Below are 278,604 nucleotides of genomic sequence, written 5' to 3' on the forward strand. Positions count from 1 at the left end.
CTCTTTTTATTACTGTGTTAGCTGATGCATCTTGTTTTTTGCACTATCCCCTTTGCTGCTGTACACTGCAAATTTCCCCAGTGCGAGGTTAATAAAGGAATATCTTATCTTATCTTATCTTTATGTGTGCACATATATCACTTAAATTATTCAATATAATTATACTAAACCTTATAATTTCAAGAATACCGTAATTTTACATGCTGCTTCGTTTCCGACTGTCACTCATCTTGTCTGCTATTCGCGCACTGCACTCCTCTCTCTTTCTCTCGTCCTCTTCCTCCTGCTCTGTACCTGTAGACCGTCAGCGCAATGCGCACCCCCGACCCTCCCTGCTTGATGGCATGATCCTTGTCTTTAGTCACCTGATTGGTCGCACGGACGTCATCAAGACAACATTCATTCACAGTCAGTGCATGGAGTGCCCGTGGAGCGGAGAAGATCATACTATCATTCTGCCCTGAATTAATTAAAGAAAAAAGAAAAAAAAAAAACGTCTCGGACTGGAGCCGGCTCTTATCGTTCACTTAAAAGAGATGGCTTTTTGAACCGGCTCGTTCGTGACCGACACATCACTAGTCCCCATAGGGGGCTCCAGCAGTCTGGATCAGTCCAGTGAGTCATAGCCACAGGAATCTGGCAGCTGGCAGAGGCAAAAACATATCCTCAAAACTTTTTAATTGAGCAGCCATTGCTTTGAATGGATGTCATGCAGCTACTTTATAGAAACATATGCCAAAAATATACTGCCTATACTGCCACTTTAAGTTGGCAAACTCATGTTGTGCACCAAAGAACTTTTTGAAATTCTAATAGAGATCCCAATGTTTTTTTTAAAAAAGATGAATAAATAAAATAAAATATGCCCAGGTGTCCATTTTTATCTTGTGAATATCTAGGGTTCAAGGTTCAGCTGTCATTGTAGCCTGCAATACAGCATTGCACAATGAAATGCAGCTGTAGCCCTCTCGTCTACACATGCAGAGATGTATAAACAAATATTCAAATATTTAATAAAATGACACAAAGTATAAGTTGCACATATGTGTGCAAACCAGTGTAAAATGAGTAATAACAGTTATAGTTCAAATAGAAAACTTGATTTATAGTGGGGGTAGTGCAAAAGGTAGTGGTATGTGCAAAACCAGTATAACATAATATTCAAGATTCAAGATTTAAGATTCCTTTATTTGTCATTTTTATGCTCCACATAAAAACAAAACTGTGTTTCTTACATCCACCACTCAGAAATTCAGTGCAAAACAATTATTGAAAACTATAAAGTAATTAGCTCATTATTAAGAGCACTAATAAATAAGCTAAAAGTACGCTAAAAAAAATAGAATAGAATAAATAGTTACAATTTAAAAATTAAAAATATTATTAAAAAATATATATATATATATTTCACTCAGTGTAAGAATCGGTTCAATGTTCAATAAAGTTGTAACAAATAGATAAATACATTGTGATGAGGGTTTCTTTCTAAAAAAATAAATAAAACTGTCACTGTCACTGTCATTGTCACTGACTTAGTACTTTTTAAATCTAAGCTCAAGACTTTTTTATTTAGATTGGCTTTTTTTTCACTAATATGTTTATTGGGTTTTCTTATTTTCACAAACACAATAAGAATAAAAAAAATAAAAAAATAAATAAAATTAATACCTAGTAGCACTGTGACATTTTTCTGTGCTTTTTATGTACTTTTTTATGATTTTATGATATGTTATGTTTTTATTCCTGTTATTTCTTGATGTTAATGTAAAGCACTTTGGGTACCTTTTGGTTATTGTAAAGGGCTATACAAATAAATGTTGATTGATAAATAAAAGAGTAAATGAACCTGGCTTGAAAAGTGCAGTTCAATAGTGCCATGGTAATGCCTTGATTGTACCATGAGGTGGCGCCAGATGTTACATAACAGCAGCTGGTTTCACTTTGTTGTTGTAATCTGTCCAATCAGTGCTGCTGTTGCTCTCACTGACCGCCAGGGGGCGACGGAGGGAGGAGCTTTAAACAACCACCATCAAGCTACCAGCTGTCATTACTCTACATCCGGTTCATCATGATCCATTTCAAAATAAAGGCAAAGTCAGTCAAAATGTGATGAATCAAGTATCTAAGCACATTTTCTCAAGTACTGCACATAAGTACAATTTTGAGGTACTTGTACTTTATTTGAGTATTTACATTTTATACTTCTACTCTACTACTTTTCAGAGGCAAATATTGTACTTTTTATTCTATTACTTTATTCTATTAATTATTCTAGTTACTTTGCAGATTCAGATTAATGATGAAAAGTATAATCAACACAGACTATTATTATTATCGGTTAAGTTAAGACTTTATTGATCCCTGGGGAGGAGCAGTATTTAAAATTACAATAATTATAATCCAATAATATAATGCACATTATTCTAAATGGGCCATTCTGCATTCTGATGAGTACTTTTACTTTTGTTACTTTAAGTAAAGTTAAAAACTAAGTACATTTACTCAAGTACAGTACAATTTTCAGGTACTTGTACTTTACTTGAGTAGTACCATTTTATGCCACTTTCTACTTCTTCTCCACTACATTTCAGAGGCAAACATTATACTTTTTACTCCACTACACTTATTTGACATAGCTACTACCGGTAGTTACTTTGCAGATTTTTACAACTAATACCAAAATATAAATCAACTCATGAATTATGATATATTATTATAGCTTAAGCTACCCAGCCATTAAGTTATTAAAATTAGCCCCACCTTTACCAGTTACAACGTTAAAGGAATGTACACATTATCACACATAAAAAATGGGCCATTCTGCACGATGAGTACTTTTACTTTTGTTTGAAGCCAACGCTTTTGTACTTTTACTTAATTAAAAGTAAGTCAAGTTACGGTCTGCAGGATAGATAATAATGCATAGAGTGCACTTTCATAGACTAAGCTACTGGAGTTACCCTGCACTATACTCATCAACAGTCTCTTCTGCACTATATTCACTTTTTTAATAGTCCTGTATCACAGCTGTTACCCTGCACTATATTCAGTTTTAACAGTTTTCTTCATCTCCTAGTATTTTTATATGTGGTATATTTTTTTGTACTTTGCACTACTAGCTTTTTTACTGCCTTTTTACTAACATTTTTTGCACTATGGAACTGTGATGCTGGAAACTTGAATTTCCCTCGAGATCAATAAAGTTACTATCTATCTATTTATAATATAAAAGACATGAAAATCTCACATTTTTATAATTTGGGACCTTTAAGTAAAATATCTGAATTATTAGTTATTTATGGTTTTATTCTGAAAATCCTCAACAGGAAGTATCTCTTCTTCGTCGCTCGAGTAAATGTCCCAGTTTGACTGACTGTTGTCACCAGCATCATCTTCTTCACCATCACCACCCTCCTCCTCTATCTGTACTACAACCAACACAATGGGGCTGTAATGTCAGCGACGGGCGACATTGGAGCATCTTCTCACCAGTACTGAGTCTGTGTATGGATTTAATGATGATGAAGAAGAAGAAATTCAAGTTTAAGGTGGATTTCGAGCTGGACGAGCTGTCCTCTGTCCCCTTTGTCAACGGTGTCCTCTTCTGTAAAGTCAGGCTGCTGGACGGAGGCTTCTCCGAGGAGTCTTCTCGGTGAGGATGGCATGAAAACACTGAGTGTGCTTCTCTTTCTCTGTAGCTTGCAGGTTAAACTAGCTGAGGAGCTGCTATGATTCACTACTAGCTGAGCAGCTCACATGCTACATGAGACTAGCTAACATCAGTCAGCCACTGTAAATAATATGGTGTTTCTGGTTGTGCAAACTCAGTCAAAGCTGTTGCCATGTTAGCATCGACTGGAGAAAACAAACTTTAGCATGTGTGATTACATTTCACAGGCTAACTTCCTAAGCTGGTTGTGGTATTGATTACTGTGCTATGAGTAGCCAGCTGACTTGTCACATCAATGCCACATAAAGCTAAATTCAATTCAATTCAATTTGCTTTATTGGCATGACTGTTAGGTGAACAATATTGCCAAACCCCATAATAATAATAATAATAATAATAATAATAAAAAAGAACAAAATAGAAACAAAAATATATATATACACACATATATACAATTCATTAAGCAAATTACAATATATAGATATTTTAAAAAGAACATGGAAATGGTAGAAAACAATAGAGAAATAATTTATGTTTGTTGTGTCTATAAAACAAACAAACAAATACAAAACAATTAATATATTGCAATATCAAATATCAAATGTATATATCAAAAATAAAAAATAAATACATGAAGTAGAGGAGTAAATAAAAGAGAGTTACATGTGAGTTACATCTGTTGTGTGTTGTGGTTGTGTCTTAGGATGTGATATGCCTTGACGTATCCTGCAATACCACTCCTCTTGTCTAATCAATAGAGTCACATTGACCTAAAAACTTAAACTTATCACTGAAGTAGGTGTCTGACTGACTGTCTTGCTTTGTTAACCTGTTATTGAATATAACTGATCAGGACAATGTATTGTTGTAAACCTATATAAAAGGCAGTAAGACAAATAATTTCTGTCTCATTGTTGGGAATATCTTCCTGTATAAATAAATGGGAAGAGAGTGACACCATGTTTGTCTCCTACTAGGTCAACTGGCACTGTAAATATGGTGTTTCTGGTTGTTCAAACTCAGTCAAAGCTGTAGACTTAGACAGGATTGTAAACACCATGTTAGCATCGACTGGAGAAAACAAACTTTAGCATGTGTAATTACATTTCACAGGCTAACTTCCTCGCTGGTTGTGGTATTGATTACTGTGCTTTGAGCAGCCAGCTGACTTGTCACATCAATGCCACATAAAGCTAAATAAGACTCCTCTGTCTGTTGTTGCTTTAAAGGTCCCATATTATGCTCATTTTCAGGTTCATACTTGGATTTTGTGTTTCTAATAGAACATGTTTACATGCTGTGATGTTCAAAAAACACTTTATTTTCCTCATACTGTCTGCCTGATATACCTGTATTTACCCTCTGTCTGAAACACTCCGTTTTAGCTCATATCAACAGAATTGCAACGAAATTGCGTTGCTAGGCAACAGTTTGGGTCCATGTTTACTTCCTGTCAGCCGATGTAATTCACATACACTGCAACAGGAAATAAGCTGGGACACATTTAGAATGTTTACGTTTAAAACTGTGAAATGGTCTAAATATTGTATATTTGTGACATCACAAATGGACAGAAATCCTAACGGCTTGTTTCAAATGCACAATTTCTGAATACGGGCTGTGTGTATTTCTCCGTATATTGAGCGTTTTTGATACTTTCACAGTATTTATATAGCATTGAACCTGCTTTATGATATGAAAGACATGAAAATTTCACTTTTTACAATATGGGACCTTTAATTAATAGAGTCACACTGACCTGGGCTGTCTCAGGTCACAACTCGCTGGTTGTGGTATTGATTACTGTGCTATGAGTAGCCAGCTGACTTGTCACATCAATGTCACATAAAGCTAAGTAAGACTCCTCTGTCTGTTGTTGTTGCCTAATCAATAGAGTCACACTGACCGGGGCTGTCTCAGGCCCCTGTTTGGTTATAAACTTATCACTGAAGTAGGTGTCTGACTGTCTTGCTATTGAATATAACTGATCAGGCAAATGCAAGGACAATGCGTTGTTGTAAACCTATATAAAAGGCATATGCAGTAAGACAAATATTTTCTGTCTCATTGTTGGGAATATCTTCCTGTATAAATGAATGGGAATAGAGTGACACCATGTTTGTCTCCTACTAGGTCAACTGAAACTGTAAACTAATTGCCTACACTGCAAGTTTTTAAAGGAAACTGAGGATACCAGATAGTTTGTGAGGACAGGAAATGACCCTATACCCATTATTCAGAGTCACCCCACAGCAATAATGTAATTTCATTATTGCTGTCAAGTTGAGACAAGCAAAGACAGTCCTCTCCTCTGTGACCTGCTTTAACTCAAAAGCATTTAGAGCTGCAACTGGTGAATATTTTCGTTATTGATTATTGAAAAAATATTCTCTAGAGTAATCGTTTAATCATTTGGTCAATAAAAACTGTAAAAAAAGAAAAAATGGCCATTGCAAGTTCCTAAAAGCCCAAGGTGTTATTGCTTTTGTGTCCTACCAACAGTCTAAAACCCATAGATATTTAATTAGCTATAATGCATAAAGACAACGAAAAGCAGCTGAGAACCTGGAACAAGGTAATGTTAGGCTTTTTTGTTTGAAAAATAACACACAATTATCGAAATAGTAGCCAACTAATCATTGCATCTTTGGTCCAAAACCCAAAGATATTACATTTATTACGATAGAAGACCTAGTAAACCAGTTAAACTTCACATTTTGAAGCTGGAGCCGATGCATTTTTGCTAAAAAAAATTGACATTAAAGGATTTATTGATAACTTTTTTTATGTAGAAAAATCTTTTTTTTAAAAGAATAACACATCTTCAGAGCCTTTAAATAGGTGCAGAATAAAAGTATGGCTTTCCTGAAAAAAAACTATTAGGATTGTGACAAAAATGGGAACGAAATATGGTTGATGTTTACTGTTAAAAGGAACTAGAAGATGGTACACCAAATAACCGACCATGAAAAGAAGTGACCCTATACCCGTTATCCAGAGTCACCCTGCAGTCCAGAGCAGAGTCATGATAATGCCACCATTGCTATCAAGTTGAGACAAGCAAAGACAGTCATCTCCTCTCTTTGTAACCGGTTTTGTTTTGTTTTTTTAGTCATAAATTAGACCAGCTTCCAACATTGGATTAAGGGAAAAGCAGTGAGTTTTGCAGCGCGGCTGTAGGGATTAGATGGCTTCACCCTGATTATATAACAAGCCCTCTGTTTGGTCTACAGTAAGTAGCTCTTATAAAATGGCTTCATAGAAAGGCCGGGTGTGTCAGACTTTGTGAATCAGGATGCTTCTAAGGTCATAACGTTAAGGTCATTTTATTTTTTCTTTGCACATTTTGCCACACGTGAGCAGCCGCTGCAGCTGAATGAAAATGACGAGATGATTCTTTAATCTCACAACCCAGACAATGGAGTTCATATGGTTGAGATTCTAATTAAAACATCCTGTTCTGGCTCTGAAATGTTTTAGCTTTTGTGCAGCAGTTTTATTTGTTAGACCCCCAAACTTCAGTGTTTCCTCTGACGTCTCTTTTGAGTCATCCCAGCTGTGAGTGAGGGAAATGAGGATTGTTGTTTTATGAGCCTTTCTTTCCCTTTGGTGTGGCTTGTTATCTGGACTGCACCATTGTTTCTGCCCAACACAAGTTTTCCTTGTTATATAGGTTTACAATTTTTTAAACCATAACATTTTATGGACAAATTCAGACTCTCATTGCAGCTAGACATTGGAAAACCATGCAGCAAATTCATGTCAGAAAGATTTGTGTGTTTATGAGAGAGTTTACGCCTGCCCTGAAGCCTGACCACAGCTGCCTTTTTAAAAGGAGAGCAGCTGTAGTATAACAAGATATGTGACCCATGTATAGAGATGAGAGAGACGACCTCCGCATGTGCTTAAAACCAGACTTTGGTCACACTCACTAATAGGATTTTGCTGCGCTGAGAAGTGCTGTGAGTTACAGTACAATTGAGCCAGAATTCCCGAAGCAGGCAGCGTCCAGCTGGCTGGGAGTTCCCTCTCTGACATGCATCAACCCCAGGGTGAAGTCAGCGTTTTTATAACATTAGTCACGCATCTGCTGCTTTTTATTTATCGTGAGGCAGGGATGCAGTGCGCGACTCGGGCCTTTATATTCAGTCAGTCTTAACAGAGATCTGCACACGCTGGTAATCATTATAAAGTCTTATGTCATCAACACATTTCCCTCATCTTTGTCGCTTTTTGTCACTACTTCAGATGCAAACTGCTGTCAAATGTTTGACTTGTTGCGTCATTATAATTTGTACTGTATTTGAGAGAAAAACCATCAGCTCTGCTTGTATTTATATCCAGCAAAGCTGATCTAAATGAATGGCATGTGGGCTGTCTTTGACAGAAGGGAGTCGGTTAGGTGAGTGGGAGAGGAGAGGACGCCAGTGAAAGAGAGGCCATCTGGGGTATCGTAATGCTGCCCACGCGTTCCTGCTTCTTTCTTTCACTTCATCCTCTCACTTAGAGCAGGCTACACCTCACTCTCGTTTTACCCTCAAGTTATTGGCCGGAAAGAAGTGTGTGCATCTTTTACGCTCCTGCCAAAACGAGCGACACCTGCCTCCGTAACCTTTGGATTCAGCAGTCAAATGAATCAATAGGTGAAAACAGGACTGTAATTAATTAGCTTGTTTATTAAGTGGCCAGGAGGCTAAGCACATAAGCTTGTATTGGCAACATGAATCAGTAGCCTCAAGCAGTGAAGAGATGTGAGGATTGTTAATCCAGTAGTCATTGATTCAACCTAAGTGGTGTTCATTGTTCTGTTATGATATCAAAATTAATGAAATTAAGTTGTGATTTCACAGTTTAGGGAACTGTGGTAATAACAAATAATCTTTGTAAAAATCATTGTTTTCTGAGCACCGTTTGTATGGTTGTGAATAATGAGTAAAGTTAAGTGTGAAATTTCTTGATACTGGTACTGACACAAAACATCTTTTTGCTTTTTGCTTTTAAGACTATAAACATTTCTTTCACAACCATTTTTGCATTTTACAAGGGATGCACCGATCCAACTTTTTCAGACCCGATACCGAGTACCAATCTGATACCAGTGTTTAATTAATATATGCCTCACTGTGTGGAAGTGACTGAGATCCTCCTTTTATGTGTAAGGCAACAACAGGCTTGACTTAAACATTGCTTACTTAACTTTTAAAACAAAATGTAACAAATAAATACATAGATTTACATTTAGTGAATTGTTATTTATTATTAAAATAATAAATCGTGCACCAGCACGAAAAAAAATCTGTTGGTAAAAAATCTTAAAAATAACAGGTCAATTCAAGTGCAAACCTTTTTAATGCAACAACAAAGCTTAAAAAGGAATTAAAATGCCAGTATATAATGTAGACAATATATAAACATAGAATTGAATTGACTAGATCGGCCCCATTGTCACGATACCCGATCCAGTTATTTGAGTCAGTATCGTGCCCATATCCGATCCAGTATCGGTGCATCTCTACATCTAAGTTCTAAAATGTAAAATATGGTGCTAAACAGCCGTATAAAAACTTCTCCTAAATTCAATACAGTCTAAAATTGGCAACGTTTTAAATTTTAAATCTGAACCCATTTGACCAAAGAGGACGTTAACAAGACTACAAAACAGTTCAGGTATTGGATGCAAGCTTTTTTCATTTTTGTGTTTTACTGTAATAAGCATTCTTTCCCATGTATTATAGTATATGACGCATTATGATTCTGGTACCGAGCCAAACCGTCAATCAGGGGTTATAATGGGAGTTTTCCAAACCGCAAAAGAAAATGTACGATTTTTCAGTTGTACAGAGACATGTTGAAATGATTAAGCTACATAAGGAATGAAATCCCAAATACTACCAATGTTTGCACCAATCTCTACTATATCTGACCTTACAGAGTGCTTATAGATGGTCTTTTGTGATTTGCCTTTACAGGGAGCCAGTGCAGGCCAACTGTGTTCGATGGAGGAAACGGTTCTCTTTCCCCTGCAAGATGAGTGCCAATGCAGGGACGGGTGTACTGGACCCTTGTGTGTGCCGTGTGTCTGTCAGAAAGGTACAGTATGTGGCTACTGAGCTCCAGATTTCACACTTCAGATATACCTACATACTGGTGCTGATCCATAATGTGATGCTTTGCATGTGAACGTACAAAGTTCAGTTTAAAGATTCATCAGGCGAGGCTTTTATGCAAAAATAAAGGCTATTGTTCTCGTCAGTGTCAAAACAAGGCTGCAATAAAGTGTCTCATCCTTGCTAACAGAATTGCTGTACCTGGGTTAAACTATGGTATTGGTTACGTTCACTTTTATGTGGCAAATTGAAACTTGAGAGTGAAATATGAACTCTAAAACGCAGTTAGCAAGCACAGCATTCTGAAGGAAACAGACTCATCACAGTGAAATCTTTTGCTATTCATCCTGTTTCTGTGATTTAACCTTAAACAGGAGTGTGCTCTGGTGTTTTAATCATGTCTTCTTACATAGTTTTTAAGGATATATGGGATAAAAACAGCAGTAAAAACAAGGAGATGGATAAGCCTGAATAAGCCTTCCTGGTGAAATGCATCTTGTGTTTCCACGATGTAGCTGCGAGCTATTTCTGGTGTGCCCTGCCCTTTTCGATTTAGGACACGGAGCATGTCAAGTATCCAGAAAAAAAGGATGTTATTTTGCCTTCATTGGTGGCTCCCTTTACCAGTATTTATGTTTGAACTTTAAAATGTCAAGCAGTGTCCTCTTGCTTGTTGCTACCATGTTGGACCCAACAGACAAATTGTACAGTGTTGATGTAATTTCTGCTGATGGAAAGAAGCATATATGTGATATTGTTTTACTATAGTTTACCAGTATTAAGTTAAAGTTAGTAAGGTATTAGTATTAAAAGGTTGATAACTTGTATAAAGACACATACCATTTATAATACTAGGACTGGAGAGTATGAACCTTCACTTTGATTGGTACGGAGCCAAAACATTTAATTTAATTTTCTATTCCCATCCAAGGATTTTGGAACTCAAATAAATTTCAAACACATTTGATCACTAATGTAATCGCTCTTTTTTTAATTTAATCATGAAACGTGAGTTTAAATGTTCAATTTTGATATTTGTGCTTCTCTTTTCCAGGAGTTGAAAGGTGGGAAGGCATATGCAAAGGTAATTCCTCACATACTTCTGCCATCCAACCCCCATCTCCTAACCACAACCTCCAGGTCACCTAGATTTACAGTAATCAGCCATTATTATGTAGATGGCCGTGTGAGCCCGTAGCAAACAGATGGCCTTCACTGCCTGCAGGTTGGCTCATTATGTCATGTGTTCTCGCTTTCACTGTTTGCAAGTAATTATTTACGGAGCATGCTAAACCTCTTCTTGTGGACTTTCTAGACTAGATAAAAGCATCCCCCCCCCCCTAAATATTAAAAGTGTAGATTAACAGCTTGTCATTGAAGAAAAAATGAGTTGTAAAATGTATTAATATTGTTAAATTTCCCTGCAGTTTCTCTCATGTCCTGACTGCTGTGATTTTACATGCAGAGATTGTCACAGTGCTGACTGGGCAAAACATGAATCTCCTGAGAGAAAACAAAGTTCACCCAGTGTCATTCTTTCTCCTTCAGCTCGGTTTTGCAGATCTGAATTTAGCAGAGTTTGCCGGCTCAGGGAATACAACCCGCAGATGTCTGCTGGAAGGCTACGATACCAAAAATACTCGCCAGGATAACTCCATTCTCAAGGTAACATTGAAGCTACGGCAACACATCCACACCTCTTTAGGAGGAAACCTTGTTGTTTTGAATGCAAAGCCTGGTGTTTTTCTCAACTAGGAAGTATGCACGGAAAAGGTGTTTTGCATAAACGTCTAGGATTGCTCACAACAACAATGGCTAGGTTGCCAGGTAGTCCATTAGATTGTAGCCAGAAACAAACCATTGAAGAAGAGCGGTGTCAATTGTGGAAAATAATTGGCAAATGCAGCCATTATCTGCTTTATATCATGTACTGTATAACAGTCACTAATTTGTGACAAAGCTAATGAACAAAAGGAGAAAAACAAAAATCCTCATCTGACATTTTTAGTTTGTCAGGGTATGTGGATTCCCCATGTTTTTTTCTATGATGAGTTGGTTAAGTTACAGTTCTCCAGTGACCTTGGAGTTTCTTTCTTGATTCTTGTAAAGAATGTAGAAATAAATTAAAACTATGCTTGAACCAATAACACCTTTTCCTTTCGTTCTTTAAACGAAGAATCCAGGCTAATGGAAACCTTGATCTATCTTCTCTTTTGTCTCTTTTCATAGGTCATCATCAGTACACAGCTCATGTCAGGGGATCCCTGTTTTAAAACGTAAGTTCAAGTTTCAACTTTAGTATGGTGCCAAATCTGCTTTGGTCTGCTGTTCAAAGTCTGTATTAGGTCTGTCAGGGTTGGTGTCAGCTGACTTGTTATTCAGTCATTTGGGATTCTTAACCATACAATTTTCAATTTAACATCTTTAATTGCAGATGTTTCTGGACTAAAAAAGCTTGTGAATTAAACTATTCTTGTGCCTGTGCTCAACTATGAGCTTGCCCAGATGTAGATATTTACACTCCCCTTGAGAAACCAAACCACCGACCTGGACCGGACTGTAAATTAAAGCGGTGTCCTCTTTGTTCTATCAGAACTATGAATGCACCAATATTGGATATTGGACCGATACTGACTCAAATAGCTGGATCGATCTATTCAATATAATATATGCATTATATACTGGAATTTTAATTCTTGTTTCAGTTTTGACCAATTTGTTGCTGCATTAAAAATGTTTACACTTGTAAAATTGTAATTCCTGTTGATTTTGAAGATTTGTTGGTGTACGATATACATTTTTTAATGATAAATAACAATTCAGTAAATTTATGTCTATGTATTTACTTGTTACACTTTTCTTTTTATAATTTAGAGAGCAGTGTTCAAGTAAAGCCATACACACAAAAGACTGATCCCAGTCAGTTCCACACAGTGAGGCATACAGCTTATTAATTAAACACTGGTATTGGATCGGTACTCAGTATCGGCTGATACCCAAAGCCCAGGTACCGCTATCGGTATCAGTACTGAAAAAGTCGGAGCAGTGCATCCTTCATCAGAACCCATCTCTCTCTCATTTCCACATTTCCTGTCTGTATCTCTACTACCACTATCAAATAAATGCAAAAATCTTAATGGAAAAAAAAAATATTCTGTATCTGTGCCGAAGTTATGACATCAAATCTGCTGTTGATTGTTTGGGAGCTGATCCGAGACTGCTGCTGTAGGTGTGGTACTGACAGCTCTCAACACTTCACGTCAGACTTGAAAAGTTTCATGAGAATCAAATGATACAGAATTATGCAAGCCTTAAGAACTGTTAGCCAATCGGACTTCCACATGTCAAAAGCACTGATTGATTTCATCCTGCAAGTAATATACTGTAAGTTGTCGTACTAGTTCTTCTAGTAGAAATAAGATTTGCAGTGAAAGTATGTGTCAGTACAGAAAGAGAAATTCTGCTTCACCCGAGGGCAAAATTTGACCTAAAAATTATTCAGTAGCCTGTATGTTTCTGCCAAAAGCTGCGTCTTCCTGTATTGCAGCATGTATTTAAATACTGAGTGTATACAGTCTATTCGCTTTTAGCCTGAAAGCTATTTTATGATCTAACTTTATAGTCTTTCCCTTGATTAATCTTAATGTTTTAATCCTCCCGCCCCCATTTCGCTCGGTTTTTGTCTTTCTTCCCTTACTTTGTATTTTAAACAATCGACACATTGAAATACAAGACAGGAGAAAAAGCCTTATTGTCTTTCATGTGTCACCAGGCCTCCCTCCACAGCCACAGTGATCGGGATCCAGGGTGATGGAGAGAGCCTGCTGGAGGAGAGGAGGGGAGGGGACTCACAGAAAGGCTGTTCTGGTGAGACAAATCACACCACATTACACTCCTCTGTCCTGTTTAGTCATCCCATTGGCTTTTCCATACATTTACAGGCACCTGATAGAGCACACTTTAGTCATCCCATTGCGCGCTGAGCCAGTATTAGGTTTGGAGTTTTGCTCCATTGTTGTTGGTTAGATCTGCTAGCCACATATAATAGAAACTGAAGATTTTGACAGATGAAGAACACATCCTGTTCATATATTTATTTAACAGAAACTGTCACAACCTCACTGTTTTCTGATCTGTTTTCCTTTGCTATGTTAAGATTGTGTCAATAATTGGTGTAGATCTACACTGGAACGACATGGACACGTCCCTAATAACTTGTCGTTGTTCTATCGTCAGTTTCTATTATATGTGGCTAGCAGATCTAACCAACAACGATGAAAACAAAATGATGAAAGATTTAGAGTAAGTATGTTTGTTACACTTATAATCTTAGAGTGGTTATAATTAGGGCTGTCAGTCGATTATGTGTAATGTGCTTCAGAGATGTTCTGGCCTACACATCATATTCTACAGACGTAAAAAAAACATCTTTATTTGGAACAGATGCCTGCACAAATCAGACCATAATCATTTTAATTAAATTGAGAATAATGATGTAAAAAAAATCATTCCCTCTAATATTGAAAATCATATCGCAATTGCAATATCAGTTAAAGTAATCGCAATTAGATATTTTTTCAACATCGTGCAGCCCTACTTTACATTATTAAAAGTTTCACACGGGTAAATGACGGAAAGGCTTTTATTGTGAAGGAGCTACAACAGGGAAAGCCTTATTTGTCACAGAGTTTAGCAACTTACATCTACGGTAAGTGCAGACCAATTTTGTTTTGCACATTTTCAATATTACGGTATTTTGTTGGCGTACAGTATCAGTTAGGTGAACTTATTAAAAAAGCTGCAGGTGGCAGGCACATATTGCAGGTTGATTGTTGGAAGTCAAACCACTAACACATCAAGACAAGCATCGATTTCACCGTACTGTGCTGTTGTATAGAAAAGCAATTGTGCATCACAGCGCAGTTATTTCAATTTTATGAAAGTTAACCTCTAGTTTATTTCTTTCATAATATTGACAGGTTCATTAATTAAGTTGCAGATATTGATCCGATAACTTGTTTAAGGCACTCATACTTCATATAACTGCTAATTATCTCCCATCCAGCACTACAAAAATATTTCTCTTCCAGCTGCCCCTTTCTGCTCCATTTCCATTTCACCTTCCTCTCTCTTGTTCTGTGTGTGTTTCTCCATGTGTGAACACATTGCAGTGTTGTTCCTCCTGGAAGCTCCACAGTGTAGCGCAGCTCTTTCATGTATAATTCAAACTAGTTCTCTTTTAGTTTAGCTACAATCTGCTCCGACCCTGTAGGCTCTTACATGGTTAAAAATAGGAGTGTGGGCACGTCTGTCTATGGGGGGGTTGTGTGTTTGCATGTGCACACCACGAGTGTGTTTGTCTGCTGGAGACGATGCGCTTTCCCATCAGCATCATCGTGTCTTGGGCATGCTGTGTGTGTATGTTCAAGTGTGTTTCATGTGTGTGAGCAGTACCAATTCAAATGGGAGGTTTGATAGATTAGGATGAATTATTTTGTAGATGGATTTGTGGTATAATATTTGTTGTAATATTGTTGTGACAAAAAATAATCCATTGAGATATTCTGTCAACCTACAACCTATAAGTGGGTCAAAAATGACCTGAATCAGAGTTAGAATCAGTACTTTTTGTTCATAATAAATATATGCTATCTTTGCACAAATTAATAATTAGAATTCTGCACAAAAATAATTATAAAGCTTTCTAATGTTTAATTGTCATTTTTAACTAATTCTAAAAGAAAAGGGTAAGAATAATTTGCATTTCAGACTACCTTGTTTCTGGCTGCGATCATTACACAACTGTTAACTTTATCGTCACTTTTACTTATGCAGATGTGACGTTTTTTCTTTTCACTTGGGGTTATCAGAAACAGGATTTTGAGGAATATAGCATGCTGAAAAAAAATGGGGGAAAAACAGTAGCCTTATCATTTTTGACCCAGCCATGCATCTCAGGGTTAACATCTCTTGGTGTCTATGTTCTGTTGTGTTGCTGAGGCCCTTCCTTCCTTTCCTGCAGATATTTGAACTCTGAACTGTTATGCTTTCTCGCAGCTCAGCTTTTTGCCGGTTTGCCTACTTGACATTAAAATGGTGGCACACATGTTGAGGTTACTGCACGTGTTTTTAAAAAGGCTCAAACTTAAGACACTATTGTACATACATTTCCTCCTCGGTTGCCAAAACTGTCATAAAAGTTTGCTTTTTTTGAGGTTTCCCCTTCAGTCTCGCAGATGGTGTACTGCAGATGATTTCCTTTACATTGCAGAACCACCGGAGCTCTTATACTGTTGTTATTGTGGGCAAAATATTGTAATAGTATTGAATAATAATTCCTCTAAATGTGTTTATTTTTGCCACAACCCTAGCAGAGCTACTGCTGTGTTCAGATACTTGCCAACTGTGGTCAGTCGCTCATTAATTCAGGGATGTTGAAGCAAGGAACAGTGTGTGGGAGGCAGAGGGGAGTTTTCTCCGTTGTTGTAACTGTAGCCTGTTGGTAGAAATAAGCTACAAATCAACAGCTTGTACAGAATATAGATAAATGAGTCTAAATGTAACAAGACAGAAAGGCGTCTGTGGTCTCAATCGAAACTTCTCTGGCTGACAACAGACCAGACCTTGTTTATATGAAGAGGTGCTTTATACAGCATCTGGGGCCGGAAATTTGTGGTTATGTCTGTCTAATCTGCAAAGCAGAGAGCAATATGTCGACATAAATAAAGAACACGTGGTGCTGCGTTATCAGATTTCTACTGTGTTGCTGTTTTCATTTTTGTTGAGTACAATCGACCACTAATTTTCACTTCAGAAACACATTGAAATACTTTGTAATTTGACTTTGTTCAGCTGTTCCTGATTTCATTCACAAAACAATCTATGCACACATCAGGTGTATTGAGTTGAGAATGAGCTATGGTATTAAATAAGTACACAGCTTGAGCATCAACAGGTTTCATGCTAGTTTATCCCCAGTTTCTTTTCGACTATATGAGGAAAGTTGAACGTAGCCTTACTTAAATTATGGCAGTTTTTTGCAATAGAAGAACAGACTCTTTCAGGCCTTCGTCATCCCGTTTGACTTTACTTCTGTTCTTTCTAATCTAGCAGAGAGTCGAGAAGGGAAGTGTCCTGTTGTTTCTGATGAACTTGGGGGCTGCGGCCACTCCCGAACGTCCAGCTACGCCAGCCAACAGTCCAAACTCTCAGGTACGCACACCCTACATTTAAAAAAATGTAAAGGTAATTTTCTGATTTGCTGTTGTTGACCTGACAGGGATGGCAGGCAATCATACAGACCATTTTTATGCTTCCATGCTAGTGACTGCCGTGGCCGGAGGTATTATGATTTTGGGTTGTCCATCTGTCCGTACATACGTCTGACCGACCCATTCTTTTGAATGCAATATCTCAGGAACACCTGGAGGGAATTTCTTTAAATTTGGTACAAAGGTCCAGTTGGACTCAAGGATGAACTCATTTTTGGTGGTCAAGGGTCACAGTATCCTCACAAAACACATAACTTATACATAACTCAAGAATTAATATCGCTAATTATGCCAATTTCACACAAATGTCTAATGGGATAAAATGATGAAGTGATGATATTTAGGACAGACATGGATGTAAACTGCAACTGGACTTGGCGGAGGCACACAACAGCAAGGCGGTAATTCTAGTTTGCAGATGTCCAAACTGACTTGTTGAGTGACAGAATTAAAACTAGTTGTTACCAGCCTCAACTACATAAATCTTTTACTGTCCTACAATTATTTTTTACTGGAGAAAATGTGTACGTAAGGTCAAACTGAGAAAAGCTTTTGACCAAAGCGGAAGGGAAGTGATACAATTATTTTCCAGTGACACTCCACCAGAGCTGTTCAAACCTGAGGCTCGAGTTTCCTTTACAGGCAGATCAGATGACTGTAATAAAAGATCAGAGGAAGTAGAGAGATGCACTGAGAGCAGCTCTAATGGCCCTGTAATTTAGATTTTCTCATATTAGTGTGTGGGAAGTTTGCTCTTCCATGGCTGCAGTGAAGTGATGGCCAGATAATAATAATAATAAACTTAATTCATACAGCACTTTAAAAACAAAGTCACAACGTGCTTAACCTGGATTAAAAAATGTCAGGACTGCAATGAGGCAAATAAAATCAGACAAATAAAATAATACAAAAATAAAAAACCCAACCCAAGATAAACACAATAAGAAGAATAAAAACAGATAAAACTGTGTGCTAGTATTAATAAAAAAAAAATGTAAGATAAGTTTTGAGAAGTGATTTAAAAGATGTCAGTGATTCTGAAAGCCTCAGATGTCTCTTACTTGAAATAGCTTCCTGCAGACATGAACAGCATGCGAGTGTGTGTCATTGCAACTCTACTGAACTGCTAAATCTTTTAACATACTGCAAGTTGCAAATCTGCTCGACAGCACAGCAAAAAAAACAAATACTGTACTGTATAATGCCTCATATAAATAGCAGATCATTGACTTGTGAATTAATGTTTTAACACAGATATTAGGCAGTAAATCTTTATCTTCTTCTGTGCTTGTTGTCCATTAGAAAAGGATGTGCATATCTCAAAATGATCCTCTTATTTATGTTTAAATGCAGATTACAGCACTGGTGGTGATGGTACTAGATGCATTTGTAATATTATGCATGTATCTTGGTAGCTGATGTTTGCAATCTTTTGAATGCTGCAATAAACCATGGCAGGATTTCTCAGGGCATACAGTTACTTAACATTACTGTCAAATCAGATGCATTAACCAAGTGAAGTAGCAAATGGCTGCATTTATACAGCGCTTTTATCCAAATCACTTTACAATTTGCCACTCATTATATCCAAAATATATGCAAAGAGCTGCTGGTCAAAGATCTTTGCCGCAGCAGGCATCTGTGTTCAGTAACAAAGCTTAAAAAAAACAAAAAAAAAACACTGTACATGACCTGCTTAGCAGACAGACACAGTTAGCAACTAGCTGGTGAACATAGTGGAGCATTTAGCAGATAAGGAGCCAGATATTTCCTGCAGGAGTTGATGGGGACCAAAAACAGAGTTAAAAGAGTATTGGACTTAACATTTAGAGTGGCCAAATAATCAGTTAGTGCAGATTTAAGAGCTGCTACTGTGTTATTATATTATAAAAATCTTTGCTCTTCTCTCTCAGGATACAGCACAGGTCACTCCCGCTCCTCCAGCATGTCAGAGTTCAGCCACCGGAGAAACCATTCAGTGGGCAGCGCCTCAACGGGCATCGGCAGCATCCCAGAGCCCAGCGAGGACCGGGACAGAGAGTCCAGACCCTGTCCTGCTCTACCTGAACACCCAGTCCCCACCGCCACCACTAGCAACCAAGCGGGTACACCAGTACGGAGTGCCTCGTCCTGTGAACGACTCAACAGGTGAGTCTTTAGGTCATTTGTCAAGTAAAGAAATGTAATTCATGAAAAGTACATCCAGATAATAACCATTGTCATAGTCCTATCTAACGAAGATGAAGCAATGGTGACTCATAGTAATCTCTTTTTAATGTAGGTAATGAGTACAAAACCTGTGTAGCAGTTATTTTAAGGAAGTTAACCAACTTTAGATATAATCACAACTGACACTTGTATCACGTTTTAGGAAGCAGCTGTCATGCAGTAAAAAGCAGCGAGGCAGAGCAGCGGAAGAGTATCTGTGGTTTCATTATGTGGTGTCAATAGGGGTTTTAAGTATTTCTGAGAAATGTTTGTCATTGTGTTTGTGGGATCTAAAAATGTCCAACCATGAATCAAGCTGAGTAGCTTCTCAAACTCAAGACTGGGGATGGTTTTAAGTACTTTCACGGCTTAGAGCTACTACGAGGAACTTTCATTTTAGTGGTCCCTATGGACGGTTTCAGAGCACCAGATTCCCTTTAGAAAAGCTTTCATTTTACTGCATTAGGATCTGACGGTCTGCCCCGCGCAGGTTCTGCTCAAGCATCCTGGGGTTTGTCAGAAGACTGCTCAAATAATATGCAAAAAAAATATGATGTAGATGTAATTGCCAAGCTGCCCTCAGTTTGTAATCTTAGTGTCAAGAAAAGTGTGATAAAAAACAAGCTTTTCAGTAAATGACATAGAACAAAAGGCAGTAGTAAAAAAAGAGAGATACAAAAATGACAGTTAGCCACAAATGTTTGTAGTAGTACTACTGTATTAGCAGCAGTAAGTAGCATGTTTGGTGACAATGTGTCAACTAAAAACAGGTGCTTTCCAGCTGCTTGGATGGAATCCCTCGGCTCACTGGTTGACCACACCCCTGCTTAGCACTAAATGAAATCGAGATTCAGTATGAGAAGCAAATAGCATTTTCAGTTTGTCTCTCATATATCCTCCCCTCAGACACCCTATGAAGCAGGACTCCATGGAGTCTCAGCTAAAGAGAATGGATGACACGCGGGTGGATGCTGACGATGTCGTGGAAAAGATTCTCCAGAGTCAAGACTTTACACCCAGCCTCCTGGACTCCAGTGCTGAAGGTAGGCTACATATCCAGAGAAACAGTCCGGTGTCTTTTATAGAGTCTATTGGAATCGCCATATCTGCAGGTTTTAATTCTCCGTGGTGTCAATGACTACGTTTACATGCACAAAACATTCAGTTTTTTGCCCTTATTACGGAAAAGACAATATTCCTACTAAGCTGTTTACATGGCTAATGAAATTAAATATTGCACTAATATTCCTGTTTACATGCAGCTGTGCATACTCTGACGTACACGCCAGTGGTAGCAGTTTTCTGCCAGTGGAGGACTTGTTTGACCGTGCGAACAAAGCCTCCCTTTTTCCTTCCTTCGAACACCTTCTTGAAAAGGTCGGCGTTACAATATTTACGCATATCCAAAAACCTGTTGCTATTCAAGTCTTTCATAATGTTTAAAAGTGGGGGTGTTTCTTCTTCCGACCAGAAACATGGGCTTTTCTTTTGGGCATGCATCTCTGCCCCAGCCTTGCAAACTGTTGGCTAGTTGGTTTGTGTACAACTCACAGAGCTGGCCGTAAACAGGAAAGAGGCTGTGTGTCGCAAACTGCAGTAAAAACCCCATATTCCTAATGCGCTGTATACATGTTCAAAGAATGCTCCTAAAACCTGAATAACATCGGCTTATCTCACGTCTTAATCGGAAAATGCTCCATTTGGAATAAGGCCTGATTTGAAATATCCAAATGGAATATGATGTTTACATGACCCGTATCAAATTCGAAATATTGTCATATTTTGAATAATAGTGGAATATTAGTGTGCATGTAAACACAGTCAATGTTGCGTATGTTCCCAGGCAGATTTCCCCCATCTTGTATTGTCTCTTCAAGGAAAGGTTAAAGTTACAAAAAGTTATAGATTCTTGAGTTAGGGCCAAAAATGTGTTTTGTGAGGTCACAGTGACCTTGACATTTGTCCCAACAAAATTCTAATCAGTTCATCCTTGAGTCCAAGTGGACATTTGTGCCAAATGAGAAGAAATTCCCTCCAGGCATCCCAAGATATTGCGTTCACGAACATGGAACGTACAGATAGACAACACGAAAACATAATGCACCCAGCCATGGCTGTCGCCGGCGCAGGGGCATAAGAATGCCAAATATTTGCTGGTTCCAGCTTCTCCAATGGGAAAATTCGCAACTTTTCTCTATTTTAAATAATTGTAAATGTAATACTTTGGAGTTCTGGACTGTTCAAGATGTTACCCTGGGCTCTGGGAATTTGTGATTACCATTTTTTTACACTTTATATACCAAAAAAATACTAAAAGAATTAACTATGGTTGCATCTAACGATCATTTTCATATTTCTTTTATCTATCGATTATTGTCTCGATTAATCTATGAATTATTTAGTCTATAAAATATCAGAAAATTTGGGGAAAATGCAATCTTTCTATTCGTATCAATCAATCATTTGTTGCAGCCCTTGTCTGTAATACGACTGTATGTGTTAAATCCACAGCTGCTTTGCAACACAATAACTAACATGACAGTATTGTGTTACCCCACGAGTCAGTCTGTGTACTTTGAGGAGTAGGGCATTGTTTTTCTTTCCAAGGTCTCAACCTGCTCAAAGCTAGGAAAAGAAAGCCGCTGTCAATACATGATTATTTATAGATCGCTTAGCAACTGACTGCTCCTCATGACAAGAATTATACAGGAGGCTGTGGGAGCTCTCTGTCTGTACTGACCGAATGTTACCACAACTCTGTTTCAGAGGAAGGCCTGCGTCTGTTTGTTGGCCCTGGGGGAAGCACAGCCCTGGGAAGCCATCACCTTCCCACCAGGTGAGCACAGGATATTCACTGAATTTAACTCATATTGAATGATTGTTCCTCGTAGTAGATGGAGAGGGTGGAGCTAATTGATTAAGTCTTTTGTCAAAGGTTCAACCATTATTGGCGCTTCCAACTTTCTCTAGATAAGAGTACAATAACTGCTGTCATGGAGATTTTTTTTGTTTTACTGTTTTAGCTTTTATTGCCACATGGCTCTAGGGATGGAAGTATCAGTCTGACGGTTGGTTAAACACTTTGGTTCACCTGCCACATCAACAACTAGTAGATGGATTGCTATGATATTTGTATTATAAACCTTTAGCACCACCATGAGGTTGACATTTTTGGTTTGAGTGAAACATCTCAACAACTATTGGACAGATTGCCCTGACAATTTGGTGCGAACATTCATGCCCCCCTAAGGCTGAATTGTAATCATCGGGTCAAAGTTTCAATTTGTCCAGTACTTAAGTTTATGATTACATAACAGCCTAATGACATTACATAAGCAGATACATTGTAGATATAAGGCCAGGTCATGCTGCAGAGTATATGCTGTTTGTTTGGGTGAGAAAAGGATTCAAGGACACTTTAAAAAGATGCACTAGGTCACAGAATGGTGTGAGACGTTTACTGATATAACTATTTGTAAGACAAGTGGAGCTAGATAAGTAGGGATAACGGCTGGACTACTAAGCAGGTCATGGCATCAAGATGATACTGCCTATCAAACCAGTGGGGCCAGCCACAGCAGTTTAGCTTAAGCAGACACAATGTAGATATAAAGCCGGGTAGCGATGCCAAGTATCGGCTCTTTGTTTGGGTGGAAGTTAAAGGCAGCTTAACAGTAAATTAGGTCAGGGTTAGAGAATGGTGTTGCCTGTCATGGTGTCCAGTGGATTAAATGGCACAGCCCGATACCCAATGCAGGGCCTAGTGATAGGTTGAAACGTAATTTAACAGAAATAGTGGACCTCCAATCAGAATGACCTGTTGTGGTGCAGAAATATTTTAACACTATAAAAAGAGGGAATGATTGATACAATGATGATGCATTGTAAAAGTCTTTGCACACCAAGTCCGTATTCTTTGTATGTGTTTTTTTAATCCGTCATCCGATAAAAAACGTTGTGCACAGAAACCTTGCACACTGAGTCCGATGAGTTTTATTATTCTATTCGTTGCGAAAATTCACAATACGAGACAAAACTTAATCAATTATGTGGGTGCAATTGATAGCGCTAGTCCCAAACGGGGCTAACACATGAATGACATTAGCAAGAAGCTATCATTAGCTGCCTAGTGCAAAATAATTACCGTCTAATCTGTCCTACATCCTTTGCAACCATCCCCGATTACAACCTGTTCTGCATTCACCTGTCACAATCCATCTTTAAATTCTGCATCTCTGTGTTCTTTTATTTCTTTATCATGATGTGCTTTGTGGTGGGAGAAGAAGTGAATGTTTATCAGATGCCATTTTGGATGATGATGTTTGCACAGACAGTGGCTCTGAGTGGTCAAACAAACCTCTTTTGCCTTTTGGCGGATGCGGGAAAAAAGAAAATCGAACCCGTTTCAAAAACATTAATGACGGACTAAAGTTTCGAAGCTGGTGTGACAAACACGATTGACACAACGTATGGTTGTATTTTTAAACGTGCGACGATTTCAGACAAATAATACGGACTTGGTGTGCAAAGGCCTTACAGTAAGTTGTCAGCTCTACTGTGTGATATGTGAGCCAGATGTTACATCAAGTAGCTAATTTTGTCTTTTCCTGTTATCCCAGGGTTGGTGCTGGAGCGTACGAGCAGGTGGTGATAAAGCGTTAGACCTGCAGCCTCTCGGAGGTGGACTGACACTGCTTACATCAAAAAAAACTGGAGGCTGTGTCAATTTCAATCTGCATTCCTAGAGCACACACGTTACCTGATCAGCACCGTGAACGGTTGACATTACAACAGTACCCTCCTGTGTTCATATCTCCTATATGACACTGTAGCTTCTCTGGTAGATTCTTAAGAGCGAGAGGTAACAGTTATTATCTCGGTGTGAATTAAGAGAAATGAAACATTGGCCAGATTGTTCAAAACATTAACATATATGTACCATGACACTGTCCACTCCTCATTTTCTGGGTGTAGATTAGCCTCATCTTTTTGAATTCAACTCTATCACCCAGCATCCAACCAAATTCAAACTGTTAGGAACTGGAAGAAAATGATTAATCTTTCTCTCTAATGGAGGACACTGGGACAGGCTCTGTGTGTGCATCATCAGAACAAACTGAAACCTACACTGAAGAGGAGTATGCAATGCGCTTTCAATACATTCCTTTAGTCTCTCAGTGTTTGTTTTAGACTCAAATAAGATGTTTTATTTAATATTCGCCTATAAGCTGCTAAAAAGTTATAGTTGTTGGCACTCTGACAACTGTTGGTGTTTTGAAGTTGAGAATATTTTACTACATCAGACTTGAGCTATTTGACGAGTGAACGTGGACTGTGTGTGAATGTGTCTGCTATGAGGCAAGACCACTTTTATTAGTAGTAACCGTTATCCTGTTATCTTGGATGAGAGGAGGGATGTGACATGATCTCTTTTAAGGAATGCTATATTGGTACTTGCAAAGAGAAAATGGGAGAACGTGACAATTTGCTTACTTGTAATCATAAGAGGTCTTTGTTCTCATTTGTTTGCATAGCATTGTTTTCGAAATTCCTGCAGTACTAATCTGCCCTACAAAGGAAAAACACAGTTTACAACATATTTGTTTAAAACTGAGGTTTCAAATCTAACTTTTTGACATGAACTGACATCTTGGTAATCAAGGTTCTTCAACTAACAGATCTCAGTAACCTCCATCTTTGCTTTTGACTTTAGTGACATTCATTTGCTTTGGTGTGATTAAGCTACCTTCAAATCACATTTTCAAATGTATTAAATTATATATTACAGTATTGATTTCACTATAAATATATTAATAATAGATGCACAACAACATTTAATTCCTCTAATCTAAAGACTATAAATCAAAATAAAGTTTATTTTCTTAATCAAACTAGTTTAAAATGACAAGAAAGCTGAAAGAACACATTTTATTAATACATACTGTTTTCCCCTCAAATTCCCTAAATATTATCTAAACGCAGAATGCAGTATCTGCTTTTTTTTCTTCTTCTTCTTCTTTGGTATTATGTTTGTCCTATGGAAATTATTTTTGGGGGTAAAATAATCAGTCATAAAATGTAAAAATGAAGTTACTGCTGTCTGTCTTTGTAGGGCAGTAAATACTGAATTTAAAAAGGAGCTTCTATGCTGAATATTACTATAGAAGGGCATATATCTAATGCCCAGCGTTTCAGCTATGTATCTATTGTATACCTATGCTTTGCAACTCAACTACATCTTTCTGAGCTGGCCTGTTAACCAAGAAGCTTACATCAGTGAACAAATGGAAGACCCTGTGATGTACTAACAATGGAATTAATGTGTAACTGATGCATTATGTAGTTTGTTTCATTTAAGGATTGTATAGAGAAGGACTAGTTAAGTAATCCACTGCCATGAAGAAAATACTCAACAGCACCTGTTTTTGAAAAGACCCAGAGTAATAGTGTTGTGTGTGTGTGTGTATCTATAACTCCTAACATCTTAATTGTAAGATTTGAGTCTTAAAACCAGTCTAATTAACCAACACAATCAATACATGAACTATTAGTAAATCTAATCTAACAACAATATAAATGTGATGAGAGTTTTGAAATCCTGATAGTGTCTTGCACGTCAACGATTTGCATTTCCAGCCTAATAGGAGATACAAGTGCACAATTTATTCAGTTTATTAGCCAAAGTACACAACACACTGTTATTACCTGGGACCCTGTCAGGCCTATGCATAATGAGAATATTAGAAGCATTATAACTCGTGAAAACAGACTGTACAGTATCTGTAATCTTCTGTCTCCTGTCATAAGCCATAGTAGAGGTAGGATACTTCCTCTTCTAGATGAACTATATATGTGTTCATATATCAATATCTGCACAAGCGTCATCATCAGTGTATGGTGTTTTAACTATACGTCAGTGTTCTGTTTTTATGTCTGTGTGTTCTGCATGACTAAGACGTCCTTTTGTTAGCTTGCAGAACTCAACGCATCTTCATGTCTTTCCTAATTTGATATTGTGCCATCTTTTAATCTGAATAATGCCACATTGAAGGAACAATTTAATTTGCCTCTTTAGCATGTAGGAAAACATTTTGTTCTCATTACTTCCATGTTAAAAGCAGATATTTGCGCAGCGTATGATGTAACTGTAAGTCAGTGTTCTCATTTTGTGTTTTTATTTTTGGCATGGTTAAATGTCCTATGTTCAAAATCACATCTAAAAAGACCATCTTTGTATCTTTCATTGCTGATATTGTGCCATATTTTTGCTAAATATTTTATTGTAAGAAAAAAATGTTCTCATTACATAGTGAAGACAGTGTTAAGTGTATGATTTATGGCTACCAAATATCAACTATTGGAGTTTTTTTGTGTTATTTGAATATAAATCATTTGTTTTACCTGTGTGACACAGGTATGATTATCTTGGTACCTAACATGTTGTTACAAACATGGTTTCTTCTCTTCTGTGAAGCTGTTGTCTATATAAAACTGTAAAATGTATTCTCCTGTAAAGTGATGTTCTGCGCTGTTCTGACACTGTCCAGTGTTTCCTGTTACAGACTTGTCCTTTCGACCAACATCTGCTTCCTTAACAAGTGTACTGGATGCTTCAAATGTGTACCTTGCACTGTTGAATAAAACGGTTAAAAAACCTTGAGTGTGTTGTAGATTTTGAATCACAATGTGACAATTTCTCACATTTAGAGTTTTATTGTACCATTTACATTTGGACTGTCTAAGTCACCTTAGCCAGTATACTCCTTTTTTTGAGGCCAATTGATATTTATTTACATCTAACACAAAGTGGCAGTCCAAACAAGCCATCTAATAAATTCAAAAGCCAAAGTTTCTACAGTGCAGCTGGGAATTATTAGTTCAACTGCACTGTCCAGTAGTAACCAAGGGAAACCATTTTGCTCATTCAACAAGTCACCTACTTGTCCTGACAACAGAGCTGTATCTTCAGATCAAACTCTTGCATCCCAGTCTTCCTCTGGCTCAGCACTGTGGGAGCACTGGCTGGCCTCTGTATACCCGCTGTCCTCCAAACCATCATGATCGTCTTCTTCAGGGTCTAAAAAACACAAATGAACGACCAGCGTTACAACCACAGAAACCTTTCAGTTATCAAATTCATAGAATAAGCAGCAGAGCAGGAAATAAACATTGCAAGTCAGCTAATGATGCATTGTTAAATCATAAGTGCACTGAGCTGACTTGTAGAGAGTGGTGGTTGGGGAAACCAAGCTTTGTGAAGCATTGTGCAAATGGTACATTGTCACGACACAATGGTGTCATCTGCTGGGCAACCCATGGTATTGCATTTATATTGGAAGTCAGAATAAAAGCGGCGTTACTGCTGTCATTGCCATTTTTCTCAGTAAATGTTATATTGTAAAAGGGACCACTTTTAAACAAAGTCTACAGCTCTGCTTGTGGCAAATTGACAAGCACATCCCATATTCAAAACTAGCGTGACATCTCTCTAATAAGTGTGACGTAACGCCCAGCTTGTGATTTTTTTCCATGTTGAACAGGCTTGGATTTTCATCATTTTAGGGGTAAGGCCACTTGGCCTTTGGTGTTGGCACAAAGGCCAAATGTCAGGGCAGCAAGACCATCAAATGAAACAATGACTTTAAGTCCACGGAAATAATTAATTTAACTTAAGGATTATTTTATTTTATATATATATATATATATATATATATATATATATGAAATATCAATGAAATAAATAGATCAGTTTATTTCACAAAATAATTTATTGGTATAAAAAAATTACCAATATTTATAAGTTGTTTATTGTTATTTCCTACTTTGTTGTGCTGTAGCGTACAGAAATAATACTGTTAAAAGTCCAGTTATGAACAACATGGATCAAAAATGTGTGGCTGGATTAGTTGTTAAAACTACATTCATCCTCATAATTGTTTCATATCTATCTTGCGCATACAGTGCCTGTTAGCAGGAGGCGAATGCTCGCATTTCTTCTCTTCCTTGAAAGACTAAAGAGGGGGGTAGAAGGAGAAGGAGACGAATTTGGTGCATACCCTCAACCAGCAAAGGAGACACATTAGATTAGGCGCGTAGTTTAAGTGGAGCATGACAGAGAGACGCATTTGAAACATGCTGCAAGAGTAACTTGCTTATTAACTTTCACATGTTACATAATATACAGTATTCTTCCCCTTCTCATTATAAATGTTTACATTTTACACATATAATACACATAAAAGTGATTAAATTTTAACAGTACCTTGTTCCTGGTCATCTAGGAGCACAGCAGAGCCGTCCTGGCTCAGTTTAACTTCGGGGTCATCCATCAGGAGATGTCGGAGATTATCGAGAGTTCCACTCAGGGCACTGACTTTGGGGCAGCAGGACCACAGAACAGTCAGAGGTACAGACACACACCTGCCAGCACACACAAAAGGTGACATTACAACATGAAGACCTAATGATAGCCATGTGATGCCAAATTTTTGAAAATATTTTTCAAATGAAAGACCAATAATGACATTCGTGAGAGTTGCTTTTTACTAGCAGCTACATGAAAATAGAAATGTGTGCAAATACTGAAATTTAAGTGAGTTTGGAAGACAACAGCTAACAGTTTACTGTGGTACGTTGCTATTTTTGAATAGTTGGTAAAGCATGAAATGTAATGAGAGAGCTGTATGGTAGGAAAGACAGCATCTTCACAGCCAGTCAGAAGTACAGATGGTACAGAAACAAGGCCCGTGTTTGTGATCCGCACGCGACAAACTGTTTTCTTACACGCCATGGCCACACTGTTCCTCCTCATCTTCCTCAAGGAAACACACCTGCGCAATTTGCAAGACTCCTGTTGTCCTTGGCTGTTAGTCCAAAACAGCTCTCCATCCTTTCCTTCCTCATACTCCACCAGATTGTTCATCTCTGCTCCACATGCTGCTGTGAGAGATATATATATATATATAAAAAAAAAAAAAAAAAGAGAAACATACTGTAAGCTTTTGATGTGTTTAACTGGCCAAGCACATTTTAACATAAACAACCTGGTAGTACAAAATACAATATCACCCTGGAGAAACCTTTGGTTAAGAGGAAAAACATACCAATGGAACTGAGAAAAAATAACCTCACTGAATGTTTCCCATTTTAGACAGTTTAAACATTTCTGATCACTTTTTGCTGGCTCTATTGCTTCCAATATTTGTTTCCATATTATCAAACCAAATACTGTATATACTGTACACAACTATTTTAGGAACTGCGAACAACTGTCGGTATGTTCACCTGTCTCTTTCTCTTCAATCTCCAAGTGTCGCTCCAACGCTCTGAGGCATTCCTCCCCTTCACCCTCAGCCTGTGTATCAGTGGCATCCCCTCCGCCAGTCTTCTCCTCAATCCATCTTGTCTTCAGCTTTTCTGCCCAGTACGACACCTCACTCACCACGACCCTCCGCAAGATGTTGTTGTCATGCAGACTAGGGTAGTTTATACTATACAGCTGATATAGAAACAATCACATTGTCAGATTATTGTGAGACTCCTGAGTATCCAACAGCACACAAGGATTATAATATAACTCAAGAGCCTGATATGGTTGCTGATCAATAACAGCAAGACAATAATTACTCAACCATGTGTAGAAATATGGATTTAAATACTTACTTTTCCTGCCTGTAACTGTTTCATAACTTGGAACCCCAAGACTGAGATCAAAGTCTCTGACAAGCTAGTTTACTCATCTATAATTAAGATTTGTTTTTGACCTTGTGTTAATTACCGGTTTCTATTTTTTAAAAGGCTTACAGCAGGCTACATATGCAGACTACCTAGACTACCGATGTTGTAGTTGCTGATGATCAACAGCAGAGGCTGACAAAGATAACAGATGTCCCTTTTAAACTCACTACGGTCATCCTTCCTGTTTATCATGTTCTGGGGCTTATGAATTTGTTTTACTGCACCCATTTCATATTACTGCATGAAATTATAAAATCTGTTTCCTGTTCACGTCTTCACTCTTGATCTCTTAGAATAATCAGAGCTTGTAAGAGGGGATCTGTCCACTTGTTTATCAATAAATGGCCATATCAAGTATTACTTTTCCTTTTTTTGTTCGGTATAATAAACAGAAAAAAAACAGTATGACTAAATTATTTTAACAATTTGCTCACAAAGCAGGAGGCATTCTGAATTTCTAATTGTTAAGCCCAAGAGGGTTAAATGAAGAATTTGACTCGAAGCCAATAAGCAAAATCTAGTGGATTATATTTGTTCTCAAAGAACAGGAATTGTTTGAGAACAATTTGAAATTTTGTTAAGGGATGGAGGTGTTAAGGTCAACTGCAGCTTGACTTTGAAATTAGTCAGGGTTATATATGATAAATATTAAAGAGATTTGAGTATACCGTGTTTTGAAAAAATTACTTTGGACGAGTACAAAACTTGTTTGTATTGGAAAATAGATAATCAACTTTTTACCCATGCGTTAAGCATGATTTATGATTGCCGCATCCGTGAGGATCACGAGTGTCCGCACGGCCAAAGTGGCGTCACACCATCAGACACTACCCTTCGCAGGGGTTCCGTGCGGCAGGTTTTCGCCTGTCCGTGCACATCCTAATTTTTCTAACTGCGCGGACACGGATGGGCGGCAAAAATTGAGAACTTTGAGAAGCTTTGAGAATGTCTGTTTGCCACGAGGAGAAACGTGCACCAAGTATAAAAGATCCAAATGTTTCCACGTCACGATTCCACATCAGCTCATGTTCGTGCGGCCGTCCTTGTGGAAAGCATAACCGAAGATTTAAGATGAAAGTCGGTATATAAGAATTCTCTGAAAAGATTGTTGTAATATTATATGTTAATATTACATTTTTTGTATCTGCTAAGAGTAAATATTACTTCTTTAAGTAAGTAAGTTTTTTTTAGATGATAAAGTTGTGTGTACTTAGCACATAGCCCCTATGGTGATCTATAAATCAGCTGACTGAATATAAGGATACTGTAAACAATCTCAAACACCCAAAAATGTTTGGTGAATAAAGGGTGGCGTATTGTAGAAGAGTTGCGCAACATGTTTTAATTTGAATAAATTATTCTAACAATCAATTTAAAAAGTAAAAAAATAAAACATGATTTTTATACTATTGTTGCCTTTATTTGGTAGTGAAACTAGAGAGCAACAGGAAATATGGAGAGAAGGAAAGAGGGGAACAAAAATCCTTGTGAATCAATCACATAGCAACAGGTTGTGTCTATGAAGACTGGGCAAACATGATGCCCGACTCAGAAATGACTGATCTATAAAGAAGTTTACTCACCAATGTGTATGAAAACACATCCTCAGCATCATCACCAATCAGCATGTTGAAACCCTCTCTCCCCCCGAGCCGGTGAAACACACCAATCTGGGAGCAGAAGCCGACTCTCTCCTGCTGGCCTGATGGCGCCTGTCCAACACCAGTGAACTCCACCTCATAACCGTACTCCAAACACACCTTCAGAGCCCTGAGTTGGGATGTGATGTTAACAATATTCTGTTTAAATCTGTATTGCTCATTGAGAAATGTTTAACAGTGCTGATGCGTTTTAGGGTGGATTTATCCATTAACCTTCCCTGTCACTACCATCTTCATCAACACTATCAACTTTGTGCTAGCCACTAGAAATGCCTGAAAATGGCAAACCAGCATACCAGGACTTGAACTCTGCTCTGGTCCACTCAAACTTGTGGTCACTGTGCCTGAAACCTGCCAGTCCAGGGAAAAGGGGGTTGAACTCAGAGTTTGGGGTACTGATGATAACAGCCACTGGGGTCATGTAACCAAACACCACCTCAGAGAAGCGCTCCACATCAGCAAGAGTGAGGTGCTCTATGCTGCAGAGAGCCAGGGAAGAAATATGGTGATAAATAATGGCATAGAGGGACAAGGAGAAACAGAAAGATGAAAACCACACTGATAGAGAGAACAACCTGGTAAACAAGACAATAATTAATTGACAAAATATGAAACAAATTGACTAATATTAATACAGAAACTTGAAGATATTTAACTTCAACAGCCCCTTACAGCTCTATATTGGTCACCAGATCAAATCCTCTGAGGCGGGCGTCTTTTTGTGTGACAGAGCCCTGGTACAGCTCAATGCGCAGCTGATCATAACTTGGCTGCAGATAGTCAGTTGATATAGGCGCTAATCCATGCCTGAAAGAACACACAAGCAGAGTGTACACATTATCAATCCACACAGTATTACTTATCACAATAACGAGAATCACATGGTGATATCCAACCACATGTAGATACAAGTTATTTTTAAGCTTGACAGTAATATAAATGTTTAACACAGTAATCACTATGTATTATGAATGTACAATGTTATACTTTTACCTTTACTTTCTACGTAACATTACTTTTGACAACAAAGTTCAAGGACAACCTGAGCAGTTCTCAGCTGATTAACGTTACCCTGAAACGCCACAAGGTAGCGGAACACATTAAGTGGTCATTAGATTAGTCTATATTTCATTTTGATCTTCAGACCTTAAAAGTTTAAGAAACCAACTCTATGATCAAGTTTTTTTGAGAGGCTTCACATGTGGTGCACTAGTAGTGCAGACTAACCTAGGCTCTCAGTCAGTTAACAGATTAATGCTTAAAGGGCTGGGTGATAATTCAGTAAAATGATTTATCAACCTTTAATAGGGATATGATCAAATGGTGTTATTGTTTTACAAAATGATATTGACCAAATGAATAACTGCAAGCAAACAGTATTATAACAAAATGGGTTATTGAAGTTTTAGTTATGATGAAGAGTTGTCTGATATGGATATGGTAAAATGCATGGTGGTGGAAAAGATTATCAATTTTACTGTTTTAGGTGATTTTGAATACATCTAGGGCTGCACATTTTTTTAGATTTTTTTCTTATTATTGATGTGTTTTTTTTTTTTTTATATTAAGCCATTTATCATTTATCATTTAGACTTAGTCTGTCAAGAGGACAGTGAAAAATGCCCACCACATGTTCTACTGGTTGGACAGTTCAAAGTCAAAGATATTTTGAAATATTCACATTTGCTAGAATATTTCCCATTTTTGCCTGATTAAACCCCTGGAACGATAAAGTGATCATCAACATTGTTGATGATTATTTTTCTGTTGATGATCTCATCAATTAATTGACTAATTGTTTTAGCTCTGCATATATCTGCCATACTGTAACAGGTAGTGTTATCAAAAAGAAAAAAAACTGGTGCCCAGCCCTCAATGATTAAATATTCACTCATGCTTTTGATTTTATAAAAATACATACATCTTTTTTTGTAATTTAGTACTGTTGATGTCCACTCCAACCAGTAGTTCAATTTCATGGTGAAACTTCAGTTGTTTGAGAAGGCTGCACTCACTGCACCCCAAGTCCACCACCTGAGGAGAAACAGTCTCTTATCAAGATAAAGAACCGTTAAGAACAATTGATGCGTATAACTTGATTTAACTCTAGGTAGCTTTAGTGTGAAAACTAACATTAGCTCTATTATGTTAATTATGGCGGTCAAGCCAGCCGTTAACGTTTCGCATCTCCGTGGGTCAACCCAGCCGCCCAGTTGGAGTGAACCCGTACTCTGAACTTTATAAATCAGTCTGTATCTAGTCAAAGACGTCCTGAACTGTATCATTGTTTGTCAGAAACTATGGAGCAATGTGTCTTTACAGCACCTCAAATTTCAGAAAGGAAGACATTTCAAGGTAGATATATCTACCTTGAAATGCCTTCCTTTCTGAAATGCATGACTTTTGGCAATTCTCCATATCTATATCATAAAAATGTTTGATTTTGAGATTGTATGTAGTCAGAGTTGTCCTTAATATAAATGTATCAGTCATTGTCAGTATTTTTTTTCCAGCAATCCAAAATCAAAGAATAAAGTAATTTACATCACAATTTAGTATTTTTTTTATTGATAAAGGGACAGAGGTAATATGTTTTAAACTTCCTGTGAATATAATCCAATTAATCTTTATGTTATATACATCATATTTTAATCTTTAATAATGTAAAAGTCTTGATGGCTTTTTTGTTTTTTATATTGGGTATGATGGTGCTATACCAGGGGTCAGCAACCTGCTGGCTCCAGGAGCCACATGCGGCTCTTTAGCTCCTCTCCAGTGGCTCCCTGTGGATTTATAAAGATGGAAATGAATAACTGTTTTTTGTTTACATTTTCATTTTTATTTATCACTGTTTGAGGTCTATGGTACGACAGAGTATTAGGGCCAAATTGAGGAAGATTTTTTTTTTTTTATATTTCGAGAATAAAGTCATAATATGAAAATAAAGTCAGAAGTTTACGAGAAAAAAAGTCGTAATACTATGAGAATAAAGTCATAATATAAAGGAGTAATTTTACGTGTTATTTTCTTTTTTCTCTCGTAAAGCTATGACTTTATTCTCGTAATATTAAGACTTTTTTTCTTGTAAAGTTATGACTTCATTCTCGTAATATTACGACTTTTTTTCTTGTAAAGTTATGACTTTATTCTCATACTAATACTTTTTTATGACTTTATTCTCGTAATATTATGACTTTATTCTGTAGATCTCAGATGTCTTTTCCCTCAATGTGGCCCTAATACTGCGTAGTACATTTACTCTTTGGCCCTCACTGCATTACTTATATACTATACACTTAGACTATAAACTGTGTTACCTTCATCACAATGCTCAAATGTTTTGCGGCTCCAGACATATTTATTTATATATATATATATATATACACACACATATATATATATATATATATACATATACATATATTTATATATATATATATATATATATATATATATGTATGTATATATTATGTTAAGTTAATGATGGTTTGACCACCTAGCTTTGACCAAAAAGTCGTAATATCAAAATAAAGTCAGAAGTTTACGAGAAAAAAAGTCGTAATACTATGAGAATAAAGTCATAATATAAAGTAGTAATTTTACGTGTTATTTTCTTCTTTTCCCTCGTAAAGCTATGACTTTATTCTCGTAATATTACGACTTTTTTTCTTGTAAAGTTATGACTTTATTCTCGTAATATTACGACTTTTTTATGACTTTATTCTCGTAATATTATGATTTTATTTTGTAGATCTCAGATGTCTTTTCCCTCAATGTGGCCCTAATACTGCGTAGTACATTTACTCTTTGGCCCTCACTGCATTAGACTTATATACTATATACTTAGACTATAAACTGTGTTACCTTCATCAATGCTCAAATGTTTTGCAGCTCCAGACATATTTATATATATATATATATATATATATATATATATATACACACACACATATACACACACATATACATATATTTATATATATATATATATATATACACACACATATATTTATATATATATATATATATATATATATATATATATATATATATATATATATACACACACATATATATATACACATACACATATATTTTTATATATATATATATATATATATATATACACACATATATTTATATATATATATATACACATATATATATATATATATATATATATTATGTTAAGTTAATGATGGTTTGACCACCTAGTGACGGCTAGCTCGACCAGTAGTTAACTAATTGGTTAATTGGTTCGGTGTAAAAGTTAGCAAACGTTGCTCAAACATTGACATTGAAGTTAAAGAGATAAAAGTAGATAACACAAAAAAAAAAAGTCCCATTAAGACGGTAGCTTGTTGTGTGTTAGTTACTTTAAAATGTTAAAGAACCCAAAACCACCATTAAGAACTTGATTGAGGTTGTGCTAATACAGCTAGCTAACGTTAGCTCTGGTGAAAAAGTTATCTACGTTATCTACAACGAATTATCGTCCACAAACATTACTCAAACAAAGTGTAACGCTGATGTGTGCTTCTCAGTGAGACTTTACTACCTTTTTGGGTTTGTTCCTCTTGACAAAGTCGACTACAAACTGATGTCTCTGCCTGTGAAGCGACGGACTGAACGTTACGTCCATCTTCACGGTAGTTAACGGCTGAACGCTGAACCACCAACGGAAACAAGATGTCGCGGTTTTCGTGTGATGACGCGGTGTCGTTTTTATTTTTCTGTGGACTTGAAAAAGAGCATCTGGACTCTACCCTATAAGTGTCTTTTGACAAACAAAATAAGAGAAGTATCCTTTAAAATCCTTCACAGATCCTTATCTTGTTAAGTTTAAACAGGACATCAATGTAAACTGTTCATTCTGTGATGTACTCCCAGAAACTCTTCTTCATCTATTCTGGCACTGTGACCATAGCAACAGGCTGTGGAAGGACTTGAGTGTAGATTCATTATTGAAAATATTAACACTGATTTTATTCTATGTCTAGAGAATGTTTTGTTTTGGTTTCCATAAAGGTGACAGTAAAATCAAAGAACATTATATTATTAATCTTATTATTCTCTTAGCTAAATTTTATAAACATAAATCCAAATTTAGTAAATCTAAACCTTCATTTTTTGTATTTGAACATGAAACCAAACAATACATTAAATTGATTCCCTCCTTCGAAAACAAAAAAAAAGCTATTAAGACTATAACTAACTTTATGCACCTCCTTTAATATATTCATCTAAATGTTTATTTTCCCTGGCTTTGTACTTGTAAGCTGTTTATCCCCTGGCATCTGTTATTTTGTCTTGTTGTTCCTTTTACAGTTTTGCACGTCTTTGTAATTGAATCTGTATGACCAGTTTGTTAAATAAAGGCAAGAAGAAAAAAAAATGTCCTCATCTATTCTTTTTTTTATTCACTGTTTTACATACAAGAATGTTCTGGATGACTGTAGCCAACTTTCTAGAAAAATAACTTGAGATGAATGTTGAAATAAATATGTTTGATGTAAAGATATATTTCAAGTCAAGATAAGATTGGAAATAGCATGCTGTATATAATACAATTACTTATTATTTTTGGAAATTTTCATATCCATAAGACAAAATGGTCAAGAACTAAGCCAACTTATCCTGCATTTTATTAATTAATTTAAACAGTATAGCACCATCATATCCTATATTAAAAAAAAAAAGCCATCAAGACTTTTTAAATTATTAAAGATTAAAATATGATGTATATAACATAAAGATTAATTGGATTATATTCACAGGAAGTTTAAAACATATTACCTCTGTCCCTTTTTCAATAAAAAAAAAATACTAAATTGTGATGTAAATTACTTTATTCTTTGATTTTGGGTTGCTGGAAAAAAATCCTGACAATGACTGATAAATTTATTTTAAGGACAACTCTGAATAAATACAATATCAAAATCAAACATTTTTATGATACAGATATGGAGAATTGCCAAAAGTCCTGCATATCTACCTTGAAATGCCTGACTTATATTATTCAATTATTTGTTATATATATTTATATATATATAACACAAACCCTGGCATTATGAAATATGTAACTATTTTTGTTTTGTCTTCTTTTGTCTGTATCTGTACCTCTGTTAATGAGCATGAGTTCAATAAAGAAAGCATTATAAAAAAAGTATTATTTTTTATTTTTGCTATGGAAGTTTGTACTTAAGCCTAATGACTTTGGTGATCCGCTGACTTTTCCTCTTAGCGCCAGCAGGACTTATTGTGTCTTAATTGCTATGGTCCCTATTGTTCACACCGTCTTGATAGATGATGATGTCTCAAACCACAGGGGCGCGCCTCCAATCAAAGGTGTGAAGAAAACACAGCTTTTAACATAAACACATCATACAGTTCTCATTAAAACATGATGATGTAATAGTTTGGCAACAGGGAAGGTTGTATCCCCAAAACAATATGGGCTGTTTTGTATTTCAGTCACTTATTATGAAATTGTGTCACAATGCCAAAATCATGGCTCAAAGCAAATAAACAACAGACCATAGTGAACATGAGCAAGTTATGTAAGTTTGTGACAAAGCAGTACACATAGTAGGCTATACAATATGAACACTAGACTGCTATAACTAAATTTAATTTATTTATTTTTATACTTTTTTGATTAATTTTGGAACATCCAAACCATCACTCAGCGCTGTATCTTATAACAATAAAGTTTTAAGTAACCGATGCCCAACATGAACTGCACATTTATACCAAATCATACAATAATCTAATATTACCATATCATTAAACCCTGACACAGGTGGTTTCACTCATTTTGCCTGATTAGAGCTCAGGTCTCTTTGGGAGCATATACAGCCTGTGCTTGATTGGCATTTCTCAGATGGTCCTGTTTGCATTTCGCACCTGTTAGTGTGGAACAAATTAATAATTTATATTAGTGCACTGAGTCTGGTGATCTCCTGTCATTCCTATAGCATAACTTTACTCAACCTCAAGCTGAGCAAAGGTCTCATCAGCCAGAATAAGTGAAAACACCTGTGTGGGTGTTTTCAGGACCTCAAAGGAGTGGTTTTGTTTTAAGCAACTAAATCTACTTTGTTAAAGGGTCAGTTCACCCAAATTCAAAAATACATGATTTGACATTCTATGACATTGACATTTTTTTTTTTCTGACATTTTACATTGATTTTGTGCAACAAGTTCTAAAATATAATATTATTGTCTCTCCTCACCCAAGCTCCCAGGAAGAGCTCCAGTCGTGATGCCAATGTTCGTAGTGGCCAAACAGTGGTACTGCAACTTCCCTGTCTGTCACGTGATGCCATTGGGCCCAAAAATACTTTTTCCCATAGACTTACATTGGGAAAGAAACATCTGTAACTCAACTTCCCAGTATGAACACTTGAATAGCCCTTATTTAAATCATTAGGTCCTAAAAGTTGTAAAATGCACTAATAGCCGAATCCAGAGTTATTTCCCTTCCTCCGTTTATGTGAATGAGCCCCAGACCGAGGCTGGAGAAAGGGCTGGGAGACGGAGTTAGCAAAACGTGACGACAGCATGCCGGCTGTGACCCCATGACCGAGCCATGTGACCAGGCGGACGCTACTGCACCTGCTCCATGGGCCCCAATGGATGCGGGAGATACCCAGAAGATCCGGGTACTTTTCCACTCGGAAGTCGAGCCATTTTGGCATCATCGGCCACTGAGCAACTTTCATAGGAATGAACGGGGCCTCGCCTCCAACACTGTATCCAGTTCTCTTTATGCATCCATGTCCTCACCCCCTTATCTGTGAAGCACATCCGTACTTACCACACTTGCAGACTCTCTTTGCAATTAGTGTGAAATTCTCCTGGTGAGCTTAACCGTAGCGATGGTAGACAGCAAGGGCCAATTAAAGAATTGCGATACAATATCATTTCTGATGGTCATCACGTTGCATGCTGCCACCAGTGTGCAGAGTTGATGCAAAACAAAACGTGGTCAATCAACTTATGTGTTGTAGTGATGAGAGTTTGTAGTGAAGTAGACCTATTTCAGCAACCCACCAATGGCAGCACCTTTATTTTATTCGCCAACATTCAGCATTGAGCTGGAATCATATCTGGAAGTCCAACATTTCCTCTCTTTTTAATGCTTTGCAACTCCTGAAGGAAATATCTGGCTCTTTAGCTGCTTAATGCTTCACTATGTGCACCAGCCAGTTGCTGACTTTGTCAATCAACTGTTTGTCGCTCAGCAGATAGCGTACGGTAGGTTTATCAGAGCTTTTTCGCTTAAAACAGCTGATAAGATCTATGAGAGTGAACCAAAACAGGAAAGTTGTGGGCTGTAACATCAAAACAATTTGTTAAAAGCATGAATGCAGAGAACTGGATCCAGCCTTAGAGGCGAGGCCTCCGAGTATAAAATTAGCCGGATCTTGAATTAAATATAATTAATTTTGACACTGTATAATGTCAGCATTCTCTTGTGTGCATGTCCTTTTTGTTTTCTACAGAGCTTATTACCATCTGAGACAGGGAATGATGATGGAATAAAAGTCTTGAAGTCTAAAACCAGTGGAACCCTGAGCTGAAGCTAAACTTTGTGCTTTTCAGCATAAAGATTCCTCGTACCCGTGCCCTGAAGTACTCAAAGGTTTGATCCAGTTTTAAGATCATTTTAATAGACTTTTGGGGAAGTCAAACGTTGCACTTCATTTTCTATAATTTTTGTTTGTTGTGATCAGTCAGATGGTCACTTTTAAGTTCCTCACCAAATTTCACACATGCATCCATTACAGAGTATAAGGATATGATGCATGGATGTATTAAGAGAACTGGATACAGCGTTGCAGGCGGGGCCCCGTTCATTCCTATGAAAGATGCTCGGTGGCGCATGAAGCCAAAAATGTTTGACTTACGAGTATAAAATTTCCCAGATCTTCCGCACTGCTTTTGCATCCATGGGGCCGTAGAGCAAGCGCACTAGCACTTCATATAACCCCGGCTCCCAGCCCTCAGTCTCGGCTCGGGATTTGGATATTAGTGCATTTTAAGTGTTTGTACTGGGAAGTTGATTTACCTAAAAATTTACAGACGTCTCTTTCCTAATGTAAGTCTATGGGAACAAGTTTTTTTGGGCCCAATGACATCACATGACTGACGTGAAGTTATAATTGCACCGTTTGGCCATGATGTAAAATTTGCTTCAAAGCCCAGCACGCTTCCTACGGGCTTGGTTAAAACACACTAAGAGCGACTTGTCCTTTCGCATTACACATAGTCATTTGATCCATTGTTTGTATAAAAATATTGACTAGAGCAGCTTTAACTCAAGTGTATTCAGCCACATAGTTATAGTTTTGGTTTTATTTGTCAAAAACTGCACAGTGGATCAATGCACAGTGGACAATGGTATTTTTAAAGATGGAGGGAGATGTGGGCAGTACAAAATGGCGTGGTGGAGTGAATGATGTAATGGAAGAGTTGATGATCAGGAGTTATGGGAAAAACAAGCTGATGGGAGAACGTGTCTGGAGAGTAACAAGAGGAGGAAGAGGAGGAGGAGGAGGAGAGGGGGGGGGCAGCGGGAAAGATGATGGAAAAGAAGAAGGTAAGAGATAAATATCTCATCTCAAGAAAAGTTGAATCAGAGGGCTGCTGGCAGCTCTCTGTTCAGATCCACAGTCTCCATCTCTGATGATGATGGAGACATTGGCAGCAGCTGACTTCTGCTTCCCTCCCATCAACACCTCCTGCAGGTCAATGTCTGTTACTCCTCAGGCTGTGCTCATCAAAACACTGCTGTGCTGCATCACTCTGCTCACCGTGATGCTCAACTTGTTGGTCATCATCTCCATCTCTCACTTCAGGCAGAGACACTTTTCTTGAAATATGACAGCTAATAGTGTGTATGAGTTTAAAAGAACAACTTTAGTTCACCCTCTATACAAGGTTTTTGACTGTTTTGAAAGATCTCAGTACTTTTACTTGTAAATGAAACTTGCATTATGTTTTTCTGTATAAATGTGTCACTATAGCAATTAATCATGATAAATGTGTACATAATAATACCACCAAACACCTGTAGTAATGAGTTCAAACAATGTGGAGCTGATTGATATTATATAGCTTTACATAAAGGCCATGTAGAGTTATGTGTTCATATTGCTGGGTCTCTAAAAGTAAACATTCAACTCATTTGGACTGAATATGATGCTCTTATAATCATAATCTCTCTTCCTCCAGGCAGCTCCACACCCCCACCAACCTCATCCTCCTCTCCCTGGCTGTGTCTGACTTGCTCGTGGGCCTCGCAGTGATGCCGGGTGCAATCGTCTCGATGCAGTCTTGTGGGTTTATGGGTAAAATCACATGTGCTCTTTTGTACCTGTTGAGCTTCAGTCTCACCTCTTCTTCTGTAGGGAACATGGTGCTCATAGCTGTGGACCGCTACGTGGCTATTTGTGATCCTCTGCGCTATTCTTCCATTATAACACCAAGCAGAGTTAAAATCTGTGTGTCTCTGAGTTGGTTCTGCTCTCTCGTCTTCACCTTCACGATACTGAAAGATCACTTGTCACAAATAGATTTGTCTAATTCCTGCCATCAGGAATGTGTGGTTGTCATGAACTACATTTCAGGGGCAGTAGACTTGCTTCTGACCTTTTTTGGCCCCGTCACTGTTATCATAGTTCTGTATATGAGAGTATTTGTAGTGGCGGTGTCACAGGCACGGGCCATGCGCTCTCAAATTGCAGCTGTCAAATCAAAAGTGACTGTTAAGAAATCTGAGATGAAGGCAGCTGGAACTCTTGGTATTTCCCTTCTTGTGTTTATACTTTGTCTCTGTCCGTACTACATCCCTTCTCTAGTAGGACAGGACACCTCAAGCAATTTATTAGCTCAGCTTTGGCTGTTCTTTTGTAACTCCACTTTTAATCCTCTCATCTACGCCTTTTTCTTCCCCTGGTTTAGGAAAACGGTTAAAGTCATTGTCAGCCTTCAGGTGCTGCAGCCTGGTTCCCGTGAGGCCAAGATCATGTAGAGAGAAATAATACACTGTATACAAACCGACTTATTTTATGAAAGTTAATTGATGATGACGTAAATTTGAAAACAGGGAAAGTACAATGTTGTGACATATAAATGTATTTACTTCAGTAGGACAGCTAAAAGAAACATACTGTATGTGGGCGTTTCTGCAACTATGGGCATTTTAAGTACCAGCAATGACATTCGTATGTTAAAATTTGCAGTGCAATGCTTGATAAATATATATGGTGCTATTACCCATTGACATAAAATATAATTATGAAATGATGTGATTTAATAAAATTTATGAAGCATTTTTTGGGTCCACTTTCTTCATGTCCCACTTCATCTTCATGTTACAGCAACAGCTTTAGGTGTTGCGGTAAAGACATTAACATTAGAATTGCAATATCTGTCATAAAAAAACAACATATTTTATATTTTTTGTGTATGAAGACTGACATCTATGGTTAATGTCTATATTTTTCAGGGTGTAGAGAAAATCATGAAATCCCCTATTTAAAAAAAAATCTTTTCATATTAATATTTACAATGATGCACAAAGCTTGATGAAAATTAATTTAAATGTCTCGAAAACATTATAGAAATTAAAACAGGAAACATTTTGTGTACCTGTTTATACGTATTACATACTCTGATGGTTAAAAATCATAGAGGGTGATTTTTTTTTTATTTGGGAGAGTCAAAAGTGACAGTAGTTTCAGAAGCACCCATGTATGTAAACCACTATACTTTTGACCTTTGCCAGTTAAGATAATGGAGATTTGGTTTAGAAAAGCTATTGAGTTATTTCCTGTCAGTGTGTCAAATAGAGCAAGGTATGCTTTAGGGCGTGGCTACCTTGTGATTGACTGGTCGCTACCACGGCGTTGTCTGGTCTGGGTGTTGTCCGTGTTTTTGTGGGTAGGCGCCAGGGGTAGATGAGATTTGCCCTGAGATGCTGAAGGGCTGTCGTGGCTGACACGCCTCTTCAGTGTCTTCTCATTTTTAAAAAGGGGGACCGGAGGGTTGAAATAATGTGATTTAATCAAATTTATGAAGCATTTTATGGGTCCAAACACCACTTTTCTACATGTCCAACTTCATCTTAATGTTGTAAAGACATTAGACATTAGAATTGCAATATATGTCATAAAAAAACAACATATTTTATATTTTTTCTGTATGAAGACTGACATCTATGGTTACTGTCTTCTACATTTTTCAGGGTGTAGAGAAAATCATGAAATCCCCTATTAATTTTTTTTAAATGTTTTTATATCAATATTTACAATGATGCACAAAGCTTGATGAAAATTTATTTAAATATCTTAAAAAATATTATAGACTTTAAAAAAGGAAAATGCATAAAATGAGTGTTACTGTAATGTTGCGGTAAGGACATTTAGTACAAGAACAAGTGATGAAAACCATAAAAAATAAACATGTTACAGATTAAAATATTAACGACTATATATATTTTTGTGTATCTGTTTATATGTATTACATACTCTGATGATTAAAATTAAAATTCCTAGAGGTTGATTTTTTTTAATTTGGGAGAGTCATAAGTGACCGTAGTTGCAGAAGCACCCATGTATGTAAACCATTATACTTTTGACCTTTGCCAGTTAAGATAATGGAGATTTGGTTTAGAAAAGCTATTGAGTTATTTCCTGTCAGTGTGTTTAATATTAGTGCAATTCAAAACTGAACGGTGTCCCCTAATGAATGAAGTGTAGTAGGTGTAGCCTTTACATTGCAAGAAAGAAAGAAAAAACTAACTACATTATGTGGCATGAATTGATTAAATGGCCAAACAGAGTGAATGCCAATATTAAAGTGGAAGTACGCCCATTTACCAAAATTCATACATGTTATTCCTATGGTCTAACACAGTCCAAAAAATATTAGTAACCATTAACAACTCTCCCAAATCCAAAAACCAGAGTGCTAAAACTCAAACTTGTGATGTCATAGGGTATAACGTGTGGAGCTGCTCCACAGACAATGAATTGGTAAAGATGTTCTAGATGACACTGAGAGCACCCAAGGGTGTTCTGAGTATGAGGGAACATTTTCTGTTTCACAACTGACAACACTACAGTAGAATAAAGCTCATTTGGGTATAAAAAAGAAAAGAAACATCCTGTGAGTCCACAAAATCAGTCTCCAGTCCAGTGTCTATGTAAGTGGATCTGTGGTGTTTCATTAGGAGGCACCAGTGGTTCTATACTTTGGCCTGGAGTAGTTGCTTTGGGTGATGGTGTTTTTGGCTGCCAGCCTGATGCAGTAGGTGGTCCACGGCTTGAGGTCAGTCTCTTTGTAAAAATCTCCTTCCAAGTTTCTCACTCTATGAGTCCGATTGGTCTTGTGTATCTCCTGAATCACGACTGTGTACTCTGTTGCATCCTTCACTGTTGTCACATCCACATACAATAGACATAAACATAAACATTGTAAACATGAGTTTATGGTCTTACATCTGCCTGAGATTCGCCCTGAGATGCTGAAGGCTCTGGACATTGTTGGGCTGTCGTGGCTTACACGACAGTCGTGGCTTACACTGCAAGCGTCTTTGAGTTCTTTAAAAGCGCTATATAAGTTGAATTTATTATTACATGCCTCTTCAGTGTCTTCCCATTCTTAAAAAGGGGGACCGGAGGGTGTGCTCCAATTACTGGGGTATCACACTGCTCAGCGTCCCCGGGAAAGTTTATTCTAGGGTGCTGGAAAGGAGGCTCCAACCGATTGTCGAACCTCGGATTAAGGAGGAACGATGAGGATTATGTCCTGGCCGTGGAACAGTAGACCAGCTCTTTATTGGAGGGGTCATGGCAGTTTGCCCATCTAGTCTACATGTGTTTTGTGGACTTGGAGAAGGCTTACGACCGTGTCCCCCAACATGAATAACAAGTAACGAAACGGACCACTTCGCTATTTATTCTTCTGCCTTGTCCCTCAAAGAGGGTGAGGCATTGTTGTTTTTGGCTGGCTGTGTGTCACTGCAGCGCAGACGGTGCATGCAGATGAATTGTGCCCGGTAGCAGCATGTAGGGAGACGGGCGCCGGTCTGCATGTGTGCCACAGAGCTGGTTGTGGATTGGCAAAGTTTCACTTTGGGGGCATTATGTGACCAGGCGTTAATTGACTTGACGAGGGTGCTTTCCCCGTGTGCATTTGTTTTTTATTCAAAGAAAATTACTTTCTTTTTCCCGTCTTGATGTCAATATGCAGGCAGCACAGGTATCCAGCTGGAAAGCAGACGGTCAGCAAAGCAAAATTTCAAGGGAGTAAAGTAAAAAACAAAAACATATATTCAATACAATTAACTTAGTCTGATGTAGTTTTAAAATGTTTTTCCATATGTTGTCATGTAGGGAGAACAAAATGGCGTGGTGGAGTGAATGATGTAATGGAAGAGTTGATGATCAGGAGTTATGGGAAAAACAAGCTGATGGGAGAACGTGTCTGGAGAGTAAAGAGGAGGAGGAGAGGGGGGGAGGGCAGCGGGAAAGATGATGTAAAAGAAGAAGGTAAGAGATAAATATCTCATCTTAAGAAAAGTTGAATCAGAGAGCTGCTGGACTTCAGTAGCTCTCTGTTCAGATCCACAGTCTCCATCTCTGATGATGATGGAGTCATTGGCAGCAGCTGACTTCTGCTTCCCTCCCCTCAACACCTCCTGCAGGTCAATATCTGTTACTCCTCAGGCTGTGCTCATCAAAACATTGCTGTGCTGCATCACTCTGCTCACCGTGATGCTCAACTTGTTGGTCATCATCTCCATCTCCCACTTCAGGCAGAGACACTTTTCTTGAAATATGACAGCTAATAGTGTGTATGAGTTTAAAAGACCAACTTTAGCTTAGTCCACCCTCTATACAAAGTTTCTGACTGTTTTTAAGAGATCTCAGTACTTTCACTTGCAAATGAAACTTGCATTATGTTTTTCTGTATAAATGTGTTATTAATCATGATAAATGTCTAGTTAATGATATCACCAAACTGCTGTAGTAATAATCATAATGTCTCTCCCTCCAGGCAGCTCCACACCCCCACCAACCTCATCCTCCTCTCCCTGGCTGTGTCTGACTTGCTCGTGGGCCTCGCAGTGATGCCGGTTGTAATCGTCTCGATGCAGACCTGTGGGTTTATGGGTAAAATCACGTGTGCCTCTTTCCACCTGTTGAGCTTCATCCTCACCTCTGCCTCCGTAGGGAACATGGTGCTCATAGCTGTGGACCGCTACGTGGCCATTTGTGATCCTCTGCGCTATTCTTCCATGATAACACCAAGCAGAGTTCAAATCTGTGTGTCTCTGAGTTGGTTCTGCTCTGTCGTCTACAACTTCATAATACTGAAAGATCACTTGTCACAAATAGATTTTTCTAATTCCTGCCATCAGGAATGTGTAGTTGTCGTGAACTACATTTCAGGGGCAGTAGACTTGCTCCTGACCTTTTTTGGCCCCGTCACTGTTATCATAGTTCTGTATTTGAGAGTATTTGTGGTGGCGGTGTCACAGGCACGGGCCATGCGCTCTCAAATTGCAGCTGTCAAATCAAAAGTGACTGTTAAGAAATCTGAGATGAAGGCCTCTGTAACTCTTGGTATTACCCTTTTTGTGTTTATATTTTGTCTCTGTCCGTACTACATCCCTTCTCTAGTAGGACAGGACTCCTCAAGCAGTAGTGCATCAGCTCAGCTTCAGCTGTTCTTTTGTAACTCCACTTTTAATCCTCTCATCTACGCCTTTTTCTTCCCCTGGTTTAGGAAAACGGTTAAAGTCATTGTCAGCCTTCAGGTGCTGCAGCCTGGTTCCCGTGAGGCCAAGATCATGTAGAGAGAAATAATACACTGTATACAAACCGACTTATTTTATGAAAGTTAATTGATGATGACGTAAATTTGAAAACAGGGAAAGTACAATGTTGTGACATATAAATGTATTTACTTCAGTAGGACAGCAAAAAGAAACATATGTGGGCGTTTCTGCAACTATGGGCATTTTAAGTACCAGCAATGACATTCGTATGTTAAAATTTGCCGTGCAATGCTTGATAAATATATATGGTGCTATTACCCACTGACATAGAATATAATTATGAAATGATGTGATTTAATAAAATTTATGAAGCATTTTTTGGGTCCACTTTCTTCATGTCCCACTTCATCTTCATGTTACAGCAACAGCTTTAGGTGTTGCGGTAAAGACATTAACATTAGAATTGCAATATCTGTCATAAAAAAACAACATATTTTATATTTTTTGTGTAAGAAGACTGACATCTATGGTTACTGTCTACATTTTTCAGGGTGTAGAGAAAATCATGAAATCCTCTATTTAAAAAAAAATCTTTTCATATCAATATTTACAATGATGCCCAAAGCTTGATGAAAATTAATTTAAATGTCTCAAAAATATTATAGAATTTAAAACAGGAAAAATACATGAAATCAGTGTTACTGTAATTTTCCGGTAAGGACATTAGAAGGTCAGGTTCTTATGATATTGCTTGAACTTAATTTGGCCATGGGAATAACATATTGGACTTATTAAATTAGGTGGTGTTCCCTTAAAGTAATGAAAGCCCATGTTAACAATGCAAGTTACTGATGTGTTCCTCAGGTACTTGTGTGGCGATCTAGGGCTGCAATAATTAGTCGCAGCTTTAAATAGACACATGCACGTAGATTTAAAAAAAATAAAAATAAAATTACACAGAAGTGGTGTTTTAATGTTTCACTGATTTTTTTTATTCCTTCATCTCCGGGATTGTTAAAAAAAGATCTGCCAAAGTGTTCACAAAATGAGAAGTCACATAGTACATCATAAAGAAAATATACAGCATGGTTTTAAAAGTATTGCTTGATAAATTATCAGTTTATTTGTTTACACTACTTTTTTTTTAGTTTAACAATCATCCAGAGAATCTAATAACCTATATCTCGAAAATAAAACCATTTTTGATAAATAGAATTTCAGCAATATTCTTTTAGACAGCTATTAATGCCACATGCTGCTACGATACCAGCCGTAATGATGAAAATGTATATAAACTATTGCTAACAAAGATTCATAAGCATTCAAATCTAAAAGGTTCACCTCAGGTTTGATCATAATTTAATTGTGACATGCAAGACGAACCCCAAACAGAAGAATTTTGTTGTAGTTTTGTAGTTGTAATTATTTTCTTTTTACAATTTTCCTGCTAAAGTTCTTAGAGATTGAACGGTTAACAATTGTGTTATGAATGCTACAGAGTGAAGGAAACAAACATATAACCCTTATGATGGTGTTTCTGCTGAGTCCAGTGTCTATGTAAGTGGATCTGTGGTGTTTCATTAGGAGGCACCAGTGGTTCTACACTTTGGCCTGGAGTAGTTGCTTTGGGTGATGGTGTTTTTGGCTGCCAGCCTGATGCAGTAGGTGGTCCACGGCTTGAGGTCAGTCTCTTTGTAAGAATCTCCTTCCACGTTTATCACTCTAGGTGGCCGATTGGTCTTGGGTTTCTCCTGAATCACGACTGTGTACTCTGTTGCATCCTTCACTTTCGTCCAATCCAGATACAAGGAAACTCCACTTACATTTACAGTCAGCACTTTTGGGATTTCAAGATCTGAGAGAGAGAGATGGGTGAGAAATTAACACTTGTTTCATAGTACAGGCCTACGACCTATGATGATTTCAGATTCATGATTCATTACTATGTATCACACAGTGAACCTCTGGGTCTGAAGCAAATGAGGAAGTGCCTTAAACCTGCATTCTCTCTAATAACCATCAGGGGGCGACTCCTCTGGTTGCAAAAAGAAGTCTGATTGTATAGAAGTCTATGAGAAAATGAGCCTACTTCTCACTTGATTTATTACCTCAGTAAACATTGTAAACATGAGTTTATGGTCTCAATCGCTAGTTTCAAGTCTTCTTCAATACAGCATGATGTTCATTTAGTAAATTATGGTCCCATTTAGAGTTAAATAGACCATAAAGCAGGGAATGCTTTAGGGCGTGGCTACCCTGTGATTGACAGGTCGCTACCACGATGTTGTCCGGTCTGGGAGTTGTCCGTGTTTTTGTCTTACATCTGAGATTCGCCCTGAGATGCTGAAGGCTCTGGACATTGTTGGGCTGTCGTGGCTGACACGCTTCTTCGGTGTCTTCCCATTTTTAAAAAGGGGGACCGGAGGGTGTGCTCCAATTACCGGGGTATCACACTGCTCAGCCTCCCTGTGAAAGTTTATTCTAGGGTGCTGGAAAGGAGGCTCCGTTCGATTGTCGAACCTCGGATACAGGAGGAGCAATGCGGATTCCGTCCTGGCCGTGGAACAGTGGACCAGCTCTTTACCCTTGCAGGGCTGTTGGAGGGGTCATGGGAGTTTGACCATGCATTATCAAATCACTGGACGAGGGTGCTTTCAAAAGCAGACGGTTCGCATAGCAAAATATCAAGGGAGTAAAGTAAAAAAACAAAACAAAAACTCAATTAAATTAACTTAGTCTAATGTAGTTTTAAAAATGTTTTTCCATATGTTGTCATGTAGGGAGAACAAAATGGCGTGGTGGAGTGAATGATGTAATGGAAGAGTTGATGATCAGGAGTTATGGGAAAAACAAGCTGATGGGAGAACGTGTCTGGAGAGTAAAGAGGAGGAGGAGAGAGAGGGAGGGCAGCGGGAAAGATGATGGAAACGAAGAAGGTAAGAGATAAATATCTCTTCTCAAGAAAAGTTGAATCAGAGGGCTGCTGGCAGCTCTCTGTTCAGATCCACAGTCTCCATCTCTGATGATGATTGAGTCATTGGCAGCAGCTGACTTCTGCATCCCTCCCCTCAACACCTCCTGCAGGTCAATGTCTGTTACTCCTCAGGCTGTGCTCATCAAAACACTGCTGTGCTGCATCACTCTGCTCACCGTGATGCTCAACTTGTTGGTCATCATCTCCATCTCTCACTTCAGGCATAGACACTTTTCTTGAAATATGACAGCTAATAGTGTGTATGAGTTTAAAAGACCAACTTTAGCTCTTAGTCCACCCTCTATACAAGCTTTCTGACTGTTTTTAAGAGATCTCAGTACTTTCACTTGCAAATGAAACTTGCATCATGTTTTTCTGTATAAATGTGTCACCATAGCAATTAATCATGATAAATGTCTAGTTAATAATATCACCAAACTGCTGTAGTAATAATCATAATGTCTCTCCCTCCAGGCAGCTCCACACCCCCACCAACCTCATCCTCCTCTCCCTGGCTGTGTCTGACTTGCTCGTGGGCCTCGCAGTGATGCCGGGTACAATCGTCTCGATGCAGACCTGTGGGTTTCTGGGTAAAATCACGTGTGCCTCTTTCCACCTGTTGAGCTTCATCCTCACCTCTGCCTCCGTAGGGAACATGGTGCTCATAGCTGTGGACCGCTACGTGGCCATTTGTGATCCTCTGCGCTATTCTTCCATGATAACACCAAGCAGAGTTAAAATCTGTGTGTCTCTGAGTTGGTTCTGCTCTGTCGTCTACAACTTCATAATACTGAAAGATCACTTGTCACAAATAGATTTTTCTAATTCCTGCCATCAGGAATGTGTAGTTGTCATGAACTACATTTCAGGGGCAGTAGACTTGCTTCTGACCTTTTTTGGACCCGTCACTGTTATCATAGTTCTGTATATGAGAGTATTTGTGGTGGCGGTGTCACAGGCACGGGCCATGCGCTCTCAAATTGCAGCTGTCAAATCAAAAGTGACTGTTAAGAAATCTGAGATGAAGGCAGCTGGAACTCTTGGTATTTCCCTTCTTGTGTTTATACTTTGTCTCTGTCCGTACTACATCCCTTCTCTAGTAGGACAGGACTCCTCAAGCAGCAGTGCATCAGCTCAGCTGTGGCTTTTCTTTTGTAACTCCACTTTTAATCCTCTCATCTACGCCTTTTTCTTCCCCTGGTTTAGGAAAACGGTTAAAGTCATTGTCAGCCTTCAGGTGCTGCAGCCTGGTTCCCGTGAGGCCAAGATCATGTAGAGAGAAATAATACACTGTATACAAACCGACTTATTTTATGAAAGTGAAGTCAGTCTAATTGATGGTGACGTAAATTTGAACACAGTGAAAGTACAACGTGACATTAGGACAGCAATTTGTGTACCTGTTTATACGTATTACATAATCTGATGGTTAAAATTCATAGAGGTTGATTTTTTTTAATTTGGGAGAGTCAAAAGTGACCGTAGTTGCAGAAGCACCCATGTATGTAAACCACTATACTTTTGACCTTTGCCAGTTAAGATAATGGAGATTTGGTTTAGAAAAGCTATTGAGTTATTTCCTGTCAGTGTGTTTAATATTAGTGCAATTCAAGACTGAACAGTGTCCCCTAATGAATGACGTATAGTAGGTGTAGCCTTTACATTGCAAAGAAAGAAAGAAAGAAACGACATTACTGTATGTGGCATAAACCGATTAAATGGCCAAACAGAGTGAATGCCAATATTAAAGTGGACCTATTATGCTTTTGCACTTTTTCTCCTTCCTTTAGTGTGTAATATTGTTTTTTTTACATGTAAAAGGTTTGCAAAGATACAAAGCCCAAAGCTCACACCACTGGGAGTTACTCTCCCCCACAGAAACAGTGCTCCTCAACTGCCTGAAACACCTCGCTTGAAGTCCCGCCTTTTCTTCCGTAACGCGGTGATTGTTAGTTCAATAACTCCAACGACAACTTTGCATATTCAGACTTTACACCAACTTGAGCTCGACATCAACAACAGCGGCTGCAGCCAGCACATCAACAAAACCGAAAGTAAGACACTTAACACATGCGCAGTAGGTAACCAAGCACTTAACAGTGATGTCACCAAGTAACACCTTTGCATAATGGCTAGTTTGACACGCCCTCAAACAAAGCTAGTTAGAGCAGAGCTGGAGCGGAGTCCAAAGAGTTTAGTTCGGTTGACCAATCACAACAAAGGGCCAGCTGACCAATCAGAGCAGACTGGGCTTTTTGGAAGTTTGGTTGGTTAAAAGTGTCTTATTCAGCGTTTGGTTGTACAGTGGAAACCGAAAGGATTCTCCATATAACCATGATCACTATAAGCGGTTTCCACTGTATGTAGCTCCACCCTCTTGAGTCACATCTGGTTGCAAAAACACAACAAGGCAACGGCCAAAAACCAAGATGGTGACGGCCAAAATGCCAAACTCGAGGCTTCAAAATGGCAGTACACAAACCAATGGGTGACGTCTTGGTGACTACATCCACTTTTCATATACAGTGTACGGTATCACACTATCTCTAGGTTATGTTTTTATACACTTTGTTACGGCTGTATGTGTTTTCTGTGCTGTTGGCCCTTTTCCCTCTCCAGTAGCTCTGCCCTGGTGTGCTGCACTGTTCAATGAGGTTGGGAAGGAAGTGCTTAAAAGCTCCTGTGCCAGCAGCAGAAGGGAGTGGCCTCTGGTGTGGGGACTGCTGGTTTTGCTGCCTCTCAGCTTATGATTTTTATATTGTCTTGTTCGTATTTTTTTGTTTATAAATCTTATGGATTTGAGTGTTTTAAAGGCGTCTTCTGTGGTTGATTTGGGTCAGTGTTGGAGTGTTGTTCGCCCCAATAGGGCTGCCCAAGGGTGGGGCGTAACACACTTACCTTGGTCCAAACTGGCATTGAATATACTGGCCCGCAAATCTCTTCTTCTGCGAGCTCCTATTGGACCTGAGGAAGGTGAGAAATACTTGTTACAAATGTCAGAAACTGGATTTTAAAATGTCGATATAGAGGAAAAAATGATTAAATGAAATAGAACAATAGTTGAATTGGGCAACAGTGAGGAAATTGTAGCTGTTAACTAGTTAACACTCAGCATTGTTTTCTGTGAGGGCCGGTCAAATACTTTGATGATGGTTTCCTGTGTTGTGCTGCAGATGTTTTCACCCAGCGTCTGTACCTATAATGTCTCGGTTAGGGTTGCTCTCTCCCTCTGCATTGCTGGCTGTCACTTCAGTGGCGTCAGGATCGAAGTCGGTCAGCTGGCAGCTGAGCTCGGTGGTGGTGCTGCAAAGCTCAACACGGTCTGCCTCCGACACATTGTAGACACTGTACTCCGTGGCAAACACTGACGCATCCCAGGAGAGCACAGCAGACTCTGTGTCACCAGTGTACACCACATTCTGCGGAGCACAGGGGACTGGGAAACAAACATTGAGCATGCCGTTAACAGAAGGACAGTAAGATGTTGTATTTTAAGCATGCATCATCATTTTTAGGTAACACTTTACTTTAAGTCCCCCTATTTCACATTTATAAGCAGTATACAAATGTCTAATGAATGGTTTATAACACACTATAATGTAGTTGTAAGCTACGTTTATTCATTCAATAATTATAACTTCTCCCATGAAGACATATTTTATATTATTAAAACTGTATTTTACTAAGGGCTGTAAAATTGAATGTGATAATATCACGTTAACACAAATTTGTGTTAACGCCACTAATTTCTTTAACGCATTAACGCAACTCGCGATTTTTAGGTTGTATTGGGCTCAGTTTTAAAGCTGGAGTGGTGATAATGGTATCATATGAAACTACAAAAACTAAAGAATCCATTGGCACCAACCATGTCATACTAGCTGGTTGCAAAAGAGGTTAAATAACGCTCCAAACTTGCGCTGAATTTTGGCGAGGAAAAACTGTCATGGCCATTTTCAAAGGGGTTCCTTGACCTCTGACCTCAAGATATGTGAATGAAAATGGGTTCTATGGGTACCCACGAATCTCCCCTTTACAGACATGCCCACTTTATGATAATCACATGCAGTTTTGGGGCAAGTCATAGTCAAGTCAGCACACTGACACACTGACAGCTGTTGTTGCCCGTTGCCTGTTGCTTCAGTTTGCCATGTTATGATTTGAGCATATTTTTTATGCTAAATGCAGTACCTGTGAGGGTTTGTTTTGTGTTGTCAATTCATTTCCAATAATAAATATATATATACATTTGCATAAAGTAAGAATATTTGCCCACTCCCATGTTGATAAGAGTATTAAATGCTTGACAAATCTCCATTTAAGATACATTTTGAACAGATAAAAAATGTGTGATTAATTTGCGATTAATCACGATTAAGTATTTTAATTGATTTACAGCCCTAATTTGACTATATTGTCAATCATACACTTTTTGTTTATACACCAGCCTCCACTTATGGTATAATTGTTGAGAAATACATTAATTATCTTCTTAATGTTATAGTGTGTTCTAAACCATTTATTACATGTTTATATTCTGCTAGTAAATGCTAAATAGCGGAACTTAAAGTAAAGTGTTGCCAATTTGAATTTTCTCCACATAAACTCAAACCCAAAAAGAGAGAGGAAGAACATTTTTGTAAAAATATTTACACTAAAAACATTCTTCACCTTCTGTATAAAGTCAGGGATGAGTGCAGTGTAAAGTTACCTGAGACTCCAGTCAAGGCACTGGATGGCTCGCTGACCCCGGCTGAGTTTCTGGAGCGTACTGTGATGTTATACGCTGTGCTGCAAGGCATCGGGAAGTCAAAGAACGTCATGGGCAACCAGTAAGAAGAGACGTTCATCAGAGCCCGTGGGCTGTCTTGGATTCGACCGACTATCTCCACAAGGTACTCAACATCGGGACAGTTGACCCTGTCCCACGAAATCAGGGCCCAGTGAGCTTGGCCTATCTTCTGCATTCGAACATTCAGAGCAGTCGGAGCGCATGGAGCTGAGGAGGAAAGAGATTAGAGATTAAGGGAGTATTTTATTAGCCCACATACATTTTTAGCTCTTGTTCTTCAGGTGTAGTTTACCAGCATACCACTTGTTCAATTTAGTCCTTTGAAAACACATTTTAAAGAATAAAATAACTTAATCTCTGGACTTCTTGGTGGGATATACTGATTTTTACACTATCTTTAGCACCAGACTAGCTGTACTACATTGTAGGTATTAAACCAAATGGCAGTACTGATTATTGTATTATACCTGAGCAAAACATTTTTAATATCTATGTAATATATTTAATAAACACATCCCTGAAGCCCTAAAAGAGCCCTAACTGAGCTTTTCAGTAAAATAAATATAATTCTTGCAAATACGTAGGACTAGAGGTAACACATATCCACATATTTTGTGCTTAATTAACTAATTGGAGTTAATGTGTTAATTATGGTGAACTGTGATATTTTTGAGCTCTAATATTTACCTGCTCCCGCCTGCAGAGGTGCACTGAACGAGCTGTTGCAGACGCCGTCCGAGGCTTCAACAGAGAAATTGTAAATGTCGCCACATTCTAGGCCTTCGATGGTGCAGAAGGTGTCGGCGCTGTCACAGTAGAGCGCGTCTCCGTGCATAGGTTGGGCGCAGCCGAAATACTCCACAGCGCCCTCACTGGGACCCCAAGACAGCACGGCAGAGTTGGTCTCACAATCAATATCCACTGCGAGACCGGAGGGCTCACAGGGCACTGCGACGATAGAGATGAAATAGTTTGAGATTCGAGCAGGAAGCAAATCCAGTACGCTCTACTGTTCCTTCAGTGTGTCAGTTTAACTTGATGGTGAACCAAACAGTAGAAAGTAGCAGCTAGATAGTGCATATTATGATGATTAGTATCGTAACAGAACAACAAGGAAAAACTACTTTTTAAAAAACAGGAATTGATTATTAATGCATTATAGCATGAAAAGAAAACAATATTGCAGTATCATAATGGAGGATGTCTATGCATGATTTCCCAGAGGGCTCTCTGCTCCAATTAGATAGCTTCCTCTTCTGTTCTTAAAATATGACTATTTTATGGCTGCAAGTAGCAATTTGAATACTTTGTCAATTAATTGATTATTTGTATTGTCTATACAATGTCAGAACATTCAGAAAAAAGCCCATCTCGCCCTTGTTTGGTCTGAAAAAACAGTCCAAAACCTGAATATATTCAAACAAAGAAAAGCCACTGTTTGATGTTTTAATTGCCTTGTTTTTTTAATTTTAAATATGTGCCCATGGAAAGCAGAATTGATACTAATGAAATAAACTCTCTACCTGTTCTGAAGGTCGAATTGCTGGGCGGGCTGGTGCAGTTGTCTCCAAGGGCGGTGATGCTTAAGTTGTACGGCTGTCCGCAGTGCAGGTCAGCCAGGGTGCAGTTATTCACTGAGGTGTTATGGTTCACAACATGTCCATCCATCCCTGTGGCGGTCACTAGGTGGGATGTAGCCACAGGGGAGTGTCCCCACGTCACTGTGGCTCCATTCTCCTCACATGATGCTACCACTGTCACATTGACTGGGGCACAGGGCGCTAAAGAGGACAGAATAACCTTAAATATTTCTCTTTGTTTGTATATTTACATCCCCATTAGTTGCGAGATATATCATGTGTCTTTTCTTATGTCATTTCTAAATAAAACTAGTAATGATTAAAGGAATCTGCTTCAGTGAATCAGACTGAAAAATGAAAAATACCTGTTTTGAGCTTCTTCGGTGGGCTTCTGAGGCTGCTGCACTTATCAGAAGACACTGATACAATGATGCTATAATGCATGCCACACTCGATATCCTCGAGTACACACGAGTTGGAAGAGCTGTTACAGTAAGTGAAGCTTTGGTCGTGGCCCTCAGCGGTCACCAGGTAGAGCGGCGTGTCATCCATCATCTCCCATTCAACCAGGATCGTGTCGCTGTTGCATTGGATCTCTGCACTAATGGACGTTAGAGCGCAAGGACCTACAGGACAGGACGCATATATGAAATAATGATATCAGATTAATTCAAAAATGCCTTTGAAAAGCTGTTAAGAAAATTTAAGCATTGTATCCTACCTCATTTCTTGTTCTACTTAATCTTTCAGAAAGGCTGCCTTGTTAAAAGGCCTCATAGGTGCTTCATAGCATTAGTCCTTTATAAACCCTTTAAAACCAATCAGATACTACTGTATTCCTTTGATATTCATGATGCTCCTTCCCCTTTGAGTCAGCAGATGGAAGTTTTTTAAGATTGAAAAAAATCTCAGCCTGCTCTAACAACTTTGTGGTTTTAATATTGAACTGTATGTAGTTTATTATATAGCTCAAAATAGAAGCACAAAGTAAATCCTATATCACAGATGTTTAGTTGTAACCCTAAAGGACTTAACCCAGCTGTTCCCAATCTAGGGGTCACGACCTCTCCAATGGGTCACAAGATGAATATTGGGACAGAAAAGAAGAAAAAATATTTGTTTTGCCCCACATAGAAATTACTTTTGTGGTTTTACTCATATATTTGCTTTTCTGTTAATCATTGATAGTTTTACCTCCAACAACTACTCAAATACACAATCAGACTTTTTGAAGGGAAAGTCACTGTTTGAAGAACAAATGCATGCTGCTTCATTTTAAGCGGTCACAAGCCGAAAAGGTTGGGAACCACTGACTTAACCCATAGATGTCAGTGTTACAGTACTTTTGTGCCAGACAAGATTTAGTGTTTGGTAATGCATTAATATGGTATTCGAGTAAGGGTTAAATCAGCAACAACTGGACTTGGTTTAGATTCTTGAAGACGTTTCATCCAAGAAGCTTCTTCAGTTCTGCAGAATCTAAACCAAGTCCAGTTGCTGCTGATTTAACCCTTACTAGGATACCATGACCTACATGACTGAGAACCTTCACAAACATTAATATGGTACAATGTTTACTGGATCATTTTCCTGGTAAACTTTGAAAGACAACGCTTAAAGGTACAGTTTGTGGGGTTTGGTGGCATCTAGTGGCGTGGTTACAGATTGCAACCAACTGAGTTCCCCTCCGCTCACTCCTCCCTTTCCAAGACTGCGGTAACGTGAGCGACCAAGAACAAAACCGTTGTAATGCTGTTCGCCTCGCTCAGAGGCCATCCTTACCATAATAAAACTACTTTAGGAGCAACGGAAGCCACGGTTTTGCACTCTGCGGCTCACTTTACCGCAGTTTCACAAGCGTGAAGAGGACACAATCCCTATGTAGATATGAAGGGCTCATTCTAAGCTAACGAAAACATAACAATTCTTTGTTTCAGGTGATTATACATAATATAAGATATAAGAAAACATAGTTGTTTTTTTGCTAATAGATCCCCTGAAATGTTACACACTGGTCCTTTAAGCACTTAAAAAGCGGTATATTGAGAGTAGAGATTATTGTTGAATACCTGTCTCAAGCTCAAAGGTGGTGCTGTGATTACTGTAGCAGTGATTGTTGAAGGCAGTGACGTGGAAGGTGTAGAGAGTCCCACATTTCAGATCTGGGACATTACAGGGAGAGGAGGTGGTTCTGCAGCTGGAGTTGTGACCTCCGACCCCTTGGGCCATCACATAGTAGCCGAGGGCTCCTGCTGCGAGGTCCCACGTCACCCAGGCATCGTTTGATACGCAATCCAGACGGCCCTTAGGGTTCATGGGCACACATGGAGCTGTGGAGGGAATTCAGAGTTTTATACCTCCATGCTTTACTTCTTATTCCCTCCTTTGTTTAAAGACATTCTCCAGACACATAGGGATGGCAGGAATTATATTATGTCAAACATACATAGCATTTTTTTGTGTCAAGAGCAGATAACCTGTGTCATATATACTGTATGTAGAATAGCCAATGTGCACCACCGACAAGCACTTTACAATTATAACCGATTATTTTAGTTCTTAATCAGGCAGTAAGGGAAATACACTTATACACCAACTTTCCGAGAATAAGAAGAAATAGTTACAGCATGTAACTCCCATCGATGTATTTCTTTTGTGTGTGGATTAAACAAACGGAATACAGGATATTAATTAGTGAGCTTTAGAGGTGTTGGTAATCACAGTACGCAAGCTACTGTCGGACAGTTGCCTCTCGGCACCAGCTCCTTAATATCATGAGCATTAATATCACGTGACCATAATATTAATCTTCTCATCTGAATAAATTGAATAAGTGTATTTCCCAAAATATTCAACTGATCCTTTAAATGTAAAACACACAACAGAAACACATGCAAACACACAGCTATATAAAAAAAAAAACTGCTGTTGTAACACTCATTGGCCCCTACACCCTCTTCCTACACACTTCCACTTTGTTAGTGCATTCGCGTGGAGGGTCCGCCATATTAAGTGCCATCCCAAACCAATTAGTGGGTTATGAAACCCTCCAACAGCGAGCCTGCATCGATGCCGACTTAACCAGCTGCCTGTACTGACCACGTGCAACACCGTTTTGTGTTCGTCATGAAACACGCTCTGTACAAAAATTCAAGTTTCATGCGATTACCGGTACAAACAAAAAACTAAACTGCTCAAACTAACATAGACGTTTAATACTGTCATACAGACGTTAACAACTTAAAGGTTACGTTGTATTTAGGATCAAATATGTCTCGTCTAGAAAACGATAGATGTGTTCATTCGATTGCAAAGTGTTGCATAATTATATACAACATACTGTACATAAATAACATATATTCATTATTTTTTACACCTATCAGCAGCTACAACCCCATCATAATCTTCAACTGTGCGATACTCTAGTTTATTCTGACATTAGCGCTGCATTTATTTATATTGTACATTTAAACTATATGTATTTTTACTATTCTTGCATTTTTCAGCATTATTTTTTGCACTGTTTTTATATACTGTAGTACAAATAATTCACATATTTCTTATTTATATTTTCTTATAATTTCTCTATGTTATATATTTATATTCTAGAACGGGAGCAAAAATTTCCTCCAATAAATTGGAGTCATATTTATTTTCTTTGCTGGAGAGAGGGAAGTTCATCCCAAACCTTGCCGCTGTATTTATACCCTACACCTTAAAGAAGGTGTCAGCTGTGAGTGTGACTCCATCATGGAGTGGGAGGGTGTAGGGGCCGGATTGTACCTGCTGAGTGTGTGAAGTGTAAGTGAATGAATTTCTGATCTGCATAGCCAAATCCAGGGCATCATGTCATTAACACACGTGTAAATATTGTATTTGAACAAATGGACGTCTGCTTGAAGCTTACCTGAGGAAGTCTCTACCACTGCACTGGGCTTACTCTCACAGTCATCTCTCACAGACTGCACAGTGACGTTGTAGTGCTGTCCACACGGTAGATCGCTCAGGGTGCAGGCAGTGCCGCTGGAGTTACAGTAGAGTCTCGCCCCGTGGTTGCCCACTGCCGCCACATGGAAGTACTGGGCGTCGGGGTTGGGGGACCAGGACACAGTCATGGCCTCATCATCACACTGTGCATCAACAGTCACATTCTGGGGTGTACAAGGTGCTGAGGGGGGGAGGCAGAGGGAGGGCAGGTTAATATAGTATTGTTGAACTACTCAGGATTTCTATGTTCATCATCATCATCATGTTTACAATACCTGTCCGCACGTATGCCTTGTCACTCTCTACACTGGAGCAGGCCTCATCCCGGCCGAACACGCTCACATTGTAGGTCTGCCCACACTGCAGGTCGGTCAGGTCACAGTAGGTCATGGTGTTGTTACATTCAGACTGGTGGCTTCCGTCTGCTGTAACACCCACCGCGTGATAGGAGAGCGCTCCGCTGGCTGGCTCCCACGTCACTGCAGCGGAGTTTGAGTAGCACCATAGGTCAGCCTTGACGTTGGTCGGCCTGCAAGGAACTGTGAGAGAGAGAGAGAGAGAGAGAGAAGACAGATGAGCAGTGAGACGACAAAGTTCCTGTTGCTTAATATTAATATACTTGCATGTATAAAAAGAGAGATGAGATAATTCACATGTCAGCAACACATTTTAAATGAGCCTTTAGAAATCCTTTCACAAGTCTAAGGTAACTAAAATGTCAAAACGTTTGTCAGGTTCGGTCTATACAAGCAAATATTAAACAACAAATTGTGAAAAGAAAACTGATGGACAAAGATAGTTTTCATCTGACTTAAGTGCGGCCTCCCAGATTCTCCAAAGGGGATTTAACAATTCAGAAGTCCAACAAATCTCTCAAAATTATTTATTAATTCATTCAGATTTTTTAATGTCAGTCTTTTATTTCATCTCTCTTTTTTATTTGGTAAAATGTAATACATCTTCAGTTTTAGTTCTGTAAATATATATCTGTTGGCTTTAACTATGACCTAAAATATTTAAGTTATTAATGACAATTTGTCTAAATATATTCAATAAGATTGATTTTGAAAGGATACAGAGTCAATAAGTAAATGCGAAACAGGACTGATGTTTCATAAAATGTAATCATGTGTTTGTCAATCAATGTTTTGCTCTGTGTTTGAAATTTAAGACTTTGACCTTCAAAAATCTGGGTATTCCACCAACTTAAAACCAGATCCAAAATGGACTTTGAGATGGGAACCTTACATTTAGGCTGCCCCGTTCAGATATTTTGCTGTTAGTTAGACTATAATCAGACTGGCGTCAGAATACAAAATGTATTAGTATTATCACTATATTATTACTTTACTTCTAACAGCAACATCATCCCAGAAATGTCCTATTAGGCTGTCAAATCATAGCACTGAACTGATGGAAAATGGCACCTGTCATACTGAACAACGTACCTGACTGCAGGTTGAGGTAGGCGTGGCTGTTGTCACATTGTCCATCCTGAGCTGTCACTGTCAGGTTGTAGAGCTGGCCGCAATGCATGTTGGGTAGCTGGCAACTGGTTGCGGTGCTGTTACACTGAATCTTTTGACCATCGGGCCCAAAAGCTCGCACCTCGTAGGAGGACACACCCTCTCCCTCTTCCCATGACACAACGCCTGTGTCATTACTGCACACCATCTCTGCTGTTACATTCTGTGGCACGCACGCCACTACAGACAGACGGACAGACAGATATGAATGAAGACAGGTATAAATAGAGCTTTAATATGACATGCAACATGCCTTACACGTGAATATTCTACCTGTGTTGAGCTCCACAGCAGAGCTTTCAGCGCTGCTACACGTCTTATCTGAAGCACTGACAGTGATGGAGTAGTTGTGGCCGCACATCAAGTCATCTAACAGGCATGTTGATTCATTGCTTACGCACACTGACGCATAGCCACCGTTACCCTGGGCAACTGTGGTGTACCACATTGCCCCTTTGCTGGGCTCCCAGGAGACCGCCACTGCGCCAGACTCACAAACCACCCGGGCCTCCACCTGCTGCGGCACACAGGGAACTGCATAGGCACAAAGAGAAATATTAATCTGGCATAATGTTTTAGGAACAAAATAGGTCCAATAATCATCCATTATTAGCAATATCAGTGCTACCAGAGAAAATACAACATTTCCAAATATTAATAGAAAAAGACGGTTAGCATATTTAAATTAGACCAATCTGGAACACAGACGTCCATCATGCTGCCAAGGTCTCAACATGTCAAATCTCTTGGATCATCCTCACCTGCTTGCAGCTGTGTCACGTTACTCCGCGAGACGTTGCACACGCTGTTGACGGCAATCACACTGATGTTGTAGGTGAAGCCACACATGAGGTCTGGGAGGACGCAGGACTGGGAGACTGTCTCGCAGCTAGATTTGTCTTCTTCCACACCGAAAGCTTGGACAATGTAGAAATCGGCCCCTATGCTGGGCTGCCACTCCACAAGGGCCGTGTTGGTAGAGCAGTTCACTACGGACACAACGTCTTCAGGAGGACAAGGCACTGATGGAGGAAAGTGAGAGGAAAGAAAATCATGAAGGAGATTTTTGATTAGTGTCAGTTGACATTTTTTACTTTAAAAACTGAATTTCGGGACCATTTGGATTCAGAGAACTGTTGATGTTGCTTTCATGCTGCAGGTACAGATGAGATGACTTAAGAGCCATTTATAAGACGTCTTTTCTTGAACATTGATTTACCCACCTTTGTATAGTAACTTAACACCAAGCTAAAAAGCATTATTGGCTTGACCTCCTCTGGCTAAAATGTTCAAGTCAGTGTATCTCTGACTTAGGGCTTGGCAATATGATGATATATATCGTCAAAACGATATTAAAATGTCTATCGTATATGTGTTTCGCGATATAGGCTAGGCCTATATCTATTTATTTTTTCTCTATAATTTCACTTAAAATTACTATGTTCATTTTGCATTCAAGTTCTTAAAATGAGAAAATACTTTTCAGTAATTTTCTTTTGACAAGTATTTAATTCACACAAGAATATACAAAAATAGGCTTTACCTTCATATAGATTATTTATTTATTTAATAAAATAAGTTTTTGAGGTTTTTTTTCCCCCCCTGTTTAAACTGACTTTCTCCTGGATTATATGTCACCACACATCCAGAAGTTACTTTTTTTTCCTGTTGCAAAAAGACATTTTAAAAATAAATAGATGATCAAACTGTGTGCATTTAAATTAGGATTTTTACAATCTAATTTTCACCCATATTTTTTTGTTTTATTGATTGTTTTTGACCCATGCTTTAACATTTAACAAAATTCAAAATAAACCCCAACAAATTCAAAAAGATTCTTTGGGGGAAATTTAAAATTTAAAATAATGACCCGTAGCTGCTTTGCACCTGTAACCAAAAATAACAGCGATGTCAAGTGAACACACCCTTACACAGCAGCAAAATGAGAATTTCAGCCACTACAGGTCAGTAAAACTAAGTTTCAGTTAGTGTTAAACTGTATTTGAAATCCTTTCCCCACAACTGTAATTTGAATTTATTGAATTAAGTTTTTTTTTTTTTTTTAAAGCTCACCTGAATCCACCTGCAACGAGGTGCTTGGAGGGCTGCTGCACTCCTCATCAGAGGCCACAGTGGTCACATTATAGGTCTGACCACACTGCAGGTTCTTCAGCTCGCAGTTGGTGAAGTTGGTGTTGCAGGTGGAAACATAGCCGCTCGAGGACCAGGCCGTTGCGGTGTAGATCAGGGCGCCCTTGGCGTAGGACCAGTCCAAGAGGAATGAGTCGGTGAAGCAGTCCAGAACCACTGTGCCAATGTCGGGTGTGCAGGGAACTGAGAGAGGGAGGGAAGAAACAGAGGACTGGAGTCAGTGACACATTCACATCCACTAACATCCAAAAGTGATTCACGTCCATCCAGTTGTTCTACCTGATTTGAACTTTGTAACTGGGCTTGGTAGACTTGAGCAGATGTTATCCTCCGCCACCACCTGGACAGAGTAGTTCTGCCCACAGGTCACGTTGGTCAAGGTGCACATTACGCTTGTACTCTCGCAGAAGGACATGTCTCCATCTGTGCTCCTAGCCATCACTTTGTAGTACAGAGCGCCCTCGCTGGCACTCCAGGAGACGAGAGCCTGATTGTTAGAGCAGTCTATCGCCACATCCACATCAGTGGGAACACAAGGCACTGGAGAAAGGCAGAGGGAGGAGATTGTCGTGAGTTTAATTATCTAATCGTGGAGTTATATGAAGTTTGAGATCATCTAGACAAGCCTTCATTTTAAAGATGTCTGATACCAAATGAACTGAGTACAGAACACAAACAACAGTTAAGACAACAATAAGACAACACCGGGATCATTTTGCAAACAATTATGTACATTTTCTTCCCTTAAAGCCCCTTAAACTCTTGAACAAAAGTATTTATACGCCTTCTGTTTGCAGAATAAAAAAACGCACGGAAGAAGTATAGAGAAAATGGATCAAAGAAGTTTAGAGAATAGAGTTGTCTCACCTGACAGCAGTGTGTCGGCCTCACTGGGGTCAGAGTTACACATCTGGTTCGAGGCGACGACCGTCACCGTGTAGTTCTGTCCACAGTGGACGTTGGGCATGCCGCACCGCGCGCTGTCAGACCAGCAGCTTAGCGTCTGGCCGTCTTCCTGCGTCACCGTGGCGGTGTAGAAGTCTGCCCCGGCCGAGTCGGTCCACGAGACCACGGCGATGTTAGAGAAGCAGTTCATGAAGCTGGAGACGCCAGTGGGTGGGCAGGGCTCTGAGGGAAGGGGGGGAGAACAGACTGACTTTAGATTAAGCAGAAGAGCCCTAGTGTGTGGATATGAGGTCAATATCAGTGCTGCAGAGGATATTTTTGTTGTTGTTTGTTTTTTTCAAGTCTGGTGAGCAATCCACCAATTTGTTTCTGTCTGTTTCTTCCTGTAGGAAAGAGGGTGTTGTAGGTTGTACAGATCTTAAATCCCTCTGAGACAAATTTGTGATTTGGGATATACGAATAAACTTGACAATGGGTCATGAAAGATGCTAAATTGATCACCAATATATAAAAATGTTAACCAATCGCTGACAACTACAGTTTCTCATTAAAATATTTACAAATTTAAGTTTTTGGAAAGTCTAAAAGAACAAGTTGAAAAGAAAACAATAAATAATTAAAATAGATGATTGAATTCAAGGATAGAAGAACAGAGTAAAGTTTTGCATAAATTGTAAACACAGTAACACGGCAGAAAAGTAACAGTTACAATAACAATACATAATATATGTTCCCCTTTTACTTTGGGTCGTCAGAGTCGAACCTTAAGGAAATAGTTTGAGAACTAGTGTTTTAGAGTGAATGGAATATGAATGTACCTGACTGGAGCTTTGAAGGCTGACTGGGGAGGCTTGTGCACACATCGTCCACTGCCTGAACATACAGGTCGTACTCCTGCCCACATTGGAACTCAGAAATGGAGGCCCAGGTGTCGTTGGTGCTGAGCCCAATTTTGTGGCCACTGTCACTCTTTGCCGTCACGATGTAAAACTCAGCAGTGTCGCTGGCGTTCCAGGTCAGCGATCCCACCTTAGAAACAGATAACAATACAGTTTTATTTTCAGTTTATATAGTAATTAATTCATTTGAATAGCCTCTTTCAAAACAAAAGTGCTTCACTGAGCAGAAATGTAGACGGAATAGTTCCTGAGGAGGAACTTTGAGAGAAACATTTAGTAAAAGTAAATTGTTCACCTTCATAGTGCAGTTCAGAGATGATTGCACGTTCTGAGGAATACAGGGTGCTAAAAACAGAAGACAAAAGTTTGGTTGTGATTAGGGCTGCCAATTATGATTATTTTAATTCTCGATTAATCTGCTGATTATTTTCTCGATTTATCATTTGGTTGATAAAATGTCCATCACAATTTCCCAGAGCCCAAGGTGATGTCACCAAATGTGTTGTTTTGTCTTACAAGCAGTTCAAAAAATACAGATAATTAATTTTACAATGATATAAAACATAGAAAAACAGCAAATAATTACTTTTTCCGACATTTGGCATTTTTATGGAGGACCACAAAAGTCACATAAATAGTAATAAAGCATTTAATTGATTAATAACTAATTGTATAATAAAAAATAGCCATTAATAAATTTGTTTACAAACTGATAAATGGACTAAATTAGTAATTCATAATTCAAAAAAGTAATTCATTATTTGACATGTTAATGGGCAATAAAAAGAATTATAAAAATAATTTACAAATTAAATATTAATCCATCAATAAAAAGTTAAAATAATTAATTACTTTGTTATTTAGTCATAGATTAATAAATCAATTTATAAACCAATTTATTTATTTACTAATTTTATTGTACAATTAGTTATTAATCAATAAATGCTTTATTACTATTTACGTGACTCTTGTGGTACTCCATACATTTCAGCTTAAAAAATTACTTAATTGATTTTCAAAATTAAAAATATTTTCTCATTGTATCATTTCAACACTCCTGCCTGATTCTCTCTAACCTTTAATTTCCTAAGTTCATGCAAAGTTTCCTTTTCCCTTCTGTAGTTTGTTTATTCAAGTGTGGCCTATAAAATTTCCCCTCAAAACATCCAGTTTTTCACATAACATTTGGGGGCAGTTTGATTTATCGTTGTGCACGGTACAACAGCTTGCTTACCCATTCGTATTGAAGTGCTGTTGCTCGGCATGCTGCTGCACATATAGTCGTTGGCGATGATGTGAATTGTGTACTGCTCGCCACAGTGCAGGTCGTCCCAGGTGCATTCGGTGGTGTTTGTGGTGCACACGTGGGTGTGGCTGTCCAGTCCCACTGCGATGGCCAGGTAGAAGTCGGCCCCGTCGCTCTCGGCCCAGCGGGCCGAGCCCACGCTGTCCACACACTGTGTAAAGCTCTCTACGTACTGGGGCACGCAGGGACCTGGGGAGAAAGTGTATTGTTGCATCAACATAAACCGACTGCACTGTACAAATCATTAGATAAAAAGCATAAATGAAACACGTACCTGTCTTGAATTCTTCGGACAGGTTCCCATCGCTGTCACATCGATCATCTTGAGCTTTTACAGTGAAGTTAAATAGTTGTCCGCAGGGTAGCTCGACCTCTACCATTGTCCCGTTGGTTTGGAAAGATGTGGTGTATCCCAGGTCTCCTGTGGCTGTCACCACGTAGACTGATGCCCCTTCAGCTGCCACCCAATCCACCATCACCGTGTCATTGTCACATGACCCACTAACTGTGAGGTCAGTTGGCTGGCAGGGCCCTGGTGAAGGACACAATTTTATTTTAGTTCAGGTGTGACCTTTGCTGTTGAATTCCCACTTCTGACATGGTCTAGTCATAATGAAACTTGACCTCACACAAATTGCAACAAAGGCTATTTTACTTGTATCGTACCCCTAAAGGTATCCTCTTTGACATACAAAAAGTGTTACTGAATAATCCAAAAGGTAAATCCTTGAAATTCATAATGGCTGCCATCCGCCCTAGTGACAACAATTATTTCATATTTGAAAGGGTTACAATCAGAGATGGGCAGTATTACTTTTGTGTATTTTGTAACTGGTATTTGACAGGGATGACAGCGAACATGACCAAATCTGGGTAGGACCAGACCAATGATGTGATCATAATACATTCTCATCACTGATGAGATCACTGTATGTTTTCTTTTTTTTCCTTCAAGTAAAATATAAAAACAGCATGGTCAAATCTAGCATGTACAGCAATGTAAGATTGTACGATCACCAAAATATGGCTAGAAAGGCGTTTTTAGTAGGATCTTATTTATGCGATTTTCAAAATTTTCCCTTCATACAATTCCTTAGGACTTTTTTTCTCTCATTCAGTCCATACTGAGGACATAAAATCCATTGAGTTTGTTTTTTGTTGCAATTTGTGTGTGGTTGACCCACATTTTTAGGTAAAATGCTTGGACTAACATGCTTGTTCCAATAATGGTTCAGTGTAGGGCTCCATCTAACAATTATTTTCTTTTGATCTATTAGTCATTTGTTCTGTAAAACATCCTAAAATAGTGAAAACTGCTTATCGTAATTTCCTAAAGCCCAGGTTGTCATACTCAATCTGCTAAAACAAAAGCTGGAACAAGTGAATTTGTTGTATTTTTACTCAAAAGAATTAGTCAATTATTTAAATTGCAGCTGACTTGTCTGGCGTTCGACTTATCGATTAATCATTTTAGCTGCGCTGCAGTGATTATTCACTAAAAACGGATTGTTTAAGGATTGGATAAATTTGGGGGACAGACAGCAACTTAATATACAAAATATGGAAGTATTGATTCTTTAAAGTCTCTATAGAGCCGTTCTAACTTGTGTAACATTTTGGGTATTTTGGTTTCACAGTTTTAAAGCTGATATTGAGTACTGTAGAAACCTTGGAAAACATTAAAATCTGTTTTTCCTTCTTGGTCTTTTGGATGCAAAATGAGAGAAAATGAACAGGGTGTAGAGAAACCTTCTTAAAAAGCAAATTAGAGGAAAAAAAAAGATTGAAATTACATCAATAAAATTTAAAAGTAATAAAAGCAAATTGTAGACTCTAGCATTGACCATATTTTGTTAAACTTATGCACTTATGCAATTAAAAATCCAATCTCTTTTACCTAACTACAGAATTAGTTGATGATAATGAGCTCTACCTGTCTGAATCTCCACAGTGCTGCTGATTTCACTGTAGCACATGTAACTGTATGCAGTTACAGAGAATTGGTAGGTTTCCCCGCAGTACAAGTTGGAGAACTGGCAGGTGGAGTTGGTGGAGTTGCACTGCAGAATCATCCCCATGCTGCAGGTGGCGGTAGCCATGTAGAGCTCCACTCCCTCTCTTTCCTCCCAGTACATGTTGGCCGTTCTCGTCCCACACTGCAGGTCCACTCCAACACGCATAGGTTTACAGGGCCCTGGACAACATGTTCAGTTAAGCATCAGCCTTCCCACTCACTCGACTCCCAACTACTCTGGGATGACATGTTGCTCAACTCACGTGTGCTGAAGGTGACGTTAGTGGGCGTCTCAGTGTGGCAGTGGTTGCTGATGGTCGTGAGGCTGACGTTGTACATCTGACCACACTCCAGCTCAGTCAAGTCACACTGCTGCTCATCGGTCTCACACGAAGCCATGTGGCCATACTCTCCTACGGCAGTCACCATGTAGGAGTTTCCTCCATCAGCCGAGCTCCAGGAGACTTCGGCTGTGTCGTTGTAGCAATCGAAATAAGCTGCCACGTTTTCAGCTGTACAGGGAGCTGGAGACAGAAGGGACAGAAAGACATAAAGGACATGGATGCAATTTTATTCATCACACTTTAAAGCTGCAATGATCTTCAAACATAAAGATAGGCTCTTATTTTGGAAAACATGTCCCAAAATCAAGGTCTTCAAAGTTGAAAAATAATGCGCGCATATTAACACCAGCCCATTGCTTAATAATAAATGCAAGGTTAAAGACAAGTTTTCTGGCTTCAGCTTTCTTTTGATGGAGCATGCTAACTGCTGTTTAAAAGATTGTGTTGTGCTCTTAAGGGTTATTTCCTGAATTCTTGAGGGGTGTAGACATATCCATATCCAATATCAGAATTTAGGCAAATAAAGTTATGTTTACACTGTTTCTCATCAAAAAGCGTCGTGTGTATCCATGACGACACCGTTTTGAATGCATTTCCTTCCTCAAAACATTTGAAAAGCTAATTTTTAGTATTTGAAACCGGCATTATTTATATTTTTGTTTGCTAGCTTGCAATCTTTGTCTGCCCTGCGTTTTGCAAGCATAATGCTACATTTCTTGGAGCATTTCCGCCGTCTGTTCACCAGCTGAATATCCCAAAACTATTCAAAACATTGCTCCATAGCGCTTTTCATTTATTCATTTTTTTCCTTTCCTATCCTATTTATTCATTTTCCTTTATTTCTTGACTTTTTCTGTTACTAATGAGGTATATTATAGATATTTTCTCTGTATTGTTGTATATAATCTTAACTTTATTTATCCATAATTTAGAATATATCTTCAGTGGTCAGCTGTGGTTGCCTGTGTGAGCAGATGGATTTGTTGTGAGTGTTTTTGAGAAAAAATAAAATCCTTTCCCTGTATAGTTATTGTTTTATTCATTATTGACAATCAATAAAAATACATTTTAAGAAAACTCCAAGAGTACCTTTAATATAGACAAACAGTGCTCAGTTGCTGTGGATGGGGCTCTCTGGGTAATTAACTAACTAGAGTGTTGTTGTTTTTTTAAAACATTAACGTCTTTGTTAGTGTTTCTAAACCAAAGTTACAAGTTTTCTACGCAGGAGAAATGCAAGAGACGGGTTGACATTTTTTAACCTAGATATATTTTCATATCATCGAATATTTTCACATGAAATACCTACTGTATCAAACAGATTCACTGTAGTATGATAGTGCAGGTATTTAGGTGTGGCAAAGAGTATTCAGTGTAATATTTTAATAAAATGAAGCCAGTGTGTGAGTACACCATACCTGAGGCCAGCAGGACAGTAGTGGAGCTGCTGCTGTTGAGCATCTCTCCGACGGCGATGACGTTGGTGTAGTAGATGATTCCACAGTGGAGGCCTTCTACGTAACAGAACGTGTCGGCAGTGTAGCAGGACAGAGAGTGGCCGTTGCGTCCGTCGAGACTGGCCTCGTAGCCCACCGCACCATAGCTGGTCTCCCACGACACCATTCCCATGTCGTTGTTACACTGCACGTTGGTCTGCACGTTGTTGGGTGGGCAAGGCTCTGAAGGCAGAGGAAGAGGCAGGTTTAAGGATGCCGACATTATTGGTCACCTATACTGCATAATAAAAAAACAACAAATACGCTACATTATCTATGAATCTTCATATTTTAAATAATCTGAAATGTAAAATTTACATCAACAGCACTAAAAACATGCCAAAAGTGACACATTGGGCCTATTTACATACACTTATTACACAGCTTTGTTGAATACTCGATTCTGATTGGTCAATGTTGGCGTTCTACGGTCTGTTATTTCTTTATAGCAGACCGTTGCTATGTATAACAGACCGTTGCTATGGGCGCAGTTCTTATGTTGGACTCTGGACTCTGGTTTCTGTGTCAAATTATTGATTTCTTAAGTAAGTAGCTGTGTAATAAGCGGGATAATGTACAGCTAGCGGGTGATTTTTGTAAAATAAACCCTTTCAATGCGGCATCGCCCTGTCAGGGTTTATTTCACAACAATGACTGGCTCGCTGTACATTATCCCTTATTTATTTTGTCCTACGGCTTCAACTAACTATTATTTTCCTTATCGATTAATCTGCCGACTATCTTCTCAATTACTTGTTTTGTCCGAACAACACTCCAAAACCCATGGATATTTAGTTTACTCTCATAGAGGACAAGAAAAGCAGAAAATCCTCACAATTGAGAAGTTGGAATAACGGAAAGTTTGGTATTTTTGGTTGATAATTAACTTAAACAAATTGCAAAATAGTTGCAGATTATTTAAAAACTAATCAATTAATTAATAATTTTAAAGTTCTCAACCTCACAATCTGACATCTCCTCAACAGTGACATTATCACACTGCTGCATCTTTTATCAGGTTCTATCAACACGTTTTCTCACCTGTCGAAATCATAACTGATTCTGTCGAGGTGGACACGCCTTTACACACGTGATTGTCTGCTGTGACGCTGATGTTGTACATCTGGCCGCAAACCATGTCGTAAATGGGACAGTAGGTGTCGTTGGTGACGCAGGAGACCATCAGGCCCTGATCTGTTACACCTTCAACTTTGTAGTACTCAGCACCGGCAGTCATGTCCCACAGCACCTGGCCGATCGTCATGCTGTACTGGATGACGACGTGATCCGGGATGCACGGCTCTGGAAGAGAGGAATTCGCTGATGAGTAAATACGACTCATCGTTCTGCAGAGTGAAGTGACGATAATTAAAAGACAGCTTGTGTGCCGTCGCTCACCAGTGACCAGCCATCCTGTCATGTTAGCGTAGCTGCAGCAGGTCCATCCCACAGCTTTCACAGAGACAGAGTAGCTCTGGCCACAAAGCAGCCCTTCCAGATCACAGTTGGTGTTGTTGGTCTCACAGGTGGCGTTGTGGCCCGACTCCGTGGTGGCCATGACCATGTATGACAAAGCTCCTTCACTTGGGTACCACGACACTGCGGCCGTCTGCAAGTAGCAGTCCATCACTGCCTCGATATGTCTCGGCTCACAGGGAACTGATAGGACAGATAAGACAGTTACGATTTTAGTTTGCTTTAACTATATTACTACATTAATAGAACTAGAAAAGAAAGACAAGCTTGTTAATGATGATGAATATACAGCAAGTGTAGTTTATGTTGACAATACATTGTCTAAACCTTTAATTCTAACAGCATTATCAATGTTTCATAATTAACAAATGTGAAAATATTTAGTTTACTGAGGAAATTGGTATTTAGAAATATAATTTTCAAGTATAAACCATTTCCTCTTCAAGCCTTAAAATCTGTTTATAGTCTGATTCTAGCCCCCGACCTTAAAATAGATACACGTCTATCATTTGACTCTCTGTACCTGAAGGTGTCTCAACCTCAGGAGAGGGCGGGCTGTCGCAGTATCCATCAGAGGAGATCACAGAGACGTGGTAGATCTGACCGCAGCCGACTCCTGTCACATTGCAGGAGCCCTCGGTTGTGCCCAGGCAGGTTGTGGTCTGACCGTAACCGTCCTTCACTGTGGCGATGTAGGAGTCGGCTCCTGAGCTCTCAGACCAGGATACGATCAGAGTACTGTCCTCACAGTCCACCACAGAGGAGACGTTTGCAGGGGTGCACGGCACTAGTGAGAAGAGATAAAGAAGATGTGGTGTAGGGCTTTAAGTCCTCTTTTGTCACAAATAGAGTAATAGAAATTATTTTACATCATATATACACTTATTGGTTTTTCTGCCCAGAGTTAGATGAGAAGATCGATACCACCTAAAGACATGAAAGTGGTATCAATCTTCTCATCTAACTCTCCAGCAAGAAAGCAGCAAAAAGCTTATTTCCCAAAATGTCAAACTATTCTTTTAAAGCAAAAATCATTTGATATCACAAAATTTGGGAAAACTTTTACTGTATATCTGCTGTTTTCAACTGGGGGAAAAAAGAACATAGCATGAGCTTACTCCAGATGAAAAGAAACAAATATGAGCATTACCTGCAGAAACTTCATGAACAAAAAAGTAGAAATTAAAAGCATAAGTGTATGTAGCTCTGGGAGACTTCTTTGTAAAAAACGTTTAAGTAATAGTATTTCAGAACTCAGCGGTGAAAGTCGTTACATACCTGTCTTGAATGTCACACTGTCGCTCCGATTGCTCTTGCAGTCCCGGTCCTCTGCCATCACAATAGCTGTGTAATACTGTCCACAGTGCAGACCTGTCAGATAACAATGGTTCTCGTAGGAGCTGCACTCGTCCACGGCACCATCGGTACCCACAGCCCACACTCGGTAAAGCTGTCCTCCCCTGCTGTGTTCCCACGACATGGAGGCCACGTTGTCGCTGCAGCTCAGACTGGCTTCTAGGTTCTGAGGATCGCATGGTGCTAAGGGGGAGAGGTCGATATAGACATGTTTTTATGAAGCTTATGCGTAAATTCAGTCAGGAAGACTAGGGGTCTCATTCATTCTCATTCATTCTGAGTCTCTCTCTCATGGGCTATTAATATGTCAGCTGATTATGAGCGTCTCTCTTTTCAGTGACCAATCAGATCTTGCCATATCTCCCTAAACCAATCACATCGTTGCTGTCAAAAGTTTAAAAACCGTTCTCCTCTATGTTGTTTTCAGTGTCAGTATCAGCACAAACTGATGCGACCCTCCACCGCCCCATCACCTCCAGATTCATCACATCAGAGCAATCCTGCTCCACTTCATTCATCGGATCTGCATCAATCTTCACTACCACCATCACCAGTGTCTAGACCCAGGGGGGAATAATCCTAAATTCAACTACGGCATCACTTCCCCCTTACTATGTCACATTGGGTCTAAATCGCCAAAGACTGTTACTATTCATAAATTTGTGCACTTTGTAATAAATCACCATTCAATTCATACGAGTCTCTCCTGATTGAAATGCATTTGTTCATTCTAATTCAACAAATCCTGAACTCTGCAGCTGTAACTATTTTACTCTCTGATCCCAATTCTTTCCACGATTTCTAAAAAAGTAGTGAGTGTGCATGTGTGTGATTTGTAGAGTATATATCCCACCTGTCTTGAGGATGACCCCTTCGCTCTGTGAGCTGTTGCATGTTCGTCCCTCGGCTATGACGAACAGAATGTACATTTCTCCACACGGCAGATCGCCGATGTCACAGCCGGTGTCCGTCGTGTAGCAGCAGTAGATCCCTCCGTTTATCTGCTCCAGCGTGGCCGTGTACGTTACCGCACCAGGAACGGGCGACCAGGCGATGCTGACCGTGTGATTGTCGCAGCCCACTGACTGATCTATGTTCTCAGGAGGACAGGGAGCTGGGGAAGGAGGAGCGCCGTGAGGTTCAATTTAAAATCAATTTCCTGACTATCACCCTAGTACGGCATAAACCTCGGATCCATACTTATAATACAAAAACAATTGTGAGTGCATCAACTTACAGCCAAGGTACATGGATTAGAAAGAGGTACAAAGGCAACATGGAGCAGCAATTACATTTCACTTGAAAACCCTCATGAGAGCAACATTAGATTGAGAGAATAGATTTTGCCTTTACTGACTGAAAATGTCTAACTTTAGTGATTTTTCCAGACCAGCCATTGCCCCTCAACAGTAGCTAATATGTTCTTAATTTCTACTACTATGTATAGATTATAGATTAGATTATTATTTGAATGTAGCATCTTTCAAATGATTATAATGGCATTAGTTTTACTTTGGGGAAAAATTAGACAATGCAGATCAAAATTGGTGCATGTTGTACCGATTTGATTATGAATTTGGCTAGCATCTGTTTCTTTTAAGGTATTTTTGTTTATTTATATTATTTATTCTCCTTTTTTCTTCCCTTTTCTTTCCTTTTTATTATTATTATTATTATTATTATTATTATTGTTATTATTATTATTATTATTATTATTATTATTATTATAATATTTTTTTTAGACTCCTCTGTATGTGGATGCACATGATGCCATGATTTATAATTATAATTATAATGTTTATACAAAAACTAATTTCAATGTATCATTGATGTAATCATTTCAGGAGGTAAAAAAGGAGGGAAAAGTTGGTCTGGAGAAAAATATTCTTCTATTTATTCATCAAAACATGACATTTCAGATTGAATAAAATATGGCAAATCTGAAACATCATGTTTAAATGAATAAATAAAGCAAATAAGTAAATAGAGCTATACTTTTATACAAAGCAGGTTCTGCATCTCTTCTTTTCCTTGCTGTCGTCTCTATTTGAGCGCAGACCTTTTATTGAAATAATTTTAACAAAGCAAAAGCCATTCATAATATTTTGAGGAAACTGAAAATATAAATTCAAGCCAATCTACACCAACAATGAAGTTGCACGTTGACAAAATCAACAGTTACAGCTCAATACGTCTGTGTTATAAAAGTGACTTTCTGTTTTTAATATTTATTGATGTTTATAGTTGAAATCTTCATTTACCAGTCTCAGTTGTGATAGCATTGCTGGGTGCACTGGAACACTGCTGGTCGCAGGCCTTGATTGTGAAGGTGAGGTTTTGGCTGCACATCAGCGGCGGCAGAGCGCACGTCCCATCTGACGTGGAGTTACACTCAAACATCTGGACATCACCCTGGCTGTCCATCACCATGACGACGTACTTCTCAGCCCCAGCAGACTCATTGTACATCACCCAGGCTGAGTTTGTGAGACAGTCGATCTCCACGTCAGACAGGCGAGGCACGCAGGGAACTGGAAGTAAACAGGAACAGGTCAGAGAATCAGTCATTTTTATTACACATAGTGTGCTTTAAACCCTGTCAGCGAAGTTTATCCCTCTTGACTGTTTTCACTTTGTCATGAACTAAAATCATGTAAAGTTTTAATCTTATCCTAAAATAAATAATCTTTTAAGTATGACAAATATCCTCAAATAATCAGGAGGTGAAAGGACACCCTTCCTGTACACAGAAATGTAAAGTCTTCCTTTTTGTAATGCAAGACAAGCACCTTTCAACAAGGTAATTCACAGTACTGTACATACAACATAAATAAATAAGCACTAAAAGAAACACAAAGCGGAATAAAGACACATAAATAGAAGACAAAGCTAAAAATGAATAAAACAAAAAACTAAAAGAACAATATTTGCATAAAGAAGTGTACATCTGTTCAAGTAAAACTAAAATATTATTGATCCTTGCCTGTCTTGATCATTTGTGTGGAGCTGTCTCCGCCCACACATCCGTCTCGGGACGGTGTGATGGTGACATTGTACTCCATCCCGCACCCCAGCATGGTAAGATCACAGCCACTGTTTGTGCCGCTGCAGTTGTGTTGGCGACCTGTGGCGTCAACCGCCGACACCGTGTGCATGACTCCCGCCATGGTGTTGTTCCAGGTTATAGACACAATGCCGGTGGAACAGTTGACAACCGGGAGGAAGGTCGGGAGAGGACAGGGAGCTGAGAGGAAGAAGAGGAGTAGAGGAGTTGAGGATAAAAGAAGACAGTAAAACTAACCTCATATAAGAAATGGACTGAATATTTTCTTGAAAGGAAATAGGAAAACAGATCATAGAAGTTAAAAAAAATGTAAATATGAATGTCTGTCTGCTGTCACTTGAAAGCATCATGACTCAACTTTGCATGTTTTGCTGGTTTTCTTAAGGTTGAGACAAACTCTTTGTTCTTTTGTCTTTTAAATCGATTGGATAAACTCAAAAATGAACGGTGATCAAGAAACAACTACAGTTCTTTTGTACTTAAAATGATGAGAAGATTTTCACACAGCAGCAACATTCAGATAGCACAGAGAAAAAGTCACCTGGAGCTTTACCCACCTGTAAGGACCTGCTCTGTGGGGCTGTGGGAGCTGTTGCAGGCCTCGTCCTGGGCCACCACTGTAACGTTGTAGGTCAGACCACACTGCATGTTGCGTACCACACAGTGATGCTTAGTCGTCTGGCAGATGCTGACGTGACCTTTGCTGCTCACCACGGAGGTGCGGAACTGAGAAACGTCACCCGTCGACTGCCAGGTAACGTTGAGGACAGCGGACAGACAGTCAAGGTCGGTCTGTACGTTCTGTGGGACACACGGAGCTGAACAGAGAGAGCAAAGGGAGTGGTTAGAGAAAACATCCTGTCACTGTGTGGTCACAGGTTTGATCCATTTGAATCCTTGAGGGAGATAATGAACTGCTAGTCTCTCACTTGTTGTGAGCTGCTTGGATGAACATAGTTGAAGCTTTATTGGTTGCAGCATCTTTCAAATTATTCAGATGTCATAAACAGAATAAGCCAAAGTGTGTAGCAGCACAGTTTATTTTTTGAAACCACCACTAGGGTATTTGACAGGACTAGGGGACGCCAAAGAAGGACATCTTCAAATGTAGTGGCTTTAATGAGGGATGGAGGTATGTGAAACCTGAAGAAGACATGTGAAGAAGATAAGCTAATCACAATTCACACAATTAATATGCATTTTCAAGTGACCATAGATATAACATAACCAAATATGACTTGGGTTTAAATACATACCTGTACGAATCATTTCAACGTCACTCTTGGCTCCAGTGCACTTATCATCAACACCTGCGACGTAGACGTAGTACTTTTGTCCACAGAGCAGACCAGATATCTGGCAGTGGGTGCTGCTGGCGTCACAGGACCACTGGCGGCCTTGTGCATCCTCAGCCACGGCCATGTAGGAGACGGAGCCCTGCGAGGCCTGCCACCACACCGAGATGTTGTTTGATTCACAGGAAGAGTTGATCCTCAGCTGGGTTGGAGGGCAGGGAGCTGGAGGAGTGAAAGATCATTTATATTTCTTTTTAAGAGACAGACACTGACTTCAGAAAATGGCAGAATGATTGCGGCCAAATACTTTAGTTCAGTAATGAACTGAAATTATGTTTTTTACATTATCTTATTGGTATTTGGATTTTTCCTGCTGTCAATTTATTCAGCTTACATGCTGTACAATTAAAAGTTGTTTTACCTGATATACTTAATTTGTAAATTAGTTAGCAATAGAGCTGCAACAATTAATCAATTAAATGATTAATCAATTAATTGATTAATTGCCAACTATTTTAAGAAAAAAAAGTCTAAATTCTCTGATTCCAGCTTCTTAAATGTGATTATTTTCTGGTTTCTTTACTCCTCTGTGACAGTAAACTGAATATCTTTGAGTTGTGGACAAAACGTCATCTTGGGCTTTGGGAAAGACTGATCCGACATTTTTCACAATTTTCTGACATTTTATAGACCAAACAACTAATAGATTAATCAAGAAAATAATCAACAGATTAATCGACAATGAAAATAATTAAGTTAATTGCAGCCCTAGTAACATGCAAGCAGAAGGATAAAGGGATAAATGGTCTAAATAGTTGGGTAGGAAGATAAAAGTAATTTGTAAACAGTTGAAATAGTTAGGTTAAAGAACGGATAAACATATGTAATAATTACATAGAATTAATAGACAAAATTAATAGAAAACTGTTAAAATTGTTAGATAAAAATAATTTATAAACAGCTAACAATTAAGGTTAAAATGATGGATAAACAGTTGGAATAGTAGGTCAAATGTAATGGCTAAATGGTTGAAATAGTTAGCTGAAAGCAATTTATAAACAGTTGAAATAATTAGCTAGAAGTCATTTTAAAAAGCTGAAACATTTTGGTAAAAAAAAATAATGGATGATCAGTTGAAATAATTAGCTGAAAGTAATTTCTGGTAAAAAAAAAAATGATGGCTATACATTGGGAAAAGTAGGCTAAAAGTTATAGAAAAAATAATAGTATAATTAGATAAAAGTAGTTGATATACAGTTGAAATAATTATCTAGATAAAAGCAATGGATAAACTGTTGAGAAGCTGAAAGTATCTGGCAGCCAAACTCTATAAAGTATAAAGAGTTACCAGTGTTGATGCGGAACCAGTCCAGGGCGGGACTGGGGCAGTTCTGTCCCTGTCCACTGACGCTCACCCTGTAGCTCTCCCCACAGCGCAGAGAGCTGATGTTGCAGGAGGAGCCGCTGGTGGAGCAGGTCTGCTGGTGTGCGATGTTAAAGGCGTCAGCCGTGGCGTTGTAGTAGAGGATGCCGCTGCCTGGCGTCCAAGACACCACGGCCGTGTTGATGTCACAGTCCAGGGTGGTCTGCAGACCGCTGTGGGGACAAGGACCTGGACAGAGAGGGGAAAGTAAATACAAAGACAGAGGGTCATGTGAGTATGCATGGTGTAAAGTAAAAATGTGATGTGTAAAATAAAAAATATAATTGAAAACCCTTTCTGTCAAGTGCAGCAGCTTCAGTTGATTTGTAGCTGGAATAAAATGCGTTATGAGAACTCTTTATGCCCCTGACGCTTAAAAAAAGCTCCCCATCAAATATGTCTCTTTAGTAGCACTTAGTGGCAGCAATAAGAAACAACAACAACATACAACCATCGAGTTTTTTTTAAAGTTGCTGTAGTTTATCATAGGTAACGGATAACAAAACAATAAAACAAGAATAAAATAAATCAGGCTGCAAATTTACCTATTGTTGGCAAGTGCATGCACCAAGTACAAATTGTCAGGTAAAGTCATAGATAGAAAACACATTACTTATTACATATTAAGTTCAAAATTGAAAAAAATAAAATCATTGTCTGCAATATAAATGCACAATTAGGAGATTATCTTCATTATTGAAAGCATGTTTTGTTCTCTTGGAGCATATAATAATCAAAATTATACCAAGATCTTTGTTTTTTTGGTTAATTCTCAACAGACACAGTTGTCTTCCGCTCATTACTTTGAATAAAAACAGTATTGGTGTATTGCTAGAAAAATACAAGGATTATAAAGACAACATAAGCCTCTTTCACCATAGGTTCCAATTACAGCAAGTTTAAATCTGTACCCAAGTACCCAGGTAAAATGACCGCCACATGGTTCCATCCTTGAATTGCAAGTCATAACAACGTGTCACCTCTACTGTTTTATATCTATGGGTAAAGTGGCGTCACACCGCTCATACAGTTACAGGAATACATTCTTAGACTGTCATTAGTGTATTTTATTCCTGACAAATGGCCATCAATGCATCACATAGAGCATATTGATGTTAGCTATAGTGGATCATAGACTGATTCACTGTCAACGAAATGTAAAGCCAACTCTGCATCAGGTTTTTTCAAAGTCTGAAGTTCCTTCCACACTGCTACAAAGTTCAGTTTTTTTAGAGACTCAAGTGCATTCTGTAGCTTACGATGAGTAGTTCAGGGTGGCTGGGAATCTGCCTTTTCATAAAGCTTGAGAGTGTACTGGGATGGCAAAGCGGTGACCTCATCTCATACATTCTGGTTATGTTGTTCAAAGAGCCAGTCAAATATTACTGACTGCACCTTTAAGCCCTTCAATTTTGTATCAGAACATACTGTATGGCTGCTTTTGTCACATTGCCGAGACACAAAGCAGCATCTCTGTCACTGATTTGCCTTTGTTTCATTACCTGTGCTGGCGCTGATGGTCTCGCTGACCAAACTGTCGCAGGAGTCGTGGTGCGCCATCACTGTGATGTTGTAGTCCTGCCCGCACGCCAGGTTACTGAAAACACAGTTGGTGTCAGTGCTACTACATTCTTCGCTGTGGCCGAGATTGCCCCGAGCGTAGACGGTGTAAGATATGGCACCACGTGCTGGGTCCCATGTAACCTGGGTGATACCAGACAGGCAGTCCACTAGTGCTGTGAGGTGGGTGGGAACACACGGAGCTGGTGGAGAGAGAGAGAGAGAGGTAAATATGTGCCCCTGAAAGTCCTGACAGTGTGACAGTGAGTCAGCATGCACAATAACAGGACCTGAACCAGACGCAGCTAAATAGAATTCAGCCATCATATTTTATTATTTACACCTTTGGTTTTCGAATTGTGATCAGTCAAAATGTCTTCTGTAAATATTATTATTATATATTTTGAGGCACTTGTGCTTTATTTGAATATTACATTTTATACTACTTCATACTTTCACTACATTTTGAGGCAATCTATTGTATTTTTTTTTTTTTACATCCCTACATTTACCTTTGCAATGTATAGTACGATTATCTTATCGAATAAGAAGTTAATATCAAGTTCTGTTATAGATAAATCCAATTGTGCCTTCAACTAAAATTTTCAATTTCCTTTTGTGGAAGTGTTCTCTGGACTTGCTTAAGCACAATTGTGGAGACATTTTCAAAATCGGTCAAACCGTTTGGCTGAAAAGGGAGTTTTTCTTATCATACTATATCTAGTCTTTGGGCCTTTTTTGCAATAGACTCCATTATATTTTAGGAAAAAAATCACTATTGATAAAAGTGTTGTTTCTCTTAGATATTTGCCCAAAGTATGTCCGTCCCAAATTTCAAGACTTTTGACCAATCAGATCAAATGTTGTGGCATTTTTCCTTATCATACTAAATACAGTCTTTAGGCACAAATGGGTTAAATTACACAAGTTGCTACACCTCCATCACCTACAACATGGAAATGCTGCACAAACATAAATGTATCAGTAATATTATTTCAATAATTCTGTTAATATTAATCTTCATTATACTTCTGTACTTTAACTTAGGCAAAACTTTAAATGCATGGTTTTACCTTTTTATTTTTACTTTATATTATTGCTGCTTTTACCTAAGTAAAGATTTTGAATAATTCTTCAACCACTGTTGAGTTCTTAGTTTTGACAGGCAAGTGAACAAGAGCTTTATAATCACAGTAATTTGCAGAACCTCAACCAAGCTTAGAAAAATATATTTAGTGGCTGTGAGTACAAAACTTTGGAAATGTTGAAATACTACGAAAAATGTACGTGAAACTTTGAAAAAAAAATGTTGTAGGTCATGTCTCTTCACATAAAACGCATGTAGATAGATGAACATTATCCACCTCTGTTGTGCACTCAAAATGCATTTTCACAGCAGAATCTTGCATCATTTACATCTTAGCATGCTAAGCATGCTTCTAAAAGTAATTTTAATTGTCTCTGCTTGTGATTACATGTTTATGTTCCTCTGGTTACAGTCCTGCCTTAGTGTAGAGTCTACACGAGCTATCAGCATTACATGGTCTACACGGTAGACCATGTAATGCTGATAGCTCGTGTGCATTATTATTTGCTAAATTATTAGTACCTGTGTTGAGTGTGTCTGCAACAGCTGGTTCACTGCTGCACGTGTTTGTGTGGCCGACCACACTGATGGCGTAGCTCTCCCCGCAGGTCAGCTGGTTGAAGGTGCAGTTGGAGCTGCTGGAGTTGCAGGTGGTGATCATTCCTCTGCTATCCATCGCCGACACCACCTGGGTCTGGTCTGGCCCCGAGTTTCCCCAGGTCACCGACGCCATGTTAGTGCTGCACTGCAGATCCACCAACACCTCTTCTGGTTTACATGGGGCTGAGGGTGAAGAGGTGGGTGAATAAGAGAGGTAGGATGTAAGAATAAAGGAAGAGGAGATGTGAGATTTACGTAGATGAAGAGTCTTGATCTTTTGCTACCTGACTGGATCATGTAGTCGGAGCCCTCGATGGTGCCACAGTCAATTGATGATGTGGTGACGACAATGCCGTAGGTGAGGCCGCATTTTAGGTTCTGGATGTTGCAGTTTGTGCTTGTGGAGTCGCAGGTTGCACGGGTGCCGTCACTGCCGATGGCAATCGCAGTATAAGAGATGTCGCCGGCGCTCGCCCTCCACTGCACCGCAAAGGAGTTGGCATCGCAGTCCAGGTTTGCTACCACCCTGTCAGGCAGACAGGGAGCTGTGGGAAGGGGTAAGAGGGGAAGATGATCGATTTAAATCATTCATTCATTGTTTGAGTTTCAAAACATTTAAACCCAGACATCTGCAGGTGTTACTTACCTGAGTCAAAAACTAAGGGTGCTCCCATGCTGCTGCTGCACGTCGCACTGGAAGCAACCACAACTGCTGAGTACTGGCGTCCACAATCCAGCTTCACCGAGCAGGTTGTTGTTGTGTTGGATGAACAGGAAACTACATGGCCATGGGTACCAGTCATTGTAGCTGTGTAGGAGATGGCGTGGACACTCGGCGCCCAGGTCAACGTTCCCAAGTTGGTGCCACAGTCGGCTCTGGCAGTCAGGCCGGTTGGAGGACACGGAGCTGGCGGGAAAGAGATTTAGGAACAAATTATTCTGTGTTCCTCTGGGAGTGAAAATAATACAGAACATTTTCTTTAGTTTGGAGAAATGGATTTCTAATTGCTGGTATTTTGAGAATTACTACCTCACTGAAACAGCTCTGCATTATTGTAAGTGAGCAACCAAGTTACCCAGATATTAACCTGTTTCAGTTTGTATAGAATCGCTGAAGACGCTGGTGCACTCGTTGTCCCTGGCAGCGACCTTCAGCATATACAACTCGCCACACTGCAGCCCGGTGAGCACATGGGACCGCTGGGTTGTGGAGAAGTTGGCACTGGCCCCGCCATCTTCTTGAGAGTGGATGAAGTAGTCAACGCCACTTTCTGGACTCGGGTCCCAGCTTACTGTGATGTCATTGTTGCTACAAGTTGTCACTCCGGTCACTCCGGTCAGTGGGCAGATGACTGAGAACAAGAGAGAGAGAAAATCTTATAAATGAACTGATTCAAATATAGATTTTTGCAAATCAAAATCACTAAGATAATGGTTCATATGATAAGATAAATACAAATATAAGAATTATACTGGTTTAATAAATATGTAGGATAAGAATCATTGATCACTGATGAATTAGATTAAAGTCTATGTAATATTAGAATTTATGAAATGAAATAATTTTTTTCTTCGTTAACAATTGGGTTTTTATTGACAATCAAGATCAAAACAAATAGCAAAAGCCTAAAAGGAGAATTATTATGTTTTTTCTATACTGCTTTGAAAAACATTATATACAACACATGTAACAAATTACACGACTTAAAGGAAAAGATTGACATTTTCCTTTTCCAACGTTGACACCAGAGTGGTGTCAATGTTCTCCTATAACTCTCAGCAAGAAGGCAAAAAAAAGTTTGACAAAGATGACTAATTATTCTGTTAATATCTAAATATTCATTCTCTGACCTGACTGGAAAGTAAAAGGCAGGCTGGGCTCGCTCGTGCAGCCCCTCTCCATGGTGACCACCGTGACGGCGGCCGTCTGGCCACAGTGGAGGTCTGTGAGGGAGCAGCTCGTTCCGTTAGAGGTGCAGGTGTACTCGTGGCCTTCCACTGTGGCCACATAGAGATCTGCGTATAGGGCGGGGGTCCAGGTCACATGGCCCACGTTACCGACACACTGCAGGGACACATCCACATTGGTGGGAGGGCAGGGGCCTGAAAGAAAAAGAAGAAGGGGAGAGTGAAATTGAAGTGGAGTGAACATGTGGCAAAAACACAATTAATATTTAATTTAATATAAGAACTATTATAACTGTGGGCTGCAGCAAACATACTAAATATTTTATTATATATGTTATTATTATGAATAAAATAACTAGTCGCCCAATATGTAATATAATAATTGTCAGTGAAAAGTGAAATTAGTCAGTGAGTAGTCAAGAGTTTTCTTGGAGCCGGCATCTGTCAGTGGTGGAAGAAGTACTCAGATCTTTTACAAGTAAAATTAGTAATACCACAGTGTAAAAATACTCTGTTACAAGTAAAAGTCCTGCATTTAAAAATGTATTTAAGTAAAAGTACAAAATTATACCTCTAAATTGCACTTAGGTACAGTTCTTGAGTAAATGTACTTAGTTACTTTCCACCACTGACATCTGGTGGCATCTAGATGAACTGCATCAACGTTCAGTATTTATGATCAACCTATCAAAAACTGTGGAGCACAAGTTGTTTTTCTATTTTACTGTAATAAAATGAAAGTATTAAAACATATATATATATAATATTGGGTGTTTTACTGAGGACAAACTCAATGTTCATATCACATCAAAGTGTGTCAAAGTGCTTTTTTCCACCTCACCTGCAATGAAATTGTATGCGATGCTTTCGAAGCCCTCGCAGCGAAGAGAGGAGGGGATGACGCTGATAATGTAGGTCACGGCGCAGTTCATGTTGGGTAGGAGACACATTGTGGTGTTTGTGGTGCATTGTTTGGCATCACCGTCTCGGCCGTACGCCTTCACTTTGTAGGACACTGCACCGGGGCTGTGTTGCCAGCTCACCATCGCCGTGTTGTTGTCACACACCAGGGAGGCATTGACATTCAAGGGAGCACAGGGGGCTGATGGGAAAACAAAAGGGGAAACACCATTGAGTCTTAATGATCACTTAAAGGGACTGTTTGTAACTTTTTAAGCGTATAAATGTACCGGGTCGGGATCCCATGCACGCTCGCGTGTGGCCGGAGTCACTGCTCCGCTGCCTGCCTGCCTTCACTAACACAACACGCGCGTTCTCGCGTTCTCGCTCCACCTCTAGACGTGAACGTGCGCTCACTCCACACTGCAGAAGAGTTAGTTTAGCTCTGAGAATATCTAGTGGATATACAGTGGACGTTTGTGCAGAAATAAATGCTGCAGCTCCTCCAGAACACTAGGATCAGCATCATATGGAGAGACCTTTGTCTGGTCAGCTAACATTACTGCCAAGCAGGTGAAATATAGAGGTGATATTGTGGTTTTAGCTGACGTGTGTCGCCTCACTGTTTTGAGCGATGCTCGTTCATGTCTATTTAGAGCGAGCAAGCGCGAGCCCGATGCTGACTTTCGTTGAATTAACGGCCACAGGTGTCGCTGTTAACAAGCATTTCTGAAAGTTACAAATAGTCCCTTCAATGCATTTTTAGGAAAACTTTGCCGACTGCATTTTTTTGTAGACTGGGAGAGTCTCAGAGACTCAGACTCAGTCTACTATGACTGTTCCCTTAAGAGTCTTACTGATGGATGTATACCAAAATCCAGTCTCAGCCAGCTGCTGAGAGCATTAGCTTCAATACTACCTACCCACCTATCATTGCTGGCTTGAATCATACACTGTGTCTGTAAAGTATTAATCACATACAGTGTCAGTTCTATCATTTTGTTGTTAAGGTAGACATAAGTTGCACACACATTACCTGATGATGACCACATTGCACCTTTAGCTATTAGCTAAAACAAGGTTGTGTCACAGTGCCTATGCTATCTGTGTTTTCTTACCCTGTAAATAATGAAAAGTATGAACTGTTTAATAGATTTTGTTATTATTGTGAAGGCCCTGGACCAAGAGAATATATGACAGCCTCTCTCTGGACTTCTTCTTTCCAGCAGACTTGGCACGGTTTAGTGCATTGCTGCCTCCCACAGGTGTAGAATAGTCATTGCTGGTTTTGCCCTCTGTGACCTATATGTTATGATATAGAGTATTGACCGTCGCTATGCAGTGTTCTAATGGAGAATGTTTTTATTCCTAGATTGCCTAATTCAATGAATACACACACCCTGTCCCATCACTCCAATCCTCGCTCTCTTACCTGTCTGTAATTTTATTACACCTGGCGCGCTGCTGTTGCAGTGGTCAGCCACAGCTATCACCTTCACGTCGTACATGTGACCACAGAGCAGCGAGGGCAGGGAGCAGAAGGTCTCGGTGGTGTTGCAGGAGGCCATGTGGTCGTCAGCATAGACGGCGGCGTAGAAATGCTTTCTTCCCAAAGTCTCGTCCCAGGTTAGGAAGGCGATGCCAGTCTCACAGGAGTATGTGTACTCCACGTTTGCAGGGTCACATGGCGCTGGGTGAGGGAGGATTATACAGTCAGTTCTTATACACCACATACTTTAATACCTCCTGTATACTTCATGCGACCCCGCCAACATCAGCCTTAACACAAAGAAAGTCTAAATTCTAACTTACCTGTGACAATCTGAAAAGAAGAGCTGGGTTTGCTCAAACACTGGACTCCTCGTGCAACAGCGTGGACAGTGTAGGTGTTTCCGCACCGCAGCTCATCCAGGACGCAGCTGTTGTTGGTGGAGGAGCTGCAGGACGTCCGGTGTCCCTGGTTGGAGGTTGCGTTGACCGAGACGCTCATGGCATCCTCGTCCTCAAACCAGGTGACCACAGCGTCGTTGGAAACACAGTCCAGGGAGTAGTCCTGGATCACTGGAGCGCAGGGGGCTGGGCAAGGGATTGTCACACATTATAAATGTATCTCTTTGGAGGAATCTTTTGAGTGAGATACATTGTACAAAACCTCTTCTCCTTACATACAGGTGCATTCTTCAGAACTTTCTAAATTGCAGAAGATATCTGGGAGTTACAGGTTGTTCATTGTTTGTTTTCCAACTTTTATCTTAGCAATCTTCTTTCACCAAGGTGTTTACTGTTCAAATATCTCAGTCATTTCCCTTTTTCGCTCCATTTTAAATCAAATAAATTACTTTGAAGGGGCTTCAGAATTAAAAAGGGGAAGCATTCAAGAGGAAGTTTCCGGTTTCTGAGAGTGGTGAGGGGTGCATTTGGGGGCACTCGTGACATCAGTGTTTCTAATATCCTGGCTACGGTCCTTCACATACAGCTGAATTCACTGATAGCTGTCACAGTTAAATCAATGATTGTACTGAGAATGCAATCTGTGATTTCAAAGCTGAATGAAAAAAACGTAACTTATGATAGCAATCTCAAAACTGGCTACTCAATATATTCAAAAGAATCAGCAACAATGCATTCCACGTAAATTGAAGCCTCACTCCTTCTATGCATTTCTTTACCTGTTGTTACGCTGGTTTTGGCGAGCATGGAGCTGTTGCACTTCCCGTCCCCTGCCAGTACAGTCACATTGTAGTTCTCCCCACACTGCAGCCCGGTCAGCTCACAGGAAGTGCCGGTGGATTTACAGGAGTCGGAGTGTCCGTCGGCCTCAGCAAGGACTGTGTAATGATTTGCTCCAGCACTGGCCCACCAAGTCACCGTCGCCACACCAGAGAGGCAGTCCAGGACAGCGGTCACATTTGTAGGGTCACAGGGTGCTGGAGGAGTGAGATGAGCATTATGACTGCATTTATATTATGACTTGATGCCTCCAGACACTCAAACATCCTCAACAGGAAGTCCAAGAAAGAAAGAAGAAGAAAGTCATACACTCATAGCTTTCAAGTGGTTGGCCCAAAATAAAAGGCTCTTTGTAACTAAAAATATGCATTTACCAGTTCTGGCTGACATCACGGCACTCTCAGAGCTGTTACACCTGTCGTTCACCGCCACCACGCTGAACATGTATGTCTGAGCGCACTGCAGATGAGGGAAGGAGCAACTCTGGTCAGATGTGGAGCGAGAAGAAGAGAAACCTCCGTCTCCGTTCAACGTGGAGATGTAGGACTCTGCGCCAGCAGCTGCATCCCAGGACACCTGCAACGTATCAGTGGCGCACTCCACGACGCCTCTGAGGTTCACAGGAACACAAGGAACTGAGAGAGGAATGATGTTGGTTGTAAAGAGGCACATGGGGAGGAAAGAGAGAACCACTTTACGATCAAGGGATCATGTCCTTTAGTTTGCTGCATTTTCTGTATTCACATACTGTGCTCTGTTGGTTCAAAGTACAAACTTACCAGAGTTAACTATTTCCGGGACACTGCTGTGTCCTTCACATGTGCTGCTGATGGCTTTGACCGTTACATTGTACTGCTGTCCACACGGCAAATCAGTCATCGTACAACTTGAATCCTCCGTTAAGCAGCGAAGTGCAGTGCCGTCTCCAGCCAAGGCGACGGCGCTGTAGTTTAACGCCATGGATCCAGGCGCCCAGTCGATGGTCAGTGTGTTGGTGTCACAGTTCAGGGTGTTGATCACACTCTCCACAGCACACGGGGCTAACAGGAGGCAAAGAGTGAGACTCAGTGGGAGTTTGATTACAAATGTAAGAAATTAATTGTAGTAGTTGCTGAATTAATTAAAACTGGTTGTGGTCTCTTTCAGTTTTCCAACAGCACAGGAAACATGGTGGATAAACAGTGTTTTTTGGTTCAAATAGAAAATATATATTTGACCTTTAAAAGAGTAGTTGTCAAAACAATATCACAACAAAGCCCATTTAGGAGCTGTGCTGGAGCTTTTAGTTGTATCCTCATTTGTATTCTTCAGCAAACAGTCATGGAGCTCCAGAACAGATGCTAAATAGATCTTTTGTTGAAACAACTTATTTTTGGGATTTGGGGGTTTTGTAGAAAGGAGGAGGTAGGGGACTCACCAGTCATACGGATGACCGCCATGCTGTCAGGACTTTGACAGTCGCCATCTGAGGCTGACACAGTGAAGGTGTACTCCTCGCCACAGCTCAGACCATCCAATTGGCAACCAAGGTTCATCCCTGCGTCACATGTCACAGGTTGTCCGTCTGCGCCCACTGCCTTGCCAGTGTAGGACACTGCGTTGGGGCTGTTGAGCCAGGTTAACATGGCAGAGTTATTGGCGCAGATCACCCAGGCGGTGAACCCAGAAGGAGGGCAGGGCTCTGCAGAGGAGCATATGGATGGCATGAGTTGGACTGTGAGAAGGATATCCACATTTCAGAGCTTGATTCCTGCTCGTCCCTACCTGTCCGTAGTGTCTCCACGGAGCTCTCGTTGCTGGTGCAGTTGTCGTCCATGGCAGTCACCCCAACACTGTAAACCCGGCTGCACATGAGGTCCTCCAACATGCATGACGTCTCATTGGAGGAGCACATTAAGCGTTTTCCGTCTTCATCCATTGCAACTGCTTTGTAGCGTAGGGCGCCACGGCTTGCACTCCAAGTCACCTGCACATCACTCTTGCCACAGTTTGTCATCGTCATCACATTAGTGGGCACACATGGCGCTGAGGGAGAGAAAGCCTCAGATCAGCTCAGTACATTTTAAGGAATTGCTAACATTTCACTAGACAAATGTTTATTTTTATGATTGATTTCAGACACTTCATGTATGTTGAAAGACTAAACATTTGTCAGAGTGCTCTCTTACTTTCCATTATAGATAACACTGTGGGTCGACTGACACAGGTGCTGTTGAAGGACATCACTTTCAGCGTGTAATCGAGTCCACACTCCAGTGAGGTGATCGTCAACCCAGGCTCCGTGGTGCTGTAGGTCATTGTGTTGTTGCCGTTTGAGGCCACAATTTTGTAGCCGTCTGTGTTACTTGTTGCGTTCCAGCTGAGGGTCAGTGCTTGTGACTGGCAGTCTAAGTCGGCATCCACGTGGGGCCCACAAGGAACTGGACAGAGGAGAGAGAAAGGTGAAGTATGCTCCTCTCAGACTTTCTACATGCAGGTTGATCTAGTAGACACAGCGTTCGTTCAGTGTTTGACGTAGCCTATTTTTTACACTTCCACAGTCTTAGTTATGTGAAAGAACAACACAACATAAATGTATTAGAAAGATAGTAGACATGTATTAAACATAGTTTCAGATTCTAAGAGTTATAGATTTGTTAGATTAAAAAGTAATATATGAACTAATATGGATTTATAAATGAAAGTAATATTTGTTTAACTATGAAGCCTTTTTGTAAAAAAAACATTTTTCATCAAGATAATTTAAATTAATTAATCTGAAAACATGGACCCCCTGGCAGAGCGCCACAGACCCAACTTTGAGAATTACTTACATAGACAATAAAAGAATTCAGCCTCTGTACTTTACCCTACATTAATTCATTTTTTGGCCACTTGGGGTCAGCCCTACATGCTGTAAACACAACGTCTGACATATTATCTCCTTACAGTAGAGTTGACATGGAAAACGTGTTGCCTATTGACACATCCAGCAGCACGGAGCAACGTAGCATTCATTTGGAGTCATGTTTCTAGACACCTGACAAATAAGTCAAATTTTCACACCCTAATTATTTCTGTTAGTTAATTCTACATAGTGAACAGTACTTTATAATGCTTGTTGTATGTAATGTATATGCTGTTCGTATTATTGTTCACCTGCTTAGGACTGGGTATGAAAATTAACTTTTAGCTATATCTCTATATTATGCATCAGATTTCAAGTAGGCCTACTGAAGTGTATGTTTATTATATGTGATCCCTGTCAAATCAATTTGCAAATAATAATAAAAAACTGTTAATAATAATAATAATAATAATAATAATAATAATAATAATAATAATAACACAGTTGGTTTATCAGAGATTTTTGCAATGAGTAATGAGTAAAACAATGAGCTGAAAGATGCTGAAACAGTAGCTGAGGGGAACTGTAGAGTCATTAATATAAAGTTACAGTAATATAAAATATTGATTAGTGCAGCTTTGAGCTGAATGCTGATGCTAAAGACGCCATATTAAAGGGTTAGTCCCCGAAATCATTACAGGATGTTTTCTCACTAGGTATTGTGTATTTTCTAACAACTGCAAAATTGTTGTAATTAAATTAAAAGAAACCAACCAACCTTTGGTGGAAAGTGCATTTACTAAAGTACTGTACTTAAAGTACAAATTTGAGGTTGTTTATTTGAGTATTTCTATTTGATTAGTTCATAGTTTTTAGATTACAACAAAAAAGGGATAAGAAGATCATATAAATATGATGCAGATTGTTACAGAATAAACCACCCAACTTTAAACTCCACTCTCTTGATACTTTAAGTATATTTTACTAATAACACTAAAGTACCTTTACTGAAGTGACCATTTGAATGAAGTATTTTTTTTTTTGCAGTGCGATACTTTCACTTAAGTAATGGATATCAATACTGTACTTCCTCCAATCTGCAACCAACACAGTGAACTTACGGGTTTTCCCCTTGGGTGGTTGCCTTGTCTAAGCAGCTATATTCTAAAACTATCTGTGCTGTTTATAGCCTCTAAACATTTTTCACATTTTTATTGGGGAGTGCAGAGATATAGTGACATGAAAGGAAGTTTTAAAATATATAAATCACATGTTCCTACCAGACTGCATGGAGATGGCCATAGAGGACAGGCTGGGGCACATGCCATCGTGGTGCCTGACAGTGACGGTGTAGAGCTGGTCACATTTCAGGTTGGGTACCCTGCAGCTCCGGTTAGTTGAGCTGCAGCTGAGAAGTACTTGATCTTCATCCACGATCATGGCTGTGAAGGAGTTGATTTCGGGCTGGCCACGCCACGAAATCAGAGCCTCATTGGCTTCACAGTCCAGGGAGGCAATAACGTTATCCGGTGGGCAAGCAGCTGAAATGAGACAGAGGGACACTTAACTAGTAGAATGAAACTAAACATTATTAGACTTTGGACATATGTGTGTAATCGTGAAAATCAGCAGCTTCAGGTTCTGATTTTTAAAAGGCTTCACTGTTAATTGACCCAGAAGAAGAAGAAAAACGAGCAGTACCTGTCTCTATGGTGACCATCTCACTCTCAGAGCTGTTGCACATGAAGTTGGAGGCGATGACGTACGTCGTGTAGTTGGTGCTGCACTTCAACCCCTCGATTTTGCACATCAAATTCGAGGATTTGCAGCTGTGAATGACGCCATTACTGTCCTTTGCCATGGCGATGTAGAAAATTGCACTCCCGGAGATCAACCAGGTCATTGTGATGGAGTGTGCGTCACATTCCCTCGCTGCTGATACGTTCATAGGAACGCATGGGACTAGAGGAGAGGGGACAAAGCTACATGAGAATATATTCCAACTTTAAACCTTTTCACGGCTGCAAGTGAGAACCAAAGTGAGGTCTACAAAGTGCTGGCTTTATCTGACCAACAGTCCAAAACCCAAAGATATTCAATTTATAAAGATATAAAACAGTGAAAAGTAGCAAACTTTCATGTTTGAGAAGCTTTAAACAGTTTGAATGAATTCATTATCAGAATAATTGCTGATTAATTTTCTATCAATTGACTAATTGATTAATCAACCAATTCTTTCAGCTCCAAACGACATCCATGTAAACAGTTTCTGTGATGGCTGTTTGTGAAGTGATAGAGAAATTGAGAAAGTGAGCCAATTCCAAGGAGGATTTTCTCTTTTTTTGGTAAATTTTCTGCATCATATTTTTTTCCACTTCCATACAGAAAGATTAATCAGAGCTTTATTATTGTCACTGTAGAAAACTGAATTTACTATTTATGTAAACTTACCTATTAACCTCTTATTAGATATCTTATATCCTGTGGTGAAATGCAACTAAGTAAGCGAGTACTGTACTATACAATGTTTAGGTTGCTTACTTTATTTTCCTTCCATATTATGCCATATTCTATTTTTACTTCACTACATTTCAGAGAGAAATATTTTACTTTTAACACCACACCACTTACAGTAATGCAAAAAGTAAAATGTAGGAACAGATTAATAATTTACATAAAAAAACACATGGTCTGTTTATTATAAAGGACACATTATTATAGATTCAACTATCCAACATTATATATAATAATTAAAATTAACTCCACTTTATCAAAGTGCTGCTTACACATTCATGTATCAGTAATAATAATCTAATGAATAATAATATATGATAGGAGTCATTGCTCTGCATACTGAGTACTTTTACGTTTGATACTTTAAGTACATTTTGCTGATAATACAGTACCTCCTTAACATTACACAAGAAAGCTGTTTTTATAGTAAATTATCTAAATACTTTCAACACTGCTGATATCTAATAAATGGGCACTAACAGCTTCTCCTCACCTGTCCCAGCAGGAGGCCCCAGCATCCTGGGGCTGGCACATTCCTCGTCAAAAGCTGTGATATAGGTGGTCAACTGCTCTCCACAATGGACACCCTCTATAGCGCAGCTGTTGGACATGGAGGTGCAGTTGTAGTAGCTATTCATCCTGTTGCCAAAGGCCTCCACAGTGTAATGTTGAGCCCCCTCAGCGAGGTCCCACTTGCTGAGCAGAACATCTGAGTTGCAGTCGGCTGAGGTTTGCAGATTCTGGGGAATACAGGGTGCTGGAGGCAGGCAAAGTTATTTTACTAAATTGTTTGTTTTTATTTGCAATTTATAAAAGACAATAACTGAAAAAGTGCAAGCTAAAAAGAGCTCAAATAATATTGTCGTTTTGAAACAGGACGGATCAGATTTTAAGAGAATCCACCAGAGGGCACTCACATGAGAGAGCTCAGTTCAGCTACTCACTAATGCTTTAAACTGAGTTAAACAACATCAAATTATGGAAATTAAATTGCTACATACATCGCAACCCTTCGTTACTGCTTGCACATGTTTGCAATTTAAAAAAATTATGATTTTTCTGTCTCAGCTATTTTATTTTAATACCTTTCTGGGGCTTGAGTACATACAATTATCAAATAACTCTCTAGATAAAGCAGAATGAGAAAAAGAAAGTCACACAAAGTGATGTTTTGTTATACAAAATGATACATGTAGGTTATGTGTGTATCTACTGCTGTAGATATAATGTAGTCATACCTGTGCGAATGTCAACAGTAGAGCTGATCTGGCTCTTGCACTGCCCTGCGATGGAGTAGACGGTGAAGTAATAGTGCCGTCCACACACTGTGTGTGTGAAAGCACAGGAGTTTTCTTCAGTCAGACAATCCTGGACCGCTCCCTACAGAGAAATAACAAAATATTTAATATGTACCCTTAAACAACAGATATAGTTCAACATTTTGGGAAATATGCTTATTTGCTTTCTTGCCAACAGTTAAATGAGAAGATTGATACCACTCTTTATGTTAAATATGATGAAGCTACAGCTATAGTTTAGGGGAAAAAAGCTAGTCTTGGTCCACTCCAAAGGTAACACAACTAATCGCCACGAAGTGTATAGCAATTACATGGAAGTCTGATTCCCATCTCCTCATATCTAGATGGCTTCTGGAAATGAACAGCTGCATTCCACTTGAAAAGATCACATATACCCTCAGAAATTAATAAAACCTTTCTGAAGATTTGGCAACCCGATTTAACCTATATGGACTCTTTACCAACACCTATATTGGATTTGATATCACAAAATTGTCAGACTTGATACATCATTAGTCATCTGAATAAGTCAGAACACTGCATCTCGTTATTTATGATTTCTTTATTTGTGTATTTAATTAGTTTTTTTGTTTTTTTATCTTTTTTAATTTAATTGATCGTTAACTAGCCTACTCCTTTTGAATATGGTTCTTTTTTCAGTTTGTATTTGGGTGGGATAGGGACCGAATTTGGACCAATGTTTGTTTGAGTTTATTTGTGTTTTGTATGTTTTGTATATTTGGTTAACTAAAAAATGTGAAAATAAAATATTCTAAAAAAAAAACAAAAAAAACCCTCAACTTGTCGTTTTTACCCAGCGGTTTTTGTATGAATGAAACAAAATATATGACATGCTGTTACTTAGTGAGCTCAATAGGTGTCAGTAGGTGGATGTTTTTACCTTCAGGCACAGCCAGGCTAACTATGTGCTCCTGTTTTTATATCTTTATGTCTTTATAAGCTAATCTAACTGGCTGCTTCAGTAACATATGGTGCCTTCAAATGAAACTTGTGAGCTCATGTTTACAACCTGGGAAGTTGTGTACACAATATGCTTGCCGTTCAAGTGGTTAAGTCGTGAAGAACACCGCTGCTAAGCAACGGCGATATTAACGTTACTGTCGGCGTCTAGAATATCAACATTTACCTCAGACATATTATACAATATATTCACTTATTATGTACCGAAAAATGAACTTCCATGGCCTCCGCCACGTCAACAAACACGTCACAACTCGTGAACTCTGAGCTTTCAGAAATTTCCCCTTACGAGGTTGTGAATACCACCGAAGGGGGGCGTTCATATGGACTCTTCTGGTAAACACGGTAAACACGACCCCATTTGAAGGCACCAATAGAAACACGAGAGTGGCATTTCCAAAAAAATGTCAAATCAGTTTTTTTATTCAAAAGAATCATCTTACATATAAATTAATTTTACATAGAAATGTGTGGCTACAGTACCTGATCGTCCACTGCCTGGGCCATGTAGTGGTCTGTATTGTTGGTGTACTCCCAGGAAAAGACGATGACTTCGCTGGAACATTCTCGTAACAACTCCAGGTCCTTGGGCGGACAGGGAACTTAAAGGAAATGGATATTTATACAATTATTTAAAATCAGTTTTCTAAATCCCACATCAGATAGATAGATAGATAGATAGATATATAGATAGATAGAGATTGATCGACAGATAACATTATAAAGGACAAGAGAGGTAAAAGAAGAAGAAGAAGTAAATGGGGTTAAATATCAACATCAAAGGCGAGCTTCTCAAATCCCTTTTCAGGTTAATACGCCCTGATACTGAAGATTATGCTCCAGTGTCGCTTTTCACTGTATGAGGTTTCAGGTTTAACACAAACACAGGCTCATTCTTAGCAGCCTGAACACAACACAATATGATATAGACAGTGGAGCTCAATGGGAGACCCAGTTTTCAGAGGAGAGACCTAGTGATGCACAAATAACGTGTGAACGTAGACACCAAACAAAACTAGGAGGGGGGCGTTGTAAACAGCTATTCCCAAATGACTGCTGACTGATATGACCTCAGTAATCCTTATTCTGAGGCAAGAAAGCAACAAGATTAAAGGTGTATCATGTTAAACTGAAAGAACAATCATTAAGAAGCAACTGAAGTCAAACCTAATAAAATATGTAGCCAAATCTTCTTAAAATCCCTAAATTTCCAATGTAATCTTCAGAATCAGTCGTCACGTTGGTGGGATTTTAATGTCAGAATTCAAATGTGGATCTTTGTACCATTCAAAATAGTGTAAAAAGTCTTCATTCAAGGCTATGTAAGCCCAATAAGAGCTGTAACATAATTTATTACACAATGAAATCAAAATCATCTAAAGATGACGCCATTTCCTTTTGTTTGTGCCTTTAAGCTTTTCCAAAATGATCACCAGATGTTATTTAATATTTTCTCTCAAGTATTAAATGGCTGAACACTTGAGATGTAACAATTACTCGTCATAAAATCATGTTCATCAGCGGCATCCAAGTCACGACAGCTTAGCGGTGGCACAATGTGGTCCCAGGGGTGGGGTAGGATATAAAATCTCGACCGGGCTCTCTAACAGAATAGAGTGATACATGAGATGAAAGGATTAACTGCCTGCAATAAAATAGATAGCAGGGTGGAGCAGTAAAAATGTTTGTCAGCCAAAAGATTAACGAACACAGAGCCATTCAGTCAGTTGACTGGCATTGACGGGTTGGTTACTGGTTAGTTGGATAACCCACTCTTCTGGAAAAGTATAACCAAATCCAGAACTGGTTTTATTGGCCCTTTTGGCAACTGTAATCTGCTGGTTGACCACATTTTCTCACCATTTTTGTTATTTTTTCAGACTTAATTTCTGCTTCCTATTGAATGACATGCTGTTCATTTCGATTTGTATTCCACATTGCCATAAATGTGCCATTTGGTAAACAGAAATGAACACATAATAACAAATGGTTTGAGAGAAATTCAAGGGTATTGTAGAACGTCTGGGTAACCAACCCAATATCACACCAAACTGTGTAATAGATACACCTGTTCACCATCGGACAGCAGTGTCAGTCTTACGTTTTGCCTCGTATAGACGTGAATATTACACTCCTGTATTAACGTGCAGTACCAGCAGGGGGCAAAAAAGCCACTGATTTTAAGGTTTAGGCAAGAAAAACACTTTGTAAAGTTAAGGGAAAACGTCAAGGTCACTGACTTAGGATCAGGCAAGAAAACCACTTAAGGAAAAACATTATGGTTGGGCTAAGGTAAAACACGTACGGAAACAATGTAACGTCAGCAGGGGAAACACATGACAAACATCACGTGACAACCGTCACTACAAAATACATCTCCCGGTCTCCCACTTGAAAGTCCTGTGTTTGAGGTCAGGCATGTAGATTCAAATTGAAAGGGGCACTCCACTGATTTTAATTTCAAATGATTGAAATTTCAGTTTACTTGTAATGAAGAGTGCGACTCGGCCTGTGAAACAGTTGTATAATGTCTTCTGCGGCTCTGGAGGAGCTTTCCAAAGTCTAACAAAATAACCCTGATGATGTCATAGTGATCAGCATCCTTTTTTTAGAGATGTCAGGATATCTCGCCCTTTGCTGCTTTTATTTTGACCATTCTTCTTTTTAATGTGCCTGTCACATGTTTCCTAACTTTGTGGACGTGCAATAGTGAATTGCTGAAATACGCCTGTAAGGCAACATCACCCAGACAGTTAGAACTTTTTTTTCCTCTCCTCGTCTTCCTGCTTCAGTTTTCAGCTTTTTTCTACTGTAGTTTCTGTAGGGGCTTTGACTTGATTTAAAAAGACATGGCCAAAAAGTTAAATTGATGGTGAATTAGTTTCATTACTAAAGCATCTCACTAATACAACAATTTCAATTCTTTACTTGAGAGGAAAATCCAGCTCCTGATATGATTCAAGGACGATTTTAAACTGAGATGTGAAGAGAATGCTGCCTCTATATACTTTGTACTTAAAGTCTGGTGGAATAATATCCAGCAGGTTATTTTTTTTAATCCTAAACAACCACTGAGCTTCAGGACTCGGACTTCTCCTCCTTTGAAAGGAGATTTACAGCTAAACAGTTATTGCTGAGTCATTTGAGGAGGAGAAAACAACCACTCCCAGATGAAGAAAGGGCTGCAACAATGACTCAGCTGGGTAGAGGGTCACACACTGATCAAACTTCATCAAAAATGACTTTGGAAAAGATGTCAGTATGTGTGTCTTCTTTGTTGTATGTGTGTGTATTAGGGCTGTCCTTGACCAGAGATATTAGTCGACAAACACTCATACGTATTTGTCGACAAAGTTGGTTTAATCGACAGATCTGTAAAACTGAGTTTCTCCAAAAAGAGTCACACAAAAGCACCACTTTAAATCTTGTGTTTACCAGAAATGTGCTCATAAGTTTTTTTGGAAACAAGTCAGTCAGTGTGAAAAAGCATAAAAATGACTAATTAACTAAAGAAATCTTAATCGACTAAGACCAAAATGACTGATTAGTCGACTAACCAACTAAGACGGGGCAGCCTTAGTGTTCATAGGTGTTTATGTCAGATAGGTCGCCTAATAAGTTAATTGATACTTGTTTTTTTTCTTTGTGATAATTGCGTCTAACCTGTCTGTAAGGTGGCCGAGGTGGAGTTCATCATGTGGTTGCAGTTCTCTGACATGGGCGTCACATGCACCACGTAGCTCTGGCCGCAGCTCAGTCCGGTGAGCTCACAGCTGGTGCTCTCGCTGGTGCACATCAGCTGAGTGCCATTATCACCCATCGCCATGGCCTTGTAGGATTCGGCCCCGAACACGGCCGACCAGTGTACCATGGCAGAGTGAGTGGCGCAGGTGTAGTCCACGGAAACTGATGAAACTGGTCTCAGTTCTGCAAGCAGCACAGAACATTCGTTTTTTGTTTTAGTGTATGTGAGAAAACAACTGGACTGACATTTTATATACATTTTCTATCAGAAAGTGTCTGGTAAGAAACACTGATGGGGTGATTGTTGGCTGTGTGCCATCATTCACGGACAATTTTCTACACCAATCCTGATTGGAGAGTTGTTTTATGAATAAAAGTGTTGATTTGTTCTGTTCAAATTTATCACATTATCTCTGATAGAGACAATATACTGTCAAAGCTGTATATCCCATATTTAATATTCTGTAAAAAGACAAACAATCACCGTAGATTTCTGTTTTTCTTAGCTTCATGTTTACTTGACAGCCCTGACAACAAGTAGGTTGTCAGGGCATCTGAGTCCTTTTTCCCCTGAGGATCATATTCTGCATGTCTGAAAGGAACGCCTCAGAGAGAATAGCTGACCTAGATCATAATCACCAAGTTATTGATAGTGGTTTGGCTCTGCCGACTCACTGTTGGTGGTGTACGTGTAGTTTGTGGGCTCGCTCGGCATCAGGAACTTGTTGAATGAGGACACTGATATCAGATAGGTGGAACATGGGAGGATGCCTTCAACATCCTTCTTAGTGTCTGTGATTTTGTACACAGACGGACTGGTGGGTTCATCTAGATCCTGGATGACGACTTGGTATAACAGAACGCCCTCCACCGGCAGCCACGTTACCCTCGCCGTGTCCCGGCCGGTCTGTGTTGCTGCGACCTCCACCGGAGGCGGATTCACTACAGACAGACATAAGCACTTAGTTAGAGGGGATCTGATAATGTATATAACTGAATTACTTTTAATACATTAGTCTGAAACAGCTTCTTTGATCTCAAGAACCAAAAAGGGTCACTTCCTTTCAATTTTATATTCTGCAATTACAGCAAATGTCAAAGGTTCAGTTCACGTAAATCACAAAAATACATATACATATGCCTGTATTTTAATTTACTCAAAGCTGTGTCTTTTACGTGCCAAAGTTTTAAGATAACTGCCTCTGAAATTTGTCCACCAATACAATGGAGTTGAATAGAATTACTGTATTGTTTATGCAGCTCAAAGAATTGAAATATTACACTTGAAACCTCAACAGCACCATGTCATCCCAGAGACATTGTCACTGATAATACACACATTTTGCTGCTTTTGCAGGACCTATTTCTTCTGTAATGAAACTTGTGCGTTTGAATTATCCAGAGTAAATGGACAAATTGTTTCTGGAAAAGTTGGAAACTTTTCAGAACTTGGAGCACCACAAACACAAATCCATTCAGATTAACTGTATTGAGGTGAAGACAATAACCGAGACAGATATCTCAAAACACGGAAAAATAAACTCTCCATATGAAACTACATAATATTGTAAATAAAACTATCTGCATGGCTACATATTGTACGACTCAGCGTAAGAGAGAAAATTTGTATTTTTTTTGTTATTTGGGTGAAGTGGCCCTTTAAATATCATATGACTTTCCTTTAGTAAGAAATAGAGGCTCCAATGTTTTAGCCGCTTTCTGAATGTAGGGTCTATGGATAGTGGACGAAGACATATTTGTGATTTTGTGCCATATGACTTGAATTGACCCCATATTTAGGCTGACCCTGAAAATCTACACCCACATTTTGAGGAAAATGGAGAGTTTTTGTCACTTATATTACTTGTTACTTACTCTGGGGATGTCTGGGGGAGTTTAATGCAACATTCAGACATGTAGGTTAGCTGTAGTCACTGTAGACAATAGAACCCAGAAAACCATGATAACTTGACTCTTCTTGATCTACAGTAGTTTGACACTGGACTACATGTAGCTTTTTACAGCCATAACGCTTGATTCAATAAAGAAAAATATTTTTTTAAAACTTGACTGAATAATATCGTCTCATGGTCATTAATTACCTAACATTTATGCAGAGACTTGTCTTTATATGTACGTCCTGTATAACACCCACCCTTCCCTAAAAAAGATTTAAAATATAGAGAAAGGGATCACTCACAGGTCAAGATGGTCCTCACTTTGCTTTTGCTTCCGATGCCGGCCTGATTAATTGTGTAGACGTAGCACTCGTAGTTGGTGGAGGGCTGCAGGTTTCCCACCACAGCGGTGGTGTTGAAGGAGGTCACGTTGACCGTCTGTCCGGTTTCCACAGAGGTCATCAACAGGAAGTAGTGCTCCGTCGAGGATACCTCAGTCCACACTACCATGATTGAAGTACTCGACATCGCCTGGCCATCTACTATCTGCGATGTGGCGGGGACTGGGAGGAGAGAGTAAGGGAGAAAGCATCGTTTAGGATGCTACATAGTTGCGTCCGTGCGTAATGGCGCGTTTTGGGCGTAAAGACGCAGACTGAATTGGCTATTACATGACACATTACACTTTTCTTTTCAAATAACTCTTTTTGGAGCTCGTTTTATATGTATTCTTATAAAATTCTGAAATATGATGTCTATCTACAACTGTAAGTCACAATTTGACCCAGGCAGCGAATGGCATGGCGATGCTGCACAAACAAATAATAACAATAATCCCAATAACATTTTAATGTGTTACAACTATTCTACATAAATGTTGTATTAACTGTCTTTTTCTTTACCTGTGAGCGCTACATCTTCAGCCACACACACCACGGAGTAGAACTGAAGGACTTTGAGAGTCACACTATACTCGGTTCCTGGTCTCAGAGCCCTGACATCCTTCTCTGTCGAGGCCGCTGACAGGGTCACAACAATCGGTGCAATATTTGTATTGTTTATCACCCGAAGGTCCAAAAAATAGTTTGTTGCCCCAGTATATGGTTCCCATTTTACCAGAATCGACGAGGGGCGCGAGGACTTTGCTGACAAGATTTTGCAGTCTGTAAGAGATGGAAATACATGGCAGTGAAAATACAGAACATAACATTTGTAATTGAAGGTTACTGAGCAATAAACATCACAAATACACAAAAACATAATAATTGTTGGATGTGACATCTTTAGCTTCAGAGATCCTTTGTAAGTTATAAATATTGATAATATAATACTTCTTTCTTTTTTTTTTAAATCAAAGTTATTCCAAAACACAAATATTCTAAAATATTTACACAAAATGTCCATGTTTACTTACCTCCTGCACCTGTACTATGATGTATCTGTAAATAACAAAAGTGATTTTATCAATAACATACTATAAATATTTGAACACTAAATCATATCCATATTGTTGCGTTTTACAGGTTTTAACATTAAAACAAAATATATTTACCTGCTTTAGAGATACCAATGTTAAAGACGCTAAAAACACTAAAGCTCCCAACAATCCCATCTTTGACAGTGAGTGCGGGATTACAATTAGTTTAGTAATGAAGGGAGTCAAATACAAAAGGTGTTCTGGATTCTTTTGAGCTTCAGCCCAGCGTGCGTGGGAACCAATCAGTACGCCCCAAATGGGGACAGGCTGTCCCACCAACAGCCCCGGGCAGTCAGGAGGGCGGGATGGAGGGAGGGAGGGATGGATGAGAGTTTGGTGAAGTTACCTGAAGTCATGGATGAGAAGAAGGTCCCTCTATCTGCCCTTCTTTCTCTCTCTCTCTCTCTCTCTCTCTCTCTCTCTCTGACTCTCATGCATCTATCTGTTTGCATAACTTCCATCAAGGCGATTTAATCTCATAACTGATCAGTCTGCCTGCTTGTAGTGTTTCATTATGAAAGTAAGTTTTCCAGCAGCACTAATGTGTTCCTCTGATTTTCTTTGCTTTTTTCCACGCAGTAGTCTCAGACAGATTGTTCTACATCTTTAATGAGACTTTATAATACATTTATTATACAAGACTGACACTGTCCTCTGTTTTACTAATGTTTTGGGGGTCCTGCAGCCTCTTTAATAGCTCAAAAAACCTACGTATCATTGTTTTATCAGCTTGATACTTCATGATCTTTTCTCATTTTATCAGAAATTCACCGAAAAATGGCATGTTAGTTCTATTTGGGGTCTTGTGGAGTATAACATGGTTAAATACAGTGGATTTTCATGTGCTCCAGGTCAGTGATTGTTGTTTACAGTACTTTTTATACAGCATGACCCGTCCCAAATCTACACACACATTTGGATTTCCGTTGTTGGAGTTTTATAGCAGTCCATTAATAAGAGATCAAACTTCCTGTTGCGCTCCAGTTGACCCCAAATATAAGTAACTTTACTTTAAATGATAACATACATTTCTTTGTCTATGAATAACTTTCGCAAAACAAATGGAATATGTACTGTATTTGTTCATGCGTAGCCCAGATAACATAGAGAAGGTGAATTATTTCCCTATTTGGTGGAATAACATTGCTTTATGTTCATTTCTGTATTTTGTCACCATCAAATATTCAAGCCCAGTTTCTGACAAAGGGAAGGGTTAAGTTTTAGATTTTGGAATAAAAGCAGTTTAAAGGCTAGAGTGAATGAAACTAGGAAATTTAAGGAATCCATTGGTACCAACCATGTCATACTAGCTTATCGCGAAGGAGGCTAAATAATGCTCCAAACTTATGCTAAATTTTGGCTGGGAAAAACTGGCATGATCATTTTCAAAGGGGTCCCTTGACCTCTGACCTCAAGATATGTGAATAAAAATAGGTTCTATGGGTACCCACAAGTCTCCCCTTTCCTGCATGTAGTTTTTGCATGCAGGATAAATGTGTTATTTTTGCCAATTCTAAAATGGTGTTTTGGAATATGTCTGCATACTGGGATCCCTAAACAGTCTTGGAATTACATCAATTGTGTATGACTGGAAAGCTGAGACTCTTGTGGATCCAATGAGTCCAATTGTATTCATATGTGATAATTTTAGTCCCCATAGTAGCCATTTCATATAGTGGTGTGTTCTTTATACTATGACAGTTTTCCTAAAATTAGATTTAAAATAAAGAAATATATAGCTTTGCTTACAGTATCTCAATATATCACAATATATTGAATCGTAACCCCTGTATCATGATACATATTGTACTGTATTGCCAGATTCTTGCCTATACACAGTCCTAGTCGGGCTACAAGTTGAGACAGAGCATGAACATGATAACTCTTGAACAAACTGTGAATTGCACTTTGATAAGCTTAACTGATCAATAAATGTAACAGCGGCAACAAGAACAAAGGACCCAAGGGAACCAATAATGAGGTGATCCACTTTAAACCTCAGTGATTCAGTTCAAACTGATCACAGGTGCCAACATTGATCTTATCGCAGCCATATCATAACTTTTGTATTCAGAGGTCACAGTTTACACGCAGCTTGAACTTCCCTGACCTATTTACCCACCCCAGCCCCTTTGAATAGGAACAAGTTATCACTCATCGCATCAACCTAAGCAAGAGAGTGTTGTATAAAAACTGTCAATACATTATATATATCATTCATTTTCCATTTGTCTCTCTATGTTTATATTTAAGTTTAGGTTGTTTCTGTCTCTTTCCATCTGTCCCCTTGAATGCGAATCCTAGTTACTGTAAATATCATTAATCTGAAGGCATGCTGCGACTTCCTTCACATGCCGTGTTTCTGTGTTAACTGTCTTTTTTTCATCCCTCTAACAATACATGAGAACACAGTGAATGACCTGAAGAGAGGAAATAAAGGCTTGGGAGGGTCCGCCCGCGCAACGGAGACAAGTGCCACTGAAACCAAAGTCAGGAATGCAAACTTGGGAATTGGGACTCCATCTAAATGGGATGTCCTTACAAAATCACACCTGCTCGGAACTGTTATTAAGTTAAGTCTTTCTTAAACTGTTTCGCTTTTGAAGGTTTCAAAAGGTTCAGTAATAGATTTCAATGAAAAACGAAAGTTAATTTGCACCTAGATCGACTAATCCCTAAACTGGCTTTATGTAGGCTACATGCTGGGCTGAAAAGGATCTTTTATCACAGGAGAATAAAGGGCTATCACCTCCGAGTGCCTCATCATGTATTAGAAAAAAGGAAGTCAACACGAAAGTGGATACGGGCCATAAACATGCCAGGAAACTTTAGCTGCCCCACTTAAACTATAGAGCAATTTTGAAGCGCGGTGGAAGAGGACAAGTGGTGTGAACACCTTGATAGTTCATTGTATTTTTATGTGGCTGTGATATTGTTCTGAAGTAGACTCTGTTACAGGTCACAGGTATTGAGCATCTTATAATGCAACTACACAAACAGCGCCGGTTAGGTTGTTTTTCGGCTGCAGACTTCTCTGAAGCGTTAATAGAATTCAAATAGAATAGGCCAGGTTTTCCATCAGTACCACATACAATATGTTTAAGTGCTCTTGAGGATGAAAAAGAGGAACGTTTGCTGCTGATCGTAGCTGAATAGTGAACTCAAAGTAAGTATTGTGTAGAGAGCAGGCACTGATTTGGTATTCTGTTTGTCAAAAGATGTCTAAATGTCTTTGTTATAAGTGGGTTCAATTTGCTTGACAACTGAAAGATCAACATGTTCTCATCCCAACTCGTCACATACTGATTTGTTGTAGAAATAGGCATTACAGCAACAGAATATTGATTCATATTTGATCAGCGCTGCCTAGTTTGACCGTTTGGTTGTAGTTCGCGAGTGATTGACAGCCGGCTCATAGACGGCAGCTGGTCGGCAGAGTCCAGCTCTGTTCTGATTGGTTGTTTTCCTCTGGTCTGTGAAATCTTGCGGATGCCGTTAGCAACACCGGAGGACACAGAGTCACATGATTTTTTCACATGATGATTACATCAGACATTTTACAAGGAAAGATGACGCTAAGTATATGTAGTGTGCTTACTTTGATCTTTAACGTTGGATGGCTGTGTGTCTGGCCTCTCCGGTTGAGAGGCGGAAATAAGAATTGTTGTGTTTTCGTTACCTTAGAATGAGCCATTTATATCTACATACGGAGTGGGTCCTCTTCACGGACCCGGCTACCATGTTCCTACAGTAGCCCTGAACAGACAAACCAAACACTGGCTCTCGAGAGGACCATTTGACTTTTTACGTTTTTGCATTGGCCACCGTACTTCTCCTACACGCTTGGCACACCGGAGAAGTTTCAGTTGGTTGCAATCTGCAATCTCACCGCTAGATGCCGCCAAATCCTACAAACTGCTCCTTTAAGCCAAGCTGAGACGTTTGAGTAGTTACCTTTTCCAAGGTCATATAATCATGAGGACTGGTCATCAGCATTTTACTAGAACCCAATCAACAGTCCAAAACCAATTGAACCCAAATTTGATTTGCAATAATATGAATATAATATAATTACATTGATATGATGGAATTTCTTAATGTTGTAAAATAGGTTTCTTTTCTATTATTTGTGTTAATTTCTCAGGGCATTCTGGTACATTTATCTCACGAAGCCCTCCATAACCAGGCCCCCTCGTACCACACCAACCTTTTCCACCATCACGCTCCTTCCTGTAGCCGCCACTCCTCTGATGCCAACCTCCTCTCTCCACCACTCAGAACAAAGCGCCGGACCTGGGGCAACAGAGCCTTCTCCACAGCTGCCCCCTCCATCTGGAACTCACTCCCCAAACACATCTGAGACCGCTCCAACCTGTCCACATTCAAATCACAAATCAAAACCAACCTTTTCAGAACTGCTTTTAATGTGCAATGAATGTTGTGTGTTTTATGTACTTATGTTGTTTTTCTTTGTCAATTTTTACTCATGTAAAGTGTCTTTGAGTTTTTATGAGAAGCGCTCTATAAATAAAATGTATTATTAATATTATTATCTTTATCTCATGATTGTCACTGTGTATTTGGATGCAGATGCAAATACATAAAAAAAAGATGTTCTATGACTAAAGCCTTCATAGAAATATTGATCTTTATATCTGTGTACTTTCTATTGTAGAAGCACAAAAGTCTGGAGGTGAGGTTGAGGGATGAGGGGGTTGAGTTACCAGAATTTACTTCTAAGACGTAAATAGATTAGCTGGAATGGGAGGTGTCAGCTGACAAACCCATTATCATCCTTTAACATCCAAATCCTGTCTTACTCTACTGAGAGGAAAAGGTTTGAAATAAAACTCAAAAAATACTTTTTCTAAAATAATATTCACAAGAAATGTCACACATTTTCACACCGACACGCCATACCAGCCGTGATGCAAAATCAGGCCAGAGGCGTAAAGTGTGTGTGTGTGTGTGTATCACCTTTCCTAGTTCCTACCCCCTTGCTCGGACCACACCCATCTTCAAACTCGGCCTTCATTTTGATGTAGTTTTGTGACGGCATCTTACACGGTTGTGACACTATCGCAGTGACAAAATCTGTCCACAGACAGAAAGACAGACATATAAACACCTGTCAAAGTACTCAAAACCACCTCTGTGGTAGTTCCCGCTACAGTAGGTGTCTCCAGGACCACGTTTTGCCAGAATGACACACACACACACACACACACAGACTCACAAGGTGAAAACAATACCGGTGTCGCTGTCACGGCTGGTAAAAATGGAACATGAGTGGACCAAGGTTTGGTTTGAATTGACTCCTTTTATGTCCAAAATCATTTCCTGTCATCATTGAAAATCTGTTTTCCAGGAAAGCAGATATTTTTTCACACATTAAAGGGATAGTTTGGGTGTTTTGAAGTGGGGTTGTAAGAGGTACTTATCCATAGTCAGTGTATTACCTACAGTAGATGACGGTTGGCGTGACCCCAGCATCGAGAAACAGACAGGAGCGCCGACACCGGATCAAAGCAATGTAATGCTGTGAACGGGGATGGCAGAAAAACATGTTTTAGCTCATACAACCCCACTTCAAAACGCCCGAACTATCCCTTTAAAAAGAAAATCCATAAAGGAAAGGTGTTCATAATGTATAGATATGTGTGTCTGTCTTGCAAGGACACTATATAGTGTGAGATGTCTGCAGTTATGGCAGACATGTTAAACAATCTCAGTTTTTCAGACAGTGGGGTGTTACGTAAGCTGCTAAAAGACCTCCAGATCTTGTGTCTGAAAGAAATGCCACCTCTTTAGCTGAGTCATGTTCCATGATTAAGCTGTGAATGGCAACTATTCCCCAAAGAGAGCCACCAAAGTATCATTATTGATAACCTATACTGTTTACAGAGCACTGAGGATAATACCAGACTCATTCCTTTTGTGTTTCCAGGGACTTAAGCCAACTGAAACTTGTGTTGTGAAAAGGGTGCAGGGCGGCACGTGTTTCTGGGATGGGTGCCCTGTGATGCTGGTGGCTGGGTGTGTTTTAGAAGGCACTGAAACATTCAGCCATGTTTTCATTGTCAGGAGTGCAATCAGCTCATTGTTAATATGGTATTTAATTTGATATCCTGAGTTCACCATGGTGGTTGACCTCTGGACTGAGGGATAGAAAGACATTATTAGCTCCTCTATCTCCATTTGTTATCTCTCCTGGTGCTGGTGTTAAAGGTCCCATATTGTAAAAAGTGCGATTTTCATGTCTTTTATATTATAAAGCAGGTTTAAGTGCCATATAAATACTGTTAAACTATCAAAATGTAGGATAATATAGGGAAAAAATACACGCAGCCCGTATGTAGAAATTGTGAGTTTGAAACAAGCCGTTAGGATTTCTGTCCATTTGTGATGTCACAAATATACAATATTTAGACCATTACACGGTTTTAAACGCAAACATTCTAAATGTGTCCCAGTTTATCTCCTGGTTGCAGTGTATGTAAATAACATCAGCTAAACATGGACCCAAACTGGTGCCTAGCAACGCAATTTCGTTGCAATTCCGTTGAAATGCACTAAAACGGAGCGTTTCAGACAGAGGGTAAATACAGGTACATTCAGGTCGACAGTATGAGGAGAATAAAAGGTTTTCTTTTAAACATTACAGCATGTAAACATGTTCTAGTAGAAACACTAAATACAAGTAAGAACCTGAAAATGAGCACGATATGGGACCTTTAAGGATTTACTGTGACACCAGTTGCTAACATGTTAAGCTGAGTGCTCCTCAAGCACATCAGGAAAACATATTGAGAAAAATATTGTCAAAAACTGCAAGTTGCATTCTACTGACATAAAAGTATTTTCCAGAGCAATGAAACTGAGTCGCAGTAGCAACTCAGTTTCATTCATCCACTCAGTTTAGTGGACAGAAGATTAATAGTCTCTTTCTCACAAAATAAAATCAATACATTTCAGCTGTATTACTCCTTAGTTGTTACTTTAGGTTGACTAATTTTATTTACCTGCAAGGCCGCATCTTGGTTTCCAGGAAGTTGTGACGCACTTACAACCGCTGGCCAGTAGGTGGCAGTAAGTGGCATGATGCACTACTGTAGAGGCTGATGAGCAACTATGCCACCAATACACACTGAATAGCTGTCCCCTGTAGAGGATGACCAGTATGTGTGAAAGGTGAGAGTTTTATTTTATTTTGATAAGATCTAGGCCTATAGCCTACATTTCAACATCTATATCAGGGGTCAGCAACCTTTACTATCAACAGAGCCATTTTAGTCAAAATAATAGAAAAAAAAATCTGTCTGGAGCCACAAAACATTTGAGCATTGTGATGAAGGTAACACAGTTTATAGTCTAAGTATATAGTATATACGTCACATGCAGTGAGGGCCAAAGTGCAGGTGTACTACAGAGTATTAGGGCCACATTGAGGGGAAAAAACATCTGAGATTTCCAGAATAAAGTCATAACTTTACGCGAAAAAAGTTGTAATATTATGAGAATAAAGTCATAACTTTACGAGAAAAAAAGAAAATAGCTCGTAAAAATACTACTTTATAATATTATGACTTTATTCTCATAATATTACAACTTTTTTTCTCGTAAACCTTTGACTTTATTATAATATTATGACTTTATTTTCGTAATATTATGACTTTATTCTTGAAATCTCAGATTTATTTGTTTCCCCTTAATGTGGCCCCAATACCCCATTGTACTGTCGTACCTTAGACCTACAACAATGATAAATAAAATGAAAATATAAACAATAAACAGTTATTCATTTCCATTTTTATAAATCCACAGGGAGCTACTGGAGAGGAGCTAAAGGGCCGCATGTGGCTCCAGAGCCGCAAGTTGCAGACCCTTGATCTATATGAACAGCTATAACTGCAGGCTAATTATAGGCTAGTCTTATAATTATATAGCCTATTTAGGCTATATAGGCTACTAATTGTCACCATGAGATGAGTGCAATCCCACAAATTTGATTTGTTTTATTGGTAGTATAAATCTGTGGAGGTCCCATAACTTTCTGCAGTTGAAAAAGGGCAAATATGTTGAGATGGTAAATGTGGCCTGAAGAAAACAACAAAAAGAAACAGCCCTTAGACACTTCTGATGAGGCACAAATCTCACCATTGTGTGACTTATTGTCTACACAAATGTAACCTGGTAGCTAATGTAATGATTCAGGGAGTTTTTTAAGACATTTCAAATAAGTTATTTGCTAATTATTATCTATTTACCAGCAGACATGGAAATTAACTTTGTATTCTTTTCCTGGAAAAGTATTAAATAAATTACCAGCTATTTATTACTGCTTATTGGGAAAAGGTGGAATATAATTATTACATAATGTTCATAATAGATATAAATAATAATGGTAAATATTTGCCTTATTTATTATACATGTACAGTGAGGTGACAATTTCTGACGACAGCTGTCAGAAACGGTGACCTTATGTGTTGCAGATTTCGGTGTAACACGTTAACAACTTTTCCCCTGAAATCAGACAGATTAAGTGTTTAAACACCAAGTCTAGAGTACAGTAGTTTATGTCATCAAGATTACTATCTTTATCAAGTTTTTATTTTAGATTCTTTACCTCATTTTATTGATTTATAATCCTATTTGTTAAGTCAAGTCAAGTCAATTTTATTTGTATAGCCCAAAATCACAAATCACAAATTCGCCTCAGGGGGCTTTACAATCTGTACAGGATACGACACCCTCTGTCTTTTACATTGCGACCCTCTCTTTGCTCATTGTTCATGATTTAAAGTTGATGGTGGACATCGGAACATCTATCCATCTCTTCAGACACAGGGATTTTTTTTTTATATATACATATATGTATGTACTGTATATATGTATATATATATATATATTGTAAGCGTATACGGTATACTGTATAGTGTCTGAGCATATAGCCTGCAGACAAGTTATGAGAGGCTAAAATCACACATGCTTGAAACAAAAGGTCTTCAACCTGGCCTCTTTCTTTATAGCGGGAGAAAGATGTGGTAAGAGTGGATCGACTATTGCTTATCATAAATTAAGTATTCCTTTTATAATTGTCGTAAAGTATAATTTTCATGCAAAAAAAAAAGTACCCAGGTGAAAATTTCAACAGCACAAAACAAAGAAAATAGACAAGATTTTGGTGAATTAGCGTACTGAATTATGACTAAATTATATCTTTTATCTTGTAAAGCACACATCTTTGTCTAAAACAAACCACAAGACGCAGACATGATGAAGGAATTCTTTATTAACTGACATATGCATCAGGTTTTCACAACCACAGTGACACATATCACAAACAGTTAAATACATCCTGAGGACAAGCAGCAGCACACAGCAGAGATTATACGCTGCAAGGTGACACATGATGTCGTCTGACACTTGTTATCAGGAGGCTTCCTACTTGGGGCTGCAGCTACAAGTCTTTCTTTTAATATGGTAGATTCTCCATTTATTCATTTGTAAAATTAATGGGCAAAATTGTTTTGAAATGCCTGTTGGGGCACTGTTACTGTTTTGCTAATTTTGTTTGCCAATTAGATAATTCATTTGGAGGTTTTTAACACAATAGCTCCGGGATAAAAAATACTCAATTACCCAAATAACAACTTTCTCCGTACACCATATACATTGAGTTCTGGTTGTTTGTGGAAAAAATGTTTTATCATTTTTTTTATTTACCAAATCCATACTATGATTTTGTGTCATGATACATATTTTGAGCAGCACATACAAAATGCACTCTTGTTGTTCGCTTGTTTTTGTCTTGTTTAAGTGTTGAAGGCACAGTGATGGTTTTTGGCCGTGATTCATTACCTCTTCATACATGAACGTCATTCAAAGGCATTTAAAGGTTTACAACACTTGTTTCTCATTATTCATCATGCCATCACCTATGTATCACGGCCAACAGAAAAGCATTTTTATTTGTGGTTAACACTTCTATTTATCTTTGAGCATGGTTTTATTCCAGTGGGGCAGGAGTGAAGCAGGAGGAAGAGGAGGAGGAGGAAGAAGATGGAGGTGTTTGTTGCATCTGTGGAGAACAGATTCAGTCACATTCAGTTTGCAGGAATTCAATAGTTATTGTAGGAGGTTTACTGAAAGTTGACATTTTCTAACAGCAAAGCCACAAGTCAGTGTTTGATGCAATCAGTTTAATCATTATACCTGAACATACAATATGTAATGGTTATAATTATCATGTCTTAAGAAATGAATGCATATTGGAGTTTTTAGTGTGTCTTTTCACATGTTATGTCTTAATATCTGTTTTTTTATAAATGGTAAATCTGTATATTGTCAAGTATGAATAATAAATAAAACCATGACTTCAAGGAGGGAAGTGGAGTCTCACTGGCTTCACAAAACTGTATACTTTCTGTCTTCAGTCAACCACATTTGCTGCTATATCCGGCTTCCACAGACGTAATACATTATTGTATAATTATTGTATATTTACTTACCGTATGCTAGTCCACACTTCTCTTCCCTCTGTAAACCACTGCAGAAGAACAGGTTGAAGTGACATTAGAAAAATCATACATTTAAAATGTTTTGCTCTTCTCTAGTACTCTAAATTGTTTGGTTGGTGTCAGTGATTTTTACTTCAAACAGCGTTCTGAATATTTATGCAAATTAACATTACTCACCTGTACCAACGTTGCTGCCTGAACAAGTCACTGAGGGAGCAGAGACAAACAACAAAAAGGGTCAAATTCACATAAAATGCTGCGATCCATATTATTCATAGTGTTTCAGCTGCATTGGATTTTTTTAATCCTGTAGCTGCTGATCATCTAAAATGTTTGTCTTTACTGCTGTTGTGTTATGTTCCAATATCAAATAAAGCTTATACAATTCCTTTATAGCAGTATATAAAATGACTGAAACTACCAACTGTGTGTAATGGTACCTTCAAATGAAACTCGTGAACTCGTGTTTACAACATGGGAAGTCGTGTACACGATATGCGTGGCGTTCAAGTGGTTAAGTCGTGAGAACACCGCTGCTAAGCAAAGGCAATATTAACGTTACTGTCGGCATCTAGAAGCCACAGAGGCGAACACTTTGACAAGCTGGCAAGTGGGTAACATAAGGCAGTAAATATAAAGGCATAATGACAGAGGAGAAAGATGAGTTCTTTGGGAATATCAACATTTTCCTCAGACCTATTATAAAATGACCAAGATAAACAATATACAACTCAAATTACAATATATTAACTTATTATGCACCGAAAAGTGAACTTCCATGGCCTCCGCCATTTCTCACAACGTCTACAAACACGTGATAACTCGTGAACTCTGAGTTTTCAAAAACGTTCCACTTACGAGGTCGTGAATACCACAAGAGGGGGGCGTTCATATGGACCCAACTCGTAAACACGGTAAACACGACCCCATTTGAAGGCACCATTAATACTATACATTTGCATCACAAACCATCATCAGTTGACACTTTAAAACAGTATAATCAAATCTTTTCCATCACCAGACTGGGAGATCCCACACTGTCCTACCTGAGTACAGCCTCTGGGGGCAGAACAGGACTTTGCCGCCCTCTGGTGTGAGCGGAGCCACCACTACATTATAGACGTCCCCACACTGGACGTTGGCCACGTCACAGCTGCTCTCCCCGGGAGAGGCAGTGCAGGTGTAGTTGTTGCTGCTGCCCACCATGTCTGTGACGTAGCTGTGGTCGCTCCCAGCGCTGCGCCAGTACACCCGCAGAGAGTTACCGGCCATCCTGTAGAGCCTGACGCCTGACGGACAGCAGGCACCTGCGAGAGAGAGAGAGACAGTGATGAAGTCATGTGTCTGATGTGGATGTATCATCTAAAAGTTCACCGGATGTTGGTGGATATTTAATGTGTGATAGTTAATTAAAAAAACAGAGAGGCCATTTCAAAGAGAGCTGGAAAAAGAAACAGTAACATGATTGTCTGTGTATTCTCAGCCAATTAGACTGTTAATAGGCATTATTGGTCGCTATAAGCACCATAGATGTGTGTCAATAGGTGCCTACTACACCAACTAGTAGGTTTTATCATCTATTCACATGGTAGATCAACGAAAGAAGGTATAAAAGAACACAACAGCGATGTCTAGCGACTGTAGTAGTTACGCCAGGAGCAGATGTAGAAGTCAGGATGTTACAGTCTCACTTATATGGGAAGTCTCTAACATCTACATGATTGCTTCCATATTGTAAGAAGCTTACTGGATAGTTGCATGAATAAATATTACATAACTGTTTTAATATTAATGGTAGAGAACTTCATCACTCACTGGACGAAAAGCCCCGATAGGTGCAGTTGGAGCTGCGCCCGCTGTGGCTGAACGCCTCCATGGTGACGGTGTAGTTGGTCCCACAGGTGATGCATCCCATGAGGCAGTGGGAGTCCAGGGTGTGGCAGCGGGCGTGACCACGCGTTGACGTCAGAGACGTGATGAACGAATACGCTCCTTTGGCGTGAGACCATGAGACATTGGTCATTGCCTGCGTCACCTGATCCACTGTTAGATTCATCGGGCAACAGGGTTCTGGAAAGGAAGAGGATATCTGTGGATGTTAGGGTTGGAACACAAAGCTACTATCTGCATCTGTTTATGTCACAAAAATATCAGTCTTTGGATTATACAGGGCGTGGACATAGCCTCTATTGGGAAACTGGCTGATCTACCTCCTTTTCTGCATTATATTGATTTCATTTATACTCCTCATATATATATCTTAGCTGCCAAAATAATATAGTATTTTAACCATGCACCTGAATTAATATATAATAATATAAAATATATAATATATATAGCGCATTTGGAGCTTGATTCATACTTAAAAGTGAGGATATCCGGGTCTCTGTTGCTTCTTTTTCATATCTTTGTCCCCCACCTTTATGGAAGTGCAATACTAAATCACTGCAGCACCCTTTTAATTAATTTACATTAATTATTTGCAATTTACGAATTAATTGAAATGCCAAAAATACATTATAACCTGTACAGTGAAATCATCATTCTTGAAATCAGTCTTTACGTACTTTTGATACTTATGATACATACTTTTACTTTTTGCTTGTAACAGAGTATTTTACATTTTTGTATTGCTAATTTTACCTAAGTAAGATTTTGAATGGAAGACTTTTACTTTTACCTAAGTAAAAGATCTGAATACTTCTTCTACCACTGCCTATTGGAGATTTTGGACCAACAGCACTCTCAGTAGAGTTACACAAACTTCTATAGTCTATGCCAAGGATCATTGAAGCGGTTCTGGAGGCTCGGGGAGGCCAAGCACGTCACTAACATGCTTTTATGTTGGTTTTTCCTTTAACCTGATACCTGGGTGTATGTTTTTTATTGAATGAATCAATCCAAACCTTCGACCACACTCACCTGTTTCCAGAGAGTCAGAGAAGCTGGGTAAACTCGAGCCGAAGGGGCTGGCTGCTCTGACGCTGACGTCATAAGTGGAGCCACAGGGAAGGTCAGTGATGTCACAGCTGTTTCCGCTGGTGGTGCAGGAGTGTATGCCGTCATCGCCTGACGCGCTCACAGTGTACGTAGCATGCCTGTTGTTGGCTGTCCAGCTGACGCCGAGGCAGGAGGAGTTTTTCGGATTCAGCATCAGATTCATCGGCCTGCAGGGAGCTGACGGGGACGAAGGAAAGAAGGAATAAAATGTTGACTGAGTATGTTCAGACCTTTGAGGGTCTTACCTCATAGGGAAAAATAATGACTAGTTGGTAACCTTCAGGTCAATTTTGACCATAGACAGTTATTAAAAACTAGTAATTTCTGGTAATTTAAGGAGGAAATACACTCGTTACAAATAGCATCGTTTAAATAAACTATAGGCCTATAAAAAGGCCTTTTTTTTCCCTCATACATGAAATGTGATGTGACAGGTTTTTGCCTCATGCAGGTAGAAAGTATTTTATGAATTGTTCAGTCAGTGTTTTAACTAACCCTTTAAATAAACAAAATATTTTAGCTACTAATCAAGATGAAACATAAAGCAAAAGGTTTTTGTGCTTTTGTATAAAACTACTAACTTATTTGAATATGCTATAAATAAATAAATAAATAAATAAAGTCATACCACAAAAAGTATTTGTATTGTACTCAACAAAGTTCATGTGGAGTTTCAGTCTAATAGGATAAAGATTTTACTGTTGTTTCATGTGAAATCTAGGAAATCTAAGAGATTTTTAAGTGAAAAATGTATCTGGATATTTTCTGGATAGATATATAAACATATATGTGTGAACAGAAGTTTTCGACCTGTGTTTTTGGTGTGAGCTTTGCATGCACGGTTGCATCCGCTGATGTCATTGCAGGGCGTCACCACCACGCTGTAGGAACTGTCGCAGCTGAGGTCAGAAAGGGCGCACACCGGCGCCGTGTCGTTACACAGGATGACCTCTGAACTGTCTGCAGCGCGAGTCTCGTACAGCTCTGCCCCCCGCGAGGCCGTCCACATGATCTCCAGAGTGTCAGTGCTCACCGTAGAGACGGACACATTCTCTGGACAACAGGGCACTGAAAGACACAAGTGATACAGAGATACACATGTAATAATTATAACCAGGAAGAGGAAGAAAATGTGTCTCATGGTGACTCAAAATGTTAAAACATGTCCCCTCAGCAGCTACTTACAGGTGGTGTAGTTGAGAACCTGTCCGTTAGGACTGCTGCCAGCCTGGTTGAACGCGAACACAGACATCAGGTACATGTAGCCACACATGCAGTGGTAGGTGCAGTTGTTGCTGGTGGTGTTGCAGGTCTCCTCGGTGCCGTCACTTCTCTTGATGAAGGCGCTGTAGCTGTCAGCGTGAGGCACTGTGTCCCACGTCAGAGTGCAGTTTCCTTCTGTCGACTCCACGAGATCCAGAGACTCTGGTGGACAGGGGACTGACAGCACAGGACAGACAGCAGAGAGTTTAGTCACACACACATCGCTACCTCTGATGTGGTCGTGTAGAGTGTGTTTTCTCTAAAACACTTCTCTTCAGTAATCACAAATCACAAACTAATGATTTAAATTTTTTAAATAAACTGGTATTTTCCAACATATTTTTTAAATTAGATTATTAAGTGTGATAATAACTCTTGTAGCTTATTTTAGTGTATGTTTAAAGTATCTGTATTATTTCATTGTAGTTATTGTTAGTTTTAATATATTAAATTGATGAGAAAAGGAAGATGAGAAGATGAAAAAAACATTCCATTGGTACCAACCATGTCATGCTAGCATGGGGAAGGAGGCTAAATAATGCTCCAAAGTTTGGCTAAATTTTGCATGGCCATTCTCAAAGGGGTCCCTTGACCTCTGACCTCAAGATATGTGATTGAAAATTGGTTCTATGGGTACCCACGAGTCTCCCCTTTACAGACATGCCCACTTTATGATAATCACATGCAGTTTGGGGCAAAAAAACATGCAGTTTTGTGCATACAGTATAAATGTGTTTTTTTCACCTATTTTGAAAACGGTGTGTTTGAATATTTCTGCATACTGGGGTCCCGGTGCAGACTTATTACCTTACAGTTATAACACAACCTAAATATCTAGAATTGATCTTAACCAAAACAGTTCACAGACTGGTCAAAACATGAATCCATAGTGCTACTAGTGGTCAAAAACTCCACAGAGTACCTGTAACTCTTGTGGTGTGGATTAACAGTGGCATAGTTAGTTATCTAGTCATGGTACATGTCGTTTTATTACAGTAATAAAATATTGGGATATAATAAAATATCTTGTAATTCTTAGAGAAAATATACAGATGAGAATGTTTCTGACTAATGAAATAACAGACAAATCAAAGATCATCATCATATCGATGCATAAATACAGTAAATAGTCGTTCAATTTGATACTATTTCCATAAATAAGGCCTGCTCATTGCCCATAATGGCCTATTACAACCAGACAGTTACCTTGGTAGAAACAACTTTATTTTATCCCACTTATATCTGTGTAGTATTAAAGTCAAATCATCAATCAGTATCAATATTAGCCAATATAAGTGTGTAGATCTGATCTCTACTACTCACAGGTGGTGAACACCACAGTGTTGGATGGGTAGCTGGGCCCGGCCTCGTTCAGAGCGATGACCATGATATTGTGAACCTCTCCACAGCCCACGGGCGACAGGGTGCAGGAGTAGGATGTGGAGTTACAGGTGAGGTTCTGGTCACTCATCACATGGTACTCGATGGATCCATAAACCTGTTGATCCAGTTTCCAGGACACAGAGAGTCCGGCCACACCGTTCACACTCATCACCATGGAGACATTGGCAAAATATGGTGTTGGAGGTCCTGTTAACACACAACAAGAAAACATAAAGACACGCCCAATGATGCATCAAGCAGAAGTACACATACAAACAAACACATGAGCAGATACAGACTTACATGTTTGCTACCACTGTGAAGCTAGACACAGTATTGCAGTCATAGTTACTTTCATTTTGATGTTTGTTACTTCATTTTTAGAACTTTTTCTCCACCGCATTTCTGAGGAAAATATTGTGGTCTTAACTCCACTGTATTTATCAGATGGCTGTAGTTACAAGTTACTTTTTCAGATTAAGATTTTATAGACAAGGAGTTGATAAAATCAAGGCAACGTACTGTAATGTTCAGAGGAATGAAAATATGGTCTGGTTTGCCATCAGACATTACACATTTAACAAGTAAAACAGTTTATAAAAAGAGTTTAAAGAAATATCCGATGGCACAGAACGCCGGCCCCTCTCCAAATATGACACATTTTACTACATAATATCTGACTATATGATCATTAATGAGGAATATTCTTGGTTTATTTATATTTCAGTAACTGTATACGCTGTTTTTAATGGTGCTGCTGTTGTTTTTCAGCTGTTGGGATAATTGTTTTGTTGTTATTGTTGCAGATTTTTTTTTTTTGTAGTTTCCTTGTCTCTCTTTTGGTTTCTTTTGTTCAGTTCTTGACTTGTTATTGTCATCAGCAGTTTTTATTGTTGTCGATTTATTGTTTCTTGTAGTTTGTTTGTTTCTCTTTTGCTTTGAATTTAATTACATATTTGTTTTTACATTGTGATGTAGTGTTTTTGTACAGACCCCAGGAAGTGTAGTTTCTTCCTTGGTAGTAACTAATGGGGATTCCGGGTACAAATAAATAAAATAAATAAATATGAGTATAATGTATCTATATATATCACTATAGCATAGCATAAGTCGTAGAAAAATTAGAGAGTCCCGGCAAAAACTGGAGCCATTTATGTGTTGCTATCAGCCAATTCATGCTTAATGTTCGGATTTGTATGTTTTCATACTACCACTAGGGGTCGCCAAAGTTTTTCAATTCAATTTTCAGCTTCTGATGATGAAATGGGGAAAATAAATGAATGCTCCTTTGCAAATATATGATTTCACTTTCAATTGGTGGATTTGATGCTTCATAATAACCACTGAGTTCAAAGTTTAGGTATCTTTCTATTTATGACAGCTAGGCTTGGGACTGTGTGGAGGTTAAATGTTTCTGAGAAGGTGTTTCTGCTGTTCTCTAGGACAGGGAACGATTTGTACAGGTACAGCTAGAACCAAACAAGTCACTTGACACACCTAACGCTATATGTTACAAAAATAGGAGTTCTCTGATACGTGGCTGTGATAGTTTGTGTAAAATTGTAGGCTTAATTATTTGTTTTTTTTATCTCTTCATGTGTAATATTTCTCACATATTATTATAAAGGCACATGGATAGGAGCCAGCATGTGATCTGATGTACACAGCAGTGTATAAAAACACACAGAGAAGTGTGTCGGTTGCTCCTTACTTGTTGTCTGGTTGACGTACAGACTGCCCTCTCCCTTTCGGCCCTCGAGGTCCCAGGCGAAACCCTTGATAGTGTAGAGGGAGCCAGCATCGAGGCCAGTGATGGTCAGATTGGTGTTGGAGGTGTTGTGCTTCATGCTGGTGTTTGAGCCGTACTTGTACAGCGACACGGTGTACTGGACAGCGTAAGCAACAGGGGGCCAGGATACAATGATGCTGTCGTTGCTTGGAGAGGAGGTGGAGAGCTGAGGAGGAGGCAGAACTGTGGAGGAGAAGAGACACGTTTTACATGTATGAGATGATTTAGGGGAACGAGACTATACTTTAATACTTAAAGATGTTTTTATTTTAACTTTGATTGTTGCTTATTTAGTTGTTAATAATTAATGATATATTATAGAGAAACACTTAAGTTTCACTAAGTTTTCAAGTCTTAGTTAATTATGTTTCAAGTAAGTCATGTCACAGCTGTTAAGTCCAAGTCAAGTCTCAAGATCTGACTCAAGTCTCAAGGAGTTATTTCAGTAGTCACAGATACCACCAGTAATGTCACAATTTGACCTACAGCCATAGTTGCCACAAAACTATGAGTCCCCCAACGGTTCATTAGGCACCATGTATGCAGTGGTGTAGTGGAGGGCATACGCAGGTATACGGGGTATACCCACCTATTTTCCTGGATGTTTACAGTATAACCACTGGGGGTGTAAATCACAAGTTTCATCACAATTCAATATTATATCGATTCGATTGGACGATACAGTATTTTCTGATATCACAAAGTCTGCCATGATACAATTTTGATTTGATTCAATTCAGGGGCCTTGGATCAATATGAGACAATATCATATGCCTACTTAACACAAGTTACATTTATATAAACTGACGAAAAGCAACTAAAGTATGATTTGACAATTTTATTACTAAGCTCTTCCAGACATTTAAATGAAAAACAATCTATTCTTTTTAATAAAAACTATAAGTGTGAATTTCAAAATAAAGGCGCATCTTAAAGACAATGATATGTATCGATATTGTCACTTTGCATCGATGATATTGGATCGTTGATTATTGAATCGATATATCAGTCCACATCGATGCATCGATACATCCCTAATCCAAATCCAAATTTCGCCTAGGGAATTAAAAGGGCTAGAGCCAGCTCCGCATCAACGACCAGTACACCACTGACTGACCTCAGACGTGTGAACTTGTTACCATTTTTGTCAACTTTTTTGTTTCCAACATGTGACTGAAAAGCCTGTTTTCAGATTTGAACATGTAAGGAATAAACATGATTAAATTCATGTACAGTATATGATAGTTAATTTGAATCTAACATATTAAGTAGCCTGTGAAACAAAATGAAATCAGAGATGAATAATGGCAAACAGTGAACAACAAATGGTGACACTGCTTGAAGCATGTTCTGTTGACTCATGTGGATCAGATTCTTCCCCCAGGATGGAGATGACAACCATGTTCTCAGGATGAGGTCAACCCATTGTATTTGACACAGAGGGGTCAGGTACAGTTACCACCGATACAGGAGGGGCCCTGAGGAGCGCTGATCCATTTATTGGGTAAGACAATATATGGATTTGCACAAACACTGAAGTAGCTATGGGACAATGAGGCAGATCAAGTTACTTCTGCAGGGCACATTGTTTCTCAATGAATGTGTGACTCATTTCTACACATTAACCAGTCCTTAGGTGTGATTTTTTTACACTGAATATATCTATATGAGTTTTTTTCCCAGCTGTGGAAGTGGAAACATGTGAATCTGACACACAAATAAAGATAACAAACAAACAACAGTACCTGTCTTTGCAGTCAGAGAAGAAGACGGCTGGCTCCGGCCTCCACTGTTGGCAGCGATGATGCTGAGTGTGTACTCAGTGTACGGTGTGAGGGACTGAATCTCAGCGGGGGAGGAGGACACCGTGTCTTCTCTGAAGAAGCCATTGGAGGTCTGGATTCGTATGATGTATTTAGTCGCCCCGGTCGTCAAGCTGAAATCCGCCATCAAGGTCGTGCTGTCCTTCGGCTTCACCGTCTGGATGGGATCCGTCATCTCAGGGGCTGGAATAGTCACAGTTCAGATCATAGATTTTGGTAGTGAGATGCGATGGATGGCCTCCACCTTCTCAATAGCTGGCTGTGGATTTGGGCTGTCCCAAATACTGTTTTTTGGGCTTCGAAGCTTCAGCCTTTTTTTCATGGGCTATTTGGGGATATAGGCATATACCTTATTATTATAAACCTATATTTCATTTTTACTTCTAATTTAAAAAAAACAAAGCATTCGAATACTGATTTAGAGCTTGATTACCCTGGCCAGGGTCGAAGCTTCGAGCATTCGGGTCAGCCCTACTGTGGGATCTACCCTTTTACTTACAAATTTAAGGGATAAAAGAAGGGGAAACAACATTTTATTTAGTCTCATCTCCCTGGGTATGTTTGAGAAAACCACACAATGAATCTAAAAAAAAAAAAAAAATGCTCTTAATTTTTTTTCTATCACAATTAAGAAGGAATAACAGTGACTCTTTTGTGGTCCTCCGCTCAGTGCATATTGTCAACTGCTCATCATCAAAATAACACTTAGGTGTTTAAATTTACATTGTAATAATAGTTATTATACTGGATTATCTTTTTCAGAGTGTTTTCTATGATGATAAGTACTCAGTGTGCCTGGATATGGCGGCATAAAACTGTACAGCAGTCAAACACATGCAACACCAGAAAATGTAATAAAAAAACAGCTTGTTTTTTAAATGGAAAATTAAAAAACAATGAAGCACTAAACATTACAGGTATGGACACAAGTGTACCTCACCTGTGGATGACTCAACGTTTGCAAAGCTCAGTGGTGCTTGGAGATCATTGAGAGCTTCAACTGTGAATATATAAATGACGTTTGGGGATAGATAGCTGACAGAGCCCAGTACTGTGTTTGGACCAAACGTGGTGAAGCCAATGGGGCTGCGTGGCGAGGTTTTGGGGGCAACGGTGATCTTGTATGAGCTGGCTTCAGAGAACCTGGTCCATTTGAGAATCGCAGTCTTCGATGATACTGAGAACACAGATACTTCGATACCTGATGAGAGAGATGAGAGAAGTGGAGATCATTATAGCATTTGTTTAGCACCCTGAGACATGGATTCTTTTACACATAAATGTAATATATAATCAAAGTGGATTTATAGTAAAAGAGAACATACAGTACCTTGGGCTGCAGCCTGCAAATTTAGATGAGAAAATATTATTAACAATAGTTTTATGCAGTTATATAAAATTCAAGTTACTACTAACTAGTTTAGGTTACATTGCATTCTGCTCCTCCCTTTTCACAACAACATGTTTGTGCCTGAATTTGAAATAAGCTCTCTATTATAACAAATCCATTACTGTACCTGTGAGCATATGCTCAGCAAAACAGAAATCACCAGCAGCTTCATAGCGCCCATTCTTCACGTCTGTCTCTTAAAAAACTCCTCTCACTGTTTCCTCACACTTTACAGCTTCTGTTAGATTTCTTTTTTTTACAAATCTGGTGTCTGTGCTGGTTGAAATACCTGCACCTGGTCCCTCCCACTGGAGGCAAATGTCCAATCAGAGCGAAGCAGAGAGATGCACCTTGGGGCAGGTGCAGGTTGGGTAGCATGAGGAAGAAGGAAACACCTTTGTAGCTGCATGATATTCTATATTCAAGGAAGTAGTCAAGATACCACAAAATGTGCATTGATAGGGGTCTGACAAAGAAATTGGATTCCCCCAGCTTGAGGCCTCAAATCACTCCCTTTTACATTGAGGTACTTTTTTCTCAATGTCTAAATAGATGAAATATTTGGAATAAAGATATTTAATGTTATAAGGATGTGTGTCAAAAATACTAAGTCACTAAATATGTTATGAGACACTAAGTCAAATTCAAAACCTCACAATTGTGAAGTATAAAATATTTCATAATTTGGATTTAGTAAATCAGAAGTTGACTTATTATCTTGTGTTTGACTTAATATCTCAATATTATGACTAAGACGACTCCGAATTTTGATTTAAGTCAAAATCCTGAATTATGATTATGACATAGTATCTCATACTATTTTTTTTTACTTTTGATGTCATATTTATGACTTACTATGTCAGAATTTTAATTGTCATCTCCTAATTTTGATTTAGAAAATAAATATTTGGATTGTGTATCTCCTAAGTTTGACTAACTAACTAAGAATATATTAATATTCAATATCTTTTTTTTATCAGATTTCTCTTTCACTTGCAACTTTCACTTTTCTCTGGCTCCCATCTAAATTTTAAACACAAGTGCCAGAACAAGAGTAGAGTAGACAACATTAGTTACTAGTTGCTTTGCAGATTTCAATTAGCCTACAAAATATAAATTAATTAATAAATTATGACAAATTATTATAGATTAAGATACCCAGCAGTGTATAAAGTAATAAAAATCAACTCTTAACCAGCTGCGAGATTAAAGGGATTCTTTGTAAGAATCAGAAATGCTTGTTAACAGCGACACCTGTGGCTGTTAAGTCAACGAAAGTCAGCGCCGGGCTCGCGCTTGTGCTCGTTCTAAATAGACATGAACGAGCATCGCTCAACACAGTGAGGCGACACACGTCAGCTAAATCACTATATCATTCTATATTTCAGCTGCTTGGCAGTAATGTTAGCTGACCAGACGAAGGTCTCTCCATGAATCAATGCTGATATTAGTGTCGGCTTTTCCTGCTTCAGCCTCCCGACCGCGGCCGGAGGGAACAGGGGAGAAACCGGAGTTTTGGTCGGAGACGTTTCTCGCTGCGGAGCCCCGTCACTTCACAAGACACGGGAAACCTCTGTTGGTCTGGAGGAGCTGCACTATTTATTTCTGCACAAACGTCGACTGTACATTCACTAGATATTCTCAAAGCTAAACTAACTCTTCTGCAGTTTGTAGTGTGCGCGCATTGCAGGTGAGGTGGAGTGAGCTGAGTGAAGGCAGGTAGGCAGGCAGAGGGGCAGAGACTCCGGCCCTGGAGACCAAAGCTACGTCTCCACCGCGTTCTGCGACCGCGTTTTCCGACCGCGGCCAATACTGTTTAACAGACGGGCTTCACTAGATATAACTTTGCGGTTTTGGTGCTTCCGTGTCGTTTGTGTTGGAGTCTGAGTCTGAACAGCGTTGCCACACGCAAGCGCGCATTGGACACCGACCCGGTAGAGTTATACCTGTAAAAAAGTTACAAACAGTCCCTTTAAAGCGGGTCGGCACACATGCGCGCTCGCGTATGCGCGCTCGCGTGTGGCCGGAGCCTCGTCTCCGCTGCCTGCTCTCCTTCACTCAGACGGCGGGCGCGTCCTCACTGTCTCGCTCCACCTCTAGACGTGAACGCGCGCTCACTACACACTGCAGAAGAGTTAGTTTAGCTCTGAGAATATCTAGTGAATGTACAGTGGACGTTTGTGCAGAAATAAATGCTGCAGCTCCTCCAGACCAACAGAGGTTTTCCGTGTCTTGTGAAGTGACGGGGCTCCTCAACGAGTTACGTTATCGTCTCATTACCGACCGGGTGCCGGTGTCTTCGGCTGCCGGCTGCGGTCGGGAGGCGATAACGTAACTCGTTGAGGAGCCCCGCTGCTGAAGCCTGCGCTGAGGCAGGAAAAGCCAACACTAGGATCAGCATTGATTCATGGAGAGACCTCCGTCTGGTCAGCTAACATTACTGCCAAGCAGCTGAAATATAGAGTGATATTGTGGTTTTAGCTGACGTCTGTCACCTCAGCTCGCTTCACTTCACCTGCAATGCGCGCACACTACAAACTGCAGAAGAGTTAGTTTAGCTCTGAGAATATCTAGTGAATGTACAGTGGACGTTTGTGCAGAAATAAATAGTGCAGCTCCTCCAGACCAACAGAGGTTTCCCGTGTCTTGTGAAGTGACGGGGCTCCGCAGCGAGAAACGTCTCCCACCAAAACTCCGGTTTCTCCCGTTCCCTCCGGCCGCGGTCGGGAGGCTGAAGCAGGAAAAGCCAACACTAAGATCAGCATTGATTCATGGAGAGACCTTCGTCTGATCAGCTAACATTACTGCCAAGCAGGTGAAATATAGAGTGATATTGTGGTTTTAGCTGACGTCTGTCGCCTCACTGTTTTGAGCGATGCTCGTTCATGTCTATATAGCGCGAGCTCGACGCTGACTTTCGTTGATTTCAAGGCCACAGGTGTCGCTGTTAAGCAGCATTTCTGAATCTTACAAATAGTCCCTTTAATGTTTATAAATGAATAATCTTCAATAAAAAAAAAAAAAAAAAAAAAAACCTTCCACCACTGTGCTGATTAAAAAAAAAACATTAAAAAACTACAACACTGCTCCGTCGCACTCTTGATGACGTCAGAGAGGGATGACACGGGACCGGAAGAGGCGCAGAGAAATAACAGATAACAAGATGGCAGCAGGCTCAGATCACGGGCTGAAGAGAATAGTCTGGAAAAGTAAGTTCAACCTCAGCTGCAGATGGTTTAACTGTACATGTGAAGCAGCGCTAGCTTTCATAACGTAAAGGGGCTGATAATACGTGTCGGTGCTGCTTCTATAACAGCTGTTTCTCCTCTCTTTGTGCCTCTGGGAGAGACAGCTTCATTCTGCTGGTGAACCGCAGCGGAAGTTTACTGACACTTTGGTTTAACAGCAGACTAGACTTTGGTTTAACACTTTGTTTTGCAGTTGTTTATCATGACTTAACTGACAGGGACTCGTTTACCCCACTTTTTGAAGAGAGTAGGAGTCGCTTTGTGTCGCCTTGTGAGCCCCACCTCATATCATCAGCAGGCTAACTGTAGTTAACACAACAAGTAGCCTAAGACAAGTTAATAAGACACAAACCTAAAGTCTGTTTTCCCTCCGTGTGTTTCCTGCAGCGCTGCCATCCTTGGTTGTGGTTAGGTTACCTTTACATCTCCTGTGTTTCAAGAACTTTAAACATGCACTATATGCCTTTTAACATGCACTATCTACCTTTTAACATGCACTATCTACCTTTTAACATGCACTATCTACCTTTTAACATGCACTATCTACCTTTTAAACATGCACTATATACCTTTTAACATGCACTATATACCTTTAAACATGCACTATCTACCTTTTAACATGCACTATCTACCTTTTAACATGCACTATCTACCTTTTAACATGCACTATCTACCTTTTAACATGCACTATCTACCTTTTAACATGCACTATATACCTTTTAAACATGCACTATATACCTTTTAACATGCACTATATACCTTTAAACATGCACTATATACCTTTAAACATGCACTATATACCTTTTAACATGCACTATATACCTTTAAACATGCACTATATGCCTTTAAACATGCATTATCTACCTTTTAACATGCATTATCTACCTTTTAACATGCATTATCTACCTTTTAACATGCATTATCTACCTTTTAAACATGCACTATATGCCTTTTAACATGCACTATATGCCTTTAAACATGCACTATATGCCTTTAAACATGCACTATCTACCTTTTAACATGCATTATCTACCTTTTAACATGCATTATCTACCTTTTAACATGCATTATCTACCTTTTAACATGCATTATCTACCTTTTAAACATGCACTATATGCCTTTTAACATGCACTATCTACCTTTTAACATGCACTATATGCCTTTTAACATGCACTATCTACCTTTTAACATGCATTATCTACCTTTTAAACATGCACTATATGCCTTTAAACATGCACTATCTGCCTTTAAACATGCACTATATACCTTTTAACATGCACTATCTACCTTTTAACATGCACTATCTACCTTTTAACATGCACTATCTACCTTTTAACATGCACTATCTACCTTTTAACATGCACTATCTACCTTTTAAACATGCACTATATGCCTTTTAACATGCACTATCTACCTTTTAACATGCATTATCTACCTTTTAAACATGCACTATCTACCTTTTAACATGCACTATCTACCTTTTAACATGCACTATCTACCTTTTAAACATGCACTATATACCTTTTAACATGCACTATCTACCTTTTAACATGCACTATCTACCTTTTAACATGCACTATCTACCTTTTAAACATGCACTATATACCTTTTAACATGCACTATCTACCTTTTAACATGCACTATCTACCTTTTAACATGCACTATCTGCAACCCTCTTGGACTCTAACCACTGGCACACTTACTTTACACTATACATCCTATATACCACTTTATAGACTGCACATATTACATTTATTTATTGACGGACTGCACACACTATGTTCACCCATTCACTCTGTGTCTTTTATATCTCTATTATTGTTTTTACAATTGTTGTAAACCTTTATACCTCTCCTGTGTTTCACTCTGTTTGCTGATGTTGCTGCTTTGACACCTGAATTTCCCTCTGGGGATTAATAAAGGTTCATCTTATCTTATCTTATTCTGATGACACTGTGGTTTATGAAACATAAAGAGTGTAAAATTCAAGGCAGTTGAAGTGTCTTTGTTGAATTACACCCTATCAAAACTGCTCCAACAAATGAAAATCTGCTCAAAGATTGTTGGTCAACCCCTTGAGAAACTCTATGAATCAGCCTATCATAACAACATCTTAAGGCTGGCTAACAACATCGTCTCTATCCCCAATCATGTTTTGAACAGTGAATATCAACTGTTACCATCGAATCGGAGATACAGGGTTCCACGATTTAATAAGGTTAGACTGAAGCACTCTTTTTTGCATCAGTCAATCCTTAAACTAAATATGGAGCCTAATCCCAGATCAAATGTGCGTTAAAGGGCCCTGAATATTGTCTTCTGTGATTGTAATGTTTAAATGTTTGTATCCTTGTTTATTGTCTTTGTCCTTTCTGTGATGTTGCAAACGGAGCTGCTGTTATGCAAAACAAATTTCAGACCTGTCTGACAATAAAGTATAAAGTATAAAGTAAAGTATTAGGTACACCTGACGAAAAACTGATGCAGTCTAATAAAACTACACTGCAATACATCCTACTAATGTTCAGTTTTTGTTCAATTCAATAATTCAACTTTAAGTTATTTTTGGAGACTGATTTGTAATGTTAGTGTGTAAAGTTTAATCAACAAACACTGAATATTGTAACCTTCACTACAGAGCTAGGTTAGCCATTTCCAGCTGATAGACTTCCCTGCTTTGGTTGTGGTTAGGTTATGGGTCAGACGTTGCAGAGATGACTCACTGTGGTTAAAAGCTTACAAGGAATTCACAACGTTACACTCCATTGTAGTGTGTACACGTGTAGTTAGCTAAAGCAGATCCAGTCTATCAGCTGGAAACAGCTCACCTAGCTCTGTAGTGAAGGTGACAATATTCAGTTTTTGTTGATGTGTTGGTTAAACTTCACACACTAACGTTACAAATCAGTCTCCAAAAATAACTTAAAGTTGAATTATTGAATTGAACAAAAACTGAACATTAGTAGGATGTATTGCAGTGTAGTTTTATTAGACTGCATCAGTTTTTCGTCAGGTGTACCTAATAGGGTGTAATTCAACAAAGACACTTCAACTGCCTTCATTTTTACACGTGTCATCAGAATAAGATAAGATAAGATGAACCTTTATTAATCCCCGGAGGGAAATTCAGGTGTCAGTGAAACACAGGAGAGGTAAAGGTATACAAAATTGATAAAAACAATTATAGAGATATAAAAGATACAGAGTGAATGGGTGAACATAGTGTGTGCGCAGTCTGTCAATAAATAAATGTAATATGTACATGTGCAGTCTATAAAGTGGTAAATAGGATGTATAGTGTAAACTAAGTGTAAAGTGCGCCAGTGGTTAGAGTCCAAGATGGTCGCAGATAGTGCATGTTTAAAGTTCTTAAAGTCCTCATAGTTCTCATATGGGGGTCAACCTTGGTTGTGGAGCCTGATGGCTACCAGCATGAAGGACTGACCCAGGTGCTTTGTGTTGTGCCGAGGGGGGATGACTTAGAACTTGTTTTGTCAAACTACACACAAACATATCTCTCTAATATTGTTGGCTTATCATGCAAGTCTAATAAATGGTAAATGGATTTGCATTTATACAACGCTTCACACTAAATGTCAGCATTCACCACTTCATACACCAATACATACAGCCTCTGCCATGCAAGGTGCCAACCTGCCCAACAGGATGTAATCTAAATACTCATTCACACACCGGTGGCACAGCCTTCGGGAGGAATTTGGTGTTAAGTATCTTGCTCAAGGACACTTCGACAGACTGGAGGAACCAGGGATCAACCTACCAACCATCCGATTGGTAGACGACCTGCTCTACCTCTGAGCCACTATTATAATAGAATAGCAAGTTTACTTTCATTCATGAAAACTGCTGTGGTCTGATTAATCATCATTTTTCCAGTGATTATTTAGTTGGTAAAATACCAACAATGATGGCAAATGCCCATTACAAATTTGAAGGCCCTAAAATGATATGAAACACAACAGCAAACAATTCTATACAAGGCTGGAAGTAGCCTAATGTATGTTTACTTGATCAATGGCTGATGCAACTAATGGATTGTTATGCCTCGGCGCCGGCGACACCATTATGTTTTCAGGTTGTCCGTCTGGTCCATTCTTGTGAACATGATATCTCAGAAACGCCTGGAGGGAATTTCTTGGTCCACTTTGTATCAAGGATGAACTGATTCGATTTTGGTGGTCAAAGGTCAAGGTCACTGTGACCTCACAAAACACCTTTTTGTCCATAACTCAAGAATTCATATGCTAATTATGACAATTTTTCACAAATGTCTAATAGGTTAAAATGATAAAGTGATGTAATTTTATACAGACATGGATGTAAACTGCAACTTGACTGGTTGTCGGCGTAGGCATACAACCACAAGGTGGTAATTCTTGCACTAGAACCAAGCTACAGCTCAAACAGTGTAGTCATGAACACAACAGTATGTCTTTTTTTCTGGTTTCATTTCATGAGTCATGTTCTGTGTCTCTTACAGGAATAAAAGACACAATCATTACAGACTGCAGTAAATCTGAAGTATGGAAGGTAGGACAGCCCTCCATGTACTCAATACAGTCCTAAGATTGCACAAACTCCACCAAACGGATCCAACTTATTCCACTTATGCACTGTGACTCAAAATATAATTCTAATTTCTATCATCATATTTCAATGTGATACATAATCTACCGACTTATTGTCTTCACAGATATTGATTCTGGACCCCTTCACCACCAAGCTCCTCTCATCATGCTGCAAAATGTCCGATCTGATGTCAGAGAAAATAACAAGTAGGTTTCCTTAACAGTGAAACACTCATTTTGCATAATAGTAGTAATAGACCGAGCAAACTGCAGTCTGTGTGTGAATGTCTGTAGCTACTCTGTTCAAACATTTTTTTTTCTTTAGTTGTGGAGGACCTGTACAAAACCAGAGAGCCTGTTCCAGAAATGAAGGCCATCTACTTCATGTCACCAACCGCTAAGGTTTGCCATTATGACCCTGTAATGATCATATTCAAATTCAAGTTTTCATTTCTGCAAAATGAGTTTTCATTCTGGTGATGTGTTATCTTAAATTTCTTTTCATAGTGTGTGGATGCCTTTATTGCTGACTTCAAGCCCAAACCTAAATATAAAGCAGCATATGTTTATTTCACTGACTGTAAGTAACTTAAATCACTACTTTAATCTACTTCAATAACTTTTATCCAACATGATCAAAATGTTGTTTTGATGATTTTTTTCTTTGTTAAACAGATAAGATACAAACTAAAAGCTTTTTGGTCTCACAGATTGTCCCGATGAACTGTTCAACAACATGAAGCTGTACTGCGCAAAGTACATACGAGTCTGTAAGGAAATAAACATGTCCTTCATGCCACAAGAGGCACAAGTGAGTGGTTGCGGAGGGTGTTCTTTTAGGTTCTTTTGTAATGCTCCATTTCCTCTTTTTATCCATGTTTTTTGTTAACTGAGGAGGAAAAAAACTTAGTGTTCAGTGTCATGTCGCCACTGGGAAGAAGAGATTTGCAGCGTTTTGAGTTAATCTAATGGGTGTTGCCTGCTTTAAACTATGAGGTCATGACTTTTCAAACTTTGTATTTTTCCAGTGGCTTAGGAACTGTAACTGGTTGTTCTCTGTATTTTGAAAAAACAAAAAAGTTTTCACTTGTTTTGAGATGTTTACAAAGTAAATTAGAGTTCTTATTTATTTCTGTTAATATTCAGGCATTTAGTTCTGGAGTCAGAAAAATTATTGGAGACTAAACTTTACCCTGGTGTGTTGAATTCTTTTCAGGTGTTCACATGTGATAATCCGGGGGCTTTCCAAAGCATCTACAGTCCCAACAGTCAGGACAAAAAGAAGACACTGGAGACACTCGCAGACCAGCTCGTCACACTCTGTGCCACATTGGACGAGTACCCGGGCATCAGATACAAGAAGTAAGCCAGAGAAGATTTGGTTTCTCAGCCTTCAACACACCTCAGCCCCCAAGCAGAGTGAGACCTTTTATGAGAAAAGCTTGAACCGAGACCTTAGAATACATTACCTAACTGCGGCAGAAAAGAAGTGAAGCTTAAATACAGTTGCAACCGTCGCCTTGCCGTAGCTTAGCCCAACCTAAAAGTTAAGTTGTGAATCCAAATAAGAGCAGTGCACGATTTTCTACACAATATACATACAACATATACACATACACTTGTGTAAAAGCAACAGTCAAACCATATAAACCAAAAAAAGGAATACAAAAACAAAAAGGCAAACAAAACCTCAGTCAAACGGTCACTATATCTCACAGTATGGCATGAGACAGATAATCTGTTCCTCCGCCTCCTCCTAGTGCTCCTAATGGTATTTGCAAGATTTCACAGCGCCGAAGGAAAACAGCCAAGCAAAGCCGAGGAGTCTCTACAGCAGCTGTCAATCACTGCTTGCGAAACTGTACAGTTTAGCTGTAAGATGAGAAAGTAACAGTACACTACAAGAGGTTTCTGAAAACATTTGAGGCTAGAAATAGACATTACAGCAACAGAATATTGATTCTTATTTGATCAGCGCTGCCTAGTTTGACCGTTTGATCGGAGTTTGCGAGCAGTGATTGACAACTGCTGTAGAGACTGCTTGGCTCTGATTGGTTGTTTTGTTCGGGTGCAGTGGAGTAGGGGGGAACAGAGGAGCATGATTTCTTTTCTAATGCACTACTGTCAGGATGTAGTAACAGTTTTATAAAAAGATTTTTTTATCTTATTTGCTCAAAGGTTCCCAACTGCAGCTTTAAAACAGTACGCTGCCTCTAAGTAATGTTGGTATCAGTACCACCTCGGTGTGTATTAACTTGACTGTGATAACTCATGGAAAAACAATTTCTATCCTAACTAGAGACGGCAACATGGAGAATGCCAAGACCCTTGCAGAGCTGGTGGACAACAAACTGGCTAAACACTACGAGCTGGATGACAGCGGCAAGAAAAAGGTGAGACACCTGCTGAACAAAGAAAGTTGACATAATAAACAGTTTCTTAGCCCAGGGAGTAAATGTGAACCTGAAAATACTGTGTTATTTTCCACTGATGGCTTGTAACCGAAAACAGATTCCCTCCGTTGCCTTAAGCAGATTAGTATAATGTTGCTCTTCACCAGAAATTTGAAATGGGAAAAGCTTGCGGTGGTTGCTCAGTAGCAGCTAAGCAGTGTCATAGAAAGTGAGGAAAAAGGCCAAATGTCACTGTAAAACCAAATGCGGTGTTATATTTCAACTTTTATCTGTGTATTTTCCCCCCTATCACAAGAAGACCCAGGCCCAGCTGCTGATAGTGGAGAGAGGTTTTGACCCCGTCACCCCCATCCTGCATGAGCTGACCTACCAGGCCATGGCTTACGACCTCATTGATGTCGAGAACGACACCTACAAGTACTACAACCATATCGCCATGCTCATATGGCAGACACATTTTAAAAAATTTAGACCATATAGCTAAAACCAATGATCTGGTTGTTTTTGTTGCCAGGTACAAGGCTAAAGATGGCTCCGAGAAGCAGGCCTTGCTGAATGAGGACGACATGCTCTGGGTGCAGCTGAGGCACAAGCACATTGCTGAGGTCTCAGAGTAAGTGTGCAAGATCTGAAGAATGGGGATGTCCTGTTTCTGTCTTCCTCACCTCAACTCTAACCCCATTGTTTTTCTCACAACAGACAAATCCGCAAGTTGGTGAAGGAAATGTCTGCTAACAAGAAACAGCCAGATGGGAAGGTACAGTAGTGTGGTCTCTTCTCATGTGCTGAATCTTAATATTTAAAATGCATCTCTTGAGCAAACATTTCATTTTTTTTTCCAGATCTCAATTAGCAATTTGGCCCAGATGATGAAGAAGATGCCCTCATTCCGTAAACATGTGACTGAGGTATGTGTTATCAGTATTAGTTAAATAGCTTTTGGAGTGGTGTCTTTTAATTATAGAGTTAAGTGATCATTATGGTGTGGTTGGGTGTGGTGCCTCCAACGCCTGCTATCATGTGGGGCTGACGTCATCTTTTTAGCAGCAAAACAGAACAGAAAGCCGTAATTTCTGGCCTCTATGATAAATATCTTTGTGTTTCATTAAAGGAAATCCTTTTTGAAACTACAGTAACAATATTTGCACATTGCATTGCACGTTCATATTGTTCTTAACTTTTTCTCTTTGTCTCAATTTTAGAAAACGATTCATCTGCAGTTGGCCGAGGACTGCATGCAACTTTTCTCAAACAACGTGGAGAAACTCTGCAAAGCTGAACAGGTCTGTCTCCGCCTCCTCCCAGCTGTTTTGGTGCAACAAGGGCCAAACATTTATACCCCTCGGCCTTGCTTGAACAAGTCAGCTGGGTGGGCGTGGTTTAGTGAGGAGGGATTAACCGTTTCCAGGTAGAAAGCCTCATGAGCGCAGTCATCTGCCCTTGAGCATGACACTGACTCCCTATGAGCGCCAGAGTACTCTTCTGTAGCTGAATCCTCTGACCACCTCCTAAAGAGAAAGTAGAAGTGTGTTAGTTGTACTGGTCAGTTTCCAAGTGTTGCAAACATTCACAATATTCCCAGCCTAAACAAAAGATTTTTTAAAAAAAAGGTCTGTCTTTGTGTAGGACCTTGCCGTGGGGTCAGACGTGGAGGGGGTGAAGGTGAAAGATCCTATGAGGACCCTGCTGCCTGTCCTGCTTCACCAATACAGCACCTACGACAAGATCAGAGCTGTGCTGCTCTACATCTTCAGCCTCAGCGGTACACCAAACTTGGTCTCCTTTCACTGTCCGTTCATTAGCATTCAGTAAAGTGGTATTTAGCTTTGTAGCTATTCAGTTCCAGGAACCTTTCAGAGTGCAGGGCAGGCTATCAGAGTTACCAAGCAACAAGGCAATGAGAATCAGTCAGTCAGGATATAAACTGTTTTTCCCGAAATACATTCTCAGGTGACTATTCATCCTAAGATTTCATAGACTATGCATTAGTTGATGCAAGGGATGTCATGGATATCATTTGCCAGTTAAGAGTAATAGATAATTCCCTCAAAAAGACCATAAAATGTGCTTAAAACCTGCATTTTTCCTTTTTGACCGAGACCCTCACAACAAATAAAGGCTAAGATGCAGCCCTAATAAACTATAACCAGATTTTCACACTGGTTTGTTTGTTTGTTTGTTTGTTTGTTTTGTGTCTGTAAACAGGAACAACTGACGAGAACTTGAGCAAACTCATCCAGCATGTAAAGATCGAGGAAGAGCGAGAGTTCATCCTGAACTGGAAAGAACTGGGGGTCCCTATCATCACATCGGTATGTGCAGAAGAGGAAAAGATTGATTGATTTGATGCTTTTGATTGTAGACGAGTGTACCAGTGGGTTAAAACTATCAACAATGATAAATTGCAGCTTGAATTTTCATTGTGGGTTTCTTTTTTTGTGTGTGTCATCTTCTTCTTGTCTTGTTCATCTATTCAGTTCTTTCATTCAGTCTCAACTGAATCCTGCTTACTGTTTCTTGTACTTTTGTGTCCAGCCTAGTTTCTTCTCTCGAAAACCAACCAGACGGGATCGTTCCCAGGATCAGACATACAACCTTTCCAGATGGACTCCTGTCATAAAGGATGTGATGGAGGTCAGTGAGAGCAGATTATTACCATATTGTATAATGTATTGTAATGGCAGCTATCATTTCTGCATTATCACATAGCATTTGCACCTTTATTTTATCCAATTTACATAAAGTTCTTACTCTTTCTGGCAGGATTTGCTTTGCTTAAGGCCAGACAGGAAAAAACATAGTTTTTCATGCACTGGTCAATTTTGAGATTTTGGGCTATTTTGCTTCCATAACATTCTTTCAGTCTAATGTAAAGAAAACATCCAAAATACACATTTAGATGTTTATCTTACTATACTTTGTCTATTTGCATCTGTAGATTTCTCCTAAATTCACCAAAAGTTTGCATTAGATAATGCCTGATTTGCATATTTAAACATAACGTTTCAGGAAAACGTGTAATACAAAAAATGGTCTTAATGTAAGTAATCAACTAGGTAAGTTTCATAGTGATATACAGTATATATTAGTTACATCTTTTACCCTATTTACCTGGGGTGTCTCCCCTTAACAGGAAGTTTAGCAACTATGGATACCATAATGAATTAAGTAGCATAACTCCACAGAGAAAAGGATTTGGGTGCAGCTAGGAAGCAGTGATTTAAAGTGGGTATAGATAGGATGTAGGATAGGAATGACAAAGAAAAGAAGCTCCTGCATTAATGTCAGTTATCTCTTACAAAGTTCAACTTGCCGCTCGATCTAGGTCACTGCGCTCCCCCAGTCCCTCTCTGAAAGGCGTTTGTGAGAAAAATGATGAACAGAACTGTGAAAGCACCACAAAAGGAGGTTATCAGATTCAGGTCATCTGATAGGCTGTGTAAGACATTATCTCAGCATCTATAAGGCACAATAATGCACCACTTGTGTGTTGATCCCTGGAGATGATCCCTCTGTTTCAGCAGCATCCCTCTGAACGGAGCCTCAAATGCTTTTACAGTATGTGAAATGTGTTCCATAAAAGAAGTTATTATGGGGAGGTGAGATGTTTTGTGTTAAAACTGAGATTGGATGTCCCTGTCACCTGCTGCCTTGTATACATTTGCACCGTAAAAAGAGACACACAGTTCTTATTAGTCTCTATTCTTGGGGCCATTTGTTGTTGGATAATATGGATAATATAGCCTGTTAAACTCTGCTGTTCAGTCCAGCTCTCAGAAATAGATGGGGAACTGAGAGGCAGAATTACTCCAGTGCCCTGTGGTCATAAAAATTAGGTTATTTCTAAAACCACATTACTGAATCTCAGTTCTGTAATTTCACAGAATTGAAATTCCACATTTTGGTAACATGTTGAGGAAACTGGCCACAAATAAAGATGAGATTGTCTTTTGAGAAGCAAAATCTTAAGTCTGTGTTGAATTTCTTTTGCAGATGGGGTTTTTATGTACCGTCATTTTAATTGTTAAAAACAGGTCAAATCAGATTAGAAAAATAATCCAGAAAGGCTGATATGTAGCCTAATATGTTATTTTGTGTCTTTTCCTCATCTTTTCACTTCCCTTTCCTGTAATTACCTTAAAAGCCATTTCTGAGCAGTCTTCGCCACCCACGCACCTGGTTTCCTGTAAACTGTGGTGAACAGTTTCCTCTTACAGCGTCTTGTTGTTGATGTGTGGCAGTATAAAGTCTGGTTTGAAATCGGTTGAAACAAATCTGCTCATAAAAAAAAAAAATCTGTGTATTTTTTCAGTGACATGCTCTAAGTACCAAAAACGATGAGCCTTATAAGTTTAGAACCACAACTCAAATTTAAAGTCTCTGAGACTGAGAGGTGCATTAATTTTGACATCCACTCGTGCATTTTGTAGATAGCAGCAGAAATTGTCATGTAGTGATGTGTTTTTCTTCCATAGTCCAAGGATTACACCTACCTGGGAGTTTGGTTCTTGGTCACAGAGGGGTCTTCTACTTCGAAGTAGTTTCACAGACTGCATGGTGTTACATCATTAAAGTGAAAAGTCAAACTTTAAACTAAATATTTTAATCGATTGATAGCCCTAACTGTCAAACGATAACTGTTCTGACCTTCTCATAACATTAGTAAGGTGACAACTGAGCTGTTGTCTGTTAATATTGCTTAGAGGTTCTAGATTTATGTGCATATAATGTTAGTAGGATTCCTTACATAAATACAAGCAAAAGTCGATACTCAAGTCTAAGATATCGGCTTGCCCAAAAAGATTTGGTCTCTATTGGACTTAACTTTTACAAATAACAGATAACATTTAAAATCTGTTACTTTCAGGATGCTGTGGAGAACAAACTGGACGCCAAAGAGTGGCCGCACCAGTCTGAGTGTCCCGCTGCCTGGAATGGCTCCGGGGCTGTCAGGTACAGTAGGTTTTAATAGTTTCTGGAAATAATTATATATGCTGCTGGAGATGCTTCAATTTGGCTTTTTTTTGGTTGATCTCATTTACCAGCTTAATGTCAAAAGCTCCTGCATCAGACTATGTGATAGCCAACACGTTTGCCTTGTTTCCATGTGTTAGTACACTACTTCAAAATATTTCTATATTTCTTTATACCTTCAGTTACTCAAAAGTGATATGTCCCTCAAAGTGGACATGATTTACAAACAGAGGGTCTCAATTTTCTTTTACAGATGCAGACAGTAAGAGGGTGATAAGTTGGCGCCCTCTAGTGATGATTTGTGCTACTACTTTGAGCTCCAGCTGTTAATGTGGTGTGTTTTTAAAGGATTGTGAAGAGTCACTGGCACCGGTTTCACTAAGGAGAATGATCTGGGTCTGATTTTGGAATCTAGAGTTAGTTCTGAGTATCTATCCATCGGGTATCCCTCCATGTCTTTCTTGCCAGGATGTTGATTTTGCTGTTTCCTTCCACAATTTGGACACGCAACTCGTGCATTTTTTTCTTTTAAATTTTGTCTCAGTAAATGTCTGTTGTTCCACCCTCTGCTCCACAGTGCCCGTCAGAAGCACAAAGGCAGTAATCAGGACGAACGCCGGTCCGGCTCGCGCCTCATTGTTTTTGTTCTCGGAGGCATCAGCCTCTCTGAGATGCGCTGTGCCTACGAGGTCACCCAGGCAGTAAAATCCTGCGAGATCATCATAGGTGAGCATTTTTTCAAGATAACACAGTATTTATGTGGGGCTTATAAAGTATTTCCATTTTTCAGCCCTTAAACGTCACTTTAAATTTCTCGTGGAGTTTGTACTCACTGACTATGCAAGGAACATTTCTGTAGTTCTGATTAAATCCAGTTGGTGACTTGTTGAGTTGTGGCCATTCAAATAAACTAAAAGTGGGTTTGACGCAAAATGATAAATCAGTTCCATTGGTCTTTTGGCCTGGAAACAACCACTGAATTGTAAGCTCGCAGTCACTGTCTGTTTCCAGCTGTTTTACACCACCTACTGGAGCCAGTGAAAGGGTCTTTGCTCTTATTTGGGACGTAAGAGTTCATTATACTTTGTTTCCAGGGTCTTCTCACATTTTGACCCCGACCGGTCTCCTGAATGACATCAAGGCTCTGAGCAAAGGCCCCGTGGAGACTTTGACAATAGAGGAGAGGAGCAACGCCTGAGAGGTCTCGTACTAACACCTCCCCTAACTTCCCCCTGCCGCCCCACATCTCATATCACTCGGCACAGTGCACTCAACTCAACTTCCTGAATGGAAGACTGAAGGGAATTTACTTAATACTTATCTTTTTGTTTTAATACTCTTTTCATACCTGGTGCACATTCACAGTAGGCATGAGGGCAAATTCTCTTTTAACTTGGTCAATAACAAAGATTATGAGCTGCTTATGGCATTTATAGTATGCTAATTGACATTTGATCATAAAGATCAGTTATGTTAGGGCTGCAACTAAAGATTGTTTTCATTGTCGATTATTTTCTTGATTAATCAATTATTTGTTTGGTCTATAAAATGTCAGGAAATGGCGAAAAATGTCAATCAGTGTTTCCCAAAGCCCAAGATGACGTCCTCAGATATTCAAATATATTCAGTTTATTGTCATAATAAGCCGGAATCAGAGATTTTTTTTTCTTAAAAAATTACTCAAACCAATTAAGTTATTATCAAAATAGTTGCAGATTTAAATCATATTAAAAGTGAATTGACCTCATCCTACTATAAACATGTAAAAAAATGTCTTATCTGCCTATCTGCGGTTGCGTTGTCCATAAACAAAGTTTCTGGTTTTGTTACATGTTGAAAGACCTCTGAGAAACTCTCAGAGACAGAATGATGGTGGAAAGTAGCGCAAAGCTAATGTATATACTGTATGTAAGCACTGAGTCCCTGCTGTGTCATTCTGACTTTTTCAGTCACACTTTATGTAATTTTTCAGAGTGTTTTTAACTTAGAGTATTTACGTTTTTGTTGAATTGAACAACTGACTAATAAATGGATGAAGTGGTTCAAATCTGGTCTAGTGATTACAGTTAATGTTGGCTTGTTGTGGCTTGAGATGGAGCTAAAATGATGAACTTAAAGGTACCTGAATTAAAAATCTGATTCTAGATATTTTAAGTTCTTATTGATAAAAATTTTATGTAGACGAATAATTGAAAAAAATAATAATACATCAACAGAGCTTTTAGAAAGGTGCTATCGCTCTAACTAAAAAAATGATGATTGTGAATTAATCATTTTTAAAATGTTTACGGTTCCAAAATTAATGTTTTGTTTATCTCTGTGGAAGATATCTTACAACTGGTTCCCATTTCAAGGTTTCTAACAAGGTGTGACATCTAGTGGTTGAATGTTGAATAGTTGCAGTCAACTATACATACTCAGGCAGGTTGTTGTGATATATATGCTTTCAATATGTGTGCGTAGGGTGTATAATTTGTTGAAAGAATTATGGTAAAAGCACTTAACCATCATGGTCCATCAAAACAGCAGTAACTTAATATTCCTAACAAAAAAGCCCTTTTATAAACAGAAAACCACATGCTCAATAGACAAGTCCACAGGTGCACACATACCTGTTGAATAGACAATAATAGGTGAACCAAAGACATTATGATACTTGAATGTTATAGATCAAATCTGCCCTACTTCTACAGGCATTATGCTTTAGTTACACGGCATTTAGATTGTTATTCAGGACTGTGCACAATACAGAAAGGTGTACATATTTCCTGTGTGTTTTGAAAGGAGAAAACATGAGAGGGGTGTTGAATCTTTAAGTTGTGAGGAGGCTTTGTACTGTAAGTTAAGGGAACAAACACTATACAGTAGATTGGATTTATAGAAAATGAATGGAAGGATGTTTTACTGCAATTTGTGGTGTAACTGAATAGCAACAAAAGAAAGGTGAGGAATGAATGAAGCTAACGTTGCTATCTGGTTGGGTAAAAGTTAAATAAAATGCATGAAGGTGGCTTTGAACTAGTACTATCCTGGATTTAAAGCAAATATGTATGATATACGAATTAGAAATATAGTGGCAGTTAAATCACCAAAAATGTGATGTTTTATGTTATGTTTGTTGCGTGTGCGTTCATGGTGGAGCCACAGGAAAGGACAAATACATCTGAATTCCTGTGATTCTTCAAAACGCAAACATGACACTTGTGAGGGTATCGCGTTTGTGGGAAGGAGAGCATATCAGAGCTCATCAGATGTGATTAAACTAGAGACACACAGTGAGTTTTAAATCAGAATCACATTAAATTCATCATTGTGTACCCTTGTAGTAATAAAACTTATTTTATAAGCAAAATTATTTGAATACAGACTTTATTCTGAATCCAGAATTAATTTAGAATGTGTTATGTATAAAATGGTTATTACTCACTGAGGTTGTGTCTGAGGAGTGTGTTGTTAATTTAGTAAATAAAACTATAATACATTAAGTCAGAGAGATAATAGTCCTGTTGTTTTATCGCCTGGTTCTGGCTGGTTTTATATTCATATACTATATAGATAAACACACACACCACTGATTATCTGACCTATTATCTGAACATTTTTTGGTTTAGGCTGTGAGAAAACAACAGCTTTTGCTTTAACCTCATTTATCAAAACGACAGTATATTAACAGAATTTGGGTGCTGTGAGCATGATCATTAATTTGGTAATACAAATTTAATTATCCCAAACATTCAGTTGAATTCACTTCAGCTTTTTCCTGGACTTTTCTTTAGAACACTTAATAAAAAATAATTATCTGAGGTGGGACATATTGGAGCATAAATAATAGAAGTAGTTCTCAACACAGCTCTAATAATGCTGTATTAATAAATGTGATGTCAACGGATGTCATTCTCCACCACCTAACTACTGCAGCAAACTGTAGGCTGAAACCAGTGTCAGTTACAGGGAAAAGTGTCAGGTGACATGTGAACAAACACACTTTACATGGTGGTCCAGCTTCATTGACCCTATATAGAGGAACACTTAAACTCGACAAGGATAACCCTGCTCTACGACAATGACCTACATTAATTTGTCACGATACTATTTATATTTAATTATCCCACTCTGCTTTCAGTCTGTTTGGAGGTGCTTCCCTTGTTTCCTTCCGGGATCTCAATTGCATATGGTTCATTTGTGTCGTCATTTTAATTTGGCTCAACAAATGTGACTCTATTTGTTCTCCATTTATTCATAGATTAATAAATACATTTGTAAACAAATTTATAAATGCATATTTTTGTGGTCGGCCTGGAGCTCGACTCTCTGGTGACGGTCTCAGGGGAAAGAACACTCAACAGACTGCTGGCCATACTGGACAACGACAGCCATCCTCTGCACGCCGTCATCACCAAACATGAGGAGCTTGTTTAGCGGCAGGCTGCTGCTCCACAGACAGACTCAGGAAGGAGGACGGTCTGCAGGACAAATAATAATGCATACAGTGCACTTTCATAGACTAAGCTACTGGAGTTACCGTGCACTATACTCTCTTCTGCACTATATTCACTTTTCCAATAGTCCGGTATCACAGCTGTTACCCTGCACTATATTCAGTTTTAACAGTTTTCTTCATCTCCTTGTATTTTTATATCTGGTAAATATTTTTGTGCTTTGTACTTTGCACTACTAACTTTTTTACTGCCTTTTTACTAACATGTTTTGCACTATGGAACTGTGATGCTGGAAACTTGAATTTCCCTCGGGATCAATAAAGTTACTATCTATCTATCTATTAGACCACTTACACACCAAAAGACTGACAATAACCTGATAATTTCAGGTGGAATTTCATTCATTCATTCATACGTTCATTCTCACTGTGCAATATCATTTTCCGCTTGTGCAATTTTGTTAATAGTCTGTTTATTGTCAATACTGTATATACAGCTCCTATTTTTATACTTCCTTCTATTTAAATGGTTCATATTTTGTTACACTTTGTTTAGCTTTTTTTTTTTTTTTTTATTTTTTACTGTTAGCTGATGCATCTTGTTTTTTGCACTATCCCCTTTGCTGCTGTACACTGCAAATTTCCCCACTGCGGGACTAATAAATGAATATCTGATCTTATCTTATCTTATTAATCAATTGAATGATTTATGCTTTATTACTATTTCCTTGACTCTTGTGGTCTTCCATACAGTCTATGGTGCTTCAATTGTTGCTTTAATTGGCGGACAAGGAGTTTAAGCTTTTGTAATTATGCTAAAAAGTTGTATTTTAATAGTTTATTAGTGTTTTTAACTTTTTTCACTTTGTCTTGCGTCCTTGTTTCTCACAGGGATTTCAATTGCATATGGTTCATTTGTGTCGTCATTTTAATTTGGCTCAACAAATTTGACTCTATTTGTTGTCCATTTATTCATAGATTAATAAATACATTTGTAAACAAATTTATTAATGCATCCTTCAGCGACAGGCTGCTCCACCCAAAGTGTATGAAGGAGCGCTATCGCATGTAGATTAATAAATACATTTGTAAACAAATGTATTAATGCATATTTATGTTGTACAATTAGCTATAAATCAATTAAATGCTTTATGCTTTATTACTATTTCCTTGACTCTTGTGGTCTTCCATACAGTCTATGGTGCTTCAATTGTTGCTTTAATTGCTTTAATTAACTTTTTTCTCTTTCTCTTGCGTCTGCGCATGCGTGAGCACCTCCCCCACCACCACCCTCAGAGGATTCTGCTGTTGTCGTGACAACCGGCGCTCACAGAAAAGTCTGCAGACTCAAATCTGACTTCTTGACTGCTAAAGTTTCCTCCTAAAAGCCTTAAAGTTTACACTCCTGTAACAACAACTCTTACCTCTTGTTGCGCTCAAATGGAATCCGGTGAATTATATTCAAAGAGGTTAATAATAACGTCAAGCACCGCCGGTTAAAATGCTGTCGACCTGCAGAGGTGTTGCTGCAGCCCCGAGAGGGCTCGGAGGAGCTCCGGAGCTGGAGCCGGGGACAGGGCGACAGAGCGGCCGCCTCAGAGGAGCTCAAAGCCGGGAAGGGAGACGAGAAGGGCTCGGTGTTCAGGAGTGGCGCGACTTGTCCAGATATGAGGGAGACTTTGTGAATGGGTTCAAACACGGCAAAGGGAGGTACACCTGGAGAAATGGAGAGGTAATGTGACATTAATATGACAAAAGCTCAGTTCATTTCATTAGTTAGCTATAATTTAAAAAAAATAGTTAATAATATCAGGGTTGTTCTCTTATGTTTGTTCTGTTATGGTATGTTGAGTGTGATTCACACTCAACATACCATAACAAAGCAAGATCAACAGGGGCATCACATTAAGTAAACATTTCTATTACATGTTATATTATATAATTGTTACATTACATTAGTATTGTGTTACATGTGTATTATTGTATTATAGTACATGCAATGGTGAAAGTACTCAGATCTTGTACTTCAGTAAAAGCAGAAGTACTACAATGTAGAAATAATCTGTTACAAGTAAGAGTCCTGCATTCAAAATCCTTCTTAATTAAAAGTGCAGTGTACTTAGAGTACCAAACATAAAAGTAGACATTATGCAGAATAATGTACATTATTGGATTATACTTATTGATGCATTCATGTGTTCATCACTTTAATGTTGCAGCTGGTTAAGGTGGAGCTACTTTTAATGACTTTATATATTTCTGGGTAGTTTAATCTATAATAATACATCATTTATTTGTTGATTATATTTTGTATTAATAATCTGAATCTGTAAAGTAACTAAAGTTATTAAATCAATGTAGTGGAGTAAAAAGTACAATATTTCCCTCTGAGATGTAGTGGAGTAGAAGTAGAAAGTATCAGAACATGGAAATACTCAAGTAAAGTACCTCAAAATTGTACTTAAGTACAGTACCACCACTGAGTACATGTTATACTGTTGTGTTTTTCTAAGCATTGTTTACTGCTCCTTTTGGAATAAAATAATTGTTGATTATTTAACTGCAAAGTAGTAACGTGTTTTTGATACCTTCGCTTTTTTGCATTAAATCATACCGTGATGTTGCTGAAATTGATTGGATGTGGCACAGCCCTACCTAGAAAAATGTACACCATTTGCCACTGATGTGAATGTCCGAAATCTCTTACATAAAACATAATGACATTTTTTAAATGTCTCCTGCCAGTTTTTCCTGAAGTTTAAGTCACTATTTTACTTCCCTGTCTGCTCCTTTGTGTAGTTCTATGAGGGCTCTTTCTACAAAGACTACAGGCATGGGGATGGACTGTACAGCTGGCCCACAGGCCACAAGTTCACTGGCAAGTTTTACCTCAACAGAAAGGAAGGATACGGACAACAACTGTTCCCTGATGGATCCACCTTTCAGGTAAAATGGATGGATGATAGGCATTTGGATAGTTTTTTTTAGTTTATAAATATCAGTAAATAGCATTAGACCTCTCTCCCTTCCTCTCAGGGTTTGTACCACTCTGACCAGAGGTTTGGTCCAGGTGTGTTTACTTATCCAGACGGGCGTCAGGATGTGGGTCTGTGGCTCGGGGAGCGCCTGCTAAGGCTCTGTACGTCTGTAAAAGAGGGCTTTCGCCTGAAGAACTACCCTGAATATGCTGCCTTCATGGACCCAGCTGCCATCACAGATTCCCTGACTCAGGTACATGCTGACCATTGTCTCACCCACACGTGAATAGATATGTCACGCTAAAACGTCTTCATTTTCATACATATATTTGGTTTAAAATGATCTTGTCTTATTGTTTTTAAAACATTGTTTAGATCCCAGCCTCAGCAATGTTTGACCCAGCCTAGAATATACGATACGATACGAGACGATACAATACGATACGATACGATACGATACGATACGATACGATACGATACGATACACTTCATTGTCCCTTGGGGAAATTTGTTTTTTTAACTCAGTGCTGCACACCATCAGCTGCCTCCACAGCAGCATCAATAAATAGAAACAAACAACAATCCACATGTAAACAGAGAAACACAAACAATGTAAACCACAAACAACATATATTGCACATTACTCATATTGCACAAGATGTATATAAAAACAGAATAAATAAAAGATAACAAATAAGAATACAATGACGCTATTGCAAAACCCTCAGCCTCAAGAAACATTATTTAAAATTTTGAATTTTAATCAAGCTGGGCACAAACGAGTTCTTAAAACTAGCTCTACTGATTTATTTCCAAGCCCCTCATGATGGACAACAGTGTATAAGCAAAACATTGTTGTACCAGGAAGTAGAACCTAAATTGTTAGTGACTTTCTTCATGCATAAATACATTTGCAAAACATTCTTAATTGACCTCTCTGCTCCTCTCTTCTCCTTGCCAGCCTCCCACTAATGGTCCACATACAGAAGCCAGGACAGACTCTGAGGTAAAGTACAGCTATAATGCACAACTATCTACTGTATGTATATGAGCTTTGTGACTTCACTCTAAATAGATCAATTCATCCCCCTATCCTCCTCAGGTGGATACGAACAGAGATCTGCTGTTAGATGAGACATTCATCCTTCCCCCAGGCATAGAGAGTTACTCAACAGATGGTGACCACTTGCCGCTGCCCCCTGGCCAAAGAAGAGTGCTGGATCAACACTTCAATGGCGAGCTGTGGGAGCCAGACGCTTATCCGCACCGAGGCTATGAGCGAGACCCACTCTCCACCCTGCCCTTACAGGCCCGCATGCAGGCTCACATACACAAGCACAGGTCAGACATACATCAAAAAAGTATTGAGTATTAGTACCAAAACATGTGAACTAATATGCATGTATTTGTCTGTGTGTGTATGTCTCAGACTACAGGCTGAAAATGTAGACTGGGACGTGGCAGCTGTTCTCTCACTGAACAGGGAAAGTTTTGGTCCTAAAGGGCCTTTGGAAGTCAGTTCAGAGTTGTTGATCCAGCACGCCTCCCGAGGGGAACTGCAGGCCGTGTCAGAGATCCTCAAGACCGGATTGGTCCACCCCGATATAGCCGATTCACAGAGAAACACTGCACTGATCGCTGCCACAGTAACACATTATAATTATTTTTTTTGCCCATTGTTTGTTGATTCAGTGATTCAGTCATTTGCTCTTTGATTGTTATCCAATCCAGGTTTTAGATAAACAAATTCAAATGTTTAGGCTTTGGTTTTAGTCTCATGTTTGTCTCTCTGACTGTTTTATTTTGTTTCTTGTTTCAGGTAAACTGCCATAACAATGTAATCCAGCTGTTATTGGATATGGGTGCAGAAATTGACAAGTTGAATTGTGAAGGCATGTCTGCCCTGGCTGTGTGTCATGTCCTCTACTACCCTTTTCAGTCTCTGCACACCACTTTGGCTGAGACGCCCGCCGAAACTCAAGTAAGATTCTACCTAATGTAGCTTTTCTGTTTCCTCTTCACCTCTAAATCTGTAGTTCACATCACATGAATCGGTGTTTTGTACAGACAATTGAATTGAAACAGCTTGCACTGCAATGTGTCATCAGGGTTTGAGGTCTCCATCTGCATCGCAAAACAGTCTCCAGATCAGCCAAGGGGACTTCACTACAGACACACCCAGGTTTAAAAACAGACCTCAGAGCAATAACAGAACCCTTTTACCACCCGTTGACCAGTTATGTCTCTAAACTAAGCTGATGTATTCATTAAAGTTCCCTATTTGTTTTGGTATTTTCAGGACGGAGCACATCTTACATCACAGCAGTTACGTGTCTAATAACAGTGAGCTCATCACTGAGCGCTGGCCTGGCGTGAATGAACGTGAGACCCCTGCAGACACTGAGCACAGCAAGGTTAGAGAGAGAGAAGAAGAAAGGAGCAGCAGGGAGGATGAGAGCAGAGGGGAGGAAAGAGAGCTAGAGAGCAGATGTGATGAAACGTGGGAAAATGGAGAAAGTGAGGTAAAAGGGAAGAGAGAATCTACGAACGGAGAGGAAGATGATGAGCTTGGTGAGAGGAGAGAAATAGGGTCAAGACAAGAGGATATGGAGGAAGATTTGGAGAAGAGAGTAAGGGATAATCCTGAAGAGGATATAAAGGAGAGAGGAAGTGAGGACGTGCCTGCTGCGGAGTGTTACATTCAGGTGTTGGATGGTCACATTGTGCTGGGCAGCGTGAAGTGGAGGGAAAGTCGAGCAAAGGCGGCAGGAGGAGTTCAGGTATGAAGCCCAGAGATCTCATTCTATAATTGGTTTGATAAGTTGTTTGAACCCACTGTTGTCTACTCAACTCTCTGTCTGCAGCAGGGCAAAGAAGACAAAGAGCTGACCCCAAAACCAGGCTTTGACTCCGCCCGCTCCGTCAGCAGCTATGACATCCAGGTCACAGAGGAAGCGATGCAGCGCTCAGCAGAGGCGCTGAGTCGCACCGGGATCCCTCAGTGCTCTGACACACAGGAGACTGTACGCAAAATGGCTGTCATGAAAATTAAGTCAGTTCTGTTTCTCCTCTGTCCTCTCGTTTCTTGTGCTGTTTGTTCTGCTCTGATTACACTGATTATGTGTTGTGTCCGTCCGTCTGACCAGACACCGCGTTCGTTTGAACACCATAAAGCTGTTATTGAAACGGGGAGCCGACCCCAACGCATCCAGGGTCCCCATGCCTGTCCTCTTTTTAGCCATTATGGCAGCTGACACTGAGGCCGTCAGGAGGCTGCTGCTGTGTGGAGCTCGCACTGACATTCCCCTTTCACCCAAGGTAGAAAATTATTATTTTTTACTTATGGAACTTTTTTTTGTAACGTCACACAATGCACGTTAGTTGAGCCACAGAGCAAACAAACAAAAATCCATAAACAGAAAACAAAAAATAAGAGCCTCTATCTTGCACCCCTCCCTCCTACTCATAAACCTTCATCCATCATATCCATAAACCATCAAATTCCCCTCATCCTCTCGTCCTTTCTGTAGAGGAAGGGTCTGTATCCCCTGCATGTAGCTGCAGCACTGCCAGGTCCAGAAGGCCCCAGAATCATAGAGTTGCTGCTCCACGCTATCACTAACCCAGACGCTCAGGCATGCGACCAAGATGAGATCTACGAACCAGATAAGGTGTGTTTTTGTCCTTTAAGCCAAAATATTTAGTAGTGATTGTTAAGGTTATAGCTGTACTGGTAAGAAAAGAGTTTCAATCTGAGTTTTTTTACAGATTTCCATGAAGGCCCAGGAACCACTGAACACCAATGAGAACCCACATCTCAAAGAAGGAGGCCGTACGGCCCTGCACGTGGCCTGTCAGAGAGAGTATGACTACCTGGTCAGTACATACACGCACCTATACACACCATCACTGATGACACATGATGCTATTGACTGTCAAATCTGTAGCATGTTGCAGACATGATAGCTGATCATGTTGAGTATGTTTACTCAGTGTCCCAGAATGACAAAGGATACATGTTACACACAAGAATACATGCAGAGCTCAAACAATTTGTTGTTTTGAGTATAGTAAGTTTATTTTACTTTGAACTGTATGACTTTCAGTGTTTCTGGAAAAATGCAAAACTTTGAATGGCTGTTGCCTCTTGAATTAACAACTGCAGGATATTTATTGCAAGACAGAAAATCACAAATAGCATGAGGTTTGTTCACAATAATATTTCACTACCAAAGACCACGCCAATAACAACATGGGTTTAGAATAGTTTATTACATATTGAAGATGGAGGGGAGCAATGATGATTTAGGAGGGATGGATTAACGGTCTGGAAGGAGGATGAGGGATGAAGGGACGAAGGAATGATGGGAGAGGGATGAAGGGTTGTGGGTAGAGGGATGGAGGTATGAAGGAAAGAGGGGTGATGGATGAAGGGATGAGGGGAGGAATCAGGGTCGTGGAAGAATAGATGGAGGAGAGCAATGTTGGACCGGTGTCAGCTGGAGGCAGTGGGAAGCAGGGAGTCAAGACTCTGAGTGAGGAAGCCGTCTCTTTACGAGCACTGATTTTTACAGAGCCCCTAATGGTTCCTGTATTCAAGCGAGAGAGAAAGAAAGGAGAGAGAAAAAGATAAAGGGTTTGGGAGGAGGGATGTGAAACCAGAGTCAAGGGGAAGTGAACAGATCCGGTGTGCTTAAATACTTTTGTGTGGAAATGGGATGTGTTTGAAGCGTGGTCTTTGTTCCTGAACTTAGTTATAAAACTTCATTATGTTCCATTAAATGGACCAATGTTTATTTTTTCATGTATTTTTTCTTTTTCCAGAATGCCAGCAAGGTGGTCGCCCTCCTGCTCTCCCACGGAGCCAGCACAGACCTCCTCTGGAGTGGACACTCACCTCTCTCTATGGCTATAGCAAGTGGAAATGACCTGGTAGACCACACCCACAGACTCACACGTAGACATATACTGTACACGCCTTCAAAACCTCTCTTTTTCTTTATCCTGTTCCTTTTAACTGCCCAGGCAGTGGAGGAGCTGTTGAAGGGAGGTGCAGATCCCAGCATCCCCCTGGGTCGCAGGGTGGGCAGCGCCCTGTGTGCCCTCGCCAACATCAACTACCATTTGGGTGGCAGCAGAATTAAGCTGGTACACACACAAGCACACATTCACAGACAAATACATATGTAGATGAAAATGTTTGACAGATTGATATCCATCCTAAAGGCATACAGTAGAGAGATATTTAATTCCACGAAACTTTCTTTTAGACATGAAACATTAAAATTTGCTCCTACAGGCTTTCAGCACATAATCAATTTATTTAGCAGCTCACTTTTGCTGCTGCAGTTGTCAGGCATTTTGTAAATTGCCAAAATGAAGCCTAATCAGTTCACCGGGTTGACAATGTTTATTTTTTTTTCTCATCTCTGCTCTTGTTTTTGTACACACTTGTTTTTGTCTGGATACAGCTGCGCAAAGATGATTTTTCTCTGAGAATGGGGAAACTCCCAGATCCAAAAATCACCCAAAAGTTTTTTTTTTAATATGTTACATACCAAAACAACACAGTTAGCTGTGTTCTTGATGGCTTCAAATGAGTTGCATTTAATTTAGCTCAAAAAACATTATTGAAATGGTTGTATCCCTCAGTTTTACAGTTTTCGAAATAGTACACACAGAAATGTTTTTAAGTGGTTTGTACTTGGATCTTTGAGAAAAAAACAATCTCTATGTTGAGGCATTTAAAGGTATATGGTTGAATTGTGTGTATGTCTTTGATGTAGTTGGACAAGTTAGCTAAGGCTGGTGCCGACATCTTGATGCCAGTTACGGTGGGTGACGTTATGGGAACCGCAGTCGACTATGCACACTACTCCTTCAACCAGGTAACACACAACTACTGTACGCATTTCGGTTGAATTCAGTCAAATACAATAAATCTTATTTTTGTAACCATTATAAGGATTAGGTTTTGAGGAGACCGCGTCAGGGAGTTGTTGATTCAACTCTGCGGTTCTTTTTGAAGCTGTTGTTAGTGGTAAAGTTGTACTGGACTGTATTACATTGACAGGTGTTTCTAATATTTTGTCCCCCTCATAAATGCCTTGTATCTTTTAAAATTAAAATTCAGGAGGAGTTCTTTTCTGCATAATTTCATCTGAAACGCTGTCTGTATGTTATATGTTGCTATCTAGGACTTGCGTATTGCCAAAACTCCCTTCCACGCTCTGAACATGCAGGAGAGGGAAATATTCAAAGCACGGTCCAAGCTGCTGAGAATGATGGAAGAGCTGCTAAGACGAGATGTTTGCCAGAGAGAGAGAAAGAGAGAGAGATTAGAGAAAGAACAACACCTCACTAGTCAGTACAATGTAGTTATGTCTTTTTGAAAGTAAAAAAATATGATTTTGAGTATGGCTATAAATCATGGTGTGTGTACTGTATTTATGTAACAGGTACCGGGTTTAAGTTCTGCTATCACTGCGGTCGCTCTGTGTCCATGAACCTGACTCCGTGTAAACGCTGCAAAAAGGTCTTCTACTGCTCCAAGACCTGCAAACTGAGAGCATGGGAAAGACACAAGGAAGATTGTATCCGGGTATCAGGTGGGAATCATGGCCTCTCCGTCCAACAGTTACAACCCAGCAAACCAAACAACACCATCCCCCAAACCCTACCGAAGATCAGACTACACATATCACTAAATAAGCTTTTAATAAAACAACAACATGTAACTTTTGTCATAGGTTGCGTCCGAAATCCCATACTAACATGCTATTTAGTACACTAAACAGTATGTGAGATATTTTAGTATGTCCCAAACCTCAGTATGAAACCAGTAGTACACGAATTGCATACTATTTCCGGTGAAATATTACAGTATGCAACATTGGACACTACGGTGGCATAAATATCCCACAATGCAATGCGGTAGTGACAACAACGTTCATAATGGACGTTGACGGACAGCTCTGTAACGTCAATAACGCTTCAATTTAACTGTAAGAATAAGATTTCACTTTGTAATATTGTAATATTTTAAATTAATTCAGACTTTGATTCTCGCAAACCGTGGATTTGGTCACGTGAGGTTGGCACGGGTTACCATAGTTACACATCTCCAACCAGCAAGGAGGCTCTCAGGAAGTGACGATGTAAATTACTGCTCAGTGCGTCCGAAAAGATAGTACACCTAGAGAATATGCAGTGCATAGTATGCAATTCCAGACGAAGCCATAGTGTTGTGAATCTGTGATATCTGTAGGATAAAGTCAGGATGATGTACCATATCTGGGAAATACTAAATTGTTTTTCTCTCTTTTGGATGAACAGAGCATGTAGGATCTGCTGATGTCGTCAAGAAGGGTGTTGTGTTTAAATCCCCAAGAGGCCCCAAGCCCTCGAGTGTCAAGTTGAAATCCCACAGAGCGTCCAAGCCCTTGAGCATGGCAGAGAATGTCTTGGAGGGTGAAACCAAAATGACGGGAAACTACAGCCACAACTGATGGATACTACAATTGTACATACTTAATAACAGCGGAAGTACTTTATCTACCTAATACTGTAATGCACTTCTGTTACATAAATTCTTTCTCTGATTCTGAGTCTTGACTTTATATATTTGGCTGAATGGTGATGACAATATGTTGTGCCATAATCATTTATCTTTGTATTTGTTTGTTGTCAGGTTTGCAATCTGTTATAGTATTAGTGTAACTAGAAAATTTTGCGAGAAATTTTGACCAGTGTGCCTGGTGCTGGGGGTGGGTCTGAGGACCATAGTGAGGTTATAAGAAGGGGGATGATAGGACAAGGGCTTTTGGACTTATTTTTCCCTCTGGGGACAGACAGGCTGTATATATTCACTCACTCCTATCAAAATAAGTGAACTGAACAAAGTGAACAGAGATCCTCTATCGATTTGTTTGATGAGATGAGTCACTCCTGGGGTAAAAAACTGAACTGAACTGAACAAACTGAATATCTATCTTTTGATGCTATGAATTAAGGGTTTATTTTGACCAAAACCAGAGTTTGTGATTGTTGGAACAGTGGAAAGAGAGCTTCGCTCCTCCTATAACTGTAGGCCTATTCGCTGATAAGAGTTACATAGTTAAAATGCGTGTTAGTCAGCCTGCTCTGATTGACTAATGTGAATCAGCTGTCTAGCAGCAATCAAACGTTGCCATGCTATGCACCCTCAATGAGGCAGTTTATAATAGGAGTTAACCAGAGATGTACATGTCATAAAAGTGCTTCTACGACAGAAACCGTGACTACTATCGCTAAGATTGTTCATGAGACCAGTTAGGAGTCTCTGATGAACAAATGGTGCGACATTTGGGTGTGTAGTGAAAGGGCATTTCATGGTGTTTCTCACTTTCCAAGGTGATATAATTTATGTAAAAATGTTGCTCTATCTGCTATAAAATGGCAGCGATAATTGTTTTATGAATCATTTCATGTTATGGATTGTTTTATCCGTGGCCATACTAACCTATCGTGCGACAGATCACTAACGATGTATGCAAGAAAAGCACTATCATGTTTAAATAAAGGCTTACTGCACTGTTTTTAAGACAAATGTGAACCAGATTTTTGTTTCTCTTGTCGAACTAATCATAAATATGAATCTATAAAATGTTATATGAAATATTACACTCTCCTAGCTCCTTCACAGCTTTCCGCAGGTTTGACCGCATCATCCCGCCAGCACCACGGAGCAGTTGGATTACTGCTTTGCTGAAAAAATCCCCGGCATCCGACCTCCTCGGGATAAACCTTTGCTTTCCAGCCAGCCTCTTGGTGTTTCGCCGCCAGCTCTGAGGACTTTAGATGTTTCCTTTCGTGGGCTGCTGTTATGCCCTCTTCTATAACAGTATATTGAAAACCAGTCCTTCATTTGTTATTTATTCTACTGTACCAACTCTTGTTAACAAGCTTTTTATCATTCTTTGTGGCTTCAGACCTCTCAATAATTTTCCATCAGTTATTTTTGTAAAGACGTGATTGTAAAATAGTCTTTCTGGGTCCCATTTATCACGACCTGTAGTTCAAACATCAAAGTCACTGCACATCCATCCAAATACTGAATGTTGGGAGCTAGTCCCGCTGATCTTAACTGCAATTTATCATGAACACATGGACAATCTCATGCAATCCAGTACAGCAACCCTTTCTTCAAAAACATTAAGATGTAATAGTACAAATAAATCATTGTGTCAAGAAGTTCTTATGAGGAATGAGGCATTATTTATTTATCAAGCCTTCTTTCTGTGAGGTGACAGTGATCACCACTGCACCTCCACCCTGTAGACATTTTAAATTCACTTCCAAGTCATTTTTATTTGTAGCCCCATGTATAAAATAAAACCCCATTATTACACGGCTACGGTCTGTTATTTCTTTCGTAGCAGACCTTTGCTATGGACGCAGTTCTGATGTCGGACTCTGGAGGACCATTTTTGTCTCAAATTAGTGATTTCTTAAGTAAGTAGCCGTGTAATAAGCGGGATAATGTACAGCTAGCGGGACAACAATGACCGGCTCGCTGTACATTATCCCGTGCACTCTCAACCCAGCTCCAGCTCTAAGAAAACGAGGAAAAACTCGGTAAGAAACCTCGGAAAAGGCAATTCAAAGAGAGATCCCCTCTCCACGGACAGCTGGGTGTTTGAAGCATGAACGTAGGCCTATAATCACTATGGCTTGTCGCGGTAGTCCGTTTTACCAGTGTTACACGGTGGTCGGGCACATTACATTACATACCCGCCACCCACACCTGCAGCGGCAGGTTGTCAATAGATAGTCGGACGATCGATGCATCTGCTCCATACAGATTTTCAGCACAGAGTAGCAGGAGTCAGATTTCACACACACGGGACAGGAGAGAGTTGAAAGACCGAGAGATGGCAGAGGAAAGCAAACGCGGTTTAAATTTCAGATTTAAACCCAATGCTAAGAGGAGGACGGAGCGGTCACAGCTGGTGTGCGCGGCGGAGCGGCGCCGGGTCGCCCCAGCGGCTCCGCAGCAAAAGTTCTACCGGAGAGGCTAGTCACTCAGCCACCTGAAGGTAAAGATCATAGTAAGCGGCTACACATAATGACCGTCATCTTTTCCTGTAAAATCTCCGGTGTAATCGGTAACACCCATGTTGTCACAAGAAATTTTCCTCCCCGTCACATCCCTACAAGAGATCGACGCCACCAGCCTCTCGGTCTGATTTCTACTGCTTCAAGAGAGAGTGCAATGGGAGCCACATATGGGGACTACAGCAGCGTTAACCCTGGACGAGGTCCTTCCGTGATCCTGAGGGGTCCTTCCATGGTCTTGAGGGGTCCTTCCGTGGTCTTCAGGGATCCATCCGTGGTCCGAGAGGTCCAATCTGTATCACATCAGACTGGATCCCTCAGGACCACAGATCACACGAGCCAGGGGTGGTGCTTAAGAGTCTCCAGGGTGGGTCGGGCCTCTGGGCTCTTGTCCATACAGCGCGCTAGAAAATCTTGGCAATCTGGACAGATGAACAGGAATCATGTTTAAATACAAACGCTGTACTCTTTGTGTGTTTATGTGTGTGCTTGTATTTTACTGCATGTCTTACTGTAGGAAAGAGTGTCACAGATGTCAGGGACTGCTTTGATGATCTCACGGGGTTTGCCCATCATGCAGCATCTCTGTTTTCCATCTTGATGTCCCTGTGGAAAACACCTCTGGAGTGGACCTCTTGGAGACCTTCCACCAGTTGTTTTGTTATGATCTGGGGGAGAAATAAAGAGACATGAAGACTGTGTGACACGGTTGGCGTGGACACACATACAGAAACACACGTCATCAACTGCTTACCCGGCCCATGTCCTCCTGTATTGATAACTGTATGGACACCAAATAGTCATAGAGATCCATGCAGGGGACAGGTCTCTATAGGACGAGAATCAGCTCATTGTCCAGATTGTACCAGTCCAGCAGGCTCACCACGGCACTGGTTCCTGCTGCTGCTGGTTTGAGGTGCAGCAGCAGCGCCACCTCTATAGGGATCGCTGTAATTTCCCCTTCCAGATCCTAAAGATATGGAGTGAAAGAGAAAGCAAATAATGAAACCTTAATGTACACATGTATACAAAAGTTAACAGTATTTTAACTGTTAGATTGTATGAGGTACAAGAGGAACATGTTCCCTTTGTACTCAGAATAAAAATAAAAATGTTACTCAAATGATTTAAATAATGTAGAGTGTTGGTATTAGGATGAAAAACAAATCTATTACCACTGTTGTGCAAAGAAACCGGCGGATACGCTTTATGGCCACCTACGGGACAGAAACAGACATTTGGTCAGCTTATACTACATGAGGCTGTTCTCATACACCCTTCGTAGCTATACCTACGAAAAGTAATGCACTGTAATTCGTATATATATATCCCACAAGATCAATTTGTATGTAATCCACGTAATTGTGAACCACGAAGTATAAAGAGCGACAACTGCCGCGCAGGGAGGGAACGGGGTGGATGGGTGGGTCAAAAATCACAGGAATTTCCCCAATAGGCCGGTGTTTGTACCCCACGTGAAACCTGAAGTCAACGTTGATTTGTCATGTAACTTCGCTACTTAAGTTACGCCACTTCCGGAGTTATTTTAACCCAAACCGTGTTTTCTAAACCTAACTAAGTAGTTGTGCTGCCTAAACCTAACTAAGTATTTTTTTTGTCTAAACCTAACTAAGTAGTTGTGTTATCTAAACCTAACTACGTAGTTTTGTTGCCTAAACCTAACTAAGTAGTTTTGGTGCCTAAACCTAACTAAGTCGATCTTTCCCTAAACCTAACTAAGTAGTTTTTCTCATGTAACTTTTGTACTTAAATTACGCCACTTCCGGTGTTATTTTAACCCAAACCACATGTACTACCATTATAGTACTAACTGCTGCAGATAGAAATACTGCTATAACTACAGTAGCACTTAGACAGAGGTACGGTTGGGATTCTATCAATACCATTGTTAATACAATGCTGCTTACTGACAATGATAATTAGCAACAGCGTTGTTAGATGGGAAATGTTAAACTATTGTACCAGAGTCTTAAAACTATCATATTTTGAGGAAAATTATTGTGCTCAAAACCACGAGAACAAATAAGCATAAATGTTTAATTTTACAAAGTATCTAAACAACTTTTTGACACACCTACAAATCTACCCACATTTTTTCAAGCCAGCTGACATAGCTATGATGCGTGGAAAGCTGAATGTGTCCAAAAATCAGTCAGTAAATAAATAAAAAAAAAAATAAATAAATAAATAAAATAAATGCAAAAGTGAATAAATAAATAAATACAAATATATAATTAAAAAATAATAATTAATAATTAATAAATAAACAAAAAATATAAATAATAAATTAAACAGAAGAGTAAATAAATAAGGGAATTAATACAAAGATAAACAAATAAATAAACAAATAAAACAGAAATATCAATTTATGTCAGATTTTACCAATTCATTAATGTCTACATTTATTTTTTATATTATTTTTTGCTACATTTAATGACATATCTATTCATATATTTATTGAGTCATTTATTTATTTATTCATTATTATTTTTATTTTTTTTACAAGTTCTGTCCTTCATACATTGCAACTTCTTCAGAATAATCTGCGTTAAAAAATGTCTGTAAGCTTCTGTAAATTTATTTTACATCTGAATGTTTAAGTCTCTTCACTACCAATGAACTGAATCCCCTTATAAAACAAAGATCATGTGGACAATCATTTTTTTTTTTTTTTAAATGGAGTGGAAAATATCAGTTTTTTTTATCTGTATACTGTGATGCCCCATCCTCCCTGGCACCAGCTCTCCTGTCTCTTGTTGTTGCTCCTCTCTCTCTCTCTCTCTCTCTCTAGCATGGCACAGACACATGAAGTTCTTTTTTGTTGTTTTACACCACACAAATTCACACACACACACACACACACACACACACGCTCCACACCACTGATTTACTGATTTCCACATTACTTTTGTGTTTTGTTAAATAAATCAAGTGTTCTTTTGCCGCCACCTCGTGTCTGTCTCCCCCTTTGTCGCAGCCTTTGAGCAAGGCTGTGATAATACATAGACCCCCAACCCTAACCCAAATTTGCATTATTCTTTACAGAAAAAAATAGAAAGATAGACTAAGACAAAGATAAATAAACAAACAGTAATAGATAAATAAACAGTAACCCCTGTAAACACCTTGTGATTGTCAAACCCCCACTTCATCCCTGTACCTTGAGAACATCATGTCTTTATACCTTATTTTAAACTGGTTTAAGTTTGGACATTGCTTTAGCTCCACATTGAAACTGTTCTAGTTTCACTAAACAGATTGAGATAGAAAGACAGAATAGACAGAAACCTTTCATGGTTTTACGAATACTGTGAGTTTTGAAATTACTTGTTTGAATGTGTTACTCTGATGGTTGGAATCTAAATTCATAGAGGTTAAGTTAAATTTTTCTTATGACTGCAAATTCCACAACACAAAGTTAAATTAAGCCTTTTTATTCATAGATGGTTGGTTGTTGGAACAAATACATTCTCACCTGCCTCTGCACCCAGCCCAGAAGACAGTGTTTGCTCCAACATGGTCCCATAGGAACACCGTCTTCTATACGGTCCCATGGACCCTGAAATTGTAGAGGCATGTGTAGTCAGGATGACCCCAGTTGCTCGCGACTTGCAGCTTCACATGGCTGAAGACACCTTCTTCCTGATCCTGAGAGATAGAGAAATGAACCGACAGTTAGTTGAGCACAAACTGAGAGGATGGGAAATAAAGGATATAATGAGTAGCCTACAATGAGGACAGACAACTGTGATTCTTATGATATATTAGCTTGTGGGGACCAATTAAAAAAATGCATGTGCATGTGTTTCATTGCATGATGTAATACTCACAGACAGTTTGAAAGTTTGCACTGACTCGCCATCCTGATCATAACGAAAGGTTCCTAGTAGGGTACCTTCATCCTCTTTAGTCTTCATGCCCTGCAAGAGAGAAAGATAGAATTCCAGTTGAACACCTTGATGTTCTCCGTGTAAGTGACGGTGAAATATACAGGACATCTGCAGTGTAACAATTTTAAATTTGTGACTTACATAGACAGCAAACATCTTTGGGGCGCTTGAGATGTTGCCAGTTGGCGACACGGTCTTTGAAATGTGACCCAGTGACACAAGGTTGATGTTGACTGGGTGGGACAGAGCAATGACTAAATGTCCACGCTCACCATGAAATGGCCAGCAGCGTCCGACCACGATTGGTCCTCCCTGAAGAATGAAAGAGTATAAAAAAGAGTTTAGATGGTATGAGGTATAACAAAATAGACAGTAAAACAATCCAAACCATTAGATGATATTGCCAAACCGCATAGCCATGTGTTTTGTGTGTGTAGTTCCTAGTTCCTACCTGAGTCACAATACTTGGGTCCGCAGTTGGTCTCCAAAAAGGTATGGAAAAATTCCAGATAGGAATGGAAAAGGTTGGTTTTGCGCTTTGGTATGTTTTTGAGGATAAGTGAGCTAAAAGACGGGCCCCTGCACACAAAAACACACACAAAGAAAGTGAGAAAAGGATCTCAAAACTAAAAATCAAATTACAATCTAACAGATGAAAATGATGAGGGTGATTTAAATGTCTCACCTTGCGACTCCAGAGCAAAGTTGGGCATAGAGTCCGATGGTGGCAGCTCGTTGATCCTCTTTAACCTCAGCACCTCGTTCTGCAGCATTCTCACCTGCTGCTCCAGCCCTTCAGTTCTGCTCAAGACCTGCAAGTGACAGGAGATTAATTTTAATGGTGCATGTTGACATCATTGTGTGCTTCCACATGTATACAGGTGAGAACATATTTCGGCTGTGATTTTGTTTATAGGTGCACATTAACAATAAAAATAAGTAAAAGAGAAAGCCAAGCTGCTTTTACCGTATCCAGAGAGTTGCTGTTCATGGATAGAGCCAGGGTGAAGTTTACAATTCCTGATGGATGGAGAGAAACAGGTCAGTGATGTTTTATCAAAAGACAGACACTCTACAGTATAAAACACACAAACTGATGAACAAAATATGATTGTTTGAAGGAGAGATCGCTTACCAAGACACACGAACAGCATGTAGAACAGCCAGCGATTAATGCTGTTCCTGCTGGCCTCGTTGGCCCCTCTGACCCCGCTGGCCTCTTTGGCCTCAGGTACAAACCTGACCATTTTCTTGGTGGTGTCTTTTCGACTGTCATGAGCAAACCTCTTAGGTCTTCTGAAAGTATTTTATAATGAAAATGAGAAAAGAGTGAGAGCTTTGAAGATGTATAATGAAGAAGTTATGACTGTTAAACACATACTTTACATGGCCTGTGTGCTACAGAACGTATACAAGCATGACTGTGGCACACACACACACACACGTCAGCTTACCTGTAAGTAGAAGTCTCCCTGTAGGAAATGACTGGTTCTCCTTGAAGGTTGTAATATCCTGCGATGTCCAGTCGAGAGCTTCTACGTAACATGACTGTAAACCAAACAAGAGAGGTGGTCAGTCACTCACTGACACTAGTTAGGTCATACACTTTGACTTCAACACTTCTACTATTAGAAGCAACTCAGTGCATGTCAGTATTTTGTGTTTTTGAGTGTCAGACACACAGGAGCCAAAAAAACACTCTGTGTCAGAGATGTGTTGATTAAACTAAAGCCATTTTTGAGGTTGTAGTTTGTGTTGGATGAGCCTTTTAACCATCTTCTCTTCTTTTTGTGAATATAGACTGATGTTTAATTTCAACATAGTCATACAAGTAACTCTTTCTTTAATATTTATAATATAAATAATTATATTTATCCTCTTTTATTACTTCTCTCAATGTCAGTTTTTGAGTAAGTATAAATTCAATCAGTGCTCCATTACTGCCTTACCCAGTTGAATATAGGCTTACAGGAACTACCCACCTGTGCATGAAAGTCATTAAACAAAACTATTTGACCTAACATCAAGTTGAAAATGTTTTGTTTTTTTGCACAATTAGAAACTTTGCAGTTATATTAGGAAATGTACAAAAGGGAATTCTTGAAAGGTGTTTCTAACATTTTGTCAAACTGCATCGGTCAAAATGATTAGAAACATCTCTCTCACACAGTCTGAATATGAATCTCCCACAGGTAGGATTAATCACGTTACATATGAATATGTTCCGACAGAAACCATACAGAGGTATTGCTGCTCTGCTTACTGAGTGTGTTTCACAGATCTGGGAGAGAAACAATGATGTACCTTCACTTTGTCTGTGTGATAACACTGTGACAATGAAGAAGTGGATGTTTTGCGTTGAGTTTTGGTTTCTCTGCGCTTTTGCAAGATAGCTGTGAGATAACTTGTGCTGTGAGAGAACAAGTGAAGAATAAGGCAAAGTCCTAATCTCACTGAATTCCACAACGGCTGTGATGTGTCACTGAATTCTAGAATGACATCCTAAACGTAGAACATGTAGCTAGGCAACCATCACTGCCCCCGTAGCTAGGCAACCATCACTGTCACTATGATGAATAATAATAATAACACTATGATGAAGGCACAAAACAGACAAAAAAACAACAAATGCCAGAAAATACAGTGAATTGCTCCTCAATCAAAATTATTGATGACCACATACATACATCTACTACACTTACCAAGATGTAAAACTGCAAAACTGTGATGTCTTTTCAGGTTTCACTCTGAAAAATGTCAGATGTTAATTAGACACCTTGTAGTAAAAATTCATTTAAACCAGAATGAATGACTCCATCTTTTCCCTCTGATATAAGTAGAGGTGTACACTTTGAGTTTGTTTAGAACTTAATTTTCAATTATGTGTGACTTTCCACCACCTTAAAAAAAATTCCCTTGTCACTATTTGACGGAACACTCACTACAATGTAAATTGCTTACCTGAAAAGGTCACGTGACGAAGGATGAAGAGCTGGGTGATGGTCTGGGTATCATCGGATAATCCGTTATTCCTTTTTTTTTTTTTTTTTACGTTTTAAACCAAAAAAGAGAAAACGTCCGTTTTCTCGTTTTTGGATTCTGAATAAAAAAACGAAAAACGGATCCAACCCGGGCTGTTTTTTGTTTTTGCGAATTCCTTTTATCATTATTCATTTTTGATTGAAGATCGGGAGTCACGTGGGTTTTTTGTTTTAAACCAAAAAACGAAAAATGAAATCACGTGGTGCTCTACTCGTTTTTTGTTTCTAAACGAAAAATGAAAAAAAAACAACGAAAAAAACGATCTTATTTTGGTTCTTTCTGTCATTTTCTCTTTTGAATCGAAGAGCGGAGAACGGCAGTCACGTGACCCGGAAATTAAGGCAAAAATGACAAAATAAAAGCCAAGAAGATAGTTTGGTCATTCTATAAATGTGTAACATTATTTAAGCACAGGATCGAGGTAACGGTAGAAGATAAATAGGCAAAATAAATACGTTTCTATTTTTCAATTCCAAACGAATTACGGATTATCCGATGATACCCAGACCAGTGATGAAGGTGAATGAAAGGGTTGTTTGCCTAGAATAGACAGAAATCAGTGAGCATCACGGACATAACTATAATAGCTTAACACAATGTATTTTTAGTTTATCGTGTCAGTGATTCATTTATTATTCATGTTGTCATTACTGTTTGTAATAACATGTAGGCAGGGTAAGTAATACATTAATAATAGGCCTACAGACACCGTCTTTGACCAACACTCACCGGTAAAGAACTGCTCAATAGCTGTCAATCTGCGGTTGAAAGAAAGCATTAAACCTTGCAAATTAAATAGGCTACTCCATAGGTCTATATGTATTGTCATTGTATTTTATGATACAGACACTGTCTTCGACCATCACTCACCAGTATAGAACTGCTCAATAGCCGTCAATCTGTGAGCGACAGAAAGTATTAAACCTTGCAAAGAAAATGCTCAATAGTCTCACATTCTTCACAAGTGCAAACATTTAAATTAAGGTTAATCTCAAAAACACACATTAAAAAATTATCAATTTATTAAAGGCTGTGTCAGAGTTAAATCACATAAAACAATCTGTTGACACCAGCTGCTGCTGTCAGCCCTTCTACATAGAGTTTGCCTTTTATAATGGCCATTTCATTTCATTATAAATTTATAATTATTTTAAACAGAAAAAAGTTAAGAAACATGTGGTAATTTGTAAATAATAGTAATAATCCACCATTAAAACTCTGTATTTTATTCATTCATGGAGTTCCCAAGCCACTCTATGTTCTGCGACACTGTCTGGCACATATTTCAAAATAAAAGCCTCGTGTTAACAAATGAAGGAATTCTGTCCACAGAAAAAAAACGTTAAGTTTTGATTTAAAGATAAATCTTTACTTTTTTCATGTCCGTGACTTATTCTACAGATATAGACATTTAAACTGTATTATTGTTGCTGGTATGATGTCAATAAACAGTCAAAGGAGCACAGTCACTCTCTGTGACATATTCTATAAATCTCTAGACATTTAAACTGTAATGTATATATACTGTCAAAAGAGCACTGTCACTGTCTGTAGTTGCTGTGAACTGCGCGGCTCGCGGTAAAATGGCAAGACGTCAAATCTCTAGAACGCACACAGGCACGCACGCACGCACACACACAGCTCTCCTCGTCAAAGCATAAAATAATATCGAGCACCGTCATGGCAGCCATTTTGTCGTGAACCGTGGCGCTCCTGGTAAAATGGCGAGACCTCAAATCTCTAGAAGACTCATGGTGTGTTCCAATCCGCGTACTTCTGTACTTACACTCACTATTTTGAGTGCATAAGTGCGTTCCAATTGGGAAGTACGTCAAAATGCAGTGCACTCAAAGTACCTGGATGTTGTACAGTTGAGTGTGGAACGCTGGACACTTTCCACACTCAACTGCCTCCATCTTGGCTACGTAGCGGAAGGGGCGGAGCCATGAGCACTATTCAAACATAAGTAGATAACAGAATAAAACAATACAATACGTAAACATACCGGCGCATTTTCTGCCAACATGAGGACACATCGTAGGCGTAGGCGACGACGTTGGAAACGTAATTTCAACTCTGCTTTCATTTTTTTCCGGAAGATATTTTGGCGGGTAGCGAGCCGCGGTCAAATGTTGCGATCGTCATTTCCGGTCAGTGCGCCGCAGAGTATTCGATTTGAGACGACCCTACCCCGCTGAAATTTACGCACTACTCAAGTTAGTACAGAGTGCACAAAGTGCACTACATTGAAGTGTACTTCAGGAAGTACGTGGATTGGAACACACTGATGGTACGTGTCCACAGGTTACGTGCTTTCCACGCTCCCCATTCATTGTCTATGCAAGCAGCCGCGCAATGCATTCCGGTAGCGTGGCGTCGCGATTCGAGAGACTAGGCGTGCAGGAAGCCCACTCCTCATTTGCATAAAGTTGAAGTCCTGGCTACTTTATGCAAATCACGGGCGTCCGACGCAACTCGACGCCTCTCGAAACTCCCGAAGATCTTTTAAAATAAACGTTGTCGATCCAAAATAAAGACATATTCAGCAACTGCATGGCTTATTTCTCGCCTCAAATGTTTTCAGAAACACATTTCAGTGAACTATTTTCGTGAAATAAGAGAAGAAAGTTTCCAAACAAGCCTCCATATTGGTTCCGGGTTGAAGCAGCAGCCAACAGCGGGAAAGCGTTCATCCAATCAGGAGCCGAGTGCCTTGTTTCTAGGGACAGCCCACCAAGCGTCCAATGTTGGGAAGCGTCGCGTCCCCTCGCGATAGAAAACGCCCCTGTGGACACGTACCATCACTGTCTGGCACATATTTCAAAATAAAAGCCTTGTGTTAACAAATGAAGGAATTCTGTCCACAGAAAAAAAACGTGATGGCTTTTATTTTTAAATGAAAGCATGAAGTGTTGATTTAAAGATAAATCTTTACTTTTTTCATGTCCTTGACTTATTCTACAGATATAGACATTTATACTGTACTAATGTTGCTGGTATGATGTCAATAAACAGTCAAAGGAGCACAGTCACTCTCTGTGACATATTCTATAAATCTCTAGACATTTAAACTGTAATGTATATATACTGTCAAAAGAGCACTGTCACTGTCTGTAGTTGCTGTGAACCGCGCGGCTCGCGGTAAAATCTCTAGAACGCGCACACACACACAGGCACGCACGCGCACACAGCTCTCCCTCCCTTACAGCATTAAATAATACCGAGCTGCGTCATGGCAGCCATGTTCTCCTGTCTACTGTAGCATGATGCCAACAACACTTTACACACCCACCTCTGCCTTTGTTAGACCACAGCAGTAACGTTATATACATTGAGAAGAACTTATGACTTTATTACATACTGTTCTAGCCTAGATATTTATATTCACAGCAATAGTAACAGGACATTTACATGTTTTAATAAAGTTCAACCTTAACATGATAATCTTGTGAGGCTGAATTGTACAGCTAGCTAGATACACAGTTAACATGAGACCCACCTCAAACAGAAGTAAGAGAGGCAGAAGGAGACGTGAAGATGGTATTTAAGTGAAGGCCACAAAACAAAGAGCCAATCAGAGTTCTTTAATTGGAGAAGTGTCATCAGATTCGTCAGGTTGGTTGCTGGGGTCCCCAACGGACCCTAGCAACAGGTTACACATTGGTTCATCTGCCCAATGACAGTGAGTTTACATGTGAAATAAAAACAACTTACATTTACATTAACACTGCTCTGTGACTAAAGGAGAGACCCCACGTGGTTAGCCACCTACTGGCGGGAAACCTTGTGCAAAACTCAAGTTAGTCATGCTATAAAAACTATGCTAGGTTACTTAGAGAAGAGGAAATAAGTGAACTGAACAAACTGAATATCTATCTTTTTTTCCATGAAGTCTGGTGGCTTTGAGAGCATAATGGCTGTTTCTTTAAACATGTAATAAAGTAAATTAATAGTTTATTTCGACCAAACCAGAGTTGGTGAAATTTGGAACAGCAGAAAGACTAATCAAGACAGTTTTGGTGAATTTCATTTTGTTTCAGTCTAGTTTGATTGTTTTCAAGGAAACATTTCTGATTTACATGGAGTCTGTATGTTTAAATGCTTACAGTTAGGCATTTATATAGGTTATAGGAGGAGCTTCGCTATAGCCTGTATGCTGATATATACATAGTTAAAATGTGCCTGTGTTAGTCAGCCTGCATTGATTGGCTAATGTGAATCAGCTGTCTAGCAGCAATCAAAAGCTGCCATGGTGATTGGCCACTGCTGCAGTGGGGCAGTTTATAATAGGAGTTAACCAGAGACGTACATGTCATAAAAGTGCTTCTACGACAGAAACCGTGACTCCTGTCGCTTAGATTGTTCATGAGACCAGTTAGGAGTCTCTGATGAACAAATGGTGTGACATTTGGGTCTGTAGTGTCAAAAATGTGACCTCGGCGGCAGACGGGACCTCTCGGACCACGGATGGATCCCTGAAGACCACGGAAGGACCCCTCAAGGCCATGGAAGGACCCCTCAGGATCACGGAAGGACCTCGTCCAGGGTTAACGCTGCTGTAGTCCCCATATGTGGCTCCCATTGCACTCTCTCTTGAAGCAGTAGAAATCAGACCGAGAGGCTGGTGGCGTCAATCTCTAGTAGGGATTTGACGGGGAGGAAAATTTCTTGTGACAACATGGGTGTTACCGATTACACCGGAGATTTTACAGGAAAAGATGACAGTCATTAGGTGTAGCCGCTTACTTTGATCTTTACCTTCAGGTGGCTGAGTGACTAGCCTCTCCGGTAGAACTTTTGCTGCGGAGCCGCTGGGGTGTACCCGGCGCCGCTCCGCCGCGCACACCAGCTGTGACCGCTCCGTCCTCCTCTTAGCATTGGGTTTAAATCTGAAATTTAAACCGCGTTTGCTTTCTTCTGCCATCTCTCGGTCTTTCAACTCTCTCCTGTCCCGTGTGTGTGAAATCTGACTCCTGCTACTCTGTGCTGAGAATCTGTATGGAGCAGATGCATCGGTCGTCCGACTATCTATTGACAACCTGCCGCTGCAGGTGTGGGTGGCAGGTATGTAATGTAATGTGCCCGACCACCGTGTAACACTGGTAAAACGGACTACCGCGACAAGCCATAGCGATTATAGGCCTACGTTCATGCTTCAAACACCCAGCTGTCCGTGGAGAGGGGATCTCTCTTTGAATTGCCTTTTCCGAGGTTTCTTACCGAGTTTTTCCTCGTTTTCTTAGAGCTGGAGCTGGGTTGAGAGTGCACGGGATAATGTACAGCGAGCCGGTCATTGTTGTCCCGCTAGCTGTACATTATCCCGCTTATTACACGGCTACTTACTTAAGAAATCACTAATTTGAGACAAAAATGGTACTCCAGAGTCCGACATCAGAACTGCGTCCATAGCAAAGGTCTGCTATGAAGAAATAACAGACCGTAGCCGTGTAATAATGGGGTTTTATTTTATACATGGGGCTACAAATAAAAATGACTTGAAGTGAATTCAAAATGTCTACAGGGTGGAGGTGCAGTGGTGATCACTGTCACCTCACAGAAAGAAGGCTTGATAAATAAATAATGCCTCATTCCTCATAAGAACTTCTTGACACAATGATTTATTTGTACTATTACATCTTAATGTTTTTGAAGAAAGGGTTACTGTACTGGATTGCATGAGATTGTCTATGTGTTCATGATAAATTGCAGTTAAGATCAGTGGGACTAGCTCCCAACATTCAGTATTTGGATGGATGTGCAGTGACTTTGATGTTTGAACTACAGGTCGTGATAAATGGGACCCAGAAAGACTATTTTACAATCACGTCTTTACAAAAATAACTGCTGGAAAATTATTGAGAGGCCTGAAGCCACAAAGAATGATAAAAAGCTTGTTAACAAGAGTTGGTACAGTAGAATAAATAACAAATGAAGGACTGGTTTTCAATATACTGTTATAGAAGAGGGCATAACAGCAGCCCACGAAAGGAAACATCTAAAGTACTCAGAGCTGGCGGCGGAACGCCAAGAGGCTGGCTGGAAAGCAAAGGTTTATCCTGTGGAGGTCGGATGCCGGGGATTTGTCAGCAAAGCAGTAGTCCAACTGCTCCGTGGTGCTAGCGGGATGACGCGGTCAAACCTTTCTTGTATGCAGTCAAAGTTTACATGGTCATTTACAGATTGATTTTCATGACAGCTGAAGTACCGTGGTGTTGGGTAGCATTTTTTCCATTCAGTCGTGACTCAGCACAGATATGTACACTGATTTCGGTCTGGGCCGGTACGCGGAAATGTTCCCTCAAATGAAATATTGCTCGCAGTCTGCCATGAGATTCAGAAGACTTGTGAATAACAATAGGAAGAAAAACAATCTGTTAAACAATAAAAAAAAAAAATTTAAATTAAAATGTATAAAAACTAAAATGTAAGATCACACAGACTCAAAAAACTCACATGGATTAGAAATCGATTACACACAATTAAAAATCATCCAACCATTTCTTGTGCAAAAATATTTTCCTTAAGGAATAATAACTATTATGACAAAATGTGATGGCACATTGATATTTCCTTTCTCAAAGGATAAATATTAAAATATAGACGATGATTGGAGAAAAGACATAAAAAATCCAAAAAATTCTGTGAAATTTAATATTGGCCCCTATGGAGCGTATCCTGGAGTTGCTCTCACTTTCAGGCATTTATCGCAAAATATGTAAGTCCGACTGATTCCATGGCTACATGACTGCGACCGGCACAAAATTTCCTACAATTTGATGAACAAATTATCTATGAAGAGTGACAATTGTGGGCTACAGAGCAATTTGTTCTGAGAATTTTCAAAAGATTTCAACGCTTTCCCGCACTCTAGCGAAGATGTCACGTGCTCTAGCCCTTAACGACCCACGCAATACACCCATTATAAAATCTGAAACGGTCTGAAAATTTCACAAAATGTAAACTGCGATTTCGTGAAAACCGTGCCAGCTATCAAAAAATGTCTATTTGGACAAATAAAGTCCCAAGGCTCATGAACATAGAACGCGCCCTGGTAGCTAGGCAACCATCACTCTCACTATGATGAATAATAATAATAACTAGAAAATTTCGCAAGAAATTTTGACCAGTGTGCCTGGTGCTGGGGGGGTCTGAGGACCATAGTGAGGTTATAAGAAGGGGGATAGAGCGGCTCCGACTGAATCTATCATGATCTAACAGATAAATATCATAATTTAACATGGATAATACCCTTACACACCCAAGAATACTTATTAATTACTAAAGTTTCTTCTTAAGTAATGCTCTTTTAGTGTTTTTTTTTAAAACCATATATAGTATTTTGTTGTGTAATATGATTTGGGAGTGAATTCCATTCTTGTATTGCTCTGTATAATGCTGTACTTTGACCTGATTTGGTTTTGGATCTTGGTAAAGTAAAACAACCTGCAGCAGCATGCCTTGTGGAATAATTGTGTGTATCTGTACTAAAGGATAGTTTTTTGTAAAAAATAAATGGAGTCTTTGTTGTTATAACATTCTTAATGAAAACCATCAATGAATACAGCAATCTATTTCTCACTTAAAACCAAGAGACATTTATGCATTTTATGGAATCAATTCTATTTCATATCACCTGAATCTGGCCTTTATGTTGTTTGGTAAATGTAAAATTATATGTTGGAGTTGTTACATGATCAATAATGTGATTTTGTAAGATGGAAGAATGATATTTGTATGTTATTTTTTACTTATATCAAGTTCACTGCACTTCAAATAGATGATAAAACAAGCAGAAATAATTTTCATGATCTTTATTGTACAATTATTATTATTATTATTTGTGTACGGGAGGAAACCGGTGTACCCGGGGAAAACCCATGCATGCACGGAGAGAATATGCAAACTCTACACAGACAGAGAGGCAGAGCCAGGACCGATCACCAGTCCTTCCTCTGTGCGGCTACAGTACTGATCACTGTGCCACCGTGCAGCCCTCAAACCATCTGTGAATAAGTAGGAATTGTGGAATTTGGAGTGGCAGAAAATACCAGCAAATAGCTAATTCCCTCTCACACTGCATTGTAGACATCCATGTATCTCTTCTGATCGACATGGAGCCTCAAGCAGTGTCCTTTCACCTGCCAGGGAGGAGGTTCGCTGGGAGGAAGTATGGTGAATGCTCACGGTACACCACACCTCTCCCCAGCAGGTTCGTATGGTGAACACTCACGGTACACCACACTTCTCCCCAGCAGGTTCGTTCACCTGGCAGGGAGGAGGTTCTCTGGGAGGAAGTATGTTGAACACTCATGGTACACCACACTTCTCCCCAGCAGGTTCCTTCACCTGGCAGGGAGGAGGTTCGCTGGGAAAAAGTATGGTGAACGCTCACGGTACACCACACCTCTCCCCAGCACCCACCCACCCACCCTTTGTCTACACCAGCACAGGTGTTCCAGCCAGCCATTTGCTAATATTTTTATGACTGCAAATTCCACAACACAAAGTTAAATTAAGCCTATCTATTCACAGATGGTTGGTTGTTGGAACAAATACATTCTCACCTGCCTTTGCACCAAGCCAAGAAGACGGTGTTTGTTCCAACATGGTCCTATATAGGAGCAAACACCATCTTCTATACGGTCCCATATAGGAGCAAACACCATCTTCTATATGATCCCAAGGACCCTGAAATTGTACACGCAAGTGTAGTCAGGATTTCCCCAGTTGCTCTCGACTTTCAGCTTCACATGGCTGAAGACACCTTCTTCCTGATCCTGAGAGATAGAGAAATGAACCGACAGAGTTAGTTGAGCACAAACTGAGAGGATGGGAAATAAGGGATGTAATGAGTAACCTACAATGAGGACAGACGAACTGTAATTATTATGATATATTAGCTTGTGGGTGAAATTTAAAAAATGCATGTGCATGTGTTTCATTGCATGATGTAATACTCACAGACAGTTTGAAATCCTGCACTGACTCGCCGTTCTGATCATAAAGAAAGTTTCCTAGTAGGGTACCTTCATCCTCTTTAGTCTTCATGCCCTGCAAGAGAGAAAGATAGAGATCCAGTTGAACACCTTGTTGTTCTCCGTGTATGTGACATTGAAATACACAGGACGTCTGCAGTGTAACAATTTTAAATTTCTGACTTACATAGACAGCAAACATTTTTGGGGCGCTCGAGATGTTGCCAGTTGGCGACACGGTCTTTGAAATGTGACCCAGTGTCACATGGCTGATGGTCACTTTCTGGGACAGGGCTATGACTAAATGTCCACGCTCACCATGAAATGGCCAGCAGCGTCCGACCATGATTGGTCCTCCCTGAAGAATGAAAGAGTATAAAAAAAGAGTTTAGATGGTATGAGGTATAACAAAATAGACAGTAAAACAATCCAAACCATTAGATGATATTACCAAACCGCATAGCCATGTGTTTTGTGTGTGTAGTTCCTAGTTCCTACCTGAGTCACGATACTTGGGTCTGCAGCTGGTCTCCAAGAAGGTATCAGGAATTTCCAGAAACGAATGAAAAGAGATGGTTTTGTGCTTTGGTATGTTTTTGAGGATAATTGAGCTAAAACACGGGCCCCTGCACACAAAAAATACACACAAAGAAAGTGAGAAAAGGATCTCAAAACTAAAAATAACATGTTCGAATTACAATCTGACAGATGAAAATGATGAGGGGGATTTAGATGTCTCACCTTGCGACTCCAGAGCAACGTTGGGCATAGAGTGCCATGGTGGCAGCTCGTTGATCCTCCTTAACTTCAGCAGCTCATCCTGCAGCATTCTCACCTGCTGCTCCAGCCCTTCAGTTCTGCTCAAGACCTGTAAGTGACATCATTGTGTGTTTCAACATGTGTACAGGTGAGAACATATTTGGGCTGTGATTGTGTTTTATAGGTGCACATTAAGAATAAAAAGAAGAAAAGAGAAAGCCAAGCTGCTTTTAAGGGTCATACGGTCGTATCCAGCTTGGTTGGTGGGACAGGTAACGGTAAGGGTCCTGAGTCCAGAGAGGTGCTGTTCATGTAGAGAGCCGGGGAGAAGTTTACAATTCCTGATGGATTAAGAGAAACAAAGTATTGGAGAAACTGGTCAGTGATGTTTTATTCAAAAGACAGACACTCTACAGTATAAAACGCACAGGCTGATGAACAAGATATGACTGTTTGTAGAAGGAGAGATCGCTTACCAAGACACACGGGCAGCATGTAGAACAGCCAGCGAATAACGATGTTCCAGCTGGCCCTGGTGGCCCCGCTGGCCTCGTTGGCCCCGCTGGCCTCTTTGGCCTCAGGTACAGACCTAACGGTTTTCTTGGTGGTGTCTCTTTGGCTGTCTGGAGCAAACTTCTTAGGTCTTCTGAATGTATTTTATAATGAAAATGAGAAAAGAGTGAGAGCTTTGAAGATGTATAATGAAGAAGTTATGACTGTTAAACACATACTGTACATAGCCTGTGTAGGCTACAGAACATATACAAGCATGACTGTGGCACACAAACACAAACACACACACACAAACTTCAGCTTACCTGTAAGTCTCCTTGTAGGAATTGACTGGTTCTCCTTGAAGGTTGTAGTATCCTGCGACGTCCAGTCTAGAGCTTCTACGTAACATGACTGTAAACCAAACAAGAGAGGTGGTCAGTCACTCACTGACACAAGTTATGTCATACACTTTGACTTTTCTAACTACAATACTTCTACTATTAGAAGCAACTCAGTGCATGTCAAGAGTTTTGTGTTTTTAGGTGTCAGACACACAGGAGCCAAAAAAAACACTGCGTCAGAGATGTGTGGATTCAACTAGAGCCATTTTTGAGGTTGTAGTTTGTGTTGGATGAGCCTTTTAACCATCTTCTCTTCTATGTGAATATAGACTGATTTTATTTTCAACACAAGTAACTTTTTCTTTAATATTTATGATATAAATAATTATATTTATCCTCTTTTATTACTTCTCTCAATGTCAGTTTTTGAATAAGTATAAATTCAATCAGTGCACCATTACTGCCTAACCCAGTTGAATACAGGCTTATAGGAACTACCCACCTGTGCATGAAAGTCATTAAACAAAACTATTTGACCTAACATCAAGTTGAAAATATTGTTTTGTTTTTTTGCACAATTAGAAACTTTGCAGTTATATTAGGAAATGTACAAAAGGGAATTCTTGAAAGGTGTTTCTAATATTTTGTCAAACTGCATTGGACAAAATTATTAGAAACACTCTCTCACACAGTCTGAATATTAATCTTTCAAAGGTAGGATTAATCACGTTACATACTAATATGTTCTGACAGAAACCATAGAGGTATTGCTACTCTACTTACTGAGTGTGTGTTTCACAGATCTGTGAGAGAAACAATGATTTACTGAGCGTCTCCAGATAGCTTGCTGTGAGAGAACAAGTGAAGAATCAGGCAGTCCTAATCTCACTGAATTCCACAGCGGCTGTGATACGTCAGAGAATTCTAGAATGACATCCTAAAACGTCAGAGAATTCTAGAATGACATCCTAAACGTAGAACATAGAACGCGCCCCGGTAGCTAGGCAACCATCACTCTCACTATGATGAATAATAATAATAACTAGAAAATTTCACAAGAAATTTTGACCAGTGTGCCTGGTGCTGGGGGGGTTCTGAGGACCATAGTGAGGTTATGATAGGCCCAATAAAGTCCCAAGTCTCGTGACCCGTTTAAACTTTGAATCATTTTTCTACGTTAAAGTATGGCGACTCTGTATGGCCCTAAAGACGAGTGTTTTTGAGCTCTCTTCACTCATTCCTATGGAGCAAAGAAATCACGCTTTGCGGGAGGAGTAGCGCGGCAAAAACCGCAAGAAGAGGAATAGTAAGACTTTGTTAGACCACAGCAGTAACGTTATATACATTGAGAAGAACTTATGGCTTTATTACATACTGTTCTAGCCTAGATATTTATATTCACAGCAACAGTAACAGGAAATTTACATGTTTTAATAAAGTTCAACCTTAACATGATAATCTGTGAGGCTGAATTGTACAGCTAGCTAGATACACAGTTAACATGAGACTCACCTCAAACAGAAGTAAGAGAGGCAGGAGGAGACGGTATTTAAGTGAAGGCCACAAAACAAAGAGCCAATCAAAGTTCTTTAATTGGAGAAGTGTCATCAGATTCGTCAGGTTGGTTGCTGGGGCCCCCCTGACCCCTAGCAACAGGTTACACATTGGTTCATCTGCCCAATGACAGTGAGTTTACATGTGAAATCAAAACAACGTACATTAACACTGTTACTAAAGGAGACACCCCACGTGATCAGCCACACTGGCGGGAAACATTAGTGCAAAACTCAAGTTCGTCATGCTATAAAAACTGCAGCGTCAAAGACGTTTACTTGTTCAGAGATCTTCTATCGATTTGTTAGAGAAGAGGACTCACTCCTGGGGGAAAAAACTGAATTTAACTGAACAAACTGAATATCTATCTTTTGATGCTGTGAATGAAGGGTTTATTCTGACCAAAACCTGAGTTTGTGAATTTGGTTAATTAGGGCCCGAGCACGAAAGTGCCAGGACCCAACGGTGTCCTGGCACGAAGTGCAAGGAACCTATTGTTTTTGTCGGTATTATTATTTTTCTGCTGCAAGAACGCGTTTTTGACGACCTTAGCCATCCCCAAAACTCACCAAAATTGGAACATGCGTCGGGAGTGGCGAAAATTGCAATGTTCTGTAGTGATTGGGAACGGGCGTCGCCAGCGGGCTCTATAGCGCCCCCTAACGCGTCGAAATCTAAAGTTGATCCGATATTCATGAAATTTGGTATGCATATCCCACTCATCATTTGAAACATATTCCTCATTGGATTTCATTAGCTCCGCCCACCCAGAAGTCGGCCATATTGGATTTCATGTCATTTTTAGCGTTTTATAGGCCGCGTACTTTAACGAACTCCTCCTACAGATTTGATCTGATCGACTTGAAATTTGGTCAGGACCATCTTAAGACCTTGAAGATGAAAAGTTATTAAAATGATGAGTGTTCACTTAACGACCGGACCGTAGCGTGGCGGCCATTTTGAGCCATTCGCCATGAAACAGGCAGTTATTGTAACTCAACTGTACATAGTCCGATCTGCCCCAAATCTCTCAGGTATGATGGTGGTCCAGTACTGATGACATGTATATGAAAAATTATACTCATAGCCCCGCCCCAAGACGTTAGCCCCGCCCCCTTTCATAACTCATGATCCGTTTGTCGTAGAGTCTTGTGGGAGGTGTCATATCGCTCAGCAGAGAGTGCCTGTTTCATTGGTGAAAGTTATGCCCGCCCCCTACACATTAGCCACGCCCCCCTTCTAACTCGTGAACCGCTTGTCGTAGAGCCTTGCAGCAGGCGTCGTGGCGCTCGTCAGAGTTTCGGCTTCACGGTGCCTGGCCGCGTCGGTCGCCGTCCCGCCAGCATCCCCGACGCGCAAGTAGGGGCGAGGGCCCGTTCATCGCTGCTTGCAGCTTTAATTTAATTTTGTTTCAGTTTAGTTTGAATGAACCGTGTTTTCAAGGAAACATGTCTGTTTGACATGGAGTCTCATAGCTTTAAGGAGAGCATAACTATGTTTTGTATGTTAATATATTATAATATAAAAATAATTGTCTAAATCCCGGTTGATTTTATTCATTTTTAATAGGCCACACACACACACACACACAGGGAGGTTGTTGCAAAAGTGGAAGCTGATATATAATGATTATATGCTCCACCTGTAACTGGAAATTTCCATGTAAAATAAAGACATTTAAATTTTCTTCAAATCTACAGTGGATCATTTTTGATCCACTTTTTTAAAAATGTTTTATTTTTGATTGAATGTCTCTTTGTAACAACATCATAATACAGTAGTAGGCTATATTGGTTATTTGTGTAAAGAAAGGTGTGTTTGTGTGACATGATTACCGTAAATGACCTAATGTTGTCCTCTGCTGCAGAGTCATGACAGCAGCAGTGTAGGGTGAGGTTGCTGCTGTCATCCTGCGCCTTGCATCATACAACACAGATGATGAGTCAACAGAGGGCCGGGCAACCCTGGAGCAGGAGAGCAGGCTGGTAAACACACTGTCAGAGGATTAAACAAGCAGATTTAATGTTACACTAAAGACTATCAAGTACTGTTTGAGGAGACAAAGCTGCAGAAACAACTGCAATTTCAGACGTCTACTTCCTAAAAACTCCTGCAGGAAACTTACTGATTCATTTCTTTGTTTCTTTATCAAGCAGCCTGTGAAACAGTGCGAGTAGGAAGTGAAGTTAACTGAAGCGATGAATGCGGACATGGAGGAGCAGGAAGACGAGCTGCTCGCCTTCCACAGTATCTTTGGTTCGGAGGAGTTCGTCCGGGATGAGACGAAGTCTGCCGGAGAAATCCGAGTATCCGTCGAGCTGCCTGCAGACTTCACTGTAGTTCTCAAAGAAGGTAAATAAGCTAAACTAGAGAAACACTATATGTGTTGTTATTGACATGAACAGAAGGGTGTAGAGATTATAACTGCATGTTTACTACTGTACAAAATATGTCCCTCAATTTGCTTTGCATAGGAAACTAAATGAGTCATACTGTACACACTTTAATAATAGGCTACTCTATCAAAAAGTAAGCACAACTACAAGCCAAGTATACCTTTCTGTAGGCCTATAAACATGCAGAAGCAGTTTTCAAGTTTTATGCACCATATATTTGGAACAAGCTCCCAGAAACCTGCAGGATCAGATCCAACTCTGAGTTCTTTTAAATCAAAGCTTAAAACTTTCCTGTTTGCTGCTGCCTTTTATTAAACCAGATAATGATCTTATACTGCACTAGAGCTTTTACTCTTGTGTGTTATATTCTATTTTAGCTTCTATCCTAGCTTTTATTTTTAGCTTGTTTTTATTTTATAATCTTTAATTTTTTTATAACTGTTTTAATTATGTCTCAATGTTCTTTTGCACTTTGTCACAATGTTCTTAAATGTTTATGTAAAGCACTTTGAATTGCCCTGTTGCTGAAATGTGCTATAGAAAATAAAGCTGCCTTGCCTTGCCTATAAGGCAAGAATACTGAATTAAGTAATAATTAGTTAATTATACTTTTCTTAAGTATATCTCGATCAAAAGATTAAGTACAAGTGGGCCTAAAAGCCAAGTATACTTAGACTTTTCTGTATACGTGTCAGTATAAGCCAAGTTTACTTACACTTTTCTGTATACTTGTCAATATGAGCCAAGTAAACTTATGTATACTTTTGTTAAGTAGTAGTTAAGTATCTCTGATAAGTAAATAAAAAGTAAACTGAAAGTATGCACTCTTATTTTAAGTTGAAACGAAGTATACTAGTAGCACTTATTTTTGGTAAGGGATTATATGGTCCTTTCTATAAACAAAATCATTTTGGAACAATTTTATTACAAATTATAATAATAATTTGAAGAAATCAAACTAAATAATAAATAAATAATTTTCAAAAACATTTTACGAATGTCCAAACAAGGAAAACGTTAACAGTCAATACTGAAATAAAGTGTAATGTCTGGATAAGTTCAGTGTCCACACCAGGCTGTGTAAAAGCATGAGAAATAATGTGGAAACCAGGAATGTTTCGTTAAGTATTGAGTATTTAACATGTGTAATGTACTTTGGTCATGTTGTCTTATTGTTTTCTTTCCCCCCCTGAGGTGAAACGCTGAGGCAGTATGAGATATCATTCCTTCCACCTCTGCTTCTGACTTTTGAGCTCCCTGAGGACTACCCATCCTCCTCCCCTCCCTCCTTCACCCTCACCTGCAGCTGGCTCACACACACACAGGTAATAATCAGTAGAAGCCATGTGAGTCAATTAAAACATATTGTTCACATTTACAACCTGACAGGGTCACAGAGAAAAAGAGGGAGGGATGAATGCAGATTGCAGAGGGTCAATAAAGATTACATCAGTCTATTTGTCTTCACCTCCCACAGCTCTCTGCGCTGGGTGCTCAGCTCACCGATCTCTATCAGGCCACCGGGGGTGCTGTGGTGCTCTTCTCCTGGGTACAGTTTCTTAAAGAAGATGCCCTCGGGTTCCTGGACATCCATTCTCTGCTGGAGCTCCCATCTGATGAACACAGCACCCATTACGACAGGCAGGACTCATTAAATGCTGCACCAAAGAATAATCAACACACTCCAAAGTCCACAGATAACCAAAGCTGTGATGTCTCAGATCCATGTAAACCGGACGTCTCTGCACCATCATTGGAGGTTGGGCATCCGATAGTGATTCCTGCTGATGGCCAAGGTCCTTCAACGTCAGACTGGAGCAGCACAGACTCTCAGGGAGCAGTCTTCTTAAATGAAGGGGATGTTTCAGCCTCATTATTACCTCCTTCTAGCTCCTCAGACCCACTGGATCTAAGCGAACAAGGAGCTGCTTCTCAGCCGGTCCACCCCAGAGAATCCCCTCAGAATGAAGACCAAACGCTCTCAGGTCTCTCCCTGACTCCGTCACAAACCCTCCTGTCACAGCTCTTGATCTATAACGAGGCTCAGAAACAGAGAGCGTTTGCCACCACGGTGTTCGACTGTGGCGTGTGTTTTGTGGGCTGGCTCGGTTCGGACAGTGTGAAGTTGCCCGAGTGTGGCCACATCTTCTGCCGGGCCTGTCTCGCCGAGTTCTGCAAAGTCCAGATAACAGACGGGAATGTCAAGGGCGTCACCTGTCCTGAGCCAGACTGCCCTGCCACCCCTACACCTGCACAGGTACAGTCCTGACCCGTCTGTCTGTTCTCTCTGCCAACCACACTACAGTTTTGAGGCTTTAGGATGCTAAAGCCTATGCTCGAACTGTGCTGAAAGAAGTACTTAGATCTTTTACCTAAAGGAATATTTCACCCACAAAACGACCATTTGTATATCAGTTACTCAGCCGCCCGTGTTACATTGAATTTTTGAAGTCTTGATGAATTGAAGTAAACACTTTGGACTTGCATGGACTCGTAGCGTGAGACTGTTAATGTTGTCATTTATGAAGTGTTTTAAATAGTTTAGTCCAAAAGTGTTTTAGCAAAGATGCTTCTGTTTGGGAAGTACTGAACATACGACTGGATAAATCAGTATTGGATTATCCTGCACAAGTTGTGTGCAAGATTGTAAACGGATGTTTTGATATACAATAGTTTTGCCGTTGTTAAACGCTGCCCCCTTTTACTTAAATTCATCATGACCGTTCACCACGGAGTCGTGCAAAAAAAACTAAGTTTTCTTCAAGAATTCAAGGTAAGACGGGGTGAATAATTGATACACAAATGATCATTTTGAGGGAGAAGTATTCCTTTAAGTAAAAGTAGCAATACTACAATTTGAAAATGCATTTCAAGTAAAAGTCCTACTTTCAAAATTTGACTTAAGAGTACAGAAGTGTTACTTAAAAGTACTTAAAGCATCAAAAGTAAAAGTGCTCAATATGCAAAATGGAGTTTATATTATTACGTTATATTCTTACTGATGCATTAACATATAAGTAGTCTTTTAATGCTGCAGGTGTTTGAACTGGAGCGCATTTTAGCTACTTTTTATAAAGTGTTGGACATTTTCATCTAGAACAAATAATGCATCATATTTTTGTAAGATGATATGTTTCGTATAATTATTTAAAATCTGTATGTAACTAGTTAACTCTAGCTGCTCATATAAATGTCATGAGTGTAGTGAAATGTAGAGTTAAAAAATAATTTTCCTCTAGTAAAAGTATAAGGTAGCATAAAACAGAACGCTAAAGTACCACAAAATTGTACCTAAGTACAGTACTTGAATTACGTTCCGCCACTGGAGATGTGGATGTGAACTCTGGTGGACAGACTATGTAATAGCAATACTTTTCTTATATCTCTGCATCCACACCTTTGGCATTTCTGACATGTAATTTCTTGTTACTTCTGCACATATGCAGATATACACCAAGACCAATATATCTGCAATAAGCTAATATCAACCAATATATTAGTATTGCTCAACTAAACACACTACTATTTATTATCAAAATGGAATCATTTGCGTTTTGATTTAGATTAACAGACTTGTCTTTCTGCCCTGTTTGGTAGGTGAGGCGTCTGGTCGGGGAGGAGCTGTTCAGCCGCTATGATCGTCTCCTGCTACAGTTAACTCTGGACAGCATGGGTGGTGTGTTTCCCTCATATTCTTGTTAAACTATCCAAAGCCTTTATACGTCAGAATGACCAGACATAAGAATATAGCAATTTCTCTGAAGAATTTCTTTTCACTGTTCACTACATAGGAGTGTATTCAAATATGGCTTTTGAATTGTGTCATTTCAAGCATGTGATTTTATTGTGACAAGACAGGAAAAAAGACATTTTAGCTCCTTCTTGTTAATAAAAAACTAATTTAATTTCACACTGAATTCCTGGAGGAGTCTCTGCTCATGTCTCTTCTTTCCTCCCCTCCTCGTAGATGTGGTGTACTGTCCTCGGCGTTCCTGCGGTACGGCCGTCATCGTGGAGAAATCCAGCAACGCTGCCCTGTGCTCGGTGTGTGCCTTTGCCTTCTGTGTTTTCTGTAAGAAGACCTACCATGGAACAAGTGACTGTCAGACAAAGAGGAGCACGAAGATACAGGAAGCACAAGAAGCCAATGCAGACCTGCCACAGTCTAAAGGTACACAAGCATATACAGTATGTATGTATGTGTGTGTGTGTGTCTAAATATGTATTTTTGTGTATATTTAATTTGTAACAAAACTTTTTGTATGTGTTATATGCAAACTTCTTGAACGGAGGGGTACTTAGTTGGTTGCAATCTGCAACCACACCACTAGATGTCGCCAAATCCTACACACCGAACCTTTAAGTGGCATGAAAAGAAAAGACTCAAGTAAAGTACAAGTACCTCATATTTGTACTTAAGTACAGTACTTGAGTAAATGCGCTTAGTTGCATTCCACCACTGGTTTGTGTGGATGAAGATGTTGCTGTATGTGAAGTTCTGTGATGCTGTGTGTGTCTCAGAGGGGTTGATGGCACTGTGGGACGACTATTCCGGTGGCAGCAAGGAGAGGCGGCGCCTCCTGGAGAGCAGATACGGCCGCTATATAATGCGGCGCACCGTGGAGGATTATCTGAGTTCAGACTGGGTGGACTCAAATAGCAAGCACTGTCCTCACTGCTTCTGCAGAATAGAGGTAATCAGTTATTCACCACTTATTTGCATCATGAGCAAAGACAAACATGTGTTTACAGACGCACTGTAAAGTTCTGACTGGTGTAGACCACTATATCTTTGCTGATGCACATTTTGTTGTGTTCTGTGTTGCAGAAGAACGGAGGATGTAACCACATGACGTGCTCTCAGTGTGGACAGCGGTTCTGCTGGGCCTGCCTCGACAGATTCGCAATGGGTCGTATAGGCCACCACGTTGACAGTCCGTGCCCTCTCTACACAGCCTAGTGCTGCAGCTACCTTTACTGCCAGCCATGGAGGGAATGGAGTAAACAAATGTTGCACATGGTATGCTGTGTTCAAATTGGTTTGAATATCAAGTGCACTTTTAACAAATACTTGACAATGCATATAAATGCTGACTTTAAGAAAAAAATGCAAACAAACAATAATAATGTGGAGCATGTTGCCATCATCTCATCTCAACACGGTTCAAATCTGTCAATGGTGGAAGAAGTACTCAGATCTTTTACTTAAGTAAAAGTAGCAATACCACAGTGTAAAAATACTTATTGTAAAAGTACTTATTATGCAGAATAGCTGATTTCAGAATAATATACTGTATGGATTATAATATGTGATGCATTAATGTTTAAGCATCAATAATGTTGCAGCTGGTTAAGGTGGAGCTACTGTCAACTACTTTATATATTGCTGGGTGGCTTAATTCATAATAATACATAATAATTTATTAGTCGATTTATAATTTATATTTTGTAACTGATGTTGTCAGATAAATGTAGTGGAGTAAAAAGTACCATATTGGCTTCCAAAATATAGTGAAGTAGAAGTATAAAGAAACATAAAGTTGGTAAAGTACAAGTACCTCAAAACTGTACTTTTGTAAAATGATTGAGTAAGTACTTAGTTACTTTCCACCACTGGAATGTGTACACTATAAACATTATAGGATAAATGGTGTTTTTCTGCAGACGGGCCAACAAAGTAATTCAGTCACAGTTCATACAAAAATGCCTTAAAACATACAAATGTTAACTAAATATTAAACATGTTAATATCACTGATTTCTACTGAAGCTTTACAGGCATTCACTAAAGCACACCATGTGTCAAAACCAGTAGAGGGCGATAAATAACAAGAATGTCAAAACAGTTTGGGAACACAAGTAACTTTACAAGAGATCCCTTTTGGTTATATCAAGAAAAAATGCTTTATCATTCAGTATTTAATAATCAAACAATGCATTAGTGAAAACTGTTATGTGACATGCATGTTTGCAGCTCTGGATGCAAAGATGAATAATCTATGAAAGGAAATCACCCAATGTGCCTTTTTTGAACCAAGAGTTTTGATTTTTTTTTTTAATCAATCTACCAATTATTAATTTGATTTATTGATTAATCATTTGGTTTATAAAAATCAGAAAACAGTAAAAAATACCCATCATGAGTTCTCAGAGCCCGTGGTGACGTCTTCAAATGTCTTATTTTGTCCGACCAACAGTCCAAAACCCAAATATATTCTGTTTACTGTCATATCACTCTAAGAAAACAAGCTGATATTCACATTTGAGAGGCTGAAACCAGTAAGTAATTACTTAAACGATCAATGGAATATCAACATTGTCGCTGTTTACTTTTTTGTTAATCAACTAATTGATAAAGCAAGGAGTCACTTTCTAAACCCTTTCAACCACCTGTAATGTACCGGTAGTTGTATTCCCAAAAATAATTTTATCTTACAGCATCTAATGAATTGTTCTACAAGAGTTTTGGTTGTGCAATAACTTTACTGCTCGAATGTTATGAAGCTATGAGACAAAAACTTTAAAATTGAAAAAGTATATTTTCAATAACGGGTACCCGTCAAGCGCAGGGCACTTGGCAAAGTTTCTGCAAGTTCTTTTTGCACTTTTGCAATTTGCACACTTCACTTTTATGCAGTAAAAGAGAATAGTTCTTTTATTTTTTATGTTAGTATTTATGTGTGTGTGTGTGTGTGTGTGTGTGTGACATTTGATTTTGGATTATTCTTTGTACTGTGTGGTTCATTCATGTTCTGCTGCTGGGATAAATAAAGTATCTATTGAAACTTTTTATATAAGCAAATGTCTTCCAAGTATGTAGCATCACAGTAACTTTTGAGCATATAATCAAAAGATTCATTATTATATGACGCAGTCATAGATATTAATTGCAATGACTGCTGGGAAATTTTTTAGCCTCAAACTCCTGATCTTTTAGCATTTTACATATTCAGACGCTATTCTTCAGAAATGCACAGTATATAGACATTTTAATGCCCTTCAAAGGGCTGCAGGTTGTTATTGGGTTTTGCATCTCCTCACTGATTGACTTCCTGTTTTTTAAACGTCTCCCTCCCTTCCTCTACTGTTTTGTCATAACAGTGGAACAAAGACCACTGTTGCATGTCCCCAGGCTGGAAATCTACAGCTGTCTTTCATATCAAGCCAAAAAATACTGGCCCTCTCTATTGCTGTCTCTCTTTGTGTCTGTGTGTTTCTGTGTCTCTTCCAGGAAAAATCCAGTTTCCACACAGGGGTCATCACTTCCTCAAAAATGTCTAAACAACTGTTTGCCTTACTGACCCACAGTCCTCTAGCAGGGCCTGGAGGACTGGAACTGGAGAAGTGGGCTTGTGTCTGTGGTAGTCAAGACTCTTACAAATGAAAAGAAAAGGCACTCAAAAAAAGAACAATATTAGGGAACAAAGCACATGCATCAATTATAACACCCTTAGAAAATACAAAGGGCTACTAAACTAAACTAAATATGACAAGTTAAAATGGGATTCAAAGCTAGAATGTGTTAATAGTACATAATACAAAGAGAGCTCCTTTTGCTTTCTGTGAATGTGTTGATAGACAATAAGTTTGAGTTGGTAGAGACCAAAAACAGCTAAAAGGAGAGTGAATATTAGATTTGCGATCACCAGGTGGCCAGAAATATGACTCTAAATGAATGATAACTAACTAACTATGAAGTTATTCATATCAGCTTAAAGCTGCAGTGGGTAGAACATTTCATTTTTATAAAACGGTCACTATATCCTGACAGTAGTGCACGAGACAGGTAATCTGAAAAAAATCATTTAACTGTGTACTCCGGTGCTCCTAATGGCATCTGCAAGCTTTCACAGAATAGGAAAACAACCAATCAGAGCCGAGCTGGAGCCCTGCCGTCTCTGGGCAGTTGTCAATCACTCATGGCTCAAACATACTAAAGTTTAAACCAGATACTATATGATGTGTTCACTGTAAGTGTGAGATAGATGCATGTTTAATGCGCGGTAAGAATGACTGTTCATCTACATCTAGCCATTGTTTTTCTTTATTTTGCATGGGTTGCTAATCTGATACTTTGATGTGTGTAATATTGATAAAGGCCAGTAGATGTCGCCATCTCACCACTAGGAGAGGCTGTCCGTCCATTCACCTGCTTCATGGTGGAGTTTCTCAGAAGAATGACAACCCAGAGCAGGCAACCTCATTAAAAAAACAATAGTTTTAACTATATTCAAGGTGAATTTGGTATTAGAAAGGCACACATTGTTGAAGGAGATTGTTACTCAAAAGCTAGGGATATACTTTGAGTCATTTGTTCAGTAGAAAACTGTTGAATATTAGCAGGTACCCCTCATTAAAAACATTTGTTTTACCTCTGTTCAAGGTGTCTGCTGCCCTTATTTGGTTCACCTGGCCAACATATCCTGACAGGGAGATGTAAGATCTGACTCAAGAAAACCGCAGTGAATCACTTCGGCCCGACCAGATAGGTGTCAGACTAATACTGTATAAATAATAATAAAATAAATGATGGCTCAATAACCTTGAAATAGTTTTGTTAGACAAATAGCACAATAACAATTAGAAGATATGATAAGTGATATTAAGCTAATTAAAATGTTTTAATAATTAGGGATCAAGTGAGGAGTTGCCAGTAGACGTTACTGTAGTTGTGGCCCTCCCACTCTCCATGTTATGTGTTGTTGAGTGATTTATCAGTTTATTGTTAGTGTTGAATAATGTTCTTTTTCCCTATTAAAAAAATAAATAAAATATATATATATATATATATATATAATATAATTATAGAGACTATATAGAGAGAGATTATAGAGACTTGTGGGTACCCATAGAACCCATTTTCATTCACATATCTTGAGTTCAAAGGTCAAGGAACCCCCTCTGAAAATGGCCATGTCAGTTTGGAGCATTATTTAGCCCCCTTTCTAGCTAGTATGTCATGGTTGGTACCAATGGATTCCTTAGTTTTTTTAGTTTCATATAATGCCAGTATCTCCACTCTAGCTTTCAAACTAATCTCGATACAACCTAAAAATCGCAAGTTGCGCCTGTATAAATGCAAAGAATTATGTCTGAAATCCATTTAGCTGCTTCAGTTTTCTGGTGTATTGAATGCTGGCCATCGTTAATGCTATTAGTGACACCTGTGCTTTCCTTGCACGGACAATCAGACAGTGAGATACTTTCATTACTACTCATTACTCGATGTCTCTGCAAATTCGTCCTTACACCAGTTACATAAACTAGATGTAAAGGTGCATTCAGACAGCCGCCTTTCTTTCAAATAGATATACTGAAAAATAAAGTATGGTTGAGCAACTGCATGGACTATTTCTGTCCATAGATTTGTTCAGATGCTGATTTTATTGGATAGTTTAAGAAAAAAAGAGTTAACAAATCAGAACCAAAGACTGATGAAAGCTCAGAGTGGTGGTTTGTTTGTTCAATCAGCTCTATAGGAAGAGTTCATATTGATGTGTGAGTGAAGGAGAGGACTGTCAATCATCTACTTGAACTGTCTGTTAGAAGCAAATGCTCACTGAGTCTTTCTGGACCACAATGACAGATGCAAAATTGTGAGCTGGCGTTGCATATTTAAACACGTATGGATTGTATTGTGGTCTGTTTATTTGCTATAGTTTCATTCAGTGCTTAGAACTGAATAAAACATGTGCTGTAACCAGCAGCAATGCACCTGCAGCATTTGAGGTCATGAATTGTGCATAAGAGTTATTAATATCAAAGTGCAAAAATACCATGTAACATGAAGTATTAATAGCAATTCATGTGCATGAATCAATTTTAAAATATATCCCCTGATAAGAGACCCTTTATGAACAGAGGATTTTGGAGGTGAAGCTTTTATCCAGCAGCTTTGTGACTAAATATGTTGTACTTCTCACATTGCTGGTTTGAGTTGGAAACAGGTCTATTTTGCCCAACACTTAACACATAACTAGCATTAGTATCTATGTACGTTCATTTGTACTGCACTGAGTAACACGAAAGTTGGACAGACAGACAGCTAATGTGCCAGTACTCCATACTGTTGAGTACTGGCCCAATTCTAGCTGATTTTCATAGTTACAATCTGTTCATAAGGTTTGTGAGATATCCTGCTGACAGGCAAACAAACAAACTACCAGGGGCATAACAACAACAGCTTTCTTGGCAGAAGTCATTTCAAGAATAACGAGTAAAGCTTTGTTATCAGTGCATTGGAAACTAGGCTATGGAGAGCCAATAACGGCATCAGCTAACAGAGCGGTTGTTTCCCCCCGGAGCGGTATGAGCTGAGAACACATGAGACATACTTTCACTGTAATAATCATCGACTCAAGCTTGGTTATTAATATCATCTGCACGTTTATTCATCTGTCAGAAAACACACACACACACACAGCCTCAAAATCAGTGTATCAGTCGTCCAGGCATCCAGTCAGTCGGTCAGTCAGTCAGTCAGTCAGTCAGTGGTATATTGGCAACATTGTTCAGAGGCACTGAAAGTGTGCTGAGGTTTTCACAGAGAGTACAGGAGTATATATATACTGTCCTACTGGGGGGCACTGCTAGGAGGTTTTGGGGCCCCTGATAGTGGATGGAGCTGAGGGGTCCTGAATTCTGTCAGTGTAAAAGACTGACTCAGTCTGCAGACCAGGATACATGGGCTGTCATGCGAGGCAAGCATAACCTATTCTATATGTTGAAGAGCTGAAGTGGATATCACATTCAGTAGTATATGCAGGACAGTTTTAAAGGAATAGTGTGGCATTTTGGGAAATACTCTATTCTCTTTCTGACCGAGAGCTAGATGAGGAGATACCACTCTGTGCAAAGTATGTGAGAAGTATGGAGGTAGAGCCAGGAGGTGATTAGCTTAGCTTAGCATAAAGACTGGAAGCAGGGGGAAACAGCTAGCCTAGCTCTCTCTAAAGTTAAAGAAATCTGCCTAGCAGCGTCTTTAAATCTTAACACATTGCAGCTTGTTTGTTTAGTCCAAATACAAACAGAAATGTAAAAACTACCATTTGTGGTTTGTGATAAAAAATCCTTAAATCCATGTTGACTTTATTAGTTATTCCATAAGCTTTAGGCAGTATCCCAAAGAATTCTTTTCAACAGTTTTGGCCTCTTTTCAGAGAACTTTAAGAACCTGACGTCCATCTTGGCCTAATATTTGTGCATGAGGAGGTTGAAGAGGTTTCTTCTTGACCTTGGAAGCAAATTTTCTGTGACAAAAGAAAAACTCAAGGTTCACTTACTTAGCTTTTCTTAAAGCTTTTGGCTGAAAGCTTATCACAGCTAAAAATGAACCTCCACGGTCATATGTGGTTTAATGGGGAGTTACGTGCCGTAATCATTTCTCTGCGAACAAAAACTGGGATCATTTTTAAAACAATCCAAGGTCCGTCATCTCTTTGTTTTGTCAAAATCAGACCAGTGGTGTCTAATTTCGTTGAAGTAACGGTTTGTATGATTTGTACTGAATTTGTACCAACGCTAGATTATAGGTTACAGATTATATTGTTTTCTTTCCTACTTAACCTCACAGTGTTGCCCATCTGCCCTGGTCTGATCAGTCCAACAGTGCAACACATGGATAAACACAGAGAATTACAAATATGATAGTTTCACATCCATAACAGCTTCAACTTCTCACCTTGTAAACATTAGGATACAAATTACTGAGAGGCAAATAATGACAATGGTAGCAAAGTCTTCACTTGAACTAAACAACATGTGGTAGCATACTTCTCTTTATAAGTGTCTTTTTATGTTCAGTGCAAAGTCATGATTCTTTCCAAATGCCCTTTTGTAGATTCAGCACAGCATACAGACATTTCCAACCAACCAGTCATGTAAAACCTCAGAAAAAAACATTCTTGAAAAGCATCCTCACTGTCACATTTTTCTCTCAATAGTAGAAACAGTTTTTACAGTATGACTTTACTCATGCACAAAATAAACCAGATATAATTTATACAGTGCAACACTTCTCTGTCATTTACACTGAAGTTCAACTTATACGTTATGGTGCTGAAACACATCAGCGTTCAGATAACAGCATTGGTTAATAACAGTGAAACCAATAATTATCAGTATAATATAGTTACCAGCTGCTACAGTCTCTAACACAGCTAGAACAAAACAAACAGAAACAGTACCCCGGGTATTTCAGCGTATTACCAGAGCAAACGAAAACTAAACAGCCTTTCTAGAAGCATTAATGCCATCTAATTAATTTCAGTGAACACAGAGCAAATAAAATGCAAATTGTCAAAATATTAAACCCGTTAACAGTTAACTGCCGTACGTAGATGCCTTTGTTTACCACAGTGGTTTCTTGATTTTGTTGGCTTTCGACTGCTTAAAACGTTTGTGCAACCAATCACGATCCTTAAATGCAAAATGGTGTTTAACTGCAACAATATCCATCCAAAAATAGCCTTAAAAAAGGCAGTTTACCGGTGGTTTGGCATGTTTTAGCCCATTAACTACAAATGGATGTCATTTCATGCTATTTAAATTCTTTTCAATTAGAGCCTCCTTGTTTCGAGATTTTCTTGAACAAAGTGAAAATACCATTAGAGTCGTTTCCTTTGAAACTCTTTGGATGAAATGTTAATTGCCGTAAAATCTTGTAATTTTATTCTTGAGTAAGTCCTCTTGTGGCATCCTTCAGTGTCCTGACTCATATAGTGGAGGGCCAGTGATTCTTTTTGCTGTGGTAATTTTAATATCGTCAGAAAAAGCAGAAGAAAATGCCTTCATAGATTAGAGCAGTGGTTCCCAACCCGGTGTCACAAGATGATTTAAGGGATAAAAAAAGAAAAATCACACACAAAATCATGTTGGTTTTTTACAACCTTTCGCAAAGTTTTTTTAAATCCTGTAATACTGAACACTGGCGGATGCATGGCTGAATTAACCTGATAACGGACCCTAGGGCAGACATTTGCTGTTGTTGGGCCCCCACTTCCCTGCCTCTGTACAGTAAATTGTGTATGTATCCTGTCACCTCCAAGTTCCCATTAAGCACAGTGCAATCAGCAGACAATACATGGTAGCTTCAGTATTGAAACCAACCACTGATATGCTGGAATGATACCACCCGGCGAGCGCTCTGGTTTCCACATGGTTATAGTTGCACGCCACCTAACCACAACATGGTTAGGATATGGCCAGGGACCTTTGTTACACATCATAGGGCTGGGCGATATGGACAAAATGTTGAATCACGATAAAGGTAATTTCTAGGACTGTCAATCGATTAAAATATTTAATCACGATTAATTGTGCATATTTTATCTGTTCAAAATGTACCTTAAAGGAAGATTTATCAAGTATTTAATACTCTTATCAACATGGGAGTGGGCAAATATGCTGCTTTATGCAAATGTATGTATATATTTATTATTGGAAATCAATTAACAACACAAAACAATGACAAATATTGTCCAGAAACCCTCACAGGTACTGCATTTAGCATTCAAAAAATATGCTCAAATCATAACATGGCAAACTGCAGCCTAACAGGCAACAACAGCTGTCAGTGTGTCAGTGTGTTGACTTGACTATGACTTGCCCAAAACTGCATAAAGTGGGCATGTGTGTAAAGGGGAGACTCGTGGGTACCCATAGAACCCATTTTCATTCACAAATCTGGAGGTCAGAGGTCAAGGGACCCCTTTGAAAATGGCCATGACAGTTTTTCCTCACCAAAATTTAGCGCAAGTTTGGAGCGTTATTTAGCTTCCTTCTAGCTAGTATGACATTTTTATATTGTTTTGATATATATTGTCATATTGCCCAGTCCTACGTCTGACCCCTCTCCCTCCCTTTGTTTCCTGGAAAAAAGGGTTTTCAATGTCACAGCTAGGTAATTTGATTAAGCAAAAGTTTAAATAGGAATATGCAGCATGTGAACACAATAGAAACTAAAAAGTAGGTCTTAAAAGGTCTTAAAACTAGGTTTTGACACAAAACTCTACAAGACAATACAGGTCAGGATTAACTAATAATGCCAAACTTGCCTTAGTTGCTGTGCAAACTCCTCAACATCTTTTCAATTTATCAAATTACAAAATCCAATCAGCATGCAGTGAAACTGGGGCATTGGGGGCCTCGGGGGGTTTGGGGCCCCCGGGTAGTTGGCCGTCTTGTTCAAAGAAACAATCTGACAAGGAAAAATCCAGCTTTGGTTGTCCACACTAAGGCCATAACCTGTGATGAGGGGTCTCAAGTATATATTTTAAGGGGTCCCACTGAGAATCCAAATACACGACTGAACAGAAACCAAGAAGGTTTCCAGGCTACTGTCTTATCTTAAAGACTCTTTAGGCGATGCCTTTTAGTAGTTAGTTTCCTACGATCTCCTCATTTCCTCCATTCCTTTGCAGTTCATTATTTCATGCCTTTGCTGAAGGTGTTCAGTAGCTGCAGTGGAGTGTGAGCCTGTCAACATAATAAAAGGTTATGCTACCCATTCTTTCATGTAAGACAAATCGTGTTATTTCTAGGAGGAGAAGGAGGAGGAGGAGTGCTATTAACAGACTGCAAGTCAGTCTGATGTGAAGAACTCCTCGACTAGCCCACAGCTTTCATTACAGCTCTGCTTTCATCAGCTCATCGTTGTTCCTTTTTTTATTAAACCATAAAGCACAGTGGGCTAATAAAACAGCTCAGCATTTTGTTTTCTATGTTCTGTTTGTCTCTCCCTCTCTCACATGTTTTAATCCCTAAACACCACAGTACTTTGTCCTCACAGTGCTTTTCTCCTGAGTGTCCTCATGTGTGTGATCAGGTGTGTGTCTGTGCTCTAGAGACGAATGAATGAAAGATGTGAACAGCTGCCACTCATTTCACTTTATGATTACGTGACCCAATCAGGCCTTTGACTGACTGAGTTATGTGGGAGTGTGTGTGCGTGTACGGCTGTTCTGCAGGAAAAATTGGAAAAGCAAATATAAAGTGAAACAGGAAGGTTTTTTCTCCTCCTCTGAACTGTCTGTATTTACTGTATAGGTGGAAAATCCTTTTAACTGCTACATAAAATGATTTTTGAGGCATAAATAAATCATTTTTTTTCTATTTAAAGGATTAAAGAAAGTCTGTAAATAGGTATGTAAAGAACAAGAGATGTTTTTTGTCCCTGTCATTGTCCCTGTTTAGCTCAGCACCACTGAACTGGAACGGATAATCAAATAAACAGAAACAGAAATCTAATTTGATTCTGATTACATAACTGATCTTTTCAGAATAAGCTTAACAGCTGGACCTGGGTCATACGGGGTAAAAAAACAACAACCAACAACATAAAATTAAATCTGTCTAGAAATCCAGACAAAATCCACGTCACTCCTCTGCAGCCGTTTAACCCTGCAGTAAAACCTGGTTATGTCCCCTCTGGGAATCAGTAGCGATTGGGAGAATTAAATGATATGTCTTACAACCAGAAACATCCGTTGAGCTCTGCACGCATTCATTTGCAATTTGCAAACTAATTAGAAGTTTGGAGTTGAAAGCTTTCGGTTGCACGCATCCCTCTGAGTTCCCAACGTGTTTGCACATTTCTTCCCATCACAGGGCCAGTTTGGCTGTGTTGTACCTGGTCCCTGTATCCAAAGAAGCTCCAGAGACAGCCTCTCCCGGCATGTGGTCCTCCAGCACAGTCAAAATGATGAGACTAGCAGCTTTTAACTAGATGGACGGTACCAAAATTACTTTACCAGTGAACAAGGGCAAATTCACACGCAAACAAGATGGGCAGACATTCAGTCAGTGCACAATTTGTACAAGATTCCTGATAATTATTAAATAGATTAGGAGTATATACAATATATGCTAGGCTAACATTAACCAAAGAATCATTAGTATTAATGTATATTATCCTATATTTACACCTATAATGTGATTTGAGAATATTTACATAATATCTATGTGGATTTATCACAAGAAAAGAGATGACACAGAATATAGAAAACTCAATACTGTAGATTGGTTTCCACTATATGTTCAAAATGGCTAGCCAAAGTTGACTCTTTAGCCTAATTCTCACTAAAGGCACAAACAAGGCTAGCCAGGGTGTAGCCCTCAGCCTGATACACACCGAAGGACCGCTAAGAGGTCAGCTAAGGCTAACAGATTCATGTAAAACTGTTTCTACCAGGTGATGTTGTTCATTGTGCTTTGTTGGTTTTAAATTAGCGAATAGTGCTTTGGATTTTAATACCTGTGTTGGGTTATAAAGATGTTGAATTTGTGGCTCACTAAGTGACCCTGAAGTCCCTGCTGTAGGGCTGATTCACACTCTTTGAAACGAGTCTCAAACTTCGTCCTCATTGATGATTGTTTTCCCAAGGATGAGACTTCTTCTGACCTCAAGTGTTTACCCCTATGCTTCCTTTTACTTCTACCAACCAGTTCACTCTCTATTTTCCACATTTTGCATTCTTTCTTAAAACTTGAACTCTCTGCATGTCCTAGTCTTTCCTTCTCCTGTCGTGTTGACTCTCTGTGCATCACTAGTCCTCTCCCTGTAGCCTGAACAAGCTCAAGATTTACCTGCAATTCATTTGCATTTACCTGTATCCTGAGTCAGAATGCAAACCACTCAAAGCATTAGAGGACGGTTGACCAGAGACGGTGTAACAAAAGGTGCTGGGTCAAAAATGTGATCTGATTCAGTGCCTAATTCCTGTTCTCTGCTACTTTGCAGCCTGCTTCAATATACAGGCTGAATTTCAAGAGTAATACCCAGATCAAATAAATCCATCAAATCCAATTATAGCTTCGTATGGTAGAGCATTATGTCAAATATGAGGATTTAAGTGTTTAAGCAAATGAATTGCAACAAGATCTTGAGGCCATTTGGGCTAATCCCTTCACTAAATATGCCCCTCAAACACAGTGTGGTATTTGCTTTCCTGCACTTTGGTCTCTGTCTCTCCACCTATTCTGTCCCTCTCTAATCTCTTCCCCTCCCTCCCTCCCTCCCCTCTCGTGTCTCTTAGCTGTAGCCGAGGTTCTCCATCTCGTGGCGGTATCTCAGCTCCGACACTTTTGCTTTGTGCTGCTTGCTCTCCAGGTGCTGCCTGAAGTCCGTCTCCTGCTCGGCTCCGCAGTTGCACATGGAGCAGTAGAACTGTCCGCTGGGAGTCACGCACATGGCCAAGTCTCTGGGGATGCGCTGCCTCGGTCTGGGGTTGTAGTACGGCCCTGGATGGAGGAAGAGAGCAGACACGACAGACAGGAGAGAAGAGGTTAGTTGTAGATACACATTAAGTGGCTGATTCATGCCAGATTTATCTATCATGACAGCTGGAGGGATGCTTCAATGTTGGACTAATGGTTGGCAAAGATTATATCAATTATCTTTTTTTTTTTTCAGTTAAAGGGGACCTATTATGCTTTTCCCCTTTCCTTTAGTTTATTTTACAAAACCCAATGTCCACGTCCATGCCAAAGAGAGTTACTCTCCCCCATAGAAACACTGCTCCTGAGCTGCCTGAAACGCCTCGCTTGAAGTCCTGCCTTTTCTTCCGTAACGTGGTGATGTCACCAAGTAACACATTTGCATAATACCTGCCTAACAACTAGTTTGGCATGCCCTCAAACAAAGCTAGTTAGAGCGGAGCTCAAGCGGAGTCCGAAGAGTTTTGTCCAGCTGACCAATCAGAGCAGTGTTTCAGCTGCAGCACAGCCGGTTTTTTGAACATTAAAGGATGTAAACATGTTTTAATAGAAACTCCAAATACAAGTATGTAACTGAAAATAAGCATAATAGGTCCTCTTTAATCCATTAATGGTTTAGTGAATAAAATGTCAGAACATTGTGAAATGCATATATGACTTGCCAAGAGCCTAAGGTCTTAAAGTTGCTGGTTTTGTCCGGTTAGCTGTCCTAAACCCAAAGATATTCAGTTTACAATCATACAAAACAGAGAAAAGCCTTTTGTCCAGACTGAAAAAAATCCACAACTGATTGCTGTGACATTCGGAACAGATATCCATGGTGACCATGACTGTTCCCCTGACTTTTCCTCTCGCACCGCCACGAGGTTCACACCTGTGGTTTTGAGTGAAATGTCTTCCCAACCATTAAATGGATTCACATGAAATTTGAACCTCCCTTAACATTTCTTCTGGTGCCAACATCAGGGCCAAATTTTAATATTAAGTACTACTATTTAGTAATTTATGATCAAACTAATGGTATTCCCAACAGCCTCATCTGGGCTTTGTGTTTAGTGCTAATTAGTAAATGTTAGCATGCAAAGATAGCGAACATGCTTAACATTATACCTGCTTCACATCAGCATGTTAACATTGTGAGCATGCTGATGCATTTAGCTCAAACCACCACTGTGCCTGCGTACAGCCTCACAGAGCCGCTTGGCTGTAGACTCTTTGTCATGTTGCTTGATAAAAGACTTACACAGTCCATTGATTATTAACATCGACATTTTAGCAAAAATGTTTTCCACATCAAATCTTAGACTGGGGACACATCCAGATCCACAACGTATTTTGAATGTAGACCAGCATCACACACTTACTTATAACCTGATCTATCACTGATGTGTGTGATAAAGAGACACAAGTCATCTGGGATTACAACTAAGTGGAAAGAGCATTGCTTGTTTGTGCGTGTGTTACACGGCAGAAAAACGAGAAGGCGATAGGGAGAGAGATAAAAAGACAGCGAGAAGGCCACCGCAGGAACGAGTGCAGCTATTTTAGGATTTGTCCATCAAGAAAACTGATTAAATCAGCAGAACGTCGTGGTGTGTGTGTGTCTGTGTGAGAGAAAGAGAGTGGATGAGAAAGAGAGTGAGAGAGGAATGGAATTGGCTCTACTTTATGATTTATCCTGCTTTATCTTGAGCTGAGGTGCTACTGTTTTTGTCTGCGGTGAGATAGAGACACAGCGAACGGCGGCAAGAAAGAGATGGTTGTTTGACGTCAGCAGAAAGTCTGACGTTATCTACTCTGTATCTGTTATCACACACACACCCACACTCCCACACAAGGGTGAAAGCAGACACTCACAGAAAACATGGTAAAGTCAAAGTAAAGAAGCTTTCAGCTGAAAGTTTGTTTTTCAATGCAGAATTTCCAAGAACTACTTTTTGTCCTTCTCTCCCCCAGTTCATGGCAGCATTCACGACAACAAAATTGCCTTCCCAGTGCAAATAAAAAATAAATTCTGGGCAGCTACAGGCCAAATACTGTAGTTGTGCAGATGCTCACCATGCTGCCCAGTTTTAGCGAGGACTGTTGGATTCTGTAGATGCCAGTGCAAAGGGATTACTGGGTGTGTCCACGGGAGCTAAACTCTCTTTGAAGATAATCCAAAAGATACAACCAGAACAAAGGAATAGTTGACTGCTGATTGTTTCTCTAATCCATTATGTTATGATCGCTAAAAGTGGTATGTCCAGCTGCTAAAGGTAGTTTAGCTCATATGGGATTGTTCGCTGTTTCAACAGTACTGTTGAGTTAATGTGTTGCACTGACACAAATCATATTGTAGTTTATTTGTATTTGTTAACAGTTTAACATTAACAGTTACAAATTAAGCAGAATTTTGAGTGTCACTGTTTTTAAGCCTCCTATTTATTCATCTTTTAGTATTTTTTACCTGGCATGGAGGCAGGTAGCTGTGGGCTGCGGCGGTTTTTCACCAGTCTGTACTCACTGCAATCTTTCCTGTTTCTTCTTGGAGCTGCCTCATTGCTGCCCTCCCTGAAACAGGCAGAGCCAGAGTCAACATCACTTCAGCTTGGTTCAAAAGGTGAGTAAGACACACGTTCTGTTTCCACAAGTTTAGCTTGGCTGGTTTGAATCAGCTATGTGTAAGTTTATCCTTCAGGTTTACATTAATGAACAGGACTACAATCAAAATCTGACTTTATTATTCAAATACAGATATTTTTCTTAGATGCTTTTAATTCAGTTGTGGCTTCCAGGAGATTTGCATCAAACCAATACAAAAACAAAATAAGGACGAGACCTTCGCATAATGCAAAACCTTCCTATACTTGAACCTACATGTTATTGGAGTTCTGTTGGGCCTCAGCGAGCCGTAGTTTCTTGGCGTGGTTCTTGCCCTGATAGTGGGCCTGTGCAACTGCCAATGAGCTGAAGGAGGCGTCACACAGCTTACAATAGTCATTCTCTGTGGCCAAGATGACCCGGGTCGCCCCCTTATACTGCGCCTGCAGACACAGGACAAAGCAGTGCAGTGTATATGGTGGAAGGAGAGTAAACAGTGAGAAAGAGAAGAAATACATTTCTGGATCCGGTGGGAGGAAGAGAAGAATTTCTTGCACAACTTCTTGAGATTTTCAACTGTAAAATATACACCGATGAAGTTTGTTAAATCATGAAAGAAATCGCATATGGTCATATTATTAGTTAATGAAGATAAGATATGAAAACATCAGACACTTACAGGTTATGTTGCCTGTTTTTTTAAGGCTTATTAGGTCATTTTCAGTCATGCAAAATGCACACTTGCAGGTATATATAATACAAAACTTCCTGTTTTCTACATTATATCATTTTGGCAAATTTCTTATTTGTTCATTTGATGCTTTTATCTAAAGAAAGTGAATAACAATAAAAAGGAACACAAGCATAGTAGTAGTAGTAGTGCTTCAACAACATGGTAAATCCTTAAACCTGCTATAACTGATTTTTTTGGCCACTTGGGGGCAGTGGAAACAAGTTGTAAACAAAACATTGACATATCACATTTTAAGTTGATATGGCAAACTTGTTAGCAAACAGTTGCTTATTTCCACATACAGTTACGGAGCATCATTATCATTCATTTGAAGTCGTGTTTCTGGCTGCCTGACGAATGTAAGTCTAATATTAACTTTTCTTATTTTAGCTCCGTTTGTGGTCTGCACCAACTCCTGAAGGAATTATCTGGCTCTTTAGCTGCTAAATGTTCACCAGCTAGTCTCTAACTTTTTCTGCCTGCTGTTTAATGATGAGCACAGCTGCCTGCTACGGCTGTAAACTACACTGTGAGAGCGGTGAGAATAAATCAAAATTCTGAAGCTGCAGGCCAGACAGCTAAACAATGAGCTGAAAGTTCTGTAAAGCCGAGGGCAGCTGCAGATTCAGATGGTAAATCTCTGTAGGTTCATCACTACGAGCGACCCCTTTCACATTGTTTTCACATTTGATAGATACAAATATTGCAGCCACGTTAAAGTCTGAGAAAATGTAGCATAAAACGTTAAATATAAGTATTTAATTGCAGCTACAATGTGTAGAGACAGTAAATTGTTCAGTGGTAAGCGGATGTGAGTGGAACAAACAGAGTGACTCTGCAGTTCCTTACCGCCTCCTCAGAGGTATATTACCTCTATCAGCAGACTGGCTATTTCAGCAGCAGTACACCCACCACCTCGACTAAAACTGTAACATTTAGATAGGTTGGAGCTTAGTTTGGATCTGACCTGCCTGCCTGCGTCACTGTCGTTTGATCCTGAGCTGAGGGACGTCTGGCCAGCCGCCTCGAGGACTTCTGGGATCCTGATGGCTGGAGGCTGTTGACTGCCAGCGTAAAAATTTCGTAACTTTTTACTGTGGTTCTTCCCCTAGACAGACAGATGAGGAGAGGTTTGTGTTTTTGTCTGTATCTTAATATTTTGCATGTTTTGTACATGGGTATTTCAACTGACCTGGTAGTGAGCCTGTGCCTGCTGAGCAGAGTTGAGGGTGACGTTGCAGAGTTTACAGTACAGTGGTTTACACAGTTCCCCCAACCCCAGGGAGTCTTCCTGCTCCTCCATCCCCAGCAGAGAGCCCTCATCCTGGGGCTGCTCGCTGGCTGGGGCTGCCTGACCCAGGAGAGGACCAGGGATGAGGCAGGACATCGGGGCTGGGATGAGGGCCGGTCCCGGGGGCATTGGGAGCAGATGTGAAGGGTCTGGACCCGGAGCAGGAGGGGAGGACATTGGGCAGGGAGGGAGGGCGAATCGGCCGGCTCCGGGCGCCACCACAGGTGGGGGCACCAGTGCTTGTGCAGGGTTCATAGGTGGAGGCCCCAACGGTTGTATGAGGTCCATGGTTGGAGGCACTATTGCTTGTGTGTGATCTACAGGTGGGGGACCCATGGTGTGTACCATTGGTGGAGGCCCCAGTGGCTGAGCTGGGGCCATTGGAGGGGGGCCTAAGCTGTGTGGTGGGGTAATGGGGTGGTGTCTTAATGTGTGAGCAGCAGTCATGGGAGGGGGTCCTAGAGTCTGGGTAGGAACCATAGTTGGGGGTCCAATTGCCTGAGCAGGGGTAAGGGGTGGTGGGCCGAGAGGCTGCGTAGGCGCCATTGGTGGAGGTCCCAGCTGGTGCAGACAGTCCATGTGGTGGAAAGGCTGCTGGGGGTGGCTGAAGAGACTCAGAGGAGGCTTCATCATGGTCTCTGGGCCTGTGGACGACAGACGCACATACACATTACTTCTAGACAGGGGCAGATATTACAAATCAAAGAAATGTCTTACAAGGAAATTCAGTAACCTTGATGAGGAAGACAGTGTTGTATGGACATTACTACTACTACTGTATTCAAGGAAACTAGAAAACATTCAGAAAGTTCATGCGATAATAGAACATATTTAGAAGTTTTTAGCCATGTCGGTTTGTTGGTCTACCACTTTGGTCCAGATTGAAATATCTTAACAAATATTGGATGGATTGTCATGAGATTTAGTATTTATGGTCTACAGAGGATTAGGCCTAATGACTAATCTAGTGCCACCAGCATGGCAGCATGTTTTCACTTATCCAGTGAAGTATCTCAATAGATGGATTGCCACAGAATTTGGCACAGACATTTATATTTCCCAGATAATGTACTGTATTTGAATGTCTCTGGTGATCCCCTGGCTTTTCCTCTGGCACCACCAAGAGGTTGACATTTGTGCTTTTGTGTGAAATATCTAAACAATTATTGGATGGAATTTGGTTCAGACACTCATGTTCCCCTCATGATTTGTAATAACTTTGGTTTTGCACTGACTCTTCATCAAGCTACTTTCGTTTATGACCAAATACCTGCAAAACTAAAGACATTCTCATCAGCCTCATCTGTTCATTGTGGTTAGTGCTAATTAGCAAATGCCAGCATGCTAACAGGCTAAACTGAGATGGTAAACATTGTACCTGCTGAACATCAGCATTTTAACATTGTTATTGTGAGCATGTTAGCATGTTAATATTTAGCTCAAGGCACCGCTGTGTAGTGTTGTCTAAAATATTGAATTATCAATACACATCGATACTGAATATTTGAAACGGTTTCATTCATTTTCCACAGTATCGATACACGGGTACCAGCTGCACTTTCTTCCCTCTCGTCTCACCCCGCTATTTATCTTTTAATAAAAATTTAAAATTTGATGCCCCAAATGTTGTGTCAATTTTTCCCGAAAATGGTATAGAGTATCAATAGTTTTCGTTTCGAAGTTAGAAAATTTACGTAGCTTTTTCCCTAACTGCCATAAACCTCCTGAACTCTGACATCTCCTCTGTCTGAGTTGAACACGTGCAATGTAAATCTACTGTTACGGACATGTGCAATAACACGTTGGTCACTTTTGTGCAATGTAAATACTGTAAATCTACTGTTACGGATATGTGCAATAACATATGCTGATCACACTGTGCAATAATTATCTGATGCTGTGCAATAATTATATAATTATATGACAGACACTTTGTGCAATAATCTGGCAAAACTGTCATCTCACCAAGATACATATTGTATTTTTTTATTGTATTATCTTTTCATTAGCACCTATGGGATTGTCACAATCTAATTTTGTTGTACTACACACACTATGACAATAAAGGGCTTGAATCTTGAATCTTGAATTTGTCTTGAAAGAAGGAATCCAGAAAAGTGAATTTTGAGTCAATGGCGCACAGCTCAGAAGTTGTATAAAAAGAAAGTGATTTATAAATGGCACCAGACACTGGGCCCACATTGCTTATCTTTACACCAAATTTCATTGAAATCTGTAAATATGTTTTTAGGATATCCTACTGGCTGACAGACTAAAACAAAAATAAAGAAAACATCCCTTCCTTGGCAAAGATAAATATGTGGTTTGCACTGGATCAGACTGTATGTGGATATTGTCTATTGACAGATCATCATTGAGACATTGAGAAGGATCTTGGTGAAGATCCAATGTAGATGACTGTACAGTGACACTAAGAGAAGAAGCATTTTTTTTTTTTCTCGGAGCCCTGAGGCAGGAGAGATGTAAAGAGATGGGCGAATGGGAACACATTCTCGGACAGAGGAGCTTCACACTCCAGTGGTCATCAGAAAGATTAGGCTGAGCCTGCAGCGCCTGCAGTCATGCATACAGGACGTTACATGCCTGTGCACACACACAAACAAAGACAGTGGCAATAAAAATCCTCAAGCTTCTCTGATCGGAAGAGATCACAGCCTGAAGTGTGATTGCTCGAATAGGCTGATGTGTGTGTGTGTTTGTGTGTGTGTGTGTGTGTACATGCACAGTAGGCATGAGTGTGTATCTATAAGGAAAACAAGAAAGAAAGAGCGTTATATTAGGGAAGATAATGTACAATTTGTGTGTTCGTTTGTGCCGCTCTAATGCTCCATTTTGTGTGTGTGTGTAGCCGCATATATTGTCAGGTCAGTAATAGGTCAACAGCTGTGTCAAAACTCACTGTCCTGGAAGCTTTTATCTGGAATCCAATTGGACGCCCAATGGCAGTGATTCATGGACTCAAAATAACATCCTGAGGTGTTTGTGTTTCCGACTGCTGTCCGCCGTCAGTGTGTCTATCCAGTCAGTTGGCTGCCTGTCTGTCACCTGGCCTGGCTGACCTCAGCAGAAAGGTATGCTGGACAAAGCACTGACCTTACTACAGTATAGTTCTGTCAACTGCAATATGAGACGGTGGGAGATTCAGCATGGCTGGATGAATTTCCTACTACACATTAATAAAGTAATATTATGCAGCAGTTGCACGTAAATAAATAAATATCAGTTTCACTACTCATTGGCATTGTGAGTGTTGTTTCAACATATTCTCCTTATGAAAGCTTTTACATTTGCTTTTTTTTGGAGCTCCTTCTGTAGCGGCATCTGTAGGGAACGGCAACAGCAATTTATTTGTAACAAAACTCAGAAGAAGTGGGTTTGAATTGGCCATTGTGAGTGGACAGGCAAAGAAAAGTAGGACTAACAGAAACTCAAGCTTCGTTAACAGAAAAAGTAAAAGAGGACCTATTGTGGTTTTGTGCTTTTTCCAATTCTTTTACTGTGTTATATAGTTTTTTTGTGCATGTAAAAGGTATGCAAACTTACAAAGCCCAAAGTTGACTTCGAAGAGAGTTACTCTCCCCCACAGAAACACTGCTCCTGAACTGCTTGAAACACCTTGCTTGAAGTCCCGCCTTTTCTTCTGTAACGTGGTGATGTCACCAAGTAACTAATTTGCATAATAACTGCCTAGCAGCTAGTTTGGCATGCCCTCAAAAAAAGCTAGTTAGAGTGGAGCTGGAACAGAGTCCGAAGAGTTTGGTTTGGTTGACCAATCACAACAAATTGGGCTTTTCAAAGCAGAGCTCAAACAGAGCGTTTCAGACAGAAATGAAGCGTTTTTTGAACATTAAAGCACATAAACATGTTCTAGTAGAAACCCAAAATACACCTGAAAATGAGCATAATAGGTCCTCTTTAAAGACAAAGAAGTTTCAGACACACTTAAAGTGCATTGAAGAAACATCGATGACAGCTTTAGTACCAAAGATGGAGACAAAACTGGAATTACATGGCTTTAATGTTACAATCAACATACAACATTTAGAAAATAAATGGATATACTATAGCCATTAAAATGTTGAAAGAGTGCCCAAAAGGTATTACAGTAGGACAAGTTTTGAGCAGTATGTGCTTCAAGTATTCATATATATTCATAATATTCATTGAGTGAGACCGACATGTTGTTTAATTAGACACCTCCTCAATGCTTGACAATCACTATAGATGCCACCAGGAACCAGATCCACCAATCAAGCTCCACATACTGAACATCATCAATCTAATCAGCAGCAGCCTCAGGAGAACCCTTCAACCCTGATTGAGACCGCCTGCACAGCAGTCAGGAAACCTCACTGCAGCAGCAATTATAAGCACAAAGAGCGGCTGACCCTTTTTGCTTGATATCATCCGTTAAGCAGCTCAGAGTATACTCATTGTGCCACCACAATATAGATGACTAACATGACTTCACTGTATATCAGTTACAATATAAGCTTGAAGATGTTGCTTTTAACTGTTTTCCCGACTTGTCCTCCCCACTTCCTCAAGTCCTGGTGATGCCATACCTCGTGTAAAATTACTTTGATTTCATGTAGCCTTTACTGTGCCTGAAAACAGAACAGGGCTGTTACCTTTCCATGTTTTTAATGTGGGCTAGATAGGCCAAGGTCAGTTTTGTCCCAGATCCAGGCCTACAAAGTACAGTCTACAGAGCTGCAGCACACAAGTGCACAGCAGTGGACCTTGCTGCAATGTTTAAAAAAAAGAAAAGAAACGTAGCTGTTTTGCATTTTAGTTTTTGGAGACAACTCAATCAACTTTGCAAGTCAAAGTCAGACTTATGTAAGTCTCTGAAGCGGAAGGCAGCAAGTGATCGTGGAGCGACATTGTTCTCAAAGTCTCAAAAGAATCAGCCGGAGTTGCAAAAAAAAAGTAATCTACCTCATAAGTTATTTATTAGTTCATCACTTGTCAGATTTTTTAAGTTTGACTAAAGACTTCTTGGTTTTAGAACCACGCCTCCTGTCCTGGAGTCTCATAATATCATGGCCTCCACTGAGAATCTCTAAATAGGCCAAGTCTTAATTTTCTCTAGAGTTTCTGTCGTCGTACTGTCTTGTGTCACATCAATTATGGAGCGATGAGAATCACATGCCTCCTGCACTTATTCCATCTGCTTCACTGGGCACCACAGAAAGCAGCAAAGACCACATACGTCTTTACTGTACTTTGCAATGTACTTACTGTACCATTACAGTAAAGCCTCGCTTCCTCTTTTATATTTCAGTAGCACAAAATGTTTGAATGTCTTTCATAATAATTAACATAAAGTGAGTGTTATACCCATTTAAAGACTTTGAACATCAGTCACCTGACCTATGCAATAGGCTGCTATTACTATATTGATTATCCATTCCTCGTTATAGAAAATAACTAGCACTAGACATCTATAGCTAAGCCCATCAGGAGTGACCAGAGGCCAAAATTGTTTATTTTGGCTGACAAAAAGTTTGAAAAAAAAGTGGTATTGAATTAATAATGATATAAAACAGAAAAAAGCAAGTAAATCCTCAGATTTGATTTATTAAATCCAGCAAATGTTTGGTATTTTTGCTCTTATGATGACGCAAATGATTGATGATTTACCAAAATCGTGACCAAAAATGTCCACTTACTGTTTTCAGCCCTATATACAACAATTGCAAGAACTTCCATTAACTCTAATGTGAGACTTCATGCAGTCTATGCAATGAAGATGGCAGTTTAATGGCAGGACTATTACCAGGTGGATTAATCAGTCTCATGCTGTAAATCTGGATCATCTATGCAGCTATACGTGATGACACATGCTGTCCTCAAAAGTCCCTAAAAAACCAACCAGGAACGCCTGCTGTGCAGGTGCAGTAAAGAAACACTTGCTGTGTAATTGCCACATGTCACCAGCATCATCATCATCTGTGCAGCACAAGCAATGCAGTAAAGGTATAGCAGCAGTTTCTATATTTCTTCACTTGCTCTGACACAACCACCACTTGATTGATTACCATGCAGGAGAGATGAAAGTGAACATTGCAATGAGGCTGTTTCAAATTAGACATCAAACCTGGAGTCACCCGGGAGCTCTCCTACATGTACAAGAGACCATTAGAGTCAGATTTTTGCATCGCAGCATCCATCCATGCTCTGATGGCTGGTGCACCCCTCTATACATGACATTATGATGATGATAACAGCAGCACCAACCGGTTTCAACATCCACCTTTCCTCATCTGCAAATGCCTCTGGTTAGATTTTCTCCATCCTGGTGCATATATAAGACTGCTGCTGACAGTCAGAGATGGGGAGATCCTGTATAAGCCTCTCCTTACCTGGCAATCGTGCAAGATAATGGCTGCTGTCACCATAGCTGACAGGCGGTGAAGTGTAATTTCTGCAGTAATCTGCACTCTGGTAGTAAACTGCATCCCCATTCTTCAGCTGCAGCGCCATCATCGCAGTCACATCCCTTTGCCAACTTCTTCTCTCCTAAAAAACCCAGGCGTCCAGGCAGGCAGGATGACAGTCCCTACCACCCAGCGCAGACAACCGAGGCTTTCACCAGGAGGGGTGTCACAAAGAGGAGAGAGAAACACACAAAGCGTCAGTCAGCAACAAGACATGTTAAATGCACAATATGTGATGTTATGTTTGTGTTTTTGCATCGAACGTCGACAAAGATGTTGTCAGATTTTTTTTTAAAGACATATAGAGCCTGCCGAGGATGCTCCAGCACCCCTCTCTCTCTCTTCTTGGTACAGTCCATTTCCGATGCCACCGCTGCTGATTTGCATGGGTGGCAATCATGACACATTGTATAAATATGTTACACCTCTCTGTGGTGCATCCCTGATCACCCGTGGAGGTGTCTATTTATGAGTCTCAGGTCTGCAGGGAAAACATGCTGGGATGCTGCTGTGATGAAGATGTTATTAATACATGCATGGGCAAATAAAATAAGATGCTACAATAGTCATAAAGGAATTTAACCTGTGGAAATAGGATAAAGTATTGAAAACTACATTTGCAATAAGTAACAAGTATTCATCTTAATATTATTATAGGCTAATAAGAAGAATAGCAATAATAACAACAACAATAATATCAGTGTTGCTGTTATTGTTATTATTGTTAGCAGTAGTACTACTATTATATTTGATCATATTAAAGTATATTTGCAATAAGTAACAAGTATTCATCATACTATTATATAATAAGATGAATATCAATAACAACAACAATAATATTAGTGTTGCTATTATTCTTATTGTTATTATTGTTAGCAGTAGTACTACTATCATATTTCATAATATTAAACTACATTTGGAATAAGTAAGAAGTATTTATTTTATTATATAATAAGAAGAATAACAATAACAATAATAGAAGTGTTGCTGTTATCATTATTCTTATTATTGTTAGCAGGAGAAGCATATTTGATAATTTTACGTTTACATTTACTACATTAACGCCTACTACACTACATTATTTACATTACCTGTTTTGTAATATTTGATATCACTACTATTACTGTGGAGACCATAAGATGCGGTTGAAAGCTCCACAGAAAGACAATAGTATGCGGGCTTTGAGTTAAGATTTTTTTCTCCCCTATATATGATATACTGTATATCATTGCTATATATTTTCATTTATTTTATGTTTATTGTATCTATTATTCATACTATTAGTTGTAGTAGTAGGCTACATACACTAAAGGTACATCAGTATGACTCTCACAAGTCACTGTACTACCTCAATTAATATTGCAGGGTTTAAAGCAGCAGTGGGTAAAATTGGAGAAAATATGATTAAAAAAAGATAGTTTTATAAAATGGTCACTATATCCTGACAGTAGTGCATGAGACAGGTAATCTGAAAAAAAATCATGTGACTCTGTGTCCTCTGGTGTCCCCTCCGGTGTTCTACGGTGTCTTCTCCGGTGTCTCCTCCGGTGTCCTCCGGTGCTCCTAATGGCATCTGCAAGAGTTCACAGAGCAGAGGAAAACAACCAATCAGAGCTGGAGCCTTGCCGTCTCTGAGCAACTGTCAATCACTCGTGAACTCCGATCAAACAGTCTAACTAGGCAGCACAGATCAAATATGAATCAATATTCTGTTACTGTAAAGCCTATTTCTCACCTCAAATGTTTTCAGAAACATCTTGTAGTGTACAGTTTAGCTGTAATATGAGAAAGTTTGTGACCCGGCAGCCATGTCGAGATCAGTTGAAGAAATACAAAGCACGCCCACCAGCTGGAGCACAGCCAATAGGAACACTCAACAGGAATACTGTCTTTCTCTGAAATGACCTGCGATTGGCCAAAGTCTCCTGTCACGGGCTAGATATTTTAGGCCTGAAAACAGAGCCATGATGGGGTGCAGAAGTCTAGTTTTCTCTCAGGACACTTGAATTAAAACATGCTGAGAGGTTTTTATGGAATTTTTGCCAAATGATAGCAAAATATTCAGCATTTCTTAGAACCACCTAAAACCACCATTAGTTGACCCAAGTGGGCCCCAGATAAGATGCCCATTTTGGGCCCATACCCACTTGGTACCCAGGTACCCCCAGCATAACCCATGTGGGGCCCACATAACCATGTTGGCTGCACGGGTAGTACTTTTTCTTTTCTTTTCTTTTCTCTTCTTTTTCTTATGTTTCTTTTTTTTGTTTATATATATATTGTTGCTGCTGTCTGTATGTCCCTTTACAAGTATGTGTATGTATTCCTTTAACCTTAAAGGTCCCATATTATGCTCATTATCAGGTTCATACTTGTATTTTGTGTTTCTACTAAAACATGTTTACATGCTGTAATGTTCAAAAAACACATTAGTTTCCTCATACTGTCAGCCTGAATATACCTGTATTTACCCTCTGTCTGAAACGCTCCGTTTTAGTGCATTTTGATGGAATTGCAACAGAATTGTGTTGCAAGGCAACAGTTTGGGTCCATGTGTATTTCCTGTCAGCTGATGACATTCATTAACACCACAACAGGAAATAAACCGGGACACATTTAGAATGTTTACGTTTAAAATTGTGTCAAGGGTCTAAATATTGTATATTTGTGACATCACGAATGGGCAGAAATCCTGACGGCATGTTTTAAATGCAGAGTTTCTGAATACAGGCTGTGTTTATTTCTCCGTATAGTGAGTGTTTCGATACTTTCACAGTATTTATATAGGACTTAAGCCTGCTTTATAATAAAAAAAACATGAAAATCTCACTTTTTTATAATATGGGACCTTTAAATAAAAAATAAATAACATTTGAATGAAAAAAATGTTTTTTGTGGTTTGAAGCATAATTGAGGTGACATGTTTCACCACTAATATAATACATCACAGAGGGGATAAATCACACCCAGTTTCACTCTGTGTGTCTCTCTCTCTGTGTGTGCGTGTGTTAGAGTGTGTGTAGAGGAAGGGAGGAGGAGGGCCCGGTCAGACAGCAGCGTGGCTGCACCAGCAGCAGCAGTACCGCAGCAAAGACACAACTTGTCCAGCAGTCGAACCAGCAGTTCAGCTGCTCCTCATATATACCATCATCCTCAGCTTGAGCTCTTCTGACTGGACAGATTGGGACATCTTTTTTTATATAACTGTGCGCCTTTACAACCCCACAACACGGGAGGATTTATTTATTGTCGGTGTGGAGTAAAGGCTGCTGTCACGGAGGCTGACAGACAGACAGACGAGGATAACAGCCTGCTTTACCGGAGCAGAGAGACACTAACCGGCCGGCCGTTGGGAGACTGGTGGCGGTTGCCTAGCAGGCTAGCATTAGCCGTTGGAGAGAGAGAAGAGCCTCTCAGAGCAGCATCCTCCAACACTTCACTGCGTCTGAACTCAGCTGGGTGAGCTACCACGCTACATTACTCACATTCCTACATGTTTAATAGACGAAATGTTTAATATTTATGGATTATAGTAATCAACAAGAGGGATGACAGGTTCAGTGTTAGCCTTTTAGCTAACACACAGTTAGTGAACAAGAGAGCTAAGGCTAACCAGACTGGTGGGCAGAAAGAGATGTGGGAAGCCTACAATCTGCTAGGAAGACATCTAAGAAAGTACACAATCTGCTAATTAATTACTTAAGGGCAACAGGAATAATGGAGAAAATTTAATTATTATTATTTATTATTATTATTATTATTATTAATAATAATAATAATTATTATTATTATTATTAATGTTTTATTTTTTTATTTTTTTAAATTAATTAATTTTATTATTATTATTTTTTTGTCTCCTGCCAATCTACTGCTCCACTTCTATTGGCGGTGGAGTACACAATCTTCTAATTAATTACTTAAGGGCAACAGGAATAATGGAGAGAATTTAATTTTATTATTATTAGTATTATTATTATTATTATTAATAATAATAATAATAATACTAATAATAATTTATTTATTTATTATTATTATTATTTATTTTTTGTTATTATTATTTTTTTCATGCCAATCTACTGCTCCACTGCTATTGGCGGTGGAGTACACAATCTTCTAATTAATTACTTAAGGGCAACAGGAATAATGGAGAGAATTTAATTTTATTATTATTATTATTATTATTAATAATAATAATAATAATAATAATAATAATAATAATAATAATAATAATTTATTTATTTATTATTATTATTATTTATTTTTTGTTATTATTATTATTATTTTTTTCATGCCAATCTACTGCTCCACTGCTGTTGGCGGTGGAGTACACAATCTTCTAATTAATTACTTAAGGGCAACAGGAATAATGGAGAGAATTTTATTATTATTAGTATTATTGTTATTATTATCAATAATTATTACTTTTTATTTTATTGTTTTTTTATTTATTTATTATTATTAGTATTATTATTTTTAAATATTATTAGTGTTATTATTATTTTTCCTGCCAATCTACTGCTCCACTGCTGTTGGCGGTGGAGTACACAATCTTCTAATTAATTACTTAAGGGCAACAGGAATAATGTAGAGAATTTTATTATTAGTAGTATTATTGTTATTATTATCAATTTTTATTTAATTTAATTTATTTTATTTTATTTTATTTTGTATTATTATTATTTATTTTTTTCCCTGCCAATCTACTACTTCACACCTATAAGCTGGTTTGCCAACTGCCAGTAAACACCAAAGAAGAAGAAGAAGAAGAAGAAGAAGAAGAAGAAGAAGAAGTGGGAAGCCTTCATGGATAGGAACTGTTATTTTTATACTACATATATATATTTATATGTAACGTTATATATATATATATATATTTTCATATCATTATGCTACATGCAGAGCTCACAGTGCTGTCATCTCTGAGCTGTCATCCCCAAACAACCACCCAATGTTAGCCATCCTGCTGCTAGCCAGTGTGAATCTGCAGTGTGATGTTTGTGTTTTTAATTTCCTCTCCTCTCCTCCTCACAACACATATTTCTGTGACAGACAGCGTGAAGATGGATTGAAACATGAAGGGTGGAACTGTCCCATCAGCAACATAGAGGAGGGTGTCTCTCTTTAGGTATGCTTCACAAATTCCTCTCTTTTGTGTTGACAGTCTAGCAATTTACATTTTTATATCTAAGGCTTTCTTCTTTCTTGTAACCAGGGAATGAAATTATTTATTTTTTTATTTTTTATTCAACCTTTATTTAACCAGGTTAGTCCCATTGAGATTAAGAACCTCTTTTCCAAGGGAGACCTGGCCAAGATGGTCAGCAGCAAGAACACAAAGTTGCAGACACAGACACAAATAGAGATAAAATACAATTCACAAACTAAAAGCACAAAAATTTGCATTAAAAGAGAACTATCTAAAGACAAATGGGGGGACAAAAATGAACTTTTCTGGGAGTCAGCTGTACAACAAGGGGGCTAAAAACATTGGCATGCCCCAGAGTCTGCTTCTAAAGCCTTCATTTTAGATTTAAAAATATTTAATGATACCAGCTCCTTGATTTTTAGGTCATTTTGGAGCAAATTCCAGGCTGAGGGTGCAGAATATGCAAAAGCCCTTTCCCCAATTTTTTGTCCGAGCTTTTGGGACAGAGAGCACAAGAAGGTCCTGTGAACGCAGTGAAATTAGCACCTGCCACCTGCCAAATACAGGGTAAATGTTGGCTGTGGCAGGTAAAACTTTCAGGTCACCTGCCACCATGGCAGATGACCTGGCAGGTTTTAAAAAGCAATTCCTAAATTAAAAATAGTCAGGGATTAAGGTTACATGATCCATATTTCTACTGTCTGTTACCACTGACTCAGTGTTTACTAGGGGTTGACGAAAATATTGAGTATTGCAATATTGTGTTTTGTGATATATTTGATCTTGCCAACCTGCCACTGCTAGCCTACTACACAACTACTTGTGCGTCAGTATTCAAAGCAAGCTTGTGTCTAGGCCAATGTTTCCCCATTCCCCACATCCTGTGTTGTGAGGAAGCTTCCTCTTTTGTCCTAAAGTGCTTAGTTGCATCCTGATCAGGGTCACAGATCGCAGAACTGCTCACTGGGTGGTTTGTTTTAACTCAGGGTTTTCCGTTATAGCTTGTTTTTCTTACATATTCAATGCTACCCTTCTTTGACAAGGAAGTTTGCTGTTTTCCTTTCTGGTTAAGGAGGATCGATGTCTAAAGTTCAGAGGGTGCTACTATTAACTTTTTCTTTAATCTCCGTTGCATATATTGTATATCATGTAGCCATCCATCCATTCACCCCCTGGATGCTTGACCTGGTCAATTTTGTACTTGCAATAGCGCAAGCAGAGCAGCCTCCACCACCTAATACTCAAACTAAGTTACCATCTCATTTTGGAGCAGTTTTTTAAGTCGATCAAGGGAATATGCATAATTACAAGTTTTAATTTCTGTATGTCAACTTAAAGACAGTCCGCTGTTAAGCTTGTTGCTTTTTTTTGTGGCCATTCTTCTGGCACTGGCACAGGAAGGTGATCTTAATCATGCCTACAAAGCACTGGAAGACTTGGTAGCTTTTCCAACCAGGGAAACAGCTGTCAGTGAGCACAACACCAGACCTATTTAAATTACTGGAAAAAGTAATTCTGGTGATTCAGAGGCTAAAGTGGTCCACAGCCAGCAAGGAGATTTTAAGCCTACCAGCATGTCATGGATAGGCCTTATGGTGTCCTCACAGTTAGTAAAACCCCCCAAAACATTTCCAGAGTCTGGTGCAGGAGGGCATCTTGCCAGGTGCCTTTACCACTGCATCTGATCTGAGATCCAGGGGCAATGTTGTTGGGTGCCTACACTCCTGGTAAATAGAGCTGGGGGATATGAAAGTGATATGGGTTTTGTAAAATGAGACAAGATTATTGTATTGATAGGTCTTAAGTGTTGTTCTTAGGCGATACTATGAACTCATTTGAGTGCTTTAGCTGTGTGAAATGAAAAGTAAAGGCTTCTATCCTTTGGCCACTATATCCTTATGCCATTTGATAATGTTTCTTTTCTCACAGAAAGTACCCACCACCCTTTGTTGAAAAGATTAGATAAAATATTTTTCAAATGCACCAGTAGTTCCTTGATCAGTATTAGTGTAGTTTAGTAGTAGTAGTAGTAGTAGTAGTAGTAGTAGTAGTAGTAGTAGTAGTTGTTATCTTCAGTATAGTTTGCCTTTTTGCAGTCCTATATAAATGCTGGCCTTTTTCTCATAATGTTGTAATACAGTACAGACCTACACCGATCAGCCATAACATTATGACCACCTGCCTAATATTGAGTAAGTCCCCCTTTTGCCGCCAAAACAGCCCTGACCCGTCGAGGCATGGACTCCACTAGACCTCTGAAGCCGTCAGTAGCAGATCCTTTAAGTCCTGTAAGTTGCGAGGTGGGGCATCCACAGATCGGACTTGTTTGTCCAGCACATCCCACAGATGCTCGATTTGGATTGAGATTTGGAGAGTTTGGAGGCCAAGTCAACACCTCAAACTCGTTGACATCTACATGATGTAAAAGAAAATGTGATTCATCAGACCAGGCCACCCTCTTCCATTGCTCCGTGATCCAGTTCTGTTGCTTACGTGCCCATTGTAGGCGCTTTTGGCGGTGGACACGGGTCAGCATGGGCACCCTGACCGGTCTGAGGCTACGCATCCCCATACTCAACAAACTCCGATGCACTATGTTCTGACATCTTTCTATCAGAACCAGCATTTACTTTTTCAGCAATTTGAGCTACAGTAACTCTTCTATTGGATCGGACAACACAGGCCAGCCTTCGCTCCCCACGTGCATCAATGAGCCTTGGCCGCCCATGACCCTGTCGCCGGTTCACCGGTTTTCCTTCCTTGGACAACTTTTGGTAGGTCCTGACCACTGCAGATCGGGAACATCCCACAAGAGCTGCAGTTTTGGAGATGCTCTGACCCAGTCGTCTAGCCAGCACTATTTGGCCCTTGTCAAAGTCGCTCACATCCTTGCGCTTGCCCATTTTTTCTGCTTTCAACACATCAACTTCAAGGACAAAAGGTTCACTTGCTGTCTAATATATCCCACCCACTGCCAGGTGCCATTGTAACAAGATAATCCATGTTCTTCACTTCACCTGTCAGTGGTCATAATGTTATAGCTGATCAGTGTAGACAAAGTGAGGAAACACCAAGAACGTACATGCTAGTACAGTCCTGTTTTGAGGGTGTGTTTTGTCTTCTACATTATTAGTATTGGCAATTTTTGCCCAAAATATCTTGTTGTATTTAAGATGTATAGCTTATATCTAGACTGCTAAAATGATCCGGACAGTAGGAGTATATTAATGAAGAAGAAGGGCAACGAAACACTGTTGTAATGAATGAAAGATGGCTATTTGCTTGATGAATGATGATAATAACAACTCTTGGTTTTCTTCTCATCCCAATGCATTTCTGAGAGTTGTTTATGGCCGTAAATGAGCTGAAGGTTAAATTAAGCCATGTTGTAATTTTCAAAAAGCCCACACAAACACATAGTTTCCCATCGCTGTGTCACAATGTGTTGCAGTTGAGTCACAGGGTTGTTTTTGTGTTTGTGAGTGTTGGACATGAGCAATCTGTCTAAAATGCTTGTGTCAATGACGTCCCACAAGACCCTGCTGTTTCCCAGAACTCAGTGACAGAGAATTGATTGAGCAAATGTTGACTGGTAGAAATGCAACTACATTTAGTAAGCACTTATCTTGGCTAATCTTTCTTTGTGAGAAATTGTGTTCACAAATGAAATTATTGTATCTTTAATAAGCACTGTAGGTTTAGGGGAAATGCCAATATCAAGTACAGATACTTAACTCTACTCATGATGTACTCATGTCTCATGATGACATTTCGTAAATTAAATTAATTACAGAATAAAATATTAATGTTTCAAAAAAACCTAATTGCCATAAAGTAGGCATATCATATTTGACCAAATCATTTTAAAATAAGAGCACATAGCTAGGGTGATAAGATGTGAATGTTTAGAGAGACTGCACTAACTTCCATTCCATCTCCCTTTTCCCATCACTACAAAAGTCATCCTCCATGAATTAAACTTTTAGGCTTTATTGTAAAAGACCTGTTTTGATTACCTGAAGACCCTTCTGTCCTCAGGTTTACGTATCTTTTTTAGGCATTTATTTTACAATATACTGGTGCCCTGCTCAGTATATATAAAACTCACGCTACTCTTTATGTGCTTAAATGCTATTCTGATATGATAGCCATTTAAAAAAAATTACAAAAAGATTGTTTCTGCAAAATCAGGAAGACCTTTTGTAAAAAGTTGCCTCAAACATGGTTGGGGCATGGCACTTTTGGAAAAACAGTATGTTTTTGGTTGATCAAAATACGTCTGAATGGGTCAGTGTCTGATATATAACCCACCTTTCCTTAGCTGATAAAAAAGACTGAATTGCCATTTAGTTCCACTTTAATTCTTTTTTGATTGCTGAAAAAAAGTCAAGCCAGTCGAGGCTTCTCTACCAACCTGAATTGCAGGTCTGGCGTTGGTGTGGAAAGATGTAATCACATGACATTCCTATAATAACTAGAGGACTTCTATAATCTTATAGTTTGTATTGGTGTGGAATGGATGTGTTGTACGCTGGTAATAAGTTAGAATTTCATTCAAAATTGATTGTGGGTGCTACTACTCGATTATAATTGTGTAAGAGACATTTAGCATTATTAATGCGCAGATGTGAGAGGATGGGCTGGGAAGGCTTTAGATGAAGGTTTTTTGCTGATATACCAAAAAAACCTCGTCTGGACCCACTGGGTCACCTTGAAAGTGTAGCACATGCACCTTTGAACAATTTGTGTTAGCTGGTCAACCCAGTTACTATACAAACATTCTTAGTCTGCACAAAAGCATCAAGTAAACTGTATTTAACAAACAAACTGCAACTCATTTTTTTTTTTACGTTAAGTATCACCACTGGGTCTTACGTTGAACAGGGCTTTCTGCCTGTGCTTTACACTATGAGGGTCAGAACTTGCTTGAAAGTGTTGTTATCTTTCAGGTTGTGCTCTTCAGCTTAACTGTGTGACTGAGCTCGGAGACAGAGAGGAAGATGCCTCCCAGGCCATCCTCAGGGGAGCTATGGGGCATCCACTTGATGCCTCCCAGGTATGACTCACTGGATTATATTGTGGATACAAATGCATTTTGTATTTTCTATTGTGTACACGTCTTGACAATTATTAGCCTGTTAATTTTATGTTATAGCAAATAAAAAAAATCTAAAAAATTCACATGCATATGTGTTTATTTTCAATTTTCAATTGAAAATAAACACATATAAACACATATGTTTAGCTTTAATTATCTTTAAAGTGAAATTCCCAGAGAGGGGAAATTAAGTAAATTAAAAGTAAATTCTTAATTTAGTCATCAAACTATTATAGTAATGCTGGGTGTGTGTGCAGGATCCTGGTGGACTGCCTGCTGCCCAATGGGATGATTCTGACCCTGGAGTGTCTCCGTGAGGCCACGCTCATCACCATCAAACATGAGCTGTTCAAGGAGGCCAGGAAATATCCCCTCCACCACCTCCTACAGGAGGAGACGTCCTACATCTTCGTCAGTGTTACACAGGTAAGAACTCTCAATCTCAATTTGAATATCTGGTGGGCAGAGGTGTTTGATGGAACGACCCTAGAAAAGCTTTTTATAAAGGAGAATGGTCATTTGTCTGGAGCTACCACAGGTGCTAGTAAAAACAAATACTGTACTGTTCCTGCTCCCTGAAAATGTTTAGGGAAACCCTGTCTCCAATTTTGTTGTGAATAGAAGGCTCACAAAAATAAGTAGTTCACATCTTGCTTGCCTCTCCACAAAACTGAGCACATCTTAGCTTTAAAAAAATGCTTCTCTGTGCTTAAAAACACACCATTGCACTTTTCCAAAACATCCATTCTACACCTGCAGGAAGGCAGTCAGCTCTTACAGAAATTCACCTTCGGTTTTTCATGAAAAAAAGAAAGTGTAATAGTTTGAACACCGGCTCTGTTGTTTTTTTCCTGCCTGCAGGAAGCAGAGCGGGAGGAGTTCTATGATGAGACTCGGAGGCTGTGTGACCTTCGACTCTTCCAGCCCTTCCTCAAGGTCATTGAACCAGTTGGCAACAGAGAGGAAAAGATCCTCAACAGAGAGATTGGTGAGAGGTTTTTCATCTCTGATAACGCAGGTTCTGTTGTAGCCACGATTATTTTTTGTGTTATTTCTTTTGCTAGTTCAAAACGTTAACTACCAGTAATGTATAGTTTGGAACATGTGACAAATTCAAAAGACGTTTTCATGTTCAATTAAAACAAACTATTTTGCCTCAGAGTAGCAAAATAGTTGGTGGATTTTAGTATTTTTTTGTTAAATTTGAAAAATACTTAATTAGTTAATATAATAGTTAATATAAATAGTTGCTGTTTTTTATTAAATGGAAAAGACAAAAGCTGTTTAGCTGAAGAAAACTAAGTAGAATATTTGGTGACTTTAACTACAAATTATGTTGAGAATGAACCTACCTGAGCTATGTTATTAGGCTACTTATGAGCAGGATTGATGTGCTAAAGCTACTTACATTTGTTTTGGATTATTGTTTTGTATGTTTTAGGAAACTACAGTAGATAGAGGAGGCAAACGTGATTTTACTGTATGTCTAAATAGACCGAGCTAGCCAAAGTTTCCTTGAAAAGACTGAAAATAAATGCTGTTTCTGCTTTCTGTTCTGTCAGGTTTTGCCATCGGTATGCCTGTGTGTGAGTTTGACCTCGTGAAGGATCCCGAGGTTCAGGACTTCAGGAGAAACATCCTGAATGTTTGTAAAGACTCAGTGGAGCTGAGAGACGCCAGTGGGCCCCACAGTAGAGCACTGTATGTTTACCCACCGAATATAGAATCCACACCGGAACTTCCCAAACACATCTATAGCAAACTGGACAAAGGTAGGCAACAGCTTTAGAAAAAGAGAAAAATAAGAAATTGAAAATTATTATTAATACACAATAAAAGCTCTTAAATACAACAGGAGGACAACAGGGAGTAAGAAGTGAACATTTTAGCTCCCATCAATACTTAATCACTACTAGCCAGCCGTAACAATGGATAGGAAGTACAGTAATGAGCAGGGCATTCAATTAATTGATTGAGGTGCTACTATGGTAAAGGTCAATACAATAAGCTCAGACCTCAGAATCATTAACAGGTGGGTGGTTATTGTTTCTAGGTTGCTGCTCGAGTAAAATTTGATTTATTGATTCTTTTTTCTCAGTTTTCTTTTGTTCTGTGTCTCTTTTTGTAGGTCAGATTATTGTTGTGATTTGGGTGATTGTTTCTCCAAACAATGACAAACAAAAGTACACATTGAAGATCAACCACGACTGTGTGCCTGAACAGGTGGGATGAATATTTACTCAAATGAAAAAGACTACATTTTTTAATTCAACATGAGGAAATTGAAGGGTGTCTAATGACGGCTGTCTGCATGTATCTTGTCCTAAAGGTGATTGCAGAGGCCATTCGTAAGAAGACACGCAGCATGCTGCTGTCCCCAGAGCAGCTGAAGATGTGTGTTCAGGAATATCAGGGTAAATACATCCTCAAGGTTTGTGGCTGTGATGAGTACCTGCTGGAAAAGTACCCCATCAGCCAGTATAAGGTAAGAGACTTATGGGCAAACATTCAATTCGTGAACATTTAAATGGCATTAAAAAGCATGAAAAATAAATTATACAGGTAGTAAATATTTTCTTTTATAATGTAACTGATTTATACCAAACATTTGCTCAAGAAAAGAAGTTTTTAACATTGCTGGCTTACATGAATGAAGAGTTGGAACAAGTTAGTTTAATGGCTCAAAGAGAAAAAATAGCAGGCATTGTTGTGTGCTCTCTGCACGGACTACCATCAAACTATACTCTAAGATGGATCAGGCTGATCCGGGACTTTTTTATCACTCCGTATCAGGATATATCCAAAGCCTGATCCATTTCAAATCCTTTATTAACTATAACCATTGTGGATATGTCAAAACAACATTGCCTTTCATTAGAACACTGGAACCGTTTCCTCATGCACAGTGATGTGAGCTCATGCTTAGAGTCCATGTGAGCCAAATCAAAGTAGAAGATGCACAAAGTCTCACTGTTTCCTCTAAAGTCACTCGGCAGCTGCTGGAAAATAACCAATTGATATCAGTGGTTACACTTACGCACGCTGTAACTCTAGCAGCTCTGTGTACTTTGGTTCTAACCGTCCTCATCTGCGTCATTCCCTCTCTGTGTCTCTCTCCCTCTAGTATATCCGTAGTTGCATCATGCTGGGCAGGATGCCTAACCTGATGTTAATGGCTAAGGACAGCCTATACACTCAGTTGCCTACAGACAACTTTGTCATGCCGTCATACTCTCGACGCATCTCCACGGCAACATCCTATATGAATGGCGAGGCAGCTACCAAGTCGCTGTGGACCATCAACGGAACCCTGCGGATACGAATCCTCTGTGCCACCTATGTTAACGTCAACATACGGGACATAGACAAGGTGGGGACGCACAGTGCTTACAGGAATATACTAGTGTCTGTGTTGATAAGTCAAATTAAACAACACATCCTTGACTCTAATGCTTTATTCTTACATGGATGGTAGGTGAAGACTAGAATTGGCCAAAGTAAGAGGAATGGTCTTTTAGTAATAATAATTAAAAAAAAAAGTGAATGGTATTTATTGTATTTTTTGAAGATTTATTTTTGAGCAATATCAGTCGACTGTTATTTCAGTTGTGCATAGTGTCCCATCCTCCAACTCTCTCACTTCCTGTGGAAACAAACAGTCTTTGTTCAGGTCTCGTGTTAACAGAGAGCTTTAGGAAAGTAGTTCTGGTAGCGTGTTGGTGTGCTGTCATGAATCATTTGTGTAAATGTAAGGTCTTCACAAAACTGCCAGACTGCATGCCACCTCCGTATAATGATCATTTAACATGACAGCTGTTACACACTATTAATGTTGTACTTCTGGGATGAGTTGTCCAACAGGCATATCTCTTAGAAATGTTGTAGTGTGAAGATATTTCACATCTTTTATTAATGTTTTCTTGTTGCATTTTGCTTCTCTTGTGTATGTATAGATATATGTGAGAACAGGCATTTACCATGGAGGTGAACAGATGTGTGACAATGTCAACACACAGAGAGTACCCTGCTCTAACCCCAGGTAACTGCCAACCCTTCATCACAATACCTGTTATTTTACTACAGCGGCCCTTTAATGCAGGGCTCTTTAATTCTAACAATAACTTTATTTGTGAAGAGCTTTTCTTAATAAACTGAAATAGTGCTTTAGACAATTTACACTGCTAATTTACTTTAAGCAGTCTAAGGCAAGAGGGTAACTTTAACAGTTTAGTGCTGGCTAGTAACACTAAACTCCTGGATTAAATTACTGTTAAACCCAAGTCTGGTCCACTCTTATACCTCTGGAGAGGTATAATATACTATATTGGCCTGGTAGAACAGGCCTATTTAAATATTTTTGACATTGAGGTATCTTTTGCGGTGTGTCAATATTGTTGCTGAAAGTATAGGCTCAACTCAGCCCTGTGTAATAGCAGTGTAAGGTGTCAGAGCATTCAGTTTTCTATCATTGGAAGCACTTTGGTGCACCTCAGAATTAAGTGGCAGAGTTAGGTCCTCTTCCTGATGGTTGTTGTTTGCCCCATAGCAAAGAGTGTATATTGATAAGAAGTGAAAGTCAATTGGTCGTTCCATTGCAACATCAGCATGCAGCATCAGAGCTATGCTTCCGCAATTTTGGACTGAAAGCGACTGCCGGGCGCCAGTAAAACATCCGCCTACAAAGTGCCGTTAAAAAAAAGTAAAACAAAATTATTTATGTTCTATTGTCATATATTTAATTTCTCTAATGAAATGGCCTGTGTTGAACAATAGAAAATGTTATAAATAGGCATACTATTCTAACTATTTACTTACTAATTCATTTATTTATTAAACTTTTTTGCTTCCCAGATGAACATAAAGTGAGCGATAAATCTCAGTTAGAAAAATGCAGCACAGATTTTGAGAGCAATCTCAAACTTGTTGGAAAGCTGTTTGTTTGTGAACAGAGACGCTAATGCATCAACCGCGGTACAGGCTTACAGCATAAAGCCCTTGGGTGCATTATAAGATAATAAGATAATAATAATGATTTAAATGAGGGCTATTTAAGTGTTCGTACTGGGAAGTTGATTTACCTAAAAAAAAAAAATTATCCTCTGATCTACAGACGTCTCTTTATACATCCATGGCCACAGACTCATAGGCGTTTTCAGTCCAAAATGGCGGCAGCGCGGTTATTAAAAAAGCACCAGAGTTTTGTCTCTACTATACTCTTTGCCTGTAGGCTTATATTTGAGATTTTTTCTGGGGTGTTTTTGTTGGCCCCAATCTCATAAATGATCTCTGTGTCTCTTTCATTCTTTGTCTACAGGTGGAATGAGTGGCTCACCTATGATATGTACATCCCAGACATACCCCGCGCTGCTAGACTCTGCCTCTCCATCTGCTCTGTCAAGGGCAGGAAGGGAGCCAAGGAGGTAGGACAGAAAGCAGTGAAGGAAATGACTCCACAATGCAACTTCAATTGACAGGAAGTGTTGACATGCAAAAACAGGAAGTGTCTTACTAGACCACTTGGATCCAACTGTTCCATGTTTAACAGTTAGGAATTATTATGGAAAAGTAAAATACTTTCCTCTACAGTATTATTGAGGGAAAATGCAACAGTATAACTAAAAAACTACAACAGGGTACAACAAACCAAATATGAGCTCATGTTAGCAACTAATACCTGATCATACCAATAGCAGTATATGCTGTATTACAAATAGACAGTGCTGCAGTTGTCACAGCCTAAAGATAGCAGCGAGCAGATGACCTCTTTGTGTCACTGGCATGCTAAGCCATCCTAGAAGGCCTTATATGTATAGGTACCGTTTGTGTGTGTGTGTGTGTGTGTGTGTGTGTGTGTGTGTGTGTGTGTGTGTGTTTAGCATGTGCTGGTATTGGTATATGAACCTACCCTACTCTAATGTGTCAGTCTATCTGAGTATAAGTGTCCAAGGTGAATGGGAGCTGTGGTATCGTCTTTGGCTCTGTTTAATTACTAATCAGCCATGGGCACTGGTGGCAGAAGACATCAACAGAAACACAATCAGTAGACGTGACTTTTCCATTCAGAATATGCTTCTCTGTTGCAAGCCACGTCAACGGTGTACTGTGAAATGTCGGGTTAACTGTTCTCGCTCAAACTCATTTCAAAGTATTAGAACTAAACACTGTGACAACAGAAAAAAATTGGATTACCCAGATATTGCAAAATCAAAATTAGGGTTTAGAAGTTATCATAATACATGTAGCATAATACCATCATAGTAACATATTTTAGATTACATCAAATTTACAATAAAAAGAATGAATGTCTGTACATTTTACTCTATGTTTAGAAACCATGTGGTGTAACAGTTCGAGTGTGTCATTGTTTTTGTGCATTGGCTCTAATACTCGAAACAGACACCCACACAGATTGATTTTACTTCCATCTCTCTGAAAAGCTGGAAGAAAGAGAGGTGTGTGTGTGTGTGCGTGTGTGTCAGAGTGTATCAATGAATGCCAGACATGGATATTGTAACAGACACCTGGGGTGAGCCCTATCCCGTACCGCGCAGTGCCAGACTGAGGTCAGGTTAGCGGATGCTCTTTCAAGCTCCACCTGAATGAAAGATAAACACTTCTCTTCAGCCGCCTTTTGTTCCAGCACTTACTATAAATAGGTGCGTTTTGACTGGCTGTCTGCATGTAACTCTGTCTGTTTGCCTCACCATGCTGTCCTTTTGTCACCTGCCCCTTAGTGAAGACTCACTCTGGAGATTAAGATATTATCTTAAACATTTCCTCAGCCAAACTCAGCCTTTGTGCAGGCTTACTTGGTAGCTTTGGCAGAAGGAGTACTGCAGTTTAAAGATTGTTTGATAACCTTTATAACTAAAGATGAAACAGTGGTACGTATTGCCAAGACCTTATGATTTCACTCTGCCTTATGCCATAATCAATTATCTCATAATCAAGCACTCAGAAAGGTCCAATTCATGCCAATACTAAAGCAAGTAGTAGACTGTGCTGTCATATACAACACCAGAAGACAAGTGGACGCATTACTTAAAGTGATAGTTTGGGTGTTTTGAAGTGGGGTTGTATGAGTTACTTATCCATAGTAGGTGTTTTACTTACAGTAGATTCTCTCTTTCTCCCTTTAGGAGCACTGTCCACTAGCTTGGGGTAATATCAACTTGTTTGACTACACTCACACTCTGGTGGCCAACAAGATGGCTCTGAACCTCTGGCCTGTCCCTCATGGCCTTGAAGACCTCCTCAACCCCATAGGAGTCACAGGATCCAACCCTAATAAGGTATTCAAATTCAGCACCTTGCCTTCAAAACATTTTTTTTTCATATACTTTTGCACTGTGCATGCTCCATTTCATATTGGGACTGTGCCAGGACTTAGAAAGTAACAGGTTTCTGTGTTTAATTTCAACTGTTTTGCTTTGTCTGTAGATGTTTAACAGAATAAATTGATCTCTTCAGATAATCTGTTAAACATCTACAGACAAAGCAAAACAGTTGAATTGTTGAATCTCAACTAATAAGCTGTTGAAATGTTACAAATATTTTGTAAACTATTTGTAGTCGGACTATCCAAATAAAATGTTACCGAGAGTTTTGTGAGAAAAGTTAATTCACACGTTATGATATTCTTTTAATCTCTGTTGTCCAGGAAACCCCATGTCTGGAGCTGGAGTTTGACCACTTCAGTAGTTCAGTCAAATACCCAGATATGAATGCAGTGGAGGATCATGCAAACTGGACCATCTCAAGGGAACTGGGGTTTAACTACAACCTCTCTGGACAGGTAATAACCTACTTACCAGCCAGAACAACAAAACAGTGGGTTCATGAGTAAAGTTTTTTATGAAAATGTATTTACTTGTGTTTGCCTATACACCTCGATTGCATTATAGAAGAAATAAAGAATTGTCTGTTAAAGTGACATCTCAAAGAGGAGTAGGGAGCTTGCAAGTGTGATGTTACAGAAGCGTAAGAGACCTGGGCCATACAAAGGACCTGGAGAAGCACAAAGGAGTGGGAGGGGTGTGCACCTTTTGACAAGCAAATTAATTAAACACTATTGTACTGATGTCAGACATGTGAGTGCGAAACCTTGCGAGAAATACAAAAGCATTAGTTGCAGCATTAAGAATCATAATAAATCTTTATCTTCATATCCTCACTCACTAACAGAGCTCAAACTCAAATACACACTTTTTAAAAATATAACATACATACACATACAGAAATATAACGTGTACAGAGTAACATTAAAAGGATGAGGTAAATTATTAATGAAGGTGTTTAAATTTCACCACTCATTAGACCCCTTTGTAGCCTGACATTGATTAATGAGGCCCTAATGTGAGGTGTGGTTGTGTCCTTGTTGAAGGCATCACACGTGTAGTGTGTTAGTAATGTGTAACAGATATGTGTGTTATGTAAGACACCACATGTAATTATAGTTGGGTGATATTGAATCTTTTGTGTATTATACGTGCGTGTTCCCTTTAATGAAAGAGTGGTTGCATTAACATTATTGGCATTATTGGTATAGTTGGATGTCAATGAATGTTATAGCTCTTCTCGCATTTTATTTATTAAAAAATGTAATACAAGTAAATTTAGGTCAATAAGTGATTTGATAAATGTGGTTAGTTTTCAGTCAGTCAATGAACTATAAAGACTCATTGTTGAGTTATACTTTAACTGAGTTGTTCCCAACACTTGTGTGACTCAGTAGTGCCACTGTAAGCTGTTGTGTTCAGTTATTCATGATGGTGTTGCTGATGCCAGCTTATCCGATTTCTACTGTAGATGATGTGTGGCATGAGAACCATGACTTGTGTTTGATTGGAGTTACTCTGCCATGTGAGAGGATGTGAACAGTGTGAGACTATGTGTTAAATTATTCATGATGTGTGTGACAAATGTTAGGAGTGCCCATCTCAATACGTGGTGTGATGATGATATCATGCAGCAGAAAATAGATTCATGCTGACTAATATTTAGACAGTTAGAAATCAGACTTGGTTTTGTTAAGGAGTATGATTGGACAAGAGACAATAGAACATTTTCCACAGATGCTGTGATCTTGGCAAAGTTATGGCAAAAAGGGAGAAGCTCAAATTCAGGATTTGAAGGCATTGTCATGGTTGTTAACAGCGTTGAGTCTTGTGCCGAATGTACACAGTATCTGGCTGCATCGCTTTCCGATTGCGCTCCGTCTCCGTTACAGTGTCCACTGGAAATGTTTCAGAAGTGGAGTGTCTGTTATTCTGCATCCACATTTATAGCACCTTAGCTTGTTCCACCAACATTTTTCGTGTTTTACAAGCATAAATACACGTTTACAGCTGCTTTATGGCTGTATTGAATAGCTTTTGTTCCTTCTAAACCTTCTCTGCCATCACTCATTTTAAATGTCAATATAGCCGATCTCACAGCAGTGCTACTGTCATTAGTCTCTATTTTTGTTTATCTTGTCTGACGATGTTGTGATCGTAAAATAATGATTCTAGTATCTGCAGCTCACCAGCTTGGTAATGACTGCTGGTCAACATAGTATTTATAAGCTGTGATCAGATTTCGCACTCGTTCCGTTGAATGACAACAGAAACAGAAAAATAAGTAAATGAAGCCTTCTGCTCACCTATAAAGCCCTCCACAACCTTGCCCCCACCTATCTCTCTGACCTCCTTCAGGAGTATACCACCTCCCGTTCCCTGTGCTCATCCTCAGCTGGTCTTCTGACAACCCCCACCTCACGCCTCAGCACCATGGGTGCTAGGGCGTTCAGCTGCACTGCTCCCAGGCTCTGGAACTCCCTCCCTCCTCACATCCGACAGTCTGACACAATTACAAGATTTGATCCCACCTCAAAACTCACCTGTTCAAACTGGCCTATTCACTGTAGTGTTCATCATTCTGTGTCCTTCCCTCAACATTGTTACTGTTTTATCCCCTCTCATACGTGTCTGCCTAAATGTCTCTTGTTATGTTCGCTCTGCTGGTGTTTTCGTTGTGTTTAACTGTTTTTATCTGTTTAAGTATTTATTATTTTATCATGGTGTCCTGAAAGGCTCCACCAAATAAAATGTATTATTATTATTATTAAATGAGCACAACTAAATCGTGAATTTGGCTGCATTAAAACACAGTGGCAGTGATCACAGAGAGCAGTAGGGGAGAGAACCGAGGTTTAATGAGCTGTCTTCCTCACTCCCTCCCTCGCTTTTCTCCTTTCCTTCTCTCATTAACTACAGATTGTGCTGTGTATCTGTGAAGATAAAGTCTGAAACAAAGGAAATACATCATTAGAATTCATTAATTTCAAGTCAGTTGCCAGAAAAATACAGGCATTTGAATACATTCACAAATGAATTTCACGCTTCAGAGACGTTCTGGCAAAAACAGACCTGGATGATGATTTGAACACAGCTTCCATCTTTGCTGACTATTAACCTAAGACCTATTATGCTAATTTTCAGGTGCAGCTCAGCTCTAACTAGCTTTGTTTGAGGGAATGCCAAACTAGCTGCTAGGCATGTATTATGCAAATTGCTTACTTGGTGACATCACCACGTCACGGAAGAAAAGGCAGGACTTGATGCAGGGCGTTTCTGGCAGTTCAGGAGTAGTGTTTCTGTTTCTGTCCTTTTACATGCACAAAAAACTATATAAAGGAAAGGGTAAAAGCATAATAGGTCCCCTTTAATGTGGCATGTTGTTACAGGGCCATCAGATACTGTGCGATGCAAGAGAGCTGGACCATTCATAGTTGATTTATTTATGATGATAGCATAATGTGGTGTATTAAATAATTCCTTTATCCGTAACTTGAGTTGTTTGAGAAGCTTCCTTAACAGTAATGGGTCTTAATGGATTACAATTGTTAATGTTCTAAGCTATTTTTGTTTCTCATAATGACTGCATGGCTGAATATTCAGACAGGCAAATATTTGTTAGATTACCGGTACAGAGATAGAAGAAGATTTTCTTTCTGATGTATTTCAGAGCAACCGGTCGGCCAGAGATCACGCCCTGACAGAGAGCGACACGGAGCAGTTGAGACAGCTGAGTAACAGAGACCCTCTTTCAGAAATCACTGAGCAGGAGAAAGACTTCCTCTGGAGACACAGGTAACCTCCCAGCCAGCAAATATAACTCGATACTAATAGAAATGTGATAGGGTAGCACATCCCAGATTTCAAAATCAAGGAGGACAATCACTACCCTATCACATTTTTATGCTTATTGGACTTTGGGTCTAGCACTCCACCGTGAATCCCATTGTTGGGTTAGGGTTACTAACACTATACTACTTTACCATGTACTGTAGCACTTAACGTACTACTTTGTGTAGAACCATAGATTGCATAGAATGGCAACACAGGTCAGACTCGAATGTAGCTGCATGTAAAACCAGAGTCAATACAGGCTTAGGTTAATGGCTGAAACATTTTGAGGATGTAGTTATGTAAAAATAACTGATTAAGACTTAAACTGCAGCACAGTAGTTATTCGGTTTCTATTTCTCTACCAGGCACTACTGCATGAACATCCCTGAAGTCCTTCCCAAGATCCTTCTCGCTGTCAAATGGAACTCCAGAGATGAAGTAGCACAGGTAACGCCAAGCCAATTCATACCTGCTTGTTATATAGAAACACTCTTACATACTTGATCTGTGTCTGATAAACGAGAAGGTACAGAGAGTTAAGGAAGGATTTACTCAGCTCAGCCATTCCACAAAGGACTTTAAACTGGATTTTGAAAAATGGAAATGGAAAAAGCTTGGCTTGTAAGCACCAAATGAATAACATGTTGCAGTAAAGATTTATTCTATCTTCTCCATGTTTGACCACTCATGACAACTTGTTAGGAAAAGAATCCTTTTTTTGTTTGTAAGTTTGAATGTATACTTCCGTAAAAATACTCACCCTAACGCACATACACGCTGTGAATAGTGTATAATGAGTATTAATTCATATTTCTTGGTTTGTATGTTTCCCAGATGTACTGCCTGTTAAAAGAATGGCCGTTTACCCGTCCTGAGCAGGCCATGGAGCTGTTGGACTGTAACTATCCAGACCCCATGGTCCGGCACTTTGCTGTACGCTGCCTTGACAAATACCTGACTGATGATAAACTGTCCCAGTACCTCATCCAGCTTGTACAGGTACGTCTGACTGAGAGTCTGGGTTATTGAAATCAAGGAACTGATAGATGAAAAATGGAATAAAAAGGAAGACATTGAGGAACTAAGAGCGTTTTCATATTAGGTATGATTGATCCATACCATGCCCGAGTACGATTGCTCCCCCTCTCCACTCCTCCGTCGCTCAGCTTTCTCATTAGTAAAGTTGATCGGTACCCATGTACACTTGCATCATCATCCACGTGTATTTATTTATGTCAAGATCAGCTGTTCTAGTGGCGGAGCATCGTAAAACACACACACGTCAAACTTCACAGAAACAGACAACAATCACCAACTCTGGTTTGGTCGAAATAAATGAGTTTGATGTTAAAATATGCCAGCTCTGCACTCTGTTTCCTCTGCTGTCTCTCTCTTTCTGCCCGCTGAGCAGCTGAGTGGCTCCCGTTCTTCGAAGGCAGACCGTTAAATTAGCTGAATAAAATAACAAACATCGCCCAACCCCATCGCCTACTATTGTTTATGTTTTATGGAGCCTGCCCTTTCAAAACTACTCGCTGACTGCTAACGTTACTCGTGTTAAATAGCAGTCCACTTCTGTGTTTTGGTACAGTCGGCTTTCACACCTGATGCGAACCGTACCCGAGTACACATGAACCATACTCGAGACCACTTTTTCGAGTGGACTCGAGTACGGATTGACGAACTGTGCTCGACTACGGTACGGAGCCCTCACACTAATCAAACAAACTGGACTTTGGGGTCAAGTGTACTCAAATCCAGGCCCAGGTCCCTGATGTGAAAGCACCCGAACTAAGAGTACTATGACTCAAGTGGACTTTGGAGTACCTTCCTCCAGCCTGAGTGTCCTTGGCAGTCAGAGTTATATCTGTCGGAAAGCAGCTGTTCTTATGTGTTGAAGACTTTCCGGGTTGCCTGAGGTTGTATTTGATGCTTTGTGTACGGAAACTCCATGTGGAGAGACATTATATAGTCTGAAATTACTAATCTGAACCTCATCTTTACATCTCCTCTTGCTCTTTCCCTCCAATCTTCCTCCTTCCTCTCACCTCCTGTTCTAGGTATTAAAATATGAGCAGTATCTTGACAATCCCCTGGCCCGCTTCCTCCTCAAAAAGGCCCTGACCAATCAAAAGATAGGTCATTTCTTCTTCTGGCATCTCAAGTGAGTCACCTTTCAGATTGCTTTTTCTTCGTGTTTATGTACCTTCCTTTCTCTGTGTCTTTCTAGAAAGCTAAAAACTCATCTTGCCTCCCTGCTTCTGACCTCCTTCTCTTTGTGGCTTCCTCACAGGTCAGAAATGCACAATAAAACAGTGAGCCAGAGGTTTGGGCTGCTGTTAGAGGCTTACTGCAGGGCATGTGGCATGTACCTCAAACACCTGAGCAGGCAGGTAGAGGCCATGGAGAAGCTCATTAACCTCACTGACATCCTTAAACAGGAGAAGAAGGATGAGACGCAAAAGGTAAGGAGAGTGGCAGCACACACACATACACACACTTATACACTCACACACAGGAACGTAGTCATTACATTATAATGCAGAGTTGTAACACCACGTGAATGCAGTCATTTTTAGGAGATTTCTTTGTGGATGCATGTGTGTATGTGGATGCATACATGCATTTATGTGCAAATGCACGTGTGTGCTGTTGTGGTTGTGTGTGTGCGTGTGTGTGTCTTGTGAAGGTCCAGATGCGGTTTCTTGTGGACCAGATGAAGAGACCGGACTACATGGATGCTCTGCAGAACTACACCTCTCCTCTCAACCCTGCACACCAACTGGGAAACCTGAGGTTAGAAGCAAATGCATAAGTGGGCTTGTTAAAAAATAAAAAGCTTGACATTGTTTAATAACTTGAATTAATGTGTGCACAGGTTAGATGAATGCAGGATCATGTCATCAGCAAAGAGACCGTTGTGGCTGAACTGGGAGAATCCAGACATCATGTCAGAGCTGCTCTTTCAGAACAATGAGATCATCTTCAAAAATGGAGATGGTAACACATGCACACACACACACACACTCACTCAAATGTCATGGCATTAACATAAATGTGTCATTGCCAAATAAGCTCTCATACTTGCCTTTAATGATATGCTTCTACGTTTAAGAGACAGTTCACCCCAAAATCAAAAATACACATTTTTCCTCTTACCTGTAGTGCAATCTAGATCAATCTAGATTGTTTTGGTGATTTGCAGAGTGTTGGAGATATCGGGCGTAGAGGTGTCTGCCTTCTCTGGAATATAATGGAACTACACGGCACTCGACTTCTAGTGCTCCAAGCTCCAAAAAAATACATTTGAAAAGCTCCAGAAATCATTACCCAGTTACATCTTATGGGAGCAGTTTCAACTACAGTCTCGAACTACACCCGCCAACCATATATACTCGCAGAAGGAAGCGTGCATCTACTCATGGACGAGAGGCTCATGCTCGTGAGAGTGCAAGACTTAAACACTAATGGCGTCCTCCTCGGCCGAGTTGTAACGTTAGCTAGCTCAGTGGTGCGAGGTGAGCTAGCAGTATCGGTTAGCTTCCTTCTGCGTGGTGATACGGTTGGCGGGTGTAGCGTATTGAACGTTTTTTTCTGTCTCACACTCCTACCCCCATATGCCATTAAAAGAAACCCTGTAAGCTTTAGCTCGGGTTGCACGGGCAGACCAGTTCACTTCACCTGATTGTGTTATAAAGCGATGCAGCATATTTCCCAGTCTCAATCCTAAATGTTGACACAAACTATACTATAATCACACTAACTCGTCTTTATGTTGTGTATGATCTGTCAGTATCCCAGCATGTTATTAACTGTTACTGCCTTCATTGTGTGTGTTTGTGTTGTAGACTTGCGGCAGGATATGCTGACGTTGCAGATTATAAAAATCATGGAGAATATTTGGCAGAATCAGGGACTGGACCTTCGGTACTGCTCTCTCCTTTTATCTATGTCTCTTTCTCTCCGTATCTCTCTGCTTCACTTTCTTTATTCTCTCACTCTTTCCTGCTTCAGTGCATGAAGCTATGAACATCTGTTTTGTGTGTCTCCAGGATGCTTCCCTACGGCTGTCTGTCATTAGGAGACTGCGTGGGTCTCATCGAGGTGGTTCGCAGCTCCCACACAATCATGCAGATTCAGTGTAAAGGAGGCTTGAAAGGAGCCCTGCAGTTCAACTCAAACACTCTGCATCAGTGGCTCAAGGACAAGAACAAGGGCGAGATGTGAGTTCTTCTCTCGTGGTATTATTTTTTAAAAGCGTCTTCGCATCATTAGACAGTATAGAACATTAGTATACAGCATGTGTGGGACCCTAAAAGAAATGCCTCAGGGAAAATCGAGTTACAGCCTATTTACTTTTAAACATTTTCTCATTTCTAATTTGTTTTTAAAATACTGTGTTACTATTGTGTGTGTGTGTTTGTGCAGGTATGACATGGCTGTGGATCTGTTTACGAGGTCCTGTGCTGGCTACTGTGTAGCTACATTTATCCTTGGGATAGGAGACAGACACAACAGCAACATTATGGTCAAAGACGATGGACAGGTAACTTGTATATGCCTTCATACACAGCGCACAATTTTGGTGAAGGGTGGACAGGTTACAGTTTTTTCACTTATGCTATACTTACACAATTTGAGATACGATTCACATTTTACCCAATACATGCAGAGTTCACACACAATGACCAACCTGCACAATGTTTCAATCCTAGTCTGATTTTAGTGACGTTAAATTAAGATTTGATAACAAATGTAGTAAGATGCTTTAGGTAGGTTATTTTTCTTTTTTTCTTTATTTAGATTAATTTATTAGGGGTTTGTTATTGTCTAGTACATATTTAATAAAATTAATATGTTTAAGCCAATACTCAGCAGACTGAATGGCTACACTCATCTCTACAATAACTTGATATTGGGGTCGATGCCTTGTGTTTTGCTGTGGGTATACAGAATGTAGATTATACTTTAGAGGAAGTTTACTTGTTAGAGAGAGTTACTAAACTTTGACTTCCTGTTTTCTTCTTTGTTCTGCTCTCGTCCAGTTGTTCCATATAGATTTTGGCCATTTCCTGGATCATAAGAAGAAGAAATTTGGCTACAAGAGAGAGCGAGTGCCCTTTGTACTGACACAAGACTTCCTCATCGTCATCAGCAAGGGATCCCAGGAGTGCGCAAAGACCAAAGAGTTTGAGAGGTACTGCAGGATCGCACCTCTTCTTTTCTCTCATCTTCTTTTTTACCTGCAACTAGTATCAGTCATTTTGTTGACTGGTCGACCCCCAAAACTTGGCTCCTCTTGTCCAATTGTGAGATACTGCCACATCAAAGGTTTGCTATCGGTGTGTTTAAGGTTTAACTGGGTTTAAGGATGACAAAGCCCTTAGATCTTCATCAAGATTCAAGATTCAAGCCCTTTATTGTCATTGTGTAGTACAACGAAATTAGATTGAAATTAAAATCCCAAAGGTGCTAATGAAAAGATAATACAATTTAAAAAGAGATTATACAATATAAATATAAAAAATATAAAAGATAATACAATATAAAAATACAATATGTATATTGGTGAGATGCCAGTTTTGCCAGATTATTGCACAGAGTGTCCATCAGATAAATTATTGCACAGCATCAGGTAATTATTGCACAAAGTGACCAACATATGTTATTGCACATGTCCGTAGCAGTAGATTTACATTGCACATTCTGACAGGTTTTACTGCACGTGCTTAGATCTTCTTCAGATGGCATCAGACTGGAATTCAAACAGATGTGCTCACCTGGCTTTGGGTGGCTGTCACTGCCCAACACTGATCTTTTTTTATTCTTTTTTCTTTTGTTGATGTTGGTGTGACTTGGCTGCACTGCAGCCACTAAACAAACTGTATTTACATTTTCACATTTTGTTTGTCTTTCTCACAATCCCTTTTCCATCTTCCTCCAGGTTCCAGGAGATGTGTTATAAAGCCTACCTGGCCATCCGGCAGCATGCTAACCTCTTCATTAACCTGTTCTCCATGATGCTGGGCTCTGGCATGCCTGAACTGCAGTCATTTGATGACATTGCGTACATCAGGAAGACGCTGGCCCTGGAGAAAAGCGAACAGGTAATAAGACTTTTATCTGTGCTCTGACTCATTCTGTTCTGATCTTATTTTGGTGTCTTTAAATAGTCTCACATTTGGCTTTCTGAAGCCTCTGCAAGATTATTGCATCTGCTTATGAATCTCTTTTATTTTTGTTCTGCTTTGTGCAGGAGGCGTTGGACTACTTTATGAAACAGATGAACGACGCTCACCATGGAGGATGGACCACCAAGATGGACTGGATATTCCACACAATTAGACAGCATGCACTGAACTGATCTCCCGCACACAAACAAAAAACACCAGGCCCACCATGGAGTAACAGCTCACGGATGATGGAAGTTTGCAGCTTGATTTTTTTTTTTTTTTTTTTTTCTAAACGATGTTCCTGTTTTTTCTTTTTATTGCCTTTTTTGTGGTCTTGATGCCCTCACTCTACCCTCTACTTGTTCTGGGGTCTACAAGAGAGCGTTATCCTCATGTCCTGGTGAAGATGTGCCCTATCTGGCTGATGCTTGCATCCTTGGCTACTATGTTTCCTCTGTTTTTTCCCCAACAGGGAAACAATAACAAACTGGGCAACAAAAAAAAGTTTACCCCTTACCCTGCTGCTCTTGCTGGAAAAATACAAATTAGACAAAACAGCGTAAAGAAGAAGAATCTGCTGATCTATGTAGCCACAAAGTAAGTTCAACTTGCTGCCCTTATGCTGTATTACTTCTGCACTGTGGCTCCACCTCAGAAAGGAGGTGCTTGGGAACCTTTTTTTTTTTCATCTTATCACTGGTGAGAACATAGCGGGCACAAGGAACGTATCTGACATAATAAGTGTTACTCAAATTTGTTGCACAGTGCAGGATTACTGGAGTATGGGGGCTTCTATGATGGCTACCACTGCACAGTCTTCCACCATCTTTGTGGTGAAGTTGCCCTCCTGAGCTGATCTGGAGTCAGTTTTCCCACCTTTAAACTCTTTGTGAAGAAATCAGCTCCACAGTCTCCCACGGCCTCTATGAAAAAGCACTCCACCCAAGGGAACATTTGTTGGTGGTGCAGCTTTAAACTCTCGCATTAACTTCAGGGTGATGCTGCCTCTCCATCAAAAAAGAAAACAGCACTTAGAAATACCAGAATAATATATAGATTTATTATGACTTTTTGAATTTATTTATGTATCCAGTTTCTTTCAGTTTCAGAGGCAAAACTCAACTCTCCAGAAACACACCATTGTTTGTGTAAATATATACGGAGTATTTTTTAGTTTTGCTCATATTAGTATATCAAGACTGCTGATGTTTTTTTGTTTTTTTTCCTCTGTCACTTTAAAGTTAAACATCTCATTCGACCTTATCAGTAGCTGCCCAATTTGTGTTGTTGTGTCTAGTTTGCAGCCCTACTTGGAATTTGTAAAAAAAAAAAATGTTTGGGGATGCAAATTGGTAAGAATGAAAGTGCCAGTCTCACATTTTATGAATAATGGGACCTATTTTTAGCCTCTGGCTGTCTGTTTAGTTGGCGAGCAGAAGCCCAGGGGAATGTCACGTCTTCCTGTTGATAAAATGCCTTGGCGTCACAGCACAACACTCCACAACACTGCACACTGCTAAGCCCTACAAACTCTGCCTAAACAAGTTGTAGTGAGCAAACCATGACAAGACTATTAACATGGAAAGCTAGATTTGACCTTCATTGTGTATTATTTTTCATTTCCAACCATCTGAGGTTGATGGACTTTAGCATTTCTTCCATTAGAATATCTTTAAAATGTTGACTCATGGACAAAATGCATTCTAACTTGTGTTCATCACACAGCTGGGGTATATTTTTATCCAGAACACCTTTCACTGAGCCCGTAACCTTGGCAGTATTTGAGCCAGGCTCTCTGGTACCATGCACTGTTTAAGCCATGCTCTTTATGTTAGAAGCTAACATTTTACAGATTATTTTTTTCCCAGCAGAAACATCTGAGCATGTAGCTTTTTACCGTGAAATGGCAGTTACAGCAACTTTAGTGAACCGAGAGAAACAGCGCATGTGGGTGAGATTTAGTCACAAGAGGGATTTGAACAAATCTTTGAAATTTGATAGGATCGCTCAAAGGTGGGCATGGCTTTGTGAACACAGGAGTTGGAGCTGTGGAGCACTGTTGATCTCCACCCTCACCTGTTGAGGTTGAGGGGGAAGTTAATTAATTAGACGTCAGCTACAGTCTTTGTACACAAATTTTTTTTTTTTACACATTTGTCACATAACAAGAGATAACGGAACAATTAACACCGGCGCAGGATTACAGCTTGTTAAATGAATTTGTGTTTAATTGTGTCTTTAAAGAAGACGATAGTCGCTTTGTCTTTTGAGATTGGAAATTTTCATAAAAATGATTGCTATAAAAGGTGTTTTTAACGATAAGCAGAGAACCCTGAGTGACAGTAAACTTAACGACTTTGTCAGTTGAATTAAGAACTTCTCGTACGGTGTGCTTTGTTGAGGAGAGAATGTATTATTTTACAAGAGAAGGTGCCTCAGATCAGCCTCATGAGCCCCCGACGCCTCCACTATGTACCTAGAAAGACATTTGGATGTTATCACTGATTATTATCTTACAATATGAAACTCAATCTGCCAGCACTTTGCCTGCTCAACCTTTGATTGTATTGAAAAGCCAAAGTGGTGGTCTGTCCTGATGTGGCGCACGTGTGTGATGTCATATCGTTGCAGCATTAATGGCTAGAATGTATTTAATTGCTAACATGGACCTTATGTGCACTCATCTTATTTATGTTTTTTGCATCATTCATGTTTTTCTTTCTGAAGTCAGATGCAGTGCCACTAAACATAAACACAGTAGGTTATATCAGCAGAGAGCTCTTCTCTTCTTTTTCTTAATGTGCCAAATCAGGCATCACTGAGGCCTGTGAAAGCTAATGCTGGAATCGCATCGCGCAGTATCAGGCATATCAGTTATGGACGTAAAATAAAAAGGTTGGGCTATGCACTAAAAAATTCTAGTTCTCAATGCCTTTTTGTCCAGAAGGACTCTGTAAGAAGAAAGTTAGCCTAGTATGCATGTTTCTCAAGCAGCATAATAACCAGTATGTATGATGTAGATTTTGAAGCAGCATTAAGCAGTATATATGTACAGTTACAGTCCAACCTCTTTTTCTATGGTGGTTCGTGTGCATTAATTGTCTTTCTGTACAGGTTGCAGAGCTTCATTGGCAGGCCCCAATGAAAACCCACACTGTATGTATGTACATGTCCATGTGTCTGTGTGTGATGACACTTAACTGTTGAAGTGGTGGTCTCTTTAAATGTTTTGTAAGCCTTTCCCCCCCCCCACTGGCTGGTCTGTGCCAGAGAAGGAAAAGCAAAAACAAAATGTGGAAGTGTTTTGCTTCGTTTGTAAAAGAGGGGGAACTTTTTTCATACATAAGTTGTAAATGTTTTACTTGAAATGTCACAAATCAGAACCACAGATGTATTTTGTTGGTTTTAAAGTTGCAATGGGGCGTAGTGCATTGTCTATTTAGAACTGATTGTGTGTGTATTGTACTGTACGTAAGCACCGAAGGTTGAAGCATTGTGTACAGGCTATTTGCTTGATACTGGCAGTGAATGTTATTAATGTCACAGTCCTATACATCAGAGTGACGACACAAGTGCTTTTTGAACTAATGAAGGCTGTGCTCGAGTCCAAATTTCAGTTCAGGTGCAGTGAGAACTATGATGAAGTATCTTACAGGGTTTACTAGGATTTAATAATCTTAGATTTTCATCCTCAACCTCAAAATCATAAGAATTACGTCCAGCAGCTAAGTGATAGTTCTCACGTCTTCTCAGAGCATGTTTGATTGTTGGAAAATTCTCCTGGTCTCCAACTTTGGCACTGTATTGGTGCAGGAATAATAATTGTTGCACTAGTTTTTCCTCCTTTAAGTAAAGGCGTTTGATGGATGGCACCCATGATTTATCTCTTTTAACTGTCAAAAAGCTCAACAATGAAAACACAGGCTGGTATTTACACATCTGTCTGACTGGATGGATCAACAATCTGCAGGAGATTGAGTATCACATAATGATACATAATCATACCTGCTATTTCACTAAGTAAGGAAATGATTGATCTCATCTAAGCAGAGAAATACTGATGGATTTTCTGTGAAGTTTAGAAGAGAGAGGAGGGAAATCCTATGTGCATTCATCCGCTCTTCACTTATTGCCCCTGCTAATACAATCATGTGACCTGAGCTATGATTCCAACACGAACAGTGGACATAATAACATGAACACCCAGAAAATATAATGCAATACATCCAGTAAATACTTTTGTGAAGCCTATATTGTTCCGTTTCTTGATGGCTGAAGAGTTTTTATTCTAAGGTGTTTCTGATACAGTTCCTGTTTGTTCGCCTGAAGGACAGGTGTTCACGTTATTGTGTCCACCACCTGTATGAATGTGGGACTTAATATGTAGTGAATAAGACTGTTTTTTTTTCTTTCTGTAAAGCATTTAAAACATTGTCAACCCCACAGTTACTGCTACACAGATTGTGTTGTTAGAATGTCAAAGGTTTTAAAGTGTTTGACTTCAAAGAGCAAATATGACTAATCATTAAGATTATTAAAGTGTCATCAATTCTGACTTTAAAGAGAAATATTCACTAAATGGTCTGTGGCTTCATGTTCTTTTTCTGTATGCATTGCTCTAAACTACATTATAGTGTGTCGCTAATATATTTCCATACCAACATATCATGCTGTGAGAACCTTAACCTATACTATGAATGAATGTACAACGGGCCAATGTTTTGTTTTTCACAGCCTACCTGCATGACATTGGGTAAAGATTCTTTTTTTTTTCTTTATTTAGTCTGCTAAGCAGCCATACAGATGTTTATAAATTAATGCCTTAAGTTTGCTCCGTGTATGAACAGTTACATCATCACAATAACCTGCGTTTTTTTTTTTATTTATAAATGTGTTTTGTATTTAATTTTGGCTCCCTGGTCACAGAGTAAAGGTTTGTACCCTGACTGACTGACTGACTGGTCATTTGAGTGTTCTGTGAAGATGTACAAATAAATTTGTTAAACATTCACCCGGCTGTTTGCTCTCACACTTTCCCCTGTTGCAATTTGACTGTACAGCAGGCCTCTCAAAGTCTTACTTTATTGAATAATGTAATGAAAGATTTGTCTGCCATGTTCAATGATAACGACTTAAATTCTTGTTTCTGTCTAATCTCCAGGGTTCCCACTTTATCCAATCCTTTGGAATATCAAAGTTTAAAAGGTGGATTACTGAAAATGGGATTTCAGGAAATCTGAAGGACTGAATCTGATTGATTAAAGAACAATAACAACAACTTAAAGATCGTTTGGGTCAATGAAAGTGCTTAACTTTGTTAATGGAAGTCATGGGACACTGTGTCGGGGTAAACAGTGTGAACTCTGTATCTTGTGATGAAACAGAGCTAAATATTGATTGTCCATGTGGAAGTAGACGAGTGCAAAACCACCAAACAGAGCAAAGTTATATTTTATTTTATTACAGATTTTTCCCCTTTGAGAATGACAGATTTCCAATGCACTTTTTTCCCATTTTCTCACATCTCTAATGAACTGATGCCGAGGGCACTTAATCACTCATTACTCTGATTTACTCAAAGGAAACTGACACCAGTTTTCCTCGCTTTACCAGCAATTAATATGATAACAGTCTCTGTCATCATTTCAGTGCTTTTCTCCAGTGCTTTCTGAGCTCCAAACATGGGTCGCTTTCTTCTTTTTCACCTAAACTGGATATTTTACTAACTTGACACTTTCATAGTTTTAATTCAGCATAACACCCCTGAATATGTCCCTTCAAAAAAAAATCCCCGCAATGCAACCCAGTATAATAGAGGACTAGTCTACAAAATAAAAACAATCTGTTGGGAGAGCAAAACGTGGTAATTTCAACCCAGCAGGTCAAAATCACTGAAGGTCCAGTCCGCTGTGGGCTGCGGGGTGCCTTCCTCTGTGGCAGCCTTCGCAGGAGCTGCAGGATGGAGCGGATTGAAAGGTTTCCAGGCCTTGGACGGGCAGTGGAAGGGGCTGTCGTTCACAGCATCTGGGGCGACAGATGGTTTGGAGGCTTTGGTGTCCTCCTCAGAAGATTCCTCTTTGGCTGAAGCCTTGCTGGGGGCCGGTGCGGTTGGAGATAAGGTGGGGGAGGGAATGTCATACAGGAGGTTCCTGAGTGGAGACCAGCCAGGAGGACGACGCCTGGTGAACAACTGAAGGAAAGAACAGTGTATTTCAGAGTGAAAGTGTAGCGTAGCCAATCTCTTGGGATTGGGCAGTAAAATGGAAAAGAAATGTGCAAACAAACCATTTTACATTGTGGTGTTATCTTTGTCTATTTTTGGTAAATACTATTTTTGCTGTTAAAGGACCAGTGTTTAGGATTTAGTGGCATCTGGCGGTGAGGTTGCAAATTGCAACCAACTGAATACCCCTCAGTTTACCCCTCCCTTTCCAAGCGTGTCGGAGAACCTATAAGGTGGCCTTCAGGTCACGTAAAAAAACATGAAAGTTTCTCTCTGGAGTCAGTGTTTGGTTTGTCCGTTCTGGGCTACTGTAGAAACATGGCGGACTCCGTGAAGAGGACCCGCTCCCTATGTAGATATGAAAGGCTCATTCTAAGCTAACGAAAACTCAACAATTCTTAGTTTCAGGTGATTATACACTAATGAAAACACTGATGAATATTATATTCCATTTCTGCTAATAGATCTCCCTAAATCCTACACACTGGCCCTTTAATAATGTCATACTTCTTGATACTTTACTCCACCATGTATTGTTACTAAGCATGTTGTCTTTTGTTTGGAACATCAACGGACTTTAAAGCTGAAGTAGGCGAGATTGGAGGAAATATGATTAAAATAAATATTTTTATAAAACGGTCGCTATATCCTGACAGTAGTTCATGAAACAGGTAACCTGAAAAAAATCATGTGCCTCTGTGTCCTCCGGTGCTCATAACGGCATCTGCAAGATTTCACAGACCGGAGGAAAACAAGCAGTAAGAGCTGACCTGAGATCTGCTGTCCATCTGCTGTCTATGAGAGCCGGCTGTCAATCACTCGCGAACGCCGACCAAACAGTCAAACTAGGCCGCGCTGATCAAATATGAATCAATATTATGTTACGTTAATGCCTATTTCTCACCTCAAATGTTTTCAGAATCATCTTGTAGAGTACTGTTTAGCTGTAAAATGAGAAAGTTTGTGACGCCGCCGCCATTGTGAAATCTGGTGAAGGAACGCCAAGTTCTGGTCACATGACCAGAGCACAGCCAATAGGAACGCTCTCTCAATGAAATGACCTGTGATTGGTCAAAGTCTCCCGTCACGGGCTAGATTTTTAAAGCCTGAAAACAGAGCCATGAGGAGGTGCAGAAGTCTAGTTATCTCTCAGAACACTTGAATTACAATATGCTGAAAGGTTATTATGGAATTTTTGCCCAATGATGCCAAAAAATATATACTGCCTACTGCAACTTTAATGTCTACATTTCACTTTCAACATATAACTATCCAGCATTTTAGCAGATTAAAATCATTCCACTTCACTCTCTAATTGGTTGTGTACCCCAAGCATGGAATGTCACAGAGGAAGTGGTATAATTAACAATGCTTTTTTTTTCTTAATTCTGGTCATCATTTATATGGGTTGCAGTGGCATTAAAGTCAGACAAGGACTAACTCACAACAGTTAAGAACTAGCTAGTGACTCCACTTAATACAAAATATTTTTCTCAGGAGTTGGTGAAGACCAAAACAGGGACGAAATAAGAGTGAATATTGGAATTGGACAGATGTCAAGAAACACAATTCCAAATGAAAATGCTAATGTTGCTCACAGTATGCTGCTATATATTTAAATTGGGAATTCTTTGCTTGCATGCTTTTTAGAAGTTTTTAGAAACTTAATTAAAACTAGGGTGGGTAATGACATTTTTTAATATTCTTTTTGCATCCCGACAGCAAATAATAAATCAAATGATCTGTTAAAAAAAAAGATTAAAAAAAATCTGGTATTTGGTGGCTGTTGTATAGACTGTAATAATCCCATCCCGTCCATTCAGGCTATCTGTCTAACTACCTGCCTGTCTACCTGCACGCACTCTGCCCGTAAACTCATTGCATGTCACTGGAATCTTCCACAAAGTGCTAGCTTGTCAGTTGTGAGTACTAACAATAGCCATGTTCATTGTTTACGTTCATTATGATAGTTTTGGGGAAGTGGCTTTGGAGGGAGGCCTGAAGCGACGGGTTGCCAGTGTTGCTGACTTGGTGACTTTCTCTCTAGATTTTCATTAATCTGAAAAGAGTTGATTACACTAGGCTACGTTTGTTGATTGGATCATTTCTAAATCTATCTTACTCCTGCTGGTTTCTCCAATGATGCAGACCCCAGCTTTAATTTCAAAACATTACAGTTGCACAGGCTATCCGAGTTTAGTGGCTGTCCTGCTCTTCGTTTGATTTCTTAAAGAGTCAAAATGCTATTTCATGTTTGATTATCTTGTGAAAGGTGTGTCTCACCATGGGAGGCAGTGCCCCTGCTTCACACTCTATGTTGGTCTGTGGGGACTCAAATCTCCATGGTGCTACATCCACTGTAGAGTTACAGTTAGCGTACTCCTGCACACATAAACACACACAGAGAGAGATACATTAGGTCAAATAAGCCTGGATCACATTATGTCAGCTGCAATGTGTGTTTTCGTTTTCATGTTTACCGAATCCTTATCATCAGGGACACACAGATCGTTGAGGTCTTTGTGTTCGGCCTTGGCGCAGGTGGTCCTCTTCATATCAAACCTCAGCTTGAACCTGAAACCTGCGACCACCTGCAGGGATACAGAGAGACAGTATAGGTAGAAAAGACACATTCTTCCCACTTCCTCTTTCTTCGTATCACCCAGTTTCTACCTGTCTGGTGGCGTGGCCGACATTGTGCAGGGTGAACAGGTGGGTAGAGTCGGACATGCTGTTGTACTTGGAGATGGAGACGGAAAGAGGAACCTTAAGGTCCTCTGAATTCTCATCAATCTCCTCAGGGCAGCCCAAACAGGAAGCTTTCTCTTTGATGATGTAATTATCTGGACGGGAGAAAGATTGTGGAAAAAGATAAAATGAGGAGACAGCAGATGGAGGACATTCACAGCATTGTCACCTCATGTAGGTGTTTAAAAAATATATATTACATGCAATGTTAACTATGCATTTAAGAAAACATTACCCCTCATTTCCCATCACTACTCATGATACTGTTAACTTTGCTGCTAGGATACTAATTAGCGTAGATTTATAAAGTGCTCGTCATTAAGAAACAAGTAGGCCTAAAGCATAATAAACAGATACACAAAACACTCAAGATTAAAATAAACAATAATGGAGGTTAAAACCAGCCCAATCAAATTAATTAATGAAAATTATATTTAATGGTGAGATGTGTGATGGAGAGACATGCAAGATTAGATACATATGTCTTTAAAAGTTGTTTAAAACTGATAAAAAAACTGACTTTTCTAATATCTTGAAGTTAATTAGTTAAAGAATTTGGCTGTGCTCCGGCTGGTGGGCGGTGCTTGGTATTTCTTCAACTGATCTCAACATGACTGCTGGGTCACAAACTTTCTCATTTTACAGCTAAACAGAACACTACAAGATGTTTCTGAAAACATTTGAGGTGAGAAATAGGCATTACAGTAACAGAATATTAATTAATATTTGATCAGCGTTGCCTAGTTTGACCGTTTGATCGAAGTTAGCGAGTGATTGACAGCTGCTCAGAGACGGCAGCTCGGCTCTGATTGGTTGTTTTCCTCAGGTCAGTGAAATCTTGCAGATGCCGTTATGAGCACCAGAGGACACAGAGGCACATTATTTTTTTTTCAGTTTACCTATCTCATGATCTATTGTCAGGATATAGTGACTGTTTTATAAAAATAAATCATATTTGCTCCATTTCTACCAACTGCAGCTTTAAGGCCAGACAAAAACTACTTTAATACACAAATGATTTATTCAAGCGGAGCCTTGAAAAGTTGCTCAACGTTTTGGAAGCTGGATAGAAAAAACATAGAATCTATTTACTGTAGGCTGACAGTGGGCTGGTTAGGCAAACAGATTAAAGTCTGAAGACTGTCACTGCCGTGTTGATATATTTCACAATCAGCTCCCCTCTGTATACCCTGCGCCCACCAGTGTACATTTTCCTTAATGACTCACTGTTTTCTTAATGAGAAATATGCTTCTCTGATAAACAGAGTCACAGTGGATGTTATCAGTATACACCAGAGATTCCTCCATTCATGATCATACAATGCTGGAAGATCTGTGGATAGTACTGGTTTCTCGTTATATAGGATGAGACTTAAAGGGCCAATTCCCCCCAGTGGAGGCATCACATGAGAGACGTAATAAGTATTAATGAGCCACTGGGTCTGCGGTTTATATCTTAAATGAGGTCCTAAATTGAAGAAATTTCTTAAAATAATCTCACTTATTGAGAGCATTTTGAAAGACTCTTCACTTTAAACTCTGTTCAAGTTTCTGGCAAAAGAAAAATCACTTGTCCCTTAAGTGTCCCAGATTATCTCACACTGCAGGAAACATGAGACAAGTTAAATGGAAAGTTTTATTTTGTTTTCAGACTTTCTGGACTTTTAGTAATATTTATAGGAATAGTTTGAGTTTTTTTGGTTAATATCTTGGCAAGAGTTGGATGACAAGCTTCTCTCGCATCTCTGGGCAAATGTGAAGCTGCAGCCATTTACCTACTACATAGCTATTTACCTCTGTTTCCAGTCTTTATGCTAAGCTAAGCTAATTGTCTGCTGGATGTAGCTTCATATTTAACATAAAGACATGAGTGGTATCAATCTTCTCATCTTAACTCTCTTCAAGAAAGCAATTTTCCAAAAATGCTGACCTATTCCTGTCAGTAAAAAATGTATCACTGAACTTGAAGTTGATTCTGCTGGTTGAACTTGTGTCATAACTGTTAATTAAAAAACAATAATCAGATGGTTTATTCTCACTCACCGAGCAGGCAAGCCACCTGTTTAGTGTCTGCTTCAGTCTCTGTCATGTAGACTGTGGCATTGCATGAAATGGGCTCCTGGAGGAATAGCAGGATAGATGATGTCAGGGTTATGATTTATGTCATTAAAGACTGTATAAGTACAGTTTTACATTAACTATTGTTAACAACGTTTAGCAATACAATCTCCTTCAATGTCTCCCAGTGTTTGAGTACACAGGACATTTGCAGCTTTGTTTAAACTTTAGATTATTCGTTTTTTTCCACAGACATGAATGGAGGACAGTTGTTGCTGTATTTCATCTCATCATTATTACCTGGCGTCCATGAGGAAGATAGTTGCAGTCTGTCCAGGGTTTGCTGCTCCCAACTGGACAGTCACTCCTCCTGCTGGTGAACTGCAGTGAGTACACTGAGTCTGAGCCATTCTCTGACTGTGGAAACACACACACACACACACACACACACACACACACACACACGCAAACACAATCAGTGTGTACCAGAGGTCAAAGTGTCTAAACATGTTTTCCTAGAATTTCTTGGTAATCATCCCACAGCTTTAGTTCCTCTTGCTTCATCACCGTCCAGTTTCAGCTCTGACATGTGACGCAACACTGAAAGAATTTAGTTTTGAGTTCAATAAACTAATTTTCATGGTAACACTTACAGGTCTGCAAATTTCATGGTGATTAGGTGATAATTAGCAAGTAACCTATTTGAAATTTCTTTGGAATTACTGCCAAATTACCCCAATATTTACCTCAAAAGTTATCGAAAATTACTTTATTTGTCTGTCTTGACTTGGGACTTTTATCATTATTATTTTATATCTGTTATAAACTTTATTTAATAATTATATTCTGCTATTTCCCAATAAGCAGTAATAAATAGCTGGTAATTTATTTATTCCCTTTCCAGGAAAAGAATACAAAGTTAATTGATATGCTTTATTTTCATATCTGCTGGTAAATAGATAATAATTAGCAAATAACTTATTTGAAATTTCTTTAAAAATCTCCCTGAATCATTACATTAGCTACCAGGTTACATTTGTGTAGACAATAAGTCATACAATGGTGAGATTTGTGCCTGATCAGAAGTGTCTTCTATTAGTTTTCCACCTCCGATGAAGAGCAGCCGCTTCTCAAGCCTAAGGGCCCTATTTTAACCATTAGATGCTATTTTAGCATATAATTATTAAATAATGTTTATAATAAAGTAATTTTTTATACATTTTGAGGTAAATATTGGGGTAATTTGGCAGTAATTCGAAAGAAATTTCAAATAGGTAACTTGCTAATTATCACCTAATTACCATGAAATTTACGGACCTGTAAAATTAAGTGTTAACATTTTCATTTACTAACAGAGCAACTCACTGTGCAACTCACTTTTACTTAATTTCAAATGGAAATATTGTACTTTTTACCCATATTATTATTATTATTATTATTATTATTATTAATAATAAGGCTTTACAGACAAAACATAAAACAAGCTGATGAAATTGTATGAATTCTTGTAGTTAAAGGCATATTTTGTTCATACTATAAGCAGTTTTAAGCAGTCAAGCAGTTAATCAAAAAGTTTCATTTTGCACCTTAAACCCTTATTTGTGTTTGTATTAACTATATGAGTCTCCCTTTGTTGAGAGTACTTCCATTACTATCTTCCTCATACAGTGCATTGTCAGTGAAAAGAAGAACCGTGTTCCTGTATATTATGTTCCCCTCTTACATGTATGACAAATGGGTGTATAGTGTAAAAGTGAATCAATGCAACACTGTAAAAAAAACTAAAACTCTCTGCACTTTTATATATATTCAGAATATCAGTTTGCAGTATTAAGGGGTCTTGACTATCCTGAGACAAAGCAGGTCAGGTGAAGATGCAGAAATCCACATCCTTCTATCAATCACTGTACCTTGCTGGCTGATAGTATCTGATAGAGGGCCAGCTGGTGTCCGGTGCTCATCCTCTCGTTGAACGTGTTCACAGCACTGCTGACGGCATTCTCCACTGATGGGTCGTCACAGAAGATCAGGACGCCGGGCTGGACGTCCAAAGCCTTGTGGAAAAGGAGAAACAAATGTAAATGCACAAAATTAAGTCTGACTTTTCTAAGGTCTATATATATATATATTTTTTTATGAAACCATCTGAGAAGGGAAAATAAATCTTTTGGCAGCTCATCAGCATATCTACAACCTGTAACAAGCAGCGGTGGAAAGTAAACGTTTGTACTATTTGTACTTTACCTGAATATTTCCATCTGCTGCTATTTTTTTCTTCTACTCTGCTACATGTCAGAGGGAAATATTGTTCTCTTCACTCCACTACATTGGTCTTTACAGCTAAAGTTATTAGTGACTTTACAGATAAAATGTTACAGATTAAACATTTGATCATCCTATGAAATATGATGCTTTATGAGGTATTTAAACTTAACTACAACATTAAAATGCTTCTTACATGTTAATGAATTAGTAATATAAATCCGGTAACATATATATAATATAGCGTAGAAAGGGGTCATTTTGCTGCATAGTGACTACTTTTACTTTTGATGCTATAAGTAAATTTGTGCTGACAAACTATTTTTACTGAAATAAGACTTTGCATGAAAAATGGAGTATTTTCATCGTGTGGTATCGCTACTTTTACTCGAGTAAAAGACCTGAATGCTTCTCCCACAACCGAGCAAGTTGACATTGCTTCATTTTAAAGGGTCACAGGCCAAAAAGGTTGGGAATGACTGGAATAAAAAGCAAGGCAAGTGTGACACATAATGATTCAAATCTGTAGACAAATGTCAGATAAATCATGCTAGTAATCCAATAGTGGAAATAAGTAACTAAGTTCATTTACGCAAGTACTGTTCTTAAGTACAACTTGAAATTTGCTTCATTTTTGCTACTTCATTCTCCACATTTCAGAAGAATATATTGGCCTTTTTGCTCAGCTATCTGAACGCAACAGTTACTTTTCAAATGAGTATTTTATATGCAATAAATATGATCAGTTTACAATATATGATGCATATTTGTAAAGCAGTTAGCCGGAAGCTACATCATTAAAAAGCTGCTTACATTATACATCAATAAAATCCAGTGCATATATAATATAATAACCTGACAATGGCCATATTGCATTATGAATACTTTTGATACTTAAACTAGATGTTGCCGGTAATTCTGTTCTTTTGCTTGAGTAAAGTTTTGAATGCAGAACTTTTACTTGTAACGGAGTATTTTTAGAGTTGTATTACTATATTTTTACTTAAGTAAAGGGCCTGAATACTTCTTCCACTACTGCTTTAACCCTTAGCAGGCTATAGTTCATCTGTTCTCACTTTGTAATCTGGGTTTTAATGCCAGAAAACCAGTAAGAAGTTCTGATTTCTGATACTTTCTCCTTACCAGTACAAAGGCTGAGCTGTGGAGGCACAGCAGGCCGAGCAAACACAACCCCACGCCGCTCCTCATCGTCTGATCCTGATGGATGTCTGGCTCTGCTCTGCTACAGTGGAAAGAAATGGTAAATATCACACCAGTTGATGAACACTTGCAGCCAAAAATGTATCAATGATGGTGATGCAGAACTTACAGTTTCTGAAGGTGGAGGCCTGCTGACGATCCTGCCGGGCTTGAAGAGGATAAAATTTGACTCCTCTCCACACAGGGATGGACGGCTTAGTGGACTTCTCCTGAAACTGTGGGTGGGAGTCCTGAGATAAAATGATGACACACTGATAGACACATACACAGGGGGCAGGAGGGCACAGAGGACACACACACACACACACACACACACACACATTAATGCTCAAAACGCTCAGTCGGTAAAAGAAGAGTAAATGTTTGCTCTTTTGTTTGCCCTCCTACCTAGCGAGTCAATACAACAGTCAGTATTAGAGAGTGAGACAGAGGAGAGCAAGCAAAGAGATGTACTAACTTCCTTCTTTAGTGACTATGAAAGAGCAAACACCCTCCTACATTAACACTGACAAATTAAACCACACAAGTAGAGTGTATCGTAGCAAAAAAATACCCAATTGTACGTGTTTAGGGGCCCTCGTGTGTGTTTGCTCGCTGTGTGTTTTGTGTGTTTAAACTGGTACTTTGTCCCTGTCGACCTTTAACCTTAACCGCTCTGATTTCCCCACTGCTCCTCTGTGAAATGAGGTGAAATGTGCTCAGATGTTACACTTTATATAGATCATAGAATCAGACCGATATTGTTTTTGCTTTGTCTGTGTGCAGTTACTGTAAAGGATTACTCCAAGTTCATCACGTACATCTTCCATGTGTCCCTGGCAAATCACTGGCTCTGTTGCACTTAAGGAACCGCTTTAGCCCCATCATACAGCTCTGTAGTGATAGCTATGAAACAAGCCTTATATTTTTGAGATTGTAAAGACAAGAAATAGTTGTGATTGGGTGAAAATCTAAAGGAGAGCAGATTTATAGGAGCATAATTCTGCCCTCTTGTGGTCACATATGTACCAAGAAATACTGAGCTATAGGAGTGACCATAGACTGTCAACTAGACAGTCAACTTTCATGGTGTCAAAAAAACAACCCTGTTTTCAGCTTTCTGACGATGCATTTTCCAGCTGAAACAAGACGGTTTTTAAATAGTTTATTTATCTTAACCCCCTGAGCCGTGATCCCGACTGACTTTACTGTCGTTAATAGGCTGTAGTAGGTTCACAGATACCATATGAAACTAGAAAAACCTAAGGAATCCATTGCTACCAATCATGTCATGCTACCATGTCGGGAAGGAAGCTAAATAACGCTCCAAAGTTGGACTAAATTTTGGCGAGGAAAAACTGGCATTGCCATTTTCAAAGGGGTTCCTTGACCTCTGACCTCCAGATATGTGATTGAAAATGGGTTCTATGGGTACCCACGAGTCTCTCTTTTACAGACATGCCCACTTTATAATAATCACATGCAGTTTTGGAAAAAAACAATGCAGTTTTTTTCATGCAGTATAAATGTGTTATTTTTGCCTCTTCTAAAATGGTGTATTTGAATATTTCCGCATACTGGGGTCCCTAATCCGTCTTGAATTACATAAATTGAGTATCACTGTAAATCTGAGACTCTTGTGGATCCAACGAGTCTAACTGTATTCATTATATTCCGCTATTTCCCAAAAGATGGTAATTTGTTTAACACATTTCCAGGAAAAGAATACAAAGTTAATTGATATGCTTTAAATTCATGTCTGCTGATAAATAGATAATAATTAACAAATAACTTCTTTGAATTTTCTTTAAAAAGAATTCCTGAATCATTACATTAGCTACCAGGTTACATTTGTGTAGATAATAAGTCACACAATGGTGAGATTTGTGCCTGATCAGAAGTGTCTTCTGTTAGTTTTGGTTTTCCACCTCTAAATGAAGAGCAGCGCACAGACGCTTCTCAAGCCTAAGGGCCCTATTTCAACCATTATATGCTATTTTAGCATATAATTATTAAATAATGTTTATAATAAAGTCTTTTTTTTTTAATTGTTGAGGTAAATATTTAGGTAATTTGTCAGTAATTCCAAAGAAATAATAAAAAAAAGGTTACTTGCTAATTATCACCTAAATAACATGAAATTTGCAGACCTGTAAAATGAGGTGTTACTGAAAACACTGCTGACTGTGATCCGAAAAGAAACCACTCAGCCTGTCACTTTTGGTTCCGGTGAAGTGGTTTTTAATGTTAATCTGTCTGCTGACTGCTAACTATAGGAAATATAACATGTAGCCTACATTTACTAGCATTCATCCTTTAACTTGACCCTTGCAGAGCATGGTATGAACTGTTTTTCTTCACTTTCTTTTTTTTGTGCAACTAGTGATCACTCATTAGGCACATAAAGCTGGAGTTATGTGTGGAGTAGTCTCTGATTCAGCGACAGGCTGAGAGGCTCCACAGTTTGTCTGTTTAACTGACATGAAGTCACCATCAGAGGTGTCGGTAGTTCCGTGCTGAGAGGGGCAGTGGTCTCCACCGCTTTCTGCGACACTTCACTTCCTCTGCACAGCTCATTTAGGTGTTAACTGAAGGTGTTCAGTTTCACATTTACAACCAAAACCACAGCTGCAACACTCATACTGCAGTCATCATCTATCACTGGAGCATTATTCTACTCTATTCTATTCTTTTCTTTAGTAAATATGATGCTAAGGGGTCACACAGGTGGATGGTCTCTTTTCTTCCTGGCTGCCGTTATTCCAAGTAAGTTTGATAACATTCAAATCTCATTTCACCCTCAGGTAATGGACTAAACTCTCTCAGCTGTTCTTTCAATTCAGTCTTTATGGGAGACTTTTTACAGATGAATAGTGAGGGTTTCCACACCTTTACCACCCAGACATCTTTGTGCCAAAAATGAAACTATTAAACTCAAATATAAAATAATTTACATGATGCCATGCAGCACCAACTAATATTTTATCAAGTCTGTAATTATGTGCACACAAGGAGGTCAATAATGATGTGAGTGAACTTGTGATTGGGACATTTCTAATTGTCATTTATTCATTTTTCTTTAATAGTTTTAAATGAAATGGTGGTTATAGTATCTCCTCTTTAAAGAGTTGAATTTCCTTATACATGTATGCTATGAGTGCTGTTCTCTGTCATATATGAGACCGTTCTGGTTTCCTCTCCCACACAGCTATCATTGGTTTAGTGGTCTTCAGTGGTCCCATACTTTTTCATTCTCAGTCTGTGGTTTAAGCAAACAAATGGTATGACAATGGTGAGAGCCATTTCTCATGTAGTATCACATCACTACATCAACTAATTCATGTCCAAATATCTTGGAAATGGTGATTGTTAAAGAATGAAATTGTGTAAAAAAGTGGAAAGCATGAGTTTTGCATCTTTTTGCATTTTTGCATTTTGAATATTCCTGATTAAAGTTGTGTTTACTTAGATTATAATGCAGTTATTGAGTTAGTGAGTGAGTGTGGGCAAATAACTAAATGTGTAGTCTGCTGTGTGCAACTAATTTTAAAATGCTACCTTTTTATATAACAATAAAAAAAGAAGTCAGGTAATAAACAGACGTTGAGAATGACATGTCTCTTTCTCCACCAGGTGTCCACCTCCAGAGAAATGACAGCTCCATCCAGACTGCCTCTGACTCTGAGCTGCCCTCTGAGGCTCAGATCTACCAGCCGGTGTTGCAGCCCTCTGAGGCCGTTCCTCCGATAGGTACACACCAACACAACACCACGTTTATTACAAACATATACAACAGAAGCACCAGTTCCCATAGCCCATCTATTGTAGAGGGAATCACAAAGATGTGAAAAGAAGGAATCAATATTATTACAACAATATACAGGTGTCTGTAGAACGTTTTAATAAACTTTTAACCAATAAGAAAAGTTTTAAAAAAATCGAATTACACACAATTTGATATATGAAACATCTTAGTATCATGAAAACTGCGAGATACAATATAAAATATACATATTAAACTTACAAGCAGTGTGGAGAGACAGCTACAACATCACATTAAGCTAGTTGTATTCCTGAAATAATACTGTAATCATCTTCACCGCAGTTAGTTCACTTGCATTGTAAGGTAGACCTAACATTAATGGGTTTAAGGGAAAGTAAAAAAAGAATAAGTAAAGAAAAAAAAATTGGGGGCTCTGTTGGCTGCAACAACAGACAGTCTGACAGTGTATTGTAAAACATGTTAGGTGTGGCAGATAAAATAACATATTTGGTTATTATAAATAAAAGTACGTAATTGTGTGTGTTAATGTTTATCTCTGTGTGTGTGTGTGTGTTTTGTGCACAGGGACCTACATCCTGAAAAACGTTTTTGGGAAACCGTGCGTCAAAGCCACCATGGGAGCAGAGTACATTGTCATCGACAAGAAGGTTAGTGGCTCATCAGCTCTTTTAAAATAGATACAAAGATGTGTGTAGGCTACTCTGGCTCTGAGGTTGATGCATATTTGTATGTAAATTCATACTCTCATATGTCTCCAATATGAGTGATGAGTGTCATGGTTTGGAAACTCATCTTTAAAGAACAGAAATTAGTAGGCTGATTGGTGAGTCACAGCTTAACCCAGGGTCCCTGTACACCAGACAGTTACAGCGGATAACTGACCTCATTTTAAATGATGACTCCCACCCTTTGCACTATGACTTTCAGCTTCTTCCTTCTGCACAGATGTTTAGTGTCCAGAGGTCTAGAACAGAGCGGTATAAAAACAGCTTTGTTCCAGCAGCCATCACTCAGATGAATAAGTCGTGGAAACACTATATAGATGCTCATGCTATAGAAGCAACGCTTGCTTATTTATTTATGTATTTATTTATGTATTTATTTTTGTTTATTTGTTTATTTATTTGCTTATTTATTTATTTATTCAAATTTAATTCATTGTATTTTAGTGGTTTTAGTGATCAGTGGAGCCTTTAGCATTTTTTTATCATGTTTGTCTATTGTCTTTGTCTGTAAAATGTGTGTCACTATGGATACCATGTCTTTTTTTTTTACTGCAAACCAAATTGACCTATGTATACAAATAAAGTAATCTGAACCTCTATCAAATACAGTCACATTTTGGCAAAAAGTTAAACAACATAATGAGAAGAGACACTGACTTGTGACACTGTCTACTGATGTAAAGTAATATTTCTCTCCTGTGTGCATTCAGAAGACTTGGTATTTCAACCTGGACCCCTCCAGAGTCAGCATCAGTGGTTACTGTGGCAACAAAGCTGCTGCTCTCCATCTCATGCTGCCAGACAACGCTGCCAGTCTGCAGTTCACCTTCAAAAAGGTACAACACATTTAACAACAAACTTCACATTTCCCTCTCTGTGTATGTACTGTACTGTACTTAAGTAATACTGTACTGTACTGTACTTAAGTAAAGATTCCAGGAAACTGTTCTTTCAATTTTATGAACCTTTATTCTTCAAGGCAATTGTTGATCTTTTTACTGACAGCTTTAGTTACTTTACAGATTACAATTGTTCATGACCTTCCTGTCCAGTGAAAATCACATATCTCCAAATTGGGTGATTTTTTTTTTTTTTTTTTTGGTAAACTGAAGCATTAAATGTTTCTTTATTGGTTAAGAAAATTGTCCTATGACTATAGATAAATGACAGTTCTGTTTTTCTGAGCTCATGAGGAGATAACTCTTTTTTCTTTTCTTTTTTTTTAAACATATATTTATTGTTTTTATACATTTAACACATTGTACATACAACACAGAACCTTCCCCCAAATTGAACAAATGGCAGCTGTATAAAATAATAATAATAATAATATAAAAATTATTATAAAAAATCTTACTTGAAAGTAAATAGCTAAACATGAAGTTAAAATGATATACAGTATATTTTCAATGAAAATATTATAAAGGAAATACATAAATAACATCAATTAGTTTGAGAATTTGGTCACAAATATAAAACAACGTACAGCACACATTCCTCACAGTAGATTAGTAATTTTTCTCTAATTTCACACTTCTGGTGCCTCTTCAGTGTCACCATTTTTTAACAAATTCCAAAAACATTTCCCAGATGTCATAAAACTCCAAACTTGATGTTATGTAGGAGTTGACTTAGATATACGTGGTTCTCAAAGGACAGCGACGCTACAAACAGTCGATGATTTTATAGAATATGATGCATCTCTGTAGATTAAACGACCCATCAGTTAAAATGAGCACAACCACATAAACATCTACAGCAGTAAAATGCAACATACACATTAATGCACTAGTAATATTAAACATAATATATAGTAAAAACTTAATATATACTGTACAGTAATACTAAAACACTGGCAGGGATCACTTTTCTGCATTTTTCTACTTTTGATACTTTAAGTAAACTTACATATTTTCACCGAAGTAAGGTTTTGAATGCCTGACTTTTATTTGTAGTGGAGTATTTTCACAGTGTGGTATTAGTACTTTTACTTAAGTAATGTATCTGAATACTTCTTCCACCACTGCATGCAGGTTAGGTTAACTGGTAACTGTTAAAGCATTATAGGCATCATTATGACTAGAATCCTGTTCAGGGTGTCCAGAGACATTTAACACTATACTGCACATATTCCTGTTATGCAAAAATAATAATTTAATGTTTGTTTTTTTCCTTGTTAAAAAAACTATTTTTTACTCACACCTATTCTAATTTTGAGGGAACAGCAAAAGGAAAAAAACACACAAATTGTTCATGAATAATAGCTCTGTTTCAGGCCAAAACTTCAGATTTACATGAATTAGTACATACGTCCAGTTTAGTGCCCTGGAAATGTTCAGAAATGCAGTCATTATGGAAATAATAGAGTTGACACACAGAGGCTTCTTTCTACCACTGTGAAAAATAAAACTTTCACTAACTGTTCAGATCACAGAGCATCATGTATCTTCCAGCTTCACAGCTAGATGAAAACGTTCTCAACAAATGATGAAATGATGTTTGTTTACTTGAAAAAAGGTGTTAAGGATTCATGAATTTCTGAATCAGCTTCAATCTCTTGTATTTTTGTTTCCAGGAAAATAATCTTGTCTACGTCAACCAGCTGACTGCTCATGTGTCTCCTCTGCCTGTCTGCCAAGGATGTGCCAGTAAGCCCACATAGAGAGAGACAAATTAGATATCATATAGTTGATTTTTTTCTGATTTGGAACAACAATCTGCAAACACAGAGAATGTAACTGTCCCTGTCTTACATCCTCTATGTCCCAGATAAGACTTACTCAGGTTTGGTGGCCCATGACAAGCTGTTCGTAGCACCTGATGATCAGAGCTTCATGTGCAAATCTGGGAAAGTGCTTGTGATGTCGTCGGAGCTGAGGATCAAGCTGGTTCCTCTGCAGGTGCAGGCCTTCACTCTGCCCAACGGACGGTATGGAAAAGGTGACTGAGCTGATCATTTGGGTTCAGTGATGCTGCAGGTGTAAATCAAATCTGCTCCACAAATTTAAATGAGTGTATGTGGTTTATACTGTTCTAGTATATATTGCACCATAATCATATTCAGTCCTTTCCCTCTAATTAGGGACCGGGTACCTGCAGCTTTAATAAATATTATTGTTTTTGGAAGTTTTTGAAATTCTCATCTCTGGATTAAAAGTAAATCAACACTTGACTTTTAATTATATTTATTGGACAGTTTACTCCCTACATAATAGTCTTGTCTGCTTTGTTCCTGGTGTTAATACCAAATAAAAACACACGGCCAAATAGATGAATATGAGCACCAGTTTTACAAGGTTTTTTATTCATACAAATACATACATCGTCATATCTACTGTATATGGGCTTGTTTTCTACAGTTGGATCAGATCATGTTGCTTTTAAAACACTTTTTAAAACATCTACAAAAACTCACTGATAGCTTAGTTTGGAGGAACTTACCACTCTGTTAAGCTTCTCACTGGGCTTCAACACAGTCCAGTAGGGCGATCATTTTGCCATGATACTTCTCAATTTCTAAAACAGGAAGCTATAAAACAATGGTTGCATTCCATGCTTTCTATCAGGTTTTATTGTCTTTATTTCTCTGAGACATCTGGGCCAGAAGCAGGGAGTTGTGCCAGATACAATAAATACAATCTAATGGGAAAGCCTGGTTGGTGACTCTTTTTATTGATTGAGAAGATAGGTCTGTCTAGGTCTGTACTGTGAGCTTCCCATTGTGAGGATGAGATTTTAGAGAATCAGACGGTGTGATCATGTTTGTCCCATTGGACTGTGTTTAAGACCAGTGAGAATCTGCTGCAGAACAGTAAGTGTCCTGAAACTAAACTAAAAGCTAATGGTTTAGTGCTGCTGAGCACAATCTATAAACGATGGAAACCAATAGCCTTGTTGTTCCTCAGAGCAGTGGGCCTATCTCTGCACTAGTGGTTCATGTGGTTCATGAATCACATAAACAAGAATTAGATCAAAATGATTAGCGTATGTGCACAAATAGCCACAATCAGATCAGAGATTCCTCATGTTTCTGCTTAAATCAATGTCTTTATTTGTCTTAAACCATTCTCCTCCTCCTTCTTCCTGCATGTTGCTCTCCTCCTGTCGTATGTTTCAGAGGTGGAGTGTTGTGCCGACTTTAACAAGCAAATTATTCCCATCATCTTTGGGGCCGTAGTGGTGGGTCTCATTCTGATCGCTGTGATGACATCCCTGTTCATCAAAGACCGCCGCAGAGACAGATACGAACGGCTCTGAGCGCGTTGTGAAACTGGATGGAGATTTCCTCCATCTGAAAGAATATTTCATACTCACTTACTTTTACGAAAAGTTCTCAAAATTGCTCTCCTTAACATAAATGTACGTTTTTCCTCCTGGAATTTTTCTAATAATAAAAAAAGAGGTCTCATGTCTAATATTATAACTATAACTGCAAACAATGTGTTACATTTATTTATTTGAATATTTGATTTTTTTATTATTGTTTTCTGTTTTCCATTGATAGCCTTTTGTTCACTGCTGTGTGTTGTAATACTCTGATTTGTTGCATATTCAACATTTATTTGATAAAAAGGAAGTGGACTGAAAATTTGTTAAAGAGCCTTTAATTGCACTAGCAATATATATGAACTAGACTGTATAATGTGATTTATTATAACAATATAACACTTGCACCTATATGACAGAGTACTGCAGAATGATTTGGAGCATCATTACCTATTCTAAGTTAGTTTTGGCTGGATATAGTGAGAAATAAGACGTTTTTTTGAATGAAATATATTTTGTTTTTACCTGCAAAGGTAATACATTACTCAAACATATTATAGTGTAGCCAGTTTGGATGTTGAATGCTTAATTTTTTCAACTAATATAGATTCAAGATTCAAGATTCAAGATGTTTATTGTCACACCGGATATACGAGTACAATCGTGTGAAATACTTTTTGCTGGGAAGCTCCATTAAGAAAACAGTAAGTTAAGTAGCAAAAAATAATAAAATACAAAATAAAAATAATAGTGTATTTACAAATAATATACATTATAATAATAAAGGAAGTACTTGGTATATGCTAACTATAGAGGCAATATACATATATATATATATATATATATATATATACATATAAATATATATATAAATATATATATATTTATATGTATATATTTATATATATAAATATATATAAATATAACTATAAATATAAATATATATTAAATATATATAAATATATATATATATATATATACATAAATGTATGTATGTATGTATGTATGTATGTATGTATGTATAGTTACCATATACCAAGTACTTCCTTTATTATCCCATATATATATGGGAGCAGTAGAGGTTGCATACTATAAAAATATTGCACAGGCCTTTTTTATTTTTTTTTATATTGCACATATTGCATATATATGTTTCAGACTTTCTATATGACTTTACAAGCAATTCTTCTTGTTAAAAAAAAATAAAATAAAAAGAGTTTTATATTGTTATTGTGTGAGTGCTTTTTCTTTATTACTGTAATTCACCATCTGTTTGACAGAGAAATGCCCCCCTCTGCTGGTAGTTTGTGGTAACTTTGGCAAATATATGTTCTTTGGCTTCCTCTTCTTCCCCAAGGCCTATTGAAGGATGACACAATGGGGTATAACGCATGCGCAGTAACACTGCAGTGTAACTACGCATGCGTAGTACCCCCAGATATGACGCATTGATGACGTTTATCTATTCCTCTTTTCTACGTCCTTGTTCCTCTCCACCTCCACATCCGTCCTTCTCATTGGCTACGCAACACTACGAGTCCTTAGAAAGGTCATAAATAGTCTAACAAATATTTACAAGCGTTTGGTAGTGTTTGTTAATGCAAATGTAACATATTAAGGTCCCTAATATGTATGTATGTTTAGTTTAAGTTGAGAGGTTTTCTGTAGTTCAAATACGACCAAACGGTGTATGAGCTGTTAAAAAGTAAAAAGTAAATTACCGCTTCGCCTTTTCGCTCAGCTGGTCATTTAATCAGTTAGTTAGTTAGCAGCTAGCAGCTAGCCTCAGCAGCTGGTCGCCATGGCTGCAGTTATTCTGAGTTTCCCAACTCTGCAGAGCCTGAGGATCTTTACACAGTGAGTACAGCAAAGCCTTACATGGTTGTTATGATTTTGTCCAACGTTATCTCCCACCAAACAGCCTCTTTATAACGTTAGCCTAGCAGCTTTGTTTGCTAATGTTAGCTCCTTCACAGGTGTACTTGTGCAGCTGTCTGTCATTGCCTCACATTAATTACCTGCTTGGGGTTCAGGATTGCTGGACAGGTTAATATATCACGTTATTTGCCCCTCAACAACCAAGATAAAATGTTTGTTTCCATTGTGCTGAGCTGATGAGTCAGATAAGAGCTGAGCAAGGTTAAATAAAGGTAACAAACTGAGCTAGCATGGCTAATGTTGCTGGGACAACATGCACACTGTTGTGTAGCTGTATATACCTGTGCGACCAGCCTGCACCTGGGTATCACATTTAGCACAGGCTGTGTTTGGCTTTATGGTTTTCTGTACGTGCTATTTCACAAAGTAGCATTTCATCCATTTAACATCTGCCCTTCACAGTCATGTAGAGATATGAATGACACTGAAGTTGCTCTCCTCTCCTCTCTTCTCAGAAAATTGACATGGACCAAAAGAGGTGTGAGGCTAGTTTCAGGAGGTGAGTGAAGGAAATGCTCCTTGCAATAAACTGGGGGAAAAAAAATTCGGAAACTTGTGTTTTTGGTGGATTATTTCTCTGTTGTTACAATGCTAATTGGCATTGTATTTTACATGGTTGGAAAGCTTGTTTAATTACCTTCACAATGATGTCCAACTTGTAAGGATCATGCATTTGTGGGATGAGCAGCACAGCTGATTATGTGGGTAACGCCCAAGACAAATTTGCCAAAATGCTCCGCCATTGGTAAACAGTGTATTCTCCTGTTGGTACTGACTCTTGTTTTGAGTTGTTTGGTGGATTGGATGATTGAACTCTCTATCAGTAACAAGTCATATTGGCTATTTTACACTTTATTCATCTAATACACCGTCAGGAGCCTCAGTAGCGGGTGGAAGATCCATACGCAGCCACAACAGCCTGGCACCTCCTCCTCATGCTGGTCACCAACCTGGCCACACGTTGCTGTGGGATGGCGTTCCATTCCTCAACCAGGATTCGTTGCAGGTCAGCCAGCGTGGTTGTGTTGGTCACTCTAACACGTACAGCACGCCCAAGCTGATCCCACAAGTGTTGAATTGGGTTGAGGTGTGGACTCTCGGCAGGCCGTTCCATTCTCTCTACTCCCACATTGTGGAGGTAGTCTGTGATAACCCTGGCTCTGTGGGGGCGAGTGTTGTCATCTTGGAGGATGAAAGTTAGGTCCCAGATTGTGGAGATATGGGATCACCACTGGCTGCAGAATCTCATTGAGATGGATCTCTGCATTGAGATGGCCTTCAATTATGACGAGCCTTGTTTTGCCAGTGACATCATTGAGGAAACACACAACCACGCTGGCTGACCTGCAACGAATCCTGGTTGAGGAATGGAACGCCATCCCACAGCAACCTGTGACCAGGTTGGTGACCAGCATTAGGAGGAGGTGCCAAGCTGTTGTGGCTGCATATGGATCTTCCACCGCTACTGAGGCTCCTGACGCTGTATTAAATGAATAAAGTGTAAAATTGCCAATATGTCTTGTTTGTTCCTTGTTACTGATAGAGTTCAATCATCCAATCCACCAAACAACTCTAAACAAGAGTCAATACCAACAGGAGAATACACTGTTTACCACTGGCAGAGCAAACTTTTTCATGCTTTTGATTTAATTAGTGAAATGATGACTATTGTTAAGTTCATTTTAAGAATGTGTTGGTATTTTGGGATAACCTGTAAAGTGTGTTCTGTGTCCTCTTCAGGGGTAGGAAGAATAGAGAAGGTGCTGATTGCCAATCGAGGAGAGATTGCGTGTCGTGTGATGCGCACGGCCAAGAAGATGGGCGTCCGCTCTGTGGCTGTGTACAGTGATGCAGACAGAGACTCCATGCATGTGGCCATGGTGAGATGCTGGATGGATCTGTCTTGCAAAGAGCGCTGTCTTTTAGTCTTTGTAGTCATCTGCTTCTCAGTTTTTGCTTTCTGTGTTCTTCTACGCTTTCTGCAGCTGCTTTAACAAACACAATGAGGCAGCGTGTTGCTATAGTGGAGTTTTCTTGAACTGGTCATTAACCTTTTCCACTCCATCCCTCTGTTTCATAGACCCATTTTTGTCTTTTTTAGGGGGGTATAGGGGGTCTTTAGGGTGAGCTAGCAGGTCAATGCCACATAGAAGTGGTGTACATCATCTAAAAGCTGGGAACATGAAGATTAATTTGCTCAGCACTGTGTGTCAAGTTGTTCTATCAGAAATCAGAAATATAAAAAAATTTAAAGAAATTGTGAAAGTGTATAAGATACCATTTGTTACATAGACTTGGTGCTAAATTTAACTTTTTTTTAACCACTTGAGAATTGATAAAAATTATCAATAATCTCTCCAAAATACCATATTAAGAAACCACACCTCGAGGAACACCATAGAAAAAGTCATGCTGTGATTTGGTATAAATTTGGTACAATTTGATATTTGGAGATTTCTGCAAGAATTTAATTTTTTGGCGATTGGATGGAAATCTCATTATTGTCAATCTACCTAGGAAAGCTGTCCATCGTCTGAATGCCCTAGGTCTGTAATTTGTGTCTGTGAGGTTTCATGAGGCTGTGATTGTCCTAAAGGTCATTAACCTTTTCCACTCCATCCCTCTGAGTCATTTTATACAGTGAGGTCAAATTTTAAAAAATGGTTTCATTACAATGAAATGGCTACTATTGGGACTAACATAATCACACATGAATACACTCAATTGCTCAATGAATTCACAAGAGTCTCAGCTTTCCAGTGATACCCAATTTATGTAATTCCAAGACTGTTTAGGGACCCCAATATGCAGAAACAATTTTAGTTATGATACCGGTACCTTCACTCCAGCTCTAAAACTGAGTCTGCCACAGTCTCTGAAAAACAGCAAAGTCAGCCGAGGTTGCCAGCATCCTCAAGGAGTGGAAGAGGTTGATAGTTTACGAACTTGCATTAGTTATGTTCAGTTGAAACTTTCTGTTTTTGCTTTTTTTTTTTTTTGGTAGGCAGATGAAGCCTACCACATCGGCCCTGCGCCCTCCCAGCAGAGTTACCTCTCCATGGAGAAAGTCTTAGAAGTTGCCAAGATGTCAGGATCACATGTGAGTAGTCCTCTACTTGTTGTGAACAGTTTTGGGAAGATAAGTGATGCTGACCCTTTCCTTTAGTCTTGCTTAAAGGAGCTTCTTCAAAAGGAATAGTAGATCATGACGTTCAGATCTTTTTAACTTCTTTAATTGTTCTCCATGTTGAACTTTTCTTCTTTGACATTGAACTAACAAGGGGCTTTGACGTTTAAATGTGGTGTTTTAGAAAACGTGTTTGTGTGTGTGTAGGCGGTCCACCCTGGTTATGGCTTTCTGTCAGAAAACACAGAGTTTGCGGAGGCATGTAAACAGGAGGGCATCATCTTCATTGGGCCACCTTCCTCTGCCATCCGAGACATGGGCATTAAAAGGTAACCTGCATGTATATACAAAACAATATACAGTACATTTACTGTATATCCACTTTCCAATTGTCTCTAATTAACATTTAATAAAACAATTGTTTCGTGGTACCTAAAAGGAGCAACAATTTATGGGATACAGCAAGTAAAAATTTAATAGAAACATAAATGCATTTGAAAAAATAGCAATATGTGCCATTCACTTTTATTGCTTTGTTTCATTTTTCAGCACATCCAAACACATCATGTCAGCTGCTGGGGTGCCAATCGTAGGCGGCTACCATGGAGAGGACCAATCAAATGAGAGGCTGCAAGCAGAGGCTGTCCAGATAGGATACCCCGTGATGATTAAGGCAGTCCGTGGAGGAGGAGGGAAGGTGAGACGATAAAGCTTAGAAAACTTTGACCATTTAACTTCAGGAAACATGGGATAACCTTGTGTGGGTGTGTGTGTGTTTGTGTGTGTGTGTTTAGGGGATGCGTATTGCACCGTCAGACTCCGACTTCTTGGAGCAGTTGGAGTCAGCGAGACGAGAAGCCAGGAAATCCTTCAACGATGATGTCATGCTAATTGAGAAGTTTGTAGAGGATCCCAGGTAATAATAATAATAATGAATTTACTCACTCAGATAGTGCTAAACAAACAATTCTACCACCTTGTTATGTTTGTTTAAAGATTAATTTGTCCTTTTATTTCTCTGTCTGTGTCCTGTAGACATGTGGAGGTTCAGGTGTTCGGGGACATGCACGGTAACGCTGTCTATCTGTTTGAGAGAGACTGCAGCGTCCAAAGGAGACATCAGAAGATCATAGAGGAAGCACCAGGGGTGAGTGAGTAATAGTGGTCAGTTGAATTAATACTGACTGAGGAAGGAACTGTAAAAGCTGTTGTAAATTGGCACAAATCAGACAAAACCTACATCTATGTTTGAGTGAATTTAAATTCTGACATTTAAATCTCTTTTGAAGATAAATTTGGATTTGCATCTGGCTAATGGGAGACTGACTTGAGATTTAAGTTTAGGATATGTTTGTGGAATAATCCCCCGGGACCCTGTTTCAGTAAACGGGATTAGTAAAAACTCTGAGTTAGATAACCCTGAAATGAGGGGACATCTTTCTTTCTTCAACAAACCCTGAGTTTCTCTCTGTCTCCTCCGTCTTACAGAGACAGACACACTGCTTTATTTCCTCACTCATTCGTTCCGTATCGAAGAATGTATCGAAGCTCATTAATTAGCGGCGGTTCGGATATTAGTTTGTTACTCAGGACTATCTAAAATTACCGCTTTTATGCGCCGTCAGTCATTTCTTGAAAAGAAGTTTTTACCCTCAAATTCCTACACAGCATCAAGTCACCCTCAGCTCAGAATAAAACTTTATAACACTGTGTCTCTGCACACAAGACAGCTGTCAGTTTGTTAGAGCAGCTCCACTAAAATGTTTATTGCACATAATGTGTAATCTCAGTTTAAATAGTACAAAATTAGACTTGTAGGATCAATGAATAATGATTTCTAATCTCTCACCTGGAGCTATATTGTGAAACTGAATATTATGGCTAGGATCACTTCAATACGTTTGTGTCAACTGTTGAATGTTTTACTGTATTTTCAGTCTACTTCGTTATGTCTTTTTTCAGCCTGATATTAGTCCGGAGGTCCGGAGGAAACTTGGAGAGGCAGCAGTTAAAGCAGCCAAGGCTGTCAACTATGTCGGGGCAGGTGAGACACAAAACCAGTTCTCCTGTACACACTTCACCACGGGGCCTCAGGCCCAGAACACACAGTATATTCACGTGATATTGTTGTCTTCCCGTGTAGGTACAGTTGAGTTTATAATGGACGCCCAGCATAACTTTTACTTCATGGAGATGAACACCAGGCTGCAGGTGGAGCATCCTGTCTCTGAGATGATCACTGGAACTGACCTGGTGGAGTGGCAGCTCAGGGTAAGAGAGGAGGGAGTTTTTTAATCAACAGGAATTACATTTTGTCAACAAAACATTTTGATTTCAGCCACACTGATTCCTCTTTGTGTAAATCTCCTCCAGGTGGCAGCAGGAGAGCGCCTGCCTCTCCTCCAGGATGACATCATTTTAAGTGGACACTCTTTTGAGGCTCGTATCTACGCAGAGGACCCAAACAATGACTTCCTTCCAGGGGCGGGGCCTCTGCTGCATCTCTCCACCCCGTCACCAGATCAACACACGCGCATAGAGACTGGAGTCAGGGAAGGTAGGAGTCTCGATTTAACTCTGGTTGTGTTTACATGGATAGTTTTTCCATTATTTATGTAGCAATAATCAATATTTTATTTTAAGGAATTAAGTATCCAACACACACACAGAACAAAGAAAGAAATTAAGTAAAAACACTTTTGGGAAATTCAGTGCAGAAACCACAGCAATAAGTGTGTACAGTACAGACTGTACTCCATACATTTGTTAATCTCTCTGTTCTTTTTGAGAAATTGGGGCTGTCAAAGTTAAAGCGATAATGATGCATTTACGCAAATTCGTTTTAACGCCAATAAGTTCTTTAATGCATCAACGCAATCGATTTTTCGGAGGTTGGATTTTTGGTAGGTTTCAGAAAATCTGAATCTTTATTTATGCCAGGTGTATCAGGTATACACTAGGAATTTGCTTAATAAGTGACAGTGTCTGTTAGGTGTTGATTCAATGATCAACGATCCAATATTATCAATACAAAGTGAAAATATAGATACATTGTTATCTTTGAGATATGCCTTTATTTTGAAATTCACACTTTATATTTATGCTCTCTATTAAAAATAGATATCAAATCTAAATCGTATCGTGACAGACTTTATGATATCGGCAAATATCGTTTCGTTCAAAGAATCGATATATCATATTGTGATGAAACTTGTGATTTACACCTTTGTTTTCAGGGGATGAGGTGTCGGCACATTATGACCCAATGATAGCCAAGCTTGTGGTGTGGGGAGAAGACCGATCTGCTGCCTTAAAGAAGCTGCGTTACTGCTTACGACAGTACAATGTAAGACACACACACACACACACACACAGTTGAATGATGTCATGCATCTAAATAGTTTTTTATTAAACCTAAAACATGTAGCATTTGATTTAAATTATACAACAAATACATGAAACAATGCCTATAAATAATTCATGGTTCTGTGTTTTAACATTCTTTGCCTCCTTTTTGTTCCTCAGATTGTGGGACTGAACACTAACATTGACTTTTTGCTGAGTCTTTCGGGCCACCCGGAGTTTGAGGCTGGAAACGTGACCACCAGCTTCATCCCTCAGCACTACGCGGACCTCTTCCCCGCTCCGAAGGCTCCCTCTGGGGAATCCATCTGCCAGGCGGCCCTGGGCCTGGTGCTGCAGGAGAGGAAACACACACAGGAGTTCACACAGACCTCCACTGGTGAGGGCATAACATTTTCCTTGTTAGGACAAATGATCTATAGCACGTTTGATTTGAAAAAAAGTAATGGATATACTAAGTGTATATGGTGTGTGATTTTCAGACCCCTTCTCGCCATTTGGCTCCAGCAGCGGCTGGAGAAGCAACATTGAGTTTAACAGAAACATGACGCTACAGCTGGGAGACAAAAGTAAGTAACAGACATATGGTGAGCTTTTACTGCCCCCTAGTGTACAGGAAGGGAGGAGGATACTGTAGGTAAAGGAGGAAAAAAATAGAACATGATGAATATAGAACCACAATTTTGATCAACTGTATCAAAGGTGGTGGGACTGCAGAGAAGCATTATTATGCCTCCGTGCCAGTTGTATGTATGTCTGTGTTAAATAAGTTGAAGAAATGGTTAAGTGTGTTTTAATAAGCAGATCAGTATAGTTAGGGTTGACTAATAACTTTCTGTTAATGAATTTTTCATGACTCAATGTTTCTATTATAAATGTCACTGCAAGGCCAAACATATTCAATGAGAATGATGTTCTACTAGAGCCTCTGTGTTAAGTTACTTCAGTGTCTCCTCTTGTTTGCTTGCTGCTTCCTCTCAAACCTGTTTGGTCATTTAGAATTACAAAACATTTCATCTTGTGTGTTTGTTGTCTTTAGAAGTTGATGTGGTCGTCGTGTACAACAAAGATGGCAGCTACACAATGAAGGTGAGATGGAAGATGTCCTGTATCTTTTCATTTGTTTTTGTTGTTTTTTTAGTAAGTTTAAAGTACCCAGATCTTAAAAATAGAGCAGATCAGTTTTTGGTATTTTTAATTACTGATTGTAGCTTACATTATTGTATGATTGTTTTTTTTTTTTTTCTTGAACCCAATTTTCACAGATTTGAAATGCTTAAAATAAACACCCATGAATTCCCTTTATACTTGAGCATGAAAGTTAAGCCTTGGCCTCAGGAACAGTAGTTTGACAAAATAATCTTAACTCAGATTATTGTATTTTGAAAAGTAACCCTGTTAGGAGTAACGGGTGAATCTGTAGTAGTAGATCTGCCTCCTTCACATTTATCATAACTACATCTCTCCTTTCAGATTGGCGAGGAGGTGTACCATGCGACTGGGGAGGTGGAGCTGGAAGGTGGAGCATCATTCCTTCACTGTTCTGTCAATGGCGTGAAGTCTCGTCCCAAACTGGTGATCCTGGACAACACAGTGCACCTGTTCTCCATGGTATGTTCATACCACTACTGTTGACAATACAAACAGAGAAGTAGGGAGGTAGAGAGAGAGAGACGTAGAGAGAGAGAGGTAGGTAGAAATGTAGAGAGGGGTAGGTAAAGATAGAGAGATGGGTAGGTAAAGATAGAGAGAGATATAGGTAGAAAGGTAGAGAGAGGGAGGTAGAGTGGTAGAGAGGGGGATTGAAAGGTAGAGTGGCAGAGAGAGGGATAGAGAGGCAGAGTGGTAGAGAGATAGAGGTAGAATGGTAGAAAGGTAGAGTGTTAGCGAGATAGAGGTAGAAAGGTAGAGAGATAGAGATATATGTAGAGAGAGGTTACCTTTTAACAAGAACTTCACACTTCACCTGTTGCTGTTAAAATTGTTTCCATTTCCTGTCTTCAGCATCTGTCATCTTTTAGGACTGGTGACTAGGGACAAACACTTGACATCTGTCATCAGGGGAAATCAAATCCTCTTACCTCAGCTGCCAGATAACTGTCACTTCTGATCCTGACATCTTTTCTTCTTTTCTGCAGGAGGGAAGCTCCCAGGTCTCTGTCCCAGTGCCCAAGTATCTGGCTGGCGTGAGCGGCTCTGGGGCTCAGGGTGGAGCTGTGGCCCCCATGACAGGAACCATAGAGAAGGTGAGTTTGGTTGTTTTAACTATATTATAATTGGCAGAGAATTTAATTTGTAGCCTTTCACATCACTCTATTTCAAGATACAACAGCTATTAGTATAACATTATCTTAAAGCTAGGGTCGGGAATGCTGAGAAACTAGCAAGAGTACACTACATTTAAAAAATTATCCAACGGAAAAACCCAGCCCAGTGTTGCCAAATCTTACTTACTAGCGCTAGCTCCAAAACTCTCTAAATCTAGCGGGAAAGTCGCCAAATTGGCAACACTGACAGCCTCTCCGTTCAGGGACACCTCTTAGTGTATTATTGATTACCTAACATGTTCTGGCAACTAGTGTAACGACACTGAAGCAGAAGTGATAAGAGCAGACAGACTGCCATATTTTGAACAACTGAAACTCTAAATAGGTAATAAAGACATACTGTATTTTATGATCTCTGTCAGATGAGCACAACAGTGTTCATGACAAGTTATATATTTACTATTCATTTAATTCACAACGTGGCATAATGTGTAGAATGTCAAACATTTATTTTAGATTTAATACACATCTATCTGATGAAATGTCATTGAGATGCAGTTAGAACAGCGCCTTATGGCTGTGTTAAGCCTCTTTTATATTTAACGGGTGGTGAAAAGACTTATGCCAAGAATGCACCGGTGTGTCCTCCCTTATAGCTCCTCCGGTAAGCCTCCTCGCTCCTTGAAATTGCATTTTTAGTAATTGGGATGTCCTTCAAGATGGAGCGCTGAGATCGATTTCCGGGTCACAAGCTGGAGGAGATGAGGAGGCACAAAATCGAGGAAATGAGAAGAGCCCCAAGTGTCCAAACAAAAACATTCTGTTGTATTGTGTTCAGGTGATGGTGAAGGCCGGAGACACAGTGGCTGTAGGAGACCCGCTGATGGTCATGATTGCCATGAAGATGGAGGTGAGGGACTCCCGCTGGCTCTGCCTCACACACATTTTCACCTTTACTTCAGAAGTACACACACACACACGCACACACACACGCACGCACACACACACACACACACACACACACACACACACACACACACACACACACACACACACACTCTGCTGCGGTTGTAATAAAGTTATGTTTTTGTCTCTGCAGCATACGATCCGGGCGCCCAAGTCCGGTGTGATCAAGAGGGTATTCTTCACCGAGGGCTCTCAGGCCAATCGCCACGCTCCTCTGGTCGAATTCGAAGAGGAGGCGGAGGAAGAGGAGGGGAGCAGCCAGTGAACAGACTCAAAACACACAACCACACCCATGAATACACACTGACAGGTAGGAGCCGGAACTAGTTACAGCTGGAGGGAAAGTGAGTCAGTCTGAACGGGGTTGGTGTCCATCACTTGATTAGTATTTCTGAAAATGCGAGTTAGGACCTGAATCATCTGTTGGGAGAGTCTGGTTAAGTCTTGAATGGATTAGACAAATACTTTGGCCGAAAGGTCGGAAACGGTGACCTAAAATGTTTCTGGGTTTGACTTGTGAGACAGCCAGTGAGTAAATAATCTCTTCTGTACAGTTGCCTTTTAAACATCAGATTATTTTCTTTATGTTAATTGTAGAACTTTTGTGTGTTTATATGTTTGAATCAGTGAAGCTATGGCAACTTGTGTTTGCAATTTTATTCCAAGTCTCTTCCCTCTGCGTTTCTGTTAGTTGTGTAGTGTTTGTTTAATTACGGTTCACTCCCGAAATGACGCGTACTCGGATAGCTGCAGACACCACATCAGACAAAAGACTTGCAGAGTTATGCCACAGTGGGCTATAGGAATAGTTACAAAAAGCTTATTTACAGAGTGAATACCATCAACTTGTAATTCTTTATAACATGTTTGCCTGGGGGGAAAAAGGCCATGAAGTTATTGTCACTGTTCGGTAGAACCATGCATCTAAAATTGTGTGAATTTAAACATTTTCTGATAGTTACATGCTGCTTTATAAGTTTAGAAAACTGTCCTACCACTTGTAAATATCATTAAACCTTCCAGTATTTAAAAATGCATTGCCACTAAGCTTAAATGCACGGTCACACAGGCACGAATGCAGACAACTAATCATCGCTTGCTGAGGTGATTTTCGAATTGAAAGTTCACCGGGAATGTGAATTTGCTTTGCAACTGGAAGCAAATGTTTTTTCTGCCCTTCGCTCACGTAGAATGAAAGTGAAAGGGAGGCGATTGTTAATTTTACTCGTGTGACCGGGCTTTAAAGCAATACTGTTTTTCTTATTCATCAAGAAATGACACTTTGAAGCTGCATGGCTTTCACTGGACAGTGATTTTAAGAGGAAAGTTATATGTAAAATTATTTTTGGTGGGGTTTGTTGATGTTCAGTTTTTCAACATCCACACATTCTGTCGTTCCATACTGACTCCAAACTCTCCATCGTTAACCCCTGAGGCCTGTACTACGAAGCAGGATTTAGGATTAGTGAGGCAACAGGTAACCCTGGGTTTTCCGCCCTACGACGGTGGTTCACTTCTTACCGGGCCTCTGAAGTGGGCTTGCCCTTATAAATAAAGCAGAGGTAGGCCCTGTTGTTGTAGAGGAGATTGTAACACTGAGGAGAAATGCCTTTAGAATCAGGAGGCAGAAAAACACTCCATAATTGTCAAACGGATTTGGCTCTGATTTGAAAATAAGGATGAAATGTCGGTCACAGACGGCTTTAAACAGACAGATGGTTTGTTTCTGTGTAAATCCGTAATCACTCCAAGTGAACTTGACCTGTTTCTGCTGATCACTGTCTTCTGACTAACTGGTGTGTTATGAGGCCTTGTAGACTAGAACTGTGTAAATTTTGTAGATGATTTAAAAAGCAATATTGGTCTGGTGTAATAAAAAGATTTCAAAAGTATGGACAGCACCATGTCATTCTTGATGTACTCAAGTGTTTTTAAGGTGGGTTGTTTAGTGTAACACTTAATTTAATTAAAAGAAAAACAACTCATTTTTGATTACTTGATCAATCAGAATTACTGGCTGTGCACGGCCATGTCGTGTCACATTCCAGGGTTGGAAGTAATCGGATCCTTTACTTAAGTAAGCACACTGTGAAAATACTCCATTACAAGTAAGCCATGCATTGAAAACATTACTTACAAGTACAAAAGTATTATCAGCTAAATGTACTTAGTATCATAAGTTAAAGTACCCCACTAATGTTTTACTATAATATATTGGATTAATAATAATCCAATATACAATGGTAAAACACTCACTGACAACTCAATATATTTTATGTGCAAAATATAAATTATGAATCATGCTTTATAACTTCATCATATGTTTCGTACATAAAATCTTGGCCTGCAAAGTAACTAGTAATTAAAGCTGTGAAACAAATACAGTGGAGTAAAAAGTACAACATTTTCCTCTAAAATGTAGAGTATAAAAATAAAGTAGCAGAAAATGTAAATACTCAAGTACAAAGTAACTCAATTGTACAGGTCTTTAGTGAATGTACTTGGTTAGTTTCCATACTGTGGAATATTTTACTTTTTTCGACTTTCTGTGCTATGACTTTGACTTTCTTTCGACATACTGTAATATGACGTTTTTCGACATACTATCCTATGACTTATTTTTTGGACATACTATGACTTTTTATTTTTTTGCGATACTGTACTATCACTTTTTTTTTTAAATACTAAACTGACTTTTTAATTTTTTTGGCATACTATACTATGACTTTTTAAAAACAAATGTCAATGTACTATACTATGATTTTTTTTTTTTTTTTAATTTTTCTTGACCTACTATGACTTTTTTCGATATATTATACGGACTTTATTTTTTCGACATACTATGCTTTGACTTTCTTTTGACGAGCTATTCTTTCATTTTTTTTTTTATTTCGACATAGTATACTATAACTTTTTTTTCGACATACTATACTATGACTTTTTCAACATACTAGACTATCACTTATTTTATTTTTTTGACTTACTTATAGTATAACTTTTTATTTTTTCGACATACTATACTATGAATTTTTTTCCCATGATATTTTTCGACATACTATACAATGACTTTTTTTTCATGAAATGTTTCGACATACTATTCTATGCCTTTTTTTTTTTTTTTTTAAATTCAACATACTATACTATGACATTTATTTATGAAACTTTTCGATATACTGTACTATGACTTTTTTCCGTGAAATTTTTCGACATATTATACTATGACTTTTTTTCATGAAATTTTTCGACATATTATACTATGACTTTTTTTCATAAAGAATTTCGACATACTATATTATGACTTTTTTTCATGACATTTTTCAACATACTATAAAATGACTTTTTGAATGACATTTTTCGACATACTATAATATAATTTTTTTCCGTGAAATTTTTCGACATATTATACTATGACTTTTTTTCATAAAAAATTTCGACACTATATTATGACTTTTTTTCATAAAATTTTCGACATAATATAGTATGACTTTTTTTCATAAAAAATTTTGACACACTATATTATGACTTTTTTCATAAAAAATTTTGACACACTATACTATGACTTTTTTCATAAACATTTTCGACATACTATATTGTACGTTTTTGACATACTATACTATGACTTTTTTCCATGAAATTTTTCGACATATTATACAATGACTTTTTTTCAAGAAATTTTTAGACATTTTATGCTATGACTTTTTGCATGAAATTTTTCGACATTTTATACGATGACTTTTTTTCATAAAGAATTTCGACATACAATATTATGACTTTTTTTCACGACATTTTTCAACATACTATAAAATGACTTTTTGAATGACATTTTTCGACATACTATAATATAATTTTTTTCCGTGAAATTTTTCAACATATTATACTATGACTTTTTTTTCATAAAAAATTTCGACACTATATTATGACTTTTTTTCCAAGACATTTTTCGACATTTTATACAATGACTTTTTTTTCATAAAAAATTTCGACACACTATACTATGACTTTTTTCATAAACATTTTCGACATACTATATTGTACGTTTTTGACATACTATACTATGACTTTTTTCGTGAAATTTTTCGACATATTATACAATGACTTTTTTTCAAGAAATCTTTCGACATTTTATACTATGACTTTTTTTCATTAAATTTTTCGACATATTATACTATGACTTTTTTTCATAAAAAATTTCGACATACTATATTATGACTTTTTTTCATGACATTTTTCAACATACTATAAAATGACTTTTTTCATGACATTTTTCGACATTTTATACTGTGATTTTTTTCCGTGAAATTTTTCGATATTATACTATGACTTTTTTTTCATAAAAAATTTCGACACACTATATTATGACTTTTTTCATAAAAAATTTCGACACACTATATTATGACTTTTTTCATAAACATTTTCGACATACTATATTGTACATTTTTGACATACTATACTATGACTTTTTTCAGTGAAATTTTTCGACATATTATACAATGACTTTTTTTCAAGAATTTTTTCAACATTTTATACTATGACTTTTTTTCATAAAAAATTTCGACAAAAATTTCTTGAAAAAAATGACTTTTTTTCAAGAAATTTTTCGACATTTTATACTATGACTTTTTTTCATGAAATTTTTCGACATATACTATGACTTTTTTTTCATAAAAAATTTCGACATACTATATTATGACTTTTTTTCATGACATTTTTCAACATACTATAAAATGACTTTTTGAATGACATATTTCAACATACTATAATATGATTTTTTTCCGTGAATTTTTTCGACATATTATACAATGACTTTTTTTCAAGAATTTTTTCAACATTTTATACTATGACTTTTTTTCATAAAAAATTTCGACAAAAATTTCTTGAAAAAAATGACTTTTTTTCAAGAAATTTTTCGACATTTTATACTATGACTTTTTTTCATGAAATTTTTCGACATATACTATGACTTTTTTTTCATAAAACATTTCGACATACTATATTATGACTTTTTTTCATGACATTTTTCAACATACTATAAAATGACTTTTTGAATGACATATTTCAACATACTATAATATGATTTTTTTCCGTGAATTTTTTCGACATATTATACTATGACTTTTTTTCATAAAATTTTCGACATACTATATTATGACTTTTTTTTCATAAAAAATTTCGACACACTATATTATGACTTTTTTCCTAAAAAATTTCGACACACTATATTATGACTTTTTTCATAAACATTTTCGACATATTATACAATGACTTTTTTTCAAGAAATTTTTCGACATTTTATACTATGACTTTTTTTCATAAAAAATTTCGACAAAAATTTCTTGAAAAAAATGACTTTTTTTCAAGAAATATTTCGACATTTTATACTGTGACTTTTTTTCATGAAATTTTTCGACATATACTATGACTTTTTTTTCATAAAAAATTTCGACATACTATATTATGACTTTTTTTCATGACATTTTTCAACATACTATAAAATGACTTTTTGAATGACATTTTTCGACATACTATAATATAATTTTTTTCCGTGAAATTTTTTGACATTTTATACTATGACTTTTTTCATGACATTTTTCGACATTTTATACTGTGACTTTTTTTCATGAAATTTTTCGACATATTATACTATGACTTTTTTTCATAAAAAATTTCGACATACTATATTATGACTTTTTTTCATGACATTTTTCAACATACTATAAAATGACTTTTTGAATGACATTTTTCAACATACTATAATATGATTTTTTTCCGTGAAATTTTTCGACATTATACTATGACTTTTTTTTCATAAAAAATTTCGACACACTATATTATGACTTTTTTCATAAAAAATTTCGACACACTATATTATGACTATTTTCATAAACATTTTCGACATACTATATTGTACATTTTTGACATACTATACTATGACTTTTTTTCAAGAATTTTTTCAACATTTTATACTATGACTTTTTTTCATAAAAAATTTCGACAAAAATTTCTTGAAAAAAATGACTTTTTTTCAAGAAATTTTTCGACATTTTATACTATGACTTTTTTTCATGAAATTTTTCGACATATACTATGACTTTTTTTTCAGAAAAAATTTCGGCATACTATATTATGACTTTTTTTCATGACATTTTTCAACATACTATAAAATGACTTTTTGAATGACATTTTTCGACATACTATAATATAATTTTTTTCCGTGAAATTTTTTGACATTTTATACTATGACTTTTTTCATGACATTTTTCGACATTTTATACTGTGACTTTTTTTCATGAAATTTTTCGACATATTATACTATGACTTTTTTTCATAAAAAATTTCGACATACTATATTATGATTTTTTTCATGACATTTTTCAACATACTATAAAATGACTTTTTGAATGACATTTTTCAACATACTATAATATGATTTTTTTCCGTGAATTTTTTTGACATATTATACTATGACTTTTTTTCATAAAATTTTCGACACACTATATTATGACTTTTTTCCTAAAAAATTTCGACACTATATTATGACTTTTTTCATAAACATTTTCGACATATTATACAATGACTTTTTTTCAAGAATTTTTTTGACATTTTATACTATGACTTTTTTTCATGAAATTTTTCGACATATACTATGACTTTTTTTTCATAAAAAATTTCAACATACTATACAATGACTTTTTTTCAAGAAATCTTTCGACATTTTATACAATGACTTTTTTTAATTAAATTTTTCGACATATTATACTATGACTTTTTTTCATAACATTTTCGACATACTCTAGTATGACTTTTTTTTCATAAAAAATGTCGACACACTACATTATGACTTTTTTCCTAAAAAATTTCAACACACTATACTATGACTTTTTTCATAAACATTTTCGACATACTATATTGTACGTTTTTGACATGCTATACTATGACTTTTTTTCGTGAAATTTTTCGACATATTATACAATGACTTTTTTTCAAGAAATTTTTCGACATTTTATACTATGACTTTTTTTCATGAAATTTTTCGACATTTTATACTATGACTTTTTTTCATGAAATTTTTCGACATATTATATTATGACTTTTTTTATAAAAAATTTCGACATACTATATGACTATTTTTCGACATACTATACTATGACTTTTTTTCATGACATTTTTCGACATACTATAATATGATTTTTTTCCGTGAAATTTTACGACATATTATACTATGACTTTTTTTTATCAAATTTTCGACATACTATAGTATGACTTTTTTTTCATAAAAAATTTCGACACACTATATTATGACTTTTTTTCATGACATTTTTCGACATACTATACTGACTTTTTTCCGTGAAATTTTTCGACATACTATACTATGACTTTTTTCATAAACATTTTCGACATACTATATTGTACGTTTTTCGACATTTTATACTATGACTTTTTTCATGAAATTTTTCGACATTTTATACTGTGACTTTTTTTCATGAAATTTTTCGACATATACTATGACTTTTTTTTCATAAAAAATTTCGACATACTATATTATGACTTTTTTTCATGACATTTTTCAACATACTATAAAATGACTTTTTGAATGACATTTTTCGACATACTATAATATGATTTTTTTCCGTGAAACTTTTCGACATTATACTATGACTTTTTTTCATAAAATTTTCGACATACTATATTATAACTTTTTTCCTAAAAAATTTCAACACACTATATTATGACTTTTTTCATAAACATTTTCGACATACTATATTGTACATTTTTGACATACTATACTATGACTTTTTTCCGTGAAATTTTTCGACATATTATACAATGACTTTTTTTCAAGAAATTTTTCGACATTTTATACTATGACTTTTTTCATGACATTTTTCGACATTTTATACTGTGACTTTTTTTCATGAAATTTTTCGACATATTATACTGACTTTTTTTCATAAAAAATTTCGACATACTATATTATGACTTTTTTTCATGACATTTTTCAACATACTATAAAATGACTTTTTGAATGACATTTTTCGACATACTATAATATGATTTTTTTCCGTGAAATTTTACGACATATTATACTATGACTTTTTTTCATCAAATTTTCGACACACTACATTATGACTTTTTTTCATGACATTTTTCGACATACTATATTGTACGTTTTTGACATACTATACTATGACTTTTTTCATGAACATTTTCGACATATTATACTATGACTTTTTTCCATAAAAAATTTCGACATACTATATTATGACTTTTTTCATGACATTTTTCAACATACTATAAAATGACTTTGTTTCAAGAAATTTTTCGACATATTATACTATGACTTTTTTTTCATAAAAAATTTCGACACTATATTATGACTTTTTTCCTAAAAAATTTCGACACACTATATTATGACTTTTTTTCATGACATTTTTCAACATACTATGTATGACTTTTTTAAAGACATACTATACTATGACTTTTTTTCATGAAAAACTTTCGACATACTATACTTTGACTTTTTGTCATGTAATTTTTCGACATATCATACCATGACTTTTTTTGATAAAAAATGTCAACATACATTTTGCTTTGTTTGTAAGGTAACTTATAATTGCTTTATCATCCTTATTAGTGATGAGTGACATTTGCTACATCATGCACACTTACAATACAATTTCTCTGACATGCTTCATGCAACAACATGCCCTGCCCATATTAGCAACCTCAGACCAATCAAAACTATTCTTGCATGTCAACTAGTGTTGTTACAACAATGCAAGATCAGTTATTGTGATTGGCTGTACAATTTTAAAAGGCTATGATGCTACAACCTTATCTGGCACATTTTAATTGATGACAAATTTTGA

General features: G+C 38.9%; 16 protein-coding genes and 3 long non-coding RNA genes across 31 annotated transcripts; 10 read left to right on the forward strand and 9 right to left on the reverse strand.

Annotated features, from left to right (window-relative positions):
• The first annotated feature begins 3,365 nt into the window (after positions 1-3,365).
• Positions 3,366-26,916, forward strand: fam102bb (family with sequence similarity 102 member Bb). Of its 2 annotated transcripts, none has more exons than XM_037770414.1 (11): positions 3,366-3,652; positions 9,640-9,760; positions 10,832-10,861; positions 11,326-11,442; positions 12,007-12,053; positions 13,550-13,644; positions 16,891-16,989; positions 18,962-19,196; positions 20,163-20,299; positions 22,023-22,092; positions 23,876-26,916. In XM_037770414.1, exons 1-11 carry the CDS (start codon positions 3,507-3,509, stop codon positions 23,916-23,918), a joined length of 1,140 nt encoding a protein of 379 aa, XP_037626342.1. In that variant the 5' UTR covers positions 3,366-3,506; the 3' UTR covers positions 23,919-26,916. The 2 variants fall into 2 exon arrangements, with proteins under 2 accessions (XP_037626342.1, XP_037626341.1); XM_037770413.1 differs by having other exon boundaries at positions 3,367-3,652; positions 16,888-16,989.
• On the reverse strand, positions 16,731-17,945 carry LOC119488613. Its single transcript, XR_005206992.1, has 2 exons — positions 17,080-17,945; positions 16,731-17,000 (listed from the first exon to the last, which is right to left on the reverse strand). It is a non-coding gene; the product is annotated as an uncharacterized LOC119488613 (long non-coding RNA).
• Positions 26,917-26,953: 37 nt separating the features above from the next.
• Positions 26,954-36,521, reverse strand: henmt1 (HEN methyltransferase 1). Of its 3 annotated transcripts, none has more exons than XM_037770411.1 (9): positions 36,213-36,521; positions 33,576-33,688; positions 32,327-32,461; positions 31,951-32,133; positions 31,577-31,763; positions 29,541-29,754; positions 29,087-29,192; positions 28,519-28,676; positions 26,954-27,333 (listed from the first exon to the last, which is right to left on the reverse strand). In XM_037770411.1, exons 1-9 carry the CDS (start codon positions 36,294-36,296, stop codon positions 27,227-27,229), a joined length of 1,287 nt encoding a protein of 428 aa, XP_037626339.1. In that variant the 5' UTR covers positions 36,297-36,521; the 3' UTR covers positions 26,954-27,226. The 3 variants fall into 3 exon arrangements, with proteins under 3 accessions (XP_037626339.1, XP_037626338.1, XP_037626340.1); XM_037770410.1 differs by having other exon boundaries at positions 29,087-29,195; XM_037770412.1 differs by lacking the exon at positions 36,213-36,521 and adding an exon at positions 34,372-34,437 and having other exon boundaries at positions 29,087-29,195.
• Positions 36,522-41,339: 4,818 nt separating this feature from the next.
• Positions 41,340-42,811, forward strand: LOC119488815 (trace amine-associated receptor 13c-like). The gene is made up of 2 exons (XM_037770747.1): positions 41,340-41,517; positions 41,894-42,811. The coding sequence occupies exons 1-2, from the start codon at positions 41,345-41,347 to the stop codon at positions 42,690-42,692; spliced, it is 972 nt and encodes a 323-aa protein (XP_037626675.1). The 5' UTR covers positions 41,340-41,344; the 3' UTR covers positions 42,693-42,811.
• A 3,503-nt stretch (positions 42,812-46,314) lies between these two features.
• Positions 46,315-47,774, forward strand: LOC119488479 (trace amine-associated receptor 13c-like). The gene is made up of 2 exons (XM_037770187.1): positions 46,315-46,481; positions 46,724-47,774. The coding sequence occupies exons 1-2, from the start codon at positions 46,315-46,317 to the stop codon at positions 47,523-47,525; spliced, it is 969 nt and encodes a 322-aa protein (XP_037626115.1). The 3' UTR covers positions 47,526-47,774.
• A 641-nt stretch (positions 47,775-48,415) lies between these two features.
• Positions 48,416-110,623, reverse strand: LOC119488860. Of its 3 annotated transcripts, XM_037770821.1 has the most exons (62): positions 110,583-110,623; positions 108,538-108,654; positions 107,768-107,932; positions 103,498-103,522; positions 103,200-103,246; positions 102,986-103,102; positions 102,386-102,646; positions 100,861-101,127; positions 100,105-100,368; positions 96,925-97,043; positions 95,401-95,542; positions 94,656-94,919; positions 93,350-93,610; positions 92,929-93,189; positions 90,990-91,241; positions 90,586-90,846; positions 90,239-90,502; positions 89,601-89,861; positions 89,196-89,456; positions 88,761-89,018; positions 87,904-88,167; positions 87,524-87,781; positions 86,033-86,293; positions 85,135-85,386; positions 84,372-84,635; positions 83,930-84,190; positions 83,568-83,828; positions 83,206-83,466; positions 81,539-81,799; positions 79,962-80,225; positions 78,575-78,835; positions 77,876-78,136; positions 77,238-77,498; positions 76,516-76,785; positions 75,108-75,368; positions 74,177-74,437; positions 73,422-73,685; positions 72,821-73,081; positions 72,464-72,724; positions 71,345-71,605; positions 69,846-70,106; positions 69,502-69,762; positions 67,843-68,100; positions 67,497-67,757; positions 66,558-66,607; positions 66,182-66,392; positions 65,325-65,585; positions 64,737-64,997; positions 64,380-64,640; positions 63,068-63,328; positions 62,580-62,840; positions 62,229-62,486; positions 61,056-61,319; positions 60,701-60,961; positions 58,863-59,123; positions 57,159-57,419; positions 56,737-56,994; positions 55,901-56,161; positions 55,133-55,420; positions 53,618-53,857; positions 53,320-53,385; positions 48,416-49,302 (listed from the first exon to the last, which is right to left on the reverse strand). In XM_037770821.1, the coding sequence occupies exons 7-62, from the start codon at positions 102,609-102,611 to the stop codon at positions 49,028-49,030; spliced, it is 13,890 nt and encodes a 4,629-aa protein (XP_037626749.1). In that variant the 5' UTR covers positions 102,612-102,646; positions 102,986-103,102; positions 103,200-103,246; positions 103,498-103,522; positions 107,768-107,932; positions 108,538-108,654; positions 110,583-110,623; the 3' UTR covers positions 48,416-49,027. The 3 variants fall into 3 exon arrangements, with proteins under 3 accessions (XP_037626749.1, XP_037626747.1, XP_037626748.1); XM_037770819.1 differs by having other exon boundaries at positions 102,986-103,246; XM_037770820.1 differs by lacking the exon at positions 110,583-110,623 and having other exon boundaries at positions 102,986-103,246; positions 108,554-108,654.
• On the forward strand, positions 49,699-52,770 carry LOC119488861. The gene is made up of 3 exons (XR_005207042.1): positions 49,699-50,383; positions 50,896-50,999; positions 51,628-52,770. It is a non-coding gene; the product is annotated as an uncharacterized LOC119488861 (long non-coding RNA).
• Positions 110,624-112,835: 2,212 nt separating the features above from the next.
• LOC119487893 (fibronectin type III domain-containing protein 7-like) lies at positions 112,836-125,655 on the reverse strand. The gene is made up of 14 exons (XM_037768958.1): positions 124,857-125,655; positions 124,670-124,682; positions 124,280-124,540; positions 123,262-123,522; positions 121,439-121,699; positions 119,668-119,934; positions 118,267-118,521; positions 117,892-118,149; positions 117,004-117,258; positions 115,897-116,151; positions 115,128-115,388; positions 114,259-114,288; positions 114,073-114,110; positions 112,836-113,642 (listed from the first exon to the last, which is right to left on the reverse strand). Exons 1-13 carry the CDS (start codon positions 124,908-124,910, stop codon positions 114,079-114,081), a joined length of 2,463 nt encoding a protein of 820 aa, XP_037624886.1. The 5' UTR covers positions 124,911-125,655; the 3' UTR covers positions 112,836-113,642; positions 114,073-114,078.
• A 2,145-nt stretch (positions 125,656-127,800) lies between these two features.
• stxbp3 (syntaxin binding protein 3) lies at positions 127,801-142,001 on the forward strand. 2 transcript variants are annotated; one of them, XM_037769667.1, is made up of 19 exons: positions 127,801-127,938; positions 132,479-132,528; positions 132,692-132,773; positions 132,892-132,968; positions 133,074-133,146; positions 133,277-133,377; positions 133,783-133,928; positions 134,866-134,959; positions 135,276-135,397; positions 135,495-135,593; positions 135,680-135,737; positions 135,823-135,888; positions 136,183-136,263; positions 136,607-136,742; positions 137,186-137,292; positions 137,516-137,614; positions 139,848-139,933; positions 140,532-140,680; positions 141,049-142,001. In XM_037769667.1, the coding sequence occupies exons 1-19, from the start codon at positions 127,848-127,850 to the stop codon at positions 141,150-141,152; spliced, it is 1,821 nt and encodes a 606-aa protein (XP_037625595.1). In that variant the 5' UTR covers positions 127,801-127,847; the 3' UTR covers positions 141,153-142,001. The 2 variants fall into 2 exon arrangements, with proteins under 2 accessions (XP_037625595.1, XP_037625596.1); XM_037769668.1 differs by having other exon boundaries at positions 127,802-127,938; positions 135,279-135,397.
• Positions 142,002-145,702: 3,701 nt separating this feature from the next.
• On the forward strand, positions 145,703-154,977 carry ankmy1 (ankyrin repeat and MYND domain containing 1). The gene is made up of 19 exons (XM_037769676.1): positions 145,703-146,124; positions 147,192-147,338; positions 147,429-147,623; positions 148,332-148,376; positions 148,473-148,711; positions 148,800-149,016; positions 149,190-149,351; positions 149,479-149,552; positions 149,670-150,150; positions 150,235-150,422; positions 150,517-150,688; positions 150,901-151,041; positions 151,139-151,246; positions 152,195-152,302; positions 152,396-152,518; positions 153,157-153,258; positions 153,568-153,744; positions 153,786-153,978; positions 154,706-154,977. The coding sequence occupies exons 1-19, from the start codon at positions 145,894-145,896 to the stop codon at positions 154,876-154,878; spliced, it is 3,276 nt and encodes a 1,091-aa protein (XP_037625604.1). The 5' UTR covers positions 145,703-145,893; the 3' UTR covers positions 154,879-154,977.
• A 1,835-nt stretch (positions 154,978-156,812) lies between these two features.
• Positions 156,813-159,072, reverse strand: LOC119488228. The gene is made up of 4 exons (XR_005206897.1): positions 158,641-159,072; positions 158,220-158,435; positions 157,978-158,133; positions 156,813-157,887 (listed from the first exon to the last, which is right to left on the reverse strand). It is a non-coding gene; the product is annotated as an uncharacterized LOC119488228 (long non-coding RNA).
• A 1,238-nt stretch (positions 159,073-160,310) lies between these two features.
• Positions 160,311-164,384, reverse strand: LOC119488226. Its single transcript, XM_037769675.1, has 9 exons — positions 164,338-164,384; positions 162,831-162,924; positions 162,512-162,672; positions 162,344-162,396; positions 162,062-162,188; positions 161,828-161,955; positions 161,649-161,688; positions 161,317-161,406; positions 160,311-161,134 (listed from the first exon to the last, which is right to left on the reverse strand). The coding sequence occupies exons 2-8, from the start codon at positions 162,920-162,922 to the stop codon at positions 161,393-161,395; spliced, it is 615 nt and encodes a 204-aa protein (XP_037625603.1). The 5' UTR covers positions 162,923-162,924; positions 164,338-164,384; the 3' UTR covers positions 160,311-161,134; positions 161,317-161,392.
• Positions 164,385-172,019: 7,635 nt separating this feature from the next.
• On the reverse strand, positions 172,020-175,885 carry LOC119488225 (SUN domain-containing protein 1-like). 2 transcript variants are annotated; one of them, XM_037769671.1, is made up of 10 exons: positions 175,772-175,885; positions 175,283-175,303; positions 174,971-175,058; positions 174,629-174,798; positions 174,396-174,493; positions 174,135-174,261; positions 173,892-174,019; positions 173,581-173,751; positions 173,380-173,469; positions 172,020-173,195 (listed from the first exon to the last, which is right to left on the reverse strand). In XM_037769671.1, exons 2-10 carry the CDS (start codon positions 175,293-175,295, stop codon positions 173,088-173,090), a joined length of 993 nt encoding a protein of 330 aa, XP_037625599.1. In that variant the 5' UTR covers positions 175,296-175,303; positions 175,772-175,885; the 3' UTR covers positions 172,020-173,087. The 2 variants fall into 2 exon arrangements, with proteins under 2 accessions (XP_037625599.1, XP_037625602.1); XM_037769674.1 differs by having other exon boundaries at positions 175,283-175,300; positions 175,772-175,808.
• A 149-nt stretch (positions 175,886-176,034) lies between these two features.
• LOC119488224 (E3 ubiquitin-protein ligase RNF14-like) lies at positions 176,035-183,959 on the forward strand. 2 transcript variants are annotated; one of them, XM_037769669.1, is made up of 10 exons: positions 176,035-176,294; positions 176,510-176,674; positions 178,410-178,527; positions 178,696-178,894; positions 180,133-180,263; positions 180,416-181,195; positions 182,536-182,614; positions 182,906-183,109; positions 183,460-183,632; positions 183,767-183,959. In XM_037769669.1, exons 4-10 carry the CDS (start codon positions 178,741-178,743, stop codon positions 183,896-183,898), a joined length of 1,653 nt encoding a protein of 550 aa, XP_037625597.1. In that variant the 5' UTR covers positions 176,035-176,294; positions 176,510-176,674; positions 178,410-178,527; positions 178,696-178,740; the 3' UTR covers positions 183,899-183,959. The 2 variants fall into 2 exon arrangements, with proteins under 2 accessions (XP_037625597.1, XP_037625598.1); XM_037769670.1 differs by having other exon boundaries at positions 178,699-178,894.
• An 8,734-nt stretch (positions 183,960-192,693) lies between these two features.
• Positions 192,694-207,398, reverse strand: zmat3 (zinc finger, matrin-type 3). Its single transcript, XM_037768792.1, has 6 exons — positions 207,148-207,398; positions 200,660-201,402; positions 200,435-200,575; positions 199,011-199,177; positions 198,601-198,704; positions 192,694-196,175 (listed from the first exon to the last, which is right to left on the reverse strand). The coding sequence occupies exons 1-6, from the start codon at positions 207,269-207,271 to the stop codon at positions 195,967-195,969; spliced, it is 1,488 nt and encodes a 495-aa protein (XP_037624720.1). The 5' UTR covers positions 207,272-207,398; the 3' UTR covers positions 192,694-195,966.
• A 2,837-nt stretch (positions 207,399-210,235) lies between these two features.
• On the forward strand, positions 210,236-239,821 carry pik3ca (phosphatidylinositol-4,5-bisphosphate 3-kinase, catalytic subunit alpha). 3 transcript variants are annotated; one of them, XR_005206981.1, is made up of 27 exons: positions 210,236-210,681; positions 212,272-212,347; positions 217,318-217,424; positions 217,724-217,892; positions 218,328-218,454; positions 219,029-219,238; positions 219,595-219,689; positions 219,796-219,951; positions 220,591-220,836; positions 221,420-221,505; positions 222,781-222,886; positions 224,606-224,758; positions 225,127-225,261; positions 228,474-228,598; positions 229,003-229,084; positions 229,472-229,636; positions 230,698-230,801; positions 230,931-231,102; positions 231,327-231,433; positions 231,516-231,637; positions 232,486-232,564; positions 232,690-232,860; positions 233,066-233,183; positions 233,683-233,834; positions 234,582-234,744; positions 234,894-235,407; positions 235,576-239,821. XR_005206981.1 is itself a non-coding variant. In XM_037770163.1 (26 exons), the coding sequence occupies exons 3-26, from the start codon at positions 217,369-217,371 to the stop codon at positions 234,999-235,001; spliced, it is 3,207 nt and encodes a 1,068-aa protein (XP_037626091.1). In that variant the 5' UTR covers positions 210,236-210,681; positions 212,272-212,347; positions 217,318-217,368; the 3' UTR covers positions 235,002-239,821. The 3 variants fall into 3 exon arrangements, 2 of the variants coding, with proteins under 2 accessions (XP_037626091.1, XP_037626092.1); XM_037770163.1 differs by having other exon boundaries at positions 234,894-239,821; XM_037770164.1 differs by having other exon boundaries at positions 212,276-212,347; positions 234,894-239,821.
• A 421-nt stretch (positions 239,822-240,242) lies between these two features.
• kng1 (kininogen 1) lies at positions 240,243-249,588 on the reverse strand. 2 transcript variants are annotated; one of them, XM_037770166.1, is made up of 9 exons: positions 249,432-249,588; positions 249,245-249,344; positions 247,750-247,893; positions 246,140-246,256; positions 245,825-245,900; positions 243,707-243,876; positions 243,514-243,624; positions 243,317-243,415; positions 240,243-241,000 (listed from the first exon to the last, which is right to left on the reverse strand). In XM_037770166.1, the coding sequence occupies exons 2-9, from the start codon at positions 249,308-249,310 to the stop codon at positions 240,680-240,682; spliced, it is 1,104 nt and encodes a 367-aa protein (XP_037626094.1). In that variant the 5' UTR covers positions 249,311-249,344; positions 249,432-249,588; the 3' UTR covers positions 240,243-240,679. The 2 variants fall into 2 exon arrangements, with proteins under 2 accessions (XP_037626094.1, XP_037626095.1); XM_037770167.1 differs by having other exon boundaries at positions 249,245-249,341; positions 249,432-249,564.
• A 2,340-nt stretch (positions 249,589-251,928) lies between these two features.
• On the forward strand, positions 251,929-258,758 carry LOC119488464 (lysosome-associated membrane glycoprotein 3). 2 transcript variants are annotated; one of them, XM_037770169.1, is made up of 7 exons: positions 251,929-252,067; positions 252,935-253,051; positions 253,650-253,732; positions 254,524-254,646; positions 256,386-256,458; positions 256,580-256,750; positions 257,928-258,758. In XM_037770169.1, exons 1-7 carry the CDS (start codon positions 252,007-252,009, stop codon positions 258,065-258,067), a joined length of 768 nt encoding a protein of 255 aa, XP_037626097.1. In that variant the 5' UTR covers positions 251,929-252,006; the 3' UTR covers positions 258,068-258,758. The 2 variants fall into 2 exon arrangements, with proteins under 2 accessions (XP_037626097.1, XP_037626096.1); XM_037770168.1 differs by having other exon boundaries at positions 254,521-254,646; positions 257,928-258,757.
• An 859-nt stretch (positions 258,759-259,617) lies between these two features.
• mccc1 (methylcrotonoyl-CoA carboxylase 1 (alpha)) lies at positions 259,618-271,629 on the forward strand. Its single transcript, XM_037770165.1, has 19 exons — positions 259,618-259,933; positions 260,470-260,513; positions 261,755-261,894; positions 263,019-263,114; positions 263,349-263,470; positions 263,691-263,838; positions 263,936-264,057; positions 264,177-264,288; positions 265,104-265,185; positions 265,285-265,412; positions 265,515-265,698; positions 266,378-266,487; positions 266,667-266,883; positions 266,987-267,073; positions 267,544-267,593; positions 267,978-268,115; positions 268,643-268,750; positions 269,610-269,681; positions 269,871-271,629. Exons 1-19 carry the CDS (start codon positions 259,878-259,880, stop codon positions 270,000-270,002), a joined length of 2,148 nt encoding a protein of 715 aa, XP_037626093.1. The 5' UTR covers positions 259,618-259,877; the 3' UTR covers positions 270,003-271,629.
• Positions 271,630-278,604: the final 6,975 nt, after the last annotated feature.

This window comes from Sebastes umbrosus, chromosome 5, assembly GCF_015220745.1.
Source record: "Sebastes umbrosus isolate fSebUmb1 chromosome 5, fSebUmb1.pri, whole genome shotgun sequence".
In the NCBI taxonomy this organism is placed as follows: domain Eukaryota; kingdom Metazoa; phylum Chordata; class Actinopteri; order Perciformes; family Sebastidae; genus Sebastes; species Sebastes umbrosus.

Coding starts and splice junctions, on each gene's coding strand:
- fam102bb (XM_037770413.1), top strand. CDS start 3,507: ATGGATTTAATGATGATGAAGAAGAAGAAATTCAAGTTTAAGGTGGAT. Junction 9,761..10,831: donor GCCGTGTGTCTGTCAGAAAG/GTACAGTATGTG, acceptor TCTCTTTTCCAG/GAGTTGAAAGGTGGGAAGGC. Junction 19,197..20,162: donor TCCTGTGAACGACTCAACAG/GTGAGTCTTTAG, acceptor TCCTCCCCTCAG/ACACCCTATGAAGCAGGACT.
- henmt1 (XM_037770410.1), bottom strand. CDS start 36,296: ATGGACGTAACGTTCAGTCCGTCGCTTCACAGGCAGAGACATCAGTTT. Junction 31,764..31,950: donor AGAGCAGAGTTCAAGTCCTG/GTATGCTGGTTT, acceptor ATCCCAACTCAG/GGCTCTGAAGGTGTGTTTGG. Junction 29,196..29,540: donor GATTGAAGAGAAAGAGACAG/GTGAACATACCG, acceptor TATCTCTCACAG/CAGCATGTGGAGCAGAGATG.
- LOC119488815 (XM_037770747.1), top strand. CDS start 41,345: ATGATGATGGAGACATTGGCAGCAGCTGACTTCTGCTTCCCTCCCATC. Junction 41,518..41,893: donor ATCTCCATCTCTCACTTCAG/GCAGAGACACTT, acceptor CTCTTCCTCCAG/GCAGCTCCACACCCCCACCA.
- LOC119488479 (XM_037770187.1), top strand. CDS start 46,315: ATGGAGTCATTGGCAGCAGCTGACTTCTGCTTCCCTCCCCTCAACACC. Junction 46,482..46,723: donor ATCTCCATCTCCCACTTCAG/GCAGAGACACTT, acceptor CTCTCCCTCCAG/GCAGCTCCACACCCCCACCA.
- LOC119488860 (XM_037770819.1), bottom strand. Junction 103,247..103,497: donor TCATAGTACAGGTGCAGGAG/GTAAGTAAACAT, acceptor CATCTCTTACAG/ACTGCAAAATCTTGTCAGCA. Junction 89,457..89,600: donor CCCGGAAATAGTTAACTCTG/GTAAGTTTGTAC, acceptor TTCCTCTCTCAG/TTCCTTGTGTTCCTGTGAAC.
- LOC119487893 (XM_037768958.1), bottom strand. CDS start 124,910: ATGGGCGCTATGAAGCTGCTGGTGATTTCTGTTTTGCTGAGCATATGC. Junction 123,523..124,279: donor AAACGTTGAGTCATCCACAG/GTGAGGTACACT, acceptor TGACTATTCCAG/CCCCTGAGATGACGGATCCC. Junction 119,935..121,438: donor GTACGTCAACCAGACAACAA/GTAAGGAGCAAC, acceptor GTGTGTTAACAG/GACCTCCAACACCATATTTT.
- stxbp3 (XM_037769667.1), top strand. CDS start 127,848: ATGACACGGGACCGGAAGAGGCGCAGAGAAATAACAGATAACAAGATG. Junction 135,738..135,822: donor AGAAACAGCCAGATGGGAAG/GTACAGTAGTGT, acceptor TTTTTTTTCCAG/ATCTCAATTAGCAATTTGGC. Junction 136,743..137,185: donor CTACATCTTCAGCCTCAGCG/GTACACCAAACT, acceptor GTCTGTAAACAG/GAACAACTGACGAGAACTTG.
- ankmy1 (XM_037769676.1), top strand. CDS start 145,894: ATGCTGTCGACCTGCAGAGGTGTTGCTGCAGCCCCGAGAGGGCTCGGA. Junction 148,712..148,799: donor GCTCACATACACAAGCACAG/GTCAGACATACA, acceptor TGTATGTCTCAG/ACTACAGGCTGAAAATGTAG. Junction 149,017..149,189: donor CTGCACTGATCGCTGCCACA/GTAACACATTAT, acceptor TTCTTGTTTCAG/GTAAACTGCCATAACAATGT.
- LOC119488226 (XM_037769675.1), bottom strand. CDS start 162,922: ATGTTACGTAGAAGCTCTCGACTGGACATCGCAGGATATTACAACCTT. Junction 162,397..162,511: donor CATGCTGTTCGTGTGTCTTG/GTAAGCGATCTC, acceptor TCCATCCATCAG/GAATTGTAAACTTCACCCTG. Junction 161,689..161,827: donor ACCCAAGTATTGTGACTCAG/GTAGGAACTAGG, acceptor TTCATTCTTCAG/GGAGGACCAATCGTGGTCGG.
- LOC119488225 (XM_037769671.1), bottom strand. Junction 174,799..174,970: donor TCCTACAAGGAGACTTACAG/GTAAGCTGAAGT, acceptor AAATACATTCAG/AAGACCTAAGAAGTTTGCTC. Junction 173,470..173,580: donor CAAAAATGTTTGCTGTCTAT/GTAAGTCAGAAA, acceptor TCTCTCTTGCAG/GGCATGAAGACTAAAGAGGA.
- LOC119488224 (XM_037769669.1), top strand. CDS start 178,741: ATGAATGCGGACATGGAGGAGCAGGAAGACGAGCTGCTCGCCTTCCAC. Junction 178,895..180,132: donor CACTGTAGTTCTCAAAGAAG/GTAAATAAGCTA, acceptor TCCCCCCCTGAG/GTGAAACGCTGAGGCAGTAT. Junction 183,633..183,766: donor ACTGCTTCTGCAGAATAGAG/GTAATCAGTTAT, acceptor TCTGTGTTGCAG/AAGAACGGAGGATGTAACCA.
- zmat3 (XM_037768792.1), bottom strand. CDS start 207,271: ATGATGGCGCTGCAGCTGAAGAATGGGGATGCAGTTTACTACCAGAGT. Junction 201,403..207,147: donor TTATCTTGCACGATTGCCAG/GTAAGGAGAGGC, acceptor TGTCGTCCACAG/GCCCAGAGACCATGATGAAG. Junction 196,176..198,600: donor GCTACCTGCCTCCATGCCAG/GTAAAAAATACT, acceptor TCCTCCATCCAG/GGCCGTACTACAACCCCAGA.
- pik3ca (XM_037770163.1), top strand. CDS start 217,369: ATGCCTCCCAGGCCATCCTCAGGGGAGCTATGGGGCATCCACTTGATG. Junction 220,837..221,419: donor ACATACGGGACATAGACAAG/GTGGGGACGCAC, acceptor GTGTATGTATAG/ATATATGTGAGAACAGGCAT. Junction 232,861..233,065: donor GACAAGAACAAGGGCGAGAT/GTGAGTTCTTCT, acceptor GTGTTTGTGCAG/GTATGACATGGCTGTGGATC.
- kng1 (XM_037770166.1), bottom strand. CDS start 249,310: ATGAGGAGCGGCGTGGGGTTGTGTTTGCTCGGCCTGCTGTGCCTCCAC. Junction 247,894..249,244: donor ACAGCTCAGCCTTTGTACTG/GTAAGGAGAAAG, acceptor CTTTTCCACAAG/GCTTTGGACGTCCAGCCCGG. Junction 246,257..247,749: donor AGATACTATCAGCCAGCAAG/GTACAGTGATTG, acceptor GTGTTTCCACAG/TCAGAGAATGGCTCAGACTC.
- LOC119488464 (XM_037770168.1), top strand. CDS start 252,007: ATGATGCTAAGGGGTCACACAGGTGGATGGTCTCTTTTCTTCCTGGCT. Junction 253,733..254,520: donor ACATTGTCATCGACAAGAAG/GTTAGTGGCTCA, acceptor GTGTGCATTCAG/AAGACTTGGTATTTCAACCT. Junction 254,647..256,385: donor TGCAGTTCACCTTCAAAAAG/GTACAACACATT, acceptor TTTTGTTTCCAG/GAAAATAATCTTGTCTACGT.
- mccc1 (XM_037770165.1), top strand. CDS start 259,878: ATGGCTGCAGTTATTCTGAGTTTCCCAACTCTGCAGAGCCTGAGGATC. Junction 264,289..265,103: donor TCATAGAGGAAGCACCAGGG/GTGAGTGAGTAA, acceptor GTCTTTTTTCAG/CCTGATATTAGTCCGGAGGT. Junction 265,413..265,514: donor TGGTGGAGTGGCAGCTCAGG/GTAAGAGAGGAG, acceptor AATCTCCTCCAG/GTGGCAGCAGGAGAGCGCCT.